Source organism: Mobula hypostoma, chromosome 9 (assembly GCF_963921235.1).
Source record: "Mobula hypostoma chromosome 9, sMobHyp1.1, whole genome shotgun sequence".
NCBI lineage: Eukaryota > Metazoa > Chordata > Chondrichthyes > Myliobatiformes > Myliobatidae > Mobula > Mobula hypostoma.
The window spans coordinates 5,166,049-5,421,558 of NC_086105.1; the positions used below are offsets into that span (position 1 = coordinate 5,166,049).

At 44.9% G+C, this 255,510-nt stretch overlaps 1 protein-coding gene and 1 non-coding gene across 11 annotated transcripts; both read right to left on the reverse strand.

Moving 5' to 3' along the window:
- Positions 1-2,314: 2,314 nt before the first annotated feature.
- Positions 2,315-193,647, reverse strand: LOC134351471 (uncharacterized). Of its 10 annotated transcripts, none has more exons than XM_063057652.1 (15): positions 193,271-193,647; positions 170,701-170,769; positions 142,067-142,250; positions 130,610-131,005; positions 125,444-125,812; positions 112,633-112,791; positions 108,368-108,586; positions 102,243-102,364; positions 84,610-84,760; positions 78,292-78,537; positions 44,261-44,331; positions 41,133-41,243; positions 34,445-34,542; positions 21,300-21,369; positions 2,315-5,962 (listed from the first exon to the last, which is right to left on the reverse strand). In XM_063057652.1, exons 1-15 carry the CDS (start codon positions 193,520-193,522, stop codon positions 5,732-5,734), a joined length of 2,748 nt encoding a protein of 915 aa, XP_062913722.1. In that variant the 5' UTR covers positions 193,523-193,647; the 3' UTR covers positions 2,315-5,731. The 10 variants fall into 10 exon arrangements, with proteins under 10 accessions (XP_062913722.1, XP_062913721.1, XP_062913723.1 ...); XM_063057651.1 differs by having other exon boundaries at positions 102,243-102,367; XM_063057653.1 differs by lacking the exon at positions 170,701-170,769 and having other exon boundaries at positions 102,243-102,367.
- A 33,624-nt stretch (positions 193,648-227,271) lies between these two features.
- trnal-uag (transfer RNA leucine (anticodon UAG)) lies at positions 227,272-227,353 on the reverse strand. Its single transcript has one exon. It is a non-coding gene; the product is annotated as a tRNA-Leu (tRNA).
- Between the last annotated feature and the right edge of the window lie 28,157 nt (positions 227,354-255,510).

Below are 255,510 nucleotides of genomic sequence, written 5' to 3' on the forward strand. Positions count from 1 at the left end.
CTACTTCCAAGCTCCTTAGAACTGCCCTCTCGTGTTAGCCATTTCAGCCCTAGGGAAAAAGCCTCTGATTATCCACACAATCAATTCCTCTCATCATCTTATGCACCTCTATCAGGTCACCTCTCATCCTCCGTCGCTCCAAGGAGAAAAGGCCGAGTTCACTCAACCTATTCTCATAAGGCATGCCCCCCAATCCAGGCAACATCCTTGTAAATCTCCTCTGCACAGGGAAGAAATGTGACCGTAGAATGATTGTTGGTGTCAGATGGAGTGGTTTGTGTATCTCTGAAACTGCTGATCTCCATATGACCATAAGACACAAGGACAGAATGAGGCCAGTTGTCTCATCCAGTGCGCTCTGCCATTCCATTATGGCCAACTGGTTATCCCTCTCAATCCCATTCTCCTGCCTTCTCCATATAACCTCTGATGTCCTGATTAACCAGGAACCTATCTACCTCTGCTTTAAATATATACAAAGACTCGGCGTCCACAGCCATCTGTGGCAACGAATTTCGCAGATTCCCATGTGTGGCCCATCTGGGCTGGGTGACATCTATTTTCAGACCCTTCAGCTTTTCAAGCACTTTCTCCTAAGTAAAAGCAACAACACTCAGTTTTGTTCCCTGACACTCTTGAATTTCTGGCATGCTGCTACTGTCTTCCACAGTAAAGACTGATACAAGACATTTATTAAGTTCGTCCACCATTTCATTGTCCCCCATTACTATCTCAGGTGGTGGATGGTCGTATGAGCAGTTGGTACATATCAGGGGTCCTGGTTATGTGACCACTGATGCCAGGCAGGCAATCTCTAAAGAGTATTGATAATGGCTGGGATCACCTGTCTTGTAAAGACACTGCCCAGAAGAAGGCAATGCCAAACCACTTCTGTAGAAAAAATGCCTAGAACAATCATGGTCATGGAAAGACCATGATCATCCATGTCATAAGACATGGCACATAACAAATGAACATGACTACCTTTCCAGCATCATTTATCCACTCTTGCCTCTATTTTACTCTTTTAATATCTGTAAAAAGTTTTAGTATCCTTTTTTTATATCTTTGGCTAACTTACATTCATATTTTATTTTTTTTCACCTTATGGTTTTTTTGATGAATTCTGCTGGTTTTTAAAAGATTCCCAATACTTAACTTTTCAATATTTTTTGGGTATATTATATGCCCTCTCTTTTGCTTTTATGGTGTCTTTGATTTCCCTTGTCACCCACAATTACCTCATCCTCCCTTTGGAATATTTCTTCACCTTTGGGATGTATCTCTACTCCACCTTCCGAATTTCCCCCAGGAACTCTAGCCATTGGTGTTCTGACATTGTGCTAGTGTTCCCTTCCAATCAACTGGCCAGTACCTCTCTCATGCCTCTGTAATTCCCTTTACTCCACTGTAATACTGATACATATGACTTTATCTTCTCCCTCTCAAATCTAAAAAGCCATCTTATAGGCATTCAGCAAATTCCATCTCTTGGGATCCAACGTCATCCTGATTTTCCCAACGTCTACCTGCATATTGAAGTCCCCCATGACTTTCATAACATTGCCTTTTTTACATGTCTTTTCTCTTTCCTGTTGAAGTTTATATATCCCACATCCTGGTTATTGTTTGGGGGCCTGCATATAAATCCAATCAGGGTCTTTTTACCCTACAATCTCTTAACTCTGCCAACAAGGATTCTACATCTTCTAATCCTATGTCAACTCTTTTTAAGGATTAGATTTAAATTCAGCCTCGTCTCAGTGATGCCCATAACATCATACCTGCCACTCTCTAACTGCTACAAGATTATCTACCTTATTCCATATACTGCATGCATTCAGATATGACACCTTCAGTCCTGTATTCATCACCCTTTTCGATTTTGTCCCCACATTACAGTTCACCTCATCCCACTGACTGCAATTATGTCATCTTCCTGTCGTTCCTCACGGTCTCACTACACACTGCAGCAACTTGTGTATCAACCGCCACATCTTCAGCCCTATCACTCCAGTTCCCACCCCCTCCCAACTTAGTTTAAACCCTCACCAACTGCTCTAGCAAACCTGCCCGCAAAGATATAGGTTGTCCTCGGGTTCAGGTGTAACTCATCCTTTTTGCACTGGTTATATCTTCCCCAGAAGAGATCCCAATGATCCAGAGATCTGAAACACTGTCCGTGCACCACTTCCTCAGCCACTCATTCATCTGCTAAATCATCTTGATGCTGCCCTGACCAGCATGTGGCACAGGAAGTAATCCAGAGATGACTACCTTGGAGGTCCTGTTTTTCAGCTTTTTTCCCTGATTCCCTGTAGGACCTCCTCCCCCTTTCTACCTACACCATTGGTGTCAAGGTGCACAACAACCTCTGGCTGCTTACCCTCCCTCTGGGGAATCTTCTGCAGCTGCTCTGAGACAACCTGGGCCCCAGCACCTGGAAGGCAACACTCACTCCTGGCTTCTCTCCTGGGATTGTCAAGCACAATAGTCTCTAAAGTTTATAGAGAATGGCATGAAAAACAACAAGAATCCACTGAGCAGCAGTTCTGTGGCAGAAAATGCCTTATTGATGAGAGAGTTCAGAGGAGAATGGCCATACTGGTTTGAAGCTGACAGCAAGATGCCAGTATCTCAAATAACAATGCATCACAGCAGCAGTGTGCAGAAGAGCATTTATAAATGCACAACACATCAAACCTTGAAATGGATGGGCACAGCAGAAGACCACACCAGGTTCCACTCCTGTACATAATAAAGTGGCCAGTAAGTGTAATCTATAAAGGATTTTGGGTTTCACCTTAATCTTGCTTGCCAAGATCAAATCATCAATATCCTTTCTTTAGGTTCCCCAATCTTCCATCTTTGCTTATTCCACTTACAGAGACATGCTGACTCAGAATAGATTCAGATTCATTTATTTATCACATGTACAATAAAACATACAGTGAAATGCATCTGGAACGCAGCAGGCTAGGCAGCATCTATAGGAAGAGATACAGTTGACGTTTCAGGCTGGGACCCTTCGTCAGGGCTAACTGAAGGAAGAGATTGTAAACGTTGACTGTACCTCTTCCAATAGATGTTGCCTGGCCTGCTGTGTTCACCAGCATTTTTTATGTGTGTTGCTTGAATTTCCAGCATCTGCAGATTTCCTTGTGTCTGCAGTGAAATGCATCATTTGTATTTGCCTCTTGATATCACTCGCTATCTTGCCTTTAAACACCTCCCACTTATCTAGTTCTGTTTTCCTCTCTAGCAGCTACTCCCATTGAGTTGGAGTTATATAGCCCATAAACAGACCCTTCAGCCCATCACATCTATGCTAAGTGATCTATCTTTGCCAGACCCTGTCTTATACTATTGAAATTGGCTCTTCCAATTATGGTCACTGTTTCCAAAGGTTTGTTGAACAGACATTTCTGTCTCTCTTCCATCTTCATTTCTGAAAATGAGCTTGTACTGCCCGTTCCCTGGTAGAACTCTACACACAGTCTGATAAAAACCCTCAGATACAATTTACAAACTCCACCCCATCTAAGCTTGTTACACGAAGGAAATTCCAATCGGTATTGGGAAAGTGAAAATACCACCTCTACTACTATCCTATTTGAACACCCCTCTGCAATTTACCCACATACCTTTTCTTCCAATTCCCGCTGATCATTGGGAAGGCTGTAGTATAACCTCATTGCAATGAAAAGATTTTAAAATTTGTTCCTTGTTCTTTTCTGTTTCAGCAGCAAGAGGTATTTGCAAACAATGGAGGCATTGTACATGTATTAAAGGTTATAAAAGAAAGCACTTTATTAGAATTATATAAAGAATAAAAGGAACAAAATGAAGGAAGAATACTTAGAAAGTAGATAAGGAAACAAAATAATATTTATTAATCTGTACAATGATGGAGAGAATCACAGATGTCCAACCATTCACACAGCCTTCTTTCTCTACCCTAGTGATTCAGACTGAGGTAAGATTCCAATCTTCACCAAGAAATTTTATACACTTCAAAATGATTTGCCCCCATACTATCCCATGGACAGTAGAAGGCAGTATCTGCACCTGCAAAATCATCTTCCTCTTCCCAGACAAACATGTCTTTCACCATGAAGTATTCTCAAGTCTGCAGGCTACCACTGACTCTAAGTTTCAAAACATGACTGTGGACTGGTCCCGTCGTACTTTCACAAAACTTCCCCACATCCCAAACTAACACCATTTTGTCTTACAAACTTCCATTTTGTGTTGCATATTTTAGCACATACCAAGGATGAATCAAACTTAACTCTATCAGATTAATAAACTTATCAGCCATCAAATTGATCTCTGTTAGTTGTACCCTTACAGCCTCATTGGCTGATTCCACCCCCACCAAGACCATCATCAGCATCATCATCATTATTATGTGCCATGTTGTATGATGTAGGTGATCATGGCCTTTGGCAAATTCTTGGCGAACTTTTCTACAGAGCAGTGTCTGAGCACTTCTCCTGAGCAGTGTCTTTACAAGATGGGTGACCCTCGTCATTATCCCAACCTGAAGACCTAACCTGGTCACAGCATACTGCTGCAGCTACAAGGAAGGCAAGACAGTGGCTAAGTTTCATTAGGTGTTGGAGAAGATTTGGTTTGTCAACTGAAACGCTTGAAATCTTCTCCAAATGTACCATGGAGAGCATTCTGACTGGCTGCATCGCAGTCTGGTATGGGTGGGATGGGGCGGGGGGGGGGGACGCTACTGCCCAAGATCTAAGTAAATTGCAGAAAATGGTAAAATTCGTCAGCTGCATCATAAGAACTATGCTCCGTAGTATCCAAGACATCTTCAAGGAGTGGTGCCTTAAGAAGGCGGCATCCATCATTCGGGATCCCCACCACCCAGGACATGCCCTTTTCACATATAACCATATAACAATTACAGCATGGAAACAGGCCATCTCGGCCCTTCTAGTCCGTGCTGTACTCTTACTCTCACCTAGTCCCACCGACCTGTACTCAGCCCATAACCCTCCATTCCTTTCCTGTCCATATATCTATCTATCATTGTTACTGTTGGGTAGGAGGTACAGAAGCCTGAAGGCACACACTCAGCGATTCAGCAACAGCTTTCCCCCCTCTGCCGTCTGATTTCTAAATGGATGTTGAACCCATGAACACTTCTTCACTACTTTTTTCACACTATTTTAACCTAACTATTTAATAAACATATAGATAATGTAACTCAGTTTTTTTCTCAATAGGTATTTATCATGTATTTTATTTTACTGCTGCTATAAAGTTAACAAATTTTACAACATGTGCCGGTATATTAAGACTAATTCTGATCAATACTCCTCCAAGATTGTCTGCCTGGCATCAGTGGTTGGATAACCAGAACTTCTGAGACACACCAGCTGCTCATACAACCATGGTTGGCACAACATTGTGGGCCAAAGGGCCTGTCATGTGGTGTAGATTTTCTATGTTTCATGCACCACCTTCTCCCATGGCTTCAGGTGACTCTGATCAGTGCTGGGAGGCGGTGCTAATCAGAGCCTACATCTTGCTCAAGGGTGACCTACAGGCTAGCAGAGGGAAGGAGAGCCTTACACCTACTTTGATAGAGACATATCTCTACCCTGCCACCCAGCCCACCAAGATATCCTGTCTAAATACCACAGTAATTCCTTCCCTGATCAGTTGTGATCAGTGTCTTCCTTTGTAGCCCAAACCTCAGACTCTAGATTCAGAGTGTTGGAGTGTTGTCCAGAGGATTCGAGACAACCGAGTTATGGATCAGGACAAAAAGTGGGAGGTAGGTGAGGAAATCCAAGAGATCCAGCTCCCTGGTGTGTTGGAGCTCCTGTCGGACTTTCTCTTCATGCACGTTGCTGATTCTGCCGGCCTTCAGCTCCACCAGGAGCTGCTCGACGCTGATGGTGTTTGACCCTGCTTCCAAACTGCACAGGAATAGTTGCTGCAAAATGAGAAGTAATTGCTGGATTACTCATCTTCAAAGATAATCAAAATTTATCACCATCTGTTTTTTTTCAATGAGGCACAGATATTTAACCACACCAGTACCAATAAGACATTGTATAGAAACTGAAGGCCATTCGGATTCTATGCTTGTCATAAAGTCTGAGAGTCAGAGAAAAGTACACCACAGAAGCAGGACCTTTGGCCTATGTTGTCCATGTGGAACCATTTAAAGTGCCTACTGCCATCGACCTGCACCTGGACTGTAGCCCTCCATATCGCTACTATCAATGTACATACCCAAACTACCCTTAAACGTTAAAATCAAACTTGCGTGCACCACTTACACTGAGAGCTCGTTCCACACTCTCATAAAGGAGTTTCTCCTCATGTTCCCCTTAAACTTTTGACCTTTCACCCTTAACCCATGACCTCTGGTTGTAATGGAAAATCCTGCTTGCATTCACTCTATCTATACCCCTCATAATTTTGTATACCTCTATCAAATCTCCCCTCAAACTTCTATGTTCCATAGAATAAAGTCCCAAACTATTCAATCTCTCCTATAACACAGGTCTTCCAGAGCCGACAATATCCTTGTAATTTTTCTCTGTACTCTTTTAACCTTATTTATATCTTTGCTAAGGGTGAGTACAGCTTGCGCTAGCCTTTGAAAGGATAATAATTAATCTCACCTGCAAAGTTTTTTGGGACAGAGGCAGGAGTGTGGTGGGACTAATTATTTCAAGATAAACATTAGTTTTACTTATCACATGTGTACATCAAGACATACAGGAGAATCCAACACTTTCAGTACGCTGGATGAACTCAGCAGGTCGGGCAGCATCACTTAGAAACGATGAGTCCACGTTTCGGGCCGGAACCCTTCCTCAGTCCTGAGGAAGGGTTCCGGCCCGAAACGTTGACTCATCATTTCTAACTGATGCTGCCCCACCTGCTGAGTTCATCCAGCATACTGAAGGTGTTGCTTTGATCACAGCATCCGCAAATTATTTTGTGTTTACGATACAGGAGAATGCATTGTATGTATCAAAGCAAACCTGCAAGGATTGCGTTGGCAGCCCACAAGTGCCGACATGCTCCTGGCACCGTCATAGTGTGGCCACGACTCACTTATCCTGACCCTAACTGTAAGTTTTTGGAAAGTGGGGGCATCTGGAAAAACCCCACTTAGTGACAGGGAGAACATACAAATTCCTTACAGAATTGAACCCTGATCAGCGATCGTAACTGGTACTGTAAAGCAATGTGCTAACCACTATGTGATTGTGCTACCAATTTATTTAGATTTAGATATTTAGTACTTGTCTTTTTTAAATAGCTCTAGTTGAACCTAGAACCACTGCCTCTTCAGAAAGCACATTCTGTCTCTCAACAAGTTCTGCATTAAAAGTAATTACCTTCCCCTTTTAGTTCTTTTGTTAATTATTTAAAATCTGGCTACTCTTAACCAGCGGGAGAGATATCTCCTTACTTGATCAAAATGTTCCGTAATCTCGAATGTTTTCATTAAATCTTCACTGAATCTTCTAAGGAAAACCATACCAGCGTCTCATCAGAAAACTTGCATTTACACTCAGTGGCCACTTTAAACGTGACTCCTGTACCTCATAAAGTGGCCACTGAGTGTGTATTTGTGGTCTTCTGCTGCAGTAGCCCATCCACTTCAAGATTCAATGGGTTATGCTTTCAGAGATTCTCTTCTGCATACCACTGTTGTAACGTGGTTATTTGAGTTATTGTCACCTTCTTGTCAGTTTGAACTAGTCTGGCCATTCCCCTCTAAACTCTCTCATTCACAAGGCATTTTTGCCCACAGAACTGATGCTCGTTAGATTTTTTTCTTTGTTTTTTGCACCTTTCTCTATAAATTCTAGAGACTGTTGTGCATTAAAATCCCAGATCAGCAGTTTCTGAGGTACTTAAACCGCCCCATCTGGCACCAACAATATTTTCATGGTTAAAGTCCCCTATATAACATTTCAGTGGAAGACCTCAAGTACTACGCACATACCATTTAATATGCCTCTAGTGACTATACAAAATATAATCCTGGAAAGCTCTGGAAATTCTTTGTTCTGCAGTAAATTACTAAGTGCTTTTTCACTGGTTAACTTGGTACTGCAGTATTCGAATGAGTACTTTCTAACTGGTTGTCTCTTATCTACAGATTTGAATTGACCCCCCTCCCCCATCACTTTCTGTTTCAATTTCTCTTTTGTTCTATCAACTTTTAATAAAAAGATCATGAAGCAACACATTTTGTGCCTTGTTCTTGACTTTTCAAAGAACTTTGGATTGAAACACCAAGATCCACCACTCCAAAGGACAGTATATTTCTTCCTCTGAAGGACATTAACGAGGTAGTTGGATTTTTGTTACAGATTTATGAAGAGACTCACGGAGTCTGCTGCCCAAGACCAGGGGTTACCAACCATTTTAATGCCATGGACCCCTGCCATTTACTGATGGGTCCATGGACCCCAGGGCGGAAGCACCAGCCCAAGACAGTTGAAAGAATGGTTGTCAATAGACCAGCAATGGAACTTAGGAAGACTAACTTCAGAGGCATGAAGGGTTAACAGAGTGTGTAGACATAGGGAAGATCAAAGTCTCAGAGAGGGTCAACACAAGGTCGGCCCAACAATGTGGGCCGAAGGGCACCTACTGTTCTGTAATGCTCTATGTGCATAAAGACACTATTTCACACATTGAAAGCCATATCATAAAAGGAACAAAATAGTGAAGGAAATCCTGAGACAATTGAGAAGATTCAAATGAATATTTGTGCTGCGCGATGATTAGAAGGCGAAAGAGCGACTGATTAAAAGCTGCGTGCTTGCGACTTATGGTACACGGTTGCTCATATTATTTGCGCCTTTCCAATGTAATGAATTTCACAATGTCCCCTTGTAACTGGAAGACTTCAGCCTTTAATGTTCCATTTCTCCCCCCATTGTTAGTGCACCTGTTTTTATTTTGCACTGATTCTACATCCAATTTAATAACTTTCAGTAATCCCTTGGCTCGGACCCCAACACTTCAAAGCATTCAAGTCAGCCGGTCTAATTATAACGTGAAGAGGTGGAGGCTTCCTCTCAGCACTGTTTTCTATACCTGACGTGTCAAGGTGATTAACATGCACAGTCTCCAATGCCACAGATTTTATCTGCACATGTTTTTCCTCTCTCTGAATAGAAGAGTGCGATTCAATTAAGTAATAGCAAAGATTTTCCACCACGCTCCGACAAGTGAGGAAACTTTGCTGCAAATACAAAATGTGCCTGTGATATTCCAACATTCTCTCTGATAAACTATTCCCAGACAGAGAGGGATGGCATTTTGCAGCCAAAAGCCTTTGTGCAATATAATTCATTGTGCAAACAACCTTCAAAATGACTTGGTACAAATGGAAGTCCAATTTGATTACAGACTGACCCCACAACACCTCTCCTGTGCTGCCCTGGCCAATCACACTCTAGGATGATTCTGGTGTGGAGTCAAGCACACTCCATACAACCTGTGTTTAACCCAAATGTTGGAATTCATTTGAGGTTGTCATGGCAATTGTTTCCTTAGGATTGGGGCTAGGCAGATGGTAACCAGATTACATTATTTACAAAACTGCATAAATGTCCCCTTTGAGGGTCCAGAGGAATACTGTGATCCATCACCACTTCTTCTCACTTACTACAGTTATCAGGACAGAAACAGGCCCTTTGGCCCATCTCAACCATGGTGCCTAAGCTTGCTTGCGTGTATGCACATTCCTGTCCAAATGACTTTTAGACATTGCAATTATACCCTCTTCTACCACCTCCTCTGGCATCTCGTTCCATAGCCCCACCACACTCTGTGTGATCAAGCCGCTCCTCTGGTCCCTTTTAAATCTTTACCCTTTCCCCCTCACACAAATATTGAAAAGTCTGGGTAGAGTGGACATGAAGAGGATATCTTCATCAACAGGGGAGTCTAGGATCCAAAGGCACAGGCTCAGAATTAAAGGACCCCCCTTTAGAAGAGAGATGAGGAGGAATTTCTTCATCTAGGGGATGGTGATTCTGTGGAATTTGTTGCCTCAGAGAACCGTGGAGGCCAAGTTACCCATCCCAGCTCCCGCCTGAAATTCGCGCTATCTCTGGCACCAGTTTCCACCTAATTTAATTCACTCCGTGTCAGATCACGGAATGGCTGAGCTGCACTGAATACAGCAATAATACAACTGTACCAGCCAACATTCCAGCTTGATCAGCTTTTACCAATGCATCACAGAAAGCACAAGCCTGCCGGTCATATCTCCTACATTCAGAATCGTGGGTTTAATATCACTGGCATATGGCTGTGAAATTTGTTGTTTTGCGGCAGCAGTACAGTGCAATGCATAACAATTAAAGACTGTAAATTGCAGTCAATATATATATAAAATAAATGAAACAAAGCCAAAACAAAATAGTGAGGTACCCATGGCTGAGACTGGATTTCAGTTGTCGTAGTCCTAAATGGGAAAATTTAATGATTCTCATCAGAGCTGCATGCAGAGTCACCACTTATCAGCTCCATCTTAAATTTCTTTTTACTTTCACTTCCAAGTGGACAATATATATCGCAAACAAGGGAAAATAAATATCATTTTGGTGTGAGTGTGAGTGTTCACCAACATCGTTGCTGAACGTTGGCCCGCATCTCCTTGGCTCATGAAAGACTGAAGCCTTCCTTTCATTTCCCACCCCACTGCCCCCTTTGTCCGGTTAATTTCCCACTGGGGTCACTCAGTATTCTAGCCCAGGATTGACGAGAACCTCGGCTTGTAAGCTTATTTTAACTGGGCTTGGAACATCTGCAATAAATCCATGAGGATTTGCAAGTAAAGACAGAAAGATAAAAAAAAGCTGACACAGCTATCTGATAGGGTTGTCAGTCACTAAGAACAATATAGGACAAATGTGCCTTATTAGCAAAAGAAATGAAGTGACTCTCAATTGATTGTAAACAGTTTGCTTGCCTTTTTACAGCAATCTATATGGCATCTGTAAGGGGTGTGACCATTCACGTGGTGTGTGCATGTTTATACACGCAGGTATATGTGTGTGTGTGTGTGTGTGCATGTGTGTGTGTGTGCATGTGTGTCACAAAGCCATCATTGACATACTGTATCACATGAACAGCAGCGGCCCCAACACCAACCCCTGTGGCATACCACTAGTCACCAGCAACCAACCAGAAAAGGCACTCTCTTTGCCTTCTGCCAGTCAGTCAACCTTCTGTCTTTGTTAATGTCTTTTCTGTAATAACCTGGACTCTCCATCTTGTTTATTTTATTTTGTTTCATTTAGAGATACAGTGTGGAGTAGGGCCTTCTGGCCTACTGAGCTACGCCACCCAGCAACCCATCCCACATGCAAACAAACAAATTGCGCAAATGGCAACGAGAACATCAACCCTCTCCCCATACGTGAATGAGCGAAAAGGCAGAATATAAAAACACAGAATCAAAAGAGTCCAATCAAACTACAGTCTGTTCCACAAACCACAGAGCCAGAACTTCGGTACTATCCTCCGACAGAATCAAGGCAGAAACTGATAGTGAAATGTGCTGTTTGCATCAACAACCAACACAGCCCACAAGTAGCACCATGCTTCTGGCCAATATGGCATGCCCACAACTTAGGAAGGCTAGCCAGTATGACTTTGGACTGTGGGAGGTGACTGGAGCACTTGTAGGAGAACCCAATGGTCACAGGTAGAACACACAAATCCCTTACAGACAGTGAGACAGAGAAGGGTTCCCAAGGAACAAAGATTTCACATTTTGGGTAAAGGACATTAGAGCAGGGGTTTCTAACCTGGGGTCCACAGACCCCGTGGTTAATGGTAGGGGTCTATGGCATAAGGAAGGTTGTAAACCCTTGTGCTAGAGAGATATGTTTTTAATCTGTCTCTTTATTTTCTCTCTCACCTTTATTTTCCTGGCTTCTCCCTGTAACCTTTGATGTCCGTACTAATCACAAACCTATCACTCTCTGCTTTACATATACCCAATGACTGTCCCCACAGCCATCTCTGGCAATGAATTCCACAGATTCACCACACTCCAGCCAAAGAAGTTCCTTCTTTTAGCATGAGATGGTCTGAAACTCAAGGCCTGAAGGGCAGTGGAAATATAACCAACCAGAGCCTTTGGAAGGGAACTGAACAGACTTGCAGGACATTGAAACAGATCAGTACAGCATATGTTGTGCTGACCTTTTAACCAGCTGTAAGATTAACCTAACACTTCGCTCCTACGTAGTCTTCCTTTTTCCAAGCACCCATGTGTCTATCTAAGAGCTTCTTAAATGTCTCTAATATATCTGCCTCTACCATCATCATTTCATGCACCCACCACTCCCTGTGTAAAGAACTTACCTCTGAAATCCCTCTTTACTTTCCTCGGATGACCTTAAAATTATGCCCCTATTTTATTAGCCATTTCCATCCTTTCCACCCTGGGAAAACGTCTCTGGTGATCCATTCTATCTATACCTCTTATCAGCTTGTACACCTCTATCAAGTCACTTCTCATTCTCTTTCACTCCAAAGAGTAAAGAGTTCATTCAATCTATCTTCATAAGGCATGCTATATAGCTCAGACAGCATCCTGGTAAGTCTCTTCTGCACCCTCTCTAAAGCTTCCACGTCCTTCCTATACTGAGGAGACCTGAACTAAACACAATATTCCAAGTGTGGTCTAACCAGAGTTTTATAGAGCTGGCAGGAGAATATGGTTGAGAGGGTAATAAATTAGCCATGATGGAACAACAGTACAGACTCAAAGAGCCAAATGCCTAATTCTGCTCCCATATCCAATAATCTTATGGTCTAACATTAAATACCGGCTGTTAAGCTCAGTCCCTGATAAAAAAAAAAGAGGCTCAGGACTCACACCACCAGGTTCAGGAACAGTTACTACCACTCAACCATCAGGCTCTTGAACCAAGTGGGAATAACTTCACTGGACTTCACTTGCCCCATCACTGAAATGTTCCCACAATGGAAGTATTCTCTTTCAAGGACCCTTCATTGCATGTTCAGTATATTTATTGTTTGTTTGTTTATTTATTTATCTATCTATCTATCTATTATTGTTTCTTCTTTTTGTGCTTGCACGGTTTGTTGTCTTCTGCACTCTATTTGAACACCCCAGTTGGATGGTCTTTCATTGATTCTGTTATGGTTATTATTCTATAGATTTATTGAGTATGCCCACATGAAAATGAATCTCAAGGTTGTATATTGCTGACAAATATGTACTTTGATAATAAAATTTAGCTTGAACTTTGATCTTTAATGAAGGGTAACATACCATATGCCTCCTCAATCATCCTGCTACTTGTGTGGCAACTTTCAGGGATCTATGGTCATGGACCCCAAAATCCCTCTGTTCCTCCACACTGCTAAGACTCCTGCCACTAAACCCACCACGACTTTATTATTTCCTGTCAGTCACCTTACGTACAGTCTAGTGTCACATACAATCAATCTATGTATATAAGCTATTGTATGTATTTATATTTATCGTGCTTTTTTATTATTATTGTGTTATTTAGCTTTTACAGGATTTTTTTAGTAGTGCATCGGATCGGGAGTAATAATTATTTTGTTCTCCTTTATATTTCTGTACTGGAAATGACATTAAACGATGTGGAATCTTGAATAATGTAGTCGTCTCCAGGGAGAGAGCAGGGATTATGGGGCTTATGGGATGGTGAATCAGATGGCCTCTTCCTCTGCCCGAACAATTTGCTACTCCTGTAACTCTGCAAGCGACCCAAGGGTTAACTTTGAGCAGGTTTCTCTGTTGGCAATTGCTCCTGTGGAAATGTTAATTGCCAGCCAGTTGTTTCCCTTTGATGACTGAGGATTAAGGGTTCAATGATGTAATTACCACAGGTTTATCAGGACATAATCTCCCTCTGATTGCCGAAAGACCATTGTGAAGGGTGCCTTATGCACACTCTGGGCATCCGGTTTGCCAGCATAGAGTTCTCATTCATTTAGCTTTCTCCTTGGGTTTCTGAGGTTTCGGGCAAGTGTTGGTCGCAGCGAGGGCATCTGGAAGCCTGGGGAGGAGGGAGCACAGCAATGGTGGGACACAGGCACACTCCACCACATTCCTCCGGTCCTGCAATCCAAATCCAGCACGCATTCAGAAACCAGAAGCGTGCAGATAAAGTTTGCGACAGCACAGAGTGACAATGCAGGAAGTCACACACCTGTCTGAGGAGGACGCTAGTCCCAGTTCATTATAAAGGTCTGTGGTCAGGGCAGCCTCTCCTTTTCTAAGTTTCAGAAAGTTTGGAAGCCATTTGGTAATTGGAACTGCAAGGGGAGATTAAAACTCAGCAGACGGATGAGCTGCCTCACGCGGATCGCTGCCTCCCGGGTGCAGCTTCAGAATACAGAGATGGCCCTTGAGAACAGAGATGAGGAGGAATTTCTTTAGCCAGAGGGTGGTGAATCTGTGGAATCATTGCCACAGGCGGCTGTGGAGGCCAAGTCATGAGGGATATTCAAAGTGGGGGTTGGCAGGTTCTTGATTAGTAAAGGCGTCAAAGCTTACAGAGCAAAGGTGGGAAAATGGGTTGAGAGGGATAATACATCAATCATGATGGAACGGTGGTTGAATGGTCTAATTCTGCTCCTACGTCTGATGATCCAATCAACCTGCCTCTAGTAGCCAGTGTCAGTGGGACAGTCACATCTCCTGGGTTGAAAGATCATCAAAGTCAAAAATCACAGTGAATATATTATCTAATTACGTATCTATCACCACATTCTACCATGAGATTCGTTTTCCTCTGGGCATTCACAGGGAAGTAAAGAAATGCAATAGACTTAATAAAAACTATGAATAATGACTAACAAACAAACAATGTGCAAAGGAAGACAAATTGTGCAAACAATACTAAAAAACTAGAGACTGTAGGTTCCATAGAACACAGGACACCACAGCGCAGTACAGGCCCTTTGACCCACAACGTTGTGCCAAATGTTTAACCTACTCTAAGATCAATCTAACCCTTCCTTCCCACACAGCCCTCCATTTCTCAATCATCCATGTGCTTGTCTAAGAGATTCTTAAATGCCCCTAATGCACCTGCCTCTACCACCACTCCAGCAGTGCATTGCACACACTCACCACTCTCAGTGTAAAAAAAGCTACCAGAATCAAAATCAAGTTTAATATTAGTGCATAGCTCATGAAAATTGTTGTTTTGTGGCAGTAGTATATTGCAATACATAATAATAAAAACTATAAATTACAATGTGGAATATATATATATATATATATAATTAAATTAAATACGTGGTGCAAAAAGAGAGCAACAAAAACAGTACATTGTTTGTTCAGAAATCTGACACGAAGCTGTTCCTGAAGAGTTGAGTGTATGACTTCAGGTTCCTGTACCTCCTCTTTGATGGCAGCAATGAATAGAGTGCCTGTCCTGGGTGATGGGGGTCCTTGATGATGGATGATATCTTCTTGAGGCATCGCCTTTTGAAGGTGCCCTGGATGCTGAGAAAGCTAGTGGCCGTGATAGAGCTGGCTGAGTTTACAACTTCCTGCAGCCTGTTTCCAGTCCTGTGCAGTGGCCCTTTCATACCAAACAGTGATGCAACCAGACAGAATGCTCTCCACAGCAAGAGTCTTCGGTGACATACCAAGTCTCCTCATACTCCACAGGAAATATAGCCGCTGTCATGCCTTTTTGTAATTGCATCAATATGTTGGACCTAGGATAGGTCTTCAGAGATATTGACACACAGGAACTTGAAACTGCTCACCCTTTTCACTGCTGATCCCTCTTTGAGGCCTGGTGTCTGTTCCCTCGACTTTCCCTCCTGAGGTTCACAATCAACTCCTTGGCCTTACTAATGTTGAGTACAATGTTGTTGTTGCAACATTACTCAACCAGTTGACCCTCCTCACTCCTATACACCTCCTTGTCAGCATCTGAAGTACTGCCAACAATAGTTGTACCATCAGCAAATTTATAGATGGCATTGGAGTTGTGCCTAGCCACACTCTTGTGGGTGTAGAGAGAGTAGAGCATGGGTGAGCACATATCATTGAGGTGTGCCAATGCTGACGGTCAGCAAGGAAGAGATGTCATTTCCAATCTGTGGTCTCCCAGTGAGGAAGTCAAGGATCCAGATGGAGAGGGAGATACAGAGGTCCAGGATTTGTAGCTTGTTGATTAGAACTGAGGGTATGATTGTGTTGAATGCTGGACTGTAGTCTATAAACAGCAGTTTGACTTAGGTATTGCCATTGTCCGGATGCTCCAAGACCGAGTGGAGAGCTGGTGAGATTGCCTCTGTTGTAGACCTACTGTGGTGACAGGCAAATCGCAGTGAGTCCCAGTCCTTGCTTAGACAGGAGTTGATTCAGGCCATGTTCAACCTCTCAAAGTACTTCATCACAGTAGGTGTGAGTGCAAATGAGCGACAATCATTGAGGCAGCTCACCCTGATCTTCTTGGGGACTTGTATGATTGTCACCTTTTTGAAGCAGGTGGGAAATTCCATCAGCAGCAGTGAGAGACTGAAGTTGCCCTTGAACACTCCCACCAGTTGCTTGGCACAGGTTTTCAATGTCATGGTCTGACATCTTGCCTCTTGGAAAATGTTCTGGCGTCAGCCTCCGAGACAGAGGTCACAGGGTCACCAGGTGTTCCAGGGCTTTTCACAGGTGTAGTTTTATTTTCCCTTTCAATGCATGCATAAAAGACATCAAGCTCATCTGAGAGTGAAGCATCACGGCGTCCATGATGGTAGGTTTCACCTTATAAGAAGTAATGGCCTGCAAACCCTGTCAGAGCTGATGTGCATCCAATTCCATCTCTAACTTCAATTGGAATTGTTTTTTCACTCTTAAGATAGCCTCTGACATCCCTCCTATACTTTCCTGCAATCAACTGAGAATAATGCCCCCTCATATTAGCCATTTCCACCCTGGGAAAAAGGCTCTGGCTATTCACTTAATCTGTGCCTCTTATCATCTTGTAGACCTCTATCAAACCACATCACATCCTCCTGTGCTCCAAAGACTCCTTGAGAGAGAGTCTATAGGTTGTAGAATCAGTTCAGTGTTGAAGTGATTGAAGTTATCCACGTCGACTCAGGAGCTCCACTGGAGACCAGTTTCACTAACGCAGCCAATATTCCTGCATCAGACTCCAGGTGATGCTGCATTGCTGGACATGGCATCTTTTAACTGTTGCATTAAACCCAGGCCACATCTGAGCTGCGAAAGATCAAATGTCTTCATTCTGAAGAGCAAGGTAGGCTTCTCCAATGACCAAGCCAAAACTTACCCTTCAACAGAGATATCTCAAACAATCTACTATTAGTTGCAACCCACACAATGCCGTAGGAAATGAATAAACAGTCCATGTTTCGGTCCAAGACCCTTTGTCAGGACAGCGAAAGAAGGAGGAAGATGCCAGAATAAGAACGCGGGGAGGCAGAGGGGATGGAGGACAAGCTAGAAGATGATAGGTGAAGCCAGGTGGGTGGAGGAGGAGGCATAAAGTGAGAATCTGAGAGGTGATTGGTGGAAAAGGTAAAGAGCTGAAGGATAAGGAATCTGATAGGAGAAGAGAGTGGACCATGGGAGAAAGGGAAGATGGAGGAACACAAGAGGAAGGTGATATCCAAGTGAGAAGAGATAAGAGGTCAGAGTGGGGAATTGAAGATGGGGGACAGGGAAGAGGAGACAAATTACTGGAAGCTGTTGTTTGCGGGACATTACACTGTATAACATTATAGCAGTAATTAGTACCAAACTGAGTATACTTGAGAAGGACCTGCTGGCTCTATGTTGTCTGAGGCAAACTGAGGTGATATCCAAATACAAACCAATTACGTGTCACCATTTGCTACTTCCCGGTATCACATGAGCAATGTCACAAGAATCAACGCCAGAGTCAAAGTCTTTGTATTATCAAGATACATCTATGCTATCGTATACCACCTTGAGAATCATTTTCTTGCAGGTATTTACAGGAAAACAAAGAAATACAATCAAATCAATGAAAACTACACACAAAGACTGACAAGCAACTCATGTGCAAAAGAAGACATACTTCCCAAATAATTAATAAATAAGTAAATAATAAATAATACTGAGAACATGAGTTATAGAGTCTTTGAAAGTGAGTGTGTAAGTTGTGGAATCAGTTCAGTGTTGAGGTGAGTGAAGTTATCCACATTGGTTCAGGAGCCTGATGGTTGTAGGGTAATCACTGTTCCTGAACCTGGTGGTATGGGATCTAAGGCTCCTGTACCTTCTTCCCAATGGTAGTAACGAAAGGAGAGCATGGTCTGGGTGGTGGGGGTCCTTGACGATGGACTCTGCTTGCTTGTGGCAGTTTTCTTTATAAATGTGCTACTCCAGCTAATGTACTGCTCAGTAAAATTAGAGTACAAAACTAGAGGAAAATTAGGTATACAAAATAATGAAGGGTATAAATAAGAGGTATATAAAATTAAGATGGATATAATTAGGGTAAATGCCAGCAGCTTTTTCCATTGAAGTTAGGTGAGACAAGAACTAGAGGTCATGGCTTTGAGTGAAAGTTGAAATGTTTTAGAGGAACATGAGGCAGACTTCTTTACTTAGAGGGTGGCGAGAGTGTGGACTGAGCTGCTAGTGGAAGTAGTGGATACGGGTTCAATTGCAACATTTAAGAGAAGTTTGGATAGGTGCATGGATGGGAGGAAACTGCAGGGCTATGGTTCAGGTGTTGGTAGATGAGTCTGGGCAGAATAACAGTTCAGTGTGGTTAGATGGTGTGAAAGGCCTGTTTCTCTGCTGTAACACACTACGCTTCTATAACTACAGAGAGCGATAGATGAAAGAGGTAAAAGACTGAAGAAGAAGGACAGTGGATCATGGGAGAAAGGGAGGGAGGGAGGGCAGTAGAGGGAGGTGATGGGCAGATGAGAAGGGAAGGGGTAAGAGGGGAACCAAAATGGGTAATAGAAAAAGAGAGAAGGGAGAAAAATTATGGGAAGTTGGAGAAATCAGTGCTCATGCCATCAGGTTGGAGGCTACTCAGATGGAAGAACTCTCTTCCCTATACCCAACCATGCCATTTTTTGCCCTCTCACTTTTGATCCTCCACCACTGGCAGCTGTGCCCTCAGCTACTGATGGACTTATCTTCCATAATTCTCACCCCAAACTTTTCTTACCCTCTCCTTTTTCATCCTCACTGAAAACAAAAACCCTTTGGCCAAGCATATTATCACCTGCCCTCAGGCCAGTCCATGGAGCTTCAGATCATGGATTTCCCTGACGTTCCCCAGTGAAGTTCCTTAGGGCATTGTATAAATGCAAACCTTTGCCACCCACTCCGTTTGCATTGAGAATCCTGTTGAGTTAGATGGGCTTGAGCAGATGGCAGGATGTGGGTTACAAATTAGAATGGAAGATAGAAAAGGCATATAAAAAGGACAATGTTATGCTAGTAATGGGATTTCAATATGCAGGTAGGTTGGGAAAATTAGGTCCTAAGAGAGGAAATTTGTAGAATTTGTAGAATGCCTACAAGATAGCTTTTTAGAGCAGCTTGTGGCTGAGCCCACTAGGGGAAAGGCAATTTTGGATTGGGTGTTGTGTAATGAACCAGATTTGATTAGGGAGCTTAAGGTAAAGGAACCCTTAGGAGACAGTGATCATAATATGAAATATTTCACTCTTCAATTTGAGAGGGAGAAGTCAGATGTATCAGTATTACAGTGAATTAAAGATGCAGAAGAGAAGAGCTGGCCAGATGATTGGAAGGGGACACTAGCAGGGATGACAGTAGAACAACAATGGCTGGAGTTTGGGCCGGGGGTGGGGGGGGGGAGATTTGAAAGACACAAGGTAGATACATCCCAAAGATGAATAAGTATTCTAAATGGAGGGTGAGGCAACCGTCGGCGTCAAGGAAAGTCAAACACAGTATAAAAGCAAAAGAGAGGGTATATGATAAAGCAAAAACTAGGTGGAATTTAGAGGATTTTGGAAGTGTTTAAAAACCAGGAGTAGGAAATTTTAAGAAGCTTTAGGGAGAGAGAAGGTGAAATATGAAGGCGTACTAGCCAATAATATAAAAGAGGATACCAAAAGTTTTTTTCAGCTATATAAATTATAAAAGAGGGGTGTGTATTGTGAAACACAAACACGAGAAAATCTGCAGATGCTGGAAATTCAAGCAACACACACAAAATGCTGGTGGAACGCAGCAGGCCAGGCAGCATCTATTAGAAAATATGTGCTGGCATTGGAGAGGATCCGAAGGAGGTTCATATAGTGGTAGGATTTTTCCCGCAGTTGTTGAGTCTAGGACCAGAGAGCACAGCTTCAGTATAGAGAGACGTCCATTTAGAACAGATAAGGAGGAATTTCTTTAACAAGAGGATAGTGAATCTGTGGAATTCATTGCCACAGACAGCTGTGGATGCCAAGTCATTGAGTATATTTAAAACAGAGGTTGATCATTCCTAATTACACAATGTGTCAAAGATTACTGGGAGAAGGCGGGAGAATGGGATTGAGAGGGATAATAATAAATCTGCTTCCATGGAATGGTAAAGCAGACTCGAGGAGCTGAATGGCCTGATGGCTCCTATATCTTATGGTATTATGACAGAACAGCCTACTTGCTTGTAATGCTCAGACCACACGGAGTATAATGAGCAGTTTTGGACCCCTTATCAAAGAAAGAATGTTCCGGCATTGGAGAGGGTCCAGAGGAGGTTCACAAGAATGTTTTCAGGAAAGAAAAGAAAGGGCTAACTTATGAGTGTTTGATGGTTCTGGATCTGTACTTGCCGGTGTTTAGAAAAATGAGGGGGAATCTCACTGAAACCTACTAAATATTGAAAGACTTAGATGAGTGAATGTGGAGAGAGTCCAGAGGAGATTCATATAGTGGGAAGATATTTCCCATAGTGGTTGAGTCTAGGACTAGAGGGCACAGCCTCAGAATAGAGGGATGTCCTGTTAGCACAGAGATGAGGAGGAATTTCTTTAGCCAGAGGGTGGTGAATCTGTGTAATCCATTGCTACAGTCAGGTAGAGAAGGCAAGTCTTTGGGTATACTTAAGCAGAGGTTGACAGGTTTGTGATTAGTGTGGGTGTCAAAGGTTATGGGAAGAAGGCAGGAGAACAGAAATAATAAACCAGCTATAATGGAATGATGGAGCAGAGTCGATGGGCCAAATGGCTAAGTCTGCTCCAATGTCTTATGTTCTTACTTGTTATCTGAGTTGTGCCCTTACCTTGGCTCGGTATAGCTTCAGGTCCAAAGCTTTTAGATCCATGTTTCCAATCAATGACCTCATGAAGCCACTGTTAAAGAAAGACAAAGCAAGGGGTGTTTAATATTGGGGGAAATCGGACAGAGCTTTGGCATTTGGGAGGGGGGAGCGGGGTTAGTGGTCTTACTTCCGCTAGAGGCAGAGATGATATGTACCAGTGCTCAGTTGCTTTCAATTTGGTGATTGTCGAACACCGGCTTCCAATCGAGCTTGTTAGAGTCAGGATCCAATGGCTAAGGAGATCCAAGGCAACTGGATTCTGCTGCATTGATGCAACACACCCACACATACACATACACAGAGACACATGCACACACACACCCACACATACACACAGACACATGCACACACACACCCACACATACACATAGACACATGCACACACACACCCACACCTACACACAGACACATGCACACACACACCCACACATACACATAGACACATGCACACACACACACGCACAGACACATACTGTAGTGTATTTAATATTTCTGTAATATTTGATCAATATTTGAGTAATATTGCAAACATATTGTTTGATTAAGCATTCTTTAGTTGCTTACCTAATTCATTATAACTTATACATGGTTGGAGCCTCTTGCTGTGCAGTTGTTGGGTCAACGTAAATGCCGGCCCAGATAGACTGAAAAGACAGGGTGTCAATAGGAATGAGAGCTGATTTTGCTTGGTCTCCGCAATGGTTAACACCATGGCGCTGAGACTATGAAGACTGACCCAGCACTGACTCTATGCCTGCTAATATGATGAACTGATAAGCAAGGCAATCTATACATCCTTTGATAATAAGTTGAATATGTAAAGAAGTACATGAATGGCATACGTGGTGACCTCACCATGCTATGTCGATGTGTCTTACTAATGTAAATCTAAGTACGCACGTATCCTCAGGGTCCTGTGCTGCTCTTTCTGGAGATTAGTTTCTGGAGTTACAAAACATAGCAGTAGCAATGAGGTAGTTTTGAAACAAACCCAAGATAACTACCTACCTATTGCAGAGTTTTTTTCATCAGAAGGGACAAGAGAAAGAGAGATATTCGAGTTAAAAAAGCAGAAAATGGATGATATACATGGGAACATAAACAATGAGTATGAGGTGATTATAATACTATTTTTTAAAAAGCAGAAATGGCTGGCTGTATTGGAAGATGGATGTTTTCAATTACAGAACAGATAACTGGGTGATGTATACTGATTGAACTGAGCAGTGTTTTGAAGCATGAAACAGCCAGTAAAACGCGAGTACCAGTGTTACTGAGTGCAGTAGGTGGAAAGGAATAGAGTTTGCTCAGAAGTTTAACTGCTTTAACTAAACTAGTCAAAATGAGCTTTGTTAATGTTGTGAACATAATGTGGGAGCTCTCAAATGTGAAAACCATTGCTGATTGCAGAACACTTCAGGCTTCATAAGCAGGATAAAAAGGAAGGGGAGCCCATTTCAGTGTATGTGGCTAAACTGAAGAAAGTATCCAAGTATTGTCAGTTCAGTGATGGGCTTAATGAGGCACTGAGAGATTGTTTAGTTTGAGGAATCTTACAAGAAAGCATTCAAAAATGGCTTCTAACTGCAGCACAGCTCACATTTAAAAGAGCAGTATAAATCACTGTATCAATAGAATCAGCAGCCAGAAACGCAAGTGAGTTGCAGTTAGGAATGAAAGTGAGCGTGAACAAAATCAGAACTTCTAAACAAAAACCTGCCTGACCAAACAAATTGTGTTACCATTGTGGCAAGGGTTCACATACAGCAGACCAATGCAGGTTTAAAGGCAAAACATGCAAAAACTGCAACAAAGTAGGACATGTACAAAGACCATGTTGGGCAGAAAAAAATAAATGGACCGCACAGGGAAAAGAAAAAGATAGAAGTCAAGTTGCAGTTTCAAAAAGAGAACTAATCTGCAGCCCACTGATAAAAAATCTGATAATGATGAGAGTGACATAGGACTGAGTAGGCTTGAGATTTACAATGTGAAAACTAATGATAGGCAGGCAATGTGGCTTATACAAGAAGTGTTCCCAATAGCCTCCACTACAGCCTTGCACACTGTTGATGTGTTGAGAAGCCTCTATTTAAGGACTGGTTTTCCAGAACACTTAGTCAATGACAATGGACTACAGTATGTTGCACAACAGTTTCAGTCATTCCTGAAAATGCACGGAGTAAGATATATTACGCCTGCACCATACCACGCAGTGACAAATGGCTTAGTGGAAAGGAATCCAGAGCCTAAAGAATGTCAGAAGAACGCACTACATGGACACAGAATCAAAGCTCGCCAATTTCCTCCTTGCACATCGCAATGCTGCACACTCCCCAACCAACAATTCACCAGCTGTGCTGCCCCTGGGTTGTCCCTTGCATTCACACTTGGATCTCCTCAAAGCCAGTCTCAGAAGGAGCAGGCAGGACAAACAGCTGAGGCAAATTGAATGCTCCTCAAACGAGGAGGGTTCACTCCTGAACAAGCAGTATGGGTAAGGGACTACAGAGGTGATCAAAAGTAGGTACTCAGATAGATCAAGGACAGAGTTGCACCACTCTCCTATACAGTGGAGATTGTGTCTGTGGAGACGATATGTCGACCATTTGAGGAGAGCAGAGTCAATTGTTAGAGAAGAAAAGTGGCCAGAACTGTTAGAACCACTTCCTGCAGTCCCAGAGTCAACTCCTACAACCAACATGGAGGAGAACCCAGAACCTGCGATTGTTTCACAGCCACAAGTCTCACCTGTCAAGCAGAGTGATCCCACTTGTTATGTAAAGCCATTATCCCACAAGCGTAAAAAGACCTCCACAGTGATTAAATCTTTAGGCCTGAATGGGACAATTGAAAATTTCAAATTTCAAAGTACATATACATCATCATTGTCTTGCAGGGATACTCAATAAATCTATAATAGAATCAATGAAAGATTGCACTAACTTAGGCATTCAAGCAGTGTGCAAAAGACAACAACCTGTGCAAATACAAAAAGAAATAAATAATAATAATAAATAAATAAGCAATAAATATCGAGAACATGAGATGAATAGTCCTTGAAAGTGAGTCCATAGGTTGTGAGAGCACTTCAATGATGGGGCAAGTGTAATTTAGTGAAATTATCCCTTTTAGTTCAAGAGCCTGATGTTTGAGGCTCCTGGACCTAGTCAATGTGAGTTCTTCTTTCTGATGTTCTGCATCGAGAGAAGGGCATGACCTGGGTGGCGTGGATCGCTGATGATGCTGCTTTCCTGCGACAACACTTCGTGTAAATGCTGTCAGTGACAGGGATGGCCTTACCCGTGATGGAATGGGCCGTATCCACAACGTTTTTGTAGGGTTTTCTGTGCAAGGACCTTGGTATTTCCATACCAGGCTGTGATGCAGTCTGTCAATATACTCTCCATATCTATAGAAATGTGTCAAAGTTTTCGATGCTGTGCTGCATCTTTGCAAGCTCCCGAGTAGAAGGGGTGCTGCAGTGCTTTCTTCATAATTGCACCTGTACGCCGGGCCCAGAACAGGTCCTCAGAAACGATATCACTGAGAAATCGTAAGATGCTGATCCTCTCCACTCCTAATCCCTCGATAAGGACTGGCTCACGGGCCTTTGCTTTCCTCCTCCTGAAGTCAACGATCAACTCCTTGGTCTTGCTGACGTTGAGTAAGAGGTTGTTGCTTGGGCATCACTCAACCAGATTTTCAATCTCCCTCTTATATACTGATCTGTCACCCTCCTTGATTTGGCCTTCAGCAGTGGTTATCAGCAAACTTAAATATGGATTGGAGCTGTGCTTAGCCACACAGTCATAACTATAAAGTGAGGAGAGCAGGGGGCTAAGCACACAGCCTCGTGGTGCCCCTGTACTGATGGAGATTGTGGAGGGAATGCTGTTCCCAATCTGAACTGACTGGGATCTGCAGCTGAGGAAATCGAGGATACAATTGCATAAGGAGGTATTGCAGCTAATGTCTTGGAGTTTATTGTTTAGTTTTGAGAGGATGTTGGTATTGAATGCTGAGCTGTAGTCAATAAAGTCTCTTAAACATCCCTAATGTACCTGCCTCTACCACCAGACCTGGCAGTACATTCCACGCACAATCACTCTGCGTAAAAAACCTTCCTCTGACATGCCCCCCTTTACTATCCTCCAATCACCCTCAAATAATGCCCCCTTGTGTTCACCACTTCCACCCTTGGAAAGTGTCTCTCGCTGCCCAGTTGATCTATACACCTCTATCAAGTCACCTCTCATCCCCCTTCTCTCCTAAGAGAAAGGCTCTAACTCAGTCAAACTATCCTCATAAGACTTACTCTCCAATCCAGGCGGCATCCTGGTAAACCTCTTCTGCACCCTCTCTAAAGGGAAGCAGTCGGAAATATTAATCCTGTCAAGCCCTTTCGATGAAGTCACCTGTGTAAACTCAAGGGAATAGGCCCAGTCTGTTTAAGCTATAAAATGATCAACCCACCATCCCAGGATTGTGTGCAGGGAGCAGAGGTTTAGTTTAATTTAGAACAGACACCGTGGGTCGAAGAATGTGTTTCTGTGCTGTTCTATGCTCACATCAGAAAGATGCAACAGAAAGGCATGCACAAAACTTCATCTCCAGTCAGTGAACAATGTAATGAGCTGAATTTCAGAGGCTCAATCTGTTGTGCTGAAACTACCAGACAGTAACTCGCAGAATCAAAGTCAGATTTATTATTACTGACATAGGTCATGAAACTTGTTGTAACGAGCTCTTCGGACCTTTGCAGGGTGCCAGAAAATGTTGGGCTCCGCGATTTTTAGAGCACTTGAATTGATTAATTGTTGTTTAACGACGGAGTGGTTGATAGGTTGTAAGCCCGGAGGAGGTTCAGACAGAGGGAATCAGAATCAGGTTTATTGTTTATGTTGTGAAATATTTTGTCTTGTGGCAGCAGTACAGTCCAATACATGAAAGATACTATGAATTATTATAATAAGAAATATATATATAAGTAGTGCACAAAGAGAGCAAAAAAAATAGTGAGGTAGTGTTCATGGGTTCATGGACCATTCAGAAATCCGATGGTGCAGGGGAAGAAGTTGTTGCTGAAACATTGAGTGTGGGTCTTCAGGCTCCTGTATCTCCTCCCTGACGGAAGTAATGAGAAGAGAGCGTGTCCTGGATGATGGGGGCGGGGGGGCCTCCCCAGCGGTTCTGCTAACCAAGGTTGACTTCCTAAGCAGCGATCTTTTTTTTTCTTTTTAACAGGAAATGGTGTGTCTTGCCGTCCAGATAGACGTTAGCCAGGGAAACAGACACAGGGAATGGTGTGACTCTAACAGTTCATAGCGAGGCCTGGAGGCAGACAAGAGCCCGGGTCTGTTCTCTGGTCTCTTAAATTGGAGTGCTGACCTGCTCGAGGTCACCTCAGGAACCAGCCAAAGTTCAGCTCCACAACGTCGATCCTTTAAGTGAGGCGGCTAACTTTCTTGTGACTACACTTCTGAGCTGACGGTGAGCAGATTTGATGCCATTGTGTTTGCCTACATGCATTAGGTGGGCTGAGGTTCGAACAATAGAGAGGACTCTGTCTGTGTTCAGAAGAGTAACGGATAAAACTGTCTGCTACAGTTCCAGCCCCGTCCACGCTCCCTTCCTGACAATAGAAACGTTTCAACATAATTAAGCAGAGACAAAAAGTGATTCTGTTCAACCGTGCTGTTCCTTGCTATGTGCGGCTTGACAGGCACTGCCCTGCAATGCATTCCCCATTAATGAGCTCCCAGAATGACTCTTAAGTAGGGATGTAACAGCTCCCAGTTTGTGTCTGAGTGTCCACCAGCTCCCGTTTGGCCAAACCCACACCCCCCCACCCCCTCGGAAAGCACCGTTGATAGAAACCAGGACGGACAAGAGAAGGGATGATTCGGCAGAGGATGAGGGGTGTGGTTTGATCTGAACTCTTCAAAAAATGAAGTTAAAAAATGAAGTAAAAAATGTAGAGGTTAATACATCCACAGTCAGCACAGAGGGTGAACTGGATAAAAACCAGTGCTGATGAAAGCATTTACTTTATTCTCTTTTCGGACTAGCTGCAGGGGAAAGGAAAGCAAGTGTTGGAAAGGAAATGACAGTGTTGGAAAGACTGACTTTCACAAAGTATCTGTTCCAGGGCCACCAGACTCAAAAACAGTTACTTTCCCCAAGTAGTAAGGCTGATCAACACCTCCACCCACTAACCCACCCCTCCACATCCCCAACACCACTACTCTATCATTTCCTGTCAGTTACCAAGTGTACAGACACTCCTGTGCCTAACATCACTTTATGTACGTATGATCAGTCTATGTATATAAACTAACCTTATGTGTTTACAGTATATTTATTGTGTTCTTTGTGTTTATTGAGTTTCTTTATGTAGATCAGATCTAAAGTGACAATCTTTTCGTATACACATGTGCTGACGAATGGCAATAAACAATCTCAAATCTTTTAAAGCAGAGAATTGTTGCATAGTCCACAGTGGGACATAGGCTGAACCAGAAGAAGAAATCAAAATTGACAAGAAAGGAAATGATTCTGTGCAAACATTTCTGGCCAAACCTTAACGAAAAGCACAGTCGACGTTTCGGGCCAAGTCCCTTCGGCAGGACTGGAGAAAAAAAGCTGAGGAGTAGGTTTAAAAGTTGGGAGGAGGGGAGAGAGAAATACCAGGTGATAGGTGAAACCCAGAGGTAGAGGAATGAAACACAGAGCTGGGAAGTTGATTTGTGAAATAGATACAGGGCTGGAGAAGGGGGAATCTGATAGAAGAGGACAGAAGGCCATGGAAGAAAGAAAAGGGGAAGGAGCACCAGCAGGAGGTGATGGGCAGGAAAGGAGATGAGGTGAGAGGGGGAAAAGGGGATGGGGAATGGTGAAGGCTGAGGGGCATTACTGAAAGTTCAAGAAATGGATGCTCACGCCATCAGGTTGGAAGCTGCCAGACTCAATATAAGGTGTTTTTCCATGTCTCATTCCCATTCCGATATGTCTATCCATGGCCTCCTCCACTGTTGTGATGAGGCCACACTTAAGTTGGAGGAACAACACCATATAGTCTGTCTGAGTAGCTGATGGCATGAACATCAATTTATCAAACTTCCAGTAATGCCCCCACCCCTTTCACTATTCCCCATTCCCTTTCCCTCTCTCACCTTATCTCCTTGTCTGCCCATTGCCTCTCTCTGGTGCTCCTCCTCCTTTTCTTTCTTCCAGGACCTTCTGTCCTCTTTTATCAGATTCCCCCTTCTCCAACCCTGTATCTCTTTCACCAATCAACTTCCCAGCTCTTCACTTCAGCCCCTCTCCCTTCAGGTTTCACCCATCACCTTGTGCTTCTCTCTACACTCCCTCCACCTTTTAAATCTACTCCTCAGCACTTTTTCTCCAGTCCTGCCAAAGGATTTCAGCCCGAAATGTCATCTGTACTCTTTTCCATAGATGTTGCCTGGCCTGCCGAGTTCCTCCAGCATTTTGTGAGTGTTGCTTGGATTATCAGTATTTGCAGATTTTCTCTTTTTTGAAAGAGTCATAAAGCAGTACAGCACAGAAACAGGCCCTTCAGCCCATCTAGTCCATGCTGAACTATTACTTTGCCTAATCCCATGGATTTACACCCGGACCATACCCCTCCCATCCCTGCACATATCTAAATGTCTCTTCACTGATCACGTTGAACCCACATCTGAGCTGAGTGTGGCAGCTCGTTCCACACTTTCACCTCTCCCTGAGGGGATGGCGAGGGAGGGAGTTCTTCCTCAAGTTCCCCTTAAATATTTCACCTTTCACACTTAACCTATGATTTAAGGCAGAGGAGTTACAGGTACCTGAAGACATTTTTTTTTGAGGAACAGCTTCTTCCCCTGTTAGATTTCTGAATGGACAATGAAACCATGAATCATTTTGCTCTCTTTTTACAATACTTATTTAATTTTTAAAAAAATTGTATTGCTTATTATAATAAATAATGCATCTTATGCATTGCACCTTAATGCTGCTGCAGAACAACCAATTTGCTGATATATATCAGTGATAATAAACCTAATTCCAATTCTCACCTAATGGTACAATTTGTTGGTGTCCCCAGCCCCCAACCCCCAGGGGTTCAGGGCTGCGAGCACTGAGGGCCACTTCCTGTGGCCTTCCTCATTACCACAGGATACCAGCTCCACAACAACCGTCATCCCTCCTGCTGCAGATACAGAGCCTTGGCTGAGCCAGGCAGAGAGACAAACAACGCCCCAGTACTCTGAGCCCAGCCCTGGGTCATGTTACACGGCCCCTATTAACAAAGTGGCAAGTGGATATGTTACCGCGTATTCAGATGTTTCCAGCCGACCTCAGGAACTGGCTGCACTGCAGGTGTTTTCATTATTTCTTCCTCGGGTTTAAATCCTCCTAATCTGTGCAGTCGCATTGCTTTTTTTAAAAATGAAAACAATGCAGGCAGCACAGGGATGACAGTGCATACAGCTTGCGTAGGGATGGCTGGCTCTAGCCTGGACTTGATTGTAGTTGTTCCAAAATCGGCAGCTGTGCCTTCATCTCCTGTGCACCCCAAACTCTGGAATCCTCTCCCTAAACCTCTCATTCCAGCACCTCCTTCCTCAACAAGTGACTTTTGTGAGATTTCCGTGGAAAGTGTTGCCTCTCAGGTTCCCATGAAATCTCTTCCCGCTCACCTTAAATCAATGCCCCCTAGTCCTTGGTTCCTTCAGGTTGTTATACCCTTGACTTGATTATAGGGATAAATTTCCTCCACCTATTAAATGCTCCCAATTGCGTACGCCTCAAATAGCCACTGAAAGCCAAGTCCAGCTCATGGCCTTCCCGTCTGGCTTAGAGACTAAACCCGGTTGAACCATTTCTACTGACAGGAGAAGGGGCAAAGGTGGGTTACTGGCACCTTAAAACCAGTCACTTTGGGCAGATGGGGCTAGTCAGTCATGGTTGGCAGCTCATCTAGGAGAAGGAAAGCTCTGATCTCAAACCTCCGTTGCCTTTTGTGTGAGGTTACCCACTTTGGTGGTAAGAACAGGAAGGCAGATTATTATCTAAATAGAGTCAAGTTAGGAAAAGGGGAAGTACAACGAGATCTAGGTGTTCTTGTACATCAGTCACTGAAAGCAAGCAAGCAAGTACAGCAGGCAGTGAAGAAAGCTAATGGCATGCTGGCCTTCATAACAAGGGGAATTGAGTATAAGAGCAAAGAGGTCTTTCTGCAGCTGTACAGGGCCCTGGTGAGACCACACCTGGAGTACTGTGTGCAGTTTTGGTCTCCCAAATTTGAGGAAGGACATTCTTGCTATTGAGGGAGTGCAGCGTAGGTTCACAAGGTTAATTCCCGGGATGGCGGGACTGTCATATGTCGAAAGATTGGAGCGACTGGGCTTGTATACACTGGAATTTAGAAGGCTGAGAGGGGATCTTATTGAAACATATAAGATTATTAAGGGATTGGACACGCTGGAGGCAGGAAGCATGTTCCCGCTGATGGGTGAGTGCAGAACCAGAGGCCACAGTTTAAGAATAAGGGGTAGGCCATTTAGAACGGAGTTGAGGAAAAACTTTTTCACCCAGAGAGTGGTGGATATATGGAATGCTCTGCCCCAGAAGGCTGTGGAGGCCAAGTCTCTGGATGCTTTCAAGAAAGAGATGGATAGAGCTCTTAAAGATAGCGGAATCAAAGGTTATGGGGAAAAGGCAGAAACTGGATACTGATTGTGGATGATCAGCCATGATCACAGTGAATGGCAGTGCTGGCGGTGCTGGCTGAAAGGGCTGAATGGCCTACTCCTGCACCTATTGTCTATTGTCTATTGCCTTGTGGCTTTGGGGGTATACCCTGAGGAAAAATCCAGAGCTGGAGTCCCTAAGACAGTCCTACATTGAGTTCAAAGCTGACTGAGAACTCCTATGATGCTGCTGGTGCCAAACTGTATCGGTCTCTGTCATCACTTTGGGTTCATCAGATGTATGGAAAGGGGGAGCTTGATACATGAGTCAAGATCCTCCAGCATTTTGTCTATGTTGCTCTTGATTTCCAGCATCTTCAGAATCTTGTGTGAACTTGCTGGCCACCAAGGACCTGTCCTCATCCCCTTCTATCTCAGAGTTGGGTGCTTCCATTGACACATTACCCAAATCTGTAGAGCCTGCATCCATGTTCTTAGAGTCATAGAGCAATACAGGCCCTTCAGCCCATCCAGTCTATACTGACCACAGTGCCAACCCAGCCTGTCCCAATTTCCTGCATTCTGCCTGTATCTACACAAGCCCCACCCTGCCATGTACCTCTCCAAGTTCCTCTTAAATAATACTATTGTACGCCTCAACCACTTCCTCTAGGAGCTCATTCCATAGACTCACCACCCTCTGTGTGAAGAAGTTGACCCTCAGCCCCCTTTTAAATTTTTCCCCTCTCGCCCTAATCCTATGCCCTCTATTTTTGGATTCCCCTACCCTGAGGAAAAACTATTACCATCTATGTTATCACTGCCCCTCCTAATTTTAACCCATCTATAAGTTTGCTCCTTGTTCTCCTACCTTTCAAGGAATGAAGGCCCAGCCTGGACAACCTTTGTCTATAACTCAGCTCCTGTATTCATGGCAAGATCTTTGTCAATCTTCTCTGCACTCTTTCCAGTTTCACATGGTCTTGACCAACATGATAGCCAAAACTGTAGACAGTTCTCCAAATGCAGCCTCACTAACAACATGTACAACTGAAACATAATGTTCCAATTCCTATTCTCACAGGCGAGACTAGTGAAGGTCAGTGTACTAAATGTCTTTTTCCATCTACCTGCAGTTCTGCTTTCAACAGTTCACTCATCCAGGCTGCTGTCCCCACATGCATCAAATCAGCCACCATGGTCCCTGTATCAAAGAACCCTACACCTTCAGAATTAAGCAACTACCACTTGTTGGCACTGACACCAGTCATCATGAAGAGCTTTGGATGGCTGGTAATGGCACATATCAAAAACTCTATTTCTGCCACACTGGACACTTACCAATAGGTTTACCAGATGCCATAACACCTGCCATGCATCTGGCCCTGACACACCTAGAAAACAAGGACACTTGTGTGATTATGGATTTCAGTTTGACATTCAACACTATTTCCCACAGACCTGGAGGAACAAACTCCTACTCTTCAGACTAAATACACCACTGTGCAACTGGGTGTTGGGCACCCTAACCAACAGACCTCAGATATTCTGGATGCACAACCGCTCCTCCCTGCCGTCCTCAGCACGGACGCCCCCGCAAGGCTGTGTGCTGAGCCCACTGCTATACACTCCACTCACACATGACTGCACGGCCAAACACCAGAGTAATCCCATTGTCAAGTTCAGCAAAGGTGCTGGAAAAAAGGCAGCATTATTGTAAAGGATCCCACCCACCCTGTCTATGGACGGTTTGTCCCACCCACCCACGTCTGGGAGGAGGGTACCCAGCATCCACACCACACTCAAAAACAGTTACATTCCTCAAGCAGTAAGGCTGATCAACACTTCTACCCACTAACCCACCCTTCCACACCCCTAACCACCACTACTTTATCATTTCCTGTCAGAGTCACCTTATGCACAGACACTCCTGTGCCTAGCTGCACTTTATGGACATACAATCAATCTATGTATATAAGCTATCTTAAGTATTTCTATTTATTGTGTTATTTTTATTATTGTGTTCTTTATCTTATTGTGTTATTTTTTGTGCTGCATCAGATCCAGAGTAACAATTATTTCATTCTCCTTTACTCTTGTGTACTGGAAATGACATTAAACAAATTTGAACAATTCTTCTCATGATGCATATGTTCTATACAGAAGACTGATTTGGGATATATAAATTCATGAGAAGCATAGATAGGCTCTCTAAAACTAGACAGCTTTGGTAAAAGGCGAGAGGGAGGAGGTTGAAAGGGGATCAGAGGGGTAAATTTTCACATACTGCTCCAAACCTCATCCAACTCCCTTGGAGATAGCAAAGCGCCAGATTGCTCAATCAGCCCCAGAACACACCATCAAAATGTAAATCACAGGTTCCAATCACATGCAGCTTAGTAATAGAATCATATTAGAAAGAAGAAGAAGTAAAAGAAGTAGTTCTGTTAACTGTCAGCTGGACGTTGCCTTTGGTTGCTTTGTTCACTAGCACCATCTTGGCCATCTCAACTGCCATTCATCTTGCCAATCATCTGCATTAGCCACAACACTACCAATCTTTTTATCAACAGCAAACTTACTAACCCACCCAACTACATTTACATCCAAGTCATATATATACATCACAAGATGCCATAAAGCTGGAAAGAAAAGAAAGTTTATGAGGACGTCAATGGGACTTCAGGAGCTGATTATAGAGGGAACTTGAGCAGATTGGGACTTTATTGGACTTCAGAAGGATGAGGGGTAATATTATAAATTCATGGGAGGCATAGACAATGTAAAAGTGCATATCTATTTCCCAGGGATGGGGAACCAAGAACTAGAGGGCATAGAATTAAAGTGAGAGGGGAGAGATTTAATAGGAACCTGGTAACAACATTTTTACCAGAAAGTGCTCAGTGTATGGTATGAGCTGCCAGAGGAGGTATTTCAGGTAGGTGTATTAGCGACATTTAAAAGGCATTTGGACAGATACATGGATAGGAAGTGTCCAGAGGGATATAGGCCCTATGAGGGGAAAGAGGACCAGCTTAGGTGGAAATCTTGATCAGCATGGATCCATTGGGATAAAGAGGCTGTATGACTTTATGACTCTATGATGACCTTTTTTTCTACTGTTCTTTCTCTATGGGATGTATCTGTAACCCTTGGCCCTTTCTGAAACCTCCTCATAAAGTCATAGAGTCATACAAAGGATATTTGGCCCACTGAATCCATGCTGACTACCAACCATCCACTCACACCAGTCGGTGACTTTGGGGATGTAGAAGGTAAGCTACTCCCCGATGGATGAGCGAGCTAGCCTTCGAAGTGGTCTGGCAGCCACAGCTTTTCGAGAGTGTGCTTTGAGTTCTCATCACCTCCCTAAAGTTCACCAGCACGGCTCTCTCCCAGTCACCCACTTACTCCAGTGCTGTGATCTTCTGCGCCAGGCTGACCATCACAGTGAAGAGCCGGAGGTCTATCAATCCATCGGTGACGCGGTAACCCAGGCTCTCCAGTATCTGCGAGAACATTCAAGAAACATTTTAGCGTTTAAGAATCTCTTAGATAGGCGCATCAATAATAGAAAAATGGTGGGCAATGTAGGAGGGAAGGATCAGATTGATCTTAGAGTAGGGTATAAAGTTGGGCTAAGGGGACTGTATAGAGCTGTAACATTTTACAGTCTGTAACAAGGTAGACCTCAGAAAATGTGCACTTAGGAAGAAGCAGCAGCAGAATGGTTATTCTTGGCACACGGCAATTCTAAAACACCTCAAGATTAGAGGAGATTTTAAAAGTTCAAACCTGCAAAGAGATGCCAATGGCAAGACCAGCCTGTAATTAGTTCCTTGGGCTTGTGTGGGGAGCCGGAGAGCATTGAGCTCCAAAGTTTTTAAGGGCACCTGAATCAGTTAATTGTTGTATAATGAGAGTTCTTTGTGTTTTTTTCTCAGCTACTTGCTCTTTGTAATGCGGTCTCCTGGTGCTTTCTGTTTAAACTAGTTAAGTTTATCTTGATAGGCTTGGGGATACTGTGTTACTTGCATTACTTAAGCGGACGCCCAGTAGCACTAATCACGGGGTCCTAGTTTTGAGAATGTTAAGTCTTACAGGGTTGTTCAGCTGAGCCAACAATGTACGTTTAGAATTCTTATGATTAATTTCTGGTTGCCGTCTCTACAACAAAGTCCGGCTAAATCAGCCATAACAGAATGGTGGAGCCATTCACCATATTACTGCAATATCACAGGCATACGTCATGAAATTTGTTGTTTTGTGGCAGCAGTAGAATGCAACATATTTAAAAAACTATACATTACAATAAGAATATATATATATAAAATTAAATAATCAGTCAAAATGGGAGCTAAAAATAGTGAGGTATTGTTCATGGGTTGATTGTCTGTTCAGAATTCTGATGGTGGGGGGGAAGAAGCTGTTCCTAAAACATTAACTGTGTGCAACTTGATGGGCCGAATGATCCAATTAAGTTCCTATATCTAATGGTCTAAGCATGCAGACAGGCCCTTCTGCCCATTAAGTCTCCGTCAGTCATCAAACACTCTTTGGCACTAATGCCTGTTTTTCATTTTCATTGTCTCTCTGGGTTCTCCCACCCACATTCACACCAGGGTCAATTTGCCATGCCCAGCTAACCTACAGGTCTTTGGCACATGGAGGGCAGCACGATAGCGTAGCGGTTCGCACAAATGGTTTACAGTGCCATCTGTAAGGTTGGGCTTCAATTCCCGCCGCCGTCTGTAAGGAGTTTGTACGTTCTCCCCGTAACCACGAGTTTCCTCCAGGTTCTCCGGTTTCCTCCCACATTCCAAATATGTACTGGTTAGTAAAAGTTAATAAGCTGTGGACATGCTAAGTTGGTGACACTTGTGGGCTGCCTCCAGGATTATCCTTGCTGATTTGATTTGAACGCAAATGGTGCATTTCACTGCATGTTTTGATGTACGTGTGGCAAATAAACTAACGTTTAATCTTTAAACTGGGCTAGCAGAAGATCCCCATGTGCTCACTGGGAGAACGTGCCAACTCCACACAGGCAGAACCTGAATCCAGGACTCTGTCACTGAGAGAAGGCAGCTCGATCAGCTGCATCACTGCACCAAGTAAAGGAGGTGAACTTCTTGTGTTCCCGTAGCTTTCCCAGTTGAGGTGATCGGAAAGTATCCTAGATTACCTTCCACCTGATGTCACAGGGACACTTTATCAGGAAAAGTGATAGGGATTATCAAATTAGCAGCTATCCAAATGGAAAACAGGCTTTTCCTAAAGGTACTGAATAAGAAACTGGGTGCATGGAGTGTTCAGGGAGGGGAAGCGCCTCTGGTGAAGGGGCTTGTCATATCCAATTTGGGACAGCTCACTCAACTTTGGTCCCCACCAGACACTCAGCTCTCACCTGTGGCTCCAAGTAGCTTTTGTGTTTGACAGCAGCCACTCCCCAGTACACCGCTTTGACAAGTGTGCTAAACCAGGTGAGGGTAGGCCTCATATCCTGGTGAGATAGGAACATGTCTGTCCTAGCATGCAAAGTCAGCTCTGGTGAACTGGGCAGATGAGATCTACAGTGAGATCCAGTGGCGAGGAAGATGGTCCTACAACGCTCCATGGAGAGCGACGGGCATGACAAGGCACAGAAGAAGTCATGGTCATCCACAGCAACCAAGTAAGACCACAGTTGTGATGGTTACTTGTACCACTGGACCCAGACTTCCGTGGACAAGGAAGTGGAACTGCCCCTGTCGTGAGCCTTGTGGGCCTTTGCCTGTAGAACGTTGGGCTTCTAGGTTTCTTGAGCACCTGCATTTACTAATTGTTGTCTGAACTGGAGTCGTTAAGCCCTTGTACTTTCTATTTATTCTTGTCAAGTTAATTGTGACTGGCACGGGTTTTCTGTATTCTGTGATTATTTAATGCAAACGCCTGTTTAGTGCTTGTTGTGAGGTTCTTGTGGTGAGAATGATTTCTCACAGTGTCGCTCGGTTGTGCCACCAACGTCCTGTTGGGAATCCTATGTATAACCTGTTGTTTCTGTCTCTACATGGGACTGTGCTGTTCCTCCAGACATGGGTTCAGACATTGCCGGCACTCACTGTGACAACAGCTTTTCCAGCTTTTAAATACTCTCCCGCACGTTTCCTGTCATCGTCGGATACAGCGGACAACCACCATTGCATAAGAAATTAGCAACCATTAAGGCTAATTACACGTCCCATTGCACATTCCCAATACTATTGAAGTTGCACATAGAGTTCATTTTAAATTGTTCAGGTGCGTGTGTGTCTGTTGGAAAATAGGAAGTTTTTTGTTTCTTTTGTGAAGTGCTGTTGAGGAATAATCACAAGGTTGGTGTGGTGTATAATGGCCAAACAAAGCCAGGTTCAATTTCCCGACTGCAGCTTGGCTGACTGACCAAGTTATGGTATAATCTTTGGAACACGGAACACAGCAGTCAATAATTCAACTGTATATCAGACAAATTAGGCCAAACATGTGATAGGGAAGATGCAGCCTGAGACCAAAATGTTCCAAGGTGGGTTTGCTGGGGGGTGATTGTTGGAAGAGATTTTTAAAACCAACCCAGATAAAATTAAAGTGATGGAGTGGACAGAGATTCCTGTTCTGTGCTGTATGTTTCTATGACTCTGTGATTCTAGACTGCCTACACTTCTCATTGCCTCAGTAAAGCAGCCAGCACAATCATCTCAGATATTCTCTCTTCTCCCCACTGCATCAGGCAGAAGATACAAAAGCCTGAAGGCATGTACCACCATACTCAAGGAGAACTTGTGATAGGAATAGGAATCAGAATCATAATTAATATAACTGCAGGAATTAATCTGGGATTAGTGTAAATAAGTGCTGATGGTTGGTGTGAACTTTTGTGTGATGTTTGTACCTATGTGCTTGTGATGTTGTTGTGAAGTTTTTCCCTGTGCCTGTACCTCACCTTACCTGTGAACACATCATTAAACTTCACCTGAAGGGCTTCTTTCTGTGTCATATCTCCATGATCTATCTAAAACCAACGATAGTTTTTAAATCCAGCAAAACCCTGTCCCCCCTCGAAGATTTCACCCCAACCTGGGGTTAAACCCAACCGCATTAACTGAAAGGTCCATGGTAGGGGTCCATGGCATAAAAAAGGTTGTGAATGCCTGGTCTACATAAATGTCAATGTAGCATTGAGGAAAGTCCTACCTTTCAGATGACATATGTGTCAAAGGATATATTAGGTCTGAACCGCCGCTGGCGTTTAGGGCAGCAATGAAAGTCCTCTATCTCTGGCGGTGTTCAGGGCTTCCTTTATCATGTCAGTAGCTCAGTTTTCATTGCTGTCAGTCATGCAAGTCCCAGGTGGAGACTCAGGAATACCGTCACCTCAAATGTAGAAGGATTCTTCATTGCTCTTTCCATAACAGTCTTGTTTGACCAGTCAGGATTGTTAGCCCTGAGCGGAACCTCCAAACCTGGAGGACCAGTGGACCACTCTTAGTCTAGCCTCTACCCTTTGACCTGTTTGGCAAGGGTAACCCTATCAAGAGCCAAAGAATAAAACTCTGACTCCAGCAAACAATGCTCTCCAGGTCACCGAGGCACACAGGTCTCCAAACCCAAGGTTGTGGTCCTCTTGGAGGCCCCATTCCTAAAGGTGGACAGTTTCCTGCTGAATATTTATACGTTTCGCAACAGACATAACATTCTGGATGAACTCAGCAAGTCAGGTAGCATCTATGGAAAGGAATAAACAGTCAACGTTTTGGGCCGATATGCTTGTAATCAACTCACAAACAACATGGTCTGCAGATTGCTCTGCTGAAACTGGCCGACGTGCTTCCTAAATCACTTCAATAGGGTTTTATGGTGCAAAAGCTATCACTGATTTTAGATAGGTTATAGAATCTTAGAGATGTAAGTCAAATGTATCATCATGTGCATACTTCACTGGCCATGAGTTCCTGAAAGGTGCTACACAAATGCAGTTTTATGATGAGTGAGTGAATTTCGTCCAGTAGTATCATTTCCCAGTTACACGAGCAGGATATTTTGAAGTACCTTACGCATTGGCAAATCTAGCTGAGTCATGAACACAAGACTAATAGACCATAAGACCATAAGACACAGGAGCAGAATTAGGCCATTTGTCCCATCAAGTCTGCTCCACCACTCCATCACAGTGGATTTAATTTCCATCTCCCCCTCCATTCACCTGCCTTCTCTCCATAAACTTTAACGGCCTGACTAATCAAGAACTTATCAGCCTCCACTTCAAAATATATCCAATCACTTGGCCTTCACAGTAGTCTGGGGTAATGAATTCCACAGATTCATCATCCCCTGGCTAAAGAAATTCCTCCTCATCTCTGTTCTAGAGGGACATACTGGTCCTAGCCTCCCCCACTGTAGGAAACATCTTCTCCACATCCACCCTATCTCGGCCTTTTAATATTCAATAGGTTTCAATGAGATTTCCCTTCATTCTTCTAAACTTCAGTGAATACAGGCCCAGAGCCATCAGTCACTCCTCATAAACGTTAACACTGTCATTCCTGGTTATTTCCGTGAACCTCTCCTACACCCCCACAAAACTGCTCACCATACTCCAGGTGCAGTCTGACCATTGCCGTATAAAGCCTCAGCATTACAACTTTTGTTTTATATTCTAGTCCTCTTGAAATGAATGCTAACATTGCATTTACCTTTCTTACCACCAACTCAACCTGCGAATTAAACTTTACAGAATCACGCACGAGGAATCCCCATTTGCTTTGCATGTCTGATTTTAAAAATTACTCATTTTAAAAATAGTCAATGCCTTTATTGCTTCTACCAGACTGCATGAGCTTACACTTCCCTACATTAATTTCTGTCTACACTTCTTTGCTCATTCTCCTAATCTGTCTAAATCTATGGGCAAACTTTCTGCGTCCTCAACACTATCTGCCCCTCCACCTCTTTTTGTATCATCCACAAAACCATCAATTGCATCATCCAAATCATTAGTCATAGTCATAGTCATACTTTATTGATCCTGGGGGAAATTGGTTTTCGTTACAGTTGCACCATAAATAATTAAATAGTAATAAAACCATAAATAGTTAAATAGTAATATGTAAATTATGCCGGGAAATAAGTCCAGGACCAGCCTATTGGCTCAGGGTGTCTGACCCTCCAAGGGAGGAGTTGTAAAGTTTGATGGCCACAGGCAGGAATGACTTCCTATGACGCTCTGTGTTGCATCTCGGTGGAATGAGTCTCTGGCTGAATGTACTCCTGTGCCCACTACATTATGTAGTGGATGGGAGACATTGTCCAAGATGGCATGCAACTTAGATAACATCCTCTTTTCAGACACCACCGTCAGAGAGTCCATTTCCATCCCCACAACATCACTGGCCTTACGAATGAGTTTGTTGATTCTGTTGGTGTCTGCTACCCCCAGCCTGCTGCCCCAGCACACAACAGCAAACATGTCGCACTGGCCACCACAGACTCGTAGAACATCCTCAGCATCGTGCGGCAGATGTTAAAGGACCTCAGTCTCCTCAGGAAATAGAGACGGCTCTGACCCTTCTTGAAGACAGCCTCAGTGTTCTTATAATGCAAAAAGAAGTGATCCCCAACACTGAGCCCTGTGGAACACTACTAGTCACTGGCAGCCAACCAGAAAAGGCCCCCTTTATTCCTATTCTATGCCCCCTGCCAGCCAGCCAATCTTCTGTCCATGGTAGTATCTTTCCTGCAATACCATGTGGTCTTAGTCTAGCAGCCTCCTGCGTGGCAAGGGTGAAGATTGCGCTGTAACATTACATCATTGAGCTTACTCTGGTTCAGTTGCTGTTCGCTGTAAATGGCTTGAATGACAAATTCTTCCTTAAATGTGTGTTGACCCAGTGACCCACAGCACCTGCCTGTTAGCAGGCAGAAGACAAAAGCGAATCCTCACCCCCAATGTGAAGCAGCCCCAGGTAGGGTCTCGGAAAGTACGACTCTGCATAATGGTATTGAGCGAAGGAGTGGGAGTGTGGGGTGAAGGACCGTCTACTTACAAAAACAGAATGCCTCTTAGCAGCTGTCTTAATACAATTACCCTGTAAATATAAATTTCCTCCGAATCGGTGAGTGCTCCCAATGGAGCCATTTCTTTCAAAGCTGTAACTAGCTCCGCACAGAATAAGTAGCCATCATTGTTGTTATCCACCTGAAAAGCAATTGGGGAGAGACAAAGAGCTGACATTAAGGAGGTTGAACCAGGCACAAAGAACAGACCCAGGTATTCTACACAGTATGCAAGACAAGGGCTACATTGAGTTTAATTACATCCAGTTAAGTGAGAGAAAGACAGAGAATTCACCCTGGGCGGCTACATAGCTATTTACTAACCAGATGAGGCCATCTCTATCAACATTTTCTGCTGTTCCTCTCTCCCTCAGCCCCTTCAGCCCAACTGGTCCATGCTGACCAAGATGCCATCAAAGCAAGTCGCATTTGTCCATGTCCCTCCAGGTCCACGTAAAAACATGAAACACTGGAGGAACTCAGCCACTCAGGCAGCAGTCATGAAGAGAAATAAAGAGTCGGCCCTTCAATTTGAGATCCTTCTTATTTATTCCTCTCCATGGATGCTGCCTGACCTGCTGAGCTCCTCCAGCATTTGATGTGTGTTGCTCGAGATTTCCCCTCCAAGATTTGGAAGCTTTTGTCCCTCAGTGACCTGCAGAGCTACGCTGGCTGGAATCGGGGCCTTGTGCTTTGGCTCTTGGTTGGGTCACCCATGCCAAACAGGTCAAAGTGTAGAGGCCAAGCTAAAAGTAATCCACTGGCCCTTCAGGGCTGGGGGTTCAGCTCAGGGCTAACAACCCTGACTGGTCAAAAAATTGTTACGGAACCTGCAATGGGGAGTCCTTCTACATCTGTGCATGATGGTATGACCTTCATTGCTGGCCTAACTGCCAGCAGTAAGGATTTAAGCTCTAGGATTCCAGCATCTGCAGATTCTCTTGTGTTTATGATTTACCTGCCAGAGTGTCTTTTAAACATTGTTAGTGTGCATGCCTCAACCTGCTCCTCTAACTCATTCTACACGCCTACCACATTCTGCCTGAAGAAGTTGTCCCTCTTGCTCCCTTTAAATCTTTCCCTTCTCACCTTAAACCTGTGCCCCCTAGTTTTTGAACCCCAACCCAAGGGAAAAGACTGAGCATTTTGTGCCCCTCATGATTTTATGCACCCCTGTAAGATCACTTCTCACTATGCTCTTCTCCAGTGAATCTAGTCCTAACCTGCCCAACATCTCCTAAACCGAGTCCCACAAATCCTGACCACACCCTTTTTCCACTCTGCTGTACATTTGTTGTTCATCTGAACCAGTCTCTCTGAAAGGCCTAGACTGAGTGGATGTGGAGAGGATGTTTCCCATAGTGGGAGAGTCTAGGATCAGAGGGCACAGAAGGACGTCCCTTCGTATAGAGATACAGTGTGGTACAGGCCCTTCCAGCTGCCCATGACTTAACCCTCGCCTAATCACGGGACAACTGACAAAGACCAGTTAACCTACCAACTGGCACATCTTTGGTCTATGGGAGGAAACCAGAGGACCCGGAGGAAATCCATGCACACACAGGGAGGAATGTACAAACTTGCTTACAGAGGACACCAGAATTGAACTCTGAACTCTGATGCATCAAGCTGTACTAGTGTTGCACTAACTGCTATGCTATCATGGCACCCCACAAAGATGAGAAGGAATTTCTTTAGCCATTGGGTGCTGAATCTGTGGAATTCATTGCCACAGACAGCTATGGAGGCCATGTCATTGAGTATATTTAAAGCAGGAGGTTGATAGGTTCTCAATTAAAGGTTATGGGGAGAAGGAAGGAGAATGATGTTGAGTGGGATAGTTAATCAGCCATAATGGAATGGCAGAGCAGACCCGATGGACCAAATGGCCATATGCTCCTATTGCCTCTTTGAAACTATTTCTTGCAGATGTTTATAGCAAATAGAGAGGCCATTTTGCCTATCGTATCAATGTTGACCAGAAATGGACCTTAGGTTACTCCCATTTCCCCATCTCGGTATGTTCTCTTTAAGCTTTAATCAAGGACTATACAAGTTGTTGAGAGTCCATATTTTGTATTGGATCATTCTCCAAGATCATCACCTTGTCATGGTGGACAGGCTTGTGAGCTCCTGAGATTCCAAGTGCAATGCCTTCTGGAGCTTATTTCTGCTAGGGTCACCCATGGTGGTAAGGTCTAGGGGTTAGTTCCGGACAAACAGCAATCCAAGCAAGACCTCAATGCTGGAGCTGGCAGGGGATGATGATATATCACAATAGCAGTGAAGGGTCCCTAGTTGTGTTGTATTCCAGGCCACTGGACCCCGATTCCGATCTGTTAAGGACTCTGTGGTGGCTGCCCATGCATCAGTCTCACCACATTAAACAAAGTCACACACGTGCAGTCTCCATGGAGAGAATCCACCCTCATGTTCCAGATTAAGTCACATGGTGACGAGCAAGTGGCTAAATATGTGAGCCCTCTGATTGTTTGTCATAACTGAAACACTCCATCTCAGACAACATTCTGGTAGATCTCCCTTGTACACTCTCCAGAACCACCAAGCCTTTCCCCAGTGTGGTGTCTTTGGCTATGGAGGCTCTAATTTATTTAGGGATACAGAATGGAATAGACCCTTCGGCCCTTTGAACAGAACTGCCTATCAACCCTCCGCTTTAACCCTAACCTAATCACAGGATAATTTACAACGAACAATTAAACTACTAACCAGTACATCTTTGGACTGTGGAAGGAAACTGGAGCACCCAGAAGAAACCCATGCATTCCATACAGAGGACCTACAAACTCCTTGCAGAAGACGCTGGGATTGAACTCTGAACTCCGCACTCTGAGCTGCAATAGGGTCGCACTAACTGCTACCCTACCGTGGTGCCAATGTGTGAAATTCCCTTTCATCCACCATGGAACTACTGTATGATTTAGTAACATGTCCTAATGGTCATTTTGACTTGTATCTCCTTAGCTGTCAAATCTTTTGATTATGTCACTAAAAAGCACCCTGGGATGTTGAAGGAACTTTGTAAATGTGAGTTCCTGAATGTACTCGAGTTTTAACTGTTGATATTTTTGCAGGATACTGGTCTGCAGCCATGTGAAGAGAGCAAACCCATCCATAAAAATATGCTTTAATACCTACCTCCTGGAATTTCTTCTTGTACAATGCCAAGTCCTCTTGATTAAAGATGCAATACTTCTCCAGAAAGTTCACTGCGAAAAAGAGAGAGGGAAAGAGAAAGAGATTGAGAAGAGAGCGGGGACATAGAGAAAGAAAGAGAAATCAGAGACACATAGAGAGAGGGATAGGGAGGGAGCAAGACAGAGGTGGAAGTAGAGATGGAGATGGAGATGGAGAGACAGGGAGAGTAGAAGAGACAGAGGGAGAGGGGGCAAGGGAGAAGGGTGTGAGAGAGAGGGGGCGAGGAAGAGGGAGAGGGAGGAGAGAACACACAGCATTAGCTGTTTTAATCATTCAGTCATCAATCTCAGTCATAATTAACCCTGCAATTAGTTGAAGATTGGAAAGGTAGATGACTGTAGAAAGGCAAATTCCCAAATCGAATGGATATCCAACTCAATGGTTTTATAGTGTCATAGAGTTACACAGCATGGAATCAGGCCCCTCAGATTCCTGGCTGTCTGTCTGTATCTTGTTTTACGGCGGTTGGCATCCAGCTTAATGGTGCATTACCGCCACCCTCTGCTCCAGAATGTGCACTAGACATACATTCTAAATCCCTTCACCCAATCATGCGCGCGCGTGCGCGCGCACGCACACACACACACACACACACACACACGCACGCACACACACACATACACACACACACACACACACATATATACAAACCTACACCACCCTCCCATCTTTGACCATCCTAGTATCCTATTCCTGTTTATTCGTCATATTCTATAAAAAACCCTTGTACCCCTTAAAAATGCTAAAAATACCCGGACTTGTGCTCTCTCACCCATGCCCAGCAACCCTTTTAATGTGAATTCCTGCATCCCCAACTCCCTTAATTTATTTCTCATCATCTCTCTCTGTATCCCATACTTGCTGCAACTCAGAACTACATGTTCTACTGACTCCTCTTCCTGACATTCCTCACACAATCCTGTCTGGTGTTTCCCTATCATTTTCAATGCTTTGTTTAATGCACAGTGCCCCAGCCTTAACCTAGTCCACACAATTTCCTCTCTTCTGTTTCCATTACCTACCCTAGTAACTGCAACACTCTTTTGTATTTGATATAAATGTCCCCCTTTCCCCTCCCTGTCCCATCTTTCTTGCCACATTCGGTTGACTTTTTCCCAGATTACACACTTAACCTCTGCTTTACTGATACTAATGTGCATTTCCACATTTTCTTTCTTTAATGCCCTCTTTGCCAACTCATCCACCCTCTCATTCCCCTTCACCCCTACATGTGCTGGAACCCATAGAAATTTTACCTGACCTCCCTGATTTGCAATTCTTGTAACTAACTGAAGGACTTCATAAAGTACATCTTGCCGACTGTTTGTGTGAAAAGACCTTAAACTTGCTAGAACTGAGGATGAATCTGAACATATCAATGCTTTGGCTTGTCTGGCTTTCTGCACCCATTGCAACGCAACCAACACTGCCAGCATCTCCACTGTAAACACCCCTAACTTATTAGATGTTCTTCTGCTGATTCCAATTTCTTTTGCTGGTATTACCACCCCAAACCCTGTCACTCCTGTTTCAGGTTCCTTCGCACCATCCGTATAAATGTGAGTATAATCACTATACTTTTCCATCACATGACAGTTAAATGCATTTACCAAGTCTGTTTTATATCTTTCTTTCCTTTTTACCTCTAACAAATGCCAGTCTATGTCAGGCCATACAAGCTTCCATGGAGCTACAACCGGATAAACTACTAGCTACCATATTGGCCCGACCCTATTGGCTCCTTATCCTATTGGATCCCTATCATATGGCTCCCTACCTTATTGGCTCACTATCCTTTTCACTGCCTATCCTATTGGTTCCCTATTCTATTGGCTCCCTATCCTATTGGAACCCTAACCTATTGGCTCCCTAGTCTATTGCCCCCCTCTTCTATTGGCTCCCTATCCTATTGGAACCCTAACCTATTGGCTCAGTATCCTGGATCTCCATCTTATTGATCCCCCATCCTTTATGTCCCATATTTTGGCTCAACATATAATTGGCTACATATTCAAGTAACTCCATATTCCTTCGTTTTTCTATTCTATTCACTTCCAATCCTTATGGTATCCTATATTGTCTCCCAGCTTATCAGCTCTTAGCATTAGCTTTCTATCTTGCTGGTTTCCGATGTTTGTTCTTAATCTTAACGCCTAACTTTGTAGCTTTTCTAACTGATTGCCTCCCAATGTTTATCCCCTAGTCCTATCCTGAACTTCAGGAAGGGGAAGTCCGGAGAACATGCATTAGTCCACACTGGTGGAAAGGGTAACGAGCTTCAAGTTCCTGGATGTTAATACCTCAGAGGATCTGTTCTGGCCCCACACATTGATGCAATCATGAAGAAACCACGCTAGTGGCTATACTTCATCTGGAGTTTGAGAGATTTGCTGCATCACCAAAAACTCTTCCAGATTTCCAGACGTATGGTGGAGAGCATTCAGACTGTTTGCATCACCGTCTGGTATGGAGACTCCAATGCCCAGGATCACAAGAGGCTGCAGAAGCTTTTAGACTCAGTCAGCTCCATCACGGGCACTAGCCTCCTCACCACTGAGGACATCTTCACAAAGCAGTGCCTCAAGAAGGTGGCATCCATCATTACGGACCCCTATCACCAGGACATGCCCTCTTCTCATTTTCAACCATCAGGGAGGACGGTCAGGAGCCCAATGACACACATTCAATGTTTTAGGAACAGCTTTATCCCCTCTGCCATCAAATTTCAGAATGCTCCATTTCTGAACGGACCAAGCATTAGGGTTAGGGTTACCTCACTATTCCTTTTAGTTGCACAATATATTTAATTTTGTAATTTATTTACTCTCTCTCCCTCCCTCTCTCTCTCCCCCTCCCTCTCTCTCTCCCCTCCCCTCTCTCTCCTCCCCTCTCTCTCCTCCCCCTCTCTCTCCCCCTCTCTCTCCCCCTCTCTCTCCCCCTCCTCCACTCCCCTCCCCCCCTCTCTCTCTCTCCCTCTCTGTCTCTCCTCCTCTCTCTCTATCTCATCAACTGTTTATTTTTTCTGTAGGTGCTGCCTGACCTGCTGAGTTCCTCCAGAATTTTATGTGTGTTGCTTTCATCCTTAACCTATTACCTTCTAACTAACCGTCACCTATCCCAATCAGACCAACGTTCTTTCTGTCTGTAATGATACCTGGAGTTATTATTGTATTGATTTTTACTTATTTAGAATTGACCCTTCCAGCCCTTCAAGCCACTCCACCCAGAAATTCCCGACAACCACAATTTAACCCTTGCCTAACCGTGCAGGACAATTTACAGTTACCAATTAACCTATCTCGTATGCCTTTGGACCGTGGGAGGAAACCAGAGCACCCAGAGAAAACCCATGCATTCTCTAGGGAGGATCATACTAACCACTACTCTATCACGGTGCCTAGAGTTATCCATAACACAAAAGAGATACAGTTCTGGATATTCAGAGCAACACACTGACACACAAAATGCTGGAGGAACTCAGCAGGTCAGGCAGTATCTGTGGAAAGGAATAAACAGTGTTTCATGGTGAGATTCTTCATCAGGACAGAAGTTTTAAGGAATTAGAATTACCTTCTTATTGAAACAAATTATCTTTGCTTTGAAGCATTCTCTAAACCTGGAAACTTTAAATACAGTGGGGAAGGGAGAAAGGTGCCTAACATGTTAAAGTCGGGAGTTGTTAAATGGTTAGAGCGTATGCCTCCTATATTGGGGGAATCTAGCACCAGAGGGCACAGCCTCAGGATAGAAAGACACTCCTTTAGATCAGAGATAAGGAGGAATCTCTTTAGCTAGAGAGTGGTGAATCTGTGGAATTCATTGCCACAGATGGCTGTGGAGGCCGTTATCGGGTATATTTAAAATGGAGGTTGATAGGGTCTTGATTAGTCAGGGCGTCAAAGGTTACAGGGAGAAGGCAGGAGAGCGGGAATGAAAGGGATAAAAAATCGGCCATGATGGAATAGTGGAGAGAACTCATTGGGAAGGATGGTCTAATTCTTTCCTGTGTCTTAAGGTCTTAAAGAATACCCCTTTTAAAAAAGAAGGGATAACTACACAGTTTCCAAAAGGTCTGTGTTTTTTTTTAATTGAGTCCCGTTCAGTTGATTCTCTGTTTTAAATTTAATTCCCCTCCCCCTCGCCACCCCCTGTTCTCAGTTTGGAGACAGCTGGCAAAGGACTATCAAACAGTTTGCAATCAATTGAGAGTCACTGACTCCATCTCTTTCAATAATAAGAAGCTTTTTTTTTTGTTCCAGAGGCCGGCAACCTTATCTGTTCACCCGGCTAGTTTTTATCTTTCTGTCTTTGCTTGCAAATCCTCGTGGATTTATTGCAGATGTTCCAAGCTCAGTTAAAATAAGATTACAAGCCAAGATGCTCGACAACCCTGGGTTAGAATGCTGAGTGAATCCGGTGGGAAATTAGCCAGACAAAAGAGGCAGTCGGGTGGGAAATGAAGGGAGGTTCATTGCTCAAGGACTGTGACCGGCCTAACACTCTCAATTTCTTCTCATCAACCCTCGTGACAAATATTATCAGTTGTAACACACACAGAATGCTGGAAGAACTCAGCAGGCCAGGCAGCATCTATGAAGGGGAATGAACAATCGATGTTTTGGGCGAGACCCTTCATCAGAACTGGAAAGGAAGGTGGGGTGGGGAGGCAGAATAGGAAGGTGGGGGTAGGGGTAGGAGTACTGTACAAGCTAGCAGGTGATAGGTGAGAACGTGTGAGGTAGAAGGTGGGTGCGTGGGGAATGAAGTAAGAAGCTGGGAAGCGATACGTGGAAGAGATAAAGAATCTGATAGGAGAGGATAATGGACCATGGCAGAAAGGGAAGGAGGAGAGTCACCAGAGGGACGTGTTGGGCAGGTGTGAAGAAGAGAAGGTGTAAGGGGGAACTAGAATGAGAGAAGTGACGGGGGTGGAGGGGGGGAGGAATAACCGAACAGTAGAAAAATTGATGTTTAGGGAGGAAAGGGGCTTGGTCTTGCTTTTGTTGTTAGTTACTTGCTGTGTTCTGTTTCGTTGTGCTCTGCCAAGAACTGTGGGCATTGTGGCATCACTTGCAGGTTGCCCCCCACTGCACATCCTGAGGTCGTGTTGGTGTTAATGCAAATGGCGCATTTCACAGTACGTTTCAACATGCTGGTGATAAACTCATCATCCGAGTCTGGAGGGTTTGCCTTTTTCAATGTACGACATATTGGTGTCAGTCTCAGGGTTTGCTCAATATTGGAAATGGCATGTCTGTCTGGAGACTCAATGTAACATAACATCTGAAGCTACACCTTCAATGGAGTCACAAAGTTATAAAGTACAGAAACAGGCCCTTCTGCCCAACCCTGCCATGCTGACCATTTACTACACCCGAGGCTTCTATTCACAGAGGGTTAGGGTAGGATTTTAATCCACAGCCTTTAGAGGAGTAAGTAGAAGACCCTACGGGAAAGATATCGATTAGATTGAAAGAGGACGGACAAAACTTACAAGTATGGTGCCAGACTTGGGATACTGGCATCTACACCCACAGATCCTTCAAAGTTACCAGAAGACATACGGTGTGCTGACCTTTACTACTCAGGGGATTGAGTTCAAGAGCTGTCAGGTAATGTTGCAGCTCTATAAAACCCTGGTTAGATCACACTTGGGATGTTCTGTTCCGTTCTGGTCACCTCATTACAGGAGGAATGTCGTAGCTTTAGAGAGGGTGCAGGGGAGGTTTACCAGGATGCTTCCTGGATCAGAGAGCATGTCTTTGTGAAGACAGGTTAAGCAAGCTAGGGCTTTTTTCTTTTGAACGAAGGAGAATGAGAGTGACTTGTTAAAAATGTACAAGATGATAAGAGGCATAGACAGAGTGGACAGCCAGAGACTTTCTCCCAGAGTGGAAATGGCTCATATGAGGGGTGGAGATACGTCTGCACGAAAGGAAGGGTAAGATGTTCCTTCCTTCTGTTAACCTGCAGGTTACCCTTGGGCAAGAGGTAGCACCTGCTTAGCGTCTCTGATCAGGGTCACGTGAAGCCATGGAGCAGGTGGTGGATGCTTCTATGAGAGGCTGCTACATACCAGCAGTCCTGGTTATACAACTACTGATTCCAGGCAGAAAAAGCCGCCGAGTATTGCTAATGGCTGGGGTCACCCATCTTGTAAAGTCACTGACCAGAAGGAGACAATGGCAAATCACTTCTGTGGAAAAATTTGCCAAGAACATTCATGGTTAAAGACGGCATGGCACATAATAACAATGATGATAATTTTAAGGTGATTGAAGGAAAGTATAGGAGGAATGTCAATAGACAATAGGTGCAGGAGTAGGCCATTCGGCCCTTCGAGCCAGCACCGCCATTCACTGTGATCATGGCTGATCATCCACAATCAGTATTCAGTTCCTGCCTTATCCCCATAACCTTTGATTTCACTACCCTTAAGAGCGCTATCCATCTCTTTCTTGAAAACATCCAGAGACTTGGCCTCCACTGCCTTCTGGGACAGAACATTCCACAGATCCACCACTCTCTGGGTGAAAAGGTTTTTCCTCAACTCCGTCCTAAATGGCCTACCCCTTATTCTTAAACTGTGGCCTCTGGTTCTGGACTCACCCATCAGCGGGAACATGCTTCCTGCCTCCAGCGTGTCCAATCCCTTAATAATCTTATATGTTTCAATCTGATCCCCTCTCATCCTTCTAAATTCCAATGTATACAAGCCTAGTCGCTCCAATCTTTCAGCATATGACAGTCCCGCCATCCCGGGAATTAACCTTGTGAACCTACGCTGCACTCCCTCAATAGCAAGAATGTCCTTCCTCAAATTTGGAGACCAAAACTGCACACAATACTCCAGGTGTGGTCTCACCAGGGTCCTGTACAGCTGCAGAAGGACCTCTTTGCTCCTATACTCAACTCCCCTTGTTATGAAGGCCAGCATGCCATTAGCTTTCTTCACTGCCTGCTGTACCTGCATGCTTGCTTTCAGTGACTAATGTACAAGAACACCTAGATCTCATTGTACTTCCCCTTTTCCTAACTTGACTCCATTTAGATCATAATCTGCCTTCCCGTTCTTACCACCGAAGTGGATAATCTCACATTTATCCACATTGAACCTCATCTGCCATGCATCCGCCCACTCACCCAGCCTGTCCAAGTCACCCTGCATTCTCATAACATCCTCCTCACATTTCACACTGCCACCCAGATTAGTGTCATCTGCAAATTTGCTAATGTTACTTTTAATCCCTTCATCTAAATCACTAATGTATATTGTAAACAGCTGCAGTCCCAGCACTGAGCCTTGCGGTACCCCACTAGTCACCGCCTGCCATTCTGAAAAGGACCCATTAATCCCTACTCTTTGTTTCCTGTCAGCCAACCAATTTTCAATCCATATCAGTACTCTGCCCCCAATACCATGTGCCCTAATTTTGCCCACTGATCTCCTATGTGGGGCTTTATCAAAGGCTTTCTGAAAGTCCAGGTACACTACATCCACTGGCTCTCCCTTGTCCATTTTCACAGTTACATCTTCAAAAAATTCCAGAAGATTAGTCAAGCACGATTTCCCCTTCGTAAATCCATGCTGACTCGGACCGATCCTGTTACTGCTATCCAGATGTGTCGTAATTTCATCTTTTATAATTGACTCCAGCATCTTTCCCACCACTGACGTCAGGCTAACCGGCCTATAATCCCCTGTTTTCTCTCTCCCTCCTTTCTTGAAAAGTGGGACAACATTAGCCACCCTCCAATCCACAGGAACTGATCCTGAATCTATAGAACATTGGAAAATGATTACCAATGCGTCCACGATTTCTAAAGCCACCTCCTTAAGTACCCTGGGATGCAGACTATCAGGTCCCACAGAGGTAGATTTTTTACACAGAGAGTTGTGGGTATATGAAACGTCCTGCCAGGGGTGGTGGTAGAGAAAATGACATTAAGGGTATTTAAGAAACTCTTAGATAGGCACATGGAATACAGAAAAATGTGGGAGGGAAGGGTTTGATTGACTGCAGAGTAGGTTAAAAGTTTGGCACAACATTGTGGGCTGAAGGGCCTGTATGGTGCTGTACTGTTCAATGTTCAATGTTCAATGTTCTCTGTTATATGTTCTATGTTATACGTTCAATGTTCTATGTTATATGTTCTATGTTATATGTTCATTGTTCTATGTTATATGTTCTATGACTTGAGCGCATGAGTTGTAGGAAAAGGTTGAATAGCTTAGGGCTGTGGTCCTTGGAGCCTAGGAGGATGAAGGGAGATTTGATAGAGGTATACAAAATTATGCGGGGTATAGATAGGGTAAATGCAAGCAGACTTTTTACACTGAGGTTGGGTGAGACTAGAACTAGAGGTCATGGGTTAAAGGGCGAACTGTTAAGTATTTAAGGGGAACCTGAGGAGAAACTTCTTCACTCAGAGGGTGCTGAGAGTGTGGAATGAGCTGCCAGAAGAAGTGGAGGATTCGGGTTTGATTTCAACATTTATGAGAAGTTTAGAGAAGCACATGGGCCGAAGGACCTATTTCTGTGCTGTAGCCCTCTATGGCTCTCTGACTCCAGCCGGGATTGGCAGTAGACTAACTGTCTCAGGGGCACGACTAACCAGGTCCCTCACAAACACTGGCCAGATCCATGTCAACAGAAAATATCTGAGGAGATTGTTGTTTGAAGGACGTCAAGTTCTACAGATCATTGTCTGTTTCTGTTCTGTACTGCTGTATGACTCTAGGTGAGGATGTTACTCACTTAGGCACTGTGCGTACCTGGGCATCTTTGGCTTCCTTACCTACATACAGTTGTTTAATTTATACCCAGTGGCCACTTTATTAGGTACACCTGCTCATTAATGCAAATATCTAATCAGCCAATCATATGGCAGCAGCTCAATGCATAAAAGCATGCTGACATGGTCAAGAGGTTTAGTTGTTGTTCAGACTAAACATCAGCATAGAGAAGAAATGTGATGTAAGCGACTTTAACCATGGAATGATTGCTGGTGTCAGATGGGGTGGTTTGAGTATCTCAGAAACTGCTGATTCCTGGGATTTTCATCCACAATAGTCTCTAGAGTTTACAAACAATGGTGTGAAAAACAAAAGAGAAAAAACACCCAGTGAGCAGCAATTCTGTGGATGAAAACATCTTGTAAATGAGGCCAGGCTGGTTCAAGCTGACAGGAAGGCGACAGTAACTCAAATAACCATGCATTACAACAGTGGTGTGCAGAAGAGCATCTCTGAATGCACAACACGTCGAACTTTGAAGTGGATGGACTACAGCAGCAGAAGACACAATCATACACTGAGCAGCCACTTTATTAGGTATAGAAGGTACATATAAAGTGGCTACTGAATGTAAGTGCAAGTTTTCTGATGAGATGCTTAGATAAAGTAAGGAGGCATGGGATCCAAGGGGACATTGCTTTGTGGATCCAGAACTGCCTTGCCCACAGAAGGCAAAGAGTGGTTGTAGATGGGTCATATTCTGCATGGAGGTCGGTGACCAATGGTGTGCCTCAGGGATCTGTTCTGGGACCCCTACTCTTCGTGATTTTTATAAATGACCTGGATGAGGAAGTGGAGGGATGGGTTAGTAAATTTGCTGATGACACAAAGGTTGGGGGTATTGTGGATGGTGTGGAGAGCTGTCAGAGGTTACAGTGGGACATTGAGAAGTGGCAGATGGAGTTCAACCCAGATAAGCGTGAGGTGGTTCATTTTGGTAGGTCAAATATGATGGCAGAATATAGTATTAATGGTAAGACTCTTGGCAGTGTGGAGGATCAGAGGGATCTTGGGGTCCGAGCCCATAGGACACTCAAAGCTGCTGCGCAGGTTGACTCTGTGGTTAAGAAGGCATACGGTGCATTGGCCTTCATCAATCATGGGATTGAGTTTAGGAACTGAGAGGTAATGTTGCAGCTATATAGGGCCCTGGTCAGACCCTACTTGGAGTACTGTGCTCAGTTCTGGTCACCTCACTACAGGAAGGATGTGGAAACCATTGAAAGGGTGCAGAGGAGATTTATAAGGATGTTGCCTGAATTGGGGAGCATGGCTTATGAGAATAGGTTGAGCTAACTTGGCCTTTTTTCCTTGGAGCGACGGAGGATGAGAGGTGACCTGATAGAGGTGTATAAGATGATGAGAGGCATTGATCGTGTGGATAGTCAGAGGCTTTTTCCCAGGGCTGAAATAGCTAGCATGAGAGGGCACAGTTTTACGGTGCTTAGAAGTAGGTAGGGAGGAGATGTCAGGGGTAAGTTTTTTTACGCAGAGAGTGGTGAATGCATGGAATGGGCTGCCGGCAACAGTGGTGGAGGTGGATACAATAGGGTCTTTTAAGAGACTCCTGGACAGGTACATGGAGCTCAGAAAAATAGAGGGCTATGGGTAACCCTAGGTAATTTCTAAGGTAAGGACATGTTCGGCACAGCTTTGTGGCCCAAAGAGCCTGTATTGTGCTGTAGGTTTTCTGTGCTTCTATGTTTCTATAAATAATTCAAATAACTCTCAGTGGTCACTTTATTAGATACCAGTGGTACCAAACAGAGTGGTATGTATAAAGGTACATATAAAGTGGCCACTAAGTGTAAATGCAAGATTTGTTATGTGATGCTGAGATAATTTAAATAGCTCTCACCGGCCACTTTATTAGGTACAGTAGGTACCTAATAAAGTGGCCACTGAGTGTATTTGTCACAGCCAGTTACTGAACAATGTGTAAGAAGCACCTTTGTGAGGCACAGTATTTATAACCTTTCCTTTTGTCTTTTTATAAAAGAGGGACTTCTTTATCAAAGCACCACAGAAATCAAAATACATCAATTAATGCCGCTGCATAGTCCAGAACTGCTTGCATGGACTTTTCTGAAATTAATTCCTTGTATCACCTTTCATCTGCTTAGAATTGGTATAACATTGTCCCCCAGTTCTAGGCTTACACTGACGGTGATAAGCTTTGTACTCAGACACCACTCCTGGAATGAAGTTTACTAATTGTAGGTTTCGCATTTGGAAAACATACCTTTACAGGAGGTTGTCTTAATAAAGCCCGTTTGGTATTGGACATGTAAGCATCTGTCTTTGCGATTCTAATAACTGCAACATCAATTTTCAAAGCTTGTGATTTTTTAGAAATATATAAATCTGTACAACAAAGATATGGATATATCGGGTCTGTCAGTAGTTGGCCTAGGCTCTCTACCCAAGTTTCAGAATCAGATTCAGGTTCATTACCACTGGCACCTTAAGACTTTTTAAATCTATAACATGATACAGATACACTACTGGGAAATTAGGCAGAGCAATAGCAAATCGATATGCTTAGTTACCTACTCAAAAAGAAAATTCAATTAAATGTGCGGGTTTATATTTCCCATAAACAAAATCATGTGAGGAAATAAAGACAAGAGATTCTACAGATACTGGAAATCCAAAGCAGCACACACAAAATGCTGGAGGAACTCAGCAGGTCAGGTGTCATCTATGGGCGGGGGGTGGGGGGGGAAACGAACACTCAACGTTTCGGGCTGAGACCCTTTAGATCCTCCAGCATTTTGTGTGTGTTAATATGAAAGGGTCCACTTCGGGAAGGCAGACAAGTATGATGCACACTCTAAATGTTAGAGTTCTGTGGAGTCTGTTACTCTGTACAAGGTCTTAGGAAAAGCAGCACAGTGTAAATAACCTCAATTATTTTGGAAATCTTTTAATAATCTGCTTGAAATCCTTTACCAAGCATACGTTAGTTTCATATTCAATTGTTCTGGAAATCCTTTGGTCAGTCTCCAACCTGAAACTCTGGTGTGCCAGTTCACACTATTTCCTATTCACCCATAATCTGACCTTATCTACACAGCTCCCTACTCGGAACACTGGAGATCCTGGTTCAATCTTGACCTCTGTGTAGAGTTGGCACGTCCGCATGACCATGGCGTTTCAAAGTAAAATTTATTATCAGACTACATACCTTTCACCACATACAACCCTGATTTTCTTTTTCCTGCAGGCATACTTAGCAAATCTATGGAACAGTAACTGTAAACAGGATAAATGAACACCAAACAGTGCAAATACAAATATAAGTAAGTAGCAATAAATAACGAAAGCATGAAGTAACAAGATATATAGACTTTAAAGTGAGACCATCAGCTGTGAGAACACTAGAAATAGAATGAGTGTATTTATCCCCCTTTGTTCAAGAGCCTGCTGGTTGAGGGGTAGTAACTGTTCTTGAACCTGTAGTGTGACTCCTGAGGCTCCTGTACCTTCTACCCGATGGCAGCAGTGAGAAAGGAGCATGGCCTGGGTGGTGAGGATCTTTGATGATGGATGCTGCTTTCCTGCAGCAACGTTTCATGTAGATGTGCTTGGTGATTGGGAGGGCTTTACCCGTGATGTACTGGGTTGAATCCATTATCTTTTCAAGGATTTTACACTCAAAGGCACTGGTGTTCCCATAGCAGGCCATAATGCAGCCAGTCAATACACTTTCCTCCACACACCTGTAGAAGTTTGCCAAGCTTTCTGATGACGTGCCAAATCTCCGCAGACTCCTGAGGAAGTGGAGGTGCTGTTGTGTTTTCTTCGCAAATACATTTATATGATGTGTCCAGGACAGGTTTCCCCAGGTGCTCTGGTTTCCACCCTAATCACAAAGGCATGTGGCTGTTGTAAATTCTTCCTAGTATGTAAGTGGGTGGTAGAATCTGTGGAGAGTTGGTGTGTATGTGGGATTAGTGTAGGTAGACTGGGTAACTGGTTTATTATTGTCACTTGTCTTGCATCCCATCCGTACAGATCAATTCATTACAATGGAGAAGTGAGGTAGTACAAGGTAAAACAACAAAAAGATGCAGAATAAAGTGTTACAAATACAGAGAAAGTGCACAGCAGACAGATAATAAGGTGCAAGGTAAATTGATATCAAGAGTCCATTTCATCAACTAGGACACCATTCAATAGTTTTATGACAGTGTGCTTTCAGACTTCTGTATCTTCTGACCTGGAAACCTGTACTACCAGACTCAAGCTCAGATGTTAATAGACTATTGGAACAGATTAGTGTAAGTAGTTGCTTGATGGCTGGCACAGGCTCAATGGGCCGAAGGATCTGTTACCCTGCTGTATCACTTTCACTCTGTGATTCCTGCTTCCCGACCCTCCTTCCCCAAGCCCTCTGCACTCCACCGACACCGCCCTTTAATGTATCCCTGAAGTCCATCGCTCTGACATCGGAAAAGATCCTTCTTAAAAGTCTCCACCTGACATGGTATTCTACGTAAGACCATCTTTAGTCACATCTTCTCGATATGGAGAAATGTGGACCTTGTGCAGACAAAAGGGATTTGATGTTGGTATCATAATTAGTTTGGCAAAACACCATGGGATGAAGAGCCTGTGTTGTGCTCTCCTGTGGCCTATGTTCTTTCATGATGGCAGGGAATTTAGCCATGAACTTGGACCAATAATCAATTGTTTAATCACGATTATCACAATGTGATGACCATTGTCACACTTTGCGAGATCTGTCTGTGCATTGTGCTGAGGCCTTTCCTATCATGCATGAAAATGAACTTCATGATGGCAAGTTTTCCCAGCTTCCTTGTCGAGCACAGGGCTGCACACGGTAATGACGAGACAACTGGCCCTCGAGTCAGTGACCCGCCACCTGTATTGAGGGTGAGAGAGAGAGGAGAAAGTGTGTGAATGTGTGTGCATGTGTGAAAGAGGAAAGAAAAGAGTGTGTGAGTTTGAGAGGAAGGGATGGGGAAGTGTGCATGTGAGAGAGGGATTGTACGTGTGAGAGGATGTGTGTGAGTGTATGTGTGTCAGAGTGTGAAGTGTGTGTGAGAAAACCAGTGTGTAAGGGTATGTATGTGTGAGTCTGTGAGCCACTGTGTGTGTCAGAGTGTGTGCATGAATGTGTGTGTGTGAAATGCAGAGAAAGAGGGACAGAGAGTGAAAGAGAGACAGAAAGAGAGAAAGACAGAGTGAGAGAGACAGACAGAGGCAGAGAGAGAAGCAGAGAGACAGAAAAAAACAGAGACAGAGAGGGGATAAAAATACACTTTCCATCCTTGAACCTTATACAAGTGAGAATGTCAGGCAAGTTTTAACATTGTACGTGGTTTGATCCGTGGCCATTCTTAGCCTGAATAGGCACAGACTAGTAGATTTAAACTTGATAAGGAAATCCAAACAGATTACATGCTATTATTCTTTGATATTACAGTGATTATGGGGCACAATATACCAGTAATAAGGGCCATTGTGTAAGGTGACTGGTTGGTTCACTTAATGTAATGAGCTCTTTTACAGAAACTGTAAACAGCTGCTTTATTAATCACCCATCAATGTGTCGCTGTTTGTTTGCTTTCATAATTGTAATTCATTGGCACTTTTAATCATTTATGCTCCTGTTAGTTTCTGATAACCCAGTCCGTGCTCCAAAACATAGACACATTTCTGATACGCTACTGAAAATGAAAAGCTTTCTGTTTTCACTTTGATCAAATTGTGATTGTTTGTTTTCCTTCTGCGTGTTTCGTACCCAATGTGACACTGTAGGTTTTAGCTGAGTTCCTCCAGCATTTTGTGTGTGTTCCTTCTAGTTTTTGGCTCCCTTTACCTGGCAAAAAGACTGTGCATTCGCCCTGTGTCTGCCCTTTCTGATTTTACTTATTTATTGAGATACAGCACAGAATAGATGTTTCTGTCTCTTCGAGCCACACCACCCAGCAACTCCCAATTTAACCCTAACTTAATCATGGGACAATTTACAATGACCAATCAGCCTACCAACCGGTACATTTTGAGATTACGGGAGGAAACCAGGGCACCTGGAGGAAACCTATGTGGTCACGGGCGAATGTACAAACTCCTTACAGACAGCGGCGTAAATTGAACCCGGGTCGCTTGCACTGTAAAGCGTTGTGTTAACCACTACGCTACCATGCAGCAAGGACATAATGCTGAGGCTTTATCAGGCATTGGTCACACTGCACTTGGAGTATTGTGAGCAGTTCTGGGCCCTTATCTGGGAAAGGATGTGCTGGCATTGAGAGGGTCCAGAGCAGGTTTACGAGAATGATCCCAGGAATGAAAGGGTTAACATATGAGGAGTGTTTGATGGCCCTTGATTAGTAGGGTGTTAAATGTTACCAGTGTGGGCACGTGGCCAAGTGGTTAAGGCATTGGACTAGCGATCTGAAGGTCGTGAGTTTGAGCCCCAGCCGAGGGAATGTGTTGTGTCCTTGAGCAAGGCACTTAATCACACATTGCTCTGCGACGACACTGGTGCCAAGCTGTATGGGTCCTAATGCCCTTCCCTTGGACAACATCGGTGTCGTGGAGAGGGGAGACTTGCAGCACGGGCAACTGCTGGTCTTCCATACAACCTTGCCCAGGCCTGCGCCCTGGAGAGTGAAGACTCTCCAGGCGCAGATCCATGCTCTCTCAAGACTAAAGGCAGAAGTCAGGAGAATGGGGTTGAGAGGGAAAATAGATCAGCTGTAATTGAACAGCAGAGCAGACTCAATGGGCCAAATGGCCCAATTCTGTTCCTAATAAGGTCTAAAATGAATGCAGGTGCAGAGAAGCAGAAAGGGGCTGTGAAAAGAGGGAGAGAGAGAAGCAGTGAACAAGGTTGCAGAAGAAAGGAATGGAGGAATATAATCACATGGAGGAATATAATCATATGGCTCCTTGAAAGTGTCATCGCACATAGATAGAGCGGTGAAAAAGGCCTTTGGAACAGTGGCCTTCATCAATCAGAGCATTTGGTATAGAAGCAACACACATCAAAGTTGCTGGTGAACGCAGCAGGGGCCAGGCAGCATCTCTAGGAAGAGGTACAGTCGACGTTTCGGGCCGAGACCCTTCGTCAGAACTGACTGACAGGAGAGATAGTAAGAGATTTGAAAGTGGGAGGGGGAGGGGGAGATCCAAAATGATAGGAGAAGACAGGAGGGGGAAGGATGGAGCCAAGAGCTGGACAGGTGATTGGCAAAAGGGATATGAGAGGATCATGGGACAGGAGGCCCAGGGAGAAGGAAAAGGGGGAGAGGGGGAAACCAGAGGGTGGGCAAGGGGTATAGTGAGAGGGACAGAGGGAGAAAAAGGACAGTGAGGGAAAGAATGTGTGTATATAAATAAATAACGGATGGGGTACGAGGGGGAGGTGGGGCATTAGCGGAAGTTAGAGAAATCGATGTTCATGCCATCAGGTTGGAGGCTACCCAGATGGAATATACGGTGTTGTTCCTCCATCCTGAGTGTGGCTTCATCTTTACAGTAGAGGAGGCCGTGGATAGACATGTCAGAATGGGAATGGGATGTGGAATTAAAATGTGTGGCCACTGGGTGATCCTGCTTTCTCTGGCGGACAGAGCATAGGTGTTCAGCGAAACGGTCTCCCAGTCTGCGTCGGGTCTCGCCAATATATAGAAGGCCACATTGGGAGCACTGGACGCAGTATATCACCCCGGCCGACTCACAGGTGAAGTGTCGCCTCACCTGGAAGGACTGTCTGGGGCCCTGAATGGTGGTGAGGGAGGAAGTGTAAGGGCATGTGTAGCACTTGTTCCACTTACAAAGATAAGTGCCAGGAGGGAGATCGGTGGGGAGGGAATGGGGGTGGGAACGAATGGACAAGGGAGTCGCGTAGGGAGCGATCCCTGCGGAATGCAGAGAGAGGGGGGGAGGGAAAGATGTTCTTAGTGGTGGGATCCCGTTGGAGGTGGCGGAAGTTACGGAGAATAATATGTTGGACCCGGAGGCTGGTGGGGTGGTAGGTGAGGACCAGGGGAACCCTATTCCTAGTGGAGTGGCAGGAGGATGGAGTGAGAGCAGATGTGCGTGAAATGGGGGAGATGCGTTTGAGAGCAGAGTTGATGGTGGAGGAAGGGAAGCCCCTTTCTTTAAAAAAGGAGGACATCTCCCTCGTCCCGGAATGAAAAACCTCATCCTGAGAGCAGATGCGGCGGAGACGGAATTGCGAGAAGGGAATGGCATTTTTGCAAAAGACAGGGTGAGAAGAGGAATAGTCCAGATAGTTGTGAGAGTCAGTAGGCTTATAGTAGACATCAGTAGATAAGCTGTCTGCAGAGATAGAGACAGAAAGATCTAGAAAGGGGAGGGAGGTGTCGGTAATGGACCAGGTAAACTTGAGGGCAGAGTGAAAGTTGGAGACAAAGTTAATGAAGTCAACGAGCTCAGCATGCGTGCAGGAAGCAGCGCCAATGCAGTCGTCGATGTAGCGAAGGAAAAGTGGGGGACAGGTACCAGAATAGGTTTGGAACATAGATTGTTCCACAAAGCCAACAAAAAGGCAGGCATAGCTAGGACCCATACGGGTGCGCATAGCTACACCTTTAGTTTGGAAGAGCACCTACACTCTGTCCACCAGAGAAAGCAGGATCTCCCAGTGGCCACACATTTTAATTCCACATCCCATTCCCATTCTGACATGTCTATCCACGGCCTCCTCTACTGTAAAGATGAAGTCACACTCAGGTTAGAGGAACAACACTTTATATTCCGTCTGGGTAGCCTCCAACCTGATGGCATGAACATTGACTTCTCAAACTTCCGCTAATGCCCCACCTCCCCCTCGTACCCCATCTATTATTTATTTATATACACACATTCTTTCTCTCTCTCTCCTTTTTCTCCCTCTGTCCCCCTCACTATACCCCTTGCCCATCCTCTGGTTCCCCCCCCCCCACTTTTCTTTCTCCCTAGGCCTCCTGTCCCATGATCCTCTCATATCCCTTTTGCCAATCAACTGTCCAGCTCTTGGCTCCATCCCCCCCCCCCCTGTCTTCTCCTATCATTTTGGATCTCCCCCTCCCCCTCCCACTTTCAAATCTCTTACTATCTCTTCCTTCAATTAGTCCTGACGAAGGGTCTTGGCCCGAAATGTCGACTGTACCTCTTCCTAGAGATGCTGCCTGGCCTGCTGCGTTCACCAGCAACTTTTATGTGTGTTGCTTGAAATTCCAGCATCTGCAGATTTCCTCGTGTTTGGTACGGAAGTTGGAATGTTATCTGGCACTGGGCAAGACAGTTTCATCCTCAGGTTGGTTGTGAATAGAACTAGAGGTTATTGGTTTAGGGTGCAAGGTGGCTAGGTAGATGGATGAGAGAGGTTTGGAGTCCCGGCTGCAAGTAGATGCTACAAGGCAGAAGGCCAGCCCAGCACAGACTAGATGGGCTGAAAGGCCTGTTTCTGTGTTGTAGTGTTGTATGACTCTATGTTGCTGAGGCCACATCTGGAGTATTATGTTCAATTTTGGTCACACGATACTGTATACTTCTTACTATTGTTGTATTGTTTATTTTTTCTCAGCTCAAGCTGGTGAAGCCTGGGGTACGGGCATTGCCAGGCACACTCATTTCTCAATTGCTAGGAACTTTTGGACTATTTGAGTGGTGTTTAGTATTGTTGCTTTCAGAAGAACTTGGCCTTTTCTCCTTTGAGTAATGGAGGATGAGAGGTGATCTGATAGAGGTGTATAAGATGATGACAGGCATTGTTTGTGTGGATAGTCAGAGGCTTTTTCCCAGGGCTGAAATGGCTAGCATGAGAGGGCACAGTTTTAAGGTGCTTGGAAATAGGTACAGAGGAGATATCAGGGGTAAGTTTTTTACACAAAGAGTGGTGAGTGCGTGGAATGGGCTGTCAGCGACGGTGGTGGAGGACGATACGATGGGGTCTTTTAAGAGACTCCTGGATAGGTACATGGAGCTTAGGAAAATAGAGGGCTATGAGTAACCCTAAGTAATTTCTAAAGTAAGGACATGTTCGGCACAGCTTTGTGGGTTGAAGGGCCTGTAGGTTTTCTACGTTTCTAAGATTTGCATAGATATTACTGTGTAGACCTAATTGTTTAAAGCTATTGTGTAGTGCCTTTGGGATGAGACCAGTTGTAGATATCACTATTGGGACAATGTATACCTTGTTCAGGCTCCATAGTCTTTCAATTTCCTCTTTTAATTCAGCATATTCCATTGTTTTTTACTTATTGATTTCTGCAAGTTTTGTGTGTTTGGAATGGCTATATCAATTAAATAAATTGTTCTTGCTTGTTTATCCTGTAGTAATATATCCAGATGGTTGTTATGGATTGTTCATAATATAATACTGTATGTAGTATAATTTATAATTGCAGTAATATAATTTGTATTATAATTATTATTGTTATGTGTTTTTTGTATTTGCAGTTTGTCTTCTTTTGCACATTGGTTGTTTGTTTGTCTTTAGTTGTGTGTAGTTTTTCATTGACACTAGAGTTTCTTTGTTCTACTGTGAATGCCTGCAAGAAAATAAATTTCAGGGTAGTATATGGTGACATACACATACTTTAATAATAAATTTACTGTGAATGATTTTGCTGTAGGGAAGATGCCATTTAGCTGGAAAAGGAGAATTATGAGGAAGCTGCTGGGACTCGAGGGGCTCTTGTGGATTGAGGTTGAGAGGGTGGGAACTTTTTCATTGGATCGTAGGAGAAGGAGGGGATTCTTTATTTGTTTTTATTTATACGTCTTCTATAGACATGCATGAAATCATGAGGTGAATGTGCATGGTCCTTTCCCCAGGGCTGGGCAATCAAGAACTAGAGGGCACAGATTTAAGGTGAGTAGAGACATATAATGAGGACCTGGGGAGCAACTTTTTGAATTAGAAGGTGGTCACTGGTTGAGACAAGTACATTAACAAAATTTCAAAGGCATTTGGATGTGTAGATGGATAGGAAAGATTTAGAGGCATTATGGGCCAAATACAGACCAAATGCAATGAGTTTGGATGGGCATATTGATAAGCAGGGACCAGCTGGGATGAAGGATTGTTTACATGCTTTTTGCTGGGTGTCAACATCTCTGAAAATCTACCCTGGACCTAACATATTGATACAGCTACAAAGTAGGTACAACAGTGGCTATATTTCATTAGGAGTTTGAGGAGATTTGGTATGTCACCAAAGACACACAAATTTCTACAGATGTACCATGGAGAGCATTCTAACTGGCTGCATCACCGTCTGGTGTGGGGAGGGGAGTGGACTACTGCACAGGATCAAAGTAAGCTGCAGAAAGTTGTAAATTTAGTCAGCTCCATCATGGACTCTAGCTGCACTAGCATCCCGTCCGTCATCAAGGACCCGGATCACCCAGGTCATGCCTTCTTCTCCTTGCTGCCATTGGGGAGGAGACTGAGGGACCTGAAGCCACACATTCAATGATTCAGCAACAGCCTCTTCTCCCCTTTCATCCAATTTCAGAATGGACATTGAAGCCACGAACCCTACCTCATTACTTACTGTAATACACATTTTTTAAATTATTATGTATTGAATTGCACTGCTGGCACAAAGACAACAAATGCCAAGGATGTTAAACCTGATTGTGGTACTGAGTCAGCTGGTGTACAACTCAGAGGGCAGAGGAAAGGGAGAGAATGAGAGAGAATAGGAGAGGAGGGGAGAAAGAGAGATAAAGAACATGCAAGAGGAGAGGTGAAAAGCACAAGAAATGCTGGAAATCCAGGGCAACACAGACAAAATACTGGAGGCACTCAGCAGGTCTGGTAGGATCCTTGGGGGGTATTTTTTGAATTTTTCTATTTATGATTTAAAATTTAAATTTTTAATATTTACTAATTTTTACTATTTTTACTATTTTTAATATCTAATATTTGTAATCCAGGGAGCGAGAAGCGCAGAATCAAATATCGCTGTGATGATTGTACGTTCTAGTATGAATTGTTTGGCAACAATAAAGTATAAACAGTTGAAGTTTGGAAAAATAGAGGGAGTGGAGGGTGAGAGAATGCGGAGAGCTGAGGGTGAAATCTGGGATTTCAAAGTTAAAAGTAAATTTATTACTGCATAATTGCTACCATATACTACCTTGAGATTCATTTTCTTGCAGGCATTTACAGGAGAATAAAGACATGCAATAAAATTTACGAAAATAAACTATATTTAAACAAAGACAGACAACCAATGTGCAAAAGAAGACAAATTGTGCAAACAAAAGTATATGCTGAGAACCTGAGCTGTACAGTTCTTGAGCGTGGATCTACAGGCTGTGGAGTCAGTTCAGTGTTGGAGTGAGTGAAGTTACCCACGCCAGTTCAGGAGCCTGATGGCTGAGGGGTAATGATTGTTCCTGAATGTGGTGGTGTGGGACCTGGGTCTCCGGTACCTCCTGACCGATGGTAGTAGTGAGATGGTGGGGATCTCTGACAATGCATGACAGCAGCACTCCATGTAAATGTGCTCGCTTAGTGGTGGGGTGGTCTTTGCCTGTGATGGACTGGGCTGTATCTGCCATTTTCTGTAGCCTTTTCCAATCCTTGGTGTTGGTGTTTCCATACCGAGCCATGATGTGACCAGTTAGGCACTCTCCACTGTGCATCTACAGAGGTTTTCTGTTTTAAATGACATTCTAAATCGACACAAACTTCAGCAAGAGTAGAGGTGCTTTGTGATAATGCTTACGTGCTGGTCCCAGGACAGATAACGCCAAGGAATTTAAAGTTATTGACCTGCTTTTTGCATATCATGACATGAATGCAAGGTTGTGAGTTTATTTATGTTTTTATTAAGAGACACAGCAGAGTAATGAGCGTTCCAGCCCAATTACAGCCACGTGACCAATCAACCTAGTAACCCCTGCACCTTTAGAATGTGAGAGGGAACTGGAGCACCCGAAGGAACCCCACGCGGTCACACCAAGAACATGCAGACTCCTCATAGACAGCACCAGGAAATGAACTCGGGCCACTGGTGCTGTGAAACATTACACTAACTGTTACACTCTGCTGCTTTTGGAGGGTTACTGTAAATAGATGCCCCAGGTTTCCATGGATTCAGAGCTCTGCTATCACAATAGGTTCACCCTCGCCTTCGCTCAAACCTCCACACCAATCACAAAAACCACCTACGAACTGTTATCGGACTAGCAAACACACTTTACTTTGTAGTAGATGTGAGGTTTCTTTGTAAGCAGCAAGATATATCTTTATGAGTGCTGTTCATGCAAGAAGTGTCTCTGTAAAACATATTTATATTTCAAAATCACCAGCAATTTTATGTAACAACTCAGGCCTGAAAGTCATTGAGGGATATCATGATATAGACATGCACCTTTGTTAAAGGCAGTTAAGGTGAATGGATTTTCCCAACTTTCTTGAATTACGTGGGCTGAAGGTTTTGGAGATTTACCAGTATGCTGTCTGGACTAGGCAGCATGCCTATGTGGATAGTTCAAATTAAATCTATTGTCAAAATAGTTATATTTATTTCCTGCTCACTGGTGTTTAGGGTAACAATGAAGGACATCCATCTCTATCTGTATATATTGCTGTTTCCATAACAATTTTGTTTTACCAGTCAGGGTTGTTGGCCCTGAGCTGAACCCCTGAACCCGGAGGGCTGATGGACCACTCTTAGTCTGGTCTCTACCCTTTGACCTGTTTGGCATTGGTGACCGTACCACGAGCCAAAGCACAAGGCCCTGACTCCAGACAGCATAGCGTTCTGGGTCATTTAGCCACACAGCCTTCAAACCACAACAAGGGTGCAATCCTCTTGGAGGAAAAGTATGTACTGTATATATCACCATATACAACCTTGATTTCTGTTTTCTTGCAGGCATTCACAGCAAGATAAAGAAATACAATAACATTTATGAAAAAATAGACACAAACAAAGACTGACAAAAATCAGGCTGCAAAAGAGGACATATCGTGCAAATAATAAGTATATAAATAATATTGAGAACAGGAGTTATATAGTCAACCTCTCACTGCTACGGGCGGAAATTCCCACTTGTTTCAAATAGGCAACAATCATACCAGTGCCTAAGAAGAAAAATGTGAGCTGCCTTAATGACTATTGCCTGGTAGCACTCACATCTACAGTGATGAAATGCTTTGAGAGGTTGGCCATGACTAGACTGAACTCCTGCCTCAGCAAGGACCTGGACCCACTGCAATTTGCCTATCGCCACAATAGGTCGATGGCAGATGCAATCTCAATGGCTCTCCACACGACTTTAGATCACCAGGACAACACAAACACCTGTCAGGATGCTGTTTGTCGACTATAGCTCAGTACTTAATACCATCATTGCCACAATCCTGATTGAGAAGTTACAGAACCTGGGCTTCTGTACCTCCCTCTGCAATTGGATACTCGACTTCCTAACCAGAAGACCATAATCTGTGTGGATTGGTGATAACATCTCCTCCTCGCCGATGATCAACACTGGTGCACCTCAGGGGTGTGTGCTTAGCCCACTGCTCTACTCTCTCTGTACCCATGACTGTGTGGCTAGGCGTAGCTCAAATACCATCTACAAATTTGCTGACAATACAACCATTGCTGGTAGAATCTCAGGTGGTGACGAGGGGGCGTACAGGAGCGAGATATGCCAACTAGTGGCGTGGTGTCGCAGCAACAACCTGGCACTCAACATCAGTCAGAGCTGATTGTGGTCTTCAGGAAGGGTAAGATGAAGGAACACATACCAATCCTCATAGAGAGATCAGAAGTGGAGAGAGTGAGCAGTTTCAAGTTCCTGGGTGTCAAGATCTCTGAGTATCTAACCTGGTCCCAACATATCGAAGCAGTTATGAAGAAGGCAAGATAGAGACTATAATTCATTAGGAGTTTGAAGAGATTTGGCATGTCAACAAATACATTTAAAAACTTCTGTAGATGTACTGTGGAGAGCATTCTGACAGGCTGTATCACTGTCTCATATGGGGGGGGGCTACTGCACAGGACTGAAAAAAGCTGCAGAGGGTTGTAAATCTGGTCGGCTCCATCTTGTGTATTAGCCTACAAAGTAGCCAGGACAACTTCAAGGAGCAGTGTCTCAGAAAGGCAGTGTCCATTATTAAGGACCTCCAGCACCCAGGGCATGCCCTTTTCTCACTGTTACCATCAGGTAGGAGGTACAGAAGCCTGAAGGAACACACTCAGCGATTCAGGAACAGCTTCTTCCCCTCCACCATCCGATTCCTAAATGGACATTGAACCCTTGAACACTACCTCACTTGTTTAATATATATTATTTCTGTTTTTTGCACAATTTTTAATCTATTTAATATATGTATACTCTAATTGATTTACTTAATTATTTATTATTATTAGTATTTTTCTCTTCTACATTACGTATTGCATTGAACTGCTGCTGCTAAGTTGACAAATTTCATGACACATGCCGGTGATAATAAACCTGATTCGGATTCTGAGTCCTTGAAAGTGGGCCCATAGGTTATGGAATCAGTTCAGTGTTGAGGTGAGTGAAGTTATCCCCACTGGTTCAGGAGACGATGGTTGTAGGGTACTAATTGTTTTTGAAACGGGTGGTATGACAGCAGCATGAAGAGAGCATGGCCTGGATGGTGGGAGTCCTTGATGACGATACTCACTGTCCTCCTGATATCTGTGCTCAATGACAGGGAGCACTTTGCCAGTGATGGTCTGGTCTATACTCAGTACTTTTCTGTAAACTTTTCAGAGCAAGCTACGACTTTTACCTTTGGAGCGAAGGAGGATGAGAGGTGACTTGGTAGAGGCGTAAAAGATGACCGATGTCGAAGACCAAGCCCAAAGGTTGATCAGAAGTCTGGAAGTTGAAGTCTGAAAACTGGAGGCTGGTCCTGGAGTTGGAGGACTGCCTGTGTGTGTGGGTGGGAGAGGGGGAGAAAGAGGTTTCCTTTGTTTTTACAGTTTTGTTATTTGTTGTGCCCTCTGTCTGCCTAGCGTTCTGGACATGCTGTGTTGGCACTGAAATGTGTGGTGACACTTGCGAGCTGCCCTCAGCACATCTCTCTATTGTTCCGGTTGTTAATGCAAATGACCTATTGCACTGTATGTTTTGATGTGATAAATAAATCTGAAAGCTGAAGATCAAATGAATAGCCAGAGACTTTTCCCTGGATGGAATTGACTTAATATGAGGGGGCATAAATTTACACTGTTTGGAGGAAAATACAGCGGGAATGTCAGACCATCGGGCTACTGGATCAGTGTGAATAACGTCACTCACTACAACTCAACCTACAGACTAACTTTGAAGGACTTTTTACAGCTCATGTTATGGTCATAGAGCACTATGCCACAGAAGCAGGTCCTTCAGCCCATGTCGTGTGTACTACGTTATTACTTTGCCTAGTCCCATCGACCACGTGCTCATGCTCTCAGTGTTAATTTTTTATTTGCAGGGTTTGTCTTCTCTTGCACGTTGGTTGTTATGTCAGTCTTTGTAGTTTTTCATAAATGCCATTGTATTATTTTTATTTTTCTGTAAATGCCTGCAAGAAAATGAATCTCAAGGTAGCTGATAGTAATATGTAACAGCATCCATCATCAGGGACCCCCACCACCCTGAACATGCTCTCTTTTTGCCACCGCATCAGGAAGAAGGTACAGGAGCCTTAGGACTCACACCACCAGGTTCAGGAACAGTTATTACCCCTCAACCATCAGGCTCCTGAACCAGAGGGTAACTTCACTCGTCCCAACACGTCACTGTTCCCACAACCTATGGACTCACTTTCAAGGATTCTTCATCTCATGTTCTTGATATTTATTGCCCATTTAGAACCATAGAAACTACAGCACAGAAACAGGCCCTTTTGGCCCTGCTTGGCTGTGCCGAACCATTTTCTGCCTAGTCCCACTGACCTGCACACGGACCATATCCCTCCATACACCTCCCATCCATGTATCTGCCCAATTTATTCTTAAATGTTAAAAAAGAACCCGCATTTACCACCTCGTCTGGCAGCTCATTCCATACTCCCACAACTCTCTGTGTGAAGAAGCCCCCCCCAATGTTCCCTTTAAACTTTTCCCCCCTCACCCTTAACCCATGTCCTCTGGTTTTTTTCTCCCCTTGCCTCAGTGGAAAAAGCCTGCTTGCATTCACTCTATCTATACCCATCATAATTTTATATACCTCTATCAAATCTCCCCTCATTCTTCTACGCTCCAGGGAATAAAGTCCTAACCTATTCAACCTTTCTCTGTAACTGAGTTTCTCAAGTCCCGGCAACATCCTTGTAAACCTTCTCTGCACTCTTTCAACCTTATTTATATCCTTCCTGTAATTTGTTTAATAACTATTATTTCTTTTCTTTCTTTCTTTTCATACCTGCACAGTTTGTTGTCTTTTGCACACTGGTTGCCTGCCCTGTTGGGTGCTGTCTTTCACTGATTCTATCATGGTTATTGAGTTTATTGTGTATGCTGACATATATGTACTTTGATAATAGATTTACTTTGAACTTTGAAGGAGCCAGATTGAGCCCTGAAGCCACCTCTGTCACCCAGTGAGACATTCAGATGTTACTGCTGTAGTTGTACAACATCTTGGTGAAGATGCACTTGGAGTACTGTTTACAGTTTTGGTCACCCTTTTAATAGAAAGGATATTATTTAGCTGGACTTTATTCCTTGGAGTGCAAGATACTGAGCGGTACAGTAGCGTAGCGATTAGTACAATTGCTTTCAGCACCAATTGTAAGATCGGGGTTTGATTCCTGCAGATGTCTATAAGGAATTTGTACGTTCTCCCAGTGACCACATGAGATTCTTCGGAGGGTGCACCATTTTCCTTAAAAATTCCAAAGATGTATGAGTTAGTGTTAGTAAGTTGTGAGCATCCTATGTAGGCAATACTTGTGGGCTACTGAAGACAATACTCATCGATTTGATTTGACTCAGATCTATCTCAGTGTATGTGCCGCTATCTTGATGTACAAAAGTCTTAGGCACATATGTAGCCAGGGTGCCTAAGACTTTTGCACAGTACTGTAGTAATTTTACGTATTGCACTGTACTGCTGCTGCAAAAAAAATTTCAAGACATGTGAGTGATGATAAACCCGATTCTGAAATGGGTCTCTATTGTGGACTGAGAGTGGGAAGGGGGCAGGGAGAGGGGAATCATAGTTGGGGAAAGGGGAAGGGAGAGGAGAGGGAATCAAGTGACCTTGCCTGGTGTCACAGGGCTGGGTGTTCAGCACCCAAGCCACACCCAACCCCTGGCACTCCTTCTCTGCCACCTGTCACACACCTCTCTTAAGGTGCTCCACCTTCATCATTCCCAACATCCTTTTCTCCCAGCAACTTACAAACTTGCTCTCCACTCCACATTGACAAACACAGTACTGTGCAAAAATCTTAGGCACCCTAGCTATATATATGTGCTCAAGACTTTGCACTGTACTGCACACGTGACATATAAAACTAATCTTTACCTTACAGTGGTGTATAAAATCAGAAGGGGCAGAGTCAGGTGAATGCACAGTCTTTTTCCCAGGACCAAAAACTAGAAGGCATTGAATTAGAATGAGGGGGAAATGAGAGACCCGAGTGGCATCTTCACCCAGAGTGTGGTATATGGAGCACGCTGCTACAGCAAGTGTTCAAGACAGATACTATCATAATATTTATAAAATATTAAGATAAGTACGGGAAGAGGAAAGGTTTAGGGCAAGGGTTCCCAAACTTTTTTATGCCATGGACTAATACTATTAATCGAGAGGTCTGTGGGCCCCAGGCTGGGAAATGTGGTTTTGAGGGATATGGGTTAAATGCTGTCAAATAGGATTAGTTTAGGTGGGCATCATGAACAGCATGGACAACTTGGGCCGAAGGGTCTGTTTCTGCACTGTATGACTCTATTAATCGATTGGTCTGTTGATACAACTCCATTCACCTTACCTTTAGAAACTCCACTGATCTCTTTCTTGGAAGCTCCAAATGGCCCTTGACCGTGAAATAATTTAGGAAGACAATTCCTGATTTCATTAGGGGCAGCACAGTAGCATAGCGGTTAGTGTAATGCTCTACGACACCAGCAACCCAGGTTCAATTCCCGCTGCTGTCTGTAGGGATTTGTGCATTCTCTCCACGACTGTGTGGGTTTCCGCTGGTCTCCAGTTCCCTCCCTCAGTCCAAAGACAAACGGGATAGCGTTAGTAAGTTGTGGGCATGCTGTACTGGCACTGGAAGCGTGGTAACACCTGTGGGCTACCCCCAGCACATCCTTGGCCTATGTTGGTCATTGACGCAAATGACACCTTTCAGTGTATGTTTCGATGTTTCAATATACGTGTAATAAATAAAGCTGATCTAATCTAATCCCCATCGAATCAGAAAAAAGATCAATGATATATAAAAGAAACACTTCTAATTTTCTCCAAACTAAGACATAGCATCACTTGAAAGAACCATTGTGACAAAGTGGGAGCCGTTGTATCCTTCCACTTCAACAAAATGGCCCTCCTTGCTGTCAGTGTAACAAATGCAATAATATGTTGGTCAGACACAGAGATACCATGGATATTTTGAGGAATTATTCCAAAAAGCACAGGTAATTTGTTAGGTTGTAAATTAATTTTAAGTGCTTTAGAAATTGTCGAAAAAACTGACTTCCTGAACTGTTCCAGTATAGAGCAAGACCAAAACGTGTGTCAGTGTAACTGACAACATACATCAAAGTTGCTGGTGAACGCAGCAGGCCAGGCAGCATCTATAGGAAGAAGCGCAGTCGACGTTTCAGGCCGAGACCCTTCGTCAGGACTAACTGAAGGAAGAGTTAGTCCTTCAGTTAGTCCTGACGAAGGGTCTCGGCCTGAAACGTCGACTGCGCTTCTTCCTATAGATGCTGCCTGGCCTGCTGCGTTCACCAGCAACTTTGATGTATGTTGCTTGAATTTCCAGCATCTGCAGAATTCCTGTTGTCAGTGTAACTGTCTCAGTTTTACATCTATCACAATAACTATCAACATTAGGGAATATTTTAGACAATCTCTCCTTCGTCAAATGGTAACGATGTACAATTTTAAAATGAGTCAGTTTTAAATTGAACCTTTGAACCTATGTTTGATTTGAGAAAAGATGGGGTTCATTTGCTCGTTATTATCATTTCAGTTATTTGATGGATTCTCCACGACCTAATTGTAAATTTTTTGGTACTTTTTTTTTGCTGGCAGTTTGATGTTTATCTATAGAAGCTTTATGTATGTTGCATGGCTCTGGGGTTGAACACCTAATGGGATTTTTCTTTTTTCCCACTTTTCTTGCTTAGCGGGAGGTTTTTTTCCAGCACAAAACTTTTTCAATCTTTATATAATTTTTTTTCTTGAGACATTGTAAGTATTGTTTACTTCGATGTACTCGTGTTTATTTTGGAAAAAAATAAAAAGATTTGAAAAGAAAGAAAGAAAAATACAGGTAACAGCTTTTAAATTTAATGTCTGAATGAACGTTGGATTTGGGTTTAGTTGGGGTACCAGAGGGCACAGTCTCAGAATACCAAAATGCCCCTTCAGAATGAGAATCAGAATAAGAATTAGGTTTCACATCACTGGTATCTGTTGTAAAATTTGTTGTTATGCAGCGGCAGAACATTTCAGTACATAATAATAAAAGCCATAAATTATAGTAAGAAATATACATACATTAAAAAGTTGTTAAATAAGTACTGCAAAAAAAGAAGAAAAAAAATGGTTTGGTAGTGCTCCTGGATTCAATGTCCATGTCCGATCAGAAATCTGTTGTCAGAGGGGAAGAAGCTGTTGCCGAGTTGTTGAGTGTGTGCCTCCAGGCTCCTGTACCTCCTCCCTGGCGGTAGCAAAGAGAAGAAGGCATGTCCTGGGTGACAGGAGTCCTTAATGATAGATGCTGCCTTTTTGAGGCATCGCTCCTTGAAGCTGTCTGGGATGTTGGGGAGGCTGGTGCCCATGATGGATCTGACTGAGTTTAGAACACAGAGAACAGAAATGAGGAGGAATTCCTTTAGCTAAAGGATGGTGAATCCTCTAGCCTCCAAATCTGTGGAACTCATTGTCACAGACAACTGTGGAGCCCAGTTTGTTGGGTATATTGGTTATAGTGGAGGGTGATGGATTCTTAATTAATAAGGGTGTCAAAGATTATGGGGAGAAGGCAGGAGAATAGGGTTGAGAGGGATAATAAATTAGCCATAATGGAATAGCAGAGCAGACTCAATGGGCCAAATGGCTGAATTTGGCTCCTATATCTTAAGGACTTATGCGTACAGATCTGAGGGGAAGAAAATCGGCAAGGCTCTGGGAACAAGCAAAGGAGGTGTGAATCCAACTGGAGAACTCTTTCAAAGAGATATCACAATTAGGATAAGCTGAATAGACATACTCAGAGTGTCATAGTTCTAATAATAACTCTTACTGAGACAAAAATCAGAATTAGATGGAATTCAAGTCCCTGTAAGTTCTGCTTTCATTAGTTCATTAATTTATCTGACAAATTTAGCCCTGATTGTTCTTAATTGTCTAATAACCTTGGGTCCCATCTTACTTGCTTTAACAATCTAAATCTTCCAGGAAGATTATTAACCTGGAATCTATCAAATGTTGTTTGCACATACTAAATATTATTTGCTTTCCACCACTGATCGAATAATCATCCCTAATGTTGGCAAACAGACTAATGGCCGACAGAGAGGAGAGACCATCTCCTGGGTTAACTCAACTCACCTAATTACCCATTATATTTCAAACAGTAAGCTATCACAGAAGGCAAACAGATATGTTTTAAGTGTACGATAACGCTTAACATAGAAAAGACAAGGCAGATCTTCAAAATTCATTCATGCAATCAGAATTGATTAAGTATTGAAACATTTACTGAGGCCCGCTCAATTCCACAACTGAATGATTGCCCTCATCCTAGCACCCATTTTATCCTTGCTGTACCTGCAGAATCCCCAACTCACCTGTAAGAAGAAATTTGGTAAATATGTGTAGAGATGGATTTTGGGATCCAAGTCCAAAGCTCCCTGAAAGTGCCCACACAGGTCAGTAAGGTGGTGAAGAAGGCATTCAACATATTTGTTTTTATTAGTGGAGACATTGAGTTCAAGAGTCAGGAGGATAGGTTGCAGCTTTAGAAAGCTCTAGTTAGGCTGCATCTGGAGTATCGCATTCAGTTCTGGTTGCAGGAGGGATGTTGAGGCTTTGGAACAGTTGCAGAAGAGGTCTACCAGGATTAGAGGACATGTGCTATAATGAGAGGTTGGATGAACTTGGGTTGTTTTCTCTGGAGTGACGGGGGCTGAGGGGAGATCTGATAGAGGTTTATAAGATTATGATGGGCACAGGTCTTCTCAATGTGCTCCATTTCCTCCCACATTCCAAAGGCGTATGGGTCAGTAGGTAAATGGTCACGTGGATTTAATTGATGTATATATATTTCATTGTTACTTCATTGATGTTGTGCTAATCTCCCGCAACACCCACCCGCTGTAGAAATTTCAGTTGGGCAGACTAGTACTGTATTCATAAGGAGGAATTTCTTTAGTCAGATGGTGGGTGAATCTGTGCAATTCATTGCCACGGACAGCTGTGGAGGCCAAGTCATTGGGTGGAGGTTGATAGTCTCTTGATTAGTAAGGGCATCAAGGTTATGGGGAGAAGGAAGGAGAATGGGGTTGAGATCAGATTTCTGAATGCACCATGAACACTACCTCACTTTTTGCTCTCTTTCAGCATTGCTCTTTCTATTTCTTATTGTAACAAAGTATTTTTTATGTGTTGCCATGTACTGCTGCCGTAAAACAGCAAATTTCACAACGTATGTCAGTGATAATAAGCCTGGTTCTGACTCTGATTTAAAGAGGAGAGGTTTAAAAGGAAACTGAGGGGTAAATTTTCACTTGGAGGTTGGCCAGCATGTGGAACGAGTTGCCAGAAGAAGTGGTTAAGGCAGAGACAGTACATTAACAACACCTAAAAAGCATCTGGACAGATACATAGATAGGAAAGGTTGAGAACGATATGGGACAAATGCAGGCAAATGGAACTGGCAAAGGTGGTCGGCAAGGACAAGTTGAGCAGAACGGTCTAGATCCACGCTGTGTGACTCTCTGCAGGTTCCTTCTCTTTTATGCAGATGGAGACATACAGGGGGAATGCAGAGTATAGCCCTCGTATTTCACCTGAGAGATGGTGATTCCACTGATATTTCGTAGTCCAATGGCTGGATCTTGCAGAATGGAGTTGGAGGACAGATGATGCGTGTGGCTGCGTGGATGTTGATGGGAGGGAGGCTGTGAGAGAGGAAAGGGGGCTTGTTTTGTTGCTTGTTGTGTTCTGTCAAGCATTGTGCTGGCACCACAGTATGTGGTAACACTTGCGGGCTGCCCCCAGCACATCCTTAGGTGTGCTGTGTGTTAAAACAAATGACGCTTTTCACTGTATGTTTTGATGTATATGTGATAAATAAATTTCAATTCGAATCTGATATTTAAAGGCACAGCCTTTTAGGTCTAACCGGAACTGACACCACTTAGTGAACAGGTCACATTAAAACATACAACATAACAGCACAGCACAGGTCCTTTGATCCATGATGTAAGAATCATAGAAAACTACAGCACAGAAACAGGCCCTTTGGCCCATCTAGTCAATGATGAACCATTATCCTGCCTAGTTCCATTAACTTGTATGCAGACCATAGCCCTCCATACCCTTCCCATCCAAGTACCTATCCGAACTTCTCTAAAATGTTGAACCTCACCCCATATTCACCACTTGTGCAGGTAGCTCATCCACACTCTCACAACCCTCTGAGTGAAGAATTTCCCCCTCATGTTCCCCTTAAACATTTCACATTTCACCCTTAACCCATAACTTCTGGTTGTAGTCCCAACCAGCCTCATTGGAAAAAGCCTGCTTGCATTTGCCCTACCTATACCGCTCATAATTTTGTATCAAGTGTCTCCTCAATCATCTAGATTCTAGGCAATAAATTCCTAACCTATTCAACCTTTTCCTACACCTCAGGTCCTCAAGTCTTGGCAACATCCTTGTAAACTTTCTCTCTACTCTTTCAGCCTTGTTTATATTTTTCCTCTAGGTAGGTGACCAAAACTTCACACAAAAGGATATGCTGAAATTGAACCTTCCTGACCAACCTCCCATGCAGGATCTGGTCAAAGACCTTACTAAAGTCCAAGGAGACAACATCCACTGCCTTGCCTTCATCAGCTTTCCTGGTAACTTGGTAATCAGTCCCTGTCTATCCAAATATCTATATACCCAGACCCTTAGAATACCTCCAAATAACTTTCCCACTACTAATGTCAGGCTCACCTACAATTTACAGATTTGTTCTTGGAGTCCTTCTTAAACAATGGAACAACATTAGCTGTCCTCTAATCCTCTGGTACCTCACCCATGCTAAGGATGTTTTAAATATCTCTGCTAGGGCCCCTGCAATTTCTGACATCACTCCTCTATATTTTCCTCCAATCACCTGAAGATCATGCCTTCTTGTTTTAGTCATTTCCACCTTGGTAAAAGTCCCTGGCTGTCCATTCAATCTTTGTCTCATCATCTTGTACACCTTTATCAATTTAGCCCTCATCCTCCTTTGCTCTGAAGAGGAAAGCCCTAGCCTGCTTAGCCTTTCCTCAGAAAGACATGCTTCTCATCCAGACAGCATCCTGATAAACCTCCTCTGCACCCTTTCTCAAGCTTTCACATCATAGAAACATGACTGAACACAATACTCCAAGTGTAGCCTAACCAGAGTTTCATAGAGCTGCTCATAAGCTATGCTCTCTAATATCTATTTGCTTATTTAGGGATACAACGGGGACCAGGACCTTCCTGCCCAGTGAGGCACAGCACCCAATAACCCACCTATTTAACCCTAGCCTAATCACAGGACAATTTACAATGACCGATTAGCCTGCTAACTAGTACGTCTTTGAACTGCTGGGGGAAACTGTAGCACCCGGAAGAAACTCACAGTTCACAAGAAGAAAATACAAATTTTCTTACAGAGGATGCCAGGATTGAACTGCAAGCCTTGATTCCCTGAGCTGTAATAGCATCATGCAAACCGCTACACTGTCCTGGTGCCCTAGTTCACGGTACTCACTCTCTCGGATATCAGAGACACTGGTAACCATAGGGCCGGACTGTCTGTGGGATTCCGCCATCCACGGCTTTCTGAATGTGCGTAAGCCTCCTGCTCTTGGCTGCTGGCGTGGCCGAGTCATCTCCCCTGACGGAAGGTCTCCTGAGGTCTCCCTCGACACCCAACTCCCTCTCCCGGCCACCAGTGTCCTTACATTCTGGTGGCTGAAGGCTGGAGAAAGGTTGGGCGTCACTGCAGAGACTGAACCTGAGAATGAGGGGTGAAAAGAGGTAAAGTCTGAGAGAATGCGCCTTGGTCAGCATGGACAAGTTGGGCCAAAGGGCCTGTGTCCGCCCTTTTCCCTCTATCAATAATGCAAGCACATTTTCATGTGTCTCCAATTGCTTTACGTGCTTGTAGACATTGCTGGAATGTTAAAAATGGGACGACCATCTTGTGCAGAGCAAGATTCCAGCAGCATTAAACATAGAGTAGTAGAGCACAGTACAGGCCATTGGCCAGCACTGTTATGCTACACCAACATCAAAATAACCCTTTCCCCCTCCCATGGCCTTTCTATCGTCCATGTGCCTATCTGAAAATCTCTTAAATGTGCATAATGTATCTGCCTTTACCACGGCAGCGTAATGGTTAGTGTAACGTTATTGCAGTGCCTGTGACCTGGGTGCAGTTCAGCCGTGGTCTGTAAGGAGTTTGTACATTCTCCCTGTGACCACCTGGTGTTCCTCCCACATTCCAAAATTAATAGGTTAATCGGTCACATGGTTGTCAATAGGCAGCATGAGCTTGTTACGCGAGAAGTGCCTGTTACTGTGCTGTACTTTTGACAACAGGCCATTCAGCCCAACAAAGCTTGCCAAATTCCTATTCACATCGTGTGTTGAAATACCTATCGAGTTTAGATTTGAAAGTTGAAAGCTCGAGTTGATTTCTCAACTACACAACTAGGTAGTTTGTTCCATCTGTCCACAACTCACTGTGTAAAGAAATGCTTCCTGATATTAGTCTGAAATCTCCCTTTAACCAGTCTCTACCTATGGCCCCTTGCCTTGTTGATAGATTAATTCTGAATTAGCAACTGGCTAATTCACCTTATTATACCCTTAATGATTTTGAACACTTCTACCATGTCTCCTCTCATTCTATGTCTTCCTAGGCTAAAAGGATTTGATTCTTTCAATCTTTCTTCATAGCTCCTACCCTGCAGACCAGGAACGAGTCCTGTTGTCCTTCTCTGAGCCCTCTTCAGTGTGTTCACATCCCACACAAAATATGGAGACCGAAATTGTACACGGTACTCAATGTGAGGCCTCATAAGCTGAAGGAGAACTAGACTTGAACTCCACTCATTCTATTAGCTTCCTAATCACTTCTGTGCATTGTCTAGATGTTGATAGTGAAGAGTCTACCAGGACACCCAAATCCTTCTCCTACAGCCCGCTTTCTAACTCAAGACCCACCCCCCTACTGTATATTTGTACCTAATATTTCCACTTCCTATGTAATATTTTGCATTTACTTATATTAAAGCTCACCTGCCATTTATCTGCCCACATCTGATTTTGTTTAGATCTAACCGTATAGATTTTGCTGCCTGAACGTTAAATAAATCTCGGCGTAGTTTTCTCATCTACCAGCACCCCTGGCAGTGCGTTCCACACACCACCACTCTGTGTGGAAAAACCTACCTTTGACATTCCCCTATACTTTCCTCCAATCACTTTAAAACTATATCCCCTCCTGGTAGCTCTTACTGCCCTGGGAGGAAGACTGCCCACTCTATCTACACCTAGGCAGTGTGAATGCACATAGTCTTTTTCCGAGGGGAAGGAAGACCCAAAAGCTGGAGGGTGTGGTGTGGTCTGACCGGTGCCTTATAAAGCCTCAGTATTATGTCCTTGCTTTTATACTCTCGTCCTCTTGAAAAGAATGCTAATGTTGCATTTGCTGTGCTTACTACTGACTCAGCCTTCGGGGAATCCTGCATAAAGACTCTCAAGCTCCTTTGCACCCCTGAATTCTGATTTTCCTCCCCCATTTAGAAAATAATCTATGCCTTTATTCCTTCTACCGCATTCACTCTATCTAGGTCTTTCAATATTCGATGGATTATAATTAGATTCACCCCCCCGCTCCATTCTTCTAAGCGCGAGCAAGTACAGACCCAGAGCTATCAAAAGGTCCTCGTATGTTAACCCTTTCATTCCCAGAATCGTTCTCATGAACTGCCCCTGGACCCTCTCCAATGCCAACACATCTTTTCTTCCCTTTCTTAGATAAGGGCCCTAAAACTGCTCACCATACTCCAAGTGCAGCCCAACTAAAGCCTCAGCATTACATCCTTGCTTTTATATTCTCGTCCTCTCGAAACAAATGCTAACATTGCATTTGGCTTCCTTACCACCCACTCAACCGGCAAGTTAACCTTTAGGGAATCTGCACGAGGACTTTTAAGTCCATTTGCACCTCTGATTTCTGCCCATTTAGAAAATAGTCTAGGCTTTTATTTCTTCTACAAAAGTGCACAAGTATATACTTCTCCTGTGCAGTGCTCCATCTGCTACTCCTAGGAACTGGGAAGTTTACTGCCAAGAGCGAAGTTCACAAAACGCAGCTCACTCCCCTCTCCGAGGAGCTGATGAAAGGATTCCCCTGATGACTGACATGATGCTGATTGGGACCACCCTTCCTTTATTTGACAGTCACCAGTCTCTTTATCAACTGTGACAAAACGCCAATCAAAGTGACCCCGAGGAAGAATGGTAGCGTGGGTGGGGGGAAGCACAACATGAGGAAGGGTTGCAAGAAATTTCTGAGACCCTGGAAGGACAGTGTGTGGTCTAAGGAACCCTCGCTCCCTCCAATTCACCCACAGGATTTACTGTGCTTACATAATCACTCTCCAAATAAATCTTAGACCTGCCTCAAAAGATTAAACTCCGCAGTGATTAGCTGGTCACTGTTAAACGTTGAACACTGCTTGAAAGCAGCTGAATGCTAAGTACATATCGCAGGTCTCTGCATCAAGGGCGATCTCTGTATGCCTGGTTGTACATGTAAAAAAAAGTTACCTTTATTGTTAATCTGTCAGTGGAATGAAAGTTTACTGAATCTACAATATCTGCCGAAACCAATACAGCAATTATTTAGAGATTTATTTATTTATAAGACTTTAAGATATCAAAATAGAACTAGGCTACTCAGCTCATCCTGTCTGTTCGGCCATTCCATCATGGCTGATTTATTCTCCCTCTCAATCCCATTCTCCTGCCTTCTCCCTGTAAGCTTTGACACCCTGACTAATCACAGACCTATCAACCTACGTTTTAAATCTACCCAGTGATGATGACTGTGATAATAAACCTGATTCTGATATATAAGGCAGATAACAGGAAACTTTTGCTGGTGGCAGAGGGCAAAGTTTAAAGGTGAGGGCTAAGAGACTGAGAAGGGTGAATGGAATCTGAAACTTGCTTCCTGAGTGGGTGTTGGAGGCAGAGGCTCTCACGACGTTTGAGAACAGTAGCAAGAGGAGTATCTGTTACTTAGAGATACAGCACAGTAACAGGCCCAATGAGCCCACACCTCCCATCACACCCATATGACCAACTAACCTACTAACCCTTACATCTCTGGAATGTGGGAGGAAACCAGAGCACCTGGAGGAAACCCTCACAGTCACAGGGAGAACGTACGAACTCCTTACAGTCAGAAGAAGGAATTGTACCCTGATCACTGACACTGTAACAGTTAACCACGACGCTACTGTTTTGTATGACTTGAAGTCAAATTCTATTTGTCAAAGGTCCTAAAATGCATCTTGTGATGTTTTAACTGAGTTAAGGGAGTTAAATAAGTGTTGGCGCGTGGCCAAGTGGTTAAGGTGTTCGTCTAGTGATCTGAAGGTCGCTAGTTCGAGCCTTGGCTGAGGCAGCATGTTGTGTCCTTGAGCAAGGCACTTGACCACACATTGCTCTGCGATGACACCGGTGCCAAGCTGTATCGGCCCTAGTGCCCTTCCCTTGGACAACATTGGTGTCATGGAGAGGGGAGACTTGCAGCACGGGCAACTGCTGGTCTTTCATACAACCTTGCCCAAGCCTGCGCCCTGGAAACCTTCCAAGGCGCAAATCCATGGTCTCATGAGACTAACGGATGCCTATAAAAGAGTCATAAAGAAGAGCATCAAACATCTTAGTCCAGGGGTTCCCAACCTGGGATCCACTGTCACCTTGGTTACTGGAAGGGGTCCACGGCATAAAAAAAGGTTTGGAACCCCTCTTAGTCTGTGCTTGATTTTTAAAAAATTAGGAATAAAATATAGTGTAATACACTGCTTCAGAAGGAGCTGAATCTTCGGAGATCTCTTTGCCATGGTAATGTAGAGCTTAGTGCGATGCTATTACAGCTTGGGACGTTCCAGAGTTTGGAATTCAATTCCAGTGCCATCTGTAAGGAGTTTGTACGTCCCTCCCCGTGACCGCATGGGTTTCCCCTGGGCGCTCCTGTTTCCTCCTACAGTTAGTAGGTTAAATGGACATTGTAAATTGTCCCCTGATTAGGCCAATGCTAAATAGGTGCAACACACATCAAAGTTGCTGGTGAACGCAGCAGGCCAAGCAGCATCTGTAGGAAGAGGTGCAGTCGACGTTTCAGGCCGAGACCCTTCGTCAGGACTAACTGAAGGAAGAGCTAAATAGGTGTATTGATGGATGGATCCCGCAGCCCCACCTCCCAGCCATACACCTCAGCCTAACACCTCCAACCCTCCTGCACACCCCCATTAACCCAAGCTCTCTCCCCGCCAGGGAGCCAAGTTCACCCCACATCACCAGTTTAACACTACCACACCACCTCACAAACATCCCCAACCCTACCCTTCACCCTAATCCTAACTTCCAATGGACCGCACAGCCCAACTAAACCGGACAGCACCCCCAAGTAACCCAAGCCTCACTCCACAAAGGGGCTTACGTAACACCAGCCCCCACTATCCCCTCTCGCATCCCCAGTCCTTTGCCCTACCCCTAAACCTAACATCACCAATTCCTCCTACACAACCCCATAAACCCAAGTTCTCACCCCACCAAGGGGCCAAATTCACCCAGTATCACCCGCAGGGCCGGAAGGGCCTGTTCCACAGTTTATTTCTAAATAAGTAAATAAACTCACTGAGCGTTAATGATGCTCAGTCCTTGAAGTTTGGATAGGAAGGGAATTGAATGATTTGGGGGTCAGATGAGGTCAGAATCAGGTATATTGACACTGCCTTATATGAAGTAAAATTTGTTGTTTTGCAGTAGCAGTACAGTGCAAGGACATAAAAATTACTATAATATTACAAGTTATATCAATAGTGGCATCAAAGGACTTGATGAAAACCTGGATGGCTGGGGCAGTAAGTTCAGAATCAGAATCAAATTGATCGGACTTGTATGATGTGAAAATGACAATGTGCAACAGCAAAGTAAAGGCATCCGTTAGTCTTGCGAGACCATGGATCTGCACCTGGAAAGTCTTCACTTTCCAGGGCGCAGTCCTGGGCAAAGTTGTATGGAAGACCAGCAGTTGCCCATGCTGCAAGTCTCCGCTCTCCATGCCACCGATGTTGTCCAAGGGAAGGGCATTGGTACCCATACAGCTTGGCACCGGTGTCGTCGCAGAGCAATGTGTGATTAAGTGCCTTGCTCAAGGACACAACACATTCCCTCGGCTGGGGCTCGAACTCACAACCTTCAGGTAGCTAGTCCAATGCCTTAACCACCTGGCCACGTGCCCACATGTGCAACAGCAGTACAGTACAAAGCCACAAAGGTTAATGTCAATTTTGATAAGATTAGAAGAGTGTTTAAAGGCTCTGGGCCTGTACTCACAGGAGTTTAGGAGAATGAGGGGGATTCTCATAGACACCTATTGAATGTTGAAAGGCCTAGATAGAGTGGACATGGAGAGAATGTTTCCTACAGCATGGGAGTCTAGGACTAGATGGCACAGCCTCAGAATAGAATGATGTAGAACAGAGATGAGGAGGAATTTCTTTAGCTAGAGGGTGGTGAGTCTGTGGAATTCATTGCCAAGTTATTGAGTACTGTATATTTAAAACGGAGGCTGATAGGTGTTTGATTAGTAAGAGTGTCAAAGATTACAGGGGAAAGCCAGGAGAATGGGGTTGAGAGAGAAAGTAATTACCCATGATCGAATTGTGGAACAGACTCAATTGGTTGAATGGCTTAGTTCTGCTCTCATGTCTTATGGTCTTGCAGTCTTTTGATTGACAACACAAAGATGTAATGAGAAAGAAGCAAATCTTAAACGTACTGACTGGCGGTGGAGAGGAGCCTTGTCCTTTCTCGCCGGGCGAGACGCTGACTTCAGACTGGTGGGCCTTCTCAGGGAGGGCCGCTGTCCAAGATTCCTGCGCTATAGGAGCGGAACATGGGGATGGGATCGTCCTGCTCGACTGTGCAGCCTAAGTGGAGATGTATAAAACTCAGCAATGCAAAGTAAGGCAAGAAGTTTCTCCTATTGTAAGACTCATTTCAATGTTTGAGATTATAACGTTCCACAACTTAATGTAAATAAATTAATTAATCAAGCAGCCTGCTCAGAACTGAATGCACGTCTTGTAAAGAAACTGAATATCCCATCTCTCTAGTCATCTCTCAATCCATCCCTATGTCTATTTCAGAACCAGAATCAGTTTTATTATCACTGATGTATGTCATGAAATTTGTTGTTTTGCAGCAATACATAAAAATTACTATAATTTACAATAAGAATATAAACAAATAGAGCAAAAAGAGAACGAAATAGTGGGGTGGTGTTCATGCATCCATGGAATGCTCAGAAATCTGATGGTGGAGGTGAAGACACTGTTCCTAAAACGTAGCTGTATGTTGCCAGGCTCTCTGGTGGTAGGAGTGAGAAGAGGGCATGTCCTGGGTGGCAAAGCTCCTTGAAGGTGGTTGCTGCCTTCCTGAGGCATCACCTTTTGAAGATGTCAGTCAATCCAACTATCTATCTATCTGTCTTTTCCACACTTTCTCACTCAGGCTATCTTTCTGTTTCTGTCTCCATTTATCTCTCTCTCTCTTCAACTCTCTATCCATCCATCTCTCTATCTGACACTCTATGTCTCTCCTACTACCTGTTTATTGATTTTCTCCAACTCAATTCAAGTCACATTTATTGTTTAACTATATACGTGGACACCACCAGATGAGACAATGTTTCTCCAGATCAGGGTGTAAAGCACAGTAGTACACATAACACAGAGACAACACACAATAACTTAGGAAAGTAAGAAGTAATTTACAAATGAATTATGCATAGATGAACAAAGTAAAGTGCATAAATTAAATATTGTCAGGTACAGAACGGATTAACCAGTGATACTTCGAATGAGATGCGTCAGGGAGCTCAGAAGCCTGATGGCCTGAGGAAGAAACTGTTTCCCATCCTGACCGTTCTTTTTTTCATGCAACGGAGCCTCCTGCCTGATGGTAGAAAGTCAAAAAGGATCCTGGATGGATGTTTGGGATCCTTAATAATACTAAGGGCCCTGTATATACAGCGCTCCTAATAAACGTCCCCGACGGATGGTAGGGAGACCCCTATGATCTTCTCAGCTACTCTCACAGTCCTTTGTTGGGACTTCAGTTCTGACTGTGTCTCTCTCTCTTTCTATCATTATCTATCAGTTATTTGCAATTTTCCTGCATGCCAACAGAAATGAAGACAACTTTATTTTGCAGTGAGTCGTACACCTGTAGAATTCATTGCCATAAATGACTGTGGGGGCTCAGTCATTAGGTATAGCTAAAATGGAGGTTGATGAGTGCTTCATCACTAAGGGTGTCGAAGGGTACGGGGAGAAGACAGGAGAACAGGGTTGAGAAGGAAAATTTATCAGCCTTGGTGGAACGGGGAGAAGATTTGATAGGCCGAATGGCCTAATTCTGTTCCTATGTATTAAGGTCTTATGGTCTGACTTTTCTGACACCCAGTGCATGATACTTGTGTACAGAGCTACAAGAAATCCCAGATGTGTGCTGTTGTACTGATTCTCTTCCCTGAGGGCAGTTGACATCTTTCCAGAACCCACTCACAAAGGAAAAAGGTTGTTTCAATTACAGAGAGAGTTAAACTCCAATTCAAGTTTAATTATTATTCAGCCATTCACAATAATACAGCCAAATGGAACAGCATTTCCCGGGACTGAGGTGCAAACCACAGTACCGACAGTCACACACAGCGCACAGTACATCAAGCACATTTAATTACGATAGCAGAAAAACATAGTCACAAAATAAAGATAATCTAGCCCAAGTCCCTGAGTGTCACAGCCTGTAGATTGACGGTGCATGGCATGTTGTCCTGGAGCCATGTTTCTGCAAGAACAAGCCCACAGCAGTTCCTCATCTCACTCAGTGCAGCCGCAGACAAAAGCAATCCAGCTTGTCTTCCACTGAGTGAACACTGGAGAGCAGTACTGATGGGATGGGCCAGCCCCCAACCCAGCACGGAATCCAGCTCTCTCCCACACTGCCTCTGAAGTCTCCTCCCCTGGGTGGCAACCCTTCCGCATGAGGGCCTCGTCTGCGCAAGGCACAAAAACTCAGAGTTAACTAACTTGTTATGACTTTGTACCTTATTGTCTGCCTGCATCACACTTTCTCTCAAGCTGCGGCACTTTATTCTGTTATTGTGTCCCTTGTGCCTCCTCACTGCACTGTTGTAATGAATTGATCTATACGAAGAGTAATAAAGTTTTTCACTGTACCTCGGTACATGTGACAATAATAAACCAACTCCAGTTCCAGCTCATAAAAGCAGAGGAAAGGACTGACAACATACACACACACAAAATGCTGTTGCAACTCAGCAGATCAGGCAGCATCTATGGAGAGGAATAAACAGTCAGCGTTTTGGGCCGAGACACTTCATCACGACTTAGACTTCAATAACACTTAAACCATCCTGCAGAGTGTCACAGCCAGTGATGTACTTTCCTCAAGTGCAAGTACTCAGTTTTGGAAGGTGAAAGGCTCTAAGGCTCCAAGCTGGTGCTGTCGAAGAATTACACTGACCACCGTGTTACCTCTTAATCCCATTCTCCTGCCTTCTCCTTGTAACCTTTGACATCCTTACCCATGAATCTCTTGTTTAAATGTACCCAGTGACTCGGCCTGCACAGCCATCTGTGGCAATGAATTTCACAGATTCACTACCTTCTAGCTAAAGAAATTCCTTTTCATTTCTAATTTGAATGTGTCCTCTGGCAGAAGACTCTTCCACTATGGAAACATCCTCTCCACGTGCACTCTCTCTAGGCCAGGGGTTCCCAGCCTTTTATTTCAAAATCAAAATCAGAATCAGGTTTATTATCACCGGCATGTGTCATGAAATTTGTTAACCTAGCAATGGACCCCTACTATTGAGTGAGGGGTCTGTAGACCCCAGGTTGGGTACTTGTGAGAAGGTCTATCAATCTTTGCCCTTATCTTTCCTTCCTGGGAGACTCTGACCCCTAATATTAGGGTGGGAGAACTCCCCCCCCCCACCCACTCGCAGTGAATACTGAACTCGTGGCAGGATTCCAACAGGAGAAGCCTCCTTGACTTCAGTCGCCACGCTTGGAATTGAACCTGCTCCCTGCTGATACATCCAATTCAGCTCCACAGTCCAGTTCACCTTGCCGACCCCGCTATCCAATTGTCAGTGCTGCTGAGGTGCTGTACGATGTACGCTGACGAGGTCGTTTTTCACATTTGCAGTTCAGTTCACACAGGTCACATATTTCAATGCTGCTTGCTCTTTGGAATTGTGGTTGGGATTGGAATCGGTTCATTGTCACGTGCACATTCTTGTAGATTATTCCTGCAGATCTGATCATTACACGGTGCTTTGAGCTAGTACAAGGTAAAGTAATAACGGAATGCAGAATAAAGTCCTGCAGTTTCAGCGAGAGCACAGTGCAGGCGGACAATGAGGTGTAAAGACCTTAGAGGCGGGAGGAGAAGATGGCGGTGCGACGCAGCGCGCACAGCTCTCCGGTGAAATGATATCGTATTTGTAAGTAGGATGCCGTGCACAATTCTGATTTGATGGAGACAGAGGTGAGAAGGCACAGAGGAACATCTGGAGAAATTTCTGAAATGCCCGGTTCGCTGCCGCTGCTACTGTGTGATCGAGAATCTCCGGCGGGAAGGCCCCAAAACCCCCGGCTTTGCCTGCTGCTGGCGACCGAGGCTGAGGTCGAAGCATTCAGCAGAGATGGTGCTTGGTACTCGGTGTCGGAGGGCTGATCGGAGCTCGAAGTTTTCGGACGACTCAGAGTCGGACTGTGGTCGGGCATGGCAGGGAGAGTTTTCTTCCTTCTCCCGTCTGCGTGAGATGTGGGACTTGCGAGAGACTTTGAACTTTTTTACTGTGCCCATGGCCTGTTCTTCATCAAGTTATGGTATTGTTGCACTGTTGTAACTATATGTTATAATTATGTGGTTTTTGTTAGTTTTTCAGTCTTGGTCTGTCCTGTGTTTCTGTGATATCACACCGGAGGAATATTGTATCATTTCTTAATGCATGCATTACTAAATGACAATAAAAGAGGACTGCATGTCCTCATAATCTAATCTAAAGCTATTTTATTGAAAGAGTACAGATAAAAATTACAAGCATAGTGCCAGGTCTTGAGGACCTTAGTTATACGGAAAAGTTGAATAGGCTAGAACTTTATTCCCTGGAGTGCAGGAGAATGAGGGGAGAGTTGATAGGGGTACACAAAATGATGATGAGTAGAGATAGGGTACGTTTGTAAATGCAAACAGAGGTTTTCCATTGAGGTTGGGTAAAGCTAAAATGAGAAGTCATGGGTTAAGGGTGAAAGGTGAATTATTTAAGGAGAACATGAGGGGGAACTTCTTCACTGAGAGGGTGGAACGAGCTGCCAGCAGGAGTGGTGGATGTGGGTTCAATTGCAAATTTAAGAGAAGTTTGTTTAAGTGCATGGATGGGAGTGGTGTGGAGGGCTGTGATCCAGGTGCAGGTTGATGGGATGAGCTAGAATACCAGTTTGGCACAGACTAGGTGGGCTGAAGGAATTGTTTTTGTGCTATAGTGCTGTACGACTCTGTAACTTTATGACTCTATGCCAGAATGAGATGCTCAGGTTTCCTCCCACATTCCAAAGTTTAAGGTTACTATGTTGTGGACGTGCTATGTTGGTGCCCGAAGTGTGGCGCCACCCGTCGGCTGTCTCCAACACATCCCCGGACTGTGTTGGTCATCCACATAAACGGCACATTTCAGTGTGTGTTTCGAGGTTTCAATGTACATGTGACAAATGAAGATCATCTTTCATCTTTAAGGTCGCCTCTCAGCCTTCTCTGCTCCAGGGAGAACAAACCCAAACTAGCCAGCCTCCCCTTATAACTGTAGTCTTCCAATCTAGGCAACATCACTGAGGAAACTTATCATTCCAATTTCTTAAGTACCTTTGATGTCCATTCAGCTCCGAACTGCACTTATAATTTTGTAATCATCCAGAGCTATCCCTGTCTGTGAGGAAGGCTCATAAACGGCTCCCTCATTCTCCTGACGCCCCGAAGAGTGCTTGGATTCAGTCCATCTGACCCAGGTGTCTAATAAATATTCAGCACATCAGTGTCCAATTAGCATTTTCTTCCTAATCCCTCTGTTCCATCTCAGCATCAGAACCTCTCTCTCGTTCACAGTTAGGAGGTCACACAAGTGACCCCGACAACAACAGTTGAAAAAAAAATCATTTACCATTTGTATTCTTTCATGTTCAAAACCGCTCTCTCACACTCGCTCTCCCTCGGTAGGACTGCACACAGTTCGTATGCTTTCAGTGTGTTGCACGCATTGGGGAGAGAGAGAGAGAGAGTGAGAGATAAAGAGAGAGAGAGAGTGAGTGTGTGAGAGAGAGAAAGAGAGTGAGAGAGGGAAAGATATGAGAGGGTGGGGAAAGATATATGAGAGAGAGAAAGAGAGAGTGTGTGTTAGAGAGAGAGGAGGAGACAATATGCAAGAGAGAGATGAGAGGGAGGGGGAGAGAGAGAAAATGGTGAGAGAAAGGAGAGCAAGAGTGAGAGAGAGAGGCTTGCGGAGGATGGGAGAGAGAAAAAGAGTAGAGAGAGTGGAGAGAGAGGGGATAGAGGGCTGGAGAAAATGAGTGAGGGCAAGAATGCAGATGAAAGACAGAAAGTAAGGGCAAGACAAAGAGAAAGAATGTGGGAGTGAGAATGAGAGAGCAGGGCAAGAAAGTGAGAGAAAGAAAAAAACTGGACAGGGTGGGGGAGAGGAAGAAGCACAGAATGAGTGAGAGAGAAAGTGAGAGTGTGAGTTAGAATAAGCAAGGCACCGCGAGAGAGAGAGAGAGAGAGAGAGAGAGAAAATCAGACAGAGTGAGAGACAGAAAAGAAGAGGTTGTGAGACTGAGGGAGAGAGTGTGTTAAAGAGCAAGAGGGAGAGAGATGGAGAGAGTGAGAAAATGTGTGAGAAAGAAAGAAGATCAGAGGCTGCACTGAGGAGATAGAGAGGAAGAATTAGAGAGAGTGAGCAAGAAAAAAGAGGGAGAGAGACAGCTAGAGGAGAGAAAGATAAACAGACAGACAGAGGGGAAGTGAGGGGGGTAAGGATCCACAGTCTTCTTTGAGATTGAAGATTGTTTAATGTTATTTCCTGTTCAAAAATGTAAAGGAGAATGAAATAACTGAAACTCCAGAACTGATGCAGCATAGAAATACAGAAGGTTTTTCTCTTTGAAGTGAAGGGGGATGAGATGTGAATTGATAGAGGTATACACGATGGTAAGAGGAATGGATACAGTGCACAGCCACCGCCTTTTTCCCAGGGTAGCTGATTAAGGTGATTGGGGGGGAAGTATAGGAGGTAATATCAGGGGTACATTTTATACAGAGAGTGGTGAGTGCAGGGAACGCTCTGCCAGGGGTGGTGTTAGAGGCCAATAGGTTACGGGCATTTAAGAAACTCTTAGATAGGTACATGTATGGTAGAAAAAATTGAGAGCTGTATAGGAGGGAAAGGTTAGATTGACCTTAGAGTATGTTAAAAGGTCAGCATAACATTATGAGCAAAAGGGTTGTACTGTCCTAATAAAACACAACATAGGAGCAGAATTTTACCATTTGGCCCATCGAGTCTATTCCACCGTTCCATCATGGCTGATTTATTATCCCTCTCAATCCCATTCTCCTGCCTTCTCCCTGTAACCTTTGACACCCTATTAAAGAACCTGTCAACCTTTGCTTTAAGTATACCCAATGGCTCGGCCTGCACAGCTGCCTATGGCAATGAATTCCAGATTCACCACCCTCATCTCCGTTCAAAGTGGATGTTCCTCTGTTCTGCAGCCTCGCCCTCCGGTACTAGATTTGGCCACTTTAGGAATCATTCTCCCCACATCCATTCTGTCTAGGCTTTTCAATATTTAACTTCAATGAGACCCCCCTCATTCTTCTGAACTCCAGTGAATACCACACCAAGCTCCCAGTCCAGGCTCGAAGTCCAGAACCCCAGGGGCGAATTGACCTGTTGCTTGGTGTAGGCAGTCTGGCTGTGAGGGTTGAGGGCAATCACTCAGTGCTGCGAGATGGGGGTTCAAGGCTGCACCCTGGCAACATAGCGAGGTTGCCCATTGTCGCGGAAAAGAAGCAGTCACTCCCAGAATCATAGAGCAGGCAGACAGGCCCTTTGGCCCATCTTGCCCATGCTAACCATGGTGTCTATAGGCTACTCCCCTTTGTCCGTGTTTGGTCCGTATCCCTCTAAACCTTTTCAGTCTGATTCTACATCCCAACAGCCTCTGCCTGAATGAGTTGCCCCTCTGGTTCCTATTGAGTATCTCCCCTCTCACCTTAAATCTATGCCTGCTGGGATTGATCCCCCATCCCTGGAAAAAAGACGTAGGGCATTCACCTTATTTATACAACTCTAAATTGGGACAAAGTGTATGTGAGTGTGTGTGTGTGTGTGTGTGTGTGTGTGTGTGTGTGTATGTGTGTGTACGTGTGTGTGAATGAGTGTGTGTGAATGAGTGTGTGTGTGAGTATGTGTGTGTGGTGTGTGAGTGAGTGAGTGTGTGTATGTTTGTGTGAATGTGTGTGTGTGGTGGTGGAGGTGTGTTTGTGTGTCAGTCTGTGTACGTATGTATCTGTGTGTGTGTGTGTGTGTGTGTGTGTGTGTATTATACATATTTGGATGTCACATAGACGTGTGTTTATATACAATGTGCGTATGTCATAGAGCCGTAGACAAGTACAGCACAGAAACAGGACCCTCAGTCCATCGAGTCTGTGCTGAACATTTCACCTGTCTATATCCAATCGACCTACACCGGGACCATAACCCTCCAAGTCCCTATCATCCAAGCACCTATCCAAACTTCTCTCCAACATTGAAACTCCACTTCTGCTGACAGCTCGTTCCACTCTCACAACCCTGAGTGAAGAAATGTCACCTCATGTTCCCCTTAAAATTTTCACCCCTTCATGGTCCCCTTTAAACTTTAGTGTGTAGACAATTTATGCGTGTGAATATTCTCAAGTGCATGTACAGTGTAGTATGTTCGCATGTGCGCATGAAATTAAGTATATGAATTTTTTTAATGTGCTAGTTTTTGTGTGTACTTTTGAGTATGTGTCTATTTGTGAGTGTGTGTTAGTAGAGGTGTGTGTGAGTATGTGTGTGCGTGTACATGCATGTGCATTTGTGAGTGTATGTGTGTATGTTTGGGAATATGTGTGTGAGGGTGTGTGTCAGTGTGAATATGTGTGTGTGAGAGTGTCTGTTTGTGTGTATATGTGTGTTTGTGTGTGAGTGATTATGTGCATGTGTACGTGTGTGTGTGTGAGAGAGAGTGTACCTCTGTAACTCTAGATTAATGAGACAAAGAATACTATGTGTCCAAGTGCATTTTTACTTGTGTCAACCAGGGAGTTCGGAAAGGTAACAGTGATGAAAAGATTGGCTCTCCCAGGAGAACAAGGATGAACGGACAGATGGGTGCAACAGCAGATGGATAAATGAGGGGGCCCACGGGAATGTGATTCATTGGACACTGTCACTCTGTGAGTCATGCCCTGTAGCACATTGACAGAATTCCACAGCAGAACCAGTGCTGTTTCTCTCAAACTGTTGTTAACGTACATCAGAATCAGAGTCAGGTTTATTATCACGGACACATGCAATGTGATTTGTTGCTTTGCAGTGGTGGTAGAATGCAAGGCATAAAACTTACTATGAGTTAAAAAAAACAGTGCAAAGGACGAATAATGAAGCAGCATTGATGGGCTTATGGACCATTCAGACATCTGATGTTCGAGGAGAAGAAGCTGCTGAGTGTAGGTGTTCAGACTCTTGTACCTCCTCCCTGGTGGTAGTAATGAGAAGAGGGCATGCCCTGGATGATGAGGGTCCTTAGGGATGGCTGCTGTCATCTGGAGACATCACCTCTTGAAGATGTTTTCGATGGTGGGGAGGCGTGTGCCAGTGAAGGAACCGGCTGAGTCTACAGCCCTCTGCAGCCCCTTGTGATCCTGCACATCGGAGCCTTCATACCAGGATGTGATGCAGCCAGTCAGAAAGCTCTCCACTGCACATCTGTCAATATTTGTAAGCATCTCTAGTGACATAACAAATCTCAAACTTCTAATGAAGTTTGGTCATGGGCATTCCTTCTTCATGATTACATCGATGTGTTGGGTCCACGATAGATCCTCTGAGATGCTGATGTGCAGGAGCTAGAAGCTGCTCACCGTTTTCACCGTAGACCCCTCAACGAGGCCGATGTGTGTTCTCCTGACTTCCCTTTCCTGAAGTCCACAGTCAGTCGCTTGGTCTTGTTGATGCTGAGTGCAAGGTTGTACTATCTCACTTTCGTACCATCTACCAGCAACAGCAGTGCCATCAGCAAATTTATAGATGCTGGTTGAGCAGTGCCTGGGTGTAGAGGGAATAGAGCAATGGGCTAAGAATGCCTCCTCCAGCTGTACTGGTGTTTTTGTCAGTGACAACTGACCACGCCCTCTCCACCCTGTCTCTCACCAGCCTCAGAAACACCAAGGGTCATGGGATCAGGAGCTGGCCACTCGGTCCATCGAACCTGTTCCACCAGCTCAAATTCAAAGTGGAGCGCTACAGCAGCATCGCAGTTAGCTATTATAACTCGGGGCATTGGAGTTCAGAGTCCAATTCCAGCTTAACCTCCGCCAAAGAGGAACACCACAATAGCATACCAGTCAGTGTAATGCTTTACAGCACCAGTGATCGCTGATCTGGGTTCAGTTCCCACCACAGTCCGTAAGGAGTTTGTACATTTTCCCCGTGACCTCGTGGGTTTCCTCCGGGTGCAGCAGATTCCTCCCATAGTCATGCAATTCAAGACATACGGGTTAACGGGTCATTGTAAATTGTCCTGTGATTAGGCTAGTGTTAAGTAGGTGGGTTTTTGGGTGGTGCGGCTCACTATGCCAGAAGGGCATGTTCTGCACTCTGTCTCGGTATCTCGAAATAATCAAAGTACCTATATTCAGTGTGTCACATGTAATACCTTGAGATTCATCTTCTTGTTGGCCCTTACAGTAGAACAGAGAAATACAATAGAATCAATGAAGGATTACACACAAAGACTGACAACTAATATGCAAACAAAGATAAGCTGCACAAATACAAAATATAACAAATAATAATAAAAATAACTAAATAAATACTACTGAGAACATGAGGTGTAGAGTCCTTGAAAATGAGTCTGTAGGTTGTGGAATCGATTCAGTGGTGGAGTGAGTGAAGTTATTCACGTTGGTTCGGGAGCCTGATGGTTGGAGGGTAATAACTGTTCTTGAATCTGAGGCCCCTGTACCTCCTTCTCAATGGCAGCAGTGAGAAAAGAGCATGGCCGGATGGCGGGGGTCCTTGATGTTGGGCGTTGCTCCTTGTGGATGTGCTCTGTGATGGGGAGGGCTTTTCCTGTGATGGACTGGGCTGCAACCACTACTTTTTGTAGGCTTTTCTGTTCCAGTACATTGATGTTTCAATGCCAAGCCATGATGCAACCAGTCTGTATGATCTCCACTGCATATCAATAGAGGTTTGTCACTTTTAGATGACATGCAGCTGAATCTGTGCAAACTTCTCAGAAAGTGGAGGTGCTGTCACGCCTTCTTTGTAATGGCACTTGCGTGTCAGCCCAGGATAGATAGATAGATAGATAGATAGATATATTTTATTGATCCCGAGGGATCAATAGATCCTCTGAAATGGTAATGTCGAGTAGTATAAAGTTACAGACCTGATCCAGCTCTGATCCCCTGAAGAGGACTGGCTCATAGACCTCTGCTTTCTTCTTCCTGAACTCATGGGGCTCCTAGATCTGAACCTCAATTTTTGCCTCCGGTGGCCACCAGATTGCACTGTTAAGTCTGGCGATCTCTGTTACGTTCAATATCAAGCTCATTGAGGTTGAGGTAAGCAAGGAGGAGACGCTGTTACCAACTGGGGTCTCCCGACAACGAAACTGTAGAGCAGCAGTGTGGCTCAGTCTGAAGTTGGAACAAACCCCCCCAGTCTCGGGCTGTGGGTAGAACGCTGCTCCCATCAAATCCCAGGACACACTGTGGAGTGTACAGATCACAGTCAATGGGTCCTCTGCATCTCACCATTCCCCCACCTCTCAATGCGATCGCCAACTCCATTTAACCACCAACAATATGGAGCCTTCCCTCAGCACTTCCTGGCTGCTGCTGTAATACTAAGTTCTGACTGATCCTCGGACCCTCAGATTGGTGGCACACCTTCAGTGCTGCCCCTCACCCCCGAGAGTGCAGTCCTCGAGTACCAGTGCCCCGACAAGACAGCATTTAACCACACGGCCATTAGACACAGGATCAGATTTAGTACATCAAGTCTGTTCCACCATTCCATCATGGCTGATTTATTATCCCTCTCAATCCCATTCTCCTGCCTTCTCCCCATAACCTTTGATGCCCTTATTGATCAAGAACCTATCAACCTCTGCTTTAAATATACCCAATGATCTGGTCGCCTGTGGCAATGAATTTCACTGATTCACCACCCTCGGGCTAAAGAAATTCCTCATCATCTCTGTCCCAAAGGGACATCCTTCTATTCTGAGGTTGTGCTCTCCAGTTCTAGACTCCCCACACAATAGGAAACATTCCCTCCACATCTACTCTATCTGGGCCTTTCAATATTTGACAGGTTTCAGTGAGATCCTCCCTCAGTTTTCTAAACTCCAGTGGATACAGGCCCAGAGCCATCTAATATTCCTGACGCGTTAACCCTTACATTCTGCAATCATTCTTGTGAATCTTCTCTGGACCCTCTCCAATGCCAGAACATGCTTTCTTAGATAAAGGACCAAAACTGCTCACAATACTTTAGATGTGGTCTGACCAGATCCTTGTAAAACCTCAGAATTACATACTTGCACCCAGGACTGCCTCTCACCCACCCCAAGGGAGCAGGATTCCCTGAGCACTGCCCCTCTGACAAGGTGGCATTTACCCAGGCCTGCCCAGCCGGAACAGCAGTAATCACTTAGTGGCACCTTGCCCCGCAACTATGTTCTGCTCTCTCTGCATTATGTCTCAAGCAATGTATCACTCCTTCAACATTGCCCCCCCCCAACACCACTGTCCCTCCATTCTCACCCCATCTCTGTAAGATCGCTCCCTGACATATCGTCTGCCATCCGATATCTGAATGGACATTGAACACTTGAACACTACCTCACTACTTTTTTATTTCTGTTTTTGCACTACTCATTTAATTTTATATATATCATTTATTTATTTATTTATAAACTGTGAAGTATATACAGTATATATATTTGCTGTATTCACAGTTTTTACTCCATTATCATGTATTGCATTGTACTACTACCACAAAGTTAACAAATTTCATGACACATGCCAGTGATATTAAACCTGATTCAGATTCTGAACACTGCACCCCTACAATCGAGAATATCTTCAAACTATGGAGACTCAGGAAGCCAGCATCCATCTTTAAGGGCCCTCACCGTCCGGGACGTGCCCTCTTCTCATTACGACCATCAGGGAGGAGGTGGTTTTTGGGACAGTGAGGAGAGTCTGTGAGTCCACTGGGGAAATCAAAGGCCCAATGCCTGCAAACCTACAAGTGCAATGGAGGCCAGGGCTCGGAGGTGGTCTGTGTGTGGGTGAGTAGGTGGATGGGAGGGAGGAAAGAGACTTGTTCTGCCGTTGTTATTCTGCTGAACTTGTTGGTGCCAGAATGGGTGACGACATTTGTGGGCTGCCTTCAGCACATCCTTGGGTGTGTATGTTGTTAACTCAAACAACACACTTCACTGTATGTTTCATAGAAACAAAGAAAATAAGTGCTGGAGTAGGCCATTTGGCCCTTCGAGCCTGCACCGCCATTTATTATGATCATGGCTGATCATCCAACTCAGCACCCCGCCCCAGCCTTCCCTCCATACCCCCTGATCCCCGTAGCCACAAGGGCCATATCTAACTCCCTCTTAAATATAGCCAATGAACTGGCCTCAACTGCTTCCTGTGGCAGAGAATTCCACAGATTCACCATTCTCTGAGTGAAGAAGTTTTTCCTAATCTCGGTCCTAAAAGGCTTCCCCTTTATCCGCAAACTGTGACCCCTTGTTCTGGACTTCCCCAACATCGGGAACAATCTTCCTGCATCTAGCCTGTCCAATCCCTTTAGAATTTTATACGTTTCAATCAGATCCCCCCTCAATCTTCTAAATTCCAACGAGTACAAGCCCAGTTCATCCAGTCTTTCTTCATATGAAAGTTCTGCCATCCCAGGAATCAATCTGGTGAACTTTCTTTGTACTCCCTCTATGGCAAGGATGTCTTTCCTCAGATTAGGGGACCAAAAATGCACACAATACTCCAGGTGTGGTCTCACCAAGGCCTTGTACAACTGCAGTAGTACCTCCCAGCTCCTGTACTCGAATCCTCTCACTATAAATGCCAGCATACCATTTGCCTTTTTCACCGCCTGCTGTACCTGCATGCCCACTTTCAATGACTGGTGTATAATGACACCCAGGTCTCGTTGCACCTCCCCTTTTCCTAATCGGCCACCATTCAGATAATAATCTGTTTTCCTATTTTTGCCACCAAAGTGGATAACTTCACATTTATCCACATTAAATTGCATCTGCCATGAATTTGCCCACTCACCCAACCTATCCAAGTCACTCTGCATCCTCTTAGCATCCTCCTCACAGCTAACACTGCCACCCAGCTTCGTGTCATCCGCAAACTTGGAGATGCTGCATTTAATTCCCTCATCCAAGTCATTAATATATATTGTAAACAACTGGGGTCCCAGCACTGAGCCTTGCGGTACCCCACTAGTCACTGCCTGCCATTCTGAAAAGGTCCCGTTTATTCCCACTCTTTGCTTCCTGTCTGCTAACCAATTCTCCATCCACATCAATGTTTCAATGTATATGAGATAACTAAATCTGAACCGGAAGACCCACACTCAACATTTTAGGATACAGCTTCCTCCCCCCCCCGCCATCAGATTTCTGAATAGTCCATCAGCCATGAACACCATTTTGCTGTCTTTTTGCACATTTGTAAAATACTGTGCATTCCTGATTGTAACTTCAGGTATTTTTTATGTATGTATTGCACTGTACTGCTGCAGTAAAACAACAAATTTCACAGCATATTCCAATGATAATAAACCTGATTCTGATTCAAGTTCAAGTTTATTGTCATCTGACTGTACATAAATACAACCAAACAAAACAATGGTTCTCCAGACCATGGTGCACCCACACAACATACATCACACACAGCACATAAAACAAAATATTGCCATAAATAAGTTAATATATTATAATTTAAAATGCATGTGGTGCGCAGTACAGGTAAACAGTAAACAGCTCGCTGTCCTAGGGACAAGGCCTTGGTGATGGCAGAGTATTCATTAGTCTCACAGCCTGAGGGAAGAAGCTGTTCGCCAGTCCGACAGTCCTAGTCCTGATGCTCCTGTACCTTGTTCCTGATGGTAGTGGGTCAAAGAGATTGTGGGATGGGTGGTAGGGATCCTCAACAATGCTTCACTCCGTTTCTCCACACCATTCCGGGTAAATGTCACAAATAGGGTGGGGGGAGACCCTGGTGATACTTTCGGCCTCTGTAGGGTCTTGTGGTGCAATGCCTTGGAGATTCACACAATGATACAGATAGACAAGACACTCTCAATGGTGCTCCTGTAGAAAGTTGTTAAAATGGGAATGGGGAGCCTTGCGTGCTCAATCTCCTCACAAAGTGAGGAGCACTCTTGACTAATGACAAGGTGTTGTGGGTCCAGGTCAGATTGTCTGTTATGTGCACACCAAAGGACTTTGTGCGTAACACTCTGTCTATGGCAGAGCCTGCAGTGAAGTACACCAATACAGTGCTCTCAAATAACGAGAAGCTCCCTCAGTACTGCCCAACAATTGAGCTCATGTGTCTAATCTAAAAGCCTCTTAGCCTCCACCAAAAAGGGTAGCGTAGCAGCCGGTGTAATGCTTTACAGGGTCAATGATCACCAATAGGGGTTCAATTCCCACCACTGTCTGTAAGGAGTTTGTATGTTCTCCCTGTGACTGCGTGAGTTTCCTCCGGGTGCTCCGGTTTCCTCCCACAGTCCAAAGACGTCTGGATTAGGGTTAGTAATCCAGGGTTAGTAAGGGTTAGTAAACTGTGGGCATACTATGTTGCTGCTGGAAGGATGGGAACACCAGTGGCACAGAGGAATGGCGATCCTCAGACTTTGCTGGTCATTGACACAAAATCAACACATTTCACTACATGTATCAATATTTCAATGTTCACTTCACAGAAAAAGCTGATATTTAAATTTGACAAAGTCTGAAAATGCTGGAAATCCAAAGCAACACACACAAAATACTGGAGGAACTTAGCAGGACAGGCACATTATCCTTCGAAACTTTCGGCATCTCCATAGGGATCCTACCACTAAACATATCTTTACCTCCCCCCTTTCTACTTTCCACAGGGGTTGCTCCCTCCGTGATTCCCTTGTCCATTCGTCCCTCCCCACTAATCTCCCCCCGGCACTTATCCCAGCAAGAAGCACAAGTGCTACACCTGTCCATACACCTCCTCCCTCACCTCCATTCAGGGCCTCATGCTATCCTTCCAGGTGAGGCAACGCTTCACCTGTGAATCTGCTGAGGTCATCTATTGTATCCAGAGCTCCCAGTGTGGCCTCTATACTGTTGAGCCCCATCATAAATTGGGGGACTGCTTGATCAAGCACCTCCACACCATCCACCACGAGCGGGACTTCTGATAGCCAAACTTTTTAATTCCTATGCAATCCCCCCACCTGACTCTATTCTCCTCATCTTTTCCTTTCCAGTCCTGATGAAGGGTCTCGGCCCAATATGTCGACTTTACTGAGAACCTCCAGCATTTTGTGTGTGTTGATTGGATTTCCAGCATCTGCAGATTTTCTCTTGTTTGTGGTTTTAATTCCCATTCTCGTTCGCATTCCGCCTTGGTCCATGATTTCCTCGTGCGCCAAGATGAGGCCACCTTCAGGGTGGAGGAACAGCATCTTATATTCCACCTCAGTAGCCTCCAACCTGACGCCATGAATATCAATTTCCCCTTCCAGTAAACAAATTCTCCCCCTCTAACTTTTTCTAATCCCTACTCTGATCTTTTACCTCTTCTCGCCTGCCTATTACTTCCCCCTGGGTCACCTCCTCCTTCCCTTTCTCCTATGGTCTACTGTCCTCTCCTCTCCTCTCAGATTCCTTCTTCTCCAGCCCTTGACCTTTTCCACCCACCTGGCTTCACATATCACCTGCCAGCTAACCTCCTCCCCGCGTCCTCCCCGCGCCCCCCACCTTTTTATTCTGGCATCTACCCTGTTCCTTCTCAGTCATCAAGTCTTGGCACAAATATCAGCTATCTCTTCACTTCCATAGATGCTGCCTGACATGCCGAGTTCCTCCAGCATCTTATGTGTGTTGCTTGATATTTAAACCGGCCTCTTCCACTATTATCCCGGTAACTCATACCAAACACCTCCCACTTTCTGTGCAAAATACTTGCACCTCACCTGTCTTCAAAAAGCAATGGCTCAAAAAGGCAGCATCCATCATTAAGGACCCCCCCCCCCCCCATCTCCCAGGACATGCCCTCTTCTCATTGCCGCCATCAGGGAGAAAGTACAGAATCCTGAAGACACACACTCAATGTTTCAAGAACACCTTCTTCCCAACCACCATCAGATTACCGAATGGACTATGAACCCATGTACACCATCTCGCAGCTGGTGGAGAAGGAGTGCCGGGGCAGGGGTGGTGCAGGTGCCGACACACCCAGCCCTGAGACATCAAGCAAGGTCATTCGATTCCAAACAATTGCTTTATTGATCATTACGGAATGTCCCTCTGGTGCTTCCCACTCCCTCCCCTTTCCCTTCCCCTTTTCCCAACCACGATTCCCCTCTCCCTGCCCCCTTGCCACTCTCAGTCCACAAGAGAGACCCATTTCAGAATCAGGTTTATCATCACTCATATATGTCATTAAATTTGTTACTGTACTGTGCAGGTCTTAGGCACTGTAGCTATAAATGTTTATGTGACTAAGGCTTTAGCACTGTATATAGGTTTGTATTGTAATTTATACTTTTTTATTATTCTCTATTGCAATGTACTGCTGCCACAAAACAACAAATTTCATGACAGATATCAGTGATATTAAACCAGATTCTGATCCTGATATCACACTTAAACTCTTCCCCCCCCCCCACCATTGAGATTCCCATAAATGCTTTCATTAAACATTTTATGTTGAGTGTTTATCAAGTATCGGAAAAAAAAATAGCTGGTCACCTCTCACCTTGTGTGACAAATTGTCAATCGTTGTGAGACAGTCGAGATCCACATCATCCTTGTTAGTCCTTTGGGTAGGAGTTGGCTTGCGTTCCGGTGAGTCGCCAGCTGGGCGGGGAGCCAGTGAACCTGCTGTGAAAGGATGGTATGTTGCTCATGTGTTGAGCTCCTGTGGTACCAACACAACAGACCTGGAGTTCGGCAATGTTGCAGAATATTTAGAAGATTGGCTGACTGGCAGAAGGCCAAGAGTGGGAATAAAGGGGGTCTTTTCTGGTTGGCTACCGGTGCCTAGTGGTGTTCCACAGGGGTCAGTGCTGGGACTACTTCATTTCAAGTTATACGTCAATGGTTTAGATAAGGGAGTTGATGACTTTGTGGCCAAGTTTGAAGAAGATACATAGACAGATAGAGGCACAGGTAGTGGTGAGGAAACAGGAAGACTGCAAAAGGACGTAGACATTGTGAGAATGGACTGAGAAGTGACAGATGGAATACAGTGTAGGGAAGTGTGTAGTCATGCTTTATAAGGCATTGGTCAGATTGCACTTGGAGTATTGTGCAAACAACAGGAATTCTGCAGATGCTGGAAATTCAAGCAACATACATCAAAGTTGCTGGTGAACGCAGCAGGCCAAGCAGCATCTCTAGGAACAGGTGCAGTCGACGTTTCAGGCCAAGACCCTTCGTCAGGACTAACTCACAGGTGCAGTCGACGTTTCAGGCCGAGACCCTTCGTCAGGACTAACTCAGGACGTTAGTCCTGACGAAGGGTCTCGGCCTGAAACGTCGACTGCACCTGTTCCTGGAGTATTGTGAGTAGTTTTGGGCCTCGTATCTAAGAAAGGATGTGCTGGCATTGGAGAGTATCCAGAGGGGGTTCATGAGAATGATTCAGTGAATGAAAGGGTTAATGTATGAGAAGCATTTGATTCCTCTGGGCCTGTGCTTGCTGGAGTTTCAAAGAATAATCCAAAGAGCTTTTGCAGGTATATTAAGAGCGAAAGGATTGTAAGGGATAAAATTGGTCCTCTTGAAGATCAGAGTGGTCGGTAATGTGTGGAACCAAAGGAAATGGGGGAGATCTTAAATAGGTTTCTTGCGTCTGTATTTACTAAGGAAACAGGCATGAAGTCTATGGAATTAAGGAAAACAAGTAGTGAGATCATGGAAACTGTACAGATTGAAAAGGAGGAGGTCCTTGCTGTCTTGAGGAAAATTAAAGTAGATAAATCCCCGGGACCTGACAGGGTGTTGCCTCGGACCTTGAAGGAGACTAGTGTTGAAATTGCGGGGGCCCTGGCAGAAATATTTAAAATGTCGCTGTCTACAGGTGAGGTGCCAGAGGATTGGAGAGTGGCTCATGTTGTTCCGTTGTTTAAAAAAGGATCAAAAAGTAATCCGGGAAATTATAGGCCAGTAAGTTTAACGTCGGTAGTAGGTAAGTTATTGGAGGGAGTACTAAGAGACAGAATCTACAAGCATTTGGATAGACAGGGACTTATTAGGGAGAGTCAACATGGCTTTGTGCATGGTAGGTCATGTTTGACCAATCTATTGGAGTTTTTCGAGGAGGTTACCAGGAAAGTGGATGAAGGGAAGGCAGTGGATATTGTCTACATGGACTTCAGTAAGGCCTTTGACAAGGTCCCGCATGGGAGGTTAGTTAGGAAAATTCAGTCGCTAGGTATACATGGAGAGGTGGTAAATTGGATTAGACATTGGCTCAACAGAAGAAGCCAAAGAGTGGTAGTGGAGAATTGCTTCTCCGACTGGAGGCCTGTGACCAGTGGTGTGCCACAGGGATCAGTGCTGGGTGCATTGTTATTTGTCATCTATATCAATGATCTGGATGATAATGTGGTAAATTGGATCAGCAAATTTGCTGATAATACAAAGATTGGAGGTGTAGTAGACAGTGAGGAAGGTTTTCAGAGCCTGCAGAGGGATTTGGACCAGCTGGAAAAATGGGCTGAAAAATGGCATATGGAATTTAATACAGACAAGTGTGAGGTATTGCACGTTGGAAGGATAAACCAAGGTAGAACATACAGGGTTAATGGTAAGGCACTGAGGAGTGCAGTGGAACAGAGGGATCTGGGAATACAGATACAAAATTCCCTAAAAGTGGCGTCACAGGTAGATAGGGTCGTAAAGAGAGCTTTTGGTACATTGGCCTTTATTAATCAAAGTATTGAGTATAAGAGCTGGAATGTTATGATGAGGTTGTATAAGGCATTGGTGAGGCCGAATCTGGAGTATTGTGTTCAGTTTTGGTCACCAAATTACAGGAAGGATATAAATAAGGTTGAAAGGGTGCAGAGAAGGTTTACAAGGATGTTGCCGGGACTTGAGAAACTCAGTTACAGAGAAAGGTTGAATAGGTTAGGACTTTATTCCCTGGAGCGTAGAAGAATGAGGGGAGATTTGATAGAGGTATATAAAATTATGATGGGTATAGATAGAGTGAATGCAAGCAGGCTTTTTCCACTGAGGCAAGGGGAGAAAAAAACCAGAGGGCATGGGTTAAGGGTGAGGGGGGAAAAGTTTAAAGGGAACATTGGGGGGGGGGCTTCTTCACACAGAGAGTGGTGGGAGTATGGAATGAGCTGCCAGACGAGGTGGTAAATGCAGGTTCTTTTTTAACAATTAAGAATAAATTGGACAGATACATGGATAGGAGGTGTATGGAGGGATATGGTCCGTGTGCAGGTCAGTGGGACTAGGCAGAAAATGGTTCGGCACAGCCAAGAAGGGCCAAAAGGCCTGTTTCTGTGCTGTAGTTTCTATGGTTCTAATAAGGGGGAGCTCATTGAAACCTATTGAATATTGAAGGGCCTCGATAGAGTGAATGTGGAGAGGATGTTTCCTTTTGGGGGGGTGGTCTAGGACTAGAGGGCACAGCCTCAGAATAGAAGGACGTCCATCCAGAACAGAGGTGAGGAGGAATTTTGTTATCCAGAGGGTGGTGAATCTGTGGAATTCATTATCACAGACGGCTGTGGAGGCCAAGTGATTGGATATATTTAAAGCAAAGGTTGATTAGTTCTTGACAGTAAGGGCATCAAATGTTTTTTGGTCTAAATGCACTACAATTACCTGCCCAGGTGTCGGCACCACAGCCATGACTGCTCACCAGTGCCTCTCCTTCCTCGAGAGGCTAAAGGAATTTAGAACCCGGTCCACCCTCACCATTTTCCATCGATGCACCACAGACAGCATCCTATCTACATGTATCACAGCTCGGTACGGCACCTGCTCTGCCGGTGACCACAGAAAGTGCAGAGAGTTGTGGACACATCACAGAAAAACCATCTTCCCCTCCGTGCACTCTACAGTAGTCACAGCCTCACGAACGTAGTCAGCATAATCAAAGACCCTACCTAAAGAAGTTAGCCGCCCTCCATGGATTGCGTCAGCATCTCTCACTGCCTCAGTAAAGCAGCTAGGATAATCAAAAACCTCACCCTCCCTGGACATTTTCCCCCAAAACCAATTTCCCCCGGGATCAATAAAGTATGACTATGACTATGACATTCTCTCTTCTCCCTCCTACTCCATCAAGCTGAAGATACATGGCTCGAAGACAGCTTCTATCAGATTGTTATATGTCTACTGACCAGTCCTCTAGTATGATCAGGTGGACATTTGACCTCACAATCTACCTTGTTATACCTTGCAACTTATTGTCTACCTGCATTTTCTCAGTAACCATGGCATTTTATTGTTCTGCATTCTGTAACTATTTTCCTTTGTACCACCTCAAATCAGTCCTGCAATGAAATAATCTCCATGGATGGCAGGCATAACAAAGTTTATAAATATATTTTGGGACAAAAAAATTTACTAATTCCCTCTGGGTACACCACCGAGTTCCCCTCTGTAACCTGACTTGGAAATATTTGACCACTCTTTCATTGAACTGAGTCGAAATGCCAGGATTCCCTCCTCAACACTCTGTGGGAGCACCAGGACCAGTAGAACTACCACAATTTAAGTTCACTAGAACCTTCACTCCGGAGGACAGGAAGACTCTACATTGGGTAGTCAAAACTGTCCAATGCATTACTGGCATCAGCCTGCCCACCATCAAGGGTGGTGTCCTTGTACAGAGAGGTGCCGGGAAAGGGCCAGTAACATCCTGCTCATAGACGGTTTGTCCCACTCCCATCAGGGAGGAGGCTACATAGCATCCACGCCAGGACCACCAGACGCAAAAACAGTTACTTTCCCCAAGCAGTAAGGCTGATCACTAACCCCCTACTCCACACCCCCAACAACCACTGTCAGAGTCACATTATGTACAGACACTCCTGTGCCTAGCGTCACTTTATGGACATACAATCAATCTGTGTATAGAAGCTATCTTGTGTACTTATACTTATTGTGTTTTTCATTGTTACTATTGTGTTCTTTATCTAATTGCATTTTTTGTTGCTGTTTTATCACTAATTGTGTTCTTTTTTGTTATGTTCAGTGTTGTTCTGCTGGGCATTGTGGGCATGTTATGTTGGTGCCAGAATGTGTGGTGACACTTATGGGCTGCTCTCCAGCCTCCCCTTGGGAGTGTTGATTGCTAATGCAAATGACACTTTTCACTGTACACATGATAAACAAATGTAAAACTTTAAATCTTTACTATTGCTGGTGGTCAGCTTAATTTTCTGTAACTACCTGGTTTCAAATATCTGAAAAAAGTTGTTACATTATGAGAAGTTGTATCCAGTGAGAAGTGACATCCGGTAAGACCATAAAACATAGGAGCAGAATTAGGCCATTTGGCCCATCGAGTCTGCTCCACCATTTCACCATGGCTGATCCTTTTTCCCCTCACCCTCAATCTCCTGCCTTTACCCCATATCCCTTCATGCCCTGACTAATCAAGAATCTATCAACCTCTGCTTTAAATGTACCCAATGACTTGGCTTCCACAGCCACCTGTGGCAATAAATTCCACAGATTAACCTATTCTCTGGGAAAAGAAATTCCTCCTCATCTCCATTCTAAATGGACGCCCCTCTGTTCTGAGACTGTATCCTTTGGTTTTCGACTCTCCCACCATAGGAAACATCCTCTCCACATCCACTCTATGGGTCCTTTCAACATTCGATAGCTTTCAATGAGATCCCCCCTCATTCTCCTGAATTCCAGTGAGTATAGGGCCAGTCATCAACACTCCTCATACGATAAGGATTTCAATCATGAGCTTTCTTTGAACCCTCTCCAATGTCAGCACATCCGTTCTTAGATAAGGACTCTAAAACTCTCACAATACTCCAGATGAGGCCTCACCAGTGCCTTATAAAGCCTCAGCATTACATCCTTGCTTTTATGATAAAGATCTTCTGTTCATGTCAGCCTGTCAATCTGATGTAAAAAAAATCACAGATGCAGGCAACCTGAACCAAAACCAGGAAACACTCATTCGGTCAGGCAGCATCTCGGGAGGAAGAAACAGCATCAGTGACCCTTTGGCCAGTCCTAATGTCTGATATGACAAATGTTCCCATCCAATGTTCAGTTCTGGTCACGTCATTATGAGGAGGATGTGGAGGCTTTAGAGAAGGTGCAGAGGAGATTTGCCAGGATGCTGCCTGGATTAGAGACCATGTCTTATAAAGAAAGGTTGAGTGAGCTGGAGCTTTTCTCTTCAGAGTGAAGAAGGATGAGGGGTGACTTGATAGAGGATCACAGGATGATAAAAGGCACAGAGTGGACAGCGAGCACCTTTTTCCCAGGGTGGCAAAGCTAATACGTGGGGGCATAATTTTAAGGTGACTGGAGGAAAGTATAGGAGGGATGTCTTTACACAGAAGAAGGTAAGTGTGTGGAATGCCCTGCCAGGAGTGGTGTGGAAGCAGATACATTAGGAGCATTTAAGAAACTCTTAAATAGACACATGAATGATAGAAAAATGGAGGGCTATGTGGGAGGGAAGGGTTAGATTGATCTTGGAGTGGGTTACAAGGTGGTCTGAGGAGCCTGGACTATGCTGTGATGTTCTATGCTCTATGTTCTACATTCTTTGGTGTATATATGTACTTTGATAATAAATTTTACTTTGAACTTTGAGCTAATATAATGCAGGTATTCTCTGGATTCCTGGCCATGTAATACTGCAGTTGTACCCACCGTTAATTTTGGATTTGCCATCATCTTCCTCTCCCACCCCTCTGGCCATCGATTCTGTGTTCTCTGCTGTTGTCGCCTGAGCCAATCGCTCCCCAAGCTGGTTGGTATCCCAGTGCTGAATGAAGTCCTGGTGGTCCAGCAGTGCCAGTCTGGCTTCGGCCAGTGTCTCATCAGCCCAGGCCGAGGTGGTCCGAGAGAAAGGTGATCTTCTGTTCAGCTCTGCAGAGTGAAAGAGGAGCACATTTTCAGTGATGCAACGACGACAGTACAAACATCCGATTACAGAGCCCGTCTCTCAGAATTAGCCGTACCAAGAGGTGTAGCAGAAGAACTTTGATTGTTGCGTTCAGTTCTGGTCACTTCATTATAAGAAAGATGTCGAAGCTTTAGATAGGGTGCAGAGGAGATTTACCAGGATATTGCCTGGACTAGAAGGCATTTCATATGAAGATAGGACGAGCAAGCAAGGGCTTTTCTCTTTAGAGTGAAGGAGGATGAGAGGTGACTTTATAAATGTATACAAGATTGTAAGAGGCATAGATCAAGTTGATAGCCAGACCTCTTCTCAGAGCCAAAATGGATAATATAAGGGGACATAATATTAAGGTGATTGGAGGAAAATATTGGGGGATATCAGAGAGTGGTGGATGTATGGAATACCTATGTATGTACCTATGTACATATTCCATATGTATGGAATGGTAGTAGAGACAAATACATTCGGGCATTTAAGAATCTCTTAGATAGGCACATGGATGATGAAAAAAATGGGGGGCTATGAGGGAAGAAAGGGTTAGATTTGTATTAGAGTTGGTTAAAATGTCGGCACAACATCATGGGCCAAAGGGCATGTATTGTGCTGTAGTGTTCTATGTTGTAGGCATCACTGAACCATGGCTGAAAAAGATTGTAGCTGGGAGCTTAATGTCCAAGGATACACGTTGTATCGAAGGGACAGGCAGGTAAGCAGAGGGGGTGGCAAGGCTCTGTTGGTAATGTGATAGGATGAGAGGGCGTTGAATTTTTGTGGGTAGAGCTAAGGAACTGCAAGGGTAAAAAGACCCTGATGGGAATTGTATACAGACTCCCAAACTGTACTAAGGATGTGGTCTACAAATTACAATTGGAGATAGAAAGTGCATGTCAAAAGGGCAATGTTACAATAGTCATGAAGGACTTCAGTATGCAGGTAGATTGGGAAAATCAGGTTGGTGCTTGCTGGATTCCAAGAAGGGGAATTTCTAGAATGCCTATGAGACAGCTTTTTAAAGCAGATCATGGTTGAGCCTACTAGGGGATCAGCTATTCTGGATTGGGTGTTGTGCAATAAACTGGAATTGATTGGAGAACTTAAGGTAAAAGTATCTTTAGGGGAAGTGTTCATAATATGATTGGATTCACCCTGAAATTTGAAAAGGAGAAGCTAAAGTCTGATGTATCAGTATTACAGTGGAATAAAGGGAATTACAGAGGCATCAGATAGGATTTGGCCAAAATTGACTGGAAAAGAACACCAGCAGGGAACAGATGGCATTGCAGCAACGGCTGGAATTTCTGGAAGCATTTCAGAAGACACAGGATCATCCCAAAAAGGAAGAAGTATTCTAAAGGCAAAATGACACAACCATGACTAACAAGTAAAGTCAAAGCCAATATAAAAGCCAAAGAGAGGGCATATAATAAGCGAAGATTAGTGGGAATGTAGAGGATTGGAAAGCTTTTTAAAAAAAACAACAGAAGGCAACTAAAAAAGTTATTAAGAAGTTAAAGATGGAATACGAAAGTAAGCTAGCCAATAATATTAAAGAGGATTCCAAAAATTCCTTCAGATACATAAAGGGTAAAAGAGAGGTGAGAGTGGATATTGGATCACTGAAAGCGATGCTGGTGAGGTAATAATGGGGACAAGGAAATGGCAGGTAAACTGAATAAGTATTTTGCATCAGTCTTCACTGTAGAAGGCACAAGGAGTATAGTGGAAGTTCGAGAGTGTCAGGGGTCATGAAGTGTGTGAAGTTGCCATTACAAGGGAGAAGGTTCCTGGGAAACTGACAGTCTGAAGCTAGGTAAGTTACCTGGACCAGATGGTGTTCTGAAAGAGATTTCTGAACAGATGTGGAGGCATTAGTAATGAAACACTAGATTCTGGAATGGTTCCAGAAAACTGGAAAATTACAAGTGTCACTCCACTCTTCAAGAAGGGAGGCAGAAGAAAGGACATTATAGGCCAGTTAGTCTGACCTCAGTGGTTGGGAAGATGTTGGAATTGATGGTTAAAGATATGGTTTTGAGGCACATGATAGAATAGGCAGTAGTAAGCATGATTTCCTCAAGGGAAAATTTCACCTGACAGATCTGTTGGAATTCTGTGAAGAAATGACAAGCAGGAAAGACAAAGGAGAATCAGTTGATGTTGTGTGCTTGATTTTCAGAAGACCTTTGACAAGATTCTACATATGAGTCTGCTTAGCAAGGAAAGAGACCATGGAATGACAGAAATATATTGGCATGGATAAATCAGTAAAATAGTGGCTTCTTGGCAGGAGGCAAAGAGTGTGAATAAAGGGAGCCTTTTCTGGTTGGCTGCTGGTGACCAGTAGTGTTCCAAATGGGTTGGTATCGGGACCACTTCTCTTTCTATTATATATCAATGACTTGGGTGACAGAATTGATGACTTTGTTGCAAAGTTTGCAGACTAGAGTGATAAGCCCAGCAGAATCACTTCTAACGACAGGAGAAGAGGCAAAGGCAGGTTACTGGTGCCTTAATACCGTTCGCTTCAGGCCACGGTTGGCAGCTCATCTAGGAGAAGGAAAACTCTGATCTCCAACCTTGGTTGCCTTGCAGCTGTGCACACTCATGGGGAAGGCTTTGGGAGTAAACCCCAAGGGAAAAATCTGGAACTGGTGTCACTAAGGCAGTCCTATATTGAGTTCAATGTTGACTGGAAACTCCTGCGATGCTGCTGGTACCAAACTGTATCAGTCTCTGCTATTCCTTTGGGTTCATCAGATGTGTGGGGAGGGACGGCTTGCTCTCCATATCAAACTGCCCAGGCTTGTGTATCTACACAGCTAGGGCACAACATCCATGGCCAACCCTCTCTGATGGAGGCCTCACTCACTCACTTGCAGATGATACGAAGATACGTGGAGGGGCAAATAGTTTTGAGGAAGTATAGAGGCTACAAAAGAATTAGACAGATAAGAAGAATGGGCAAAGAAGTGGCAGTGTGAAGAAGTGTATGGTCATGCACTTTGGTAGAAGAAATGAAAGGGCAGACTATTTACTAAATGGAGAGAAAATTCTAAAATCTGAGGTGCAAAGGGACTTGGAGTCCTTGTGCAGGGTTCCTTAAATTTTAATTTACAGGTTGAGTCTGTGGTGAGGATGGTAAATGCAATGATAGCATTCATTTCAAGAAGACTAGAATATAAAAGCAAGGATGTAATGTTGAGGCTTTATGAAGCACTGGTGAGACCTTACGTGGAGTATTGTGAGCAGTTTTGAGCCCCTTCTTAGGAAGGATGTGCTGACACTGGAGAGGGTTCTAAGGAGGTTCAAGAAAATGATTCCAGGATTGAATGGCTTGTCATATGAAGAGTGTTTGATGGCTCCGAGCCTGTATTCACTAGATTTCAGAAGAATGAGGGGTGATCTCATTGAAACCTATTGAAGGCCTGGATAAAGTGGATGTGGAGAGGACATTTCCTATGGCGGGAGAGTTTAAGACCAAAGGACACAACCTCAGAATATCGAGGCCTCTATTTAGAACGGAGATGAGGAGAAACTTCTTCAGCCAGGAAGTGATCAATCTGTGGAATTTGTTGCCACTGGCAGCTGCTGAGGCCAAATCTTTACGTATATTTAAGACAGAGGTTGATAGATTTTTGATTGGTCAGGGCATGAAGGGATATGGGGAGAAGGCAGGAGATTGGGGCTGAGAGGGAAAATGGATCAGTCATGATGATATGGCAGAGCAGACTCAGTGGGTCAAATGGCCTAATTTTGCTCCTGTATCTAATGGTCTTACAGTCTTTCCTGCCCACCTCTTTGTCCTGGACACATACAAGTCCTGTAACATTTAAGAGGCATTGGGTTGTAACTGGGACTAGTGGGGAGGATGCTGTGGTACCCATTAAGCCAAAGGTCCTGTTTCCATGCTCAATGACTCTATGACTCTGTACCTTTGAGTTGGAGGAAGTGGGTGCATCTAAAGGAAAAATCAGTACAATATTCAGTTAGAGGAAAGACTTGACCCAACCTGAGTCAGACACTTCTTCAGTCGTATCACCCAGAGTGTGGTGGGACAAAGATGAGCCGGTGCATGGGATGATCTCATCAAGCTCCTCATATGCACTGAGGTCACTGTAGCTGTGATTCGCTCCACCATCACTCCCACATGAGCAAGCTTCTAAACTTCCTGTGATGGGTAGAGAGAATGAGAGATGCATAAGGTCTTGCAGGGGCAAAAGGGAAATGGGACATTTTATATTAGGATGGTATAAGGGAAATCCATCTCTATTAGGAGATGTTTCCGATGGTTAGGCAGATCCCATTGCTCAATTCCAACTGACTGAGTCGAGATGCACAGGAGTGTAGGGTGTTCTCTGTGTTGGATTCTGATGCTCTTGATCCAAGGTTCTCTCAGAAGTCAGGAAAGAGGCATAGAACTTGTTGCTTCATGATTGTTAATTAAGTGCTCCTAAAACAAAGCAAATTGGAAATGTACAACTGCAAAAGTCTCATAGCTAAGAACAAAAAACAGGAAAAGGACTATAGTTGGCAGGCAATGTATTCATCTCTTTTTATACCATAGATAAGAAACATTCCATTCAGATTTGTAGGTAAGAGTTAACCAATCAAATAGCCCGTCCAGAGAAATTTGTCTTGGAAATTTCCAGAATGATACAGAGAACTGTGCCCATTAGGGTCACACTGAACAACTGCATTTTCATACTGTGACCACTAGGCAATTAATTTTTAAAACTGCAAAGAAAACAGTCTAATCCAACATCTGCAACAATTCAGGTGAGACCTCAGGAAAGGATGTCAGCCTTGCCAGCTACATCTATGTTCTGCTTGTCTTTTGCAGATGCTGTCAACTTGTCAGGGATAAAACATGCACTTATGCCACATACAAAAGCAAAGATTAAAGATTAGCGTTATTTGTCGCATATACATTGAAATATATAGTGAAATGTGCTGTTTGCGTCAATGACTAACACAGACCAAGGATGCACTAGGGGCAGCCCACAAGTGTCACCATGCTTCTGACGCCAATATAGCACGTCTACAACTTACTGACCCTGACCTGCACGTCTTCGGAATGTGGGAGGAAATCAGAGCACTTGGAGGAAATCCAAGTCGTCACAGGGAGAACGCACAAACTCTGTACAGACAGCGGAGGAAATTTAAACTCTGATCTTACAGCTGGCAGTGTAAAGCATCATGCTGCCATGTGCCCCAATCCTTCTGACCGGGGACAAACCTGTTGGACAGGGAGAAGCAGGTGTTGGCCTAACACACCACAGATTTACACAGACGTTGCTGGGATTTTGGGATTCTGATTCTGAATCAACGTGTCTTCAATCGTGCCTTTGTATTTGTTTTACTTGGGTCCGGTATTTGGATATTTTTTTCTTTCATTGGTTAGTATAGTTTTTTGTATAACTTAACGTAGGATTTATATTCTGTGTGTTGTTTGTACCAATATGCCTGTGATGCTGCTGCAGATAAAGTTTTCATTGCAACACACACAAATGCTGGAGAAACTCAGCAGGTCAGGCAGCATCTGTGGAAAAGAGTACAATCAAAGTTTTGGGCCGAGACCCTTCGGCAGGACTGGAGAAAAAAAATGGGTAGTAGAGTTAGAAGGTGGGAGGAGGGGAGAGAGAAAGACAACATGATAGGTAAAGCCAGAAGGGGGAGGGATGAAGCAAAGAGCTGGAAAGTTGATTGGTGAAAGAGATACAGGGCTGGAGAACAGGGAGTCCTATAGGAGAGGACAGAAGGCCATGGCAGAAATAAAAGGTGGGGAGGAGAACCAGAGAGAGGCGATGGACAGGCAAGGAGATAAGGTGAGAGGGGGAGAAGGGGATGGGGAATGCTGAAGGAAAGGTGGGGGGCGGCATTACCGGAAGGTTGAGAAATTAATGTTCATGCCGTCAGGTTGGAAGCTACCCAGACAGAATATAAGATGTTGTTCCTCCAACCTGAGTGTGGCCTCATCACGACAGTGGAGGATTGGGAATGGGAAGTGGAATTAAAATAGGTGGCCAATGGGAAATACTGCTATTTCTGGCAGACAGAGCATAGTTGCTTGGTGAAGCAGTCTCGCAATCCACATTGGATCTCACCAATATACGGGAGGCCACACCAGGAGCACTGGACACAGTATATGACCCCAACAGACTCAGAGGAGAAGTGTCACCTCCCTGGAAGGACCACTTGGGGCCCTGACTGGTAGTGAGGGAGGAGGTGTAGGGGCAGGTGTAGCACTTGTTCCGCTTGCAAGGATAAGTGCCAGGAGGGAGATCAGTGGGAAGGGACAAATGGACAGGGGAGTCGCGTAGGAAGTGATCCCTGCGGAAAGCAGAAAGTGGGGGGGGGGGTGGGGGAAGATGTGTTTGGAGGTGGGATCCCATTGGAGGTGGCAGAAGCTGCAGAGAATTATGTGCTGGACGTGGAGGCTGATGGGGTGGTAGATGAGGGCAAGAGGAACCCTATTCCTGTCAGGGTGGTGGGTGGATGGGGTGACAGCAGACATGCGTGAAATGGAAGAGATGTAGTTGAGGGCAGCATTGATGGTGGAGGAAGGGAAGCCATTTTCTTTGAAGAAGGAGGACATCTCCTTTCTTCTAGAATGAAAAGCCTCATTCTGAAAGCAGATGCAGCAGAGACGGAGGAATCGAGAGAAGAGAATAGTGTTTTTACAAGTAACAGAGTGGGAGGAGGTATACTCCAGGTAGCTGTGGGAGTTTGTGGGTTTATAAAGGTTTTCATTGTCCTTGCCATACTTGTTCATGTGACAATAAATTCAACTGGACTTGAAGGCATCTGAAAGAGTGAAGAACAGCATCACTAATTGCTGGGGAGGAACAAACTGATGGGGAGAATGGTCCATGTCCAATTAATGGACAAGTGCACCTTCATGGGCAGGAGATGCAGATGATAGAGGAACTCCTGAATGGGCTGATCCTAACCTGCCCAACCTCTCCCTATAACCCAGCCCCTCGACTCCGACTGACATCCTTGTAAATTGTTTCTGCGTTTTTTTCCAGTTTAATCACTTACTTCCAATAGCAGGGTGACCAAAACTGAATGCAATACTCCAAGTGTGGCCTCACCAAGAATGACACAGCACGTTTCAGGAACAACTTCTTCCCCTCCGCCATCAGATTTCCAAACAGTTCATGAACCCATGAACACTACCTTCTTTCTTTGTGGACTACTTACTTAATTTGTAAATTAGTAATTTTCACATCTTTGCATTATTCTTCTGCCACAAAATAACAAATGTCGCATCATGTTTCAGTGATAATAAACCTGATTCTGATTGGACAGCTCTTGCCTGCCAGTCAAGTTGTTGAGCACTGCCACTCCATCCACCAAAAGCAAAACTTCCCAATGGCCAAACATTTTAATTCCAATTCCCATTCCCGTTCCAACATGTCTGTCCATGTCCTCCTCTTGTGCCAAGATGAGGCCACCCTCAAGGTGGAGGAGCAACACCTTATATTCTGTTTGAGTAGCCTCCAACCTGATGGCATGAATATCGATTTCTCCTTCCTGTAAAAAAAATCCCCTCCCCCTTCCCTCAACTTCTAATCCCCACTCTTACCTCTTCTCACCTGCCTATCACCTTCTCCTGGGTCCCCTCCTTCTTCCCTTCCTCTGATGGTCCACTTTCCTCACCTATCAGATTTCTTCCTCTCCAGCCCTTTACCTTTCCCACCTGGCTTCACCTAACACTTTCTGGCTATCATTCACTCCCTCACTTCATTTTTTATTCTGCTGTCTTCCTCTAGGTACATAATGCAGGGCCGTGACCTGAAATGTTGAAATGTTTATCCCTCTCCATAGATGCCACCTAACCTGCTGAGTTCTTCCAGCATTTTTGCGTGCATTGTTCTGAATTTCTTCAGAATCTCTTGTGTTCATGGACATAAGCTATTTTAAAGAACAGGAGAGTTCTCCACAGTATTCCTGTCAGTAGCCGTCCCATTGTCCACAGAATCCTGATCAATAGCCATCACGTTATCTACAGTATCCCAGTCAGTACTCATCTCATTGTCCACAGTACCCCAGTCAGTACTCATCCCATTATCCACAGTATCCCAGTCAGTACCCGTCCCATTGTCCAGTGTCCCAGTCAGTACCCGTCCCATTGTCCAGTGTCCTAGTCAGTACCCATCTCATTCTCCTGACCAGTCCGTACCTATTTCATTATCCACAGTATCCCAGTCAGTACCCATCTCATTGTCCACAGTACCCCAGTCAGTACTCATCCCATTGTCCACAGTATCCCAGTCAGTACCCGTCCCATTGTCCAGTGTCCCAGTCAGTACCCGTCCCATTGTCCAGTGTCCTAGTCAGTACCCATCTCATTCTCCTGACCAGTCCGTACCTATTTCATTATCCACAGTATCCCAGTCAGTACCCATCCCATTATCCACAGTATCCCAGTCAGTACCAATCTCTTTGTCCACAGTGTCCCAGTCAGTACCCATCTCTTTGTCCACAGTGTCCCAGTCAGTACCCATCTCATTCTCCAGACCAGTCCGTACCTATTTCATTATCCATAGTATCCCAGTCAGCACCCATCTCATTATCCACAGTATCCCAGTCAGTACCAGTCTCATTGTCCGCAGTATCCGAGTCAGTACCCATCCCATTATCCACAGTATCCCAGTCAGTACCCATCCCATTGTCCACAGTGTCCCAGAAAGTACCCATCTCATTATCCACAGTATCCCAGTCGGTACCCATCTCATTGTCCACAGTATCCCAGTCCATACCCATCTCCGTGTCCACAGTGTCCCAGTCAGCACCCATCTCATTGTCCAGTGTCCCAGTCAGTACCCATCTCATTGTCCACAGAGTCCCAATCAGTAACCATCTCATTTCGACAGTATCCCAGTCAATAACTATCTTATTGTTCACAGTATCAGGGTCAGTAGCCATCCCATTATCCATAGTATCCTAGTCAGTAGCCATCCCTTGTCCACAGTGTCCCAGTCAATCTCACTGTCACAGTATCCTGGTCAGTAGCCGTTTCATTCTCCAGAGTATTCCAGTCAGTATGGATCTTCTTGTCCACAGTATCCCAGACAGTAACCATCCCCTTGTCCACAGTGTCCTGGACAATAGCCATCTTACTGTCCACAGTGTCCTAGTCAGTAACCATCTCATTATCCATAGAGTTCCTTTCAGTAGCCATTTCATTATTAAGGATATTGGGTTGTATGGGATGTCCAAGGAGGGGTAGCACCTCTTGCAAAAGGACCTGTCATGTCCACTTCAGGGCAGCTCACTCATCTTTGCTCCCCACCAGACACTCAGCTCCCAGCTGTGGTTCTAAGTAGCCGTTTGTAAGTGGCAGCACAACCTGGTACACCGGTTCAACAGGCGGCTACGCCAGGTGAGGCCAGCTGACAGTATAATATCCTGGTGAGATAGGGACATGCCTGTTATAGCTTGCAAAGTCAACTCTGGTGGACTGAGCGGATGAGATCTACTGTGAGACCCAAAGGCTAGGAAGGCATGACTGCAATGCTTTGTGGTGAGTGAAGGGCATGTCAAGGTACAGTAGATATCATGGTCATTCACAGCAACCAAGGAAGACCATAGTTTGTGATACTTACTCATACTGCTGGACCCAGACTTCTGAGGTGAGAGAAAGCAATGGCTTAACCACTTTAAAAACTCTGCCCCACAGGTTTCCCGTCATCGTCAGACATGATGGTTAACCACCATTAAGGATATTATTAGGTCCATTATTAAGTATGAGTTTGCAGGATACTTGGAGGCACATGATAAAACAGGCAAAATTCTGCTTGGTTTTTCTTAAAGGGAAATCTTGCCGGACAAATCTGTTGGGAATCTTTGGGAGGAAATAACAGGCAGGATTGACAAAGGAGAATCAATGGATGTTGTTTACTTAGAGTTTCAGAAACTTTTGACAAGATGCTGTACAGGAGTCTGCTAAACAAGATAAGAGGCCACGGTATTACAGGATAGATACTAACATGCATAGGAGATTGGGAGACTGGCAGGGGGCCACAGACAGATGTGGAGGCCATGTCAGTAAGTATATTTAAAGCAAAGGTTGATAGGTTCTTGATTAGTCAAGGCGGCAAAGATTACAGGGGGAAGGGAGGGGAATGGGGTTGAGAGAGATAATAAATCAGCCAAGATGGAATGACACAGCAGACGTGATGGGCTGAATATCCTAATTCTGCTCCTAAGTCTTATGGTCTTATGGTCTCATTCTCCACAGTGTCCTGGACAGTAGCCATCTCATTGTCCATAATGCCAGAATGCTGAACCAGGCTCATTTACATTCTTATTTTTCTCTCAGCAGGACAGAGAAGCTCTCAGACCAGGCTCCTTCTAGTTTCCTGGGACAATTAGCATGGAAGGAATTATTTGACAAGACACTTCAAAGCATATTGTGCCTGTCAGCTTCCCCATCATCTTCAGTCTGAACACATTACCCCAAACATTGAGAGCAGTGAAAGGGACGTTCAAGTGAAGTCCTTTGGAAACAGCAAGCCACTTTGTCTTTTCCTGTAGCCATTTAAAAGCCTGTTGACTTGGGCCCAGAGTATCAAAGGAGGAGCTGCACAATGAGAGGATCTTCTTCATTGTCAAGGACAATTGCACTTTGCCGATGATGCTACGAAGGGTTAAAGTGGGTCAGCCAGTGATTGTTTGGTCCTGGAACAGAGATCTGAAAGGCAAGTCAAGCAGCCATAATAGAATTGTCCATCTGTAAGTCTCAGCAGGGCCAGGGCATTTAGAGAAAGGGCCACCCTGCGTCGGTTACTGATTTCTGACCTCACATAAGTGAGTTCAAAACAAAGGTTGAAAATTAGCTTTATTTGTCAAAAAGCACTACAAAATTAGAAACATGCGGTGAAATGCATCGTTATGCCAACCACTACACTACCATGCTGCCCCCAAAGTACACAAAGCAGATGCTTTATATAAAATCAAAGGAATTTCAAAATACTCCTAAACACAAGAGTTCATGCGGATACTGGAAATCTTGAGCAACACACACACCTATACACACACACACACACACACACACACACACACACACACACACACACACACCTACACACACACACACACACACACACACACACATACACACACACACACACACCTACACACACACACACACCTACACACACACACACACACACATACACACACACATACACACACACACCTACACACACACACACACCTACACACACACACACACACACACACACACATACACACACACATACACACACACACCTACACACACACACACACCTACACACACACATACACACATACACACACCTACACACACACACACACATACACACACACATACACACACACACACACACATACACACACACATACACACACACACACACACACACACACATACACACACACACACATACACCTACACACACACATACACACACACACACCTACACACACACACACACACACATACACACACACATACACACACACACACCTACACACACACACACACCTACACACACACATACACACACCTACACACACACACACACATACACACACACATACACACACACACACACACCTACACACACACATACACACACACACACACACACAGACACCTACACACACACACACATACACACACCTACACACACACATACACACACACACACACACATACACACACACATACACACACACACACACACACACACATACACACACACACACCTACACACACACACACACATACACACACACACACACCTACACACACACATACACACACACACATACACACACACATACACACACACACACACACACACCTACACACACACACACACACACACACACACACACACACATGCACACACACACACACACCTTGAGGAACTCAGCAGGTCAAGCAGTACCTATGGAGGGAAATAAACATTTTGGGCTGAGACCCTTCATTAGGATTGGATTTCACCAGAAAAAAATCAGGATGTCTTGATGATCTTAAGTCAACCAGGAACAGAACATGTTAATAAATTATTTTATTCTAGCTGGCTGCGTCTCCATCTGGTATGAAGGGGTGACTGCACAAGGTCAGAAAAGGCTTTAGAAAGTTCCAAGCTCAGCCAGCCCCATCATGGGCACTAGTCTCCCCAGCATTGAGGGTGTCTTTAAAAGGCAATGCCTCAAAAAGGCAGCATCCATTATTAAGGACCCCCATCACCCAAGACATGTCCCCTTCTCATTCCTACCATCAAGGAGGAGGTACAGAAGCCTAAGGACACACGCTCAAAATGCACCATGAACCAATGCATCTACCTCAATATTTTTGCACTACTTATTAAATTTCATTTTGTAAATATATTTCTTATTTATAGTTTTAATTCTTATGTATTGCAATACCCTCCGGCCGTACAAAAAATTTCACAAAATATACTAGTGTTATTAAACCTGATTCTGATTTTGGTGGTGATGAACACAGTGTCAACATTAACAAAATCCAGCCGTATCCTGGTATTCTAATGAAGTCCAGTCCTGACGAAGGGTCGCGGCCCGAAACATCAACTGTTTATTCCTCTCAATTGATGCTCTCTAACCTTGTATATGTTGTTCAAAGTACTCAACCAGTTTATAAGACTCTGGTTAGGTCATATCTGGAATATTGTAGACAGTTGTGGTTGCCCCATTACAGGAAGGACATGGAGGCTTTGCAGAGGATGCAGAAGGGTTTCACCAGGATATTGCTTGGTTTAGAGTGCATATGGAATAACAAGAGGTTGGACAAACTTGGGTTGTTTTCTCTGGAGTGGCCGAAGGGAGATCTGATGGAGGTTTATAAGATTATGAGAGGCATAGATAGGGTAGACAGGACTATCTGTTTCCCAGAGTTGAAATGTCTAATACCAGACAGCATGCATTGAAGGTGAGAGGAGGTAGATTCAAGGGGGATGTGAGGGGTAAGTTTTTACTCAGAGAGTGGTGGATGCCTGGAATGTGCTGCCTGGTGTGTTGGTAGAGGCAAACACAACAGAGGCTTTTAAGAGACATTTGGATAGGAACATGAATATAAAGATGATAAGGGAAATGGACATTGTGCAGGTAGGAGGTTTTTTAAATTTATTTTTTTGTTAGTTGGCTCAACTGTGTGAGCTGCACTGTTCTATGTTCTATACGATGTGTAGGGCAAGTTCTTTTTAGTGTGAGGGCCTGGTATGTGTTACGAGGAATGGTGTTCAGGGCAGAATAAACCAAGGGATTTAAAAGGCTCGTAGATAGGCACGAATGTGCAGAGATTGGAGGGATATGGACCATATCCAGACAGATGGTAGTTGGTTAATTAGTTCAATACAACTAATGTTCCAAAGCTATACCATTCTATGTACCTGCTCACACAATTGCATCCCGTAGCTGAATTAGGGCATATTTGACAGGTTAAGTTCACCTTCAGTCAAAGTATCAGCAATGACCACATTTGCCCTAACATAAAGTTAAATATGTAACATGTTCTTACTTTCTGATTGAAAATTGAGTCTGCTGCATATAAAGTTGACCAGTTCCAGGAGTTTTATTTGGAACATACCTCCTCCTCCACCCACCTCCACACAGTCCATGGATGTGATTAAAATGCTTCCAGCACAAATTCAATGGGTCATACAGCAAGGAAACAGGGAATTCAGCCCATCTATCCATACCAGCCAAAACATGAATCTAAGCTATCCCATTTGCCCGTGTTTGGCCCATCTCTGTCTCTCCATATACAGTTGAAGTCAGAAGTTTACATGCACCTTAGCCAAATACATTTAAACACAGTTTTTCACAATTCCTGACATTTAATCCTAAAAAACATTCCCTGTCTTAGGTCAGTTAGGATCACTACTTTATTTTAAGAATGTGAAATGTCAGAATAATAGTAGAGAGAATGATTTATTTCAGCTTTTATTTCTTTCATCACTTTCCCAGTGGGCCAGAAGTTTACATACACTTTGTTAGTATTTGGTAGCATTGCCTTTAAATTGTTTAACTTGGGTCAAACATCTTGGATCGCCTTCCACAAGCTTCTCACAGTAAGTTGCTGGAATTTTGTTCCATTCCTCCAGACAGAACTGATGTAACTGAGTCATAAACACGAGGAATTCTGCAGATGCTGGAAATTCAAGCAACACACATCAAAGTTGCTGGTGAACGCAGCAGGCCAGGCAGCATCTCTAGGAAGAGGTACATTCGATGATGTGTGTAACTGAGTCATATTTGTTGGCCTCCTTGCTCGCACACGTTTTTTCAGTTCTGCCCACAAATTTTCTATCGGATTGAGGTCAGAAAATGACGTCAAGTCCAGTTCATCCTTGGGAGCAATTTCCAAACGACTGAAGGTACCACGTTCATCTGTACAAACAATAGTACGCAAGTATAAACACCGTGGGACCACACAGCCGTCATACCGCTCAGGAAGGAGACGCATTCTGTCTCCTAGAGATGAACGTACTTTGGTGTGAAAAGTGTAAACCAATACCAAAACAACAGCAAAGGACCTTGTGAAGATGCTGGAGAAAACAGGTAGACAAGTATCCATATCCACAGTAAAACAAATCCTATATCGACATAAACGGAAAGACTGCTCAGCAAGGGAGAAGCCACTGCTCCAAAACCGCCATAAAAAAGCCAGACTACAGTTTGCAAGTGCACATGGGGACAAAGATCTTACTTTTTGGAGAAATGTCCTCTGGTCTGATGAATCAAAAATTGAACTGTTTGGCCATAATGGCCATTGTTATGTTTGGAGGAACAATGGTAAGGCTCGCAAGCCGAAGAACACCATCCCAACCATGAAGCGTGGGGTGGCAGCATCATGTTGTGGGGGTGCTTTGCTGCAGGAGGGACTAGTGCACTTCACAAAATAGATGGCATCATGAGGAAGGAAAATTATGTGGATATATTGAAGCAACATCTCAAGACATCAGCCAGGAAGTTAAAGCTCGGTCGCAAATGGGTCTTCCAAATGGACAATGACCCCAAGCATACCTCCAAAGTTATGGCAAAATTGCTTAAGGACAACAAAGTCAAGGTACTGGAGTGGCCATCACATAGCCCTGCTCTCAATCCGATAGAAAATTTGTGGGCAGAACTGAAAAAGCATGTGCAAGCAAGGAGACCAACAAACCTGACTCAGTAACAGCAGTTCTGTCTGGAGGAATGGAACAAAATTCCAGCAACTTACTGTGAGAAGCTTGTGGAAGGCTACCCAAAATGTTTGACCCAAGTTGAACAATTTAAAGGCAATGCTACCAAATACTAACAAAGTGTATGTAAACTTCTGACCCACTGGGAAAGTGATGAAAGAAATAAAAGCTGAAATAAATCATTCTCTCTACTATTATTCTGACATTTCACATTCTTAAAATAAAGTAGCGATCCTAACTGACCTAAGACAGGGAATGTTTTTTCGGATTAAATGTCAGGAATTGTGAAAAACTGAGTTTAAATGTATTTGGCTAAGGTGCATGTAAACTTCTGACTTCAACTGTACATGTCCTTGCACCTTCTAAATGTTATCAGTCTATCTGCCCAAACTACTTCCTCCATGTACTGATTGCCCTGTGAGTGAAAATTTTACCCCTCCAGTTCCTTTTACATTTTGGAATGGAATAGATGGGCTGAAGGGCCTGTTTCTGTGTTGTAGTGTTCTATGATTCTATGACTCTACAGCTCTCTCCCTCTCCTTGCCCTCTAGTCTTTGATTCCCTTTCTCTCAGTGACGTGTTATTGTACATGCCTCAGCCACTTCCTCTGGCATATACTCACCACCCTCTGTGTGAGAAAATTGCCCCTCAGTTCTCTGTTATGACAATGAATGGGGCTCCTGTACTGCAGGCCGAGGCACTGGCAAACTATGTAAAACACCCACCGATGTCCTGCCCCTCTCTGTGCACCTCCGCATTTCTGATCTCCTTCTGGTGAGCAAGTGATTTTATTTTTGGACATTGTTATTGTGCTTGCAAGACCCATTTGGACATTGGTACATACAACACTGCAAGTGCCTTGCAGTGGTTCATTGGTGATACCGACGGTAGAGAGCTGTGCTGCTTCAGCTATGGTGAGGACTAGGCCGAGGCCACGGTGTCGCTGGTTGCAGCCGACCAGGTGAGTGTGGGAGAGGACTCTGTGGAGCATGCTAGAATCTACTGGGTTGGGGTACGGCTCTTCTCGTCTCTGCAGCCCTCCATTGTTCATTCAGTACTGCTCTCCCGTGCTTGTTAGGTGCAAGATAAGGCTGGACTGTGACAACTTACCATCTATTCCACTGTCATACCACTCAGGGACCTGGGCGATACTATTTTTTCTCTTTGTGACTGGAAGGTTTTCTGAAATTGTAACAACACGTGCTATTTGTGCTATGTGCAGTGTGTTGTATGCTGTTGGTAATGTGTTTTGTACCTTGGCCACAGAGGAATGCTGTTTCATTTGGCTACTTTCATGTATGGTTAAATGTAATGAAACTTAAACTTGTTCTAATCTGATTCCCCTCCAAACAAACAAACAAGTACAAAATTTTTTTAAAATGCAAGAAATCAAAAATAAGAACAGACATTGTTGGAGTCCTGAGGAAGGATCTTGGCCCAAAATGTCGACTGTTTATTCCTTTCCACAGATGTTGCCTGACCTGCCGAGCTCCTCCAGTGTTTTGTATGTGTTACTACAGACAATGCTGGAAATACCTCAAAGGACAAGCTGCATTCGTGGGAAGATAAACAGAGTTAATGTTTCAGGTCAAACACTCTTCAGAGGTGCTAACAAACCTGTCTGTGGTGAAATTGGAGGGAGAACAGGCCAGTGGTTCAGAAGCCGGTCGTGCCAGATTTCTACAAATGACGGGTTTCTCTCCGTGGGGGACTGTCTTGCTGCAGAGGATGGTACGCTGCGTGGATCACCAGTGCTGGGTCTATCACGTACGGTCTGATCCAAGCTGACAAAGCTACGGTAAAGGCCACTCGTCACCAGCCGAGAGGTATTACGAAGGTGGGTGTCAGATGGGGCAACGCTCCCTCCTGGCACCGTGGAGCCAGTCGAAACCCGGCTGTCCCAGGAGATGGAGGAACACCGGAGTTGAGAGAGGTCGGTGCTGCTGCTGGTCCCTGAGATCATGGGTCTGTCCCAGGTTTCAGGAGCTTGGGAGGCAAAGAGAGCGTTGTGAGAAGTTAACCCAAGTCAAGTTTATTATCATGTAAGACCATAAGACATAGTAGCAGAATTAGGCTTCCTATCCTTTTTTCCCCTCCTCAGCACCACTCCCTAGTCTTCTCGCTGTGACCTTTGAAACCATGTCTGATCAAGAAGCAATCAAGCTCTACTTTAAATAAACCCAACGACCGGGCCCCCACAGCTGCCTGTGGTAATAAATTCCACAAATTCACCATGCTCTGGTTGAACAAATTTCTCCACATCTTTGTTTTAAATGGATGCCCTGCTATCCTGAGGGTGTGCCCTCTTGTCCTAGACTCCCCCACCATGGGAAACATCCTTTCCACATCTACTCTGTCTAGGCCTTTCAACATTCGAAAGGTTTCAATGAGATCCGCCCTTATCCTCCTAAATTCCAGTGAGTACAGACCCAGAGCCATTAAACATTCCTTGTATGATAACCCTTTCATTCCCAGAATCATCCTTGTGATCCTCTGAATACTTTCCAATGCCAGCACGTCTTTTCTTAGATGAGGAGCCTGAAACTGTTCACAATACTCAAGGTGAGGCCTCAATAGTGCCTTATAAAGCCTCAGCATCACGTCCTGCTCTTGTATTCCAGACCTCTTGAAATGAATACGAACATTACATTTGCCTTCCTCACCACCAACTCAACCTGCAAGTTAACTTTTAGGGCATTCTGCTCAAAGTCTCCCAAGTCCCTTTGCATCTCAGATTTTTGCATTTTCTCCGTGTTAGAAAATAGTCTGCATATTTATTTTTACTACTAAAGTACATGACCATGCTTTTTCCAACATTGCATTTCATTTGCTACTCTCTTGCCCATTCTCCTAAACTGTCTAAGTCCTTCTTCAGCCTACCTGTTTCCTCAACACTACCCTGTCCCTCCACCAATCTTCATATCATCTGCAAACTTGGCAACAAGACCATTCCTGACTCTGGTACCAGCGAGGTAACATACCATCTGCATGTCTCGTTCGTGTCCACAGAATCTTCTGTCCGTTCCCCTGACTACTGAGCCCCCATCACTACCGCTCCCCTCTTCTCCCTCTTTCCCTTTTGCACCATGGACCCATGCTCAGTGCCAGTAACTCGGGCTCCGTAGCATTCCCCGGGCCGGTCATCCCCCACAACAGTATCCAGAGTGGTAAAGAAGCCACAGGGGTGCTTGACGCTATCTGTCTAGTCACATTTTCATTTCTCCTGACGGTCACCCAGCTACTCGCCTCCTGCAACTTCAGGGTGACTACTTCCCTATAACTCTGATCGATTATCTCCTCACTCTCCCATACATTCCCATACGTTCCCATCTATGGCCATGAATTCCACAGATTCACCACTTCTGACTGAAGAAATTCCTCCTCATCTTTGTTCTAAATGGGCATCCCTCTTTTCTGCCCTCTGGTCCTGGACTCCCCCAATTCAGGAAACATCCTTTCCATGTCCACTCTATCAATATTCAATAGGTTTCAGTGAGATCCCCTCTCGTTCTAAACTGTATCCAGTACAAGCCCAGAGCCATCAAACACACCTGCACCTGTGCATGTACAGGGAAAGACTAGTATGAAAGGTTTATATCTAGTAGAAAAGTTTCATACATCTCGTGATAAAATGGACTCTGGACAGATTCGGTAGATGCCGGAACCTTGAACAACACACACAAATTGCTGTAGGAATTCAGCCATCATCTTAGCAGGGGAATGAACAGTCAATGTTTCAGGCTGAGAGCATTCGTCAGGACTGGAAAAGAAGGGGAGCAAAGCCAGAGTAAGAAAGTGGGTGTGGAGGGACGGAATACAAGCTGGCAGGTGTTAGGTGAGACCAGGTGAGGCCAGGTGAGGGGAGAGGTGAGTGGGTGGGGGAGGGGAATGAAGTGAGAGGCTGGGGTGGTGGGGATTGGTGGAAGAGGAAAGGGCTGAAGACGGAGGAGTCTGACGGGAGAGGACGGTGGACCATGGGAGAAAGGGAAGTAGGAGGGGGACCAGAGGGAGGTGATTGGCAGCTGAGGGGAAGAGAGTGGGTGACAGTGGAGCCAGAATGGGGAATGAGGAAAGAAGTGGTGAAGGGGGTGTGATTACTGGAAGTTACAAAAATTAATGTCCATGCGATCAGGCTAACCTAACAATCTACCCTGTTATGACCTTGCCTATCTGCACAGCAGTTTCTCTGTGCCTGTTACACTTTACTCTATATTCGGTTACTGTTTTACTTTGGACTACCTCAATGTGCTGTGCGAAGGATTGATCTTTATGAACTGTATGCACTTTCTCTATCTCCCTGTCCCACTTACGCTTCTGACTCTGTCGCCTCCCTCTCACTCCTCTTCTCTGTAAGCTTACCAGAACATAACAATCAGAACCCCGCATGAGAAGGCCTTGGCGAGCAGGATGAAGGAAAACCCCAAGGCACTCTATAAGTATGTGAAGAGCAAGAGGATGAGCCGTGTGAGAATAGGACCAACCAGGTGCGATAGTGGAAACGTGTGCACGGATTTGGGTGCGATAGCAGAGGTACTTAATGAATACTTTGCTTCAGTATTCACCAGGGAAAAAGACCTTGGCAATTGTGGGGATAATTTACAGCAGACTGAAAGGCTTGAGCATATAGTCATTAAGAAAGAGGATGTGCTGGGAGCTTTTGAAAAGCATTAAGTTAGATAAGTCACAGGGACCGGATGAGAAATACCCTAGGCTACTGTGGGAAGCGAGGGAGGAGATTGCTGAGTCTCTTGCAGTGATCTTTGCATCATCAATAGGGAAGGAAGAAGTACCGGAGGATTGGAGGGTTGCAAGTGTTGTTCAAGAAAGGGAGTAGAGATAACCCAGGAAATAATAGACCACTGAGTCTGAGTTCAATGGTGGGCAAGTTGTTAGAGAAAGCCCTGAGAGGCAGGATTTATGAGCATTTGGAGAGACATATGCTGGTTAGGGATAGTCAGCATGGCTTTGTCAAGGGCAGGTCGTGCCTTACGAGCCTGATTGAATTCTTTGAGAAGCCTGATGAAGGTAGAGCAGTGGATGTAGTGTATATGGATTTCAGTAAGGCATTTGATGAAGTTCCCCATGCAAGGTTCCTTCAGAAAGTAAGGAGGCTTGGGATCCAAGGAGACCATGCTTTGTGGATCCAGAATTGGCTTGCCCACTGAAAGCAAAGGGTGGTTGTAGATGGTTCATATTCTGCATGGTGGTCGGTGACCAGTGTTGTTCTGCAGGGATCTGTTCTGGGACCCCTCCTCTTAGTGATTTTTATAAATGACCTGGTTGAAGAAGTAGAAGGATGGGTTAGTAAGTTTGCTGATGATACAAAGGTTCGGGGTGTTGCGGATAGTCTGAAGGGTTATCAGAGGTTACGGCGGGACGTCGATAGGATGCAAAACTGTGCTGAGAAGTGGCAGATGAACTTCAACCCAGATAAGTGTGAAGTGGTTCATTTTGGTAGGTCAAATTTGAAGACAGAATATAATATTAATGGTAAGATTCTTGGCAGCGGGGAGGATCTGAGAGATCTTGGGGTCCATATTCATAGAACACTCAAAGCTGCCGCATAGGTTGACAGTATTGTTAAGAAGGCGGATGGTGTGATGGCCTTCATCAACCATGGGATTGAGTTCAGGAGCCATGAGGTAATGTTACAACTATATAAGACCTTGGTCAGACCCCACTTGGAGTACTGTGTTCAGTTCTGGTCACCTCACTACAGGGAGGATGTGGATACTATAGAGAGAGTGCAGAGGAGATTTACAAGGATGTTACCTGGATTGGAGGGCATAACTTATGAGAATAGGTTGAGTGAACTTGGCCTTTTCTCCTTGGAGCAACAGAGGATGAGAGGTGACCTGACAGAGGTTTATAAGATGATGAGAGGCATTGATCATGTGGATAGCCAAAGGCTGTTTCCCAGGGCTGAAAAGGCAAACAATAGGGGGCATAGTTTTAAGGTGCTTGGAAGTAGGTACAAGGGGCATGTCAGGGGTAGGTTGTTCACACAGAGAGTGGTGGGTGCGTGGAATGCACTGCCGGCAGCGGTGGTGGAAGCGGATACAATAGGGTCTTTTAATCATGACTTAAATATTCAAAAAATCATAAATTAAATATAATATATTCAATTTTTACATAAAATGTAGAGATGGCCTGTTTCTGCACTGTAGTGCTCTATGTCTCTATGTCTCTGTGGTCCACAAATTAAAATCCTAAATTGGGTCATGGCAAATTTTGGCATTCTTTTCTCCAAATTTCAGAAGTATAAAACTAGAGGCCATCAATGTAAGGTGAGACGGGAATGATCTAAGGGAATCTGAGGAGATGGGTATGTAGAACAAGCTGGCAGAGGAAGTGGTGGAGGTTGCTACAATCTTTATCATCATCATTATGCACTGTGTCCTATGACGTGGGTGGTCATGGTCTTTGGCCATGATCGTTCTTGGCAAATTTTTCTACAGAAGTGGTTTGCCATACCAGGAGCTACACCTTACTCAAGGTCATCTGCAGGCCAGCAGAGGGACGGAGCACCCTACACCTCCTTTAGTAGAGACGTATCTCCACCCTGCCACCCCACTGGTACAATATTTAAAGATATATAAAAAGCTTCCAGGTTGGGAAAGGTTTAGATGGTGAAGAAACAAGTGCTGGCAGATGGGGCTGGCTCAGAAAAGCATGGCCCATTCCTGTGTCACTATGACTCTTTGACAAATCTTGCGAACCTTCTGAAAGACAAATATTAGTTACACAACAAGCAATGAGCGGTGAGTCAAACAATAACATTACCTGCCTCATCGTTGTCTCTGTCAAGGCTGAACTCACACCCCTGCCTGCTCACATTCAAAGCCTGCCCTCTGTCTTGGGCTGATGTGCTCTCCAATCCCAACTGAAGGGTACTGAAGCTCTGTCTCAGAACATCCACTTCATCCACCCCTGGACCTTTCTGTCCTGATTCACTCCAGAACTCTGCATCGTGTGCACGTCGACTGTTTTCATCTGACACCTCAGCTGGGTTCTGCTCACTGTCTCCAGCTAAAGGATTCCAGTGAGTACCACATGTCCTTTCTTCATCTTCCCCTGATGACTCCTCACTTGCTGGGGGTGATTTTGGCTGAGGTTCTGAGCTTGGTTTAAACTGCAAGTGGCAAAATGATTTGGCTGGGTACCTGTGCCTATAATGTGCTGAAAGATAGAAACAGCAACACAGGTTAGAGTATGAAGCAACCAAAACCAAACCCAAAACCCAATCCAAATCCAAAACTAAATGCAAATTCCAATCCAAAACTAAATCCAAATCCAAATCCAAAACCAAACCAAACCCAAAACCCAATCCAAAACTAAATGCAAATCCAAATCCAGATCCAAAACCCAATCCAAAACCAGATATAAAACCAAACCCAAGCATGGCAGATCAAATCCAGAGGAACATGAGAGGTTGCAGAGAATAATGGACCATGCACTCAAAATACTGGACAAACTCAACAGATCAGGAAGCATCAATGGAGAGGAATAAACATCCTGCGTTTCAGGCTGAGATATTGACTGTTCATTCTCCTTCTTACATACCTCCTGACCTCTGAGTTCATCCAGCATTTTGTGTGTATTTCTCAAGATTTTCAGCATCTGCAGAATCTTTTCAAGGTTCAAGATTCAAGATTGTTCAATGTCATTCTCAGTACACAAGTGTAAAAGTGAACAAAATAATTGTTACTCTGGATCCAATGCAGCACAAAACAATAATAATAATAATAATCACAATAAATATAAATACATAAGATAGCTTATATACACAGACTGATTGTATGTCCATAAAGTGCCACTGAGCACAGGAGTGTCTGTACATACAGTGACTCTAACAGGAAATGACAAAATAGTGGTGAGGATTTTGGAGGATTAAGTTAGTGGGTGGAGGTGTTGATCAGCCCTTTTGCTTGGGGAAAGTAACTGTTTGAGTCTGGTGGTCCTGCCGTGGACACTACGTAGCCTTCTCCTTGCTGGGAGTGGGACAAACTGTCCCTGAGCAGGGTGAATGGTGTCCTTCATGATGTTACTGGCCCTTTTCTGCTACCTTTCTCTATACACGTCCTTGATGGCGGGTAGGCTGGTGCAAGTGATGCGTTGGGCAGTTTTGACTACCTGTTATAGAACCTTCCTATCCAATACAGTGCAATTTCCAAACCCACAGTGATGCAGCGCACTCTCTCTCTCTCACTGTCGCTATTTTTCTGTCAAACTATTTTTTTCCATATCTCTCTCTTATCTCTTTCTTTCTCTTACTATTGTTCTCTACCTTTCTCTATCACTCTATCTGTCGGAGGATGGTGCCAGAGTTCTGGGTTCTGGGCAAGGTTCACTGGACACGGTTTTGTGGACTGGATTCTGTAGTTCACATTATGATGTGCTTCTGATTTCTGGTGACTCCTTTTTCAACACTACTTTGGGAGATTTTGAATCTGGGCAGCCTGCAGACACTGAGCTGAACTGAGTATGCCTGGATTCTTTTGATTTTGTGTTTTTATATTCTGTATTTATCTTTTTATCGTTTCCATTTGCATGATTTGCTTTTTTTGTGCATGGTGGGGGGGGGAGGGGGTGTTGGTGACTTTCTTTAAACAGGATCCATGATGTTTCTTTGTTTTGTGGCTGTCTATGAGAAGATGAATCTCAGGGTTGTATACTGCATACATACTTTGATAATAAATGTACTTTGAATTATTTATTCTATAACTTTCTCTCTATTTCTCTTTCTTTCTATCACTCTCCATCTCTATCACAGTATATCACTCTTCATCTTCCTCTCACTGTTGCTTTATCTCTATCTCTCTCCATCTTTCCTGCTCCCTCCAGCAGTTATAAGCGTATTGGTGATGCGTGTGTGTCCCTCTAGCATACTCTTCTCTCCAAAAGGAAGCAGATCAAAATTCTCACACATTTCTGCAGCAGCGATTCAGTCTGCAATGCTTCCAAGATCTACTTTCTTTATAGCCTGTCTATCTGTTGGAGCCCATTGTTTGCAGATTGGACGGACAGCAGTTCTCTCGCCTCCTGGAGCTAACAGAGTGATGTATTGCAGCCTCCGCAATGCAAGCAATCACTGTGAGGGAAGTGCTTTTCCTTTGCAATATGCTGCCTGTGGCTGGTGTGCCCATTGTCTGTACACAGGCAAAGTATGTGGGTCACAGCACTTTTTGCAGAGCTCACAGAGGTTGGTAGGGGATCTTCTCCGCTTTCATTCATCTTTTGTGTCCTCAATACCAATGCTGTGCAACCTCCAATCAGAAATGGCCTTTGATTCCGATGACTGGGTGGAGGGGGTGGGAGGGGGAGCGGTGTCATATCGGCATCCTAAGCTTGCTTTCTAGTCAGGGACCAAAATCACAAAGAAGGACTCTTCAGAAAGTGGTGTCGAGTTTGTGGGGTGAAGGTCGTCTCGAGACACACTGACCAGATGCTTGGAGCTGAGAAGAACAGCAGTCTGAAGTGAAAAAAATCCCTGCACAATTCCGACAGGGAAAGAGGGACTTCAGCTCATGATCCAGAGGCTTAGGGTAATAATCCAGGGATACAAGTTCATAGCCAGTGCGGAAATTAAAATCAGTTAATGGAATTAAATAAAATTAACCCTGGAATGAATCAAATATCAAAGTTCAAAGTAAACTTATTATCAAAGTACATACAGTATATGTTACCCAGAGATTCATTTTCTTGTGGGCATTCACAGTAAATACAAAGAAACGCAATAGAATCAGTGAAAAACTACACACGAACAAAGACAGACAAACAACCAACGTGGAAAAAACAACAAATTATGCATATACAAAAAGAAAAATAAAATAATAATAATAGATAAATAATTAATAAATAATATTGAGAACATGCGTTGTAGAATCCTTGGAAATTAGTCCATAGGTTGTGGAATCAGTTCAGTGGTAGGAACGTGAGGTTGTCCACACTGTTTCAGGAGCCTGATGGTTGAGGGGTAATAATTGTTCCTGAACCTGGTGATGTACATAAGTCACCATACACAATCTTGAGATTCATTTCCCTGCAGGCATACTCAATAAGTCCAAAAACCATAATCGGATCAATGACAGACTGCACCCAAAAGGGCGGACAACCAGAGTACAAAAGACAACAAACTACAAATATAAAATAAATAATAATAATAAATAAGCAATAACTATCGAGACCATGAGATGAAGAGTCCTTGAAAGTGAGTCCATAGCTTGTGAGAACGGTTCAGTGATGGGGTGAGTGCGGTTGAGTGAAGTTATCCCCTTTGGTTCAAGAGTCTGATGGCTGAGGGATAATAACTGTTCCTGAACCTGGTGGTGTGGGTCTTGAGGCTCCTGTACCTTCTTCCTGATGGCAGCAACGAGTAAAGAGCATGGCCTGGGTGGTGGTGGTCCTTGACGATGGAAGCTGCTTTCCTGTGATAGCGCACTGTGCACTGTGTAGACGTGTTCAGTGGTTGGGAGGGCTTTACCAGTGATGAACTTGCCCATATCAACTACAATTTTGTAGGTTTTTACATTCAAGGGCATAGGTATTCCCATACCAGGCCATGATGCAACCAATCGATATACTCTCCACCACACACCTACAGAAGTTTGTCAAAGTTTTAGATGTCATGCTGAATCTTTGCAAACTAAGGAAGTAGAGGCGCTACTGTGCTTTCTTTGTAATGGCACTTCCCTGCTGGGCCTAGGACAGGTCCTCTGAAATGATACCACCGAGGAATTTAAAGTTGCTGACCTTCACCTCTCATCCCCTGATGAGGACGGGCTCACGGATCTCTGGTTTCCTCCTCCTGAAGTCAATAATCAGCCCCCTGGTCTTGCTGACATTGCGTGAGAGGTTATTATTATGGCACAACGCGGGCAGATTTCAATCTCCCTCCAGTATGCTGATTCGTCACCACCTTTGATTTAGCCAATGACAGCGTCATCAGCGAACTTAAATATGGATTGGAGCTGAGCTTAGCCACACAGTCATAAGTATAAAGTGAGTAGAGCAGGGGGCTAAGCACACAGCTTTGTGGTGCTCCAGTGCTGATGGAAATTGTGAAGGAGATCTTGCCAATCTGAACTGACTGGGATGTGCAAGTGAGAAAATCGAGGATCCAATTACTCAAGGAGCCACTGAGGCCAAGGCCTTGAAGCTTATTGATTAGTTTTGAGGAGATGATGGTTTTGAGCTGTAGTCAATGAAGAGCATCCTGATGTATGCATTTTCACTATCCAGGTGTTTCAGAGTTGAGTGAAGAGCCAATGAAATGTCAGGTGCTGTGGACCTGTTGTGGTGGTTGGCAAAATGGAGAAGATCCTAGTCGCTTCTCAGGCAAAAGTTAATGTGCTTCTTCACCAGCCTCTCAAAGCACTTCAACGCAGTGGGTGTAAGTGCTACTGGACGACAGTCATTGAGGCAGATTACCATGTTCTTAGACACTGGTATAATTGAAGCCTGCTTGAAGCAGGTGTGTATGTCAGACTGCCAAAGTGAGAAGTTAAAGATCTCAGTGAACACTCCATCCAGTGGTCAGCACAGGTCTTTAGTACTCGGCCAGGTACAGTACTCCATCTGGGCCGGATGCTGCCCACGGGTGCACCCTCCGGAATGATGCTCTCACATCGACCTCAAAGACTGAAATCACAGGGTTATTGGGGGCTGTGGGAGCTTGTGAAAGTTACTCCATTGTTTGACGGTCAAAGCGAGCATAGAAGGCATTGAGCTCATCTGGAAGCAAAGCCTTTTTGTCAGCTATGTCACTTGGTTTCACTTGGTAAGATGTGATAGTATTCAAACCCTGCCACAGCTGTCGAGCACCCTTCTGTGATTTAAGTTTGGTCTGGAGATGCCACTTTGCATGTGAGATGGCTACCTGGACCTCACATATTTTACTTGGTCATCAGACCTGATCTGACCCTCAGCTGATTGTCATCTAAAACATTCTGAAACTTCTACAGATGTGCCATGGTGACCATTCTGACTGGCTGCAGCACCGTCTGGTATGGGCCGATTACAGCACAGGATCGAGGTAAGCTGCAGAAAGATGTAAAATTAGTCAGCTCCATCTTGGGTACCAGCTTCCATAGTGTCCAAAACATCTTTAAGGAGCAGTACCTCAGAAAAGTGGTGTCCATCATTAAGGACCCCCATCACCCAGAACATGCCCTCTTCTCATTACTACATCAGGAAGGAGGTACAGAAGCCAGAAGGCACACACTCAGTGATTAGGAAACAGCTCTTTCCCTCTTTGCCATCCAATTTCTTGAATGGACATTGAACCCATGAACGCTACCACACTACTTTTTTCAAATTTCTGTTTTTGTACTACCTATTCTAACCATTTAAAACACATATATTCTTATTGTAATTCAGTTTTTTTCCCTAAACTTTATCATGTATTGCATTGTACAGATACCCCAAGGTTAACAAATTTCACAACACATGCCAATGATATTAAGCTTGATTCTGATCTCTTTCTCATTTGGGAAAGGCGCTAAATGATTTATGGGAACACACTCATCTACAGTTGCTTTTATAAATTCTGTGACAACTGTGGTGTACTCGTTGAGGTGCTCCGATGATTCCTTGAACATGGCAAATTCCACCAATTCAAAGCAATCCCGCAGCTGCACCTCTGCCTCCTGCAACCATCTCTTTGTTGTCCTGATCTCTGGTGCCTTGCTCTTTAGCCTCTGCCTGTCTTCAGGTAGGAGAAGGACAGCCAAATGATCAGATTTCCCAAATTACTGTCTAGGTATGGAATGGTAGGCATTCCTAATTGTAGTATAGCAGAAGTCACGTGTGTTGGGACCCTTGGCACTGCAGGTTATATCTTGATGATAACTGGGCAGAGATTTATTCAAGTAAGTCTGACTGAAATCCCTGACTATGATTTGAAAGACATCAAAGTGGGTCATTTCTTGTTTAGTGATAGCAACTTTCAACATCTTGAGTGCCTGGTTAACGTCAGCTTTTGGTGGTATGTAAACTGTAGTCAGGATCAAGGAGGTAAACTCTCTTGGTAAATAGAATGGTCGGCATTTAATTGTTAGATGTTCCAGGCCAGGGGAACAAGAGTATGACAAGAACAGTATGTCCAAGCACTATAAAGAATTTATTGTGAAACACAGACCCCCACCTTTTGCCTTCTCCAAATAAGAATTCTGGTCCACCTGGTGTATCGAGAAGCCCTTGGGTTTTACCAGTGTATCTGCTGAGACCAGTATAAGCCACATCTCCATGAAACACAGAACACAGCAATTCTTCATTTTCCTCCAATACAGCATTCTTGCCCTCAGGTCCTTGGTCTTGTACATTTAGTAATGAGATATTGGGTAGAGGAACTTTCATTCTTCAGCATTTCAGTCTAGCTTAGAGTCCTCCCTTCTTCCCTGTCATCCAGCCATGGCAATGTACCATCGTCTGCTTAAAGGTGCCGTATCTGCATGCTTGAGAGTTAAGTCCTCCGATAGCTTCGAAAGACCATGAAACCACTAGTTCATTAAGACAGTTCAAAAGTAGCTTGCTTAAAGGGAAATTACTGGCTGCAGATTGCAGTGAGAGTATTTAGAAGTTTTGTAAGCAGCCCACAACATGCCAGTGTGGTTCACTGGGACCATCTTGTCCAGGTTCGGGGTGCTGGGGAACTTTTGTAGCTGTGGCATCAACATGGTTGGGCCAGGCAGAACAGGTTGTTGGTGATGACGTTTACTCCTAGGATCTCAGACCTCTCGACCTGCTCAACCTCAGCTCTGTTGATGAAAACAAAAACCTATGTACTGTCTCCCTGCCTGAAGTCGGTAACCAGAGTGACTGTGTACATTTCTACAACTCCAGTAGAGGCTGATGTGTGAATTAATTGCTGCTGGAGCTATGGCTGTGCTTTGCTCTTGCAAGGGATAATTCTCATTTATTGATTTATTTATTTACTGCACAGAATAGCCCCTTCCAGCCCTTCAGGCCGCACCGCCAGCAGCCCCCAATTTAACGCTCGCCTGATCACAGGCTAATTTACAGTGACCAATGAACCTACTAACTGGTGCGCTTTTGGATTGTGAGAGGAAGCCGGAACACCCGGAGAAAGCCCACACGTTCCATGGGGAGGATGTAGAGACCCCTTACAGATGAGCACCGAACCCTGAGGTGTAATAGCATCACACTACCACGGCACCCCAACTTCATCCGGCAAGTCAGGAAGGCACAGGGCGTTCCCTCACAACCAGTTGCCGCACAGGTTGATAAGGTGGTTAAGAAGGCAAATTGTGTGTTGACCTTTGATAGTCGAGGGATTAAGTTCAAGAGCCACGAGGTAATATTGCAGCTCTATAAAACCCAGGTTAGACCACACTTGGAATATTGTGCTCAGTTCTGGTCGCCTCATTATTGGAAGGATGTAAAATCTTTAGGGAGGGTGCAGAGGAAACTTACCAGAATGCTGCTTGTGCTAGAGAGCATGTCCTCTGATGATAATTCGAGTGAGCTAGGGCTTTTCGCTTTGGAGTGAAGAAGAATGAGAGATGACTTCATAGAGAGGTACAAGGGGATAAGAGGCATTGAGTGAATGGACAGACAGGGGCTTTTTTCCAGGGCAGAAATAACCAACACACGAGGGCACAATTTTAAGGTGCTTGTAGGGAAGCACAGGGGTGATGTCAGAGGTAAGGTCTTCACACAGAGAGTGGTGGGTGTGTGGAACATGCTGCCAGTTGGGGGCTGATACATTAGGAGTATTTAAGAGACTCCTAGGGGGGCACATGGACTATAGAAAAATGGAGGGTTATGAAGGAGGGTCAGATTTAACTTGAAGAAGGTAAAAGGGTTGGCACAACCTGATAGGCCGAAGAGTCTGTATTGTGCTGTGCTGTTCTATGTTCTCAATATAGGCCCCCCCAGCAATCCCCTCCCTCTCCCTCCCAGCATGCTTGGTGGCAGGCCCAGAGACGGGCATGGGAGTGGCACCCCTGTGAGTGAGCCCAGTCCAGCCCCCTCCCCTCCTCGTCACAGCTTCTTTCCCAACCACCCCCCCCCACCTCCCCCCACCTCAGACCCCTGAGCCATTCGGTCAACAAACAGAAGAGGTCAAAACTGAAGCTGGGCCTTTCACGGAGGGACCGAAGCATCTTTGGAGGACAGGCCCTGATTTTCAGGCCTGTGCACCCTGTGACCAGACCTGCTCCGAGGAATAAAGGGATGACTCAGGATGCGGGTCTACGCGGTGATCCGTGCACAATTCCCAGCCACGTCCCATCTGTTCCGCAGAAAGGACTTGAATGGCGTGTGTCAAGAGAGTCTTAGCTGTGTAAACTGCCCAAAGAAATTAACTAGCCCTTTTCTTTGGATATGGATATGCATACACCAGCCACCATATGGTGAACAGCAGCAGTAATGTTCACTGAATTTCAGGTACCCTCTCTGATGGGAGGTGGGCTGCTCATAAATGCCTGCGTGTTCAACGAAAACCAGCTCAGCAATGAAACCGTTCAGCTGGACAAGTATTTGGCCAGCACATTGTTTGAACAGGTTTCCTATTGTACAGCGGCAGTTCCTCAGTTTATTAAACAGCATTTGCTTCATTGTCCTTGCTTTTACACTGGGTCATGGGATGATCAGGCATTGAGAGAGGCCAATCCGCCCATTGTGCTGTGCTGGCTGTGGGAAGACTTACCAAATAGTCTCAGTCTTCTGGACACACAAGGAACTGCGGGTGGCGGAATCTGGAGGCGTCTGCCGGATTTGATTTGTTTGTTTGTTTAGAGATACAATGCGGAACAGGCCCTTCTGGCCCACTGAGCTGGGTTGCCCAGCAACCGACCCCGACCCAATCACAGGGCGGTTTACAATAACCTACTAACTGGTACATCCTTGGACTGTGGCAGGAAATTGGGTCATCCAGAGCCCCCATGCACATGTGGGAAGAACGTACAAACTCTCTTATAGACAACGCTGGAAATGAACTTCAAACTCCAACTCCCTGAGCTGTCATAGTGTCGCACTAACCGCAATGTTTCAAATTTTTTTGTTTGACATGGATGAGAACATAGAACATAGAACGCAGAACTTGCCCTTCAGCCTGTGACCTATTAACCTACTCCTGGATCAATTTAACCCTTCCCTTCCACATGGCCCTCCATTTTTCTTTCATTCGTGTGTCTATCCAAGAGTCTCTAAAATGTCCCTAATGTCAAACATTACATTGCTACCGCACAAAGGACGGCGTTCATCCCAAAGTCAGTATTGGGCCGAGAGAAGGGATTCCTCAATTCCATTCCAGACTCTTTCCCTGTGTTCCTTATTCTTTCCCAATTCCTTTTACATTCACCTCCCTCAGTTCCCTCTAGATTCATCTTCACCTATCGTGTCTCAGTGGGTCCATTTGGTAGTTGTGCAGAGCTTCGAAACAAAAAGGTCGTCAATGATGCAATCACAAAGATCCAGTCGCTCTAGTTAGGGGTTTGAGGTGATTTGGAATGTCACCAAAGACTAACAAATTTCCGTCAATGTACTTTGGAGAGCATTCTGACTGATGGCATCACAGCCTGGCACGGAGGCTTCAAAGTGTACAATTTCTAGAGGCTGCAGGGGTGCACCATAGGCATTAGCCTCTTCATCACTGAGGACATCTTCAAGAGGTGGGATCTCAAGAAGGCAGCATCATCACTAATGGTCTCATCATCCGAGACATGCCCACTTCTTATTACTGCATTAGTGAGGAGCACAGGAGCCTGAAGACCTACACTCAATGTCTTAGGATCATCTTCTTCTCCTTTGTCATCAGACTTCTGAATGGTCCTTGAACCAATGAACACACCCTCATCATTCCTTTTTTTTTACATTATTTATTTATTTTTCAGCTTATAGTAATTTGTACGTCTGCACTGTATTGCTGCTGTAAAACAGCAGTATGTCAGTAATAAAAAGGCATCCGTTAGTCTTGCGAGACCATGGATCTGCGCCTAGAAAGTCTTCACTCTCCAGGGCGCAGGCCTGGGCAAGGTTGTATGGAAGACCGGCAGTTGCCCAGTCTCCCCTCTCCACGACACCAATGTTGTCCAAGGGAAGAGCATTAGGACCCATACAGCTTGGCACCAGTGTCGTCGCAGAGCAATGTGTGATTAAGTGCCTTGCTCAAGGACACAACACGCTGCCTCGGCTGGGGCTCGAAATCACGACCTTCAGATCGCTAGTTGAGTGCCTTAACCACTTGGCCACATGCCCACACGTCAGTGATAATAAACCTAATTCTCTGGTTCTGATTCTGGAATTCTTCTCACCCCGTAGATACTGCTCAACCCACTGAGTTCTTTCAGCAGATTGTTACTGAATTCTTTCTTTTCCTTGTGCACTACGGATTTATCCCCTTTGGGTCCTTTTCCAATTCGGTTTTGGAAGTTCTTGTTGAACCTGCCTCCAAGTTCAATCATCAGGAAACATGTCTCAGACAGCGAACACCATTGTATGAAGCAAAATGGCCGTGTTCCTCCAGGAATTCTTCATCAATTGATTGCAATCTGAGTCCCTGGGGGTGGGGGGTGGGGAGAGACAGTGGTGTAGTGGACAGCAGAATGCTTTATAGTGTCAGTGATCTGCGATCAGGGCTCAGTTCCCGCTGCTCTGTGAGGAGTTTCCACGTTCTTGCCATGATCACCTGGGTTTCTTCCGGGTGCTATGTTTCTCCGTTTCCCTCACACATTCTGTAAAAGATGTACGGGTTAAGGTTAGTGAGGTGCGGTCGTGCCATTTTGGTCCCAGAAGTGTGGCGACACTTGTGGGCTACCCCAGCACATCCTCGGACTGTGCTGGTTACTGACGCATAAGACGCATTTCTCTGTATGTTTCGCTGTTTCAATGTACAGCACGTGTGATAAATAAAGCTAATCTTTAGCTACTGTATTTGCGTTCATTACATTTCCAGAAGGGGTGCCACAGTACCACAGGGACATCACCGTAGCGTAGCGGTTAGCACGACAGCTTGGGGCGTTGGGGTCTGGAGTTCATTTCCGATATCCTCCGTAAGAAGGTTTATACGTTCTTCCTGTGAGCATGTGGGTTTCTTCCGGGTGCTCCAGGTTCCTCCCACAGTCCAAAGGTGTACAGTTAGTCATTGTAAAATGTTCTGTGATTAGGCTAGGGCTAGAGAGCTGGGTTACGAGGTGCTGTGGCTTGTTGGGGTGGAAGGGCCTGTTCTCAGCTGTATCTCTAATTAAAATAAAAAGCACCAGTGATGAGTTTTGCTACCTGCTGATGTCCGGATTTTTCTGGTGGGCACGCGTGGCTCTCTGTCCATGGTTCCAGGATAGTGCGTCCGGGGAGCTTTCATGAAATCCCAGGGCATCATTGGACTGTTGGACAAAGTACTCATGTGAGCAACGAATCTTGGGCAAGGCTGCAACGTCCCATCTGGATCTGCCTGTAGGTGAGACTGACAGAGAAATACCATCAGAAAGCCTTTAATATTATCCCAGCAGGCACCAGACAGAAGAACCACACCATTCTACAAGTAACTCAGCCAACCTTCAGATGGGCATCAAGTTGTAGATTCATGGAACATACAACAGTACAACACAGTAAACGCCCTCTTGACCTACTCCAACATCGATCAAACCCATCCCTCCCACATAGCGCTCCATTTATCTATCATTCAAGTGACATTCTAAGAGTCTCTTCAATGTTCTTAACGTATCTGAATCCACCACCATCCCATGAAAGTGCATTTTACACAGATAGTTCTTTGTAAAATATCTACCTCTGACATCCCACTTATACTTTCCTCCAAACACCTTAAATAATGCACCTTTGAATTAGCCATTTCTGCCCTGGGAGAGAGTCTCTGTCCACTCAATCAATGCCTCTTATTATCTTGTACACTTCTACCAAATTTCCTCTCATTCTCCTTCGCTCCAAAGAGAAAAGACCCAGCTCGCACAACCTGCCCTCACAAAACTTGCTCCCTAATCTGGGCAGCATCCTGGTAAATCTCCTCTGCACCCTTTCTATCCCTTCACATCTTTCCTATAATGAGGCAACCAGAACGGAACACAATATTCCATTGTGGGGTAACCAGGGTTTTATAGAGCTGACACTTCCAAATGGTTCTATTTACTATCAGAGAATGTATACAGTATACAAATACTTACTCTTCACATACATTCACAAAAACAGAAGAATCCCAAAAGAATGAATGAGAGAAAAACATTAAAACCCCAAGGGCCCCATGCAAGCAGCAGTACAGCATCAATCTCCCCCCTCCACCCACCACCCACTTCAGCAAAAAGCATCGGTGCCTACACCCACCAAGCAACAGCAAAGCACCCAAAGAGAGACCATGATCTGCAGTCAACAAAGACTATGTTTACCCCACAGTTCGACATGCCAAGGCTCTCTCTCTCTCTCTCTCACTAACAACGGACAGAGGGATGTCAACAATTTCGCAGCGAAAGGGAAGACCAACAAACGGTAGCTGTTAAGATGTCGCAATCTGTCACGTTGCTTTTTCCGCGATTCTCCGACTTGAGAACCGGTGGCAAACTCTCTCCACCATCAAGTGAAAGAGAAGAGCGATCACTGGACTATAGAGACCTCCACCCGCAGCATCCAGCCCCGTGAAATCCTGATGTTCCTTCTCCTGCAAAACCTTTGTCGGTGGCACTCTCCTGGGATCAGTCGTCCTCAGGGCCGCACAGGGACACACCCCAGTGTCTTCCATGCCACGTCTGGAGAATTACCTCGCAACTTTTGAACTCAGTGCACCGACTAATGAAGGGAAACTATCGTACACCTTCATGAGCATAGAAACAGGCCCTTCCTTCAGCCCAACGTGACCATTCTGTTTGCAAAATATGCATTTATACTATTTTCATTTACACTAATCTCACATGTCCTGGTCCAAACAGAACAGCGCCGGAACTGAACTCGGAACTGTGGAACACCCTGAGTTGTAGCAGCGTTGTGCTACCCGCTACCGGTGCTCCGTAGGAAGCATCCTATCTGAGTGCATCACGGCTTGGGATATGGCAACTCTTCCGACCAAGAGAGTTGTGGATGCAGCTCTGTCCATCACAGAAATCAGCATACCCTCCAGGGACTCCGTCCGCATTTCCTGCTTTCTCAGGAAAGCTGCCAGTATTATTAAAAGACCCTTCCTGTTTTCGTAATTTATTTTTTATTGAAGTTCATCATCAAACAAACATTTCCATAAGATGTATTTCAGATACTGTACATGTACATTCTCCCCACTTCCATCAATCAGAAGGTACAAAAGCTTGCAAGCACACAACACAAAGCTCAAGGACAACTGTTTCCCATTTATAAGACTATTGAATGGACGTTGTGTATGATAAATATAAGATACTTGACTTCACAATCTGTCTTATTGTGACTTTGCTCTTCTCGTCTACCTGCATTGCACTTTTCCATAACTGTAACACTTCATTTGCATTCTGTAATTGCTTTTGTGAAAGCTTTAGAGAGGGTGCAGAGGAGATTTGCCAAGATCCTGCCTGGATCTTGAGAGTGGAGAATAGAAAAATGGAGGGCTAAGTAGGAGGGAAGGGTTAGATGGATCTTCGAGTAGGTTAAAAGGTCAGCACAACATCGTGGGTCGAAGGGCCTGTACTGTGCTGTCATCTTCTGTGTACTTTTCCCTTGTACTTCCTCGACGTACTGACATCCACTGTGTGGACAGCTTGAAGAATAAAGTTTTTCACTGTCCCTCACAGCCTCAGTAAACTACTTTATCAATTTATCTGATTTCAGGTATGGACCAAGGGTTAAATATTTGTCAGGACACTAAGCTGAACTCCCTGCTCCCAAGACAAAGCCATGGGGTCGTTACAGCCACGGCAGAGGGCAGATGGAAGCTTGGTTTAACGTGGCCAATGAAAGTCAGTTATTGAGTTTGATTTGTGTACACAGGAGCGGTTTATTATCACTAGAAGGAAAACGATTGACCCGTAGTTTTGCAATGAAGCAATGCAGAAACTCCATTCACTCTACAGCTTTAATCAGAGCCATTGGTTAATTATTGTCAGTAGAGCAAAGTCCAAGTGAACACGGACAGGAGAATGCTGCAAGAAAGAATTGTCATTTATTTTAATTTTATTTTTATTTTCATTTAGAGATACAATGCGGTAACAGGCCCTCTGACCCAAGAGCTCGCTCCGCCCGATTACACCCACGTGACCAATTAACCTACTAACCCAAAGTTCAAAGTAAATTTATTAATGAAGCACATATATGTTACCATATTGTTACATATTACTATTTAACTATTTATGGTTCTATTACTATTTATTATTAATGGTGCAACTGTAACGAAAACCAATTTCCCCCAGGATCAATAAAGTATGACTACTACCCTGAGATTAATTTAACCCACACAACTGTTGGAATGTGAGAGGAAATCAGAGCACTCAGAGGAAGCCCGCGCAGTCACGGAGGGAACATAGAAACCCCTTGCAGAGCGTGGAGGAATTGAACCCGGCTCGCCCGTGCTGTAATAACGTAACGCTGATTGCTGCAGTACCGTGCCACCACAGTCCAGCGTCTCATCACATCTAATAAACACTAGAGATTCAGCCATTGCCGGAAACCCAGAGGAGCAAACACAAAATGCTGGAAGAACTGAGAATGTCAAGCAGCATCTGATGCGGCCTGACTTGCTGAGTTCTTGAAGCCTGGCATGCTTAATGAGATGAAAGAAGACTTTGCATATTCCTAGCATCTTCCACATGCTTGCCAGGTGAAGGATCGGTTACAAGCAATTAAACACAGTCATGCCACAGCCAATCGATGCACAAGAAGCTCCTGCAGACAACAAGGTAATAGCCAACAAGGTCAGACATCATCTATGGACAGGAATAAACAGTTGGCGTTTTGGGTCCCCACCTCTCAAAGTCCAACCCCATATCCTCAGCACGAGGGGTGGAAATGGGTAAGGCCAGCCATTGGGCCTCTGGTGAAGCTGTGTAAGCCAATCCTCTGTAGAGCCGATGCAATGGATTGCAGAAGCATTGTTGACCTCCAACCGTACCATCAACTTCAGAGGGCAATGGAGACAGGAGGTTATCGATGGCCTGTGCTCCACTGGGATCTAAGGGCACAAGTAGGTAAGTTTTGGTTCCACATGGTCATGGGGAGAATCTACAAACTCCTTACAGACAGTGGTGGTAATTGCACCCCAATCATGTCCAAATTGCTTTTCAATATTTTAACTGTATCCGCCTTCACCATTTCTTAAGGCAGCTCGTTCCACACATCCACCACCTTCTGTGTGGAAAACCTATCCCTCAGATTCCCTTTTAATCTTCCCCTTACTACCTTAAATCTGTGCTCTCTGATTTTAGACTCCCTTAAAGACCGAGACCATCCACCTCAATGATTTTTAATTCAATTTTATTTATTTAGAGATTCAGCACAGTAAAAGGCCCCCCGGCCAGCAAACCCGTGTTGCCCAATTGACCGATGTGACTAATAAACCTACTAACCCGTAGGTCTTTGGAAGGTGAGAGAAAACCAGAGAGCTCAGAGGAAACCCATGTGGTAACCGGGAAAACAAGCAAACTCTTTACAGGCAGAGGCAGGATTTGAACCGGGGTTACAGGTGCAGAAATAGCACTACGGCAACTGCAACATTATCATGATGTCCCTCGTGATGTTATAAACTTCTGTAAGTTAACTTTCAACCTCCTACTCCGTGTGGAGGAAAGGCCCAGGGTTTTCTAGCCTCTTCTGATAACTCAAAGCTCCGTTGCTTTGCTGATTGTTGCTATGGAGAGGAAAAGCCCTGGACTAAACTGCTCTGAGGTTAAAGGAAATGGGCAGAAAGAGCCTCTTCATCCATCCTAATGGAGAGGTGGATCAGTTACCATGGCAGCCGCCTCCATTTTGTCTCACCAACAGGAAGCAGTGTGGCACTGAGTGAATCTCTTACCCTCTGCTCCAGGACCACTTCAAACTTTGACTGCAGCCAGAATGTTACTTAATATCTGGCAACCCCTAGCTTCACGGAAAAGCTACCAGAACAACAAATATTGACCCTTCATAGAATGTACAATGCGTCACATGGGGAGACTGCCTTTGAGTCTCTCGCTGTCCTATACAAGGCAGCTCTGGGTCTGACAGCCGCACGCAGATTAGGTAAATATTTAACCACAATAATTTTTCTGAATGAAAGGTGCTTCCTTCCTTCGTGAATGAGTAATCACACTGGCTTAGTGGGAGCTGTGGCTCCTTTACGGCTAAAGGCAGCTCATCCGAACCTGCTCTCTGTCCAGGCACCAGCTCCAGCACCAAAGATGGACATTTGACCCATAAGGCATAAGATATAGGAGCAGAATTAGGCTATTCAGTCCATTGAGTCTGTTCTGCCATTTGATTGTGACTTATTTTATTTTCTCCTGCCTTCTTCCCATAACCCTTACCAAAACTATCAGCCTCTCCCTTAAATACAGCTAATGGCTTGGCCTCCGCTGTTCTCCGTGGATTCCACAGATTTACTACCCTCTGGCTAAAGAAATTCCTCCTCATCTCTGTCCTAAAGGAACGTCCCTTTATTCCTAGGTTGTGCCATTGGATCCTAGACTCCCCTACTGATGGACATCCACTCTCCTACCAAGGCTCTCTTCAGGTTTCGAGTGATCATGCCTCATTCTTCTGAACTTCATCGAGCACAGGCCTAATGACATCAAATGATCCTCGTACATTATTACACAGGTTCCAGGGTGAGCCTAGATCATGGGTCAAGGGTGAAAAGTGAAATGTTCAAGGGGAACATGAGGTGAACTTCTTCACTCAGAGGGTGGTGAGAGTGTGGAACGAGCTTCCAGTGGAAGTGGTGGATGTGGGTTCAATTTCGACATTTAAGAGAAGTTTAGATAAGTACATGAATGGGAGGGATATGGAAGGGTATGGGGGTCCAGCTGTAGGTCAATGGGACTAGGCAGAATAATATTTCAGTATGAACTAGACGGACCAAATGGCCTGTTTCTGTGCTGGAGTGTTCTATGACTCTATGAGATCCTTTATTCTGAGACTGTGTCCCTGGATCCTGGACTCTCCCACTACTGGAAACATCTCCTTCTCCCTGCTCTATCCAGGCCATCAGTATCCAATAGGTTTCAATAAGATCCTCTCTCAATCTACTGAACTCCTGAGACATCAAACACAGCTCCTATGTAACCCTCCCTAAGAGTTATCCCTTTCCTTCCTGGGATAATTCTTGTGAACCTCCCAACACATCCCTTCTTTGATATGGGACCCACATTTGCTCACAATTCTCCAAGTTTGGCCTAACCAACACCTTTATAAAACCTCAGCAGTGTATCTTGCTGTTACGTTGGAGTCCTCCTGAAGTGAATGCTGACATTGTCCATTGTCTCTGTGCTGGCACTTTGAAAGAGTTCTTCAGTAAGTCTGATTGCTTATGTGATGTTCTTGGACATCACTGCAGGAATTCCTCAGGGCAGTTTCTCAAATCCCAACCATCTTCAGCAACTTCATCAATGACTTTCCTTCCATCATAACATTAGAAGAGACATTCTTTCTTCTCCCCTCTCCCATTGGGCAGAAGATACAAAAGCCTGAAAGCACATACCACCAGGCTCAAGGACAGCCTCCATTCCACTGTCATAGACTATTAAACAGACCTCTTGTATGAAAAGATAATCTGTTGACTTCACAATCTACCTCGTTATGGCCCTTGGACCTTATTTGTCTGCCTGTACTGCACTTTCTCGGCAGCTGTGACACCATACCCTGTGATGAAAGGTCTCAGACCAAAATACCAACTGCTTATTCCTTTCTGTGGACGCTGCCTAACCTGCTGAGTTCCTCCAGCATTTTGTGTCTGTTACTTTTATCCTGGATTTCCAGCATCTGCAGGATCTCTTGTGTTTAAGGCATGGGTTGCTAAGTGATGAGCCACATTCATCCATGCAAGAGTCAGGAGATGAACATTCCCCCAGTTTATGGCACTGTAATGGTTAGTATAATGCTTTACAGCCCCAGCAATCGAAAGATTGGGGTTCAATTCCCGCTGCTGTCTATAAGGGGTTTGTACGTTCTCCCTGTGTTTCCTCCAGATGTCTGGTTTCCTCCCACTGTCCCAAGGCATACATTTGGGGTTCGGGTTAGTGGGTATGTTAGTACTAGAAGTGTGGTGGGTGACAAATGCAGGCTCCCCCAGCACATCCTCAGACTTCGCTGGTTGTTGATGCAAACAACGTATTTCACAGTATCTTTTGATGTACCTGTGACAAATAACTTTAATCTTTTAAAAAAAAATGTCGTACACTATCCCAGGTTGGATATATGTGATCATTCTTTCACCATTACTGGGTCAAAATCCTGCAATTTCTTCCCCATGAACACTTTGGGAGCACCTTTACCAGAGAGACTGACCAGTTCAAGGAGACGGTTCATCCCCCACCTTCTCAATGGAAAATAAAATATACCAATGAACCTTTGCCTTACCAGTGATGTCCTGTGTATCCTGTTTAAATGTGGATTTTAAAAATTTCCTGCAGAATGAGAGTGGAGAATTCCAGACCCAATCCAATTTATTACCAATTTCTGTCAAGCCCAGAGTGATGTCTCACTTGCTATCATTCTCACATGGACTGGAAGAAACAGCCTCAACTCTAACCTGGTTAAATCCCAAAGAATGACCATAACAACAGATTGGATGTTTAATCACCGAGATCTGCTCTTTCTAATTAGGACTATGAGAGGTCTCAGACAGAGGGTTGTATTGTCAGGGAGCTGGGTCTTTGAGCAAGAAAATCTAATTAACAGCCTGTGTCAGAAACTGGGCCATAATGCAGCTTAGTATCTGTTCGGTCTTCTGTCCACATATAAACGCTGCTGTATTGTGGGACTGCATGTTACCTCGGCTAATTAAAGAGCACAGTTCTGATAAATGATCCTGCCTCAACAAACAACTCCGCTTCAGCAAAATTTCCGCTCCTTTCCCACTTCCTATCTTTTAAGGATGTCCCAGAATGTTTAACAGCTGGTCGGGGCACAGCAAGATTCCACAATGTTAAATGCTCTGGATAAAATGTTTTGCAAATAAGATTGGTGCATAAACCCATCTGTAGTTACAGCAGTCACCGTTCTGTGGAAATTGAACTTCTTGCAATTAAGTGACGGCTACGTTACCTGCTCAGGGAGTTTATCGTTGTGTTCATCACTACTGTTTATAGCCGCTGCCCTCCCCCAGTGCGAATGCCAACACTGGGAGAGCTTTACAATATCACCAGCTCTCTACAGAACAAGCATCCGGACAGTCTCTTCATAATTGCGGGAGACTTCAATCATTTTAACCTGCAGGACATTTTGCCCAAATTCCACCAACACGCCACCATAGCCGCTCGGTGAGCAAACAGACTAGACTACGTTTATACAAACAGACACAGTATTTACAAAGCCATCCCACGCCCCCATCTTGTCCTCTCTGACCACATCTCCATAATGTTAACCCCAGCATACCAACCACTGCTGAAAATGGAGAAACCAGTCAAGAGGACCATCACTGTATGGCTAAATGAAGCGAAATCTATGGACGGACTAACTGCCAGATGTTCAAGGAGGCCAGCACAAATGGAGGAGACATAGGCCTCAAGAAATATGCCTCATCTGTCATTGGCTACATCAGTAAGTGTGTAGACAATGATGGTACCTCAAGAATGGTCATGTCACAGCCTAACCTCAAGCCCTGGCTGAACGCAAAGGAGCACTTCCTACTAAAAGCCCAGGATGCTTCCTTCAAGTCCAGTGACAGTACAGCCCTTAGAGGGGCCAGGAGAAACCTTCTCTTCGGCATCAAGAGGGCAAAGACAACCTATGCACAAAATAATTCAGGAGCACCTGTCTGATAATGATCCTCAGCATACGTGGCTGGGCATCGAGGGCATCGCTGACTACACAAGGGAAAAGAGTGTTGACTGTACCAGTGGCACCTCCCTCCCTAATGCTCTAAACAACCTTTATGCTTGCTTCAAGGCATGAACACAATGTAGGCCATGAAAACTAACACTGTGCCCCCACCCTCTGTAACAACAGCAGACATGAGAATGGCTCTGCAAAGATTCAACCCTCCACTAAGCCAGGCCAGACAACTTCCCAGGGTGTGAGCACACCAGCTCACTGACGTCTTCACAAACATCTACAACACATCACTCATCCAGGTTGCTGTCCCCACCTGCTTCAAATCAGCCACCATCATCCCTGTACCAAAGAACTGTACTCCTTCGGAACTCCAACACCTTATCCAAAAGTCAGCACCTGCCCAAACTCTTTGTGATCCCTCTGTACTGAAGTGTAAGTCCTATTCAGATGCAGATACACCTATCACATAAACATCAAAAAGATACAGTGAAATATATTATTAATATTTGCGTTAATAACCACACAACCTAAGGTTGTGCTGAGGGCAGCCCGGAAGTGTTGCCACACGTACCAGTGCCAACATAGCATGCCCACAATGCTCAGCAGAACAACACAGGCAGCAACAGTGTGGAAGGTTGTGTAGTACAGCACAGATACAGGCCCTTTGGCCCATCAAGTCCATACTGACTATCAAATACTCATTTAAATCACCCCTACACTAATCCCATTTTATTCTACCCCCCCCCCCCATATTCCCATCTCCTTTCCCAGGAACAGCATATCATATTCCCCTTGGGTAACCCACAGCCAATGGCGTGATCAGTGAATTCTCCAGCTTTCAGTATATTTCACTCCACCCTCACTTTCTTGTTCCTCCTCATCTACCCAGTTTTTCCTACACTCACACTAACTCCCATCACCAGTTTCTGCAGTCTTTTATCTCTTCCAAAATGGATGCACACCACTCTTCTCCAGAATGATGCCACAGGTTTTCTGTATCTATCTGAGAAAACAATCGCAGCCCCAGTTCAATACCTCTGATGTGCAGAGAAATACGTCATTTGCGTTAATGACAAACACAGCCCAAGGGTGTGCTAAAGCCAGCCTGCAAGTGCACCAACATAGCATGCTCATAACCCGTACATCGTTGGACTGTGGAAGGAAAGCAAAGCAAACAGAGGAAACCCACGTGGTCACAGGGAGAACGTACAAACTCCTTGCAGACAACGGTAGGAATTGAACCCCGATCACCGATGCATGGTTTGGTTAATTCTGTTGATTTAATGAAAACGCTGTGCTTTGATGGACCTTCGTGCTCCCGAGGAGAAAGTGATCTCATTGATAGATGGGTCAACAACTGGGGAACACCAGTTTGAAGATGATAGAACATTGAACGTAAAGCAGTCCAACACAGGAACTGGCCATTCGGCCCATAATGTCTGTGCTGAAAATGATGTTGAATTAAACTAAATTTCTTCTATCTGCACATGACCCCTATCCCTCCACTTGCTACATATTCACGTGTTTAACAGCCTCTTAAACACCTCTGTTGTATCTGCCTCTACTACCACCCCTGGCAGCTCATTCAAGGCACCCACCACTGTCTGTGTAAAAACTTGCCCCAATCATCTCTTTTACATGCTTCCTCTCTCACGTTAAATACATGACCTCTGGTACTTAACATTCCTACCCTTGGAAAAAGATCAGACCATCTATCCTATCTTGCTCATTCATTATGTGCTATGTCATATGATGAAGATGATCATGGTCTTTCCATGACCATGATTGTTCTTGGCAAATTTTTCAACAGAAAGTGGTTTGCCTGTTCTTTCTTCTGGGCAGTGTCTTTACAAGAAGGGTGACCCCAGCCATTATCAATACTCTTCAGAGATTGTCTGCCTGGCATCAGTGGTCCCATAACCAGGACTTGTGATCTGCACCAGCTGCTCATATGACCATCCACCACCTGCTCCCATGGCCTCATGTGACCCTGATCGGGGGTGAGGGGGCAGGAAGGTGGCTAACCAGGTGCTACACCTCGCCCAAGGGTGACCTGCAGGCTAGCGGAGGGAAGGAGCAGGTTACACCTCCTTTGGTAGAGACGTATCTCCACCCTGCCAGAGATAGAGACTGTTATCAGGTCCCTCCTCAGCTTCTGACACTCCAGAGAGAAGGACCCAAGTCTGTCCAACCTCTCCTTAGAGTTCATACCCTCTAATGCAGGCAGCATTCTGCTAAATCTCCTCTGCACCCCCTCTAAATCTTCCACATTCTTCCTACGATGAGACAACCGGAACAGAACACAATATTGTAAGTATGTTCACAATCTCCCAATCTTCCCACAATCACTGCTGCTTTGGAAACAATGAGCATTGATTGAGATTGCTCCCAATTTTCACTGGTACATTTCAAGCCACTCAGAAAATTAAGGATAGTTTTCCACACGACACCTCACTCAGCCACAGCGATGTTTTTACCATTTGCCGCAGCGCTCAATCCCAACCATTCCCTAACAACTGTGCAATGCTTCCAGGTCCTACCAAAGAGGTTGACAGGGAAGTCAGCGTTGCTGTGCTACAAATCAAGGAATTGTGGCAGCTTAATGAAACTGTGCTGCAGGCAGCAAGAAGTCTTAATCTGAAAGTCAATTGGAAACTATTTCAATCCAATTAGTGTAAAAGGAGCACACTGCCATAAAACTCAAACGTTCTTGCTCAATGCTGGCTCAGGGTTTGCTCTCTGATTGCGTGGGACGGGAACAATGGACTCAGAGTGATCTAATAAGGGATTTGTGCTCAGTAGCACAATGCGATTTTGTCTTTGACTTCGGCAGGCCACAAGCACATTTAACCCTTTGAGCAGCCGATACCTCTCCAGTTTTGGAAACAATCAGCATTGTTTACTGAGATTAATATCGACGGGAGGTAACCACGGAAGTGCACTCCCTGAGAAAATGGTGGAAGCAGTGACTGCATTTAAGTGTCTCGATGAGCTCCTGAACTCCCTACGTATGGGTGAGTACGGGCTAATAAAAATGAATGCTCGTGGTGGAGGAGCTCAGTAACTTGAAGTTCCTTGGGACTATCATATCAGAGGATCTGTCCTAGGACCAACACGTAGAAGGCATGACAGCATCTCTACTTTCTTAGATGTTTGTATAGATTTGGCATGTCACCAAAAACTTTGACAATCTCCTAGAGGGATATAGTGGAGAGTATCCTGACTGGTTGCATTACAGGCTGGTATGGAAACACCAATTCTCAGGAATAAAAAAGCTCTTACTTAAAGTGGCGGACACAGCCCAGTCCATCACTGGCAAAGCCCTCCCCACCATTGACAAATTTACAAGGAATGCTGCCACAAGAAAACAGCATCTATCATCCACCATCCACGCTATGCTCTCCTCTGTGCTATCAGGATGAAGATACAGAGCCTGAGGACTCATACCACCAGGTTTAGGAACTGTTATTACCCTACAACCATTAGACTCCTGAACCAGTGTGGATAAGTTCACTCGCTTCAACACTGAACTGATTCCACAACCTATGAACTCACTTCCAAGGACTCTACAACTCATGTTCTCAGTATGATTTGTATTTTTGACTTGTACAATTTGTCTTGTTTTGCATTTTAGTTGTTCATGTACAGTTTTCCATAAATGTTATTGTATTTCTTTATTTTCCTGTAAGTAAATTAATCTGAAGTTGTGGTACTGTAACATAACTACTTCAGTAATACATTTTATATTGAATTGAATTGAATCGACTGACTTTGGATGTGATGGGCCTGTTTCTATCTTGTTTGACTCAATGACTCTGTAACTCTGTGAATGGTTACAAGATAAGGGACTGGTTATTTAAACAGAACTGCACTGAAATCTCCTTACACCGAAGATGGGCTCACTGCCGCACTTCAAATTCAGTTCGTTGTCATGTGCACAAGAACATAGACTCACAGAGTTATACAACACTACAGCATAGAAGCAAGCAATTTCAGCCTATCCGCTCCATACCGAACTATTAATCGGCCCAGTTCTATCGATCTGCACCCGGTCCAGAGCCCTCCATACCACTCACATCTATGTACCTTTCCAAATTTCTCTTAAATGCTTAAATCGCACCAGCATCCATCACTTCCGCTGGCAGCTCGTTCCACACTTTCGCTGCCTTCTGACTACGTAAGCAATGGTGCTGCAGCAGTGTGCTACACACAGAGCTAGAAATAACGACACGCAGACGGTAAGTTGCACTCGAGACTAGTTTATTCAAACTTCACGGCACTGGCTTTTAATGCAGTTCCGTTCCCGCCCTCTCCGGGCGGAAATGACGTCAGAGGTGCATTACAAAAGTCCCTTCCCGTGCGTGGGCTTTCTCCCCTTGCTGGTGACGAAGGTGGCCCAGCGCCATTTTGGGGTTGCCCTCTCTGCCGACGCGTGCGCGCCATTTTGTGAGCCGGTTCGCTTGTGTAGAAAGTGGGTCACCCCAAGAACCGGCAATACACTCCACAATGTCCACAGTCTGGATCAGCCTCCGTGTGGGAGGTCTGCCTCTGCGCCGTGGTGCCTGAGCCTGGACCGACTGCGCCAAGTCCACATGGGCCGGTTTGAGTCGGTCCACCATGAAAACCTCCTCTCTCCCCCCAATGTCCAGCACGAACGTGGACCCGTTGTTCCTGATCACCTTAAGCGGCCCCTCGTACGGCTGCTGTAGCGGTGCCCGGTGTCCGCCCCTTCGTACGAATACAAACTTATAGTTCTGCAGGTCTTTGGGTACGCAGGTCGGGCTCTGTCCGTGCTGTGAAGTCGGTACGAGGGCCAGGTTGCCAAGCCTTTCGCATAGTCTGTCCAGGACTGCTGTGGGTTCTTCCTCTTGCCCCCTTGGGGCTGGTATGAACTCTTCTGGGACGACCGGGCGTGTGCCGTACACCAGCTCGGCCGACGAGGTGTGCAGATCATCTTTGGGCGCCGTGCGGATTCCAAGCAGGACCCAGGGAAGCTTGTCCACCCAGTTAGGCCCTTTCAGGAGGGCAATGAGAGCTGACCTTAAGTGACAGTGGAAGCGTTCCACTAGTCCGTTCGACTGTAGGTGGTAGGCAGTTGTGTGGTGTAGCTGTGTTCCCAACAGGCTGGCCACAGCCGACCACAGGCTGGAGGTGAACTGGGCGCCTCTGTCGGAGGTAATGTGGGCCGGTATCCCGAAGCGTGCTACCCAGGTTGCAATCAGCGCTTGGGCGCAGGAATCAGCAGTGCTGTCGGTGAGCGGGACCACCTCTGGCCATCCCGTGAACCGGTCTATCATAGTTAGGAGGTACCGCGCTCCTCGTGACACTGGCAGGGGTCCCACGATATCCACATGAATGTGGTTGAACCTCCGGCGGGTGGGTTTGAACCGCTGCGGCGGGTCTTTGGTGTGCCACTGCACCTTGGCTGTTTGGTACTGAGTGCACGTTTTGGCCCATTCGCTGACCTGTTTGCGAAGTCCGTGCCACATGAACTTGCTGGAGACCATCCGGACGGTTGTCCTGATAGATGGGTGCGCCAAGCTGTGTATGGAGTCGAAAACTCGCCGCCGCCAGCCTGCCGGGACGATGGGGCGAGGTTGGCCAGTAGCCATATCACACAGAAGGGTCCTCTCACCTGGACCTACGAGGAAGTCTTGCAGCTGCAAACCCGAGACTGCGGTCCTGTAGCTGGGCACCTCATCGTCTGCCTGCTGTGCCTCCGCCAGTGCTGCATAGTCCACCCCTGGGACAGGGCCTGGATAGCTGGTCTGGAGAGTGCATCCGCCACGACGTTGTCCTTTCCCGCGACATGCTGGATGTCCGTTGTGTACTCGGAGATGTAGGACAGATGTCGCTGCTGGGGGGCCGACCAGGGATCGGACACCTTCGTGAACGTGAAAGTCAACGGTTTGTGGTCCATGAACGTGGTGAACGGTCTGCCTTCTAAGAAGTACCTGAAATGCCAGATTGCCAGATATAGTGCCAACAGCTCCCGGTCGAAGGCACTGTACTTGAGTTCGGGTGGCCGTAGGTGCCTGCTGAAGAACACCAGGGGTTGCCAGCACCCCTCGATGAGTTGCTCCAGCACCCCACCGACTGCTGTGTTGGATGCGTCCACTGTGAGGGCGGTTGGAACGTCCGTTCTGGGGTGCACCAGCATCGCGGTGTCTGCCAAGGCTTCCTTGGCTTTAACGAAAGCGGCCGCGGCCTCTTCATCCCAAGTAATGTCCTTGCCTTTACCCGACATCAGGGTGAACAAAGGGCGCATGGTTCGGGCTGCTGAGGGGAGGAAGCGGTGGTAGAAGTTCACCATACCAACGAACTCCTGCAGGCCTTTGACTGTGTTGGGCCAGGCGAAGTGGCGGATCACGTCTACCTTGGCGAGCAGAGGTGTTGCCCCGCCTTTGGTAATCCTGTGGCCCAGGAAGTCGATGGTGTTGAGTCCAAACTGACATTTGGCCGGGTTGATCGTGAGGCCGAAATCACTCAGGCGGGAGTAGAGCTGGCGGAGGTGGGACAGATCTTCCTGACGACTACTGCTGGCTATGAGGATGTCGTCCAAATAGATGAACGCAAAGTCCAGGTCGTATCCCACCGCGTCCATTAGTCGCTGGAACGTCTGTGCGGCATTCTTCAGGCCGAACGGCATTTGAAGGAATTCGGACAGGCCGAACGAGGTGATGAGTGCTGTTTTGGGGATGTCTTCAGGGTGTACCGGGATTTGATGGTATCCCGGACAAGGTCTACTTTGGAAAAGATGCTTGCCCCATGCAGGTTTGCTGCGAAGTCCTGTATGTGCGACACAGGGTAGCGGTCTGGAGTTGTAGCCTCGTTCAGTCTGCGGTAGTCACCGCATGGTCTCCAGCCCCTGGCTGCTTTGGGCACCATGTGCAAGGGGGAGGCCCATGGGCTGTCGGACCGCCATACGATCCACAGTTCCTCCATCCTCTTGAACTCCTCCTTCGCCAGGCGGAGCTTGTCCAGGGGGGAGCCTTCATGCACGGGCGTGGAGGGGTGGTCCCTGGGTCGGAATGTGGTGCTGTACTCCGTGTCTGGGCATGGCTGCCATGAACTGCGGTGCCAGAACTGATGGAAAGTCCGCCAGGATTCTGGTGAATTCGTTGTCAGACAGCATGATGGAGTCCAGGCGTGGGGCCGGCAACTTGGCTTCACCCAGGGAGAACGTCTGGAAAGTCTTGGCATGGACCAGTCTTTCCCCTTGCAAGTCGACCAGCAGGCTGTGGGCCTGCAAGAAGTCCGCCCCCAAGAGTGGTTGGGCCACAGCGGCCAGTGTGAAGTCCCACGTGACCCGGCTGGCGCCGAACTGTAGCTGCACTGTGCGGGTGTCGTAGGTCCGAATCCTGCTGCCATTTGCGGCCCTCAGGGTGGGTCCCAGCTCCCTGTTGCGGGTGTCATACCCCGTTGGGGGTAAGACGCTGATTTCTGCTCCAGTGTCGACCAAGAAGCGGCGTCCCGACTGTGTGTCCCAGACGTACAAGAGGCTGTCCTAGTGGCCAGCCGCCGTAGCCATTAGCAGCAGCTGGCCCTGGCGTTTTCCGGGAACTTGCAGGGCGAGCGACAACGGCGGGCTTCTGTGCCCCACTGCTGGTGGTAGAAACACCACTGTTCATTGGCCTCCTCACTCCTGCCTCTGGGTTGTGTGCGCTCCATTGCCAGGCCTGGTCTGGCCTGCTGTTGGGCACGTGGTTTGGTAATCTGTCCAACAGACGCCCCGCTCTCCCTCTTGGCTTTCCACAATATGTCTGCCCGGACCGCCACCTTCCGGGGGTCACTGAAATCTGCGTCGGCCAGCAGCAGATGTATGTCCTTGGGCAGTTGTTCTAGGAACGCCTGCTCAAAGATGAGGAAGGGCTTGTGTCCTTCAGCCAGGGCCAGCATCTCGTTCATTAATGCTGACGGCGGCCTGTGTCCCAAACAGTCCAGGTGCAGCAAGCGGGCAACTCGCTCACGCCGTGAGAGGCCAAAGGTTTCTAAGAGCAGCGCTTTGAATGCTGCATATTTGCCTTCTTCGGGGGGGTGACTGTATGAAATCCCCAACCCGTGCGGCTCTCTCCTGGTCAAGGGAGCTCACCACATAATAGTAGCGCGTGGAATCAGAAGATATCTGCCGAATCTGGAACTGGTCTTCTGCTTGGTCAAACCACACACGTGGTCGCAGCATCCAGAAAGTTGGCAGTTTTAGCGAAACTACATGAACAGATGAAGAGTCGATCATCTTTGGTCCAAATCCCATTTGGACTGTCGGGGTCACCAATGCAGCCGTGTGCTACACGCAGAGCTAGAAATAACAACACGCAGTTTGTAAGTTGCACTCGAGACTAGTTTATTCAAACTTCGCGGCACTGACTTTTACGCAGTTCCGTTCCCACCCTCTCCGGGCGGAAATGACGTCAGAGGTGCGTTACAAAAGTCTCTTCCTGCGCGCGGGCTTTCTCCCCCTGCTGGTGAAGAAGAAGACCCAGCACCATTTTGGGGCTGGCCTCCCTACTGACGCACGCCATTTTGTGAGCCGGTTCGCCTGCGTAGAAAGTGAGTCACCACAGTACAATGAAAAGCCTACTTGGAGCAACATGACAGACGCATAGCAACGGACAAGCATCATTCACAAGAAAAACAAATTATACACAACAAAGAACAGAATTAGAACAAAAATGTGTATTTTAGTGAAAAGACATCAAAGTGGTCAGAGTGTTGCTATACTGAGGTAGTGATTACAATTGTGCCAGTTGGTTGAAGAACCAGATGGTTGAAGTGACGTACAGTAGCTGTTCTTGAACCTGGTGGTGTGGGACTTTGGGCTTCTGTATTTCTTGTCCGTTAGTACCTGTGAGAAGCTGGCATGGCCCGGATGGTGGGGATCTTTGATGATGGATGTTATCTTCTTGAGGCAGCGTCTCCTGTAGATATCACGGGATTCCTGTACGTGTGAGTTATCGTACCATCCCCTGATAGTGTCAGGTCCAGATAATTTCAACAGTACATGTGTAAATGTTCATTAGAGTGTTTGGTGACAAGTCAAAGAAGCTTAACTTTCAAAGTGGAATTGGAAATGAAATATTGTCACATGTACAGAGATACAATGAAAAACTTGTCAAGCATATTGTTCATAAAGGCCATAAGACCATTAGACATAGGAGCAGCATTAGGCCATTCAGCCCATCGAGTCTGCTCCGTCATTTCATCATAGCTAATTTATTATCTCTCTCAACATCATTCTCCCGCCTTCTTTCTGTAATCTTTGACACCATTACTAATCAAGGACCTCAAATGACTTGGCCTCCACGGCTGCCTGTGGCCATGAATTCCACAAAATCATTACACTCTGTCTGAAGAAATTTCTCCTCATCTTTGTTCTTTAGGGACATTCTTGTCTTCTGAGGCTGTGCCCTCTGGTCTTAGAATTCCCCACTATAGGAAACATAGTCATAGTCATACTTTATTGATCCCGGGGGAAATTGGTTTTCGTTACAGTTGCACCATAAATAATTAAATAGTAATCTGTAAATTATGCCGGGAAATAAGAAGTCCAGGACCAGCCTATTGGCTCAGGGTGTCTGACCCTCCAAGGGAGGAGTTGTAAAGTTTGATGGCCACAGGCAGGGATGACTTCCTTTGTCTTGTAGGAAACATGGAAAGATTGAATAGGTTATGACTTTATTCCTTGCAACATAAACAATTGAGAGGAGATTTGACAGTGGTTTACAAAATTATGAGGGGTATAGATAGGATAAATGCAAACAGGCCTTTTCCATTGAGGTTGGGTGGGACTGCAACAAATGGTCATAGTTTAAGGGTGACAATTGAAATGTTTAAGGGGAACATGAAGGAAAACTTCTTCAGTCAGAGGTCGTGAGGGTGTGGAATGAGCTGCCAGCGCGGGTGATACATGTGAGCTTGATTTCAATGTTTAAGAGAAGTTTGGGTAGGTACATGGATGGAAGGGCTGTGGTCCTGGTGCAGTTTGACAGGAGTAGGCAGTTTAAATGGTTCAGCATGACTAGATGGGCCGAAGAGCCTGGTTAAGTGTTACACTTTTCTATGACTATGGCTCTATCCTATCTACATCCAGTCTACCTAAGTCTTTCACTATTCGATACATTTCAATGAGATCCCCCATCATTTTTCTAATTACAGGCTCAGAGCCATCAAACCCTCCTCATACTTTAACCCATTCATTCCCTGAATAATTCCCGTGAACCTCTTCTGAACCCTCTCCAATGCCAGCATGTCCTTTCTTAAATGCTGGTGTATCAGGGCCTTGTGGATGACCAATAAATAAGTTTAAATAGGCTGCCTATGAAGTCAGTTAATTTGGAAATTGTGTTCTTGGACAGTGGGAAAGTGTGCTGGTAGGTTTGACAGAAGTTACAGGAGCTGTCACTCCACCCGATCTGGCCTAGCCCCAACACCAATTACGTACCCTCGACTTGTCTACTATGAATAAGCAATTAAAGCAATTTTACTGGTGCTACTGAAATCACTAAAATAAATAAATAAAAATGTATTCCTTTCTCTCTTCTTTCAAAGCTTCCTCGGTGTTTAAATCCAACAATAGAATGCTTAAACACATCGTTATTTAAACAGCTGCTTCGAATTTGTCATCAATTTTTCATATTCAATGCACACAGGACAATGGCGAATTAAATGCAGCCATAATGGGCGTCCGCATGTACATCTGCCAGAGGTGAGTCAGTAGACAAATAGTTTCAGGTGACAACACGGGGAAGCGGACTGCAAAGGCAGAGTGATTGAAGGAGCTGCTCCATAAGTTCTGGCTGCTGTTTGGCCCCCACGCTTCAGTCATCCGGCGCGGAGGTTGTGGGGATCAGCTGCTTGCTTCTCGCCTGACCTTCAGCCCCTCTAACCTACTTGAGCTAGTGCAGCTTGCCTGTGTTTACCTCATGCCCCCCTAAACCTTTCCTACCCATTCATCTTTCTAAATGTAATAATTGTGCCCACCTCTACCACTTCCTCTGGCAGCTCATTCTAAATACCCACCACCCTCTGTGTGAAAGTTAAATTGCATTTGCCATTTCTTAGCCCACTTTCCCAGTTGGTCTAGACCAGGGGTTCCCAACCTGAGGGCCATGGACCTCTCAGTTAATGGGAAGGCTCCATGGCAAAAAAGAATGGTTGTGAACCCTGTTGTAGTCTTAGATAAACTTCTTCACTATACCACCAACTTTGGTGTCATCCTCAGACTTACTAACTATGTACACACAGGTACAGGAGACACTCAGGTACCTCCTGTACCTAATAAAGTGACCACTGAGTGTATGTTCATGGTCTTCTGCTGCTGTAGCCCACCCAATTCAAGGTTCGATATGTTCAGAGATGCCTTTCTGTCAACCACCGTTGTAACATGTGATTATTTGAGTTATTGTCACGTTCTCATTATTTTGAACCAGTCTGGCTTTTCTCCTCTGACCTCTCTCATTAACAAGCGTGTTTGCCTGCAGAAATGCCACTCCTATAATTTTTTTTGTTTCTCGCGCCATTCTCTGTAAACTCCAGAAACCGTTGTGTATGAAAATCCCAGGAGGTCAGCAGTTTCTGAGATACTCAAGCCACCCTGTCTGGCGCCAACAATCCTTCCATGGTCAACGTCACTTAGATCACATTTCTTCCCCATTCTAATGTTTGGTCTGAACAACAACCAAACCTCTTAACCATGTCTGCATGCTTTTATGCATTGAGTTGCTGCCACAGGATTGGCTGATTAGATATTTGCATTTACAAGCATGTGTACCATAAACTACTCTGCCATTCATTTTCGGGCAGGCATTCACAGTAGATACAAATAAATACAATGGAATCAATGAATAATTACACACAAAGATGGACAAACAACCAAAGGAATACGAACTGTGCAAAATAAACACTAAACAAGTAATAAATAAATGATACTGAGAAGATGAGCTGTAGAGTCCTTGAATCAGTTCAGTGTAGAGTGAGTCTCACGCTAGTGCACGAGCCTGATTGTTGAACTGTTCCTGAACATGTACCCAGCATTTAGAGCACTACAGCACAGAAACAAGCCCTTAGCCTGTGCCAAACTATTATTCTGCCTGATCCCATCGACCTGCACCAGGATCAGAGCCCTCCCATCCACATACTTATCCAAACTTTTCTTAAATGTTGAAATCGAACCCATGTCCACCACTTCCACTGGCAGCTCGTTCCACACTCCCACTACATTCTGAGTGAAAAAGTTCCTCCTTATGCCCCCCCTTAAACATTTCACCTTCTGCCCTCAACCTATAATCTCAAATTCTAGTTCCACTCAACCTCAGTGGAAAAAGCCTGCTTACATTCAACCTATCTGTGCCTCTCATGATTTTGTATACCTCTATCAAATTTTCCCTCATTCTCCTGCACTCCAAGGAATAAGGTCCTCACCTATACAACCTTTCCCTATAATTCCGGTCCTCAAGTCTTATATCTACTGCCCTGTCTTCACCATTCCTCATGGTCACCTCTTCAAAGAAACTTAATCAAATTCATGAGACATGATTTCTCAGACGCAAAGTCATGCTGACTATCCCTAATCAGTCCTTGCCTGTCTAAATGCAGGTAGAGCCAGTCTCTCACTGTCCTATCTCTGATATTAGACTCTGGTCTGTAAATGCCTGATTTGACCTGGCAGCTCTTCTAAAATTAAGGCAGAGATTAGAGCCCTTCCAGTTTTCTGGTACTTCTCCAACTAACCAAGTATCAGCAGAGCAGCGCTATTTTGGAAAAATATGAATATGGCCAAGATGGTCATTCATTGTCTAGGCGGCAGACAGTCAAGGTTCTGCCGGAGCAGATTGTCTTTCTTCCTGGATTACATCTGTTCCCAGATGTCCCTGGAGAAGGAGCACGTGGTGTTCTTGTGGATAACTGGGGGGATATTCAGGACCAGTGGACACCACAGAATGCATTCCAGATGGCGATCACCAAGACCTCAACGATGGAGCTGGTGGAAGATGATGAGACATCACAACGGCAGTACGGCAGTGAAGGCAGAGAAAGACTGCAGTGGTGAAGGGTCCCCCGTCATCTTACATTCCAGGCCATTGATCCTGACCCCGATCTGTCAAGGACTGTGTGGTGACTGCCCAGGAATCAGCCTCCCCACATTAAGCAAAGTCACATACAGGCGTTCTCCATTAAGAGAGTCCACTCTAACATCCCAGATTAAATCCAATGGCAATGAGCAAGTGGCGAAGGGGCCTGGATTGTGAGGTTTGGAAGATGTGGAGCCCAGATTGGCCTCTACAGCCATCTGAAAACCTATCAATAGACAACCTTTTAACCAAACTTGTTTCATACTTGGCTCAAGCGATCACACTACTACAAGGATAGTGATGCTTGTGTTAAAATTTGAAAATGAAAATGATATGTATCATGAAGCACTGTAATACTTCACATTGTATAAATTTCACTCAGAGGGTTGTACGAGCGGTGGATAAAGGTCCAGTTGTGACATTTAATAGAAGTTTGAACAGGTACATAGATGGGAAGGGTTTGGAGGAGCTATGGTCTGGGTGGAGGTTGATGGGACTAGGTAGAAGATCAGGTCAGCATAAACTAGATGGGCCAAAGGGCCTTATTCTGTGAGGTAGGATACATCACTATAGATTCTATGAAACACCTGGATTCAAGTGCACATTAGCTTGAGCATGGGAATACATAGACCTGGCCAGGGCTGTACGCAGCCCTAGGTTCTGTTGCACATGTGCAAGACTGGATTAGTGCATACAGTACCAGCTAGGCTGCATATGAAGAACCAAAGATGATGTAGCATTTACATTGAAGTCATTGGTACCCAGGTAATTCAATGTAAACTACTAGAGGATACAGGTGGGACCAGAATAGTCCTCACAAATCTCTCAAGGCTATTCAGTTTGTCTTAGGATGGACATTTTCTTCAGCCAACAAGTCAGCGGAAGACTTAACGTGTATTGAGCCAATTATCACACAGGGAGCACTTAGCCAACAGTAATCACAACAAAATTTGATTCTAGTTTTGAGAGAGAGAAGAGTGAGTCAAAAATAAAAACTTGAAGTAAAGGTCATAAATTTTCACCAGAGAAATTAGGCAGGAAATGATCATAAGGATAACTGTCATAAGAAAAAAATGATGCATGGTTAATTGTCACATAGATAATGAAAGTATTACATCAGCATTGCCTCATAGATAATCATGGCTTTATATAAATAATCATTGCATGGAAAAACATCCAATTACATGCATAATTATTGTATTACAGGGAGATCATATTGTTTTGATAATTACTGTATAGATAATTACCATATGCTACGGATCATTACTACATGGATAACTATTGCACAGATAATTACTATGCAGAAAATTACTAAATGGATAATTACTGCATTACAAAGATAATTAGTGCATGGATAATTAATGAACATGCTGATTAATAAGAATCTAAAGCAAAAAAAATGCTTAAAACTTTAAATGAAAATGCAAAACATTGTTCTGACATCATCTGAGAAAAATGACATTACTGCTTCACATCACTGACCCCTTATCAGGATTATCCTGGCCCAGTATGAGGCCATTCACACCATCAAATCTATGCTAGTTCCCTGTAGAACAATTGATTCTACCCAATTCCCAAGCTTGTTCCTCATTACCTTGCCTTCTTTTGCACATTAGTTGTCTGTCAGTCTTTATGTATATTTTTTAAGTAAATTCTATTGTATTTATTTGTTTTCCAGTAAATACCTGCAAGAAAATGAATCTCAAGGTAGCATATTGTGACATCCCTCCCTACCATTGGTAGTATCTACAGGAGGTGCTGACTCAAGAAGTCAACATCTATTTTCAAAGACCGTCACCATCTGGACTGTGACATCTTCTCACGGCTACTAATGGGCAGAAGGAACAGAAGCCTGAAGTCCCACTCCACCAGGTACATTGTTATATATGTTATACTTTCCTTCAACCATTCAGTTCTTGAACCAACTGGCACAGCCCTCATCGTTATCTGAGTAATACCTACACTATGACCAGTTTGACCACTCTGTACTATAGTGGACTTTATAAAGACCAGAGATTTTGCAGACAGTGGAAATCCAGGATAACCCTTGGAAGTACTCAGCAGGTCAGGCAGCATCTACGAAGAGGAATAATCAGCCAACGTACGGGGTAAGATCCTTCATCGCGACTGTTCATCAACATTGACTGTTTATTCCTTTCCATAGATGTCACCCAACCTGCTGAGTTCCTCCAGAACTTTGTAAGTATATAGTGACATATACGTACTTCAATAATAAATTCACTTTGACTTTCCAGTGTTTTTTTTCTCCTTTCATCTGCCTATCCAATGCAGTTGAAAGGATTGATTGATTTATTTGATTCCCTCCACGGAGTGAGTTTCTGGTCATCATTGCTCACAGGGAAAATGTTTTGCCTCAGAATCAGAATTGCAAATTAATTATCATTGACTTACCTCTCCTTTGCCCGTTATGTTGCTGGCATTTAGGGCAGTAATGAAGGTCCTCTATCTCTGGTGGTGTTCATGGCTTCCTTCATTGTGTCAGTAGCTTCCTCTCAGTTCTCACTCCCGTCGGTCATGCTAGTCCCGGGTAGAGACTCAGGAATACCATCGCACTCAGATGCAGAAGGGTTTCCATAACAATTTTGTTTGACCAGTCTTGATTGTTAGCACTGAGCTAATCTCCCGAACCTGAAGAACCAGTGGCCTACTCTTAGACCGTTCTCTACCCTTTGACCTGTTTGGCATAACTGATCCTACCAAACGCCAAAGCACAAGGCCCTGACTCCAGCCAACATAGCTCTCCGGGTCATTGAGGCACACAAACCTCCAAACCACAATAACATTGTGGTCCACTTGGAGGAGCATTGACTTATATGTCATGAAAATTGTTATATTGCGTCAGCAGTAGAGATAGAAAGACAGATGAATACTTTATTGATCCCAAAGGAAATCACAGTATCACAGCAGCATTACAGGTGCTCAGATATATAAATATTAGAAGAGAAGTAAGAAAGATAAAAAACTAGTTACCTCAAACAGTCTAACAGGAGGAGGTCATCACTTCCCCGGTATAGGTTGACTCATTATAGAGCCTAATGGACGGGCGCTAAGAGTGACCTCATATAGCGCTCTTTGGAGCAGCACAGTTGTCTGAGTCTATTACTAAAAGTGTTCCTCTGTTCAGCCAAGGTGGCATGCAGAGGGTGAGAAACATTGTCCAGAATTGCCAGGATTTTCTGTAGGGTCCTTTGTTCTACCACAGCCTTCAGTGTGTCCAGTTTGACTCCTATGACAGAGCCAGTCTTTCTAATCAGTTTATTGAGCCTGCTGGCATCACCTGTGTTGATGCCACTGCCCCAGCACACCAGCACATAGAAGACTGGACTGTCGCCAACAGACTGGTAGAACATGTGAAGGAGAGGCCTGCGTACTCCAAAGTCTCCTTAGGAAGTAGAGGCAACTCTGGCCCTTCTTGTACACAGCCTCCGTGTTGGTGCTCCACTCAAGTCTGTCATCCAGGTGCACCCCCAAGTACCTGTAGGTCCTCACCACATCCACGTCCTCACCATCAATAGTAACAGGGAGCAGTGCAGGCTTAGTCTCCAACACCATCTTTGTCTTACTGATGTTGAGCTGCAGATGATTCAGCTTCAAGTACAGTACAGTGCAAAAAATAAAATTACGATAAATTACATAATAAATAGTGCAAGAAAAAGGAATAATGAAGTACAGCTCATGGTCCATTCAGAAATCAGATGGTGGAGTGGATGGAGCTGTTCCTAACTCATTTCACGTGGGGTCTCAGCCTCCTGTACCTCCTTCCCGATGGTAGTAACGAGAAGACGGTATATCCCGGATGGTGAGAGTTCTTAGTGGTAGATGTTGTTCTTTAAGATGTCCTAGATGGTGGAGAGGCTGGTGCTCATGAAGGAGCTGGTCGAGTCTACAACCGTCTGCGGCTCCTTATAGCAGCATTGGAGCCTCCATACCAGGCTGTAATGCAACCGGCCAAAATGCTCTCCACTCTACATCTGTACAAGATTGCAACTGTCTTTGGTAACATTTTGAATCTCCTCAAACTCCTAATAAAGTAGGTATGCCTTCTTAGTGATTGCATAAGTACGTTGGGCTCAGGATGGAACCTTAGCGATGTTGACACCCAGGAACTTGAAACTGCTCACCCTCTCCACCGCTGATCCATCAGTGAAGGCTGGGGTGTTACCCTCGACTTCTCTTTCGTGGTCCAGGATCATCTCCTTGGTCTTGCTGATGCTGGATGTGAAGTTGTTATTGTGACACCTCTCAACAAGCTGATCTATCTCACACCTGTACCCTATCTCGTAACCATGTGTGATTCTACCAACAAGAAAAGGTTTAGGTGAATGTTTTGGAGAGGGTGCAGAAAAGGTTTACCAGGATGCTGCCGGGATTAGAGGCTATGAACTATAAGAAGGGGTTGGACACCTGCGTCGTTTTCTCCAGAGCATCAGAAGCTGAGAGAGGCTAGTGAGAAGGGTAAAAGTATTAAGAACCAGAGGTTACATATTCAAAATGAGAGAGGAAATGTCTAAAGGAGATGAGTGGGGCAAGTTTTTTACACAGAGAGTGATGGGTGCCAGGGGTGGTGGCAGAGGCAAATACAATAGAGGTGTTTACGAGGCTATTAGACAGCCATGTGAATATGCAGGGACTGGAGAGATGGGGGTCATGTGCAGATAGGAGCAATCTAGCTTACTTCAACATCGTGTTCAGCACAGACTGTGGGCCGAATGGCCCGTTCCTATGTTGGACTGTTTTACATTTGATGTTCTATCCTCTACTCCAAACCTTAAACCTGTGTTTGCCAGTTGTTGACCCATCCACCAATGAGACCACTTTCTCCTCAGGTGCATTAGTGTCCCTCAAAGCATAGAGTTTTCATTAAATCACCAGAATTAATCAAACCATGAAGCAGCCCGGTAGTGTAGCAGTTAGCAGAACACTATTACAGCATCAGCGACCCAGGTTCAAATCCCATCACTGTCTGCAAGGAGTTTGTACATTCTCCCTGTGACCCCATAGATTTCCACTGGGAGCTTCAGTTTCCTCCTACATTCCAAAGATGTACGGGTTGTGGGCATGCTTACGGGTTGGCCCTGGGAGTATGGCAACTCTTGCAGGCTGCCCCCAGCACAGTCTCGGACAGTGTTAGTTGTTTTGTGCAAATGACTCATTCCACTGCATGTTTTGATGTTTCAATGTACATGTGACAAATAAATGTACAGTATCCCTAATATTTAAGATTTCAGGATCCAAATATGTTTCACCAAAAAAACCTGAGCTTAATAAAAAACTTTTCAAGATCAAAAGGGGGAGATGGTGTTGCTGGTAGAGAGAGGTGATTACCTCCACCTGTCAATCTGTTAAAATTAAAGCTTCAAAGATTCAAAGTTCACTTATTATCAAAGTTTGTAGGTAGTGTACAACTCTTGAGATTCATCTCCCACAGCCAGCCACAAAACAAAAAAAACATGCAACTCGTTCAAAGAAAAACATCAAGCCCACAGCGGGCAGGAAAAAGGGAGAAAATTGCACAACACACACAAAATGCTGGAGGAACTCAGCGGACCAGGCAGCATCTATGGAATAAAGCACAGTTGACATTTCAAGCTGAAACCCTTCAGCAGGCCTACTGAGTTCCTCCAGCATTTTGTGTGTGTTGCTTGGATTTCCACCATCTGCAGTTTTCCTGTTGTTTGTGAACAAATTGCACAAATGGCAAAAAGAAGTGGAAAACACAGAATATATGACACCAGATCACAAAGTCACCGAAAGCATCCAGGTAAATCCAATGGGTATTTGCTTTGCTGAGGCCACGTTTGGAGCACTGAATACAGAACTTTGTCTCCTTGTTTAAAGGAAAGACCATAAAGCACCATTCACTCACACCATCACCAGAGTAGCACCAGCTTGTACCGTCTGGAGCAACTCAACAGACAGACAGCATCTTCCAAACCCACCATCTCTACCAGCTGGTAGGCCAAGGCCAGCAAAAGCGTGGGGAACACTGCCCCTGCAAATGCCACCCAACTCACACACCAGCCTGACTTGGAAATAGTCTATATCACCATCCCTTCACTCTCACTAGGATTTACCAGGATGCTGCCCGGATCAGAGAGCTTGCCTTGTGGGAATAGATTGAGTGAGCCTGGCCTTTTCTCTTCGAAATGAAGGAACAGGAGAGGTGACTTGATAGAGCTGTATAAAATGCTAAGAGGCATAGATTGACTGGGAAGCCAGAGACTTGTTGCAGGGCTAAAATAGCTAATATCAGGGGCATAATGTTAAGGTGATTGATAAGGGGGGTGTCAGAGGTATTTTTTTTACACGGAGCGGTGGGTGCATGGAACACCTGGCCAGGGATGGTGATAGAGACAGATAGGCTTGGGATATCTAAGAAACTCTGAGACAGGCACATGGATGAAAGGATAATAGAGAGTTATGTGGGGGGTAGGCGGCGTGGAAGGTTAGACTGATTTTACAGTAGGTTAAAAAGTTGGCACAACATTACGGGCGGAAGGGCCAGTACTGTCCTATAGTGTTGTGTGTTCTATATTGTAAAATGAATCTCAAGGTAGTATAAGTAAGATATACATATTTTGATTGTAAGTTTTAATCTGGCTTTATGATAGCATGGACTAGAGGGGCCCAAGGGCATGTTTCCATACTTGTGAGCTGCCAGAGGAAGTAGCAGATGTGGGTTCCATTGCAACATTTAAGAGAAGTTTAGATAAGTAGAAGGGATATAGAAGGCAACGGTCCAGCTGCAGGTTAGTGGGTCTAGTCAGATTAATAGTTCAGCATGGACTAGATGGGCCGAAGTGCCTGTTTCCGAGCTGTGGAGTTCTATCTCTCTGTGCTCACATGGTTTATTACTTTATCTACCAGACAGACCAGAAATCCTCTCTTACTTACGGGGTTGTGAGTCTGCACCCGATCCCACAGTCGAACCCTGCTCACAAAGGTGAAGTAGTGTGGTCCGGCCTGCAAACGACAAATTAAACACGTCTCACGTTCCAGCTCACTGATGCAGACTGGCCAAGTGCAGACATGTGAAGCCCACCGGAACATTCTGTTCCTGGGAACTTCAGTCCTATGGTTACTCAAACACAACATTCACTCTGACTCTAGTGTACAGGAGAAACAGTCCAATGTTAATGTAGAGCAGGGACAGGGGATCAGGATCAAATTTAAAATCACTGGCATATCATGACATTTGCTGTTTTGTGGCAGCAATACAATGTACTAGTCATAGTCATAGTCATAGTCATACTTTATTGATCCCGAGTGAAATTGGTTTTCATTACAGTTGCACCATAAATAATAAATAGTAATAGAACCATAAATAGTTAAATAGTAAAATGTACATTATACCAGTAAATTATGAAATAAGTCCAGGACCAGCCTATTGGCTCAGGGTGTCTGGCCCTCCAAGGGAGGAGTTGTAAAGTTCGATGGCCACAGGCAGGAATGACTTCCTATGACGCTCTGTGTTGCATCTCGGTGGAATGAGTCTCTGGCTGAATGTACTCCTGTGCCCACCCAGTACATTATGTAGTGGATGGGAGACATTGACCAAGATGGCATGCAACTTAGACAGCATCCTCTTTTCAGACACCACCGTCAGAGAGTCCAGTTCCATCCCCACAACATCACTGGCCTTACGAATGAGTTTGTTGATTCTGTTGGTGTCTGCCACCCTCAGCCTGTTGCCCCAGCACACAACAGCAAACATGATAGCACTGGCCACCACAGACTCGTAGAACATCCTCAGCATCATCCAGCAGATGTTAAAGGACCTCAGTCTCCTCAGGAAATAGAGACGGCTCTGACCCTTCTTGTAGACAGCCTCAGTGTTCTTTGACCAGTCCAGTTTATTGTCAATTCATTTCCCAGTTATTTGTAATCCTCCACCATGTCCACACTGACCCCCTGGATGGAAATAGGGGTCACCGTTACCTTAGCTCTCCTCAGGTCTACCACCACCTCCTTAGTCTTTTTCTCATTAAGCTGCAGATAATAATAGAAACTATAAATTACAGTAAGTATATATAAACAGAATTTTACAGGAGCACCATTGAGAGGGTCCTGAGAAGTTGCCTCTCCATCTGGTCTGGGAGCAGTTGAGCATTGGACCAGAAGTCCCTACAAATGGCTGTGAGAACAGCTGAGAGGATCATGGGGTCTCCCTACCATCCATCGGGGACATTTATCAGGACCACCTCGTGCACAGGGCCCTTAGTATTATCAAGGATCCCACCCATCCACCCAGCATCCTCTTTGACTTTCTACCCTCAGACAGGAGACTCTGATGCATAAAGACAAGAACAGTGAGGATGGGAAACCGTTTCTTCCGTCAGGTCATTAGGCTTCTGAACTCCCTGCCGCGTCGCATCCAAACTGACACCGGTTACTTTGTTCTGTACCCTGCAATATTTACTTTATGCACTTTACTTTGTTTATTTATGTGTGTTTCATCTGAAGATTTCATCCTTACTTTCATAAGTTATCTTGTGTAATGTGTGTTATATATACTATAGAGTGGGCACATGGCCAAATGGTTAAGGCATTCGACTAGCGACCTGAAGGTCGTGAGTTCGAGCCCCAGCCAAGGCAGTGTGTTGTGTCCTTGAGCAAAGCACTTAATCACACATTGCTCTGTGACAACACTGGGGCCAAGCTGTATGGGTCCTAATGCCCTTCCCTTAGACAACATCGGTGTCGTGGAGAGGGGAGACTTGCAGCATGGGCAACTGCTGGTCTTCCATACAACCTTGCCCAGGCCTGTGTCCTGGAGAGTGAAGACTTTCCAGGCGTAGATCCATGGTCTCGCAAGACTAACAGATGCCTTAATATACTACAGTGCTTTACACCCTGGTTTGGAGAAACGTTGTCTCGTTTGACAGTATATACGTATACAGCTAAATGACAATAAACTTGACTTGACTTGATGTATATATAAAATTAAATTAAACAAGTAGTGCAAAAAGAGAAGTAAAATAATACTGAGGTAATATTCATAAATTCATTGTCCATTCAGAAAACTGAAGGCAAACGGGAAGATATTGTTCCTGAATTGTTGAGTGTGTGTCTTCAGGCACCTGTACCTCATCCATGATGGTAGCAATGAGGAGAGGGCATGTCCTGGGTGATGGGGGTCCTTAATGATGGACGCTGCCCTTTTGAGGCGTCGCGTTTTGAAGATGTCCTGGATGTTGGGATGACTAGTGCCCACGATGGAGCTGGCCAAGTTTACAACTCTCTGCAGCTTTATCCGATTCTGTGCAGAGGCCTCACCATACCAGATGGTGATGTAACCAGTCAGAATGCTCCCCACAACTGTAGAAATTTGCTAGAGTCTTTGGTGACATACCAAATAATCTCAAACTCCAAATCAAGGATCAACTTTATTCTCCTTATACATATACCTATAGTCCGAATTTGCTGTGGTGTGATAGTCAGGGTGTGACTTGCAGCAAAAAACAACAGTGTACAACAATTATAAAAATAAATATTACCTAAAAACTAAAGTTAGAGCTTAAAGTACAAATTTAGACTAAAATGTGCATTCATTTGGGATGTTTAAGAAATGTTTAGATAAGCACATGAATGTGATGGAAACAGAAGGATATGGACATTGTGGCAGGAGAGTTAGTTGGCCATTTGATTGCTAATTTAATTGGTTAGGCACACCACTGTGGGCCGAAGGGCCTGTTCCTGTGATGTCCTGTTCTGTGGTCTGAAGACATGAATAGCAGCATGTATTTGCAATTCAAAATTCAAGATTATTCAATGTCATTTCTCATACTCAAGTGCAGGGAGAATCGTTACTCTGGATCTGATGCAGCACAAAAAACAATTAGATAAAGAACACAACAATAATAATAAAAACACACAGAAAATATAAATACATAAATTAGCTTATATACATAAATTGATTGTATGTCCATAAAGTGATGCCAGGCTGTACAGGAAATAATAAAGTAGTGATAATGTTGGTCAGCCTTACTTCTTGATGGAAGTAATAGATTTTGAGTCTGGTGGTCCTGGAGTAGATGTTACCTAACTCCTCCCTATGGGAGTGGGGCAAACAGTCCATGGGTGAAACAGTGTAAGCAGCATTATACAATGTGGTTTAAAGCATTTACGGTATAGTACAGTGACTGAGATAATAGAGGGGAGAGCGAGGGGGCTAAATAAAGGGTTGATCAGATTAACTGAGGGAAGAAACTTTTAAGATGGTATGAAGCGTTTGTTTGTGCCACCTTAGAATAGTGGGCAGCGCATGGCATGGTGGGTAGAGCCAGTGCTCCTCAGTACCGGAGACCCAGGTTCAATTCTGATCTTGGGTGCTATCTGTGCAGAGTTTACACGTTCTCCATGCATTGATTTCCCCCTTCCTACAGTTTCCCCAAGGTGTGTGGGTCAGTTAACCACTCAGTCTGAGTGGTCCCTAAGTGATAGATTTATTGAGTTTATTTATTTAGAGAAACAGCAAATCCAGCCCTTCCAGCCCAACGAGCCACACCACCCGCCCAACAACCCACTTATTTAACCCTAGCCTAATCACAGGACAATCTACAATGGACAGCTAATTAACCTACTAACTGGTATGTCTTTGGAATGTGGGCAGAAACCAAAGCACCCAGGGAAAACCCATTTTGGTAGAATGTCAGGTGATGACGAGAGGGCATACAGGAGTGAGATATGCCAACCAGTGGAATGGTGCCACAGCAACAACCTGGCACTCAACGTCAGTAAGACGAAAGAGCTGATCGTGGACTTCAGGAAGGGTAAGACGAAGGAACACATACCAATCCTCATAGAGGGATCAGAAGTGGAGAGAGTGAGCAGCTTCAAGTTCCTGTGTGTCAAGATCTCTGAGGATCTAACCTGGTCCCAACATATCGATGTAGTTATGAAGAAGGCAAGACAGTGGCTATACTTTAATTAGGAGTTTGAAGAGATTTGGCATGTCAACAAATACACTCAAAAACTTCTATAGTTGTACCATAGAGAGCATTCTACCAGGCTGCATCACTGTCTGGTATGGAGGAGCTACTGCACAGGACCAAAAGAAGCTGCAGAGGGTTGTAAATCTAGTCAGCTCCAGCTTGAGTATTAGCCTACAAAGTACCCAGGACGTCTTTAGGGAGCGGTGTCTCAGAAAGGCAGCATCCATTATTAAGGACCTCCAGTACCCAGGGCATGCCCTTTTCTCACTGTTACCATCAGGTAGGAGATACAGAAGCCTGAAGGCACACACTCAGCGATTCAGGAACAGCTTCTTCCCCTCTGCCATTCGATTCCTAAATGGACATTGAATCTTTCGACACTACCTCACATTTTTTAATGTACAGTATTTCTGTTTTTGCACGTTTTTAATCTATTCAGTATACATAATTTTGAAATTTAGTTGTTTATTGATTATTATTATATTTATTATTTTTTCTTTCTTATTTATTATGTATCGCATTGAACTGCTCCTGATAAGTTAACAAATTTCACATCACATGCCGGTGATAATAAACCTGAGTCTGATTCTGATTCTGTATTCTTGGGGAGAACTTACAAACTCCTTTCAGATAGCCCTGAAACTGAACTCTGAATTCCAACACCCCGAGCTCTAATAGTATTGTAATATCTGCTACGCTACAGTGACACTCCGTTAGTATTCATTTTAGGAGGGCTAGAATATAAAAGCAAAGATCTAAAGCTGGGGCTTCATAAGACAATGGAAAGATCGCATTGAGCAGTTTTTCACCCCTTGTCTAAGCAAGGATGTGCTGGCCTTGGAGAGGGTTCTGGGAAAGTTCAGGAGAATTATCCTGGAATGAAAGGGTTAACATATAAGGAGTGTTTGATGGCTTTGGGCCTTTATACACTGGATTTAGAAGAATAGCAGGGATGGGGGATGTATCATTGAAACCCATCGAATACAATAGACAATAGGTGCAGGAGTAGGCCATTCGGCCCTTCGAGCCAGCACCACCATTCACTGTGATCATGGCTGATCATCCACAATCAGTATCCCGTTCCTGCCTTTCAATATTGAAAGGCCTTTATAGAGTGGACATGTTTCCAACAGTGGGAGAATCTAGGACCAGAGGGCAGAGCTTCAGAATACAAAGTCCCTTTAGAACAGAGATGAGAAGGTAATTCTTTAGCTAGAGGGTGGTGAATCTGTGGAATCCATTGCTACAGACAGCTGTGGAGGGCAAGTCATTGGTTATATTTAAAGCAGATGTTGATAGGTTCTTGATTAATGAGAGTGTGAAAGATAGTGGGGAAAAGGCAGGAGAATGGTGTTGAGAGTAACTCAGTCGTGATCAACCGTTTCCATGACGACGTTTCAATGTACAGGTGATAAATAGAGGAATCTGAATCTGAATTTTTGCCTCACCTTGGTCTTAAATGGGCAACCCTTAAAGCATTGGTCCATACTTCTAAATTCTCCACTTTACATCCACCCAGTCAAGCATCTTCAGGAACTTCTGTTCAAGCACTCTCACTCCTATCGCCCATGTCACCTAATTGTGTCCAACCAGCTTCCATCAGAGACCCTGCTCAACCCAGATACAGATGTAGTAAATCTATCCAACTTGGCGGCCTCACTACCTGGGTGAGCACAGGTAAAGATTATTTTTAATTGTTACACATACATTGAAGCATCGAACAAACAGTGAAATGCATTGGTTGCATCAACAATCAACACGGTCCGAGGATGTGCTGGGGGCAGCCCGCAAGGGTCACCGCAGTTCCTGCGTTGACATAGCATATCCACTGCTCACTAAGCCCCAACCAGTACGCCTTTGGACAGTGGGAGGAAACCAGAGCCCAAGAGGAAACCCACACAGTCATGGAGAGAACATGGGAACTCCTTATAGAAAGCAGCAGGAATTGAACTCCAGCTGCTGTCACTGTAAAGTGACTGTGCTACTCTGATGGGAGACAACAGTGGGCCGTGGAATAAAGGGAAGGAGATGGGGTGGTTAGGATTGGGTGATGGGTAGGTCATGAGGGCGGAGGAGGGATAAGAGAAGGGTTTTGGGGCCAGAGGGATAAGGTAAAACAAAGAGGAGGGGGAGGGAGGGGACAGAGGAGAGAGGTTACCAGCAATTAGAGAAATCGATGTTGATGCCATCAGGTTGGAGACTACCAAATGAAGTATGAGATGCTTTTCCTCTAACCTGGCCTCGACATGGCAGTAGAGGAGGCTGTGGACAGGTATGTAACTGTGGGAATGGGAAGTGGAATTAAAATGGCTGAGCAGCGGTAGAACTTGGCTGTTCTAGCGGATGGGGCAAAGATGCTCAACGAAGCGATCCCCCAATCTACGTCAGGTCCCCTGCCGAATATTGAAAGCCCTGAATAGAGTAAATCTGGAGCAACGCACAGCCTGTGGGGCAAGGGGCATCTGTGGGAGGGAGAGGGGTGGAGGAGGAGAATCTGTCAACATTTCGGGTAGATTCCCTACATCAGAACTGCTTGATCCAGTCAGTCCCTCCAGCTGTTTGCTTGTTGACCCACTTACCCCAATCTCATTCAATTCCCCTCACATTCCATACGACCATAAGCCACAGGAGCAGGACTAGACCATTCATAGCTGATTCAATACCTTCTCTAACTCCATTCTCCTGCCTTTTCCCCATAAGCTTTGAAGTCCTTACTAATCAAGAAACTATCCACCATTCTCTGGCTAAGGAAATTCCTCCTCAACTCTGTTCTAAAGGGACGTCCTTCTATTCTGAGGCTGTTCCCTCTGGTTCTACACTTTTCCATGATTGGAAACGTCCTCCCCACATCCAGATCCAGATTCAGATTGACTTATTTATGACATGTACATCGGAATTAGTTCCTCACTGCACCTTGTGGCACATCGGGTGGCAACCTTCCCAGTTCTTTACCATTTGTCTGTTGTCATCCCAGGCCGAGTAGCTGGCTTGACACTCGGACGGAAAGCGTGCAAGGAGCCGGCCGGATTCGAACCTGGGACCACTCACCTCGAGGTCCAGTGCAGATGCCACTACACCACCAGCCAGCTATGTACAGCAAAACATGTGTCATTTGCGCAAACAGACGAGGAAATGCTAGGGACAGTCCACAGATGTTGCCACGCATTCCGGCGCCAACATAACATGCCCTTCTACTCGATCTAGGGCTTTCAATTGATTCAATTTGAATGATTGTTCCTTAATTCACCCAAAAATGGCATTATAAATTAATCATAATTATTTAACTTAAGTGAACGACAGCCTATTAATGGAAGCTGACAGCCGAGAGGGAATTAAACATCAGATTGGAGGTACTTGGGAAAACAATTACCTCGTTGGAGCTAATCAGCTGCTGGAGGCAAAGGCTGGTGTGTTTAGAACAGACATCACACAGGGGGAGGATATACAGTGACAGATAGATAAGGAACAGCTATACCGAGAGAAAATAACAAGGATAATGGTAATGGAAAGCAGCTAATCAAACAAGACGGATCTCCAGTGAAGCACAATAGTGCTTTTTCATAAACAAAGGCTCGGGCAAGGTTGCTGGCGGTAGATAGCACGGATAGTTCTAGTTAACATTTAGGATGGTGATGGCAGATGGTTTGTAATGGGGAGGGTTTAATGGTTCAGAGCCCTTACAAAAACACGCACAAGTGGCCTGCTACAATACATAAAGGCACCCGAAAGCTCAAGAGCAGATTGTCCGGCAAGGCACTCGACAAGCAAAGATGTAACAGGATGCTCAAGTGTTGGACTCAGAAACTCTCGCTTTCTGGCTGACTATGTCCGTGAGATTAGATGCAGAGTGATTAAATCCACCAGCAAAACTCAATAACGGGAATTAAATGTAACCTAATTCTCTGCTCATTAGTAAAGTTTAACCATTTGAGTTCACTGACTACAGAGGTGGGGGGGGGGTGGTGGTGTGAGAATAATTCCAGGAGACACCAACACAAGAGGTTCTGCAGATCCTGGAAATCCAAAGTAACACACACAGAATGTTGGAGGAACTCAGCACCTACAGAGAGAAATAAAAAGTTGATGTTTTGGGCAAAGAACCTTAAGCAGGACTGTAGGAAACAGTGGTTTGGTTAAGAGCTACACCTTCCAAAGCTACTGAGAGGAGTTTGTAAAGTTCAAAGTTCAAAGCAAAGTCATTATCAAAGTACCTATAGTATGTGTCACCCTAAGATTCATTTTTTTCTGGGCATTCACAATAGAAACACAATGGAATCAATGAAAAACCATACAGGACAAAGATGGACACAAACAATCATTGTGCGATAGACAGCAAACTTTTCAAGTACAAAAAGAAAAGAAAAATATAATAATAATATTAAATAAAGACATAATGTGCTCAAAAATTATAATAAGCAGTGACAGGGTAGACAATCAGAATCTCATTTTGCAGAGTGGAAATGTTAATAACTAGAGGACTTGGCTTTAAGGTGAGAGGGGGTAAGTTTAAAGGAGATCTGAGGCAGAAGTTTCTTTTTCATATTGGAATGGTAGTTACCAAGAACAGGCTGGCAGGATGGTAATAGAATCAGTTACGAATGTGGTGCTTAAGTGGGTTTTAGCGAGGCACACGAATATCCAGGGAAAAGAGAAAAGATTTTGTTTCATTTGGCATTTTGTTCAGCACAAGCGTTATGGGCGAAGAGCCTGTTCCTGTGTATACTGCTCTATTCTACACACTTTGCTCTAAAGACTTACAAGAAGGTTTTTTTTAGTTAAGGACCCCAACAACTTCAGTGTTTCCCTGGAGACTTTACATAAATTAAATACTTCCAAAATGTTAGGCGGAAACATTTTCCAGGGGTTGGGAGATATGTGAAACCAGCTGCCAGAGGAAGTGGCTGAGGATTTCATGTGGGCCAAAAGCAGGGAGATAGGACCAGATCAGACAGGCATGTTGGTCAATATAGACCATTTGGGCTGAAGGGCGTGCTTCCAAGCTGCATGGCCCACAGAATCCGCAAGGGCCTTCAAACACCTGTTCACACTAAACCTACATTTTAACCTCCCCGCATTCCCAACAACTCCCCCTAGATTCAATCCCTCACCTACATGGCAGGGGCAAGTTACAGTGGCCAATTAACCCACCAACTTGCATGTCATTGGAATGTGAGAGGAAGCAGGAGCAGCTGAAGGAAATACCACAGGGAGAACATGCCAGTTCCACGGGTCAGGATGGAATCTGGATCTGTAAGACCTGGGTGGTGGGTACGAGAAACGAGCTGCCAGAGTAATCAGAATCAGGAGTAGGTTTAATATCACTGGGATACGTCGTGAAATTTGTTGTCTTTGTGGCAGCAGTACAGTGCAATACATAATAATAAAAACTGTAAATTACAGTAAAAAGTATATATATATTTAAAAGATTAAATGAAATAAGTAGTGCAAAAAGAGAAATAAAAAAAGTAATGAGGTAGTGTGCATGAGTTCAATGTCCATTCAGAAATCTGATGGCAGAGGGGAAGGAACTATTCCAGAATCATTGAGTGTGTATTTTCAGGCTCTTTTCTGATGGTAGCAGTCAGACAACGGCACGTCCTAGTGACTGAGATGTTGAGAAGTTCTTATGGCCCTGACACACTCGCTTGGATAGACATTTAGCCAGCCTGACCAGTTGGGCTGAACGAGCTGTTTCCAAGCTGTATGAGCCTATGGCCCAGTCGTCATTGTCCCAAAATTCTCACGTTGTCCAAACAACCTTCACCTCCAATAAAGTGTGACACACACAAAATGCTGGAAGAACTCAGCAGGTCAGTCAGCAACTATGGAAAGGAATAAAGAGTCGTCATGTCAGACCAAGACCCTTCATCAGGACTCCTGACCTGAAACAATAACTCTATTCCTTTCCATAGATGCTGCCTGACCTGCTGAGTTCCTCCAGCATTTTGTGTGCGTTGCTCCGGATTTCCAGCATCTGCAGAGTCCCTTGTCTTTCTGATCTGCTGCTCCAGAGACAGGGATTTTTGAAGAGTGCTACTGTTACAATCCTGAACGTACAGCTGCACAGAAATTCTCACGAGTAGCAACACAGACTTAGCCCACTTATTTGTTTTGTTTCAGTGACTTTCCTGGAGGGACATATAATCCAGACGAGTAGAGAAAGCCATCTTCTCTTCCTCTAGATAACACCATCTTTTACACCCAGCTGTGAGATCGAGTAAGGTCTTAGTTTGGCATTCTGTCAGGAAGGCGGCACTGTTGAGGGTGTCGATCTCCTGTAGCACTACACTGGCAGCCTCAGCCAGTGTTCTGGGCCATAACCTCCAATGCTATTGCTTCGTCCAGCCCTCCAGTTGTCCATCTAAACATTGCTGCCCAACTGAGAACGTGCTCCACAAGAACCCAGGACTATGTCTGTTGCAGAGCCTCTCCGCCCACCACAAGAGGTGGGATTTCCCCGTGGTCACCCATTTTAAGTCCATTTTCCATTCCCATTCCAACATGTTGATCCATGGCCTCCTCTACCTCCATAATGAGGCTATTTTCAGGTTGGAGGACCAGCACTTGAGTAGCCTCCAACTTGACTGCATGAACATCGATTTCTCAAACTTCTGGTAATTTCTTCACCCCTCTCTTCTTTGATTCTCCATCCTGGGCCCCTCTTAGCCCTTCCCTTCTCCTTACCTATCACCTTGCTGCAGTTTAGAAGGTTGAGGAGGATACTCGTTGAAGTCTATTTAATATTGAAAGGCCTAGATAGAGTGGACATGGCAAGGATATTTCCTACAGTGGGGGAGTGCAGGACCAGAGGGCACAGCCTCAGGTTAGAAGGGCATCCCTTCAGAAAAGAGATAAAGGGGAATTTCTTTAGCCAAAGAGCAGGGAATCTGTGGAATCTACTGCCACAGCTGGCCATGGAGGCCAAGTCATTGGGTGTATTTCAGGCAGAGGCTGATAGGTTCTCCATTAGCAGGGTGTCAAAGGCTCTGGGGAGAAGGAAGGAGAATGGGGTTGAGAAAGATAATGAATCAAGCATGATGGAATGGCAGAACAGACTCAATGGACCGAATTGCCTAATTCTGCTCCTATGTTTTACAGTCATAGTCTCCCTGGTGCCCCTCTTCCTTCCCTTTTGCCCAGGGCCCATCATCTTCTCTTATCAGATTCCTTCTTCTTCAGCCCTTTACATTTTCCACCTATCACCTCCCAGCTTCTCACTTCATTCCCCTTCCCCTACCCATCCACCTTCCCTCTCAGCTGGCCTCACCTGTCACCTGGCAGCTAGTCTTCCCCTCACCCCCACCTTCTTATTCAGGCTCTGGTCCACTTTCTTTCCAGTCCTGATGAAGGGTCTTGGCCCAAAATGTCAACCGTATATTCCCCTCCATAGATGCTGCATGACCAGTTGAGTTACTCCAGCACTGTATGTATATTGCTCTGGATTTAAACCATCTGCAGATCCTCTTGTGTCTATGAGAAAACCAAAGCTTCTGCCAGGATTAAAAGTCCAAAATAGAATCTCTTATTTAGTCTGAAGCGTCTCTCCATAGAGCATTAAAATGCACAAGTGTTCCTGCAAGATACTGGCATTCTGAGTCATAGAGCGCAAGTATATGGGAGCTAAAAACAAGGCCACGTTCGCAATTCTTCCAGCACTGATTAGAAGCATGGGACAGCAATTATTCAAAACCACAAAAGCAATTAGTACTTGCTTTCAAAAATAATTTGAAATGCTGTTGTAATGTGGACCATCTTGCAATCCCATTTATTGAAATTGAGAGCAAAATTTAGCTTCTATAGGCAAGCTCACATCTCTCAGAATCGAATGCTGGTGTGGTCTGTCACAAGATTAATAGAAATTCTTCTGACAACATGATTTACATTGAAACTTTCACAGTTGTCCATCAAATATTTAAAGATCTTTAAAGATTAGCTTTATTTGTCAAATGTACCTCGAGACATCGAAGCATACAGTGAAATTCACCGTTAGCGTCGATGACCAGCACAGTCTGAGGATGAGCTGGCAGACAGCCTGGATGTGTCTTCCCGCTTCCGGCACCAACATATCATACCCACAACTTACTCACCCTAACCCATGTGTCTTTGGAGTGTGGGAGGAAACCAGAGAACCCGGAGGAAATCCACGTGGTCACGGGGCAGCCTCCTTACAGACCGTGGCAGGACTTGAACCCCGATCCCTAGCACTCTAGTAGTGTTACAGTATCTGCTATGCATTGTGCTGCCCTCCAAAGGTTACCAGCAATGGTGGGAACAGTGTGTTCCACATACTAACCACTCTCTGTGTGAAGAACTTTACCCTCATATCCTCTTTAAATTCATTAAACTTATACCCTCATATTTTTAATACTCCTACCATGGGAAAAAGATGTTGACTATCTATCCTATCTACCTCTCTCATCCTTTTACACACAGTACTGTGCAAAAGTCTTAGGCACATATATATAGCTAGGATGGGAAGACTTTTGAACAGTACTGTATTAGTCAACGTGGAGCAAACAGCGCGTTTGTAAATCTGACGGGAGCAAAGGATGTTGGGAATGGTGAGGGTGGAGTGCTGCGGGAGGGATGTGGGACAAGTGGCAGAAAAGGAATGCCGGGGTGGGGGATGGTGCAGATGTAGACACACCCACTCCTGAGACACTAGGCAGGTCATTTGATTTCAAACACTTGGTTTGTTGATCATTACAGAAAGTCTTTCTGGTGGTTCCCACTCCCTCCCCTCTCCCTCCCCTCTCCCTTCCCCTTTTCCCATCCATGAGTCCCCTCTCCCTGCCTCCTTCCCACTGTCAGTCCACAACAGAGACCCCTCTCGGAATCAGGTTTATCTTCACTCACATGTGTCATGAGATCTTTTTCTTTTTACGGCAGCAGTACAGTGCAATACATAAAATTACTACAGTACTCTGCAAAAGCCTTGGGCCCCTGGCTGTATACAGTCTATGTGCCTCAGAGTTTTGCACTGTACTGTACATCTATTAGGTCACCACTCAGCCTTCTTCATGTCAGAGAAAACAAGCCCAGCCTCTCCAATATCTTCCCACAACTTTAGTCTTCCCATCCTGGTGAATCAACAACAGACTGTATCAAAAACAAGAGAAAATCAGCAGATGCTGGAGATCTAAAGCAACACACACACAGTACTGGAGGAACCCAGCAGGTCAGGCAGCGTCAGTCTGTTGACCCCAACAGATTTATCAGCACTGAATCTGCTGGGTCATCTACTGTATCAGATGCTCCCGGGGTGGCTACCTGTATATCGGTGAGACTGATGTAGATTGGGAGATAGCGTTGTCGAGCATCTTTGCTCCATCTGCCACAAAATGTGGGATTTCTCGGTAGCCATCATTTCAGTTCAATTCTACTTCCCATTCCCATTCCCATTCTGACATGTCAGTCCATGGTTTCCTCTGCGGCTGCGATGGGGCCACACTCAGGTTAGAGGAGCAGCACCTGATATTCTGTCCAGATAGCCTCCAACATGGCGGTACGAAAACTAATTTCTCGAACTTCCGGTAATTGCACCCCTCCCTCCTTCACCACTCCCCATTCCTGCTTCCCTCTCTCACCTTATCTCCTTGCCTGGCCATCACTTCCCTCTGGTGCTCCTCCCCTTCCCTTTCTTCCATGATCTTCTGTCCTCACCTATCAGATTCCCCCTTCTTCAGCCCTTTATCTCTTTCAACAATCACTTCCCAGCTCTTTACTTCACCCCTCCACCTTTCCCAGATTCACCTATCACTTACCATCTTGTACTTCCTCTTCCCTTCCCCCCACCTGCTTACTCGGACTTCTCCTCTTCCTTTCCAGTCCTGATGAAGGCTCTCATTTCCAGACATCAACTATTACCTCTTTTCTATATATCCTGTCTGGCCTGCAGAGTTTCTCCAGCATTCTGTGTGTGTTGCAACAGATTGTATCATCCTGGTTAAGACTACAGGGCGAATTTACTGTATTTAAGAAGAATAGGATTATACTAAAGAATTTCAAATGCATCTTTCTTTGAAATGTTAATATAAGGTAGAATTTCACAGGATGACCCAGTAACATCATGGTTAGCATAATGCTCTACTGTGCCAGTGATCACCAATCAAGATCTGTTCCTCCGCCACTGCCTGTAAGGAGTTTGCACGTTCTCCCCGTGCTCCGGGTGCTCCAGTTTCCTCCCATGTTCCAAGCACATACAGGCTAGTGTTAGTAAGCTGCGGACATGCTGCGTTGGCACTGAAAGTACGGTATGCCCCCAGCATATCCTCAGACTGTGTTGGTTGTTGAGGCACATGACATCTGTTTTGATGGACAGCTGACAAATAAAGCTACTCTTTAATCTCTGTTTTATGCAAAAAAACACAAATTAAAAAAATCACCTTCAAAATTTGAAATATTAAGACATGATTTTCATTTTTTTTTATTTTCTCAGTTTCCCAAGTCGTCCTATGAGATATTGGCAATATTTACAACAGAATATTGGACAGAGTGCTAGCCTTACCCAACCCTGTCTCTGAAGAGCAATTCAGAATGGCCACTTTGAATGCTTTCCCAAGAATGTGTGACCACAAGACCATAAGACATAGGAGCAGAGTTAGGCCATCTGGCCCATCGAGTCTGCTCTGCCATTCAATCATGGCTGATCCTTTTTTCCTCCTCAACCCCAGTACCCGGCCTTCTCCCTGTAACCTTCGATGTCATGTCCAATCAAGAACCTATCAATCTCTGCCTTAAATACGCCAAACAACTTGGCCTCCACAGCTGCACGTGGCAATAAATTCCACAAATTCACCACTCTTTGGCGAAAGAAATTTCTTTGCACCTCTGGTTTGAAAGAGTGCCTCTCTATCCTGAGGCTGTGCCCTCTTGTCCTAGACTCTCCCACCATGGGAAACATCCTTTCCACATCTACTCTGTCTAGGCCTTTCAACATTTGAAAGGTTTCAGTGAGATTCCCCCCTCATCCTTCTGAATTCCACTGAGTACAGACCCAGAGCCATCAAACATTCCTCGTATGATAACCCTTTCAATCCTGGAATCATCCTTGTGAACCTCCTCTGGACCCTCTCCAACACCAGCACATCTTTTCTAAGATGAGGGGCCAAAACTGTTCACAATACTCAAAGTGAGGCCTCACCAGTGCCTTATAAAGCCTCAGCATCACATCCCTGCTCTTGTATTCTAGACCTCTTGAAATGAATGCTAACATTGCATTTGCCTTCCTCACCACTGACTCAACCAGCAAGTTAACCTTTAGATTGTTCTGCACAAGGAATCCCAAATCCTTTTGTGTCCCAGATTTTTGGATTTTCTCCCCATTTAGAAAATAGTCTACACATTTATTTCTACTACCAAAATGCATGACCATGCATTTTCCAACATTGTATTTCATTTGCCACTTTCTTGCCCATTCTTCTGCATCCTACCTGTTTCCTCAACACTACCTGCCCCTCCACCGATCTTCGTATCATCTGCAAACTTGGCAACAAAGCCATCTATTCCATCATCTAAATCATAGATATACAGCATAAAAAGAAGTGGTCCTTACACTGACCCCTGCGGCAGCCAACCAAGAAAGGATCCCTTTATTCCCACTTGCTGCCTCCTACCAATCAGCCAATGCTCTAACCCATAAATAAACACAACACATTATAAGCTCAGCACATTCAAACCACAATTTGGGGACAAGTTGAGTCTCAGATGGTCACAGCATAGAGGGAGGCTATTTGGCCTATTGAGTCTGTACAAACTCGTTGTAGAAGCATTCTAGCTGTTCCTGTATATCTCCACATCCCCGCTCTCTCTCCGCACCCTGCATTATTTTCTCTTTCAGTTACTTTTCCATCTTTCTTCATGCTCTCTCCTCACTGCTTCCATCAGGAAGGAGATACAGGAGCCTTAGTTACCACACCACCTGGTTCAGGAACAGTTATTACCTTACAACTATCAGATCCCTGAACCAACATGGATAACTTCACTCACCTCAGCTCTGAACTGATTCACATTTAAGGACTCCTTACCATAACACCATAAGACACAGAAGTTAGGGTCGCCAGCCCATTGAGTTTTCTCTGTCATTCCATCATGGCTGATTTATTATCCCTCTCAACCCCTTTTACAACTCAAGCTCTCAGTTTTTTTTGCACAATTTGTACTCTTTTGCACCTTGGTTGTTTATCAATCTTTGCTTATGTATTATTTTTTGTTAATTCTATTGCATTTCTTTATATTTCTGTAAATGCCCACAAGAAAATTAATCTCAAGATAGTAAATGGTATTTTGATAATACATGTCACTTTGACTGTGACTTTGACTTTAAAGATGACAACCAAATCATCCCACAGACGCGATGCACTGCTGGGTTAAAGGAAGTTTCTCTTCTTTTCATCCTTGGTTCATTTGCCAGTCCCCTTCATTCCATATCCCCTACTTCCTGACTATGTCTCCTCTCTGTACGTATGTACAATGGTATATGAATAAGGGCAGCACACTCGTAGAGCAAGAGCGGAATGGTAGGATAACGTAACGCTTTACAGTGCCAGTGACCCGAATCAACTATATGGTTGATCCTTGATCATTTATCCTTTGAAATCCTTAACTGTTCAAGGATGCGCCTCATTTCTACCCAATAATTCCCCTGACAACCTTTGGTCACAGCAGTGTAAGAATTAATGGGATCAGAAAAGACTCTTGCAGCATGGTGGCATAGCGGTTTGCGGAACTCTTTACAGGGACAGCGATCAGAAGGTCAGGTTTCATGATGAAATGCCAGAGCATACTCGTTGGGCTGAATGGCCAGCTTCTGTTCCTATGTCTTATGGTCAATTCCCACTGCTGTCCGTGCCTTCTCCTAGTTACTATGTGGGTTTTCTTCGGAAACTCTGGTTTCCTCGCACACCCCTAAGATGCACAAGTGTTAGGCACATATAAACAGTATAAGCTCGGGTGCTGAAGCCCTTTTAACAGTACTGTACTTGTCAACATGAAGCGGAGAGCGATTTGTAAATCTGGCCGGAGCAAAGGATGTTGGGAATGGCGATGGTGGACCACTGCAGGAGAGATGTAGGACAGGTGGCAAAGAAAGAGTGTCAGGAGTAACAGGGGCAGGAGTTGGTGTGAGACACCTCATTTGATTCCAAACATTTGGTTTATTATCATTACAGAATGTCTCACTGGTGCTTCCTGCTCACTTCCCTTTTTTCCAACCATGATTCCTCTCTCCCTGCCCCCTTCCCACTCTCAGTCCACAATAGAGACCCATATCACAATTAGGTCTACCATCACTCAATTATGTCATAATTTTTTTTGCAGTAGCAGTACAATGCAATACATAAAATTAATACAGTGCTGTGCAAAACTTTAAGCACCCTATGTGCCAAACAGGTATGGGTTAGGGTTAGGAATTGTGGTCATGCTAAATTGGCATCGGAATCGTTGAGACACTCGTGGGCTGTTCTCAGCACATTCTCAGACTGTGGTAGTCATTGACACAAAATGACGCATTCTGAGCCTACTTCTTCCTCAAGGACTCTTCCACCCCCACCGATGACCCCTTCTCCCGTCTTCAACCCTCCTCCTCTTCATGGACACCCCGCTCTGGTCTTCTGCCTGCTCTGGATCTCTTTATTGCCAACTGCCGACGGGACATCAACCGTCTCAACTTCACCGCACCTTGTCCCCATTCCAACCTCACTCCTTCAGAACGCTCTGCTCTCCACTCCCTCCGCACTAATCCTAACCTTATTATTAAACCTGCCGATAAGGGGGGTGCTGTTGTAGTCTGGCGTACTGACCTCTACCTTGCCGAGGCACAGCGACAACTCGGGGATACCTCCTCTTATTTACCCCTCGATCATGACCCCACTAAGGAGCACCAGGCCATTGTCTCCCACACCATCACTGACTTCATTCACTCAGGGGATCTCCCATCCACTGCTACCAACCTTATAGTTCCCAGACCTTGCACTTCCCGTTTCTACCTCCTACCCAAGATCCACAAACCTGCCTGTCCTGGCTGACCTATTGTCTCAGCTTGCTCCTGCCCCACCGAACTCATTTCTGCATACCTCGACACGGTTTTATCACCCCTTGTTCAATCCCTTCCTACCTATGTTCGTGACACTTCTCACGCTCTTAAACTTTTCGATGATTTTAAATTCCCTGACCCCCACCGCTTTATTTTCACCATGGATGGTCGGTCCCTATATACTTCCATCCCCCATCAGGAAGGTCTCAAAGCTCTACGCTTCTTTTTGGATTCCAGACCTAATCAGTTCCCCTCTACCACCACTCTGCTCCGTCTAGCGGAATTAGTCCTTACTCTTAATAATTTCTCCTTTGGCTCCTCCTACTTCCTCCAAACTAAAGGTGTAGCTATGGGCACCCGTATAGGTCCTAGCTATGCCTGCCTTTTTGTTGGCTTTGTGGAACAATCTATGTTCCGTACCTATTCTGGTATCTGTTCCCCTCGTTTCCTTCGCTACATCGACGACTGCATTGGCACTGCTTCCTGCACACATGCTGAGCTTGTTGACTTCATTAGCTTTGCCTCCAACTTTCACCCTGCCCTCAAGTTTACCTGGTCCATTTCCGACACCTCCCTCCCCTTTCTAGATCTTTCTGTCTCTGTCTCTGGAGACAGCTTATCCACTGATGTCTACTATAAGCCTACTGACTCTCACAGCTATCTGGACTATTCCTCTTCTCACCCCGACTCTTGCAAAAACGCCGTCCCCTTCTCGCAATTCCTCCGTCTCCGCCGCATCTGCTCTCAGGATGAGGCTTTTCATTCCAGGACTAGGGAGATGTCCTCCTTTTTTAAAGAAAGGGGCTTCCCTTCCTCCACTATCAACTCTGCTCTTAAACGCATCTCCCCCGTTTCACGTACATCTGCTCTCACTCCATCCTCCCGCCACCCCACTAGGAATAGGGTTCCCCTGGTCCTCACCTACCACGCCACCAGCCTCTGGGTCCAACATATTATTCTCTGTAACTTCCGCCACCTCCAACGGGATCCCACCACTAAGCACATCTTTCCCTCCCCCCCTCTCTCTGCATTCCGCAGGGATCGCTCCCTACACAACTCCCTTGTCCATTCGTACCCCCCATCCCTCCCCACTGATCTCCCTCCTGGCACTTATCCTTGTAAGTGGAACAAGTGCTACATATACCCTTACACTTCCTCCCTTACCACCATTCAGGGCCCCAGACAGTCCTTCCAGGTGAGGCGACACTTCACCTGTGAGTCGGCTGGGGTGATATACTGCGTCCGGTGCTCCCGATGTGGCCTTTTACATATTGGTGAGACCCGACGCAGACTGGGAGACCGCTTTGCTGAACACCTACGCTCTGTCCGCCAGAGAAAGCAGGATCTCCCAGTGGCCACACATTTTAATTCCACACCCCATTCCCATTCTGACATGTCTATCCACGGCCTCCTCTACTCTAAAGATGAAGCCACACTCAAGTTGGAGGAACAACACCTTATATTCCGTCTGGGTAGCCTCCAACCTGATGGCAGGAACATTGACTTCTCTAACTTCCACTAATGCCCCACCTCCCCCTCGTACCCCGTCCGTTATTTATTTTTATACACACATTCTTTCTCTCTCTCTCCTTTTTCTCCCTCTGTTCCTCTGAATATACCCCTTGCCCATCCTCTGGGTCCCCCCCCCAACTGTCTTTCTTCCCGGACCTCCTGTCTCATGATCCTCTCGTATCCCCTTTGCCAATCACCTGTCCAGCTCTTGGCTCCATCCCTCCCCCTCCTGTCTTCTCCTATCATTTTGGATCTCCCCCTCCCCCTTTTAAATCTCTTACTAGCTCTTCCTTCAGTTAGTCCTGACGAAGGGTCTCGGCCTGAAACGTCGACTGTACCTCTTCCTAGAGATGCTGCCTGGCCTGCTGTGTTCACCAGCATTTTTTGTGTGTGCCACTTTTTTAATGGAATTTTTCTAATAATCCTCTTCTTCAGCCTCTCCAAAATCCTCTTTCCACCTTCCTTTCCAATCCTGATGAAGGGTCCTGGCCTTATTCATTTCCATAGATGCTGCCTGACCTGCTGAGTTCTTCCAGCATTTTGTGTGTGTTGCCCTGGATTTCCAGCATCTCTTATGTCTCCAAATTCTTTACATAGTTCCAAATGTCTGGTGCCCGGAATGTTTTATAAAGATTCTTTATAAATGTTCTTATAAAGTAATCAATTATTTCCTCATATGTTTACTTATTTATTTTACTGAGATACACTGCCGAACAATTTATTTATTTACTGAGATATGGTGCCTTTCGGCCCTTCGAACAATTCTGCCCAGCAACTCACCCGTTTAACCCTAGCCTAATGACAGGACAATTTACAATGGCCAATTAACCTACCAACCGATATGTCTTTGGACTGTGGGAGGAAACCAGAGCACCCGGAGGGAACCCACATGCACATGCAAGCATTTTACCGAATTGAACTCCAAACTGTAACAATGTCGCATTGACTGCTGTGTTACAGTGGCAGCCTATATATACTTATATTTATAATACTCACAATACCACAGTCTTTTGACCCACTTGTCCAAGCTGCCTTGCCTTGTCACTTTCAACAAATTTCAATGGATCTTTTCTCTCTGGAGCAAACGAGGATGAGGTGACTTGATGGCGGTGTACAAGATAATGACAGGCATAGATCAAGTGGACAGCCAGAGACTTTTTCCTAGGGCAGAAATACCTAGAACATCATCATCATCATCATCGCTATGTGCCGTGTCGTATGACGTGGATGATCATGGTTTTCAATCTATCCACGACCCTGACTGTTCTTGGCAAGTTTTTCTACAGGAGTGGTTTGCCATTGCCTTCTTCTGGGCAGCATCCTTAGACGATGTATGACCCCAGTCATTCATCGCCAATACTCTTCAGAGATTGTCTGCCTGGCGTCAGTGGTCGCATAACCAGGACTTGTAATTGCACCAGCTGCTCACACAACCATCCACCACCTGCTCCCGTGGATTCACGTGACCCTGATCCGGGGGTGGGGGGCAGTAAGCAGGTGATACACCTTGCCCAAGGGTGACCTGCAGGCTAGTGGAGGGAAGAAGCACCTTACACCACCTTTGGTAGAGACGTATCTCCATCCCGCCATCCAATGGCTTATGCGAGGGGGCATAAGTTTAAAGTGATTGGAGAAAAGTATAGGGGGATGTCAGAGAAGGGTTTTCTACTCAGAGTATGGTACTCATTGCGAGGGTGCTGGTAGAGGCAGATACAGTTAAGCACATTTAAGAGACTCTTAGATACCCCCAAACCCTCCTGCTCCTGTCCCCTTGAATATAGTGCTCTCGACAGAAAACAGTGGTCATACTGCTCTGACACAATAGGAATACTGTCTTTAAAGTCCTTCGGCAAGACTAAGATCTGTTCACAGTGATCTCGAGACTCTCCCTGGCATCTCCTCATTCCTGACTTTAAGCGGATTCAGCCCTTGGAAGGAACCTTAGTTCCAGAGCCAAGAATGGTTCTGCAGGATGGCTGGATCTGTGACTTTTTCCCCCGTAAGTGAGATCTGTTGAAAACCTGCCAGAAAGGTCCTCTGCTATCGAAGACAGGGATCCTGGCCGAGGGGCAATGATTCAGGAAACACCATGGAGTTCCTGTACCTTTTCAGTCCCAACAAAGCCTTCCCCATTCCTTCTCTCCAATAACCACGGCAGTAAAACACAGCGCTTTTCAAAAGCAAATGTAGGGGAAAAAAATCAATTGTCTTTAATTAAGTTCTTCCCGAGAGAGACTAGGCATTGTGGCCCAGTCGAGATTATCGAAGGTCAGAAGCCTCACAATGAGAGTCTGACCTCTAAACAAAGTGTAAATGGTAGAGTAACCCTGCTGCCCGGGCTGGCGTTACACATTTGCCCTTTCTCCTTTCAGCTTTAACCTGATTCCAATCAGCACTGTGGGTACATGTGGGTGGGGGAGGGAGGGGAGGTTGAATAAATGTTATGTTACTGATCCTTGAACTGGCCCCGAAAGGGGCTTAAACCAAAAAGAGAAAGCACAAAAAGGGAGGGTGTGCTCGCTGAATAACTCGCCTACAATGGCCGCAGCCTCCTTCACGACCATAAATAACTGAACAACCAGTTAGTATTCATTTCAAAGACTTACAGATGTGTCCTAGAGATCCTTGTTTCACTGTCATATCCTTCCACACACACACACACACACTCACCCCCCACCACACACACACACACACACACACACACTCACCCCCCACCACACACACACACACACACGCACACACACACACACACACACTCACCCACACACACACTCACACGCACACACTCACTCACACATACATACACACAGGTGTGCACACACACACTCACCCACACACTCTCTCTCACACACACACTCTCTCTCTCTCTCTCTCACACACACACACACACACACTCACCCACACACACACACAGGTGCACAAACACACACACACACACGGGTCAGTGACAGAGAATCACTTCCTACAGTATCACCACTCCACGTACCTTGGACAGGCAAATGTTTGCTGAGCTGTGGCTGGGCCATTGAAGACATTTCGCATGTGTGGCATGCAGGGGTGGCTTCACGTGCCGTCTCTGGTAGAGCCAGGTCTTCTTTCTCCCCAGACCCAGACCCAGGAGGTGCTGGGAGTTATCCCGGACACACAGAGGAACTCTTCCCTTCTTAGTTTGAGAACAGTCTCTGGGTGCCCACTGGTGCAGTGGGCGTGGTGGACATCCGAAGTCATATGGTCTCATCTCTATTCCCAGGCAGGTGGGCAGCAGACGTTAGCAGAGATGTTGAAGAGGGATAGGAGATCAGGAACTGACTCAGTCAAAGCCATTCGAGTGGACATCGAGTCCTCACCCACAGAGTACTGAAATGCCTGTGGTTTGCATTCTTAGGTCAGTCTGTGAATGTTAAACTGGGGAGGAATGCAGAGGGTTGACAACGGTCACGGGGCAGTAATCCAACCATTGCAAAACGTAACACATGAATACACTTCATTTCAGAAACAAAAGTACAGTTTCAAATGTATTGTTGGTGAGAAGTGTAGAGGAAATGACAGGATAAATACACTCAGGGGCCATTTTATTAGGTACCTCCTATACCTAGTAGTTGTCACTGAGTGTATGATTGTGTCTTCTGCTGCTGTAGCCCATCCATTTCAAAGTTCAACATGTTGTACGTTCAGCGATGCTCTTCTGCAAACTACTGTTGTAACGTGTGGTTGTTTGACTTACTATCACCTTCCTGTCAGCTTGAACCAGTCCGGCCATTCTCATCTGACCTCTCTCATTAACAAGACATTTTCACCCACAGAAATGCCGATCACTGGATTTTTTTGCTTGTTTTTCACACCATTCTCTGTGAGCTCTAGAGAGTGTTGTGTATGAAAATTAGATTATGAGGACACGCAGTCCTCTTTTATTGTCATTTAATAATGCATGCATTAAGAAATGATACAATGTTTTTCCAGAATGATATCACAGAGACACATGACAAACCAAGACTGAAAAACTGACAAAAACCACATAATTATAACATATAGTTACAACAGTGCAAAGCAATGCCGTAATTTGATAAAGAGCAGACCATGGGCATGGTAAAATCACAGAGTCTCTCGAAAGTCCCATCATCTCACGCAGACGGTGAACCTCCAGCACCGCAAACTTGTCGATGCAGCATCCCAGAAGCATCCGACCACAGTCCGACTCCGAGTCCGTCTGAAAACTCCGAGCCTCCGACCAGCTCCCCGACACCGATGCATCGAGCACCATCTCTGCCGAGCATTTCGACCCCAGCCCCGGCAACAGGGGATATGCAAGGCCGAGGATTTGTGGCCTTCCCTCCAGAGATTCTCAATCACGCAGTAGCAGTGGCAACGAAGCAAGCATTTCAGAAGTTACTCCAGGTGTTCCTCCGTGCTTCTTCACGTCTGTCTCTATCAAATCAGGATTGTGCACGGCATCCTACTTCACAGATACGAAATCCCGGGAGATCAGCAGTTTCTGAGGTACTCAAACCATCCTTTTTGGCACCAACAATCATTCCATGGTCAAAGTCACTTTTTAGATCACATTTCTTCCCCCATTCCAATGTTTGTTCTGAACGTCTGCATGCTTTTATGCATTGAGTTGCTGCCACGATTGGCTGATTAGATATTTGCATAAATGAGCAGGTGTACAGGTGTACCTAATAAAGTGGCCACTGGAGCCAGTGGGAAGTGTAGACAAAGTCCATGGAGGGGTGGCTGGTTTCTGTGATGTACAGAGACCTGTCAACAACTCTCTGCACTTTCTTTTGGTCATGTGCTGAGCAGTTCCCGTACCAAGCTGTTATGCATCCAGATAGGTGCATCCATAACAATTGGTGAAGATCAACAGGGACTTGCCAAATTTGTTTAGCCTCCAGAGGAAATAGAGGCGTTGGTGAGCTCTCATCGCAGTCATTCATGGTTAGTGTTATGAATATGAGGTTATTATTTAATCATTTGAATGTAAGTTCCTCAGCTGTAGTGGCGGGTTTCGAACATGTCTCAGGATCAATGGTCAAAAGCTCTGACTGCTCATCCATAACGTAGATGTCACGCCCTGTACTCTTGCGGTAAATTATAGAGTCATAGTGCACAGAAACAGGCCCTTAAGCCCATTTCTCTATCCAAATGTTTTCCTGCCTGGTCCCATTGACCCACTCTCAGACCACACCCTCCATGCCCATCCCATCAACGTACTTATCCAAATTTCTCTTAACTGTTGAAATTGAATCTGTATCCACCACTTCCACTGGCAGCTCATTCCACACTCTGAGTGAAGAAGTTCCCCCTCAGCTTCCCCTTAAATGCTTCACCTTTCACCCTTAATCTGTAGCCTTTAGTTCTGGTTTCACCCAACATCAACAGGAAAAGCCTATTGGCATTTACCCGATCTATACCCCTCATAATTGTGTATACCACTGTCAGATCTCCATTCATTCTTTTACATTCCAGGGAATAAATTCCTAACCTTTCCCTATAACTCAGGTCCTCAAGTCCCGGCAGTATCTTGTAAATTTTCTCTGTACTCTTTCAATCTTATTGATATCTTTCCCATACCAGTTGACCAGAAATGCACACAAAACTCTAATTTAGACTTGACAACGTCTTATACAACTTCAACTTAACATCCCAACTCCTGTACTCAGTACTTTGATTTATGAAGGCCAATGTGCCAAAAGCTCTATTTACAACCGTATCTACTTGTGACGCCACATTCAATGAATTATGGATCTGTATTCCCAGATTCCTCTGCACTATCTTCGTTCCTTTACAGATGTGTCCATTCTTTTAACACGGAGACAGGAGATAGCTTAGAGGCATTTTTCAAATTGACACAGCTCATCCTGTGAGAAGGAGAAGGAAGATTCAGAGACAGTTCACTTAGATGTTACTCAGGGACTTGTACAGGAAAAGCAGATGGCAGTTAGTGTTACTGCCTCACAACTCCACCAGCCTAAGTTCAATTCCCATCTGTGGTGCTGTCTGTGTGGAGTTTGCATGCTCACCAAGTTGGAATGTTTGGAACTGGAATTGAAGTGGCACAGTAGTGTGAAACTTCACAACAGACTCCCACCACTGTCTGGAAAGAGTTTTACATAACAGTGTCAGTTTCCTCCTGGTGCTCTGGTTTCCTCCCACATTCCAAAGACATAGGGATAGAGTTTGTAAGTTGTGGGCATGCTATGCTGGTGCTGGGAAGCTTGGCAATACTTGTGGGCTGCCCAGCACAATCCTCGCTGATTGGATTTGATGCAAACAGCACATTTCTCTGTATATTTCGATGTACACATGTCAAATAAGGTGATCATGTTTCAGGAGCCCAAATAGTCCTTCCAGGTGAGGCAACACGTCACCTGCAAATCTGCTCCTGATGCGGCCTCCTCTACATTAGTGAAACCCGTTGTAAATTGTGGAACCGCTTCATCGAATATCTCCACTCCGTCTGCCAAAAAGTGTAACTCACTGGTGTGCAAACATTTCAATTCCAATTCCCATTCCCGTAGCCCCCTCTTGTGTTCTTCACCTCATAATCTGTCTGGGTAGCCTCCAACATGATAGCAGAAAAAAAATTTTCTCCTTCAGTAATTCTCTCCCCTCCTCCCTGTTCCTCTATTCCCTACTCTGACCTTTTACCTCTTCTCGTCTGCCTTTCACTTCCCCCTGGGTTCCCTCCTCCTTCCCTTTCCCCTACGGTCCACTCTCCTCTCCTAACAGGTTCCTTTCTCTCCAGCCCTTGACCTTTCCCACCCACCTGGCTTCACCTATCACCTTCTAGCTAACCTCTTTCCCCTCCCTCCCTACCTTTTTATTCTGGCATTTTCACCCTTCCTTCTCAGTCCCGTGGAAGGGTCTCAGCCTGAAATGTAAACCGTTTACTCATTTCCATACAAGCAGCCTGACCTCCTGGGTTCCTCCAGCATGCTGTGTGTGTTGCTTTGGATATCCAGCATCTGCAGAATCTCTCGCGTTTAAGGTCATCTTTCGTACATTATTGTCCCGTGCACCAAAATATGCTGAAAATCTTATCTTGCATAATTGTTCATATGGATCAGATCATTTTCACAGTAGAAGGTAAACAGGAACAATGCAGAATAACGTGTAACTACTACAGAGAAAGCACAGTGCAGGCAAACAATAAGGTGCAGGATAATAACAAGGTAGACTGTGAGGTCAAGAATCCATCTTATTATACTAGGGAACTATTTAATAGTCTTGCATGTGTGCGCCACAGAAGTGTAACAGTTAGCATGACGCTATTACATCATGGGGCATTCCAGAGTTCAGTCAGGGTTCACTTCCAGCGCTGTTCCGTAAGGAATCTCTGTACACCTTCCCTGTGACCGTGTGTGGTTTCTCCGGGGCGCTCCGGTTTCCCCCCACAGTCCGAAGATGTACTGGGTAGGTCAATTGGTCGTTGTAAATTGTCCCGTGATTAGGTTAGGGTTTGTCAGGGGTTGCTGGGGCAGCACGACTCGAAGGGCCAGAAGGGCCTACTCCACCCCGTATCGCTAAATTTATAAAAAAAATATAAAATAACAGTGGGGCAAAAGCAGTCCTTGAGCCTAGTGGTACGTGCTTTCAGGCTTTTGTTCCTGTTTGTCATTCTCATCCTCCTACACTCCGGGGAATAAACTCCTAGCCTATTCAGCCTCTCCCTATAACTCATGTCCTCAAGTCCTGGCAACATCCTTGTAAATTTTCACCGCACTCTTTCAATCTTATCAATTTCCTTCCTCTAGGTAGGCGACCAGAACCAAGAGACTTGAACCCAGAACCTCCTGAACTCCAGCTGACATGGATCACCATCCAAGGTATTCCCCCACTCTCCCCTGGTGGAACGAGGAACTCTGAATTCAGCTGGCTGATGTGCTGATGCCGTGGGTCAGGGGATAGTGCAGTTAATCGCACAAGTATAGATGTCAGACTGCAGTTATAATTGAATCATAGAGAGGTCCTGAGGTTAGTGGCTTTTGCTAGAAGTGGGGGAGGAGAGGGAAATCAGGGGATGCTTTTGAAAGAGCGATGAAACAGTCCGAACAAAATCCAGCACATTTCCAAGCCCTGGTGGAAGGGAGCTAGAGAGAGGGGGCCTCAACAACTAATCATTTGGCCTTTCTCCACCCACCTCCCAGAACATAATACATCTTGGCCGTTGCCACGGTACCAGAGCTCTCGATCAATATGTATGTTTTCCTTTCACGTCTGGTCACAGACATCCTCTTCTCTCCATGTCCGGACCGAGATTTTAAGGAAAATAAAAGAGAGAATTATATCAAGGATTGACTTATATTTAAACACCAAATGCCCACATAGTAGAGCCGAGTCCTGTGGTTGGTCAAGGGTCAATCCTGCAGCTATTGAGATGCTTTGGCTGATGAACCTTGAACTTTGGCATCTGGGGTCAAAGCCAAGACCTCTACAGAGTGTCCTTCGTCAAGAATTAACAAGTGTGACAGCGTCCTGTCCCTTCACTAGACGCTTAAACGGTGTAAACAGGGACATCTGGAATGAGACCTTTCAGCTCAACAGTTAAAAATGATCATGAATCAACAGTTGTATTCATAAATCTTCAGGACTAATTATATTAAAGGGGGAATCTAAGGAGGGCACTATGGAAACAGCACAACTTATCAGCCATTTCAATCAAATCATCAAGATAAGTATTTTCAGTCCGCGTCCTTTTTTTGGAGCATTTTTAAGTTCTGCTTGTTATCACAAACACTTCTCAATGGTAAATATTAACGAGCTCGCTCTTTTTAATTAAAATAAAGGGAGACTGCTAGGGCCCGCCGTAACCACTAGCAACACAGCAGCCAAATAATGCACGTCCTTTCATCGTCCAGAAGCCTCGAGCCTGGTGGCTGGAGTTATTCAGTCCTGCTCATTGGGGGATGCCAAGGCGTGAGGGTGGCAACGGGGTGCAAGGTGCCCAGCCTTGCCAACTAAAGCCACACGCCAGTCTCAGCAGGCCTATACAATGGAAGTGAGCCAGTCAGCGTGTAAAAATAAAAGGAAGAAAATTAAGACAAGCGAAGACTTAAAAGTGAATTTTAAGAATTGTATTTATATTAGAGTTTTGGAGTCATATAGCACGGAAACAGGCCATTCGGCCCATCTGTTCTATGGTAACTGCCTCACTGTATTGTTTTCTTTTAACTGTCCCAATCTAATTTTCTTCTAGAATGATCTCCATCCTCCGGTGGCCTGGAGACCACAGGAGACTGAGGCCTTCAGACACCAGAATCCAAATCAAATTTAATATCACCGGCATATGTTGTGAAATGTCGAGCAAGGTAAATGGTAAGGTAGTGTTCATGGGTTCAATGTCCATTCAGAAATTAGATGGCAGAGGGGAAGAAGCTGTTCCTGAATTGTTGAGTGTGTGCTTTCAGGGTCCTGTACCTCCTCCCTGATGGTAGCAATGAGAAGGGGGCATGGCCTAGGTGACTGGAGTCCTTAATGATGGATGCCGCCTTTTCGAAGTGCTCTGATTGCCTGAAAGTTCCTTTGAGGATCACCCACATGGGCTTGTTGTGTCTGGAGTCACACGCAGGCCATTACCCCTCAACCCCCTCAACCATCAGGCCCTTGAACCAGAGGGGATAACTTCACCCAACTTCACTCACTCCGACTCTGAGCTGTTCACGCAAACTACGGATTCACTTTTAAGGACTCAGTATCATCACATTTTCTCGATATTTATTGCTTATTTATTTATTATTACTTTTCTTTCCTTTTGTATTTGCACACTTTGTTGCCTTTAGCACACTGGTTGTCCGTCCTGGTGGGTACGGTCCTTGATTGATTCTATTGTGTTTCTTGGATTTATTGTGTATGCCCACAAGAAAATGAATCTCAGGGTTTTATATGGTGATACAGGTGTCCCCCGCTTTACGAACGTTCGCTTTACAAAACCTCACCATTACAAAAGACCTACATTAGTACCCTGTTTTCGCTTTCAGAAGGTCTTTTCACTGTTACGAAAAAAATTCAGTGCGCGATAAAAAATTCAGTACGCACCCCAAGCAGCCGCTCTTCCCGGATTCAGAATGGCATTCTCGCTAGCATTGCTTTAACACGAGCCTGTGAGCAGTCATTTGCAAGATGAGTTCTATGGTGTCGGAAAAGTCTGGATGAGCTCGTAAGGGTGTTACACTTAACGTAAAACTAGACATAATTAAGCGTTTCGATCGTGGTGAACGAAGCAAGGACAAAATGAGTCTGGCTTGTGGAAGCTGATGAAGATGATGTTGAAGAGGTTTTGGCATCCCATGACCAAGAACTGATAGATGAAGAGCTGATGCAATTGGAAGAGGAAAGGATAACAATCGAAACCGAATGAGTAATGATAAAGTACGACTTTAATTTTGAAAAGGTACGTAGGTTTAGGGGATATTTGCAAGATTCTTTGAGTCCTTACAAAGAACTGTATGATAGAAAAATGCGCGAGGCTCAGCAGTCAAGCAAGTCTTCCACATCAGCCACAGCAGAAGACGAACCTCGACCTTTGACATCGAGGCGAGCAGTCATAGGAGAAGATGAGCTGCCTGCCCTGATCAATGATGAGATGACACCCCCGTGTCCCACCACCCCAACACCCAGGCCGCAGACAGATACTGTACCAATTCGCGGAGAATGCAGCAGTAGCCGGGAGGCACACAGCACATCTTTAAGAAAAAAGCCGAAATAAGCATGCTAATTAATTAGGTGCCGCCCCACACGTAATTGTCGGCCCAGATCAGAGGCGATGCAATCGGCACTGATCTGGGCCGACAATTACGTGTTGGGCAGCACGTGATTAATTAGCATGTTTATTTCGGCTTTTTTCTTAAAGATGTGCTGGGTGCGTCCTGGCTACCACTGCACCCCTGCGTGCTTCGCGGCAATGTATCGGTTGGTGGCTCGGAGGGTGGGGGCCACTGCACCATCCAGCCTGCAACGACTCAGCCTAACACACCATCATCAGTGTACTTTGCGCTGTCCCGATTCCGGTAAGTGATACTACACTGTACATACATTATTTCTACTTTATATCGGCTGTGTATTTTTACGTGTTATTTGGTATGATTTGGCAGCTTCATAGTTTAAAGGTTACTGGAGAGCGCTTGCGCCGTGTTTTTGCCAGCAGCGCTTGCGTGAGATTTTCTGCCGACACAGCGCTTGCGTGAGATTTTCGCTACGGTGATCTGTGCCGGCAATGATTGTGGAAAAGTATTTCTACTTTATATAGGCTGTGTATTTATCATATCATTCCTGCTTTTACTATATGTTACTGTTATTTTAGGTTTTATGTGTTATTTGGCATGATTTGGTAGGTTATTTTTGGGTCTGCGAATGCTCACAAAATTTTCCCATATAAATAAATAGTAATTGCTTCTTCGCTTTACAACATTTCGACTTACAAACTGTTTCATAGGAACGCTCTACCTTTGGATGGGGGGCGGGGGGAACCTGTATATGTGCACTTTGATAGTAACTTTCACTACAGACCTGATTGCACTAATCCACTGTGCTCCTCAGACCTTTGCAGTCAACTGCCCCCAGAACCTACCACGCACTCACACACAGTTGGCAGAAGGAACGAGTTCTGATGATCCCCGGGTTCACAAATCGGTGAGTTTGGTGTTTGAAGCTTAGTCTTTGGTGTCCTGTCATGGGCGAATCCGAAGTTCGAGGCCTAATGCTTGGTGATCAGTGTGTGCTGGGATTAATGCTGGTACAGGCAATCAAGGCCCAGGGCTTGAATCTGAAGTACAGAGGTTGTGGCCTGGAGCTGAATCTGCAAATACCTCCTTGTAAATTACAGTGTAAATTAAACACAGTGCAAATTAAACTAAATGTCTTCTGCCACATCCCTCCATATTTATATGTCTATCTAACAGCCTTTAAATGCCACTATCATATCTACATCCACCGCCACCGTTCCTGGTACCCTCTGATCTCTATGGAAAAAAACTTGCCTTGCACATCCCCTTTAAATATTCCCCCCATCATCTGTTGGATCCGACTGCTTAATTCTTAGATTAGACTATTTAATTATTATTTTCTTTGCAGTTTAACAATTATTTATCTGCTTGTATTTTATAAACATACTTGCATGCAAATAACTGCTTACTATGCTTCCTAGTGACGATAGTCTGTATATGCAAGTTCAGTGTATCCCCTTGTGGTTATATTGGTATAATTCTGGAAAGTTCTCTTGGTGATGAATTATTTGAATAAGAGCTTTTTCTTTGGTTAACTCTCATATACAAATTTGAATGGAACTTTCTTTACCTGTGTACAATAAGAGAGCAGCCTCTTAGTCCCTTTAATCTTTTGACTCTCCCATTCTTCAACTATTAGACCTCTATCACTGTCTGTTTTCCGTTCTCTCTTTGTCCTATTAGCGCTTACTAATCATGAAGCAACAAGTTTTGTGCCTCTTTCCTGATTTCTGAAAGTACCTTGGATTAAACCATTAGAATCCAACACAACCAGATGGTCTGCATCCCAGAGTGCTTAAGGAAGTGGCCCAAGAAATAGTGGATGCATTAGTGATAATTTTTCAAAACTCGTTAGATTCTGGACTAGTTCCTGAGGATTGGAGGGTGGCTAATGTAACCCCACTTTTTAAAAAAGGAGGGAGAGAGAAACCGGGGAATTATAGGCCGGTTAGCCTAACGTCGGTGGTGGGGAAACTGCTGGAGTCAGTTATCAAGGATGTGATAACAGCACATTTGGAAAGCGGTGAAATGATCGGACAAAGTCAGCATGGATTTGTGAAAGGAAAATCATGTCTGACGAATCTCATAGAATTTTTTGAGGATGTAACTAGTAGAGTGGATAGGGGAGAACCAGTGGATGTGGTATATTTGGATTTTCAAAAGGCTTTTGACAAGGTCCCACATAGGAGATTAGTGTGCAAACTTAAAGCACACGGTATTGGGGGTAAGGTATTGGTGTGGGTGGAGAATTGGTTAGCAGACAGGAAGCAAAGAGTGGGAATAAACGGGACCTTTTCAGAATGGCAGGCGGTGACTAGTGGGGTACCGCAAGGCTCAGTGCTGGGACCCCAGTTGTTTACAATATATATTAATGACTTGGATGAGGGAATTAAATGCAGCATCTCCAAGTTTGCGGATGACACGAAGCTGGGTGGCAGTGTTAGCAGTGAGGAGGATGCTAAGAGGATGCAGGGTGACTTGGATAGGTTGGGTGAGTGGGCAAACTCATGGCAGATGCAATTTAATGTGGATAAATGTGAAGTTATCCACTTTGGTGGCAAAAATAGGAAAACAGATTATTATCTGAATGGTGGCCGATTAGGAAAAGGGGAGGTGCAACGAGACCTGGGTGTCATTATACACCAGTCATTGAAAGTGGGCATGCAGGTACAGCAGGCGGTGAAAAAGGCGAACGGTATGCTGGCATTTATAGCGAGAGGATTCGAGTACAGGAGCAGGGAGGTACTACTGCAGTTGTACAAGGCCTTGGTGAGACCACACCTGGAGTATTGTGTGCAGTTTTGGTCCCCTAATCTGAGGAAAGACATCTTTGCCATAGAGGGAGTACAAAGAAGGTTCACCAGATTGATTCCTGGGATGGCAGGTCTTTCATATGAAGAAAGACTGGATGAACTGGGCTTGTACTCGTTGGAATTTAGAAGATTGAGGGGGGATCTGATTGAAACGTATAAGATCCTAAAGGGATTGGACAGGCTAGATGCAGGAAGATTGTTCCCGATGTTGGGGAGGTCTAGAACGAGGGGTCACAGTTTGAGGATAGAGGGGAAGCCTTTTAGGACCGAGGTTAGGAAAAACTTCTTCACACAGAGAGTGGTGAATCTGTGGAATTCTCTGCCACAGCAAACTGTTGAGGCCAGTTCATTAGCTATGTTTAAAAGGAAGTTAGATATGGCCCTTGTGGCTACAGGGGTCAGGGGGTATGGAGGGAAGGCTGGGTTCTGAGTTGGATGATCAGCCATGATCATAATAAATGGCGGTGCAGGCTCGAAGGGCCGAATGGCCTACTCCTGCACCTATTTTCTATGTTTCTATGTTTCTAACTTAAGTGTTTGTCCTCTAGTACTTGACATTCCTACTCTGGGAGAAAGATACTGACTATCCACCTTGTGTATGACTCCCATAATCTTATGAACAAGGGGGCAAGGGGGCATAATTTTGAAGTGATTGGAGGAAAGTATAGAGGGGATATCAGAGGCAGTTTTTTTAAACAGAGATTGGTGTGTGGACGGAATGCCCTGCATAAGTGGAGGTAGAGGCAGATACATGGGGCATTTAAAAGATTCTTAGATAGGCACATGGATGAAAGAAAAATGGAGGGCTGTGTGGGAGGGAAGGGTTAGATTGACCTTAGAGTAGGTTAAAAGGTCAGCACAGCATCGTGCACCAAAGGGCATGTACTGTACTATTTCTGCTTGGGGAGAAAAAAAGTTTCTGACTGTCTTTAAAGAAAAAGATTTGTTTTATTTATCACATGTACATCAAAATGTTAAAGCATACAACCACCACCACGACTTTATCATTTCCTGTCAGAGTCACCTTATGTATAGACACTTCTGTACGAGTGTCACTTTATGGACATACATTCAATCCATGTATATCAGCTATCTTATATGGTTATATTTATTGTGTCATTTTATCACTGCATTCTTTGTTTTATTGTGTGTTTTTTAATCAGAATCAGGTTTAATATCACCAGCATATGTTGTGGAATTTGCTAACTTTGCAGGCAGCAGTACGATGCAATACATAATAAAAGGAAAAAAATTGTGAATGACAGCAAGTATATATATATATAATTAAATTAAATATGTAGTGAAAAAATAGAAATAAAAAAGTAGTGAGTAAAAAAAGTGTTCATGGGTTAATTGCCCAATCAGAAATCTGATGGCAGAGGGGAAGAAGCTGTTCCTGAATCGCTGAGTGTGTGCCTTCAGGCTTCTGTACCTCCTCCCTGATGGTAGTGATGAGAAGACGGCATGTCCTGGGTGATGGGGGTCCTTAATGATGGATGCCACCTTTCTGAGGCATCGTTCCTTGAAGATGTCCTGGATACTGTGAAGGCTAGTGCCCATGATGGAGCTGACTAAGTTTACAACTCTCTGCCTCAGGTCTGGAGTAAGAATTATTTCACCTTCTTTATAGTACTGGAAATGTCATTAAACAGTCTTAATTCTTGACTCTTGAAATGCATCAAATCTACCCTATCTGTGCCTCTCATAATCTTATCAGGTCTCTGCCGCTCCGATGAGAACAATCCAAGGCTTGTCCAACCTCTCTACTGAGTTCATACACTTTATCCAGGCAGCATCCTGGTAAACCTCTTCTGCACCCTCTCCAAAGCCTCCACAACACGTAACATCTGTTATGTGCCAAGAGAATGCGACACAAAAAGGGTTGTGCAGCGACAAACCTCGGCCTCAAGTCGGGAAGCTGCATTGCTTTGAAAAAGATACCAACCCCTATGGAGAAAACAATTGCTTCCTATGGAAATAGGAAATAAAAGGACTTTGACCCGCAGTGCCCTGTGCTGGAATGAGGCACAGCTACCCCTGTGGAAACGTAGCAAAGTCTCCCTGCAACCAATCACGCAGCCTCAGCCCTTAGCTACCACCGAGACTGTTGCTATTTGTACTTCCTTTTAATCTGTCACATGGCTGACCAAACAGTCCCGCACAATATGGCACGCACATTTCTTCATCAGTCCCGGCCCGGGGGAAGATTAGTGAGTTGTCACTTGTCTCTGCCTTTGCCTGGCCCCTTGCCTTTGAACAGCCAAGCCTCGCCGAGACAGGAGAGAGCCGAGAGAGGTGTTTTATTTTCCATTAAAATATTCTTGTCTCTTTACCCTGTTACAGGTCCACAAATGAGTAAAGACAAGCCATTAATTTATTCGTCCCATGTCACGGTCCACACGATATACACATTGTACACAGTACATGGTAGACGTGCCATGGGCCACCATGGTAGCAAAGCGATTAGAGCAATGCTATTACAGTCCAGTTTCGAGTTCAACACCGGCGCCATCTCTAAGAAGTTTTTACGTCCTTCCCGTATGCACTTTCCACCCGGTGCCCTGGTTTCCTCCCACAGTCTAAAGACATCCCAGTAAGTAGGTTAATTGGCCATTGTAAGTGGTCCTGTGATTAGGCTCGGGTTAAATAGGTGAGTTGCTGGGTGGTGCAGCTCGTTGGGCCAGAAGGGACTGTTCCACTCTATGTCTCTAATTAAAAGTAAATAAATTAAATAAGATTTTTTAAAGAATAGTTTTATATGTCATATCCCAATCCTTTTGCCCATTATTTTATTCCCATTTGACTACATTGGAAATGTATAATTCTGTGTCTTGCCTATGTAAAAGTCTGTCTAAATGCCTCTTAAACATACTAACTATATCTCATTTTACCACCTCCTCTAACAGAAGATGATTAGATTTCTTTGTCAAAAGAAACAGTGAAATGGCGTTAAATAAAATCAGCAAGGATTGTGCTAGGGCAGCCCACAAGTGTCACTATGCTTCCAGCGCCAACATAGCATGCCCAAGGGTCATGAACTTTAACCCTGGAATTTGGAATGTGGGAGGAAACAGAAGCACCGAGAGGAACTCTACCCAGTCACAGGGAGAATGTGCAACTTCCTTACAGACAACGGCAGGAATCAAGCTCCATCTTATAGCTGGCTGCAGAAGATCATTATGTGAGCCGTTAAATTAGCACGCCAGCCTACAAGTACCAGGTAAAGTTGGTCAAGAGTATCCTGCATTACCATGTTATATATGGGGGTGTCATCTCATCGTCGATCAGGGCAGGCAGCTCATCTACCATGTTATAGATGTTATATCAACCCATGAATATATGAGTTGAGTGAGATTCTTTGCAAGGCATTGACCCTGGACAGCATCCAGGTTGCAATACAGGTTTCCCCCGCCATCCGAAGGTAGAGCGTTCCTATGAAACGGTTCGTAAGCCAAAATGTCGTAAAGCGAAGAAGCAATTACTATTTATTTATATGGGAAAATTTTGAGAGCATTCGCAGACCCAAAAATAACCTACCAAATCATGCCAAATAACACATAAAACCTAAAATAACAGTAACATATAGTAAAAGCGGGAATGATATGATAAATACACAGCCTATATAAAGTAGAAGTACTTTTCCACAATCATTGCCGGCACAGATCTCCGTAGCGAAAATCTCACGCAAGCGCCATCGTCAGAAAATCTCACGCAAGCGCAGCTGGCAAAAACACGGCGCAAACACTCTCTCCAGTAACCTTTAAACTATGAAGTTACCAAATCATACCAAATAACACGTAAAAATACACAGCTGATATAAAGTAGAAATAATGTATGTACAGTGTAGTATCACTTACTGGAATCGGGACAGCGCAGAGCACACTGATGATGGTGTGTTAGGCTGAGTCGTTGCAGGCTGGATGGTGCAGTGGCCCCCACCCTCTGGGCCACCAACCGATACATTGCTGCGAAGCACGCAGGGGTGCAGTGGTAGCCGGGACGCACCCAGCACATTTTTAAGGAAAAAGCCGAAATAAACATGCTAATTAATCACGTGCTGCCCAACACGTAATTGTCGGCCCAGATCAGTGCCGATTGCATCGCCTCTGATCTGGGCCGACAATTACGTGTGGAGCAGCACCTAATTAATTAGCATGCTTATTTCGGCTTTTTTCTTAAAGATGTGCTGTGTGCCTCCCGGCTACTGCTGCATTCTCCGCGAATTGGTACAGTATCTGTCTGCGGCCTGGGTGTTGGGGTGGTGGGACACGGGGGTGTCATCTCATCATCGATCAGGGCAGGCAGCTCATCTTTTCCTATGACTGCTCGCCTCGATGTCAAAGGTCGAGGTTCGTCTTCTGCTGTGGCTGATGTGGAAGGCTTGCTTGACTGCTGAGCCTCGCGCATTTTTCTATCATACAGTTCTTTGTAAGGACTCAAAGAATCTTGCAAATATCCCCTAAACCTACGTACCCTTTCAAAATTAAAGTCGTACTTTATCATTACTCATTCGGTTTCGATTGTTATCCTTTCCTCTTCCAATTGCATCAGCTCTTCATCTATCAGTTCTTGGTCATGGGATGCCAAAACCTCTTCAACATCATCTTCATCAGCTTCCACAAGCCAGACTCATTTTGTCCTTGCTTCGTTCACCACGATCGAAACGCTTAATTATATCTAGTTTTACGCTAAGTGTAACACCCTTACGAGCTCTTTCAGGCTTTTCCGACACCATAGAACTCATCTTGCAAACGACTGCTCACAGGTTTGTGTTAAAGCAACGCTGGCGAGAATGCCGTTCCGAATCTGGGAAGAGCAGCTACTCGGGGTGCGCGCTGCTTTTTATCTCGCGCTGATTTTTTTCGCACGCTGAATTTTTTTCGTAACAGTGAAAACACCTTCTGAAAGCGAAAACAGGGTACTAATGTAGGTCTTTCGTAACAGTGAGGTTTCATAAAGCGAACGTTCGAAAAGTAGGGGACACCTGTATCTGATCTCCATAAAGGGCGCTGGGTCAGGAGGGTGTTCTGTGGGGTAAGACGAGGCAGGATGCATGACATTGGCTCCATCCCTCCCCCTCCTGTCTTTTCCTATCAGTTTGGATCTCCCCCTCCCCCTCCCACTTTCAAATCTCTTACCAACTCTTCCTTCAGTTAGTCCTGACGAAGGGTCTCGGCCTGACACGTCGACTGCACCTCTTCCTAGAGATGCTGCCTGGCCTGCTGCGTTCACCAGCAACTTTGATGTGTGTTGCTTGAATTTCCAGCATCTGCAGAATTCCTCGTGTATGCATGACATTAGCTTGGACAACTTTCCAACACCACATTGTCTGTGTATTATGCACGAGCTAAAAGAGCCCTCAACGCCGCACCACAGCGAGAGGGAGGGGTGCAGTTTGTTGCAAATTCTTGAACAACACACATAAAGTGCTGAAGGAACTTGGCAAGTCAGGCAGCATCTATAGGGAGAAATAAACAGTCAAACACATCTTTAGGTTGTGTCGGTTGTGAACGCAAATGACACAATTCACTGTGTTTCAAAATACATGTGATAAATAAAATTAATTTGAGAAATAAATGAATTTGTAAATGCTTTGTTAAGTAAAGCAATTCGCTACGTGAATACACTATGGGCACTTCAGTGCAGTTTATTCATGTGGGTGAAGGGTGAAGAGTATTCATTACAATGGAAAATTCATTTCTCCTGTACCTAAAGTGGCCACTGACTGTACATTTGTGTTCTTCTGCTGCTGTAGCCCATCCACTTCAAGGTCCGACGTGTTGTGCGTACAGGCATTCTGTTCTCCACAACACTGTTATAACATGTGCTTAATCGAGTTATTATCGCCTCCTGTCAGCTTGAACCAGTCTGGCCATTCTCCTCTGACTTCTCTTATTAACAAGGCATTTTCACCAGAGCTCCCACTCACTGGATTTTTTTGCGCCATTCTCTGTAAACCTCAGAGGGTGTTATATGTGAAAATCCCAGGAGATGAACAGTTTCTGAGATACTCAAACCACCCCGTCTGGCACCAATGATAATTCCACAGTCAAAGTCACTTAGATCACATTCCTTCCCCATTTTGATGTTTGGCCTAAAACACAACGGAATCTCTTGACCAAATCTGCATTGAGTTGCTGCCTCACGATTGGCTGATAGGATATTTGCATTAATAAGGTGTACAGGTGTACCTAATAAAGTGCTACTGAGCATAGTTTCATAAAGAGATTGACTCAACAGTCCTACAACTCTCTCTCAGTGTTGTTTAGAGTAGGGAAGATGGGTTGTGCAGTTAGATCTTCATGGATACCTGGGCATGCTGGGGTGGAGGGAAATGAAATTGTGGATGGCATTGCAAAGTCTTCCTTACAGAGCAGGCAAGTAGAAATTAGAGTTCCCCTAGGCAGAGCAGAATTGAGAAGCAGGATTAAAAAAGGTATAGAGGAGAAATGGCAGGAGGATTGGAAAAATGAATTAAGGGGTAGGCATTATTTTTCTAGTCACCCACTAGTTAAAAAGGTCTCAGACTGTTACCTTTTAAGTCATAGAGATATGGTGAAATTTACAAGACTTAGGTTGGGGCATTGTGGGCTAAACTATTATTTAAGGATAATAGGAAAGCATCCTACTGGATTATGTGACTGTGGTAGTCCAGAGACAGTCCAGCATGTTTTGCTGAGCTGTAATCGATACAAAATTGAAAGAAGCATGCTGTTCAAGAGGCTATCTGGCTTAAATTTATTTTGGTTTTCTATTAAATCTTTGTTTGGCCATCAAGAGAATCAACATCTGATTGAAGAGTCTATCATTCAGTTTATACGTGAGACTAGGTTGTATTTGAGTTCCTTGAAGTTCTATAATTAATTATACATCCTGCGGAGGGCTGTAATACACCTAGATGTGTCTAAACAGCCAGAAATAGAAGAAGAAGAGGAGAAAAGAAAGAGGGGGGGGAGAGGAGGGGGAGGGGGAGGAGGAGGAGGAGGAGGAGGAGGAGGGGGAGGAGGAGGAGGGGGAGGAGGAGGAGGAGGAGGAGGAGGGGGAGGAGGGGGAGGAGGAGGAGGAGGAGGAGGAGGAGGAGGAGGAGGAGGAGGAGGAGGAGACGTCCTACAACTCAGGACTCAAGGATTTTGTGTTAAAGCAAGAGGTTGGGCAGGCTAGGGTTTTGTTCCTTGCAGCATAGGAGTCTGAGGGGTGATCTTATAGAGATATATCATAGGATAGGGAGAGTGTATACAGTCATTTCCCCAGGGAAGGGGAAATCAAGAGGGCATGGGTTTTAAAAAAGGAGTAAGTCAAAAGGGCACTTCTTTCTCACAGAGAGTGGTCAGAATTTGGAATGAACTGCCAGAGAAAGAGGAAGAGGAATCTCCATCAGCACAGGTGCACCACTAGGCTGTGTGCTTACCCCCTGCTCTACTTACTTTGCACCTGTGACTAGTACAGCTCCAACACCATGTACATAATTGCTGATGACAGCACAGTTGTGGGCCATATGAAAGGTGGTGATGAATCAGCGTACAGAGAGGCTGAAAATTTGGCTGAGTGGTGTCATAACAACAACCACTCACTCAAAGTCAGCAAGACCAAGGAACTGATCATAGACCAGGAGAGGGAAACGAGAGGTCAATGAGCCAGTCCTCTTCAAGGGATCAGAGGTGGAGAGGGTCAGTAACTAAATTCCTGGCTGGTACTCTGTAACTGAGTTTCTCAAGTCCCGGCAACATCCTTGTAAACCTTCTCTGCACTCTTTCAACCTTATTTATATCCTTCCTGTAATTTGGTGACCAAAACTGAACACAATACTCCAGATTCGGCCTCACCAATGCTTTATACAACCTCATCATAACATTCCAGCTCTTATACTCAATACTTTGATTAATAAAAGCCAATGTACCAAAAGCTCTCTTTACAACCCTGTCTACCTGACGCCACTTTTAGGGAATTTTGTATCTGTATTCCCAGATCCCTCTGTTCTACTGCACTCCTCAGGGCCTTACCATTAACCCTGTATGTTCTACCTTGGTTTGTCCTTCCATTAGTTTTGCTTGTCACATGTACGTCAAAACAGAGTGAAATGAATTGTTTGCATCAACAAGCAACACAATCTGTGGATGTGCAGGGGGAAGCCTGCAAGTGTTGTCGTGCTTCTGGTGTGTCCGCAACTTACTAACCCTAACCTGTATATCTTTGGAATGTGGGGGGGGAACCACAGCCCCCTGAGAACATACCAACTCATTACTGACATAGGTTGGAATTGAACCCTGATCTTCCAGGCCCTGGAGCAATAAAGTGTTGCACTAACCACTACACTATTTATCTGTGATGCTCCGGCAAGTAAGATTTTCATTGCACCAGTGCATATGACAATAAACCTGGCTTAAACTAAGCTCAGAGCTAGCGAACTGCTTTATTAGACATCCTTTCATTTAATCTTTCACAACGAGGACCTCTTATCCCGCCTGAGTGGTGCCAGATACCCAGAACCGATGCCTTTGGGTCACTGCCAGTTTCAGGACCAAGTCAGTTTGTGGTTCAGCCAATATTAATCTGCGTCTGAGCACTGAGGACCTGAAGGAAACATCAAAGTGTGCTGAGCTGAGTACCACTCCGAGTTCCTGGCACCACTCAGTCAGGACAAGTGGTCCTCATAGAAGAATGAATAAGTTGTCTAAGAAAGCCGTACGCTAGTTGCGAGCTCAGCTTAAGCCAGGCTTATTGTAAGATTTTATTGTCTGAGCTTGATCCTTGGCATCTGCTGGCAGAAGCAAGTCACAAAGCTGGAGGCCCTCGACACGAGCATCAAGCCATGATCCTGAAAGCCCAGCTTCAATGGACAGGACATGTCATACACATAGAGGACTCTGGAATCCTCAAGCAGCTACCGTATGGTGCGCTGTGCTACCTCTGGGCAAGAGGAACCAAGGTAGGCTGGCAAGAGGTTCAAAGATTGTGTGAAAGCTAACATCGCATATTCAAAGATTCAAAGTATGTAGACATTATACAACCCTGAGATTGGACTCCTAACAGGCAGCCACAAAACAAAGAAACCCAGAAGAACTCATATATTAAAAAAAGACTGTTGAACATCCAATGTGCAGAGGGAAAAAACCTGCAAGCAAATAGCGTTCTGAACCGAAGTCCGCAAGAGGGTCCTGTAGTTCAGCACAGTTCAGTGCAGAGCTGAGTAAACTTGGTGCAGCAGCGATCTGAACCAGTCTGTCCCCTGCCTCAGGCCCCTCCGCCATGATCTTTTCAATCTGGCACCACATTTAAATCTCCATCCAAGCACTGGGGTTCAGTCGCCTCGATCCGCTCTGGTGCCTGGACTCTACCGCCTTGATTCGGCCCGTATCTCACCTTTCTGATTCGGCGCAGTGCTTAAGTATCCATCCAAACATTGAGTAGTATGCTGGACTCGCTCCAAAGCAGCTGGAACAGTGTGCACAAGACCAGACTGGATGGCATGACTTGGTACGACTGTTGGCTGCCCGAGAGCGATGGGAGGCTGCGGCAGTAATTCCTTCAACGGAATCAGGACAGTTCCTCTGTCCTCACTGTGAATGAGTTTGCTGCCCAAGATTTGGACTCCACAGCAACCTTCAGGTCCATAGCAGATCTGCACAAGAACGACCATCATTGTCGGATAACCATCAATTCTGGACGCAGAATATTTAAGTTTCAAGTTTAATTGTCAATCAACCATACACGTGAAAACAGCCAAACCAAACAGGGCTCCTCTGGGGCGAAGGTGGAAAACACAGAACTAACAGTCACCCACAGCACACTACACTTATAGCACCTATAATTATTATAGCAGAAATAAAAACATACAGACTCAAAAAATATATAGCTCATGATCCTGAGTGTCATGGTCTGTAGATTGGTGGTGCATGGGATGTTGTCCTGGAGCCATGTTTCTGCAAGAACAAGTATGCAGCAGTTCCTCATCATGTGCTAGTGCAGATGCAGACAAACACAATCCAGCTTGCCTTCCACAGAGTGAACAAGATACACAGTTCCCCTGCCGTCCGTCTTGCCAATGAACCAGTGAACCCGACGTTACCAATGTCCAACAGAGTCTTGCGATCACAAGAGAAAACATCTAAGACAATCATTTGCACTGTTTGTTGGACTGTGCACTGCCTCTGCTGACCGATGAACCGGTGGTGGAGATTAGTATGGGCCCCACGGTCTGATGATTATTGTACAGCATAGTCTATTGTGGTGCACTCCATCACCACTAATTTATTATTCCCCGTCAGAGTCACCTTATGTACAGACATTCCTGTGTCTATCAATCTATGCATTTAAGCTATCTTATACGTTTATATTTATTGTGTTTTTTTATTATTGTGTTTATTATCTTTTTGTGTTTTTTTGATGCTGCATTGCATCCAGAGTAACAATTATTTCATTCTCCTTTACACCTGTGTACTGGAAATTACGCTAAATAATCTTGAATCATTAATCTATTAACCTATCAAATAAACTATTGAACAAAAACAACAGGAACTTCTACCAGTTAAAGCAAGACAATTTTATCAGGGGAAAAAAAGCAGTGAATGGAGGAGAGTTAATTATAAACCATTCATCTACAATCAAATTAGTCAAATCTACCAAGGTTACCACGAAGCATGCTTAACTGCCCCATCTGTCTGGTCTTATTTTAAGTAAAACCAGTGACACCATCCACTCTGCTGTGTAGATTTGGATGCACCCCATCTTGGTAGAGACACTATGACCACAAGAGAATTGTGGGCACAGCTCAGCATGTGACAGAAAACAGCCTCTCCTCTTATGGGGTCTGTCCACACGTCCCACCGCCTCAGTAAAGCAGTCAGCATAACCAAAGACCCCTCCCACCCTGGGGACTCTCTCTTCTCCCCTCTCCCACCAGGCAGAAGATACAAAGGCCTGAAGGCAAGTACCAGGCTCACGGACAGCTTCTAACCCACTGCTGTAAGACGATTGAACAGTTCCACAGTACAATAAGGTAGACTCCTGACTTCACAATCTACCTCATCACAGATAACCCACCTTGCAAAAAGTCATTTCAGGGAGGTATCACCACCATTTCAGGGAGGTAGCACCCCCACCCCCCGCAACCCCATATCACCCCTCCCCCCCACCCCATCGACCTCCAAGGGTGTATGTAATACTTTGTTTAGTGATTTTGTTATTTTGTCTGATCTGTAAACCAAATTGGGTATATGCAGAAAATGTGACATTAAAATATGTACTTATATTATGTTTATTCTATTACAACTTTAAGCAAGTCTACAGGGAGTTTGGCCTCATCACGTAGGACATCAATAGAGTAGCTCCTTAGCAGCCAGCCAGCTAGTTTAAATAACGTTAGCTATGCTAATGAACGAATGACACCTGTTAAACTCACCTCAACAATGTCTTTTACATCTTAACCCACCATGGGCAATAGAAAAGTCACTGTTGCAAACAGTGCAGTGAGCAACACTGTCATTATTTTTGAGGTCGACTGTAAAGCCCGCCCACAGAGAAAACTGATACGTCTACTTAGCAGGGGTCCCCAACATTTTTTGCACCGCAGACCGGTTTAATATTGACAATATTCTTGCGGACCGGCCGACCGGGGGCGGTGGGGGGGGAGTGTTAATCACGGCCGGAATATAGGTGATAAGTCAATAGCATCATAACATTTTAAATAACGTTTGGATATTAAACACACAGCACTTATTTTCCTTGTATGAACATATAAAACCATTGCAACACACCAATATCGCTGAATCAGTGGGAGCCCTGGGCTTGTTTCCCTGCAACAAGACGGTCCCATCGAGGGGTGAGGGGAGACAGCGATACTCGAAGGGGGTTCCTTATGTCCAGTCTATTCCGCAATTTGGTTTTCGTTGCATTCATTGCAGAAAACTCCACTTCGCAGCAATATGATGTTGGAAATGGAAGCAACGTTTCCAGTGCTTTCGTGGCTATCTCAGGATATTCAGCCTTGACTTTGATCCAGAATGCCGGCAGAGATGTTATGTCAGGCCCCCCCCCCGTCGTCATTTGCAAGCTCGAGGAGCTGATCTCCTTCCCGCGCTGACACGGATGACGCGTGCGTAATGACCTCGCGTGCGTTCGAGCTCAGCAGTGCGTGACAGGGAATGAGGAAAGGTGCAAATGACTCATATCGCCAAATCATAACGTTTCCTTGCGGCCCGGTGGATGGGGACCACTCTTAGCACGAAGAGAGACCAATCAGGATGCTCGCTCTCCCTCTCAAAAAAAATCTATTTCCGGGATATTGTATGTAATTTCCGGGCGTCAGGAAGCCACTATCGAAATGCGGGAGACTCCCGGAACTTCCCGGAGAGGTGGGATGTCTGTCATCATGGGCCCTTGCAGCTGATTGTCTGCCTGCGTTCCACTTTCTGGCTTTACAGATACACTACAGCAACAGGCCCTTCTGGCCTAACAAGCCCAATTGCACCCAAAAAACCAATTCGCCTACTAATCTGTACATTTCTGGAACGTGGGAGGAAACCAAAGCACCCCGAGGAAATCCAGGTGGTAATGGGGAGAATGTACAAACTCCTTACAGACAGTGGCAGAAATTGTTGCAGGAGTTGCTAGTCAGTGTTGAACTCAGTGCAGGATTGCCTTAGGAACTCCAGCCACGAATTTTTCCCTCAGGATTTGCTCACAAAGCCTTCCCCGTGAGTGGGTATAGCCGCAAGGAAGCAGAGGTTTGAGATCAGCATTTTCCTTCTTGTGGATGAACTGATGAGCCCTATCTGCCCAAAGCGACTGGTTTTAAGGCACCATTAACCCACCTTTGCCCCTTCTCCTGTCAGTAAAAACGGTTCCGTCAGGCCTGGTAGCTAAGCCACACGTGAAGGCCAGGAGCTGGACTTGGTTGTCAGAGGCTGTTAGAGACACATGACATTGGGAGCATTTACTAGGTAGTGGGAGCTTGTCTCCATTACCACCCCCAACTATGACAACCTTAATTTAGTAACTTAATTTACCAATATGCAAGATCGTCTGAAACTATTTTTGATCAGTATACTCCTGAGGCAAACATCTTCAAAAGGCTGTGCCTCGTGAAGGTGGTATCCACCATTAAGGACACTCACCACCTAGGACATGCCCCCCTCTCATTGCAACCGTCAGGGAGGAGGTACAGGTGCCTGAAGGCACACACTCAGTAATTCAGGAACAGCTTCTTCCCCTTTTCCATCAGATTTCTGAATGGTCCTTGAACCCATGATCATCTGTTCATCTATCTATATAGAATCTATCTCTCCATCTATCTATCTATTAAAATACCTATCTATTTATTCATGTTGTAATTTATAGTCATTTTTATGCCTTGCATTGTGCTGTATGTCAGTGACAATAACCCTGATTCTGATTCCGATTGTCTTTCCTGCTTTTTGGAGGACTGTACTATTCCTGAATTAGCCGCCTCAGTTCTGACATTACAGTGGTGGCAGTATTCCTGTGAAGTCCTCCAGTGACTAAAGAGGCCTGGCGTCTACCTGCAGGCAGCTGCAGCTACATTAAACACAAGGACCTCCAACATTAATTTGACTGAAGTGAGGCTTTCGACTCTGGCAGACAGCCATCTGGAACCCCGTCAGAGTTCATCAGAGTGCCTGAAATGGCTTTAATTGCAGTTTAATCTCATTTCTGTGCAAAGCCTCAGCTACAAGTGAAAGGAGACACTAATTACCACTGATCAATGGTTCTGAGGGGAACCGGGTTTCCTCCCACACAGGAAACACACCTGAAGGGCAGGTGATGAGGTTCCTTTGCCTGTTAAAATGCTGGTTGCCTCTGTTGGACCTGGTAATTATGTTACTGGGCCAGTAATCCAGAGGATTTAATTGGAGCAACACACACACACACACAAAATGCTGAAGGAACTCAGCAGATCAAGCAATGTCTATGGAGAGAATTAACAGTCGATGTTTCAGGCCAAGACCCTTTATCAGCAAACCTTCACCAGCAGAGTAGCCAGAGAGTGTATCAAAGTGCCCAGGTCCGAGAGCAAGGAACCACCCCAGGTTTGGATGATTTAAGCACCAGGCCAGATTGAAAGGGTCAGGGTGTCAGGGCTGGAGGCAAGGGAGGGGCCAGATCAGCTCACCGCTCCATGAGGTTTATTTGTTTCTATGCTGAACCGAGGCCACGGCCTGCAGTAATGGGCTCCCGAATCAGCTGCTTTGTCATTGTGGACTCCCTTCATGAACTTCAGTTCTGAATGCCATTTGCTTACTTTTACAGTTTGCACACTTTGTTTTCATTCTCTCTGTACATAAGGTGTTTGATGGTCTTTTTTTAGTGTGTTCTATTGGGTTTCTTTGCTTTGTGGCTACCTGCAAGGAGATGAATCTTAAGGTTGTATAATGTATACATACTTTAATGAAAAAATATACTTTGAACATTGAACTTTGAATTTTCATGTCCCACACAGTCATGGGGAGCACGTACTTTGGGTAGAGCCACTGTCTGTCTGTGCCGAAGACTCCAGTTCAATCCTGACCTTTGGTGATAACTATTCTCGCTCTCTTTTCACACTACTTATTTAATTTAAATAAATAACTGATATACTTGGGGCTGCAGGGCAAATAATATTTCTCAATTTTTACAACAGGTACTTAGCACTGTTGCAAAACAAATGGGCTTTCTGCAAAACTGCAAAAATTCTGCCCCATGTAGCGTCCTTCCGTAAGGAGATTGATCAGTTTGGGAACAGACCGAAGGGTAACTTTAAATCATCTGCACATAGAAGTGCTAGATTCAAAGATTTACCTTTCCAAACTCACCATTAATATACAATCACTTTGCGGGAAAACAGGCCCTTCAGCCCAACTGGTCCATACTAACCAAGACTTCCATCTAAGCTAGCTCGACTTGACCCATATCACTTTTCACAAAAAAACTGCATTAGGTTGTAACTCAACATCAATAAGACAAAGAATTGATTGCGGACTTCAGGAAGGGGAAGTCGAGGGAACACACTCCAGTCCTCATTGAGGGATCAGCAGTGGAAAGAGTGAGCAGTTTCAAGTTCCTTGGTGTCAGCATCTCTGAGGATCAATCCTGGGCCCAACATATCGATGCAATTATGGAAAAGGCACGGCAATGGGCAATTTCATTAGGAATTGGGGAAGACTTGGTATGGCACCAAAGACACATGCAGCTGTACTGCTGGAGAGAATTCTAACTGATTGCATTACTGTCTGGCATGGAGAGGCCACTGCACAGGACTGGAAAAGTCAGCAGAAAGTGGTAAACTCAAGCAGCTCCATCATGGGCATTAGCCTCCCCAGCATTGAGGACACATTCAAAAGGCAGCATCCAGCATTAAGGACCCCCATCACGCAGGACATACCCTCTCCTCATTGTTACCGTTGGGGAGGAGCCTGAAGACACACACATTGTTTCAGAAACAGCTTCTTTCCCTCTGCCATCCGATTTCTGAATGGACATTGACCCCATGAACACTTCCTTAGTATTTTTCCCTATTTTTGCATTACCTATTTAATTTTTATATTTCGTATTGTAACTTACAGTAATCTTTTCATGTTTCTGTACTGCTGCCGTAAACCAACAAATTTCATAACAAACCTGATTCTGATTCTTTAATATTATGGAAGTCTGTAGATGAATGCATTCACTTATTGTCGTAACACACACAAAATGCTGGAGGAACTCAGCAGGTCAGGCAGAATTTATGGAAAAGAGTACAATCGACTTTTCAGGTCAAGACCCTTCATCAGGACTGGTAAAAAAAGATGAAGAGTCAGATTAAGAAGATTGGGGGAGGGGGGAAAGAAGTACAAGTTGGTAGAGGATAGGTGAAACCGGGAAAAGGGGAGGGAGAAGTAAAGCACTGGGAAGCTGATAGGTGAAAGAGATAAAGGGCTGAAGAAGGAGGAATCTGATAGGAGAGGACAGAAGACCAGGGAAGAAAGGGAACGGGGAGGAGCACCAGAGGGAGGTGATGGGCAGGTAAGGTGATAAGGTGAGAGAGGGAAATGGGAATGGGGAATGGAGAGAGGGGGGCAGGGGGTGTCAATTACTGGAAGTTTGAGAAATCAGTTTTCATGCCATCGGGTTGGAGGCTACCCAGATGGAATATAAGGTGTTGTTCCTCCAACCTGAGTGTAGCTTCATCGCGACAGTAGAGGAAGCCACGGACTGACACGTTGGAATAGGAATGGGAAGTAGAATTGAAATGGGTGGCTACTGGGAAATCCCACTTTTTCTGACAGATGGAGCGTAGAAACTCGGCGAAGCATCCTTCCAATCTATGCCGGGTCTCACCGATATACAGGCAGCCATACCGGGAGCACCGGATACAGTAGATGATCTCAACAGACACACAGGTAACTGTTGCCTCACCTGGAAGGACTGTTTGGGGCCCTGAATGGTAGTGAGGGAGGAGGTGTAAGGACAGCTGTGACACTTGTTCTGCTTGCAAGGACAAGTACCAGGAGGGAGATCAGTGGGGAGGGACAAATGGACAAGGGAGTCGCATAGGGAGCCATCCCTGTGGAAAGCAGAAAGTGGACAGGGGAGGGAAAGATGTGCTTGGTGGTGGGATCTCACTGGAGATGGCAAAGATAGCAATAAGTATGTGCTACACACTCAGGCTAGTGGGTTGGTAGCTGAGGACAAGAGGAACCCTATCCCTGGTGGGTTGCGGGAGGATGGGGTGAGGGCGGACATGCATAAAATGGAAGAGATGCGGTTGAGGGTAGCGTTGATGGTGGAGGAAGGAAAGTCCTTTCTTTGAAAAAGGATAACATCTCCTTCGTTCTGGAATGAAAAGCCTCATCCTGAGAGCAGATGTGGCGGAGAGAGAGCAACTGAGAGAAGGGGATGGTGTTTTTACAAGTGACAGGATGGGAAGAGGTACAGTCCAGGTAGCTGTGAAAGTCAGTGGGTTTATAAAAGATATCAGAGATGGAGACAGGGAGATCGAGAAAGGGAAGGGCGGTGTTGGAAATGGACCAGGTAAATTTGAGGACAAGGTGGAAGTTGGAGGCAAAGTTGATGAAGTCAATGAGCTCAGCACAAGTGCAGGAAGCAGCACCAATGCAGTCGTCGATTTATTGTAGTTGAAATTGTCGGGTTTTTTCATTTGTTTAAGTTGGTCATTTAATTCAGGAAGTAATAAATAAATTATAATGGTGCAGTGTGTGCACTATTCTTTTGGAGCAGCATGGTAGTGTAGCGGTTAGTGTAACACTTTACAGAAGCAGTGACCGGAGTTCCATTCCTGCCACTGTCTGTAAGGAGTTTGTGCGTTCTCCCTGTGACTACGTGGGTTTCCTCCGGGTGCTCCGGTTTCCTCCCACAGCCCAAGGCAGATGGATTAGGGTGAGCAGCCTGTGGCCATGAGCGCGGGAAGCGCGGCGACCCTTGGACTGTGTTGATCATGACGCAAACAACACATTTCTCTGTAATTCTCAATGTTACATGTGACAAATAAAGCTAGTCTTTAATCCTTAACCTGTCTATTTGATTCTAGATGCTTTGGAAATATAATGCAAAGATGTGTTTGAACCCAGCAAGCCTACTCGGTTAGATCACTCAGCACATTTGTCGGCACCCAAACAGGTAACAGTGTACATCAACACAAAATGGTGCTGGAAATCCACAGAAACGCAGACAAAATGCTGAAGGAACTCAGCGGCTTAGGAGGGAAATAAACAGTCCACGTCTCGGGCCGAGGCCGACACCTGGACCGACGTGCACAGGTCCACCCTTACATACGTCAGTCAGGTACCTCTCTGCCCTTCATCCATAACACTGGAGTTGGAAGCAGCCTTCCCACCTGTCCTGTCACTCAATAGGATCATGGCTGAGTTTCCCCTCAGTTCCACTTTCTCATACGAAGGATTAAAGTCATACAGCATGAAAATGGGTTCTTTGGCTCAACTGTTTGATGCTGACCCACCGCCCATGACTGTCCCCTATCTCTGCAAAACCCTCCCATTCGTGTACACTTTCAACATTGTTGAATTCATGAACACCACATCACTACTTTTTACTCTCTTTTTGCACTACTTATTTATCTTGTATACATTCCTTATTGTAATTCGTAGTATTATTATATATTGCACTATACAGCAGCCGCAAAACAACAGATCTGACCACATACGTCAGTGATAGTAAACCTGATTTTGAATCTGGTGCACGTGTGTCAACCATCTTCTCAGGCAGTTCATTCCACACACAATACATGTATTTTGTAGAGCAATACAGTACAGATACAAGCCATTTGGCCCATCCAGTCCATGCTGATCGTAGTAACCAACCAGCTAGTTCCAATTTCTTGCATTCGGCCCATATCGCTCCAAGCCCCACCCCTTCACGTACCTGTCCAAGTGCTTCGTAAATGATACTATTGTACCTGCCTCACACTTCCTCTGGGAGCTCATTCCATACACTCACACCCTCTGTGTGCAAAAGTCCCCCTTAAGTCCGATTTCCTTCCACAAAGACAACAGGATTGGGTTAGTAAGTTGTGGGCATGCCATGTTGGCAACAGAAGTGTGGCAACAGTTGAGGGCTGCCCCAGAACAATGTGTTGTTCGTTGCCACAAACCGTGCATTTCACTGTATGTTTCAATGCACATATGACAAATAAAGCTCATCTTTTAAATCTTTTCCTACATCAGCGTTCTGATGAAAGTTCTCAGCAGGAAAAGCTGATTGTCCATTTAAGAACGTAAAAACTAGGAGCAGGAGTCAGTCATCTGTCCCGTTGAGCCTGCTTGGCTGTAAAATAAAATCATGGCTGATCTGACTGTGGATTCAGCTCCGCCTACCTGCCTCTTGCCCTACTATGCAAAACCCTATCGAATTGTGTCTTAAATATATTTAATGAGGCAGCCTCGACTACTTCCCTGAGCAGAGAATTCCGCAGATTCACTACTCTATGGGAAAAGCAGTTTCTCTTCATCTACATCCTAAATCTATTTCTCCAAATATTGAGGTTATGTCCCCTAGTTCTGGTATCACCTGCTAAAACATAGTCATAGTCATACTTTATTGATCCCGGGGGAAATTGGTTTTCGTTACAGTTGCACCATAAATAATAAATAGTAATAGAACCATAAATAGTTAAATAGTAGTATGTAAATTATGCCAGTAAATTATGAAATAAGTCCAGGACCAGCCTATTGGCTCAGGGTGTCTGACCCTCCAAGGAAGGAGTTGTAAAGTTTGATGGCCACAGGCAGGAATGATTTCCTATGACGCTCAGTGTTGCATCTCGGTGGAATGAGTCTCTGGCTGAATGTACTCCTGTGTCCACCCAGTACATTATGTAGTGGATGGGAGACATTGTCCAAGATGGCATGCAACTTGGACAGCATCCTGTTTTCAGACACCACCGTCAGAGAGTCCAGTTCCATCCCCACAACATCACTGGCCTTACGAATGAGTTTGTTGATTTTGTTGGTGTCTGCTACACGCAGCCTGCTGCCCCAGCACACAACAGCAAACATGATCACACTGGCCACCACAGACTCGTAGAACGTCCTCAGCATTGTGCGGCAGATGTTAAAGGACCTCAGTCTCCTCAGGAAATAGAGACGGCTCTGACCCTTCGTGTAGACAGCCTCAGTGTTCTTTGACCAGTCCAGTTTATTGTCAATTCGTATCCCCAGGTATTTGTAATCCTCCACCGTGTCCACACTGACCCCCTGGATGGAAACAGGGGTCACCGGTACCTTAGCTCTCCTCAGGTCTACCACATGCTCCTTAGTCTTTATCAGAGAAAAAGAGAAACAGAGAAAACATAGAAAAAACATGGGAAAACCTACAGCACAATACAGGCCCCAGCCTACAAAGCTGCGCTGAACATGTTGTCCCTACCTTTGAACTACCTAGACTTTACCCATAGCCCTTTATTTTTCTAAGCTCCATGTAGCCATCCAGGAGTCTCTTAAAAGACCCTATCGTATCCACCTCCACCACCGCCGCTGGCACCCCATTCCACGCATTCACCACTCTCTGTATAAAAAACTTACCCTTGACATCTCCTCCGTACCTACTTCCAAGCACTTTAAAACTATGTCCTCTCGTGCTAGCCATTTCAGCCCTGGGGAAAAGCCACTGACTATCCACACGATCAATGCCTCTCATCATCTTATACACCTCTATCAGGTCACCTCTCGTCCTCTGTCGCTCCAAGGAAAAAAGGCCGAGTTCACTCAACCTATTCTCATAAGACATGCTCCCCAATCCAGGCAACATCCTTGTAAATCTCCTTTGCACCCTTTCTATGGTTTCCACATCCTTCCTGTAGTGAGGCAACCAGAATTGAGCACAGTACTCCAAGTGGGGTCTGACCAGGGTCCTATATAGCTGCAACATTACCACTCGGCTCTTAAACTCAATCCCACGATTGTTGAAGGCCAAGGCACCGTATGCCTTCTTACCCACAGAGTCAACCTGCGTAGCAGCTTTATGTGTCCTATGGACTCAGACCCCAAGATCCCTCTGATCCTCCACACTGCCAAGAGTCTTACCTTTAATACTATATTCTGCCATCATATTTGACCTACCAAAATGAACAACCTCACACTTATCTGGGTTGAACTCCATCTGCCACTTCTCAGCCCAGTTTTGCATCCTATCGATGTCCCAATGCAACCTCTGACAGCCCTCTACACTATCCACAACACCTCCAACCTTTGTGTCATCAGCAAACTTACTAACCCATCCCTCCACTTCCTCATCCAGATCATTTATAAAAAACACAAAGAACAGGGGTCCCAAAACAGATCCCTCAGGCACACCGCTGGTCACCAACCTCCATGCAGAATATGACCCATCTACAACCACTCTTTGCCTTCTGTGGGCAAGCCAGTTCTAGATCCACAAAGCAATGCCCCCTTGGATCCCATGGCTCCTTACTTTCTCAATAAGCCTTGCATGGGGTATTCTGGTTATTCCTTACTTCATACTGTATTTATTTATATAAATTGTGCGTGGTTAAAGCATTGGTCTAGTGATCTGAAAGTCGCTAGTTCAAGCCTCAGCTGAGACAGCGTGTGTGTCCTTGAGCAAGGCACTTAACCACACATTGCTCTGCGACGACACCGGTGCCAAGCTGTATCAGCCCTAGTGCCCTTCCCTTGGACAACATCGGTGGCGTGGAGAGGGGAGACTTGCAGCACGGGCAACTGCCAGTCTTCCATACAACCTTGCCCAGGCCTGCGCCCTGGAAACCTTCCAAGGCGCAAATTCATGGACTAGACTAACGGATGCCTATTTATATTGTATTTAAAAGTTTAATTTATAAACTTTTTATGTCTTTGCACTATACTGCCACTGCAAAGCAGCAAATTCCATGTCAGGTCAGTCAGGAATAATAAATCGGATTTTGATTCTGCCCAGGTTTTCATCCAAGTCGTTTAAATATAAAGCAATACAGAAAATGCTAGAGGAAATCAACAGGCCCGGCAGCATGTATGGAAATGAATAGATGGTCGATATTTTGGGCCATGGCTCTTCTTCAGGACTGAGAAGGAAGTGGGAACATGCCAGAATAAAAAGGTGTTGTGGAGTGGGTGGGGAGGGAGAGAGGGATGGAGGCTGGCTGGAAGGTGATATGTGAAGCAATAGAGGTAAAGGCTGGAGAGGAAGGAATCTGATAGGAGAGGAGAGTGGGCCATAGAAGAAAGGGAAGGAGGAGGGGACCCAGGGGAGGGAATAGGGAAGTGGAAAGAAGTTAAAAAGTCAGAGTGGGGGTTGGGGGGTGGGGGGTATTCGTTTACCGGAAGAAAAAAATCAATATTTATGTCATCAGGTTGGAGGCTATGCAGACGCAGTATGAGGTACTGCTCCCCCTTTCCTCCATCCTGAGGGTGGCCACATCTTGGCACAAGAGGAGGCCCTGGACCGACATGTTGGAACGGGAATGGGAATTACCGGGAAGTGGTTATTATTAACCTCCTCACTCCAAACTTTAAGCTAGTTAGTCTGTAGAGTCTGTAGATACAGAAGGTGCTGGCGTGGAGGGCTACGAACAACATGAAGGAAATCTGGAAGTTGAACCTGACCAGCGAGCTTAAAAAGTGGATTTTCATAGCAGACATAGAGTCCATTCTCACGTACGGAAGCGAGACATGGACACTCACCAAGATGATGCGAAAGTCTCTAGATGGTTGCTATACACGAATGCTCCAGATGGCTCTTGACGTGAGTTGGCAACAGCACATGATGAACGTCGAGCTCTATAACAACCTACTAATACTCACCACTAAAATCAAGGCGAGAGGACTGCAACTGGCGGGGTACTGTCTACGCCACCCCGAGCTACCTGCCAGCCTAGTCATCATATGGGTGCCCAAGCACGGGAGGATGAACCCTGTGCGCCCTCCCAAGACTATGGTCAACACGCTCCTAGAAGACAGCGGCGCGGCTAATGTAGATGAACTGAACACACTGATGAGGGAGGGGGAGAAGTGGAGAGTCGCCGGCCCCCTAGGCCTGAGTCAATGAAGTAGTGGTGGTAGTAGTCCTGCTACACAGTTGGTTTGTGTGAGGACAGACTTACAAGTCTGACCTTTTCACATAGATGTAAAGTTACAGTCAATGGAAGTGGGCGCCAAGAAAGCAAGAGGATTTTTTTATTTGCCACTCCACCACTGCGGTTTGTGGTTGGAGAGGTGTAACAAGATCCAAGGTCGTTTTGTGGTGAACACAACTGAGATTGTAGCTGGAGGAGAAATGTTCACTACTGAACACAATCTTTATCAATGTAGAAAGCAGTCAATTATGTCAGTTACCAAAACAAAAATTTAATTTCAGCAGCCTGTAAATCCATTGCAAAGGCAAGCAACAAAGGCAATTTCAGAGCTATTGCAAAATGCCAGTGAAAGGGGCTTTGAATACTGGAGAGTTATTCAGGCATAAAGAGCATGACGTGTCTATTCTGTGATTAACTTTGTCACTCTGACGGCCCACTGGGGTAGTCAAAGACCCAATATCTGTGAGTCTGAGTCCGCTGGACGCTGGAAGCTGAAGAAGACAGCCTGTCCTGGAGTTAGAGGACTGTGTATGTGTGTGGGTGTGAGGGAGGAACGGGGCTTGTTTTGCTGTTGTTGTTTTGTTTTGGTATGTGTTGTTGCGTTGTGTAGTTCTGCTGAGCATTGTGGCACCCAGAATGTTTGGCAACACGTGAACATGTGCTGTCCCCAGCACACCCTCGTGTGTGTTTGTTGTTAATGCAAATGACACATTTCACTGTATGTTTCAATGTACGTGTGATAAATAAGCTTGAATCTTGAATCTTCACATGTACATGGAAATATAGAGTGAAATGTGTTGTTCTGCATCAGTGATGATTTCCACATTTCATTAACCCCAATTATGGAAGGAAACTGGAGGAAGAACATAGAAAGCAGGCTTGCAGTGCTGTGCTGACCCAGAAAATATTTCACTGGTAGTGGTGGGATTCGAACCCACGACTCCGGAGAGACTGGAGCCTAAATCCAGCGCCTTAGACCGCTCGGCCACACTACCAATGCTACAAACAGACCGGCAGACTTTTCAGTGAAGATATTGATTAACAAAGAACCTATTTATGTGCAGAGTGATACTCTCACATACTGCTGAATAATGAGTCCAGACAATCTCAGATACTCAGCCTGATATTTCTGCTGAGATGCACTGTCACTTTAAAAGCCCGAGTGAGATGATTTCCTCAATTAACTCAGACCCTGGTGAGACTGCATCTGGAATATTTGGCATGGTCAGATCAGAAACAACTACTTCCTTGCATATATCCATGCCATGTCTCGATATCTTTGTGCATTCATTGAAAGAATATTCCATAGCAGACACACACAAAATGCTGGAGGAACTCAGCAGTTCCGGCAGCATCTGTGGAAATGAATGAACAGTCAGCAGTTCAGGATGAGACCCTTCTTCAGGACTGGAAAAGAACGGCGAAGACACCAGAATAAAAAGGTGGGGGAAGGGGAAGGAGAATAGTTGGAAGGTGATAGGTAGAGTCAGGTGGGTAGGAAAGATGAAGGGCTGGAGAAGAAGGAATCTGATAGGAGGGGAGAGTTGACCATGGGAGAAAGAAAAAGAGGAGGGGACCTAGGAGGAGGTGATAGGTAGATGAGAAGAGTTAAGTGGCCAGAGTGGGGAATAGAAGAGGGGAGGGGAAGGGAATTTTTTTTCTCTCTGACAGGAGAAATCAATATTCATGCCATCAGATTGGAGGCAATCCAGATCAGAATATAAGATGTTGCTTCTCCACCCTGAGGGTGGCCTCATCATGACACAAGAGGAGGCAATGGACCGACATGTCGGTACGGGAATGGAAATGGGAATTAAAAGGTTTGGCCACGAGGAAGTTCCACTTTTGGCGGATGGAACAGAGGTGTTCAGCTAAACAGTCTCCCAATTTACGACAGACCTCACCAGAGTAGAGGAGGACTGGACACAATAGGCGACCCCAGCAGATCAGCAGGTGAAGTGTTCATAGCAAAGCTGGACATTTTTTCCCAATGTGCTACAGCCAAAAAAATCATAGAAGCACAAGGAAGAAAGGAATTCTGGCCTTAATGCTTGTGCTTGTCCCATGCAAGAAAAAACAGCAAGACCCAAGGATAAATATCTGGTCACTATTAAATAAATTCTGTGAGCTTGACATGCGCAGTTTGGCTCTTCCAGTGACTACACCGTAACTGAATTTAATTGCTGGTAGACCAGTTGCTTGGACAACATGGTAGCATAACAGTTAGCCCAGCCCTATTACAGCATAGCAACCACTGATCAGTGTTTGATTCCCAGGACTTCCTGTAGGGAGTTTGTAGATTCTCCTGTGTCCACGTGGGTTTCCCCCCACATGCCAAGGACATATGCTTCGGGCTGGTGAGGGTTAGTGAGCTGTGAGCATGCCGTGATGGGCAGCAGAAATGAGGCGACACCTTATTCTGCCTCCAGCACTATCGTCACTCACTTGGTTTAAGCAAACAATCCATTTCACTGTATGTTTTCATAAGACCAATAGACATAGGAGCAGAATTACCCCATTTGGCCCATCGAGTCTGCTCTACTATTACATCATGGCTGATCCACTTTTCCTCTCAGCCCCAATCTCCTGCCTTCTCCCAGTATCCCTTCATGCCCTGACCAATCAAGAATCCATCAACCTCTGCCGTAAATATACATTAAGATTTGACCTCCACAGCTGTTTGTGGCAGAAAATTCCACAGATTCACCACTCTCTGGCTAAAGAAATTTCTCTTCATCTCCATTCTAAGAGGACGCCCCTCTATTCTGAGACTGTGCCCTTGGGTCTTAAACTCTCCCACCTTATGAAACATTCTCTCCACATCTACTCTATCAAGGCCTTTCGCCATTCGATAGGTTTCAATGAGGTCACCCCTCATTCTTCTGGAGCCATCAAACATTCTCCATATGACAAGCTATTCAATCCTGGAATCATTTTCATGAACTTCCTTTGGTAACCTTATTTACTTATTTATTATTATTATCATCATTTCATTACTTTTTTCTTCTTCTATATTATGAGGGGTGATTGATAAGTTTGTGGCCTAAGGTAGAAGGACTCAATTTTAGAAAACATAGAAACATAGAAAATAGGTGCAGGAGTAGGCCATTCGGCCCTTCGAGCCTGCACCGCCATTTATTATGATCATGGCTGATCATCCAACTCAGAACCCTGCACCAGCCTTCCCTCCATACCCCCTGATCCCCGTAGCCACAAGGGCCATATCTAACTCCCTCTTAAATATAGCCAATGAACTGGCCTCAACTGTTTCCTGTGGCAGAGAATTCCACAGATTCACCACTCTCTGTGTGAAATTTTTCCTAATCTCGGTCCTAAAAGGCTTCCCCTTTATCCTCAAACTGTGACCCCTCGTTCTGGACTTCCCCAACATCGGGAACAATCTTCCTGCATCTAGCCTGTCCAATCCCTTTAGGATTTTATACGTTTCAATCAGATCCCCCCTCAATCTTCTAAATTCCAACGAGTACAAGCCCAGTTCATCCAGTCTTTCTTCATATGAAAGTCCTGCCATCCCAGGAATCAATCTGGTGAACCTTCTTTGTACTCCCTCTATGGCACGGATGTCTTTCCTCAGATTAGGGGACCAAAACTGCACACAATACTCCAGGTGTGGTCTCACCAAGGCCTTGTACAACTGCAGTAGTACCTCCCTGCTCCTGTACTTGAATCCTCTCACTATAAATGCCAGCATACCATTCGCCTTTTTCACCGCCTGCTGTACCTGCATGCCCATTTTCAATGACTGGTGTATAATGACACCCAGGTCTCGTTGCACCTCCCCTTTTCCTAATCAGCCACCATTCAGATAATAATCTGTTTTCCTATTTTTGCCACCAAAGTGGATAACTTCACATTTATCCACATTAAATTGCATCTGCAATGAATTTGCCCACTCACCCAACCTATCCAAGTCACTCTGCATCCTCTTAGCATCCTCCTCACTGCTAACACTGCCGCCCAGCTTCGTGTCATCCGCAAACTTGGAGATGCTGCATTTAATTCCCTCATCCAAGTCATTAATATATATTGTAAACAACTGGGGTCCCAGCACTGAGCCTTGTGGTACCCCACTAGTCACTGCCTGCCATTATGAAAAGGTCCCGTTTATTCCCACTCTTTGCTTCCTGTCTGCTAACCAATTCTCTATCCACATCAATACCTTACCCCCATACCGTGTGCTTTAAGTTTGCACACTAATCTCCTGTGTGGGACCTTGTCAAAAGCCTTTTGAAAATCCAAATATACCACATCCACTGGTTCTCCCCTATCCACTCTACTAGTTACATCCTCAAAAAATTCTATGAGATTCGTCAGACATGATTTTCCTTTCACAAATCCATGCTGACTTTGTCCGATCATTTCACCGCTTTCCAAATGTGCTGTTATCACATCTTTGATAACTGACTCCAGCAGTTTCCCCACCATCGACGTTAGGCTAACCGGTCTATAATTCCCCGGTTTCTCTCTCCCTCCTTTTTTAAAAAGTGGTGTTACATTAGCCACTGTCCAATCCTCAGGAACTAGTCCAGAATCTAACGAGTTTTGAAAAATTATCACTAATGCATCCACTATTTCTTGGGCTACTTCCTTAAGCACTCTGGGATGCAGACCATCTGGCCCTGGGGATTTATCTGCCTTTAATCCCTTCAATTTACCCAACACCACTTCCCTACTAACATGTATTTCGCTCAGTTCCTCCATCTCACTGGACCCTCTGTCCCCTACTATTTCTGGAAGATTATTTATGTCCTCCTTAGTGAAGACAGAACCAAAGTAATTATTCAATTGGTCTGCCATGTCCTTGCTCCCCATAATCAATTCACCTGTTTCTGTCTGTAGGGGACCTACATTTGTCTTTACCAGTCTTTTCCTTTCTACATATCTATAAAAGCTTTTACAGTCAGTTTTTATGTTCCCTGCCAGTTTTCTCTCATAATCTTTTTTCCCCTTCCTAATTAAGCCCTTTGCCCTCCTCTGCTGAACTCTGAATTTCTCCCAGTCCTCAGGTGAACCACTTTTCCTGGCTAATTTGTATGCCTCTTCTTTGGAATTGATACTATCCCTAATTTCTCTTGTCAGCCACGGGTGCACTACCTTCCTTGATTTATTCTTTTGCCAAACTGGGATGAACAATTGTTGTAGTTCATCCATGCAACCTTTAAATGCTTGCCATTGCATATCCACCGTCAATCCTTTAAGTGTCATTTGCCAGTCTATCTTAGCTAATTCACGTCTCATACCTTCAAAGTTACCCCTCTTTAAGTTCAGAACCTTTGTTTCTGAATTAACTATGTCACTCTCCATCTTAATGAAGAATTCCACCATATTATGGTCACTCTTACCCAAGGGGCCTCTCACGACAAGATTGCTAATTAACCCTTCCTCATTGCTCAAAACCCAGTCTAGAATAGCCTGCTCTCTAGTTGGTTCCTCGACATGTTGGTTCAAAAAACCATCCCGCATACATTCCAAGAAATCCTCTTCCTCAGCACCTTTACCAATTTGGTTCACCCAATCTAATGTAGATTGAAGTCACCCATTATAACTGCTGTTTCTTTATTGCACACATTTCTAATTTCCTGTTTAATACCATCTCCGACCTCACTACTACTGTTAGGTGGCCTGTACACAACTCCCACCAGCGTTTTCTGCCCCTTAGTGTTACGCAGCTCTACCCATATTGATTCCACATCTTCCCGGCTTATGTCCTTCCTTTCTATTGCGTTAATCTCATCTTTAACCAGCAACGCCACCCCACCTCCTTTTCTTTCATGTCTATCCCTCCTGAATATTGAATATCCCTGAACGTTGAGCTCCCATCCTTGGTCACCCTGGAGCCATGTCTCTGTGATCCCAACTATATCATAATCATTAATAACAATCTGCACTTTCAATTCATCCACCTTGTTACAAATGCTCCTTGCGTTGACACACAAAGCCTTCAGGCGGGCTGTTACAACTCTCTTAGCCCTTATACAATTATGTTGAAAAGTGGCCCTTTTTGATGCTTGCCCTGGATTTGTCGGCCTGCCACTTCTACTTTTCTCCTTACTACTTTTTGCTTCTACCCTCACTTTACACCCCTCTGTCTCTCTGCAGTGGTTCCCATCCCCCTGTTGTGAACTAACCTCCTCTCGCCTAGCCTCTTTAATTTCATTCCCACCCCCCAACCATTCTAGTTTAAACTTAGCACATTTATTTTTCAACATAGTCCCCTCCTACATGTACACACTTAGTCCAGCGATCATGGAGCATACGGATCCCTTCTTTGTAGAAGTGGTCCACAGCAGGGGTGATTGATAAGTTCGTGGCCTAAGGTAGAAAGAGATGAGTTATTAACTTCAAACTTTCTGCATTTTCACTCAGAGAGTTGAACTGCACGTGCATGTAACGAGAGTGTCTTGGACCTCCAGGTGGTCCACAGCAGGGTGATTGATAAGTTTGTGGCCTAAGGTAGAAAGAGATGAGTTATTAACTTCAAACTTTCTGCATTATCACTCGAAGAGTTGAACTGCACGCACATGTAACGAGAGCGTCTTGGACCTCCAGGTGGTCCACAGCAAGGGTGATTGATAAGTTCATGGCCTAAGGTAGATGGCGATGAGTTATACAGCTCTCGTTACATGCACGTGTAGTTCAACTCTTTGAGTGAAAATGCAGAAAGTTTAAAGTTTCTCCTCATCTCCTTCTACTTTAAGCCACAAATTTATCAATCACTCCTGCTGTGGACCACTTGCTGGAGGTCCAAGACACCAACTTCTACAAAGAAGGGATCCGTATGCTCCACGACCACTGGACTAAGTGTGTAAATGTAGGAAAAATAAATGTGCTAGGTTTTCTAAAATTGACTCCTTCTACCTTAGGCCACGAACTTATCAATCACTCCTCGTGTATATTGCCTTGAACTGCTGCTGCTAAGTTAATAAATTTCACGACACATACTGGTGATAATAAACCTGATTCTGATTCGGAACCCTCTCCACTTCTATATTGATGTTACAAATAAAGTTATTTATTTTGTCTTTTCTTTTAGTATTTTATTTCTAACTAGTAGCTGCTGCTGCTACTGTGTGGTAACCGGAATCTCCGGAGCAGAAGGCCCCAAATCCTCAGCTTTGCGTGTTTCAGCGGCCGGGGAGAGGTTGAAGGTACTGGGCAGAGGATGGCGCTCGGGAGGCTGTATCGGAGAGGCTGGTCGGAAGCTCGAAGTTTTCAGACGGATGGACTCAGTGTCCGCTGTGGTCGGCTGCTTCCAAGGTATCGGCAAGTTGACGGTGCCTGGAGGTTTATGGCAGGGAGTTTCTCCCTTTTGCCGCCTGCTATCGGGGACTCGGGAGTCGATCGACTCGGGGACTTTTGAGACTTTATTTACCATGCCTATGGTTTGTTCTTCTTCAAATTATGGTATTGCTTTGCACTGCTGTAACTATATGTTATGTGGTTCTGTCAGTGTTAGTCTTTGGTTTGTCTTGTTTTCTGTGATATTACTCCGGAGAAACATTGTATCATTTCTTAATGCATGTATGCATTTCTAAATGACAATAAAAGAGGACTGAGTGTTCTCATAATCTAATCTAAGTTTATTATTATCATGCATACTGAGAAACAGTGAAAATTGTTGTTTTGTGTGCCATTCATACAGATCGTTTCAAACATCAGTACATTGCGATACTACAAGGAAAAAGCTGTAGCAGAGTGCATAATAGAGTGTTACAATTATCAAGAAAGTGCATTGCAGGCAGACAATAAGTGGTAGATGGAATTCAATCCGGATGAGTATGAAGTGACTCACTTTGGCAGGTCAAACTTAAAGGTAGAGTACAAAGTTAATGATGAGATTTTTAGCAGTGCAGCAGAATAGAGAGATCTTGAGGACCAAGGCAATAGATCCCTCAAAGTTACTGCACAAGTTGATAAATTGGTTAAAAAGGCAAATGGTGTGATGGACTTCTTTAGTCAGGGGATTGAGTTAAAGAGCCACGAGGTAATACTGCAGCTCTATAAAACTCTGGAATATTGTGTTCTGTTCTGGTCATCTCATTCTGATTCTGATTCATGATAAGAAGGATGTAAAAGCTTCAGAGAGGATGCAGAAGGGATTTACCGGGGTGCTGCCTGGATTAGAGAGCATGTCTTAGGTTGAGTAAGCTCGGGCTTTTCTCTGTAGGGCGATGGAGGATGAGAGGAGACTTGCACAAGATGATAAGTGACATAGATCGAATGGAGAGCTAGAGACTTTTTCCCAGGGCAGAAATGAGGGCATCATTTTAAGATGATTGGAGGAAAGTATAGGCGGATGTTAGAGGTAGGTTTTTTTTTTACACTGAGTGATAGGTGCATGAGGGTGCTTCCAGAGGTGGTGGTAGAGGCAGATATATTAGGGACATTTAAGAGAGTCTTAAATAGACACGTATATGAAAGAAAAGTGGAGGGTTATGTAGAAGTGAAGGTTAGATTGATCTTGGATAGTTTGAAAGGTTGACCCAACATTCTAGGCTGAAGGGTCTGTGTTGTACTGTATTGTCCTATGTTCTAAAGTCAGAACAAGCTAGACTGTGAGAACAAGAGATCACCTTTATCATACAAGAGTTCCATTGAAGAGTCTCATAACAGTGGGATAGAATTCGTCCTTGAGCCAGAAGATGCATGTTTTCAAACCTCTTTTATCTTCTGCCCAGTGGAAGAGGGGAGAAGGGAGAATTCCCGGGTGGGTGGGGGTCTTTGATTATGCTGGCTGCTTTATCAAAGCAGCGTGAAGTGTAGGCAGACACCATGGAGAGGCGGCTCGTTTCTGCGACGCGCTGAGCTGAAACCACAAGTCTCTGTAGTTTCTACCTGTCACGGGCAGAGCAGTTGCCGTACTAAGTCGTGAAGCATCTGGACAGGATACTTTCTGTGGTGCATCGATAAAAATTGGTAAAGGTCAATGAGGGCCTGCTGAATTTCCCCTATTCACATCAATGCCGCTGCTTGTAAGGAGTTTATATGGTCTCACCAATTTCCTCCGGGTGCTCCAGTTTCCTCCCGCAGTCCAAAGACTTACCGGTTAGTAGGTTAATTGATCATCATAAGTTGTCCCATGATTAGCCTATGGTTAACGAGGAGGTGGCTGGCCAGTGCAGCTCGAAGGGGCAGAATGGTCTATTCTGCACTGTATGTCAATAAATCAATCAATAAATACAGTATATAAAACTCCCCTCAGATTCAGCTCCTTGCCTTCCCACATGAGAGTTAACTTACCATGACTGATTAACCCCCCTCCCCCCCCAACCGCTCATCTTTGGCATGGGGGGGGGGAACCCACGAGGTCACAGGGAGCGCATGCAAACTCCACATGGACAGTGCCCGAGGTCAGGATTGAACCCAGGTCTCTGAAGCGGTGAGACCTGTGTACTGTGCTGCCTCCAGTTGTGGTTTGGTGTGCTAAGCACTGAAATAGACTCTTTGGCCCACACATGCAAGCTAACCATTGCAGCCATCTATAAACCCCACTTACACTCAGTGGCCACTTCATTACGTACACCCGTACACCTGCTCGTTAATGCAAATAACTAATCAGCCAATCATGTGGCAGCAACTCAATGCATAAAAACGCACAGACATGGTCAAGAGGTTTAGCTGTTGTTCAGACCAAACATCAAAATGGAGAAGAACTGTGATCTAAGTGACTTTGACTGTGAAATGATTGTTGGTGCCAGATGGGGTAGTTTGAGTATCTCAGATATTGTTTTTCTCCTGGGGATTTTCACAGACAACAATCTCTAGAGTTTACAGAGAACAGTGTGAGAAACAAAAAAAATGATCCAGTGACAGGCAATTCTGCAGGCAACAATGCCATAGGTAGGGTGGATGTGGAGAGGATGTTTCCTTGGTGAGGGTATCCAGACTAGAGGGCACAGCCTCAAAATGGAGGGCTGACCTTTTAGAACAGAGGTAAGGAGGAACTTTTTTAGCCGGAGAGTAGTGAATCTGTGGAATGCTCTGCTACAGGCTGTGGTGGAGGCAAAGTCCGTGGGTATATTTAAGGCGGAAGTCGATAGTTTCCTGATTGGTCAGGGCATTGAAGGATATGGCGAGAAGGCAGGTGATTGGGGGTGAGAGGGATCCGGGATCAGCCATGACGGAATGGCAGAGCAGACGGGCTGAATGGCCTAATTCTGCTCCTATGTCTTATGGTGCTATGTTAATGAGAAAGGTCAGACTGGTTCAGACTGACAAGAAGGCAACAGTAACTCAAATAAACACAGGTTACAACAGTGGTGTGTAGAAGAACATCTCTGAATGCACAATGTGTCGAACCTTGAAGTGGATGGGCTACAGCAGTGGAAGACTATGAACATACCCTCAGTGGCTACTTTACAGTATTAGGTACAGGGGTACAGGGGGTACAGGGGGTAGAGGGGGTACAGGCAGTGCAGGGGGTACAGGAGTACAGGTGATACAGGTGGGATGGGGATACAGGTAGTACAGAGGGTACGGGGTATGGGTGGTACAGGAAGTACAGGGGGTACATGGGAATACAGGAAGTACAGGGGGTACGGGTGGTACATGTGGTATGGGGTACAGGTGGTACAGGTGGTACATGTGGTACAGGAGGTATAGGAGGTACAGGTGGTACATGTGGTACAGGAGGTGTAGGAGGTACAGGTGGTACAGGGGGTACAGGAGGTATAGGAGGTACAGGTGGTACAGGGGGTACACGTGGTATAGGAGGTACAGGTGGTACAGGGGGTACACGTGGTATAGGAGGTACAGGTAGTACAGGGGGTACAGGTGGTACAGGAGGTATAGGTGGTACAGGGGGTACAGGTGGTACAGGAGGTATAGGTGGTACAGGGGGTACAGGTGGTACAGGAGGTTCCTGATAACGCTGCCGTTGAGTATATATTGTATTCTTGTCAATGAATCAGTTTCAAAGATGTGAACTTTTCCAGACAAATTCTAATGTAAATCCTTGTCTTCTCTCTCAGACTCAGTGTACAGTAACATCAGATCTTTGATAATGGGAAAAGTGATGAACTTATTCCTGTCCACACACAATCTATTCAGCTCAGCATTATAAATTGAGGCTCCTGTTGAATGGGTGGATTGGAATTGCCAAGGCCAAAGCAGATCATCTGTTGCCCAGAGCATCACCACTCTCTTGAAAGGGTATCTCTGAGGCACCTGCTTGTATTTTCAATCTGCCAGGATCAGCTCTCTGTGACTTGAAGATAAAATCTCCAGGGATATGTTCAGCAAAGCTGGTCCCCTACTCAGATAACTCCATACTAATCAAATACAGAGTGGTTTATTATCTTACACACCAGGGAGCAATGAAATACTCTTCAGAAATTGTCTGCCTGGCGTCAGTGATCACATAACCACGACTTGTGATATGTACCAGCTGCTAATACGACCATCCACCACCTGCTCCCATGGCTTCATATAACTTTATCGTGGGACTAAGCAGGTTCTACATATTGCTTAAGGGTGACTTGCAGGCTAGCAGAGGGAAGGAGCACCTTACACCTCCTTAAGTAGAGACATTCCTGGACTATTACTACCAACTCTAAATAAAGTAAATAAAAGATGCCAGGGCCTGGTGAAGAAGTGACTGGTTCAGGAGTTTGATAGCAGTGGGGAAGAAGCTTTTCTTGAGACTAGTTGTCAGGGCTTTAAAGCTCCTGTATCTTCTCCTCAAAAGGTAGAAAAGAGAAACGGGAATGGTCAGGTTGGCATGCTTCATTGACCATATTGTTAGCCTTCCTGATGCAATATCTCACTCAGAATCAGAATCAGGGACGGAGTCGGAATCGGAATCAGAATCAGAATCTGATTAAGGTTTATTATCACTGACACTTGAGATGAGATTCCATTACAATCTTGCATAATGGGGACTGGTGCAATCACAACGTAATAACTCCTGGTGTATTTGATTCCTGATGCCAATTTAGAAATGTACACATTTGATTCAGGAATTGGCCATCGGAGTTTGGCTTGACAGCAGCTATTCCTTATTAGGGGTTTGAAGAGGTTTGGCATGTCAACAAATACACTCAAAAACTTCTCTAGTTGTACCATGGAGAGCATTCTGACAGGCTGCACCACTGTCTGGTATGGAGGGGCTACTGCACAGGACCGAAAGAAGCTGCAGAAGGTTGTAAATCTAGTCAGCTCCATCTTGGGCACTAGCCTACAAAGTACCCAGGACATCTTTAGGGAGCAGTGTCTCAGAAAGACAGCGTCCATTATTAAAGACTTCCAGCACCCAGAGTATGCCCTTTTCTCACTGTTACCATCAGGTAGGTAGGTTCTTGATTAGCCAGGGCATCAAAGGGTATGGGGTGAAAGCTGGGGAGTGGGGATGACTGGAAGAATTGGATCAGCCCATGATTGAATGGCGAAGCAGTCTCATTGGGCCGAATGGCCTAATTCTGCTCCTATATCTTATGGTCTTATAGGTAGGAGGTACAGAAGCCTGAAGGCACACAATCAGTGATTCACGAGCAGCTTCTTCCCCTCTGCCATCGGTTCCTAGATGGACATTGACAACTTCACTATGTTTGCTCTCTTTTTGCATTATTTGTTTATTTGTTTGTTTGTTTGTTTATTTATTGAGATACAGCTTGAAAATGGCCCTTACGGCCCTTCGAACTGCGCCACCCAGCAATCCCCGATTTAACCCTGGCCTAATCACAGGACAACTTGCAATGAACAATTGACCTACCAGCATGTGGGAGGAAACCGGAGCACCTGGAGGAGACCCTCGCAGTCACAGGGAGAACGTACAAACTCCTGAACAAGAGAAAACCTGCAGACGCTGGAAATCCAGAGCAGCAACACACAAAATGCTGGAGGAACTCAGCAGGCCAGGAAGCATCTACGGAAAAGAGTAAGCAGTCAACGTTTCGGGCCGAGACCCTTCATCAGGACTGGAGAAAAAAAGATGAGGAGTAGATTTAAAAGGTGGGGTGGAGGGGAGAGAGAAACAGGAAGTGATAGGTGAAACCAGGACAGGGAGGGGTGAAGTACAGAGCTGGGTAGTTGATTGGCGGAAGAGATACAGGGCTGGAGAAGGGGGAGTCTGAAAGGAGAGGACTGAAGGCCATGAAAGAAAGAAAAGGGGGGGAGCACCAGAGGGAGGTGATGGGCGGGCAAGGAGATGAGGTGAGAGAGGGAAAAGGGGATGGGGAATGGTGAAGGGGGAGGGGCATTACTGAAGACAGTAGAGGAGGCCATGGATGGGCATATCGGAATGGGAATGGGAATGGGAAGTAGAATTAAAATCGGTGGCCAGCGGAAGATCCCTTTCTTCTGGCGGACAGAGCATAGGTGCTCGGTGAAGCGGTCTCCCAACCTACATTGGGTCTCACTGATATACAGGAGGCCACCCTGGGAGCACCGGACACAGTATATGACCCCAACGGACTCCCAAGTGAAATGTCGCCTCACCTGGAAGGAGTGTTTGGGGCTCTGAATGGTAGCGAGGGAGTCACACAACCTGGGTCTCTACTACTGCAAAGTATTGTGCTAACCACTACACTACCACGCCAACACAACTTGCACTATTATTTTAATTTATTTTTAATATGTAATTCTTATTGTAATTTATAGAATTTATATATTGCTACCACAAAACAAAAATTTCATGACTTATGTCCGTAATATTAAACCTGCTTCTAATCGTGACTCTGTTGTTCTGCTGAACATTGCGGCCGTGCAGTTTTAGCGACAGAATTTGCGCCGGCACTTGTGGGCTGCCCCCAGCGCATCGTTAGGCTGTGCTGGTTGTCAATGTAAAGGACACAGTTCATGGTATGTTTTAACGTTTTTGTGACCAGTAAATGAATCTGAATCTGCTATGTCATGGAATTTGATTTGTGGCAACAGTACAGTGCAGTACATGAAGATTACTGTGTTACAATACGAAACGTAGTTAAAAAGTGCAAAATGAGAGCAAAATAGTGTCGACTTGTTCTTGGGTTCATTGTCCATTCGGAAATCGGATGCTGGAGGGACAGAAACGGTTCCTAAAACACTAAGTGTGCGCCTTCAGGCTCCAGTACCTCTGCTCTGCTCTGGTGGTATAAATGAGGGGAAGGCATGCCCTGGGTGATGGGAATCCTTCATGACAGACACTGGCTTCCTGAGGCCTCGCCTTCTGAAGGTGTCCTCGATTCTGGGGAGGCGAGTGCCCATGATGGAGCTGGCTGAGTTTACAACCCTCTGCACTGGAGTCTCCGCACCACGCTGTGATCCATAAGATAAAGGAGCAGGATTAAACCATTCAGCCCATCAAGTCTGCTCCACCATTTCATAATGGCTGATCCAACGTTCCTCTCAGCCCCAGTCTCCTGCCTTCTCCCCATATCCCTTCATGCCCTGACCAGTCAAGAATCTATCAACCTCTGCCTTAAATATACATAAAGACTTGACCTCCACAGCCGCCTTGGCAAAAAATTCCACAGATTCACCACTCACTGGCTAAAGAAATTTCTCCTCATCTCCGTTCTAAATGGATGCCCCTCTATTCTGAGGCTGTGTCCTCTGGTCTTAGACTCTCCCACCGTAGAAACATCCTCTCCACTTCCACGCTATCAATGCATTTCGCCATTTGATAGGTTTCAATGAGGTCACCCCTCATTCTTCTGAATTGTAGTGAATACGGGCCCAGAGCCATCAAATGCTTTTCATACGACAAGCCATTCAAACCTGGAATTATTTTTGTGAATCTCCTTTGAATCCTCTCCAGTTTCAGCACATCCTTTCTAAGATAAGGGGCCCAAACCTGCTGATTATACTGCAAGTGAGGCCTCACTAGTGCTTTATAAAGTTTCAACATGACATCCTTGCTTTTATATTCTGGCCATCTTGAAATGAATGCTAACATTGCATTTGCCTTCCTCACCACTGACTCAACCTGCAAATTAACCTTTAGAGGATCCTCCACAAGGACTCCTAAGTCCCTTTGCACCTCAGATTATTGTGTTTTCTCTCCATTTAGAAAATAGTCAACCCTTTCATTTCTTTTATCAAAGATCATGACCATACATTTCCTGACACTGTATTCCATCTGCCATTTCTGTGCCCATTCTCCTAATCTGTCTAAGTCCTTCTGTAGCCGCTCTACTTCCTCAAAACCACCTACCCTCCAACTACTTTCATATCATCTGAAACCTTTGCAACAAAACTATTAATTCCATCATCTAAATCATTGACATGTAACAGAAAAGAATTGTTCCCGACACAGACCACTGTGGAATACCACTAGTCACCAGCAGCCAATCAGAAAAGGCTCCCTATATTCCCTCTCTTCACCTCCTGCCAATCAGCCACTGCTTTATCCATGCTAGAATCTTTCCTGTAATACTGTACCATGGGCTCTTGATGCAACCAATCAGAATGCTCTCCACAGTACACCTGTAAAAGTTTGCAAGAGTCTTTGGTGGCGTACTAAATCTCCTCCGACTCCAAATGTGACATGCCTTCTTCGTAACTGCATCAATAAAATGGGCCCAGGAAAGATCTTCAGAGATGTTGACACCCAGTCAAGGTAATGGCCTCCGGAACTGGTTGCCTCAGCATCTCACCTGCAGAGAATAAACTACATGGCTTGACATAGCTGACACATTTTAAAATATAACAGCCTAAAAGAGCCAATTATAGAAGCAGCAGTTTGTTCTGTAGCCAAACCATGGATTATACTCAAGGACTGTACTAATTCATTGGTATTCAAAGGACTGTGCTCAGAACTCGATGGTTGACAACACACTATCAGTGAAGTGTAACCCAGTCCTCACCAACAAAGGGCTGTTGTCCACAAAGTCTCCTGCAACTGCAACTAATGTCCATCCATCAACAGTTCATTCAGGGGCAAAGCCATTCACTTTGTCATTGCGTGATTTCTTCAAGTGTTTTACTCTTCATGTTGATTGTATTCTGCCTTGTAATTAGCCGTAGTTAACCACAAAAATACATCAGTGTAAAATGACACCCTTCACCTTCTTATTCTGGCTTTTGTCCCCCTCCTTGCCAGCCCTAATGAAGGGTCCATGCATGCCCTGAGTTCAAACCCTGAGTCAGACCTTGTGAAGAGTCCCAGGCCACTTACCCTACAGATCTTGGTCAGTATCCCTCATTCGGTATAGCTAGCAAATTTCTACAGATGTACTGTGCAGAGCACTCCGACTAGTTGCATCATTGTTTGGTACGGCGGAGCTAATGTGCAGGAAAAAGCTACAAAGCTTGTAAACTCAGCCATCTCCAACATGGGCACAACTCTCCACACCACTGAGGCTGTCTCCAAAAGGCAACATCCGTCATTAATCCCACCCTCCATCACCCAGGACATGCCCTCTTCTCATCACTACCATCAAGGAGGAGGCGCAGGAGACTGAAGACACACACTTAACATTTCAGGAACAGATTCTTCCTCTCTGCCATCAGATTTCTGAATGGAGATTGAACCCATGAACAATACCTCACTACTTTGTTAGTCCTGCTTTTGCACTACTTATTTATTGTATTTCTTTCTATATATTTTATTGTAATTTATAGTATATGTTATGCATTGCACTGTACTGCTGCCACAAAACAACAAATTTAACAATATATATCAGCGATGATAAACATGATTCTATTTCTGATTTCTCCTGTGTTTATAGAGTAAAACTCTTGTCCACATTGACAGCCTGATGATCAGTCTGAGCAAGCAGAGAGCTGGGAGCCATGGTGCTGGTGGCCTCTCTGAATGAAAGTCCCAGTCCGAGAGAGAACGGAACAGAATTTTGACATAGAATATAGAAGAGTGCAGTATCGTACAGCCCCCAATGTTGCGACAATCTTTTAATCTACTCCAAGATCGGTCCAGCTACTCCCTCCCACACAGCCCTCCACTTTTCTTTCATCCACGTGCCCACCTAAGATTTTCAGAAATGTCTGCCTCTACACATTCCATGCACCCACTACTCTCTGTGCAAAAAAACATACTGCTTCTGACAATTCCCCTATATTTTCCTCTAATAATCTTCATATTATGTCCCCTAATTTCAGCCATTTCTGCCCAAGGGAAAAAGTCTCCGGCTGTCCACTCTATCTATGCCTCTGATCATCTTGTACATATCAAGTCACCTCTCACCCTCCTTCACTCCAAAGAGAAACACCCTATCTCACTCAACCTCTCCTCATAAAATACGCTCTCTAATCCAGACAGCATCCTGGTTAATCTCCTCTGCACCTTCTCTGAAGCTTCCACATTCTTCCTATAATGAGGTGACCAGAACTGAACACAATACTCCAAGAGTGGTCTAACCAGTGTTTTATAGAGCTGTACCATTACCTCATGGCTCTTGAACTAATTACCCCAACCAATGAAGGTCAATGCAGCATACCTGTATGTCTTCTTAACCACCCTATCAAATTGCGCAGCAACTTTGAAGGATCTATGGATGTAGATAATAAGATTTCTTTGTACATCCACACGGCCAAGAATCCTTCATTATCTGTGTATTTTGCCTTCAGGTTTAACCTCCAAATTGAATAACTTCACACTTTTCTAGATTGAATACCATCTGCCAATTCTTAGCTCAGCTCTGCATCCCATCAGTCTCCTGTTGTGACTTGCAACAACTCCACCAACCTTTGTGTCATCTGCAAACCCACTAACCCACCCTTCCACTTCTTCATCCAAGTCATTTATAAAAATCATAAAGAGCAGGGGTTCCCAGAACAGATCACTTTAATTATTCTCCATCGTTGACGGACAACCCTGCATTTCTGTAGCTCCTGTGACAACCTCAAGGTCCTCTCCACCAATGAAGCACTCTCAAAACAGAACATCTAGCAAAGATGGTTAGATTTCTCACAGAAAGCCCTCATGGGAGAAAGGGCAGAATGGTAGGCCAAAGGGCTGTAACTCTCTGTGTGAGCTGACTAGATAAACTAGCTGTTTAATAGAGTCACAGAGTTACATGGCCCAACTCATCCAAGCCAACCAAGATTTCCATCTGAAATAATCCCATTACCCATATCCCTCTAAATCGTTCCCATCCATGTACCTATCCAAAAGCCTTTTGAACATTGTTAACGTACCTGCCTCAACCACTTCCTCTGGCAGCTCGTTCCGCACTTTCACCACCCTCTGGGTGAAGAAGTTGCCCCTCAGCTCTCTTTTTAAATCTTTCTCCTCTCACCTTAAACCTATGACGCCTGGTCTTTAACTCTCTGGGAAACAAATAGTGTGCATTCACCCTATCTATGCCCCTCATTCTCCTAGGTTCCGAGGAATGAAGTCCTTACCTGGCCAACCTCTCTCTGTAACTCAGATGTTCAAGTCCTGGCAGCCTCCTTGTAAATCTTCTCTGCACTCTTTCCAGTCTGATGACATCTTTTCTATAACAAGGTGGTCAAAACTGTACACACTATAAACAATATTGGAGGTACGTTTACGTTGGTTAAGCAGTGGGTCTGAAACTGAGTGCAAATGGCCACCTTTCAAGAAACAATCCCATGATTCCGAAAGAGGGGACTATAACACAACCACAATAAATCCAATAAGGTGTCTGGGATTTAATCCGGTTATCCATGTAATTCCGTTGAAGAGATATAAGCTCTTTTCTGCATTGAGTTTGTGTGTAGGCTTTGGAGAGTTTATCAGGATGCTGCCTGGATTAGAGGTTGGGCTATTTTCTCTGGGGTGACACAGGCTGAGGGGAATTCTGATAAATGTTTATAATATTATGACAGGCATAGATAGAGCAAACAGACAGTATCTCTATACCAAGATTAAAATGCCTAATACCATCAAATCTGTAGGTCAAATTTGAAGACAGAATATAATATTAATGGTGAGACTCTTGGCAGTGTGGAAGATCAGATAGATCTTGGAGTCCATGTCCTTAGGACACACAAAGCTGCTGTGCGGGTTGACAGTGTTGTTAAGAAGGCATATAGTGTCATCAGCCATGGCATTGAGTTCAAGAGCCATGAGGGTAATGTTACAGCTATATAAGACCTCGGTCAGACCCCACTTGGAGTACTGTGTTCAGTTCTGGTCACCTCACTACAGGAAGGATGTAGATACTATAGAGAGAGTGCAGAGGAGATTTACAAGGATGTTGCCTGGATTGGAGGGCGTACCTTATGAGAATAGGTTGAGTGTACTTGGCTTTTTCTCCTTGGATCAACGGAGGATGAGAGGTGACCTGATAGAGGTGTATAAGATGATGAGAGGCATTGATCGTGTGGATAGTCAGTGGCTTTTTCCCAGGGCTGAAATGGCTAATACAAGGGGGCATAGATTTAAGGTGCTTGGAAGTAGGTACATGGGGGATATCAGAGGTAAGTTTTTCCACACAGAGGGTGGTGGGTGTGTGGAATGTACTGCCAGCGATGGTGGTGGAGGCAGATACAATCGGGTCTTTTAAGAGACTCTTAGACAGGTACATGGAGCTTTGAAAAATAGAGGGCTATGCGCTAGGGAACTTCTAGGCAGTCTCTAGAGTGGGTTACATGGTCGGCACAACATTGTGGGCTGAAGGGCCTGTAACGTGCTGCATATTTCTATGTTCTGTATTCTATGTACCAGAGGGAATGCTTTTAAGGTGGGATGGTGTAAATTCAAAGGAGAGGGGTACCTGGAATACGCTGCCTGGGGTGGAGGTGGAGGCAGATATGACGGGCATTTAGGAAACTTTTATATCAACACGTGAACAGTGAGCAGTTTTGGTCACCGACCTACAGGAAAGATGTAAACAAGGCTGAACGAATACAGAGAAAATTTACAAGAATGTTGCTGGGACTGGAGGACCTGAGTTATAAGGAAAGATTGAGTAGGTTAGGACTGCATTCCTTGAAAAGTAAAAGACTGAGGGGAGATTTGACAGGGGTACAGTATACAAAATTCTGAGGGGTAGAGATAGGGTAAACACAAGCAGACTTTTTGCACTGAGGAGGGGTGGGACTACAACCAGAGGGCATGGCTTAAGGGTGAAAGGTGAAAAATTTAAGGGGAACACGAGGGGAAAGTTCTTCATTAAGAGGGTCATGAGAGTGTGGAACGGGCTGCCAGTGCAAGCGGTGCATACGAGCTCAATTTCAACATTGAGAGAAGTTTGGACAGGTACATGGATGGGAGGGGGTATGGAGGGGTATGGTCCCTGTGCAGCTTGATGGGAGTAGGCAGTTTAAATGATTTGTCATAGAACAGATGGGCTGAAGGGCCTGTTTCTGTGCTGTACTTTTCTATGACTCTATGAACGTGCAGGGAATGGAGGGATATGGACCATGGCAAGGCAGAAGAGATTAGTTTAGTTAAGAGTTTAATTGCTAGTTTAATTAGTTCAGGCCGAAGGGCCTGTCCTGTGACGTACTGTTCTGTTCTATGTTCTATGTTCTGTGTTCAATCTCATGGGTTAAGGTAAGATTGATAGGAATAACAAGATCATTGCGGACTATTTCGTGCCAGGATCATGTTATCTGTGAGAAGCCCCACCACACTGGATGAGCGCACCACCCCTCAATGACACAGAGCTTGGCTCAGATCCCACCAAGACTATGAAGCAACAGCCTGTGGGTATCTCCACTTAGCCACTAGCTGTGAAGTGTGCACTGAGGAATGGCTCCGAACAGGAGGGACCTTGTTCCCTGTTTATCTGAAACCATGGCACAGTGCCACCTCCAATTTGCGGCTAATTAGCAGACTTAATAAGTGGAGAGGAAGGCGGCCAAGGCAGATCCTGGGAAAGTTGCTATAAGGATGTCTATTCTGCTGTTACTCAGATTAAGGCAGGGATAGGGGTGTTACACCTAAACATGTCGCCATTTTTAGAAAAACACCAAACCTCACTGGGTCAAGCGGTGTCTGTGGAGAAAGAGGAGTGGTTGCTGTTTCGAGGAGAGACCCTTCACAGGTGTAACAGGTTACAATGCACGACAAATTTTTTTCAAAAGTGCTGCTTCCTCAGATTATTTTTTTTGTTTATGATAGACCACTTGAAGCTGAACACAAATATAATTTCAGACTACTTGTATCACACAGGAATTTGGAGAAACAAGAAACTAATTTTTATTGAGTATAACGTCTCTAATTGCATGACAGTGCTAACACTTTGCAATAGTTCAACTAAGCTAAAAATGCTTTGTTGATGATTTAAATTTGTACTCAGTGTCTGAGGCTTCTCATTTCAGTGTCCAACAATAATCAGCCAGCATTGATGGATTCCAGTTGCCCTGATACTGTTTCTCCATGATCACACTGTCCTGGTGAAACCTTTCACCATGCTCGTCACTGACAGCACCAAAAATTGCAGGGAAGTCTAAATGGGAATGCAGAAAATGAATCTTTACTGATATGTTGCACTTCGTGGTTTTGTATACTTGAAGCAAGTTGTCAACCAGCTGCATGTAGTTTAGTGCTCTGTAGTTGCCAAGAAAATTTTCAACAACATCCTTGAATGTCTTCCATGTGATTTTCTCCAGTCCCACTAGAAGTTCCTCAAATTGCCTGTAGTTGACGACCTGTTTGATTTGTGGACCAACAAAAATGCCTTCCTTAATCTTGGCACAAACAAGAGAAAATCTGAAGATGCTGGAAATCCAAGCAGCACACACAGAATGCTGAAGGAACTCAGCAGGCCAGGCAGCATCTATGGAAAAGAGTACACTCGACATTTCAGAGCGAGAACCTTCATCAGGAATTTTGCCCTGTGCTGCGATCGCAACACCACAAGTTTCACGATGTAAGTCAGTGAAAATAAACCTGATTCTAATTGTGATGATCAGTCTCCAAACATTAAGCTGCAGGTGTCTAGAAAACATTTAAAGCAGACGGCAAAGAAGTATTCACAGAATCACGGAGTTATACAGTGCAGAGACAGAAACAGGTTTACTATCACTGACATATATTGTGATATTTGTCCTGACGAAGGGTCTCGGCCTGAAACGTCGACTGTACCTCTTCCTAGAGATGCTGCCTGGCCTGCTGCGTTCACCAGTAACTTTGATGTGTGTTGGTTGTATTGTGATATTTGTTGTTTTGCAGCAGCAGTACAGTGCAAAATATGAACTATACTACAAATTACAAGATAAAAATATGTAAATTAAATAAGTAGCACAAAAAATAAAGAAAAACTAGTGATGTAGTGTATATGGGTTAATGTCCATTCAGAAATCTGATGACAGAGGGGAAGAAACTGTTGCTAAAACATTGAGTGTGTGTATCCAGGCTCCTGTACCTCCACCTTGATGGTGGCAATGAGAAGAGGGCGTGTACTGGGTGGTGAGAGTCCCTAATGATGGATGCCACCTTTTCGAGGCATCGCCATTTGAAGATGTCCTGGATGCTCTGGAGGCTGGTGCCCATGATGGAGCTGACTGAACTTGCATCTTTCTGCAGCTTTTTCCAATCCTGTGCAGTGGCCCCACCATATCAGACAGTGATGCATCCAGTTGTAATGCTCTCCACGTTACATTTGTAGAAATTTGTTAGAGGCTTTGAGGAGATGAGGAGGGGCCTTTACACCAGATGATGGTGAATTCATTTACACAGGTGCCGTGGAGGCCAAGTCATTGGGTATATGTAAGGCAGAGGTTGATAGATTCGTGATTAGTCAGGACATGAAGGGAGGAGATTGGGGCTGAGAGGGAAATGGATCAGCCACGATGAAATGGCGGAGCAGACTCGATGGGCCGAATGGCCTAATTCTGCTCCTAGGTCTTATGGACACAACAAATTTCCTCAAACTCCCAATGAAATAGAGCTGCTGGTGAGCCTTCTCCATAATTGCATCAATATGTTAGGAAGATGATGGGTGAGTTGCATTCTCGGACTGCAGCAATGCACTGAGGTCACAGAAGCCAGTCAAAGTCAAGTTTATTGTCATCTGCAGGAGTACATGTATGCATAGGTGCACTCCCCTTACCTATAACCCCCGTCACTGCACTGTGAACACGTTTTACAATGCACTTTACTTTGTAAACACATGTTGTTAGGTATGTATTTATGCACAATTTATTCCATATCCATACTTTAAACTCAAACTTTATATTTTTAGGCATCCGTTAGTCTCATGAGACCATGGATTTGCACCTTGGAAGGTTTCTAGTGCATAGGTCTGGGCAAGGTTGTATGGAAGACCGGCAGTTGCCCGTGCTGCAAGTCTCCCCTCTCCACATCACCGATGTTGTCCAAGGGAAGGGCACTAGGGCTGATACAGCTTGGCACCAGTGTCCTCGCAGAGCAATGTGTGGTTAAGTGCCTTGCTCAAGGACACAACACGCTGCCTCAGCTGAGGCTCCAACTAGCGACCTTCAGATCACTAGACCGACACCTTAACCACTTGGCCACGCGCCAACACCGTTGCCATCTATAACCCTGAGATTAATTTTCTTGTGGGCATACTCAACAAATTTATAGATTAATAACCACAATAGAATCAATGAAGGACCACACCAACTTGGGCATTCAACCAATGTACAAAAGACAATAAACTGTGGAAGTACAAAAAGAAAGAAACAATAATAATAAATAAATAAGCAATAAATATCGAGAACGTGATATGAAAGTGAGTCTATTTATTGTGGGAACGTTTCAATGATGGGGCAAGTGAACTCGTGTGAAGCTACCCCCTCTGGTTTAAGAGCCTGATGGTTGAGGGGTAATACCTGTTCCTGAACCTGGCAGTGTGGTATTTTAGGCTTCTGTACCTCCTGCCCAATTGTACCTGCAAGAAGGTGGCATGGCCCAGCTTGTGGGGATCTTTGATGATGGGCAATGCAGCACCTCCTGTAGATACTACCGATGGTGGCGAGGGTTGTGCCTGTGGTGTACTGGGCAGAGTTCACGACTCTCTGCAGCTTCTTACATTGCTGGATATTTGTACTGCCCCACCAGACCATGATGCAACAAGTCAGGATACCTTCAACAGTAAATCTGTAGAGGTTAGCCAGAGTATTCAAAGACGAGCTGAACCTCCCTAACCCCCTAAGAATGTGAAGTTGCTGGCATGCTTTCTTTGTGTTTGCATCTGTGCACTGTGCCCAGGACATGTCATCTGATATGTTAACACCCAGGAGTTTAAAGCTGTCGACTCTCTCCACCGTCGACTCTCCTACGGGCGGATATAGAAATGACACCACGCATTATCGAAATGCAGGTTCATTCTCGGAGCTTGAGGACTTGGTACAACATTGAGAGATTAAATATTACCTTTGTTTGTTTGTTACATATACATCAAAACATACAGTGAAATGCGTTGTTCGCATCAAATAAAATTGGCGAGTGTTGAGCTGGGGGCAGTCTACAAGTGGCGCCACGCTTCCGATACCAACATCCTCAGGTTTAAGACGGCACTGGTGAATTTCAGCGACTTCTGGCTGGTGGCTGATGAAACAAGGAACACAACTACGTTAATCAATCTACTTGTGGCAAATGATCATCACAAGCAAAAGCCTGTAACTTCCCTTTGGTCTTGGGGACAATGCGATGTGGCAGAACTGAGGCGTGGCAGTGGGCCCCTCACCAAGAGTGAGGAACACCCAAGGTTTGATCGATCTAAGCTGAATCAGAAAGGTCAGGTACAGGCCGAATCGAGGTGGCTGGTTCCAGGCTCCAGAGCAGATCGAAGTGACAGAACTCAAAGTTTGTGCAATGATTTAGGCACTGGGTCAGATTGAAAAGGTCAGGGTGCCGGGGCCCGAGGCGGGTGAGGGGCTGGTTCCACTTGCTACTCTGCTCTGCAAGGTTTACTCAGCTCTGTGCTGAACTGAGGGTCTGTGGACAGACTCTCTTAGTGGGCTTCAGTTCGTAACTCTACCTGCTTCCATTTACCATTTGCATGATTTGTTTTTTTTTCTGCACAGTGGGTGTTCAACTTTTTTTTAGTTCTTTGGGTTTCTTTATTTCAGGGCTGCCTGTAAGGACACTAATCTCAGGGTTTTATAATGCACACATACTTTAATAATATATATACTTTTAACTTTGAACTTAGCATGCCCACAATTTACTAACCCTAACTTGTAGATCTTTGGACAGTGGGAGGAAACTGGGGCACCCAGAGGAAACCCACACAGTCACAGGGAGAACGTACAAACTCCTTACAGAGACTGGCGGGAATCGAGCCCCAATCAGTGATCGCTGGCAGTGTCAAACAATTGAACTAACTACTGTGATACACTGTGCTACAGTCAGCTACAACCACTGGTGTCAGTACGACTGAGCTGACAGGATTGAAAGGTGGTAACACCCCATCTCCCTGGGTTAGTGATGCCAGGTTACAGCCCTCTTCCTGACAGAAGCTGTTGGGCTAAAGAGGCCCCAGAGAAGCTCAGAACCGCCACTCCCTTTGAAACTGTGACCTTTGACCAGCTCACCCCCACTGCCATGACCATTATCATTAGTGTGACCTCTGTCCCACCCAGTGCTCACACACCCCATAAATCACCTCCTTCCAAAGACACAAGCCACCTGAATCAAAAGCTTTCCCCTTAAAAGTAAAACTTTAAGGTGAAAGTCCGGCAAAAAATCACTCAAAATGTAAAAGCTGTTCTAAATTTACAGAGAAATTTGCAAAGGTGGTGCTGGAACTTGGGGACCCGAGTTACAGGGAAAGATTGAATAGGTTAGGACTTCATTCGTAGTGTGTAGGAGAATAAAGGGAGATTTGATAGAGATAGATTTAGAAGTTTGAAGGGTATAGATAGGGTAAGTGCAAGCAGCTTTTTCACTGAGGTTGGGCGAGACTAGAACTAGAGGTCGTGGTTATGAGTGAAAGCTGAAATGATTTAGAGGAAGGTGGGGTGGGAGCTTTGTCACTCAGAGGGTGGTGAGAGTGTGGAACGAGCTGCCAGTTGAGGTGGTGGATGTGGGTTCGATTTCAATATTTCAAAGAAGTTTGGATAGGTACGTGGTAGGGAGGGGTAGGGAGGGGTAGGGAGGGCTGTGGTCCAGGTGAGGTTCGATGGGAGTAGGCAGATTGATGGTTTGGCATGGATTTGATGGGTTAAGGGCCTGTTTCTGTGCTGTAGTGCTCTATGTCTCTATGTTGTGACACTGTCTGAAGGGAGGCAGAGTTCTACACATCCCCACCAACCTACAACAGATGAAGATATTTTTAAGATCAGCTTTATTTGTCACATATACACTCAAACATACAGTGAAATACATCGTTTCTGTTTTCAACACAGTCCGAGAATTGGGTCGTGTGGCCCGCAATTATTGCCATGCTTCTGACACCAGTGTGACAGACCCACAATTCGCTAACCCTAATCTATATGTCATTGGACTGTGGGAGGAAACTAGAGCACCTGGAGGAAACCCACACAGTCACGGGGAGAACGTACAAACTCCTGCAGACCGCGGCAGGAATTGAACCCTGATGCTCCAACCACTCATGCTATAAAGAGTGACGATGACCTCTACACCACCGTGCCTTGCACAGCTGCAGCCCGCCGTAGTTGTGCTGGGAATGAAGTCACTGGTCCCTCCAGCCAGAATTGTCGATCTCCCACGTGCTTCACCAGCTCCTGCTCCCTCTCTCAGCTCCCCAGTGATTCACCCAACTCCAGGCAAGGTCATTCAACCCCGAGCACTCCGACACTGTCCTGCTCCCTCCCCTTTCCACAAAGTGCTGGCGTGCAGGATAGCGGCCAGCATAACGCTTTACAGCGAAGGCAATCGCTGATCGGGGTTCAATTCCCGCTGCTGTCTGTAAGGAGTTTGTACATTCTCCCCGTGACTGTCTGGGTTCCTGGTTTCCTCGCACAGTCCAAAGATGTTCGTGTTAGGGTCAATGAGACGTGGGCGTGCTACGTTGGCGGCAGAGGCACCGCGACACTTTTGGACACAATCCGCAGACTCCGTTGGTCATTGATGCAAACGACACACTTCACTGTATTGTTTTGATGTGTGTGTGGCAAATAAGCTAATCTAATGACAGATACATTTTTTATTGAACCTGTTTTCTTTGTAAGATCCCTCACAACCCCATTCTCTTGCCTTCTCCCATAAGCTCCGACGCCCTGACTGATCAAGAGCCTATCAAGCTCCACTTTCAATTAACCCAATGACTTGGTCTCCACAGCTATCTGTGACAGTGAATTCCACAGATTCACTTCCCTCTGGCTAAAGACACTCCTCCTCTAAAGGGATGTCCCTCTATTCTGAGTGGGGCCCTCTGATTTTAGACTCCCCCACCATAGGAAACATCCTCTCCACATCCACTTCAATTAGTTTCAATGAGATCACCCTCATTTTTCTGAACTCCAGTGAGCACAGGCCCATAGTCATCAAATGGTCCTCAAATGTTTCACCTTTCACCATTAACCTATGACCTCTAGTCAGTGAATAAAAGACTGCTTGCATTTACCCTATGTAACATAGAAACATAGAAAATCTACAGCACAGTACAGGCCCTTCGGCCCACAATGCTGTGCCAAACCTGTACTTACTTTAGAAATTACCTAGGGTTACCCATAGCCCTCTATTTTGCTAAGCTCCATCTACCTATCCAGGAGACTCTTAAAGGACCCTATTGTATCCGCCTCCACCACCGTTGCCGGCAGCCCATTCCACGCACTCACCACTCTCTGTGTAAAAAACTTACCTTGACATCTCCTCTGTACCTACTTCCAAGCACCTTAAAACTGTACCCTCTCGTGCTAGCCATTTCAGCCCTGGGAAAAAGCCTCTGACTATCCACACGATCAATTTCTCTTATCATCTTACATACCTCTATCAGGTCACCTCTCATCCTCCGTCGCTCCAAGGAGAAAAGACCAAGTTCACTCAACCTATTCTCATAAGGCATGCTCCCCAATCCAGGTAACCTCCTTGTAAATCTCCTCTGCACCCTTTCTATGGTTTCCACATCCTTCCTGTACTGAAGTGACCAGGACTGAGCGCAGTACTCCAAGTGGGGTCTGACCAGGGTCCTATATAGCTGCAACATTACCTCTCAGCTCTTGAACTCAATCTCACGGTTGATGAAGGCCAATACACCGTGTGCCTTCTTAACCACAGAGTCAACCTGCTATGTATGTAAAACCCTCATAATTTTGAATACCTCTATAAGATCTGCCCTCATATTCCTGCACTCCAGGGAAATGAAGTCCCAACCTATTCAACTTTTCCCTATAACTCAGACAATGTCTTCTTGGTCACCTTAGCACGTGTCCTGCCACCTTTTGGGAATTTGCATTTGCACAATAACACAATTCCTCTGCACTATTTGTCCCTGCCTTGTCTCTTCAAATACTTCTCCTGACTTGCTAATTGGATTCATAAGCAACAATCTTATTGTTTACAATCAATCTATTCCAGACTTTCGCTGGGTCTAGTCATACAGACCTCCGCTGGGTCAAACCTCAGTCATGGGTTTTGTACAAAAACTGGGTCCAGAGAACAGAGCAGATCAGAGCACAGGAACAGGACCCTCTCTCCACCACGTTGAAGTCTACATCTCTGGGAGTGTGAAGAGATTCAGTCTGTCACCAGAGACTCCAACAAATTTCTGCAGATGTTCGGTGACTGCATTCTGACTGGTTGCATCAGAGCCTGGAATGAAGGCTCTGTTGCACAGGATCGGAGGCTGTGGAGGGTTGGAGCCTGACCCAGCTCCATCACAGGCACAACCCTCCCCACCATCAAAGCCATCTTCAAGAGATAAAGCCTCAAGAAATGGCCTTCATCGCCAATTTCATCAACTTCACCTCCAATTTCATCAACTTCACCTTCAATTTCATCAACTTCACCTCCAATTTCATCAACTTCACCTTCAATTTCATCAACTTCACCTTCAATTTCCACCCTGCTCTTAAATTCACTTGGTCCATTTCTAACATCTCCCTCCCCTTTCTCAATCTCTCTGCCTCCATCTCTGAAGACAAGCTGTCTACTGACATCTCTTATAAACCTACCAATTCCCATGTCTATTGTGACTATACTTCTTCCCACCCTGTCTCCTGTAAAAATGTTATTCCCTTTTCTCAGTTCCTTTGTCTCCACCATATCTGTTCCATGGATGAGGCTTTCCTTTCCAGGACACCAGAGACGTCCTCCTTCTTCAAAGAAGGGGGCTTCCCTTCCTCCTCTATTGAGGCTGCTTTCGCTTCCTTTTCCTGGACACTTGTATTCACTCCATCTTACCACCGCCTT

Excerpts from the sequence above, each read along its gene's own strand:
- LOC134351471 (XM_063057651.1), bottom strand. The coding sequence starts at position 193,522 with ATGAGACCATATGACTTCGGATGTCCACCACGCCCACTGCACCAGTGG. Across the intron at positions 125,813-130,609 it reads CAGAGACAACGATGAGGCAG|CTCCTGAAACCTGGGACAGA; the intron begins GTAATGTTATTG and ends TTGCCTCCCAAG. Across the intron at positions 84,761-102,242 it reads TTGACAATTTGTCACACAAG|GCTGCACAGTCGAGCAGGAC; the intron begins GTGAGAGGTGAC and ends ATCTCCACTTAG.